General features: G+C 44.6%; 9 protein-coding genes and 1 long non-coding RNA gene across 13 annotated transcripts; 3 read left to right on the forward strand and 7 right to left on the reverse strand.

The window, feature by feature from the left end:
* Positions 1-4796: 4796 nt before the first annotated feature.
* Positions 4797-16573, reverse strand: FAM240A (family with sequence similarity 240 member A). Its single transcript, XM_060162156.1, has 3 exons — positions 16466-16573; positions 9576-9721; positions 4797-5417 (listed from the first exon to the last, which is right to left on the reverse strand). The coding sequence occupies exons 2-3, from the start codon at positions 9716-9718 to the stop codon at positions 5315-5317; spliced, it is 246 nt and encodes an 81-aa protein (XP_060018139.1). The 5' UTR covers positions 9719-9721; positions 16466-16573; the 3' UTR covers positions 4797-5314.
* On the forward strand, positions 9506-26102 carry LOC132527082 (uncharacterized). Its single transcript, XR_009542844.1, has 3 exons — positions 9506-9779; positions 22596-22649; positions 26006-26102. It is a non-coding gene; the product is annotated as an uncharacterized LOC132527082 (long non-coding RNA).
* Positions 26103-36150: 10048 nt separating this feature from the next.
* CRIPTO (cripto, EGF-CFC family member) lies at positions 36151-39325 on the reverse strand. The gene is made up of 6 exons (XM_060164038.1): positions 39291-39325; positions 38446-38498; positions 38229-38363; positions 37656-37770; positions 37462-37571; positions 36151-36263 (listed from the first exon to the last, which is right to left on the reverse strand). Exons 1-6 carry the CDS (start codon positions 39323-39325, stop codon positions 36151-36153), a joined length of 561 nt encoding a protein of 186 aa, XP_060020021.1.
* Positions 39326-48782: 9457 nt separating this feature from the next.
* LRRC2 (leucine rich repeat containing 2) lies at positions 48783-99336 on the forward strand. Of its 2 annotated transcripts, XR_009542845.1 has the most exons (10): positions 48783-48927; positions 59940-60083; positions 65988-66195; positions 71171-71327; positions 75785-75921; positions 77506-77651; positions 79185-79340; positions 80988-81118; positions 83567-83776; positions 99269-99336. XR_009542845.1 is itself a non-coding variant. In XM_060162161.1 (9 exons), the coding sequence occupies exons 2-9, from the start codon at positions 59959-59961 to the stop codon at positions 83614-83616; spliced, it is 1110 nt and encodes a 369-aa protein (XP_060018144.1). In that variant the 5' UTR covers positions 48783-48927; positions 59940-59958; the 3' UTR covers positions 83617-85878. The 2 variants fall into 2 exon arrangements, 1 of the variants encoding a protein (XP_060018144.1); XM_060162161.1 differs by lacking the exon at positions 99269-99336 and having other exon boundaries at positions 83567-85878.
* RTP3 (receptor transporter protein 3) lies at positions 90497-92878 on the reverse strand. Its single transcript, XM_060162162.1, has 2 exons — positions 92660-92878; positions 90497-91199 (listed from the first exon to the last, which is right to left on the reverse strand). The coding sequence occupies exons 1-2, from the start codon at positions 92812-92814 to the stop codon at positions 90497-90499; spliced, it is 858 nt and encodes a 285-aa protein (XP_060018145.1). The 5' UTR covers positions 92815-92878.
* A 1558-nt stretch (positions 99337-100894) lies between the features above and the next one.
* Positions 100895-147331, forward strand: LTF (lactotransferrin). 3 transcript variants are annotated; one of them, XM_060162160.1, is made up of 17 exons: positions 100895-101041; positions 122422-122585; positions 123947-124055; positions 124355-124537; positions 124878-125025; positions 125971-126026; positions 129682-129860; positions 130316-130490; positions 131450-131604; positions 132721-132811; positions 134949-134996; positions 135930-136085; positions 137812-137953; positions 141837-141904; positions 143968-144152; positions 145310-145499; positions 147124-147331. In XM_060162160.1, exons 2-17 carry the CDS (start codon positions 122511-122513, stop codon positions 147162-147164), a joined length of 2001 nt encoding a protein of 666 aa, XP_060018143.1. In that variant the 5' UTR covers positions 100895-101041; positions 122422-122510; the 3' UTR covers positions 147165-147331. The 3 variants fall into 3 exon arrangements, with proteins under 3 accessions (XP_060018143.1, XP_060018142.1, XP_060018141.1); XM_060162159.1 differs by lacking the exon at positions 100895-101041 and adding an exon at positions 112803-112934; XM_060162158.1 differs by lacking the exon at positions 100895-101041 and adding an exon at positions 118636-118780.
* A 10476-nt stretch (positions 147332-157807) lies between these two features.
* Positions 157808-159598, reverse strand: CCRL2 (C-C motif chemokine receptor like 2). The gene is made up of 2 exons (XM_060164039.1): positions 159435-159598; positions 157808-158875 (listed from the first exon to the last, which is right to left on the reverse strand). Exon 2 carries the CDS (start codon positions 158861-158863, stop codon positions 157817-157819), a length of 1047 nt encoding a protein of 348 aa, XP_060020022.1. The 5' UTR covers positions 158864-158875; positions 159435-159598; the 3' UTR covers positions 157808-157816.
* Positions 159599-180777: 21179 nt separating this feature from the next.
* CCR5 (C-C motif chemokine receptor 5) lies at positions 180778-185448 on the reverse strand. Its single transcript, XM_060164040.1, has 2 exons — positions 185395-185448; positions 180778-183854 (listed from the first exon to the last, which is right to left on the reverse strand). Exon 2 carries the CDS (start codon positions 183841-183843, stop codon positions 182785-182787), a length of 1059 nt encoding a protein of 352 aa, XP_060020023.1. The 5' UTR covers positions 183844-183854; positions 185395-185448; the 3' UTR covers positions 180778-182784.
* A 9406-nt stretch (positions 185449-194854) lies between these two features.
* CCR2 (C-C motif chemokine receptor 2) lies at positions 194855-199944 on the reverse strand. Its single transcript, XM_060164041.1, has 2 exons — positions 199894-199944; positions 194855-195987 (listed from the first exon to the last, which is right to left on the reverse strand). Exon 2 carries the CDS (start codon positions 195974-195976, stop codon positions 194855-194857), a length of 1122 nt encoding a protein of 373 aa, XP_060020024.1. The 5' UTR covers positions 195977-195987; positions 199894-199944.
* A 73023-nt stretch (positions 199945-272967) lies between these two features.
* CCR3 (C-C motif chemokine receptor 3) lies at positions 272968-276290 on the reverse strand. The gene is made up of 2 exons (XM_060164042.1): positions 276255-276290; positions 272968-274053 (listed from the first exon to the last, which is right to left on the reverse strand). The coding sequence occupies exons 1-2, from the start codon at positions 276276-276278 to the stop codon at positions 272968-272970; spliced, it is 1110 nt and encodes a 369-aa protein (XP_060020025.1). The 5' UTR covers positions 276279-276290.
* Between the last annotated feature and the right edge of the window lie 10737 nt (positions 276291-287027).

A 287027-nucleotide genomic window follows, 5' to 3' on the forward strand; every position in this document is an offset into this window, starting at 1 on the left:
AGTCAGGACAGGATTTTGTGGTACAAGCGTGGCTGTTGTGGGGACCACAGATCTGGAGAGGAATAGCCAGAAAGAAACTTCTTTGAGTTTAGCTCTGGGCAGACACTGCTCAGAACAGATAAGGGTGGAAGTGTGACTGGGTTCCAACAGGAGGTCTGTTGAAGTCCTGTGGGTGTTTGCCATTTGGTCATGGTCCCCTTGGATCTATGGGGACTAATTATTTTCTACTCAGTACACTCTTCACTTTTTATTTGAGAAACTGATCCTTCCCCATTCCATGTAGGCCTGGTGGGAATCATACAGTATTTGTTCCTTCATGACTGGCTTATTCCACTTAGCCTAATGTCCTCAAGATTTATCCATATTGTAGCATGTGTCAGACATCCCTTCCTTTTTAAGGCTGCATAATGTTCCATTGTATGGATATACCACATTTTGCTTATCCATTCATTCATTGATGGATACTTGGGTTGCTTCCACCTTTTGGCTATTGTGAATAATGCTGCTATGAGCATAAGTGTACAAACATCACTTCAAGATCCTGCTTGCAGTTTTTTGGGTGTATACACAGAAGTGGAATTGCTGGATCATATGATAATTCTATGTTTAATTTTCTGAGGAACTGATATATTTTTTCCACAACAATTGCACCATTTTACATTCCCACTAATAGTGCACAGGCTTTCAATATCTCCACATCCTCACCAACACTTCTTATTTTCTGTATTCTTTGATAGTAGCCATCTTATGGGTGTGAGGTGGTATCTCATTGTAATTTTGATTTGCATTTTCCTAATGATTAATGACGTTGAGCACATTTTCATGTGCTTATTGGCCACTAGCATATTTTCTTTGGAGATTTATATTGAATTTCTACTTAAATATGTCTACTCAAATGCATTATCCATTTTTGAATTAAGTTGTTTATTTTTTGTTGTTGAGTTCTAGGAGTTCTTTATATGTTCTGGATATGAATTCCTTATCAGGTATATGATTTGTAAATGATTTCTCCCATTCCATGGGCTGCCTTTTCACTCTGTCGATTGTGTCCTGTGATGTAGACAAGTTTTTAATTTTGATGTAGTCCAATTTATCTATTTTTATTTGTTATCATATCCAAGTCAAATCCAAGAAATCATTGTCAAATTCAATGTCATAAAGTTTCCCCCTGTTTTCCTCTAAGATTTTTATAGTTTTAGCCCTTATGTTTAGGTCTTTGATCCATTTTGAGTTTATTTTTGTAAATGGTATAAGGTATGTGTCCAACTTCGTTCTTTTCCATGTGGGTATCCAGTTTTCCCAGCACTATTTGCTAAAAAGTCTGTCCTTTCCCTATTGAATGGTCTTCCCACCCTTGTTGAAAATCATCTGACCACATATGCAAGAGTTTATTTCTTGGCTCTCTATTCTATTCCATTGGCCTGTGTGTCCAGCACCACATTGTTTTGATTATTTTAGCTTTGTAGAAAGTTTTGAAGTCAGCAAGTATGAGACCTCCAACTGTCTTCTTCTTTTCCAAGATTGTTTTGGTTATTTGGAGTTCCTTGAGATTCCATGTGAATTTTAGGGCAAGTTTTTCTATTTCTGTAAAAATCACCATTGGGATTTTGATTGGATTGCATTGAATCTGTAGATTGCTTTGGGTGGTATTGACATCTTAACAATATTAAATTTTCCAGTCTGTAACCATGGGATGTCTTTCCATTTATTTGCCTCTTTAATTTCCTTCAGCAGTGTTTTGTAGTTTTCAGTGTACAAGTCTTTTGCCTCTTTGGTTAATTCCTAAGTATTTTATTCTTTTTGATGCTATTACAAGTGGAATTCTTTTCATAATCTTTTTCAGATATTTCATTGTTGGTGTATTAGAAATGCAATAATTTTGTTTTGTGTGTTTATTTTGTATCCTGCAACTTTTCTGATTTCATTTATTATTAGTTCTAACAGTTTCTTTTGTATGTGTATGTAATCTTTAGGGTTATCTGTATATAAGATCATGTCATCTGTGAACAGAGATAAACCTTTTATTTTCTTTTTCTTGCCTAATTGCTCTGGCTAGACGTTCAGTACTATGTTGAATAGAAGTTGTGAAAGTGGGCATCCTCTTCTTTTGGGACTCCAGTGACACAAATTTCAGATCTTCTGTTATTGTCCCACAGATCCTGACACTCTGTTTCTTCCTTTTTTTTTTTTAAAGAAAACTATTTTCTCTTTCTTGTTCAAATTAGATAATTTTACTAACTATCTGAAACTTCACTGATCCTTTTTTCTGTATTTTCCATTTTGCTGTTGAGCTCATCCAGTGTTATTTTTGTTGTTTGTTTATTTTGGTTATTATAGCATTCATTTCTGAAAGTTCCATTCAGTTCTTCTTTGTATCTTTTGTTTCTTTGCTGATATTTTTACTTTTTCCATTTGCTTAAAGAGTGCTTGTAGTTGCTTGTTGAAGCATTTATATAACTGCTTTAAAATCCTTGTCATATAATTTCAACCCCTGTGTCATCTCAGTACTAAGTGTCTGTTGAGTATCCTTTCTCATTTGAGTTGAGATTTTCTTGGCTCTTGGTATGAGTCATTTTGGACTATATCCTGGACATTTTGAGTACAAGGCTAGGAGACTCTCCTTTTTATGTATCTATTTTAATAGGCAGTCAATCTATTTATGTTAAGAACACGTGTCCTGGCTCACTTTTGTGGGCTACACTTTAAATGTCAATTACTTTTCAAAGCCTTTGCTTTTGTGGTCTGTTGCTTGTGTACTACCCAGAGGCCAATTTGAAACCTATGGTATTCCACACCATAGTTCAGCTCTCAAAGTTTTTGCTGTTTGAGCCTGGTCAATTTTATAAATGGGATGTGTCCAGGACTTGATACATAGTTTGAAAGCATCCCATTCTGCTATGGACTGAATTGTGTCCTCCCTGCCCCTCAAACCTTACCCTGCCCCAAATTTATATGCTGAAGCCCTAATCCTTCATGTGATGGTATTTGGAAATGAGGCCTTTGGGGGGTAATTAGGTTTAGATAAGGTCATGCAGGTGGGGCCCTTGTGATGGGATTAGTGTCCTTATAAGAAGAGACACCAGAGAGCTTGTTCTCTCTGTCCCTCTCTCCCCCTCTCCCTCTCTCCCTTTCTCTCTTTCTCTCTCCTCATACCATGTGAGGACACAGTGAGAAGCGGCCATCTACAAGACAGGAAAGAGCTCTCACCAGAAACCGACCATGCTGCCGCTTTGATCTTTGACCTCAAGCCTCTAGTACTGTGAGAAAAGGCACTCATGCTTCTCTCCCTGTCTCTTTCCCCCCAGTCCCTGCTGCCAGGGCACTGAGGACTTAGTGTAGGCCTTCTTACCTCTTGGGAGGCATCTGCAGAACCTCCTGGCTGGCCTTCCCACCTTTGTCCTTCCATCTTTCTGTGCAAAGTAATCCTCCTGAACCATGGCCACTGTGGCTCTCCCCTGGCCAACACCCTTCAATGGCTTCCTGTGCCCTTGGGAAAAGCTCATACTCTCATCCAGCAAGGCCCTGAATGCTGACTTCTGCAGATTCAGCTCTTGCTATGCCTTCTTCTTACTCCCATTCTAGCTTAGCTAAATGTATTCCCTCAAGGCACCCAGGACCTGAGCCCTGAATCTTGCCTTCACTGGATCATGCTTACTTGGGTTTAACTACCCTGTTCTTAAGAAGCCCTCCCTAGACCAGAATGGGTCCCACATCAGGTGGGCACCTTTGCCTGCTGTGGCTCCCAGTGCTATTTAGTCCCTCACACTTATTGCCTTGGCTTTTCTGCCATCTTCCCTAGCCTGTAGCCTCCAGAGTCATCACTTCTGGTTTACTCTGCTGTATTTGGTCGTACAGCACAGTGCCAGGTATGCGGTGGATGAATTAATGCACAACGAATCTTCACATGCATTATCTGCCTCACTTAACTGCATTTAGATTCCAGCAGCAGCGTTTTGCGGTTCATGATGGGAGGCCTTTTCTTCTGAGAGCCTCTCAGCCTGAAAGCTCTGTCTTTTCTTCTCCTTCTACTTAATTCCTATTTCCCTCTTATACCCAACAAAAATTCCTCTTTCATCAATCTCAAAAGAACCCAGCTGGGATTCATGGTTTATTAGTTGAATTGAATCCCAGGTTGAATGAGAGACCATAGCAGGAAGCAGGGCTCCAAGCCCTGTTTCCTGGATCATATGAGTGTGGAATCTGAGGAAATGCTCCCCCAATTCTTCTTGCCTCCTGGTGGCTCCCATCTGGGCTCCCTGGGGATGTGGATGGAAGCACTTTAGGGCACATCAGGGCATTTAGAGGACTGGAACACCACACTTGCTCTGTTCAGAATTGCCTCTGCCTTGCTCTCTGTGTCTCCTGGTAACACTGCCCCTTAAATATGTAAGGCTTTGCAGGCACTGCCTACAACCATCAAGTACTTTACAGCATGTATCTCTCTGCTCCTTTGCCCTGGTTGGGAAAGGTTGCGCCAGGCCTAGTTACAGTTTGCACTTTTAGAAGCAGCAACCCTGTATGGGGACCTGAGAGATGGCTGGGCAGTGACAATGATATTTCAAAGTCCAGAATCTATGTGACAAACACTTTGTTCGGGTGGCCAGATATACTTTAGCTGAGCTGACAGAGAGCCAGCCAGTGCCAGCATGTGGAGATTTAAAAGAAGGCAACAAAATGAAGAGCATGTATACCAGTGATGGCATGGCAACCAAGTTTTATTAAAATTATTCCGATCTTATTGAATGGTTCTATGTAAACATGTTTTTGAATAAGCCTATTAAATTCATGTGAAGAAAAATAATATTAGATCAGTTAATTTGTAAACCTTATTTTAAGGACTATTTACAGTATTTTTATTTCTGCAGATGGGTGCATTTCTCTTCTCATAAAAAGAAAACAAGAGAAAGGATTACATGGTGCTGTTTCCTAGGAGAAATGTGGAGCAAAACTAATGCGCGATGTTTAAAGTATGACCGTGAAAATCATCCCCCCTCATGTGCTTAGAATTTCAAATATTGGGATTTCAAAATTAGAAGATAATTATATGGAAATAAAGTATGCTGCATGGAGCTTTGCTGTTAGATAATCTCGTCTTTAGACACATTGGGGATAATATTCTGGTCCCCATGCAGAGAGGACTGCCTTGGCTAATAATTCCCACTCAGCAGTGGGGAAGGATTCACAGGTAAATCCCCACAGGATTTACAGGTGGGGGAAACAATAGTATGGGATCTGTATGGTGTAGCAAAGGGACTCAGGGATTTGCACTGGCTTGTCCTGGCAGAGTGACCTCAGTGCTTTGTATCCTCTTGTGTCAGTGAAGCTCTTGGCCAACATTGGCCCGCTTTTCTGTCTCATCTGAATTGTTCCGTAGTCTCAGCTTTGTTTCCAGTTTCTGCTTCCATTCTTCTCTGAGCCTGAAAATAGAAACAAAATATACACAAATGGAGTATTCATCTCCATGGCTTTTGGTTCAGGGAAGCTTCCTTCCTTTTTATTCTGAAGGTGTCTGTGTATGCATGTGTGTGCATGCATGTGTTCAGGTTTTAAAAGGTATGCAGAAGACTTGCAAATTTAAATATATACGTATTTGAACTCTCACTTCTGTTTGAGCACTATTCTAGTCTTAATTCTCTGAAATTTCCCTTGAAAGTGCAATATCTTTAAAGTACAGGAGGGGGGAAAAAACTTCAATCTAGAATTATTTACCCAGCAAAGCTATCTTTCAAAAACAGAGGTGAGATAAAGTTGTTTTCAGATATGCAAAAACTGGAAGAATTCACTACCAGCAGACTGTCACATATGACATGTTAAAGGAAGTCCTTCAAGCAGATGGAAAAATGACACCACATGGAAATCTGCATAGTGGAACGAAGAGCACCTGGAAGGACATCTGTGTGTGTGCGTAATAATGATTTTTTTTCTTACTATTTAAATCTCTTTAAAAGATAGTCAGTGGTTCATGGGAATTCCCTGGCGGTCCAGTGGTTGGGACTCTGCGCTCCCACTGCAGGGGGCACGAGTTCTACCCCTGGTCAGTGAACTAGGATCCCTCAAGCCGCACGGCACAGCCAAAAAAAAAAAAAAGATAATCAGTTCAAAGCAAAACTGTTAATGATGTAATATGGCGTTTATAACATATGTGGAAGTCAAACTGTACTCTGTATAATAACACAAAGACCAGGAGCGGAGAGATGGGACTATATGATTGTAAGGTTCTTACCCTCTACAGGAAATAATGTATCACTTGAAGGTAGACAGTGATAAGTTAAAGATGTATATGTAAATGTTAATGCAACCACTAAAATAACACACAGAGGTATAGTTAAAAAGCCAAAAGAGGAGATTAAATGGAATCATTAAAAATATTTAATTCAAAAGTAGGCAGAAAAAGAAAGGGAATAAATAACTGTTGAGAGAAAAAGGTGACAAATAACAAGATGGTAGATTTAAACCCAATCATACCAATTAATGTTAATGACATAAGTAATCCAGTTGAAATGCAAAGGTTGGCAGATTGCATTAAAAAATATCCAAATATATGTTGCCTATAAGAAACTCATTTTAAATATGAAGACATAAATAGGTTAAAAGTAAAAAGATGGAAAAATATCCCATCTTAACCCTAATCAACGAAGGCTGGAGTGGTTATATTAACAACAGACAAGGTAGAGTTCATAGCAAAGAATATTACCAAAGAGAAAGAGGGTTGTTTTGTAATAAACGGTTTAATTCATCAAGAGTATATAATAATCCTAAACATTTATGTACCTAATACAGAGCTTCAAAATACATGAAACAAAATGTGATAGGTCTGTAAAGAGAAATAGATCTGCAAATCTTCAGTACCCATATTTCAAGCATCAGTAAAACAGACAAGAAATCAGTAAGGATATAGTTGAACAACACTATCAACCTACTGCTCCCCACTAATTAAAGGCAGTAACTCCCTAACATCCCTCTTCTGTCAGTGTTTGTTTCTCTATGATAAAAATAACAAGGAGGAAACTGAGGCACAGGGAGACTTGCTACTCATCCGGAGGGCTCTTCCTTTGGCAACTTGCTGCTGCTATATTCAATCCTGGATTAAGTGGGAGTGTGGAGGAGGCAGGGGACCTGACATTTGTGAGCCCTGACCTTGGGCCCTGCCCCATGCTGGGTGCTTTAGGCACATTTTCTTTTTTTTTTTTTAAGTTTTTTTTGATGTGGACTTTTTTTTTTTTTTTTTTTGCGGTACGCGGGCCTCTCACCGCTGTGGCCCCTCCCATTGCAGAGCACAGGCTCCAGACGCACAGGCTCAGCGGCCATGGCTCACGGGCCTAGCCGCTCTGCGGCATGTGGGATCTTCCCGGACCAGGGCACGAACCCGCATCCCCTGCATCAGCAGGCGGACTCTCAACCACTGCACCACCAGGGAAGCCCTGATGTGGACCATTTTTAAAGTCTCTATTGAATTTGTTACAATATTGCTTTTGTTTTATGTTTTGGTTTTTTGGCTACAAGGCATGTGGGATCTTAGCTCCCGGACCAGGGATCAAACCTTCACCCCCTGCATTGGAAGGCAAAGTCTTAACCAGTGGACCATCAGGGAAGTCTCTAGGTACATTTTCTTATTCAAGCCTCAGAGCAACCTAATGAACCAGAACTGTCTTCTACAATTTATGAAGGGACAACATGGAGTAGTGGTGAGGAGCAGAGAGTCTCTGGAGCCAGACTGCCCAGGTTCAGATTAGAAGAGACAGGAGAAGGATAAATAAGAAGTTAGAGCTTTGTGACCCCACTAACCAAAAGTGTCTTTCCTGCAGTCTTTTTTATGTGCATGGAGAGATCCTGGACATATATATTTTAATGTGTTAATAAACCACAGTTTGTTTCAGAGCTTATTTTATTCACCCCTTGGCTTACTCCTTGCTTAGAGACAAGGTTTTTGCATCTTCCGCAGGTCAGTTTCACTCCACCTGAGGCCTTCTGTGTACTGCCCTGGGGGACACACACGTGGCACAGGCCTCAGTGTGGCCTCTGGTGTGCTGCATGCTGAGTGGCCTGGCCTCGGGGGAGGAAGATGGCAGGGACTCCCCAGATGACTGGCCACCTGACTCAGCTTCTCTGAGAATCCCTGGACAAGATGCCCTGACACAACGCCTCAGCAGGTAGGACAGTCTGCTTTTTCTTGCCTGTGGCCAGGAATATGGCTGAGCAGGTCTCTGCATGTAGAAGCGGCTGGGTTTGCCTCTAGGGCTCAGGACGGGGTTTTGGAAGGTAACAGTGAATATAACTCTTGTGAGTTCACGCATGTTCTCAGCCTAGCAACCATGGACTGACAGTATGGAGTCATGGGCCCTGCTGTTGGGCCAGCACACACCTGTCCCACCAGCAACTGGCTACACACTAGCTGTGGTCTTAGTGAACAGACAGTGGCTGAGCTGTTCCCTGTGAGGGGGTAGACAGCCCGACCTGTCTTTCCCTGTGTTCTGTGGGTGATCCCCTGCAGTCATCGAGAGGCAGTATGTGTGAGTGTGGTGAGGTGCCACTGTTTCCAGAGACAGCAACCCTGGTCTGCTCATGTGAGTTACTGCTCTCCACTCGACTTGCTTGGCTAGAACAGGGATGCACACCAGAGGGCTGAGAGCCCATTGGCGCTCCTCCTAGAACCACGCAGGACATCCTGTGTCTTGACCCAAACGAGCACTGAGAATTAATTGGTCATTGTCTCCTTTGCTTGATTGCCCTTCATGGATACCTCTGCTGATCTGCTCCCCAAATTTAGTGTAACCCTCACACACTAGAAATGGTGACAGAGAGGAGAGATTTTTCTGTTTATACAGATAAGAACTAGAGTGTACATTTGTTAGCTTAGAAGAATTTATTATTTTTATTTATTTATTTTTTGCCGGTGCGTGGCATGTGGGATCTCAGTTCCCCTACCAGGGATTGAACCTGCATCCCCTGCAGTGGAAACATGGAGTCACCAGGGAAGTCCTAAAGAATTTTTAAAATTACTGCCCATAACCATAGATGGTGACAGGACCATATGCATGGAAAATCAAAATAATTATGTCCTCTAGGATGCCCATCTAGCATTCCTCTGGGGAAATCAATTTTGCTTTTAAAAAACAGACAAGTGTGGGGCTCCCCTGGTGGCGCAGTGGTTGAGAGTCCGCCTGCCGATGCAGGGGACACGGGTTCGTGCCCCGGTCCGGGAAGATCCCACATGCCGCGGAGCGGCTAGGCCCGTGAGCCATGGCCTCTGAGCCTGCGTGTCTGGAGCCTGTGCTCCGCAATGGGAGAGGCCACAACAGTGAGAGGCCTGCACAACGCAAAAAAAAAAACCCCAAAACAAACAAAAACAGACAAGTGTGGGTATGATGTGTCCATGTGGGTTCATGGATTGTAACAGATGCACCTCTCTGGTGGGGCATGTTGCTGGTAGGGGAGGCTGTGTATGGCGGGGGAGGGGGTGTATGAAGGCTCTCTACTTTCTGCTCAGTTTTGCTGTGAGCCTAAAACTGCCCTAAAAATTAAAGTCTATTTTTAAAAATTAATTATCAATAATAAAAAATAGACAAGCCACATACTTTCCCAGTGCACTTCTTCCCAGGCGATGCTCTTCTGATTCTCGGTAGTAAGTCTGTTTGCCAATTTCTCTTTCCCAGAAGCGTTTGAGCTCGTCACAGGTGTTCCGGCAGAAGACCTCCCGGCGGACGTACTGATTGTTCATCCCCTGAAAAAGAAAATATCAGCCGAACCCCCGTAGAACACGCTCTCTTGGACTCTGGAAGGTACAGACCCTGCTATTTACCTGAGGGAGACCCAGGTCAAGCACAGGACCTCACGGGGAGGTACACTGGTTTGTTGACAGGATCCAGGGATGTGAAGGCAGAAGCTCCCTGCTGGAGCCTGGCGTGTCTCAGGCACCCAGCAAATAGCTCTGTCCTTCCTTCCTCCTTACAGATGAACGGCCCCTTGGCTTTTTATCAGCAAGTAGTGTGTGACAGGCATTTTATGTCTTTAGTTATCACCACATCCCCATAAGTCAACATTCCCTTCCTCATTTTAAAGGTGAGACATTTGAGGAGTGATAGAATTTGCTTGTGGTCCCACAACTGTAACTGGCAGAAGGCAGGCTGCACACTTCTGAATGTTTTCAAGCCCTTTACTAAAGAGGTTTGTCACAGAAAATGGTCCCAACATCTGACACAACCGAGCAAGCAGCTTTGAGGTTTGTGCGTGCCTGTGTGTGTGCACACGCTTGTGTGTGAAATCATACATATCAGATACTCAAAAATGGTCCCTTTTTTACATGAAGAAACCCCTGCCCAACTCCTAGACCTTGGTTGGTCTAGCAGACAGGTCAAAAGCAGGGGCTGGAGGGTGAGAGTGGGTGCGGGGAAAGGAGTTAGTGGGCTACTGGAAATGTCCAGGGAGGAGCTATGACCAGGTGGTAGAGGCAAGGGTAATGAAGGCATTCTGGAGGTGGTCAGCGCCATGTGGTAAACAAAGGTGAGGGATGTCAGTGGAGCTGCACTGGCTGTGCCTGTGCAAAGATGGGCACCCAGAGGAGGAGGGCCATGCAGAGTGACCTTGAGCAGTGCTGGACAGAGTTTGAGTTGCCTGGGCGTTAACATCCAAGGGGAAGTACTGAAGGGGCTTCTGGACACCTGGGTCTGGAATCAGCATGAAGGTCTGGATCACAGCTCTCTCAGAGGGACTGACAAGGGCAGTGGGGCAGGGTGGAAGCAGAGAGGGGTTTGAAGCCAGACATTCACTGCAGACCTATTTGTCCATTAACTTGATGCACCTTCTGTTTGACAATAAGTTCTCCAGGCCTCAGACTCCTCATCTTTAAAATTTCTCTGAAGATTAAATTTGATCATGAATATTCAATTGTTTCGCAGTTTAGAACTTTTGTAGTTCTAAAACCTCATACTGTATAGGATATAGTGTAACCATTAACAATAAGTAATCATCACAACCTCCCCCAACTTTCTTTCTATAGACATGAAATAATTCTACTTCTCTTTTCTTTCTGGATCAGTGTCTATTGACCTTGGCTGACCTTGGAATCGCTTGGAGAGCTGTACAAAAAAACAAATGCCGGTCCCCAGGGAGTCTGATTGCATCAGCCTGGGATGTCAGGATTTTTAAAAGCGTCCCCCGTGATTCTAATGTGCAGCCAAGGTGAGAACTCTGTCTTTGATCCTGTCCTCTTGTGCGATGGGTCAGAGCTGGCCCCACGGACGCTGAGGTAGTGAGGGCTGAGCATAGGGATGTCACAGCAACAGCCATCTTGCAAGGTAAGCACTATTCCGCAGGTTAGAAAGTTGAGTAGCAATTTGACTTTATCGAGGTCATACAGCTGGTAAGTGGGGCAGCTGTCGTAATCAGGGCCCAGGCCCCACCCACTGCCCCCAGCTGTCCCCTAGGGAGGAGGAAAGTGACTTTCTTAACCCCTGGAAGTGCTCAGTGATCTCATACTTTCCTGGCAAAAGAGCAGAGATCCAACTGACCTTGCAGTAAGCCCTCAGAGTTGTTAGGAAATGTGATTATCCTATGTTTTATTTAAATATATTAAAGCATGTACTGGTACTCAATAAATATTTATTGAATTGAATAAATGCCCCCCTGTCTCCAAGTTATCTTTATCCTGAAGAGCTGGCCTGGAAGTGGCAGTGGTCCCTGTGGTAGTGCTTCAGGCATTGAGGGAAAGTCTGTGGGGCCAGTGAGGGGAACCTTGGAGTCACCTGGCCTGGTCTGACGGCTTTGGGGTGCTTCCTAGGGGCAGGGACACGCAGGACGAGTGGGTGGGTAGGAGCACCCAGGATGCAGGAAGTGGACTGTGCAGAGGCCTGTGGTGAGAGCCCCACAGAACCAGAGTGACAGAAGCAGTTGGGGTGGCCTGGGGTCGAGGTGAGGGAGGGGAATGACTGCAAAGGGGCCTGGGGAACCTTTTAAGGTTGTGGAAATGTTCTGTATCTTGCTTCTCATGATGGTTAAACAACTGTATACAATTGCCAAAACTTATCAAACTGTACATCTAAAGCAGGTGGATTTTATTACACACAAGTTATGCCTAAATAAACGTAGAAAGGGACTTCCCTGGTGGTCCAGTGGGTAAGACTCCATGCTCCCAATGCAGGGGACCTGGGTTCGATACCTGGTCGGGGAACTAGATCCTGCATGCGTGCTGCAACTAAGAAGTCCTCATGCTGCAACAAAAAGATCCCGTGTGCTGCAACTAAGATCCGGTGCAGCAAAAATAGAAGAAATAAAATAAATATTATAAAAATAAAATAAAATAAGCGTAGAGAAAAATTATCTTCTGTCTTTGGACTGGAGATTCATCCAAGCTCCCCAGCTCTAACCTCCTGGGAGACCCAGCATCTCATTGTTAGGGTTTAGCCCATTCCTTCACAGGTAATACATGTTTCTGGGAGCATTGTGTTTTCTGGCTTCTAAAATGTGGACAACTACTTTGCAGAAATGTGATGAGGAAGATGTCAATAGTTGGAAAGCCCTTTGGAAACAAAGGGGATTGTCCTTGATAAATAAATGGCTCTATTCGTCTGTATCTGCTCAGCTAAGAATACCATCCACCAGGCTGCACTCCGCTCAAGAGAATCAATAGTATTCCTTCCAGTCAATCACCACCAACCCAGAAAAGCCATAACGTCAATGACAATTATGAACTTTACTTCACAAAATTAATGAGTGCTTAAAGAGAACGACAGTGTATAACACCTTCACAGAATTCAGTTAAACAAAGTGTGTTGAGCTTGTCACCATCTGTGAGGCATTTGTGCTGCACCAAGTGCCAAATGATGTTAGTGAGTCAGCTGAAACAAAGACACATTTGTCCATTGTGAGCGCTAATTGCTGTGCCAACCATTTAATCTCCTAAGTCTCTGGTTACTCAGAGTATTAAACCCAAACTGAGGAATGTGAGAGTTATTTTAAGAAGAATTTTGACGTATCAGTTATTCCTGTGACTCTTGGCTAGTGTGGCTCACTGCATCCCAGCTGACTGTGTGTGCCACCAACGTACTTCTTGCATACCCAACACCTCATAAGAGCAACTATTTCATGGTTCTTTTTTTTTTTAACAACATTTCAAAAAGCTTCATAAAGATCATGGTTTGAAATAGGGTTCCAGTTCCAGATAAAATGGAGGAAGCACACTCTACCCATCTCTCCAAAGAACGCAGCTCCAAAGCCTGGACAGAATACTCAGTGCAACTGCTTGTGGACTCCAAGAAGTAAACAGTAGCAGGTGGATTGGAGAAGAAGGCCAGAATTCCAATTACCATTGAATGGCACTAAGTTTTCTATTTTTATTCTGGTATCCCCAGTTTAGACTCAAGTCAACAGGAAACTCAGAAGTGGGAACGTGGACAGAGAGAGCTCCAAGCAGTCCTCTGATTCTAGGAAGAAAGGAGACTCCTGATGCTCAGAGAATGAGGGAAATCACTAGTTTTCCTTTTCCCTATTCTTGCGGGTCTCCAGGAAATTCCAAGGCGAGGGAGCTTGGCAGCATCAATGGAATTGACCAGCAGCAGGGCCTGCAGAGATGCAAAACCCACCTGCTCAGATAGGAGGAGTGTGGTCCTACTGGATGGAGCCGACCCTCGCTGCTTTTCTCTCTCTCTCTCTCTCTCTCTCTGTCCTCTCAGCACATGACCAAGGTGTGGGTGCAGCCTCCAGAAGTGCACAGCAGAGCAGGTAACTAAAGCCCTAAGTTTCTGGCCAGAGGATTGAAAAAGGGGAGTCCAGGGAATTGGAAATTACCAGGGATACCACAGAGGTGGGTATCCTTAAAAATTGCTCATGAGCGCCTAGGCTGGCCTGTGGGCTGCACATGTGTGGATCTGATCCCAAAGAGCAGAACTTAGTGGGGAGGAAATCACCAATGCAGAAAAATTGGGCAGCAGCAGCAGCCAGCTAGATCTAAATGTAATTTATAGATCTCTACCCAGTGACGACAGAATACAGATTCTATTCAAGTGCCCATGAAGCAAATCACAAAAAATAAATTCCTGGAACTAGTGAGTTTAGCAAAGGTGCAGGATATGAGTTTAATACATAGAAATGAGTATATGCTACCAGTGAACAACTGGAAATTGAAATTAAAAAGACAATCCCATTTACAATAACTCCCCCCAAATTAAATACTTAGATATAAATCTAACAAAACGTGTGCAAAATATGGTTGCTAAAAACTGCAAAATGCTGATGAATGAAATAAAAGAAAACTTAAATAAATGCAGAGACATATCATGTTAATGGATTGGAAGACAACATAGCAGAGATATCAGTTCTCCCAAAATTAATCTGTAGATTTATTGCAATTCTAATAAAAATCCAAATTGGATTTTTAAAAATAAAGACAAACTGATTATAAAACTTATGGAAAGGCAAAAGGACTAGAGTAACTAAAGCCCTTTTGAAAATGAAGAATGAAGTTGAAGGAATTACACTACCTGATTTTAAGTCTTACTATAAAGCTACAATAATGAAGATGTGTGATATCGGCAAAAAAAAAAAAAAAAAAATCAGAGATATGTCTCAACAAATAGTGTTGGAACAATAAGATACCAATATGCAAAAAAACCCAAACCAAAAACCCCCTAAACCCCATACCTTATATAAAAATTAACTCAAATGGATTATAGATCGAATATAAAATGTAAAGCTATAAAACGTTTAAGAGAAAATATAGGAGAAATATTTTTTGTGGCTTGAGGCTAGGCAAAGAATTCTTAGACATGACAAAAAGCACACTTCGAAAGAAAAATTAATAAATTGGGCTTCACCAAAATTAGAAAATTTTGCTCTCCAAAAGGAATGAAAAGACAAGATACAAACTGAGAAAAAAATATTTGCAAATCACGTATATGATAAAGGATTTGTGTCCAGACTATATGAAGAACTTTCAAAACTCAACAATTTGAAAGCAAGCAACCCAGTTAAAAGATGGGCAAAACACTTTAGCAGACACTTCACCAAAGAGGATGCACAGATATCAATTAAGCATGTTAAAAGATGTTGAACATCATTAGCCACTAGGGAAATACAAATTAAATGAAAAGTGCAGAGATACTGCTACATCCTTATAAGAATGGCCAAAATAAAAATTTATATATTGACAATATCAAGTGCTAGAGAGGAGAGGTATGGAGCAATTGGAACTCTCATACGTTATAACTTATAAAGTTAAACATATTCTCACCATATGACCCAGCAATCCCGTTGCTAGTTATTTAGCTTAGAGAAATGCAAACTTAACGTTCTAGCAAAAACCTGTACACCCACACACAGTTCTATCTGTCATTGCCAAAATGTGGAGACAACCAATAGTCATTGAATGTGTGAATAACTGTTGAACATCCATAGAATGGAATACTGTTCAGTAATAAAAAGGAACAAACTGTTGCTACTTTCAATAACTTAGATGAACCTCAAAGGCATTCATGCTGAGTGGAAGAAGCCAATCTCAGTAGACTATATACCCTCTATGATTCCATTTATATGACATTCTCAAAAAGACAAGGCTATAATAATTGCCTGGGGTTAGAGGTAGGGGGAGAGTATAACTGCAAAGCCATAGCATGAGGAAACTGGTGTGTGGTGGGGAGGGGGTGATGTAATTGTTCTGTATCCCGATTGTGATGGTGGTTACACAGAGCTGAATGTGTGGTAAATTCTTAGAACTGAGAACACACAGAAGAGTCATTTTGCTCTATGTTAATGTAAAAATCAAAATTTAAAAACAGAACAGAACTATTTTTTACTTTTTGCTATTTGATAAGATTCAGTGATTGCAAAGTCTAAAGATTATTTACCATCCCTGAAACACCACTGAACCCTGCTTCTCAATTGTCACATGGACCAGCAGCGCTGGCATCACCTAGGAGTTGTTATGAATGCAGAGTTTATCAAGACCAAAATCTGAATCAAAATTTGCATTTTAACCTGATCCCTAGATGATTCATGTACATAGGAAAGTTTAAGAAGCTCTGCTTCAGAATTACAAAGACCAGAATTTAGCACATCCTCTTAAGCATCAGTCTTCTGAGGAGCCCACTATGGTTGAGAGTCTCTATCTGAACATTCCTTGAGGATGTTGGTTCCTCTGAGGGTTTTAGCATCTCTCCCTCCATATGCACTGTTTTCATTTACAAGATTTCATCTTATCAGTGCCGTGTTAAATGAACACTGGCACTGATTTCTGGCGCTCTCACAGAGTTTAGCTTGTTTTGAATGTATCACTTAAATATATAAATTAGATATGGAAAAGCCCCATTAAGATTTCTAAGTCATTCCCAAGCAGATGCAAAGTGAGCGTTCAGAGGGAAAGATGAACCCCAGTGGCTGAAAAAGACAGGGTTACAAGGAGTCTATCCATTTGCTTCCCCCAAGAAATACAAGATGAACTTCCATCCCAGGCACACTCAAGTTCAAAATCCTTTACCTTTGAGATGGGTCTGCTGCTGTCTTGATACAGTGTCAAGGAGGGTGAGTATTGCAGCTCTAGCGTTTGCAAAGTCCACGGCCTGTCCTGAAACCTCAGGGCCTCAACCCTTTATATGCCCAGTGGAGGTGTTTCAGAAATGCCTCAGCCTTTCAAGGTTACAGGCACCAAATTAGCAGAATCACAGAGGTCTCATTCCAGGGACATGGTGACGTGCTTCCTGGTGAAAAATAGTTCCCATTGCCTGTTCCCCCTACCCACCCAAGGGCAGGCGAGCTTCTGCCCTGGCAGGCCCTGCAGGGACCATGACTTGGCTGGAACCAGTTATTGTTCAGAACATGCTCTGGATTATCCGTGAGCTTAAACCTGCTGTGCATCAGGCAAAGCGGCCCTGTGCCCTTCAGAGGGTAAACGAGCCCAGGATGGTGTGACAAGTCACACTTTGGGGTCACTTTACAGGACGACTTAGAGATGTGTGTTGCCCTTTGGAGCTGCTAATCCACTCGGGGAGCTTGGTGATGACATTTCACAGTTTGCTTAGTTGTCCCCCAGCAGGAGCAAGAACTGGACACCCCTGACCATCTTCCAGCAAAGGCATTAAACCGAGAAGGGCTTCTCAGTTGAAAGGGGCCTTCAAGCCATTTCAAGGAGCTTGTTGTGTTCTTGGGTTAAACATCTGGGATGGTCCCTGTCTGAGAACAGTCAGGTCATCATCAAACCCTGCTAGGCTATTAGTAAGCATGCTTATAACTTAGTTACATGAGTTTCTGTGTCAAAGCTCAAACGTCCACTGCAAAATCTGAGGGCAGTGAAGCAAGTGGAATCGCTGATGTTGAATCTGCAGAGGTATTCTAGTAAGTCTTTTCTCTCCGAATATGAATGCCTAATGGAGCAGTAGAACCAGATGGTACAGTGGAGGTTTTCTCATTGGGGAAAGAGGGAGGTAGATTTGGAAGCAACCCCTCAAAGCACCACCTATTCAAAATGATAGCAAGAGCAACGCTGATATCACTGGATTATATATAAAGTAAAAATACCCATTTTGCTTTTAGTGTTTTTCTCTTGATACATGTTATATGCAAACAGAGAGGATAGGATAAAAAAGCTAGTAAAATATTTCTACTGTAAGTTTTTAGTACCCTTTTCCTCTTTAAAAGAAATCCACGGTGGAACAATATTTAATAGGTGAAAGATTAACTTGAAAGTTTTGTTGCTGTTCTTTTTTTTACAGACATGTTATATGCTGGGAAAACCTTTTTGGTTACATGAGCTTCTTCAAATTTTAGTGAAGCCATTAGCAAGTACTTTAAGAAAAAACTTATCAAACTAAGCTTCTGAAGTGTTGCTATTTCCTCTGTGCTCACAAGTGATCTGAAAACCTACTTAATGCCCTGGCATGGAATTTCACAGCCTCTATAATTTGTTTACTCCAAAGGACAAACACTTATGATTTTCCTAATTTGACTGAATTTTGAATTGACAACACAGAGTCGAAAGATAGACCCACACGATCCATGACGTTGCTGAGCCACTGAATCCACCAACCCTAGAGGCTCCCTACGTTAGGAACTCAAAATAGTGGGAACGTAAATTTCCTTTATAGTCTGAGTCAGTTGAGATGTTCTTTCCCATCTTTCTTCCTAGAATATAGTCTATTCTTTCTCCTTTTCTCTGCTTTCTGAATTTTCCCCCTCCTCCTCTTTCTGGTAAGGCTTCCGCACACACTGACTCACACAGACGTATTGGACAGGGCATGCACTTGGAGGCTCTGGATCTGGATCTCAGCTCTGTCACTAGCCGATCCACACCAGCTAATTAGTTTTGCTAAGTCCCAGCTTCTTCACTGTAAAATAGGAATGATTAAACCTGTAGAGAGATATAATAATGGTAAACAATTGTTTTTATTTGTATTATAAATAACAACTAGCATTTATTAACTCTTTCTAGGTGTCTGGTACTGTTTTAAGATTTATAGGTACAAACACAGTATGATATACATCATATACCTATGATCAGGGACTATCATCACTCCCACTTCATAGATAAGAAAACTGTGGCCCAAAAGGGTAAGCATCTTATCTGAGGCCTTATGGATAGTAAGAGACAGATGGGGGTTTGAACCCAAGCAGCCTGACTTCAAAGCCCTTAATCCAATGTGAGCTCCAGTATTGTTAAAGGTCATACCCAGATTTCTCTAGGTCTCTGCCCTGTGCTTCCATCATCTGTTCCCCAGCAATAAGTTACATAGTGAAGGGGGTTGAGACTTCATGCAAAGCTGTGGGGCTGCCAGATAAAGTGAGAAGAAAGGACACCACTCAGGCCAGACTCCCCAGGGGACATCTCTTGGGAGCTGAGGTCATGGCAGTGTCAGCAGGGCAGCCCATACAAGCTCTGTCCGGGGCTTGCTGTTTTCTTGGTTTGAACTTTTTATTTTGGAATAATTATAGATTCACAGAGAGTTGCAAAGAAATGTACGGGGTGGTACTGCACATCCTTCACCCAGTTTCCCCCAGAGTTAGCACCTTTCATGACTATAGTACAATAGCAAAACCAGGAAACTGTCATTGGTACCACCCACACAGCTTCTTCAAAGTTTCACCCATTTCACACGCACTTGTGTGTGTGTGTGCGTGTGTGTGTAGCTCTGTGCAGTTTTATCATATGTGCATATTATGTGTCCACCATCGCAGTCAAGATACAGACTTGTTCCACCGTAAGGATCCCTTGTGTTGTCCTTTTATACTCACAGCCACTTCCTTCCTTCCCTCCACCCACAACCTCTGGCAACCACTAATTTATTCTTCATCTCTACAATTTTGTCATTTCGATAATGCTATATAAATGGAAATCATGCAGTGTGTAAATTTTTGACATTGACTTTCTGCACTCAGCCTGATTTCCTGGAGATCCATTTAAACTGTTGTGTGTATCAGTAGTTTGTTCCTTTGCTGAGTAGTACTCCATGATGTGACTGCATCAGCTTCTTCGATTTTTTACCTATTGAAGGGTGTTTTGGTGCTTTCCAGTTTGGGGCTATTATACACAAAGCTTCTATGAACATCTGTGTACAGGCTTTTTATGAACAGAAGTTTTCTTTCTCTGGAATAAATACCCGAGAGTTCAATTGCTGGGTCACATGGTAAGTACATGTTTAGGTTTTTAGAAAAGTGCCAGATTACTTTCTGGAGTGGCTGTACCACTTCATATTCCCGTCCTGCATATATTTTTTGAGTATCTGCCTTTTCACTTGTCATGTTTTGCTTTGTTTTTTTTTTTAAACTTTTTGTTTTAAAATAATTTCACACTTAACAGAAACTTTGTAAGAATAGTACAGAGAATTCCATATCATCACCAAGATTAACCAAATGTTCATTTTGCCACATTTGCTGTAGCATTTCCTACATCTGTCTCTCTGTATATACCTATCATCTCTATCCATCCATCCATACATACATACATCATCTCCTTTCTGAACTGTTTAAAAGTGAGTCGCAGACATCATGCCCCTTTACTCTTAAGTACTTCATACTTCAGTGTGTATTTCCTAAGAACAAGGATGTTCGCTTACATAACCACCATATAATGGTCAAAATGAAGAAATTTTAAAACTATTATCTTACATACAAATGGTTTTCAGATTTTCTCAATGCAACTGATAGCAGTTTGGAATCCAATCCCAGATCGTGTGTATACTGCATTCACTTGTCACATCTGCATTAATCTGGAACACTTCCTCAATCTTTTAATTAATTTATTTATTTGGGTCTTTCGTCACACTGACAGTTTTTAATTCTATAGGTCAGTATTTTGTAGAATATCCCTCAACTTGGTTTTGTTTGCTCTCCTGTCATCGTTAGAATCAGATTATGGGTTTTTGGCATAAGTATCAGTGGAGTGATGTTTCCTGCTCAGGGCACCCTAGCAGGATGCACAGATAGCCATTTGTTTCTATGTTGGTGGTGTCTCTGTTGATCATTGATTAACGTAGTGTCTGCCAGTTTTATCCACTGTAAAGTTATTATTTCTCCCTTAATTAATAAGTATTTTGTGGGAACAAGTAGGAGACTGTAAATATACTGTTGCTCATCAAACTTTCAGCCTCCACGTTTAGCACCCACTGATGACTCCTGCCTGAAACATTTTTTGTTATAATGGTTGCAACTGTAATTTTCTAATACCATCTTTACTTCTACATGTATTAGTTGGCATTCTACAGTAGAGTTTGCTCTTCTCAACTATCTCTCCGTCTATTGGTCTGTCTATATATTGTCAGTATGGATTCATAGATTATTATTTTATTCAATGGATTATAATCCATAGTACCATTTAAAAGTTTGATGCCCAGGTGGTTGCAGATTTGGCCAGGGGGAGCCTCTTCAAGCTGGCTTCTGTGTCTTTTGACATGTCCCCATCCTTCTTTGAGGACCTCCTTACTTTTTGGCTCATCTTGTACCTCTCCTGCCCCTGCCCTGGAATCAGCCGTTTCTCTTTGCAGACCTGGCTACTTTTCCGGAGGAAGGTGTTGATACACCAAGACCTGGGTGCTGGGTGTGCTTGCAGTGGAAGAGTCACAGCTTCCGAGCCCTCTCAGCACCCAGGTTTCAGGCTTTCTGAAGCGAGTTGTGGGGACGCTGCAGAGCCTGATGCTGCTTGGTTGGCTTCTAGTTACATTTATTCCTAAGACAGCCCAATACAGTGGAAATGGGACATTTTCTGAGTTGAGGGTTTGAACAACTCCCTCCTTGAACTTGGCCTGACCTAGTAGGGCAGCTGCAAGAGCCGTGCGGCCGAAGCAGTCCTTGGAGGACAGGAGAGAAGCAGGGGCCACAGTCCTAGGAGAAGACTGCCACCAGGCAGAGCATTTTGAAAATGCAGCTGCTTTGCTCCTCACATAGCTCTTGTCCCAGAGGAGACCCTGATAGATGGAGATGTTTTTGCTTCCGCTATTGTTGCTGTTGTCATCGTACACAGTCTTTCTCCTTTCTTGGAAACAAGGGATTTGTGCTGATTCAGTTTTTGATATGGGTTGTCCCAAAATGGTGAAGGAGAATTCCAGGGGTTGCCAGGGCCCAAATGAATCTTGAGATGTTTTCATTCAGCGCAGCATATACTCTTGGCTCTGAGAACTGTGTTATTAGATGTGGTGAGGATGGGCAGGGAGAGAGTGAAATAAATAGCATGAAAACATGCCTCTCCTGCAGGAGATAACAACCCAGCTTAAAAAGCCCTCCCCCCAAACAGTCCAAGGGAAACCCAGTTAGAGAGACCAGCCTGCACACCAGGAACCCTAACCATCAAGAGTCATTCAGCTCCAAGCAAGTGGGGACCTGGTCCAGCCATCAGGTTCACAAATGAGACTTTGTGAGACATCCCGTTTATAAGGAAGGGGGCTGCTTTACTAAGCTTGGAGGCTGAGTGGAAGCAAAGAAGTTATGAGTCATTGGTCAGAAGAGGGCTGGCAGGAAACACACTTGCAGCCCAGACTGAGGAAGTGGCAGAGCCCCCAGGAAGGGCCATCTCTGTCCTTTGCGATGGGGCTCTAAGAAGCCCCTCGTTAGAGGAAGGTGCTTTCGTTCAACGCTGAGCTGCAAGTACTGCCCCTCAACAATGTTAGGCCTTTTACAGGCAAGTTCAAGATCAATAAGGCAGAAACTGGGGAGCCAACACGTTGCTTTAGCTGATCCCAAGCTCTTACTAGCCTGGGTTTTGCAACACTGGGAGTATTTGTGTGGGTTGCATGGTGTTCCTAGCCCTTATTTGGCTGCTTTTCTGGGCTGAGCTGACTGGACCAGGAAAGGCCTTCCCAGGGCTGGTAGCCCCGAACTTTCCTGTTAACGTAATGATGGTCTCTCTTCCTAATACTCCATGGAGTGAGTTCCATTCCCTGCAAAAGCTCACAATGCTTCACACATGACATATTAGTTATCCCGTTGTTTCCTATTTGGAAGGAATGTAAAATTAGTAAGAAGATAGAATGTTTGAATTTAAGTAGAGGAGACTAATTTTCTATGAGAGAGGGTAGGGGAAGATGAAACTAATGTTTATGTACGTTATATTGTGAAGCATTTGATGTTATATTGTGGTTCTTCACTGACTGTCCTCACATGAGGTTGTTGTCCCTGTTTTATAGACATGAAAACTGATTCTGGGAAAGACTGAACAACATGACCATGATCCCACAGCTGTAAGTGGCAGAGCTGAGGCTCAAACGTATGTCAGCCTGACCTCAAAGCCTGCAGGTGCTCTTAAAGCTGGTATGTTTGTATCTGGTTGAAATTGGCCCATATAGTAGGCACACAGAATATAAATAGTAACTAGCCTTATAAAACACGATTAACATTGTGTCATTTGAGCCATACTTGACTAAGACATGTCAACATCCCTGGTCATCTTCACAGGGAGGAGGGTAGGGGATTCAAAGTTAAATCTTTGATACTTAAATAGAAAATGACTATATCCAATGTGGTCAGTTAAAAACAACAGATGACCAAATAAATGTCTAAATAGAGTGGGATTGTTGGGGTTTGATCAACAGAAAGTGAGGACTTGGAGTCTAACACTGTGGGGTCTGGAATCCAGTTTACTCCAAGTGATTCCTGACAGCTCAACTTCATTAGCTGTGCAATCTCTGTTAGGAGATGGCCAAGCATTGAGTGGGAAACAAGAAACTCTGATGAGTGTACGGCCCAAAGACCGTACCACCAAGCACAGACAGTTAAAAGGGGTGCACATGGCCAAGATTACAAAGGTATGATGACTTTCCCACACAGCATCTTGAGGAAAGTCCTGACTGCAAATATTCCAGCCTATTATCCCTTGAGGATGATGCTACTTAAAAATTATGGTCTGTCTTTTTTCGCTTTGTGAAATATGGTCACCATAAGCAAAGAGGTCTCTGTATGGCTGGGCCAAATCCAAGAGAAGTCTGGAGGTTGTGTTAGGAGTCTACTGCAGGGCTCTGTCCCTGACTCTGCCATCTCTGGGTGACTTTAACCTTAAACCTGTGCTCCTTCACCAGGACCCATGGGTTGTTAAATAGGAAGCAGCTGAACATCTTTCATCTCCCTCTATCTTCTCTCAGCAATTCCTTTCTCAGGCCTGATTCCTTACTTCCAGGCTCCACTTGACTTCGTGGAGCGGTCAGGAGCCCTGAGTCATGATTGTGATCCTGCATAGCTAAGCATTTAATACTGGTTTTGTAGGACATTTTTTAATTCACAGAATGCTTTCAATCACATTGTCTAATGAGCTATCAACAAGGGTGAGGAGAAGTGATAAGAAGTGCGGCAAAGATGACAAAAGGCGTAAGATGAGCTTGGGAAGGGACCTAAATGATGCTGCTCCTCTGGTGAAGGAGGATAATGTTTGTGAGCCGGCCCCTGAGTGCCAGACAGCCTGGGCAGAAGCAGAACAGGACTTGACAATCACTGACCCATAGGTCAGTGATTTTCCAAGACCCTTGCCCACAGCAGACCCCAACTGATACAGAGCCGGGAACTGGAATTTCTCTAAGAGTCATCCACGGCAAATGCTGACATTCCCTCTGAGGCTTCAAATGCCTTCATGTGGTCAGGACCACGGGCCCGCTTTGTGATGCATTTATCTGTCCTCCTGGAGGTTTACCTTTAAGAACCTCATTTAGAAACATGCCTTGCAGAAGGTAAGAGTTGTGAAATTGACAGGGCCTGGGCTTGTGTCTCTCTTGGCCTGACCTTTTCCACCCCTTTATGAATCTGATCCGTATTCCATTACCTTTGGAGAAGCTGTTCTTACTTGGCAGGTAGGGGGTGCCAGTGAGTGAGCTGCCTGGATTACACCAGCATTTCCGCCAGTCTTCCCTGTCGTCCTCTAAAGAAAAATGAGAGTAGGGGAAGATTTTCTGGCGGTGGCATGGGGAAGATTATTTTGGGAAAGGACTTTCTGAGGTCTTTCCAGACACTAAAAATTAGGCTGCTGAGTCCAGGCACCTCTGGCCAAGCACGTCCTTACTGTTTCAAGGGTACAGCTCGGGAAAGGGAGGCGGCCCGCAGAGCAGCAGCTCTCTGGCCAGCCCCTAGGCTGGCTTCATGGAAAGGGGGTCGGGCTGGTAACAGTGTGATGGAACTCCTCCTCCGATCCCCGCCCAGGATGTGGGTGAGTGAGAACATGTGTGCGGGGAGCGGCGTGCTGATGCCCTCTGTCAGGAGTGCAGCTGGTGATCCGTGAGCCAGCACCCAGCCAGGGCTGCCTCTGCACAGTGGTGATGCCAGCAGTTGGACCTGAGGACCTCTCTCCACCCACAGTCAGGACCCTGTGCTCTCCAGGATTTCCTGTCAATGGTCTTCTCACTGTAGTGATGAGATGTGACCTGCTGCATAAAATGGGGCTTTATACCCCACAGAGCAATAATACTATTGTTTCAGATTTGAATGGTGAACCTGACTATTTCCAGTTGCTCCATACTCAGCACCACCTGCTCTGTGCTTTTTCCCTTTGTGTAGTTGTCTCTTCACACCCCAGGCTACGGGCACCATGGTCTGTGGGGGCTATGTCCTGTGTGTCCTGATGTGTTTGCCCCAGGCACCTAGGACAATGCTTTGCATATTGTGAGCGTGGTTTTTTTTCCCCCTACTAAATGTTTTTAGCTTAAAGAAAATCAGTAACAGTAGATTTACTTTGATCCAAGCCCACATGTTTGGGATGAGAATGGGGCTGGGGATGAAGAGTTATAATGTAGTATGGGATTTAAGGACCTAGAACGTGGAATCAGTGTTGGAGTCTATCTTCACCTACCAGCTGTGTGGTCTTGGGCAGGTTAGTCACCCTCTCTGAGTTTCAGTTTCTTTTTCTGTGAAATAGTTACCCAACACTATCGTTGAAAGCATCAAATGGGATCATATGTGTACAAGTTTTCTAGCAAAGTTCCTGGCAGAGTAAGCCCACAATAGATGGATGAGTATTAGAAGCAATTATGAGAACATTAAGAACCAGAGGGGTTAAATGAATTGCCCCAACGAGTAGTATTTGTTCTATTACACTACATTGTGGGGATAAAAAGCCAATAGAAAAGCAGCACAGGCCTGGAGGCTACATATACACAGACAGAAGGTTAATGTAAATCCTTAAGAGATAATCTAATACAAAATTAGGCAAAGGACATGAAGGAGAAATACGGGTAGCCAATAAACACACAAAAAAGACGGTTCAGCCTCATTTCAAACAATGCTAATGACAGTAATAATGTAATATTAGGCTAAAGTATTTGCTGAAGGTTAAAAGGGCTGATGCCCAATGTTGAGATGATGTGGGAAAACAGGCACTTTCAGAGTCATTTGGTGGAAAAGTAAGCTTAAAAACATACTATTACATCAATTTATTAGGGTTAATGAGTTGCTTTATTTTTTTAATAAGTAATATATGCATGCTTTTTTTGTTTGTTTTTTGTTTTGTTGTGTTGGTATAAAATGTTGAAAGAACACAGAGATACCTAGAATTAGACATGAATGCCCCCCTTCACCACCACATCCTTTTGCCCCAACTCAATCCCGCTTTCCTTTTCAGGTACAACCACTCCTGAATTTGACGTGTCTCCTGATCCTTTTTCTAGGTATATGTACAAATATATGTAGAAATAAGACGTGTGGCTTTTTAAATATAAGTGCAATGTTATACACGCATGTTTTACCCTTAAGTTCTTTCCAAGTCTATACATATAGATTCATGCTCTCTTTTTAACCAGTACATGTTAAGATGTATCATATACGTTGTTATGGCTACACAATACCTGTTTAATCGTTCCCTTATTTATAAGCATTTAGGTTATTCCTAGAATTTTATACGTACATGTGCAATTCTTTTGGGGGGGGATAAATTCAAAGTGTAGCCCATGTAAATTGGGGGCAATCCCTCCAGGTTGTCCTAACAAAGGCTCTAGGAACTTATTTTCACCACAGACTTATAAGAAGGCCTTATTATTTTTATAAGCAAATAGGCCTTATTTTTTATAAGCAAAAAAATATTTTTAAGGATAATTTCGTAGTTCGTGTCCAACTTTTACAATTCCACTAAAGCAATTACACGAGTGTACAAATATACAGGCATAAGGATGATCTTTGCAGAGACTGTGAAGAGCTGGAAACCAACCAAGCACCCCACAAAAGATAAAAATTCTGGGAGCCTCTGTCCTGTGTGCAGGGTAAGGATGGTTAAATGTGTCAGGAGAGCCCCAGGTTAGGGAGGGGGTGTTTAAGCCCATGCACCTTACCCTCGCTGCACTCAGCTTCACAGAATCCCAGTGCCTCTGGGTCTCTCCCTGAACACACCCAGCACCCTCTATGCTGAGATGGGGGCAGGGGGCCAACCCATTGTAGATCCCACACCAGCCATCAGGGGCCACAGTTTGGTGACTTGTTGGGTGGGCTCAGGACTGGGCATATGAAGCCTGGGCAGGGGTTCAAACCAGCTCTGGGAACTGTGGATTCGCAGAGCTGCAGAGGGTCAGGCTCACCTGTGGTAGGAGCACCACCTGTCCTGTTTCCACGGTCCCTTCCTCGGGATTTGCTGCAGCAACACGGCAGGGGAAGTGGTGAAAGCACTCTGCAAACCCAAATCCACTAGGAGTAGAGTCCATGCAGCTTGTGGAAGCCTCCCCACTCTGCCTTACACGTCCTGCCTCGCGTACAACCATGCACTGCAAATAGTGTTGGGCAGGCACAAGTTTTTTTGTAATTTTAAGAAAGAAGGGAAGTAGGAAAAATGCAGCAGGCACATAAAGAAAGCCCTGACCCTAAGAATAAATAAATGAAGAACACTCTCATTAGTTAGTCTATGAAGTTCTACCTTAAAATATCTGGGGAGAGAGGGTGTTAGGAACTTAAATAATTTGTCTTTATCTCCCATCACATTGCAAGGCCTAGAGGAGGAGCAAACCAGGACTTCCTCAGGTACCTGGGCCTCACCTGCCCCAGAGAATGAAGAGAGCAGTCTCACCGTGCAGTCTGGGCAAGACACCAGGGTGGTAAGGTAGGTGGGTGGTCAGTTTGCCCTGAAGAATACAGACAGCAGCCCTGGATTCTGGGAAGATGGTGACACACATGTTTGTCCTGCCTTCCTTGTCCTCTCTGCAGTTTTTTTGGGTAACACCGCTACCTCGAAGGCTATCTGAGCATCATGTTCTCCTGAGATGCACAGGGAAGGGAGTGGATCTGGGCTTCATTCTCTAAACTTCCAGGTGAAGGCAGTTGACCAGAAGCCATGGCGGGTGGGCTTGCCTCCCCTCTAGGTGTGGGGCAAAGTCCAAGCTGGTCAGACCCTGTCTCTCCCTGACAGGAGACAAACTATCTGCTGCCCAGAGGGCCCTTGGTGACCCTGGGGGACCTGGAGGGACCTGCGGGGCTGGACTGACTTGCTCCAGGACCTCACTGCTAGGACAGCAGCCCCTGGTCCTCACCCCCAGGGTGCTCCTTCTGGTCCTCCGGCAGAGGTCCCAGTTTGCCAGGCCATGTTCAGCAAACCTACAGGAAACTGACTGGGAGAACTACAGACCACAGAAGGAAAAGGAAACCTCAAAACCCACTCGCCAGCTGATCCCCTTCTAGTTCATATTTTACGGCACATCTTAAAGGAGTCGGCATGAACCAGAGACTCCTAGAATGTGGTTCAAACACCAGGTGCTTCAAGTGAGGAGCAGTCAAAGAGCTGAAACAGAATCTCGAGGGTAAGAACAGCATCTCGATCTCACTCTGAAAAAGAGGGGGGAAACGTGTAATGTGGATGGAAAACTCCAATGAGAGGAGTTGGGGCCATGAAGGTGCTAACATGAGAGTTTGGGAAAAGCACATCAAGTAGGAAAAGTGAGCAGCCAGAGAAGTCAGGAAGGAAACAGAAAAAAAGAAAAAGCCTTGGGAAGCAGTGAGAAAGCTTGTCAGGTTCAGGAACTTGGGGAGAAGGCAGAAAGGGGTCTGTGAAGGTCACTTGGGGTCACTTGGTGTTAGGTTTGGGCTCTTGAGTGACAAGTCAGAAACCGTCTTGCACTTAGTTCCAAACACTTTGAGAAATGCAAAAAGTCAGAGATTTTGGAGCCCGTGTGTCAGCTGGTCTCAACTCACTGGTAAGAAATTGAGAAGTGATGTGATGTGCCCTGGGGCCTCATGGCCAGGGAGGGACAGAGGGGTCGTGAACTGGTTTTTGGTTTTGAGTCACTTCCTCCCACCCCCATGTTTCTTGCATTGGAGGTGGATCCTGGTCATTGCTGGGCATGAAGTCCCTGCCCTGCACTGTCCTGAGTCCTGACTCTGAATGAGGCATTGTGTCCTTACTGGGTGCAGGACTCAGTCTAGTGGGGCCCCTGCCTGCTCTTGCTCTCACGTCATCCTCACAATAATCCTTTGATCGTGGATATCGGTATCATCTCCAGTATAGACACAAGGAAAGTGAGATCTAGAGAGTTAATGTCTGCCCACGGTCACGGAGCCACTGGGTTTTCTCCACAGCGAACCCATCACTGTTCAGAGTTTCTGGAGGTGGTTTGCCTTGTTAAGAAAGTTTCCATACAAGGCAGTACAGACTCGAAACTCTGATCAGTCACCACTGCCTGTCCCCTTGGTGACCGAATGCCTCCTTGGCTGTACGCCTGGTTATATATTTGTGATACCACACATTTTATCCATGGCATTTGCCTAATAAAGACTGGTTTTATGTGCAATGAAGATAAAGACAAGGACAGCTGGTTTACCGATGACCGATGGCAACCCCAGGCACTTTCCCTGCTGGGTACATCTTGTCTTCCCTCTGCAGGTGACAGCAGCAGCTCTGGCAGTTACCTTGATCCACGCAGCTCAGAAGCAGCGGGCAGTACCGAGCCCTGGAGGCCAGGCGGGCTCAGGATCTGGCCAACTTCTTTACTCCTCACCTGTGTCTGGTCCAGGCCTCTCCTGGGTCCCAGGGGACTTGGTGGATGCTCAGTCACTGCTGTACCGTTGTCATGACAGCAGCTGGAGGAAAGGTAACATGTGGCTCTGAGTATGACCTTAGGCCACCTGCCTTGCCCCTTCAGCTGGCTGAGGGCTCTAGTGGGGCCTAACAGTGTTTTATAAGGTAGCTGAATAAACAGCTGAAACCCTGATTAAAGAAGTAAGAGCCCCAAACACAAACCTTCCAAGATAACAATATAGGACAGGACTCCTTCACTTACTCTTTTAAAGATTTGTTTGTCACCTACTGTCACTGAACCAAACTTGGGTCCACTTGCCCTTGCACGGTAAAGCCAATCTACTGACACTGGACTGTGATGAAGGAAAGTGCAGCGTTTATCGCAGGGTGCCAAACAAGGAGTCCAGGCAGCTAGTGCTTAAAAAACCCAAACTCTCCAAAGGCTTTCAGGGAAAGGTTTTTAAAGATAGGGCGAGGGAGAGGGTTGAGGGGTGTGTGGTCAGCTCATGGACATTCTTCTGACTGGTTGGTGGTGAGGTAATTGGGAGTCAACATCATCAACCTTCTGGTTCCTACGGGTCTAGGGTCTATGTGCTGGTGGTCAGCATAGAGTTAACTTCTTCCCCCTGGTGAGATTTTCAGTGTCTGCAAAACAGCTCAAAGGACATGGCTCAGAATACTATATATAGCCCTTGAGAAGGAACTAAAGTTCCCTGACTGTTTAATGGCTAAACTATTATTATTTTGTCTTGCTTGACTGTTTTCCTTTGTTTCTGCATTTTCTCACTTCTCTGATTAAATTTATTCTTTGGAACTCAGGGAGGGCCTGGGAGCCTAAAGTTTTACTGCAAACAAGAGGCAGGTGGAGGACATGGGGGGGGTCTGTACTGGGAAGGCCCCATAATGTACTGCTTGGTTACATTACTATGTGCTAAGCATTTTTCTAGATACAGCAGTGAACAAAGCACAGGAGACCTCAGCCTCATGGAACTCAAATCCCTGTCCTTGTGGAGTGACACAGACAACACACAAGTAAGTATGATGACAATGAACCAACACTAGGATGAGACAGACCTTGTGATGGAAGGTGTTGGGAGGGGTGACCTTAGAGAGGTCAGGGGTCTCTGAAAAGAAAACCTCTCAGTGGGGCCCCAAATGGTGAGGGTGAGCCCTCATTGAGGGGACCCCCATTCACGTCAAAATGGGGGAGCCCACGGTTGGGGTGCTGAATTCAGGGAGGAAATGACTGGGCTTTCAGACGCCGGGACACAGGGCTGCTATGCTGGTGGGACAGAGAGTGGAGTCCCAGGCAGCTGCTGTTCCTCCTGCCTCCAGCCTGGGAGCCAGGAGGTGGGCCTGGTCTTTGCCCTCACCTTGGGGAAGGATGAACCCCTCTACCTGCTGGGGCCACCACCTTGGGCAGGTGCAAACATTGTTTTCAGACAAGAGCAACAAAGAGTGAGCTACCCCTGACATATTCAGGGAAATCAGCTATTGGATTTTAATCCAAATGTCTCCCGAGGTGGAGGCGGGGCACAGAAAGGCTTGGGTGAGCCTGGCCACCTCCTGCCACGCCGCGTGTCTGGCTCAGGAGTGGAGCAGAAGGGCGCTGGGAGCTGAATGAGTTGCCCTGAGGTGTGAACTCAAGTTACTCAGCACTGTTCTGTGGGGGTTGAACTCAAATGTTTTGCCAAAACAACTGCAGAAGAATAAACAAAAGGAAGGAAAGTAGAAAGGGATACAACCCTCTTAATAATCCAATTAAAATGAGAACCTGGGCTTCCCTGGTGGCGCAGTGGTTGAGAGTCCGCCTGCCGATGCAGGGGACGTGGGTTTGTGCCCCGGTCTGGGAAGATCCCACATGCCGCGGAGCGGCTGGGCCTGTGAGCCATGGCTGCTGAGCCTGTGCGTCCGGAGCCTGTGCTCCGCGACGGGAGAGGGCGCAACAGTGAGAGGCCCGCGTACCGCAAAAAAAAAAAAAACCAAAAAAAAAAAAAAAGAGAACCTAATCTGCCTATTTTCTTTTTTTTTTTGAATTTTTTGAATTTATTTTTTATATAGCAGGTTCTTACTAGTTATCCATTTTATACATATTAGTGTATATATGTCAATCCCAATCTCCCAGTTCATCCCACCACCACCCCCCTGCCATTTTCCCCCCTTTAATCTGCCTACTTTCTAAAGCCATTGCTTTAGAACCAGGCCACGTGCTCAGCACTGCCCTGTGGTTTGGCAAGGAGTGTTCAGCACACGCTGCAGCAAGGCAGCCCAGGGGAAATATTTGGAAGAGACTTATAGGAAAAGAGGTGATTAATGGGAAGCATGGTGGTAGGACCTCCCCCACTCCCTTCCAAAACATTTCTTGAGCACCGCTTACATGCTGGCACAGGTACCACGGGGACAACGATGAACAGACTGCCCGGGCCCTCATTCTGTCCACAGCACGTGGAGGCACAGGCCTTTAAGGCGACTTGCTAGCAATGGGCGGGGCTGAGACTTGCTTTTAGGCTGTCAGAGTCCAAACCCACTGTGTTGGGAAAAAGACCAAAGTTTGGATGGCCAGCTCTTGGCAGCCTGAAAAGGTGTGTCTGCGGTTTCCTGCTCTTCTCCATCCTGTATAAAGGCCCTTCTTTCTCACCACTCCTCCTCTTCCCAGCAGAGGCCCCACCCAAGAAGGAGGCTTTTCTCCCTGTGTGCCAGGAAAGGGCTCCCTTGATTTCTTCCAGGTCCAAAGGGGAAACTGGACCTTCAAAAAAATTATCCGAGCCGCTACATGATCTCCAGGAGCACGCTTGAATGGGTGTATGTATGTATCTATCGAGCTACCTTTGGCTCTGAACCTCCTTTTGGCCATTTTTCAATGGGCTGTTGGAACAACTTGCTTCCCAGTGAGAGCACCTGCCCCAGTGATTGACAAGACGCCAAGGGAAGGGCCACATCCATCTCAAAGAACATCAGTCAGGTCTGCCCACCTAGCAGTTTCAAGTTGGAAGGAGGCTGGGGACTGGTAACATGGCCATATGGGGAGAAGGTGCAGTCTTTCCAGCTCTGCACACTAGGTGTGCTTGCTTGCCCTGCAGGCCAGCGCACACCGGGCAGCTGTTATTCCCTCTCCTAAGAAGTGAGATGAGGCACAGCTGAATTCAGAACTAGCCCCAAAGAGCTCCTCTGAGTGACTCTTGCAGAGAAAAGAATAAGCTTCCATGCATTTCCCGGGCTGGAGAGCACATCACCAGTTGCAATCGCCTGATGCTTCTCACTTGGGGCTTTTAGGGGCTCATGGAGTTACAAAGCAGTTAGTCTTATCTCCCTTTGTGGACTTCCCTCCTCCTTCCCCTGCCCAGAGACGGAGGATTCTTGGACGTGGGGGTGACACTGACCTTTGGCTAGGCTGTGCCTGTGCTGACAGAGATGGAGCCAAGACTCAGCAACTGTGAGTGGAGAGAGAGCCGAAGCTTCAAGGCAAGGGTCTTATGCAAAGGATCTAACCATCTTTTGTCTGGTGGGACTGTTGACATTTCTGTTTATAACTGATGCATTTGTACAACCGGGACACACTTTAGAGGGGGAAACACCCTTTATCCAAATATCCAAGTACTATAGGAAAATGAACATCTTACTTTTCACAATACCAAACAAGATTTGATTTTCTTTTCATACACATGGGTTTTATTTTGATGGGCTAGTCTGGTAAATCCTATAATAATGTCAGTTTTTCTGATTGACATTGATTACATGATTTATCATGGCTTTTTTTTTCTTTTTCCAAATAAAAACAAACTGGAGTGATTTGGAATTACAATAGATAATCTCTCCCTTGTCTTTTTCTTTTTCTTTTTTGCGTTACGCGGGCCTCTCACTGTTGTGGCCTCTCCCGTTGCGGAGCACAGGCTCCGGACGCGCAGGCTCAGCGGCCATGGCTCACGGGCCCAGCCGCTCTGCGGCATGTGGGATCTTCCCGGACCGGGGCACGAACCCATGTCCCGTGCATCGGCAGGTGGACTCCCAACCACTGCGCCACGAGGGAAGCCCCTATAAGGCTTTTGAGGGTGGAATCTAGAGTCTTTTGCATCTCCTTGCACACCATTTCCCAAAATGTACCTCTGGTTCATGATTTTAGATGGCATACAGGTGAACGTTATTATTTTTTTTAATTTCAAGACTGGTATAAATTATCCAGGGCTTCACAAATGCTATTGTTTGGGACGAGTAAAAAGCACTTAAGTGGATCGATGTTAAACATCACCAGTCATTAGGGAAATGCAAATCAAAACCACGTAAGAGGGGCTTCCCTGGTGGCACAGTGGTTGGGAGTCCGCCTGCCGATGCAGGGGACACGGGTTCGTGCCCCGGTCCGGGAGGATCCCACATGCCGCGGAGCGGCTAGGCCCGTGAGCCATGGCCACTGAGCCTGCGCGTCCGGAGCCTGTGCTCCGCAACGGGAGAGGCTACAACAGTGAGGCCTGCGTACCACAAAAAAAAAAAAAAAAAAAAAAGGAATGAAGTTCTGACACATGCTACAACATAGATGAACCTGAAAACAGTATGCTAAGTGAAATAGACCAGTCGCAAAAGGATATACACAACTCTACTTATGTGAAGTGTCTAGAATAAATTCATGGACCCAGAAAGTAGACTAGTGCTTGCCAGGGGTTGTGGGGAGGAGGAATGGGGAGTTAGTGTTTAATGAGTTTCAGTTTGAAAAGATGAAAAAGTTGTGGAAATGGATGGTGGTGATGGTTGCCCAACAATGTGAATATATGTAATGCCACTGAACTTTATACTTAAAAGTGGTTGAAACGATAAGTTTTATGTTATGTATATTTTACTGCAATACACAAATGAGTTGATGTAAAGAAAACAATTAAGCACAGGTGATGTGGCCCTTATAAGGTAGAGTGTGAATGCCCAACTTTGGAAAACACAGTCCAGCCTTGCCCACGGTGCGGTTAGGGATTACAGGAGTTGCATGCAAATGAGAAGCCTTCTTTCAATACTCTGTTTTTTTCTGTTTAAATTTTTTTTTCTATTTCTGGGCTAAAAAATGTTTTACACTACTTTGTGGTCAATAGGAAGGTAGAAAGAGAAGAAATGTGACATTTGTTGAGAAACTTTTTGTGCTAGTGTTTTATTTTGTTCACTTCATTCTAACAACACTGTGGTGTAGGGACTAACCCGGTTCAAACTGGGAAACTGGGCCCCACTGCCAGTAAGTGAACAGAACAGCCCTCCCCACTGGGCGGCCCACCCTCACGCTCTGAGCTCTCTGGGGTATCCCTCACTGCTTCCCTGCCTATCCCATTTTCACCTTCTGTCATAGGACATTGAAAAAAAATTCCACTCATTTGGAATTTTCCGTGGATCCAGCAGTACATAAATAACGGAAGCAAATCTTGTCCCTCACAGCAGAACACACACACTAAAGCCAGAAACAAAGCTGGGCACCACTCTGAGCTCTTGCCGCTTCCAGATTCCTCAGTTTTAAGCCTGTTGTAGTCATCTCGTTCCATATGAAAACAAATATACGCCCTCACCGTGGAAAACAGAGAAGTGCAGAGGAAAAAATCCCACCACCTAGAAATAACCACAGTTCACACATTGGTCAACGTACTTCCCACTTTTACTGGGCAGACCAGATACATATTTTCAAAATGGGCTTTACAATGTATAGTTTTATCACCTGGCTTACAACTAAATATATTGTGAACATTTTCTCTTTTACCACTGTTAAAATAATTGCATAGTATGGAGAAATCATAATGTATTAAGCACTCTTAATAATACATTGAGGGAATTTAGATATAATTTTTTTTCAAGGACTTTATTCTCTTTCCAAATCCTTGAGAAAACAGGTGTCCTCGTCTTATACAGCTTCCTACTGATGATAGAAACTTGCCCTTCAACTTAAGCTTTTTAATCTGCTTCTCTGTACCATCTGATCAATCAAGTAATGCATTTTATTTTCTCAAATTTCTCATTTGCTCCCACTTTTCTACCTAGTCTCCCAGGGATACACACACATTTCCATTACTCCAGCATCCTGTCTCTCACCTCTGATGTCTGCCCCCTCCCTTCTCCTTTGCTCCCCTTACAAATGCTTCCTTTCCTTTCACTTTCAAGATACTTTTTAAAAAATTAATTTATTTTATTTTATTTTTGGCTGCATTGGGTCTTCGTTGCGGTGCGCAGGCCTCTCATTGCGGTGGCTTCTCTTGTTGCGGAGCCCGGGTACTAGGCGTGTGGGCTTCAGTACTTGTGGCACCTGGGCTCAGTAGTTGTGGCGCACAGGCTTAGTTGCTCTGCGGCACGTGGGATCTTCCAGGACCAGGGCTTGAACCCGTGTCGCCTGCATTGGCAGGTGGATTCTTAACCACTGCGCCACCAGGGAAACCCTTAAGATACTATCTTAATTGATTCTGATCACAACTCTATTCAATGCTTTATGCTCAGTTCCACATTGGGAGTAACCTTTAATAATCTGTAGATAGAATTCAATTGTTTAAAAGAAACTATTAATAAGCCCTTGGTAGAGTTACATGTATCAAGAAACACAGGACTTGGGAACAAGATATGGCATTTTTTTTTTTAAGTAGTTTTTTGGAGAGGGCAGGGAAAAGGAAAGTAGTTGGTACTTTAAGGAAATGTTAGGGACCATAGGGAAATCTATTCACCATTTCAAGACTACTAACAAATGATCATCTCTCAGTTGCGACATTGGAGAGACAGCCTTTAAAGGTCATGAAAGCTGCATGGCAAATGCTGCACACAAATGTGGGTTAATAATAACTTTGTATAGCAAGGCAGATGCCAGGTAGCATAAAAGCACATGCAGACAGCGCTAATTCTGGAGTCCCGGAAGCTGTGAGGTGCTCATCCATCACATGGCCATCTGGAAGGTAGAGACACTTGGTCATTAAAGGAAATCCCTCGGGCACTTTATCCTGTTGGCAAACACGTGGCACATCTACACGAACCCAAAAGCAGTTAGGGCCCAAGATTTGATGAGTACAATGTGCTTATGGGATCAACAGTACCGATTATGTGCACTTAGACTCCCCTGAGAAAATATTGCGACAAACTGTTAACTTGATCTTCCCTGGATACATGCTCTCACACCTGGTAACCTACCCCAGCCGGTGACGCCTATAATTGCTGGCATGTGGCAGAACTTGGTTAGGCTCTGATGCTAAGGAGACAGCACATTTTGCGTCCCGAGTTCCAGGGAGAAAATATGGTCCCCACCTATCCAGCCATTCCACCCACACCTTCCAGTCACCTATCCTGGGCCTGATACCCAATGCAAAAGGAAAAGACAATCCCTGCCTGGATTGGGGTCCCATGTTGTACTCAAGGAAGCATTTGTTTTCATTTTCAATTTGTTGAACATTTTCAATTTCTGACACATGCAGGGTCAGAAGTAGGAGAGGTCTCTGAACTAAGGTGGCCCTAGAAATCTGGCTCAGGTTGGGGTAGGGAGCAAACCCTCTCCTCTTGTTCTCTTCTAGGTCCCTGCCCTTGTCATTGTTTTCCTCAAATCAGTAAAAATCAATGAGGTGAAAGGGTTATGAGACCAATCACCAGGGGGCGCCCTAGAGGGGCCTTTTAGGATCCCTGAAGAATTTCCTAAGAAAGGAGAGTGGGGTCAGTTCCTCTGGTGGAATTTAAGGGCAATAATTGGAGTTGGGTGCCCCCAACCCTGCTGTGGGGTGGGCACTGAGCTGCCCCCCTGGAGCCTGTCTGGGTCTCCCTGCCCAAAGAAAGGAACGCCAGAGTGTGTCTCTTCGTGTTTAAGAGGCCAAGTCTTTTCTTGTTTATTTGCCTCTATAGAATTTCACATACTGTAGAATGTCAAATAGACTTGAAATAACTCTCCACCTGAAAGGCAGCACGACTGGCCACATATTGAGGAAGTAAATATCAAGGACACCAGGGCGACCATCCCATCTGGAGTCCTTGATGCTTTTACAGGGAGAGCTCTGGCTGCCAGTCTTCAGCAAGCCATGAGGTAAGAGGAGAGACCCTGTTAATTAAGTGTCCACAGGCAACTAACTAACCTGAGAGGGCAAAAGGGGCAACCCTTTGCTTACCACAACCAGGTAGGAAAGGCTGAGGAAAGCAGCGGAACTGGCCGTGCCAGCATTTACACATGGAACACTTTCTGGGCAGCCAGGTGTCATGGGGCACAGATCCACAGTTCCTGAGGATGAACGGACATGCGGAGTTTAAATCACCACCTCTCCTTCCCTCTCCTCTCCACCCCCAGCCCGTTTCAGTGGCTTACTCTTTGCGCATGTCATGCTCGCAGTTCCGTCCATAGAAAGAGGGGGGGCAGGCACAAAAGGACCCCAGCATGCAGGTTCCCCCATTCAGACAGCAGGTTCTGTTTAGCTCCTTACCTGAAATGTAAGAAAAGTGGCTGAGAGGGTGGAAGGATTGAAAAACTGAATTCCCGTTAACCAAGGTTAATATGGCGGTAAGGACTTAATCTCCCCAAGTGTTGACAGATGTCTATAAACATTGTAAACCTAACAGAATAAGACTCTCCTTTTTAGTGTTCCTTTGGCCACCCGTGCTTTTGATCAGCGAAATCTTTTTTCATGCAGAAGCCAGTGGTGGTACCTGGAGTCCCCAGCATGAAGTGGGATCAGGTGAGGGAAACTGCATTCTGCGGAGGTGAAGTACACAATGCCTCTCTGGCCCCCAGAATCAAAACCAGTCCAACTATTCATCTGCCCAGCTCCAGAACCAGGTACCCACTGTCTTAGGTGAAAGAGGGTCTAAAAGATACTCAGGAAACACGAGAAGGACCAGGATAGCAATACCGCACTGTAGATCTAAGGCAGGTACATCTTACTGTTCTGGATTCCCATGGATGGTACAAACTGGGAAGGCCGATGACGAATTGCAGGCTCCTCTCGGGACTGAAGGCCGTTGTCTCTGAAGGCCAGGTCTCCCTGTGATGGACGGGCAAGTTCACAGTGGCCCAATCCTGAATGACAAAATTAACTCCTTGCGTCTGTATTTCAGGCCACGTGAAAATTGCTAGTGATCAAAAAAGCAAAGTCTCTTACCAGTGACTAATCCCAGTTCAAATGCTCTGGAAAAGGCCAGGATCAAAATCATACTAGGAAGAGGAAATCAGACCTCCATTAGCAAAACAAAGCAAATAAAATCCCTTTGAATTAACACCTGGGTCTTCTCATCACAGGACCACAGACCGCTAGGGAGAAATTGTAGAGCACCACTTTCCTTTTTTTCTTTTTCCTTTCTTTTAAAATGGCTGATTAATTCACGTAACAACACAAAGAAAGATGATGAGAATAAAGTCCACCTAATCTCCAACTCTTTCCAATACGTGTTATTACTTCTTAGGCTGTGTCCTCATACGCACATAATTTTAAGTAGGTATAAATCTTTTATCTTCTATTTCACATGTTTTTTTCTCCTGCATATAGTTTTCATATAGGAATTTTAAATGCCTGGATGACATTCTATGTAATTTATGAATTCCATTTTACAAACTATTTCATTTAAACCAGTCATTTAAAAGATGTTCAAGGTTTAAAAAAATTTCCCATTATTCTTAACGGTTCCCAAATATTGAAAACCTGCCTATACCTTTAACCTTCTCAGAAGCAGATTCTTAATTTCGTTGTAATATTGACCTTTTCTAACAAGAGAGTAGGAAAACATTAGTCATTTCAGAGGCAGAGCCAGTGACCTGTTTGAAGATGTTAAAAGCCAATAGCAAAGGTGGATGCAACTTTAAGTTCCAGGTCTTTTGGAAAAACAGCGGCACTGTTGGCAGCTCTTTAAGGTTTGAACGAGATGAAGTCAAACAACAGAGAGGTGTAGGACATGTTTCCTAAGCTGGGAAACTAGTAATCAAAAGCTCACACTCAAGATTGGTTCATACCTGGAAGAAAAGCGCTCCATCTTTCTTTGGTCCATGGCTCCTAACAATTTAGAAAGAAAAAGATATTAGGCTGGCTTTAATTCACAGCCATTGCCAAAACACCCAAAGGAAAACGTTAATTTCTTGAAGTGAAAAATGGGCATTTAAGGAGAAAAATATCCCAGATAAGAAATGTGGTCTCCCCAGAAGGTCTCAGAAGCAGGAGCCAGGATGCCGGAAGAAACTGGGGGGTTCCTCAGACAGGTCGGTCCTAATAAACGCTTTGAATAAAACCTTCAGGGAGATTCTCCTTCCTCAGCCACAAGCCCCCGGGTGGCGGGGACAGCCCTCCGGTGGGCGGGGAGGCGGAGGCCCGTGCGCATTACAATGCCGAAACACTCGGGGGTGGAGGTGAGAGGCGGTGAAGCCAAACAAAGAGAATGGAAAAGGCCATTATTGTAAAACTGTTGTTAATTAGCCCTAATGTCTCTATCATTAGTTTCGAGTTAAAAAGATCAGGTTTACTCTTTGAAAGAAAGAAGAAAAAAAAAGCAAACCAATTACTCTTGACGGGGTGGTGATTCCAAGTTGGAGGAGTGGTGGAAAGTATTGCTGTAATCGGGAAAACCTGAACACCAGGTATGGGTCTCCCAAGGCGTTTGATATTTTATTGAAAAGTTTTATTTCCCGCAAATTTGCTTTCATCTTTGGTTTTCCAAGAACGGTGTGTTGAGCCCGTGCTCCGCCCCAGGCAGACTCAGGTGGTCGAGAAGGGTGCGTCTCAGCGGGCGGGAGGGAAAGGCGAGGAAGCAGGTAGTCCAAACAGAAGTTCAGGGTCAGGAGGGGGGTTCCTGCCCTCGCAGGAGTGAGTGGGTGTAAATTCCAGGCGCACCTGAATTTGCAAGCGAGACTGGAAGGAAGAGGAGCCGGCGCCAGGGGTGGGGTGTGGGGCGAGGGGAGGCGGGCAGCGAGTGTGCGTCCAGGGCCTGCGCCTTCTTGGTGGCCTGCGCATCGGGGTGCCAGGCCTGCTCTAGGAAAATGTTCTGGAAACATGGCAGTCTGGCCTGGGAGGCCATTTCAGCCTTGCCACTGGGTTTCACTGCATTTTAACAGTCTCCCAGCGCCCACAGTGTGGCCTCTTCCATCCCTTCTCCGCCCTGCCCCCAACAACACGGGAATTAACCCCAGATTGAGCTGTGTCCCCTGTTACGCTGTAAGCCTTTATTTGGTGGTTCCCTGAAGCCCCAGACGCTGCTGCTGGAGAGGCATGTCACTTAGCCCATGGCCTCTAGAAACCAAGCAGGACCCTGAGGGGCCCTCCCAGGTACAAAAAGCCCCTCCATGTCCCTTGTCTCCTGTTGAGTCACAGAGGAGCAGGCTCAAGCAGCTAATGATTAGGACAATAGAGTCACAGAATCTTCAGTTCCTCCCTGAAGGACACAGTGTCTGATGCACATTCCTGAGCTGTGTTGCAGATACTATAACTGCCACCAGAGGGAAAAAGCTAACTGCATGATGACCAGACTGTAGCCATGACATGAGCTGCTCTGTCTTGAGCAGCACTGAATCTATGGCTAGCACAATTCCAAGAACTGGCCTCAAGAGAATGGGAAAAAACTGACCCTGGAGTTGAAGATTAACTGTGCTTAAAACAATCAAGATGACGGTGACACAACCTGGCTCCAACAGATCTTAGCCCACCATACTCCCCTATTTCAAGGTGGATGGGATTGGTTTATGAACCTATTTTCTTGGATTCCCTCTGGGATTAGGTCAATGCTTGAAGGAATCCTTAAATTGGGATTTTTATCTTCTAGTCAAGGGATCATAATTGGCACGCCAGCTCTTTGCAAAACAGTTACTTAAAACGTTAGTAATGAGATGCCTCTTTTGGAATCTCAACAGGCACGTAAGGGAACCAAAGAATATTTCTTACACCATGTCAGATCCTTCCACTCTAAGAATCCTTCGTCGCCCATGCTCAGCTTGAAGTTACAGAGACGCCTTCACCCCTTTTCCCTAGACATGGAAAGAAAATCCGGCAGTGGGGATTGTAACTGAGGAAATGAGACTGTAACTAGGGACTGTCAGCAACTCAGCATTGTTCCAAATCTATTTCTTTCTCCTTTTTTTGCCACACCACAAGGCTGGTGGGATCTTAGTTCCCCGACCAGGGATCAAACCCATGACCCCAACAGTGGAACCATGTAGTCCTAACCACTGGACTAACAGGGAATTCCCCCCAATATATTTCTTAATTATTACTATGCCTGACTTCTACCATTAGCTTAGCTTAGCTTGCCGCTGATGGAGAAACTGCTTGCTGCTTGATGTGTATCGAGATTGAGGATTAGTTTTTCTATAGACTTCACCCTTGTTCCTTATTCTCCAGGACTAAGTGACCAAAGATTTATGGGTCAGATAATGTTCCAACCACAATCGAGACCTGACGGCTACTTGGAACCGCGTGATGGAGACAATCATCTCTGAAAATAGAAGACTGACCCCTCCCCTGCACGTAACCCTTTTCCCTCTTTTCCCAAGCAAAACCTGGGGGTTTGGGTCTTTGTGACATGAGTCTACCATCTCCCCAGGGTTGCTGGCTTCCTCAGTAAGGCTATCTTTCCTTTTACCCAACACTTGTCTTGCAGTACTGGACTCTTGAGCAAAGAGTCTCTTGGGAAAGAGACTCTTGGGGAAGAGGCAGGGATTTCCAGGAGTTGGGCCACCGCCCACATTTTGGCCTTTTATGGTCAGCCTTGGAACTGTCATGGAGCCTGTGGGTGTGTCATTTAGCATATGCTAATATATTACAATGAGTGCATAATGAGCTCAAGGTCTACCGGGAGTCAAATCTTCCACCATCTTGGGCCTGGTCAGCTCTAACCAGTTTTTTTTTTTGTTTTTTTTTTAACATCTTTATTGGATTATAATTGCTTTACAATGTTGTGTTAGTTTCTGCTGTATAACAAAGTGAATCGGCTATACATATATCCCCATATCCCCTCCCTCTTGCATCTCCCTCCCACCCCTCTAGGTGGTCACCAAACACTGAGCTGATCTCTCTGTGCTCTGCAGCTGCTTCCCACTAGCTATCTATTTTACATTTGGTAGTAGAGAGAGTCCATGCTACTCTCTCACTTCGTCCCAGCTTACCCTTCCCCCTCCCTGTGACCTCAAGTCCATTCTCTACATCTTTATCTAACCAGTGTTTGTCGTCTCCAGTTTTTCTCAACCACTGTGTTATTCTTGAAAGGTTGTGCCCTGCCCCCTTCCCTCCTGTTTCAGTTCTCTTGTCACCCATCTCTGTCCATTGGATTTACACCGTGGCAAAACGAATTGGCAGCAGCATCTGAAGCCATTTCAGCATCCGTGTCTACCTCTGTGAAGGCAACAGGTCCACAGGTGCTAAAGAAGAGCTGTTATTTGCTTCTACACCTGCATCTTGGGAGAATTAAACTTTAAATTATTTTTAGTGGGAGGTAGGTCCCCATCAAAGCAATGGTGGGATGCGATGCAGCCCATTTACTTATAGCTGGTAGCATTTTTACTCCACAGCAGCTCACTAATTCCTGCTGTGCTTCAACTCCCTGTGTGGCCTTTCAACTTGTTAAAAAGCTTCAAGTGTCACGCTGAGATTCAGAGAGAATGGGGAACTTGGCCTGCAGCTCTAGAAGCTGGATATGGGGAAGGCCAGTGCAGAGGAGAAAGCTAATCACCCAACCCCAGGAGTTGCACGGAGGCTTAAAGAAAGTACAGTACATTCTTAGTACACTTTGTGCTTCACAGTCCTCAACAATCCGGTGTGCTAAGTAGATAACAGCATTGGCAATACTAGTCTCATTTTATGGATGAACCAAAGAATCCCATCTGTGGACTTAAATGTCTTTTTCCACAGAGGCTGGGCAGGTCTGTGGCAGAACTGGCAGCAGGACACCACCCCTGCATTGACACTTCCTTATTTAAAGGGGCTCTTGTGGAACTTTTAGGACTTGAATTAGGATCCCTGGAAATCACCTCCCCACTTTCAGGAGGGAACCAAGGCCCCGAGTCTGCATGGCTGGTGTGTTCAGCCTGCAGCCCACACAGAATCTCTGTGTACCCAAAGACTGGAACTCACTGAAAAGATCTGCATTCCCCACGGGTACAGAGGCCAAAGAAAGTCAAGTGTATGCACTAGACAGAATCTGGGCAAAGTTTTGAGTTAGGAAGAAATGAGGGGGAGGGGAGGGCAGAGGTGCCTGAGCGGCCAGACATTTGCTATCGGGCTGGCGGCCCGCAGACTGTTCATTCAACAAGTACTTAATGAGTCTACTATGTTACCGGTCAAGGGCTAGGCTCTGGGGACACAGTGGTGAGAGGTGGCCCCACTGCGTAGTAGGGGGGATAAAGGACGATAATCAGTGATTGTAGTTGTGTGGCTGTGTCTGGGTGGGGAGTGGATTGGTGACCCTGGGACGGCCACTGGACACCTCTGCTCGGTCACTGCCGACTGACAGATGCCACCCAGCATCTGGCCAGTGAGTACTGTGTTAGAGACCCACGGAGGGCCTGGGGATGGGAGACCCTGGAATGGGGGCCACCTCCTCCCTTATGGAGGGCACTGACAAACAAATGGTCTTGGTCTCAGGACGGTTCAGTATCGCCCTCTTGTTGTCAAACCCAAGTTCGTGTGCCAATGCACAAAGGGGCCAAACAGACCGAAACATGCATTGGGCAGACGAACTTGGCTTCGACAACTCTGAGCTGTCCTGTGTTAAACACTGGGGCAAGAGAGACAGAGTTGTGTGTGTTTAAAATATACAAGTAAGAATTTGCCTTAAAATCATCCAACCAACCAAGAATAGTCGAAACAAAACATCGTAATCAAAAGAGAAACTTCCAGTGTCTGTCTCAAATTCAAGGAAGAAAACACATTTGGAGGTAGGATAGTTTTAAAAAGCCAATTCGAACATTTCAGTGGTCGAGACCATTTAGAATTAACCCCCAACTGAATAGTTAATAAACAGAGCAGCCATTTCTGCAGCACAATGAGGAGGTTTTAAGGTCAAAGCCTACTCTTATCATAGGATTCCTAGGGGCACGTTGTGTCTTACTTCTGTCATTTTCCCCTCAGGCCAGAAGATGGGGGAGAGCGGCAAGCCAGGCCGGGGAATTTCTCCAGCTGAGGAATGCGAGGCCTCTTATTCCACCAAGCTCAGCGCCCAACAGCTTCTGATAAAACTCAAGTAACTGTCAGAAGTGGAGCCCTCGCCCGTTTATCAAGTAAATGGCTTTCTGTTTTCACCATTTAACAAACAGCCACTGGAAACCTATTCTGTATTTGCTACAGACCTCTGTGTGGGGTTTAGAAGAATAGATTCTTGCTCTCAAAAATCTTCAAACTCAGTAGGGAAGACTGCTCAAACGAGCCATTTTAGAGCTATACTGTTACAGAAATTGGGTAAGAGGGACAGAGAAGGGCTTAAGAGGGGACTTCATTTGTGTATGTGTGTGCAGGGGGTGGGGACTGTATCATATGAATTTCTATGTAGACGTATCATAAACTGTCTTATCAGGAATCACTTGGTGTGTTTCTGTGTTCTGCAGTGAACTCCCTTATATGTATATCCTGGTGATTGCTTGGGAATATATCTAGCCGATAAACTTCTGGCACTGGAACTGCTTGGTTAAAGGGGGGACATTTCCAAATTATTTTCCAGGAAGGCAGCACCGGTGTCCTGTCCCTCCCTTCTCCTCCCTTCCACACAGATCCTGCAGGTCCTTACCAGCTGGCTGCAGCAAGCGTCTGAATTTTTGCCAATTCTATATGTGAAGATAGTATCCTGTTGTTGTTTGGATTTGCAGTTATGTTTATTGGATGCTTGTATTTCTTTTTCTAGGGACTGGCAGGTGGTTCTTAGAGGGAACTTGAACTGGAGTTTCCCTCATTTTGTCAACACTGTGGTAAATTGCTGGTTTTCTTGTCTTTCACCAGCCCCTCCCCCTATGCCTTATCCCTCAGACTAGGAGATCCAGAAACCTGGTCTTCTGGAAATCTCGCTTCCCCAGCCTCTAGTGCAGTGTTTGCCTGTGCTGGTTTCCTTTTGGCTAAATCTTATACCATCTGCCACATTTGTGGCTGACTCAGCGTTACATTTCAGCCTTACTTTCTAAAAGGGAAGGTGAGGCGGGCGTGGACTAGGTCTTTGAGAAGCTCCAAAGGAAAACAAATTGCGCCTCCTAGCCTGAGCCAGGAAATACAACAAAGAACACTCCCCGCAACAGTAAAGGGGGAAAAAAGTCAATCCTAAGTACTCCAAGCAGTGCCAAATTCTGGGCAACTTATTCAAGAGAGTTCACCGTATACAAGATGAGATAGTCCTGATGTATTTACCGGAAACCATGGTAGGGTAGGGGATTCTGATTTAGACTTTTAGACATGACTATAGTTTAGAATTCTCACCAAAATTTTTTTCCTTCCAATCTAATTCAACAAATATTTACTGACCAGCTCTATGTGCTGAGCATATTGGGAGAGACAGTGATCTCCAAGATTGGGCTTCTGCTCCCTTTCCCCTTCCCCCTAGATAAGATGAGCCCAGTAGTCTATGCCAAGTGCCATTTTAGTGTTATGAAAAAACTGTTGATGGGGAAGGAGCAGTCACTTCCTGATCCCTGCTGACCAGGTCAAGGTCAGTGGCCCCTGACAGACAAATGGATGGGCAGACAGACTTCTTGGAGTGAGACTTGGGAAGGCAAGCTGGGGTCCCACTTGGTTTCACAAGACCTGGAGGATCTCATTTTAAAGTACTTCTTAAGTGGATTTTGTATCTGATTGCGTTCAGGCATTCTTCACAGCTCTTAATGGTTTTGAAATGGATGAAATGCAAGTGGAGGGATGAGGGAGGCCAAAGTGCAAAACCCAAGCTGTGTCAGAGATGGGTTAAGGTGCTCCAGGGAGAAGATTTCCTGTATGCAAATGACCCTGGGCCCTTTGAAGTGCACCCCACTCTGGAAACTCTGGAAACCAGGTATTTACTTGGAAGAAAGCTTCGTGGTGCATGTGACTCAATGTTCCAACAGGAATCCTAGACTCAGAGTGGCTGTGAGAAAGCCTTCAGTCCCCTGTGGGTATCTGGGTGAGCTTGTGTGTGGAACCCCTTTGGATGTGAGGCAAACATATACACCTCCCCGTGGAGAAGCTGGAGCTGTGGTCTTTGGACTGCGTTTCATGAGTTTACAAGCCCAGCTGGAACTGAATTGCATAAAAAAGTGTTGAGCTCTAAGAAAGTGGCCAGGATTGGTAATAATAAGGCTGTTAGGAGTTGGGCTGCTTCCAGCTGTAAGGGGACACTGGGATGTGCAGACTGCAGGGCACAATCCTATCTGCTGCCCCTTGGGAGCTCAGAAACTGGAAGGTCTTTCTGGACACACTTAGCCCAGCGATACAACAATCTGCACAGAGTGAGTTTAATACAATAATAATTCCTTGCATGAACATGGTAACTTTTGTATTTTAAAATATTTCCTGGTTCACATCCCTGCCTGGGAATCAGAAACAACAACTCCTGTGGAGCATGCTGAAAATATCGACCCCTGGACCCCTGTCCCAGACTTACTGAGTCAGAACTTCTGAGGGGCAGAGAGGTCTATCCAGGCCATGCCAGTGAGAAGCCAGTCCTCGGTATCACTGCACCAGACTATGCTAATTCTAGATCCTTGCCACTCACAATATGGTCTCTGGACCAGCAACTTCCACATCACCTGGAACTTGTTAGAGATACAGACTCTCAGCCCTTCTCTGGCCTCTTGAAGCCAACTCAGCATTTTAGTAAGGTCCTGGGTGGTTTGGGTGGAGGGTTGCCATGTAAAATACAGGCCACTCACTTATATTTAAATTTCAGAGAAACAACAAATAATTTTTTAGTATGACTCATGTAGTATTTGAGACACATATTAAAAAATTATTTGTTATTTATCTGAAATTCAACTGTAACTGAAAGTTATTTTCATTTGCTAAATTTCTCGATCCTGTTGAGTGCACATCATTATAGTCTGATGACTATGGCCTGTTCCTCCAATCAGCATCATAAAGGCAACCCATTGTATTTTTTTTTTAATTTTATTTTTATTTATTTCTTTTTGGCTGTGTTGGGTCTTCGTTGCTGCGCGTGGGCTTTCTCTAGTTGCGGTGAGCGGGGGCCACTCTTTGTTGCGGTGTGCAGGCTTCTCATTGTGTTGGCTTCTCTTGTTGCGGAGCACGGGCTCTAGGTGTGTGGGCTTCAGTAGTTGTGGCTTACGGGCTCAGTAGTTGTGGCTTGCGGGCTCTAGAGCGCAGGCTCAGTAGTTGTGGCGCACGGGCTTAGTTGCTCCAAGGCATGTGGGATCTTCCCGAACCAGGGCTCGAACCTGTGTTCCCTGCATTGGCAGGTGGATTCTTAACCACTGCACCACCAGGGAAGCCCAATCCCATTGTATTCTGAATGCATTTGTGGGAAAAATTTTTTTCCACTTAAATATGATTAAGCTTTTGAATGTTTCTCTCTCTCTTATAAATTGAAATGGTATTCAAGTAGAATGTGAACTGAAACTGCTTTTTCAATTTATATTCTTTAGTTGAGGATACCAGAAAAAAAAAGAAAACAAAATGCAAACTAAACATTAATTACTAACTAGGTAACTTACATTATTTATCAAAAGAGAAACATAATATGAAAAGTCTATCCTAAGTAATAAAAAGCACATCTAACATTTTAGAGGTATGATTCAATATAGTCACAAAGATTAATTTGAGCCCCACTAACTTAGTATACAATTAAAAATGGTAATTTAATTAAAATGTCAACAAACAGAAAATGTTCCATTATGGAAATAGTCCTTCAGAAATCAAACTATTTTTGTAATTAGAGTTATTATGTATATATTAGACAAAAGGTGTTTTTCTGTTTTGGGGTGAAGGTGTATGAGGAACTGTGGCCGTGAAGGGGCACCAAGGGGTTGTGTAGGCACGATTGCTGCTTGTTAACTGTCATATTGTCCCACTGTTGGATATCAGGAAAACATATTTGCCCAAATGCTAAAATCTCTAAAGAGAACCTAAACTCACATATGTTTTAGGAAATTAATTTCTTAAATTAAATAAAATTAAGAAAAAAATGTAAGGATGAAATCAAGACCTTGGACATCTGCTTCAAATACTGAAAAAAAAATTACATTTCCTTGGTCGTATGGCTTTCTCATCCTGCTTTCAGTTTGGTTTCCAGCTTAGCGGGCTAAGAATATGTCACCCTTTGCCTTCTCTGACCTGTTTTTTTTTTAGCACACTTCAGGATGTCCAATGTTGAAAGGCCCCCGCCACCTGCAGGGAGGTGCAGATAATCCCGGGTTATATGGCTCAGATTGGCCGGCACATCGTTTACGCTGTGTCAAGCCCTCCCCGCCCAAGTCTGTTTTGTCTCACGCTGGGCTGAGTCACATAGAATAGATAGATAGTTTATCAGCACATGTCCTACAGATCATATTATCAGGCTACAAACATAGCCCATTAGCGCACAAGCCGGGAAGCTGGGGCAGTTGGAGCGCTTCTGGCCCCCGTGTGTCGCTGCTGCGGAGTAAACAGGCTCGGATTCCACTCGGCAGGCAGCGGCAGGGGCTCAGGGCTGCAGCCCATTCACGGGTAGGTGGGCGTGGGGGGTGAGTGCGCGGCTGCTCCTGAAACTGGGGGATTGTGGGGAAGGCGAGGGTAGGGGGATGGGGCACCTGTGGAGGGGCCGGGGGACAGTGCTTCCTTGTTTATGTCTGTCCCTGCTGTGCTGAGGCTTGACGGGGGTGAACCTCCCAAACGAACACGGATTGAGGATTATGCAGGGCCTGGAATTGAATGCGGAAGGAGAGCCTGTGAGTGGGCAGGTCTAGGTAGCCGGGCTGCTGCTGTGGCCGGGTCTCCATACTCCGGCTCTTGTTAGTGGGTTACTCTCAGCATCACCCTTGTTCCCAAGGCTGAGCTCAAAACTTTCTGGTCCACAGTGCTTTCCGGGGGGTGATAAATCAACTCTGTTTGTGCTTCTTCAGTGCCCTGAAAGGGATGATTGACATCTGGCCGGGGAAGTCTGTCCTCCAGGAGAGGCGTGGAGGTGAGGGTGGGAGAGTGATTAGAACCCGGAAGAGAATTGTCTGGTTTTGTAAGCAGTTTGACTGTGCTGGTGGCTCTTCTCTTATACATACATACATATACATATATATTTTGGGAGGGGGGGCTACGTTGGGTCTTCGTTGCTGCGCACGGGCTTTCTCTAGTTGCCACGAGCAGGTGCTACTCTTTTTTGCTGTGCACGGGCTTCTCATTGCGGTGGCTTCTCTGTGTTGCAGAGCACAGGCTCTAGACACGCGGGTTTCAGTAGTTGTGGTTCGTGGGCTCTAGAGTGCAGGCTCAGTAATTGTGGCACACGGGCTTAGTTGCTCTGCCGCAGGCGGGATCTTCCCGGACCAGGGCTTGAATCCGTGTCCCCTGCATTGGCAGGTGGATTCTTAACCACTGCGTGGCGGCTCTTCTGAGGGACCAAATCCTCTCCCATAACTTAGGAGCTGGGTGTTCTCCCATAGAACCTCTGTAACCATACCTGATAGAGAAAAATCCCCAGATGCTCATGTACCTTTTGTTCTTATATATAACTGGGAACAATGTCTGTCTTAATTTCTTTTTTTTCTTTAAATAACTGACATTTTTTGAGGTTTACTAGGTGCCAGGTACTGTCTTAAGCACGTGACACAAATTATCACGCGTGATCCTTCCACTAATCCTATGAGCTCGGTGCTGCTGTCGCACCGTGTCCAGATGAGAACACCAAGGTTCAGAGAGGTTAGGTAGCCGTCTCAGGGACATGCAGCAGTAGGCGGGGGAGGCAGGACTCCAGCCCTGAGACTGTCCTGACCCTGAGACTGTCCTCTTAATCCTGTCTGGAGCCTCTGCCTCCCTTGGCCAGATTTTCTAGTTTAACAAATTACCGTAAAATAATGTGTGTCCCCAGGGGAACACTGATCAGGTGACATAAAATGTAATTTAATTTAGAATTTGGCAGAAATATTGTGACTACCGTGACTGACCTCACTTGAATATTTACCCTCTATTTCCCCCACTGTTTCTATCAGAAATCTCACTCTGTTCCAACTCTGGGGTCCAGGCAGTGGCCTTATGTGAGGATAGAAAGGAATTTGTGGGCCATTAAAGCCCCTGGTCTGTCATATTATTGCCTCCACTGTACCTTGGTGTCACCAGAAGTTCCCATTGGTTACAGTCATTCCCCTGGATCCAGCAAGGCTGGTGATAGGTGTCTTCTGCACCTGGCGGATACACCTGGAAAATGCTGTGGAAGGCCTGGAGCTGGTCAGTCCAAAGGGAAGATGGATCTGGGGGGCTCTAAGGGGCAGGTGGGGAGGAGGGGAGCCAGGCCTCTCTCCCCATGGCTGGTCCAGGTGACCCCCCGGCACCAGCTCCATGCCCTTCTCCCCTCACCCCCTCTGCTGCTGTCCCCCTCCCAGCCTCGCAGAGGGAGAACCAAGGATGGCTTGGCACCTGTATCGTGGACTTTGTTGAGTCTCCTCCCAGACTCTCCTAGGGCCTTCACAACTCAAATTCTCTGAGATATAAGCCCTGTACCCCACCCCCACCCTCTTCCAGCCCAGCCTGTCATTTGACAAGAAGTGAGAGGACTAGGTGACCAGAAAGTCCCCCCTCCCACCTGGAACCCTGGCATATGATTCTAAGTGGAGACTAGTGTTCTGCTGCCAAAGGATGTGTTTTTCCAGTCATGTCCTCTGGCTCGGGATCGCAGCTGGTTCTGTAAAGTGATTCTGATATACCTGGCTTGGGGAGGGAGCATGGAAAACTCTTCGATCAAACCCAGAAGAGTGGTCCTTTCGCCTTCCTCACAGTCCCAGCAGGACTCTCCCTGACCCCCTACTCCCACCCCCATCACGCACTGGAGGGCATCTCTCCTCTTCTGGCTTGCTCAACAGCTCCTTCAGGCTCTGTTGTCGAATCCACATGCTGCATTGAAATGTATCCCTTTAAACATCTGTTCGCTCCTCCAGATTGAGAGCTCAGAGGCAAGGACATTCATCTTTCTGCATTTAATGAGTGTCCCCAGATGTCAGTTCTTTAGGGTTCCTGGGAATCAAAGAACAGAAATACATACCAAGTAAACTGGCTCCATACCCAGGATTTCTGGGTTGAGGCTCAGAAGTGGGAGCCTGGCGTCTGTTACTGAGTGACCTAGTGTCGGTGGCTGACTTGAGGGGCCAGGCTCTGAGCCCAAGTCTGGGGCCCCTCAGGTGGTTGCTCCCGTCAGGAAACCGTGGTTCCGTCCATGGACAGATAAAGTATAATTAAACAAATGGTCAGATGATTCAACTTGTATTATGTGCTGTGAAGTAAGTAAGCAACAGTCAGAGAGAGAGAGTAGCAGGAGGCTCTACCTTAGATGAAGAGACGGGGAGGCCACGCTGAGGAGGGAACGCAGAAGTTGAATTCAGGGGTGTCAGGGTGGGGAGAGTCGTGTGAATGGGGGGAACGTCTAGGCAGAGGGAGCAGCGTTTGCAGGGTCTGAGGTGGGAAGAAGCAGGTGGTGGACGGGCTCGGAGGAGGAGAGCAGTGGGGTGAGTGGGAGGGGCTGTCTGAGGGCAGGTCGTGCCAGGGTCTTACTGGGCCCTGTGAGGGGCTGGGATCTCCCTCTCATTCCGAAGGGAAGTCTCTGGAGGACTTGGGCCAGGTGGCAGCATGATCCAGTTCTCTTTGGTGATGGTGATGCTCACCATCGTGTAGCAAATGGATTGGATGTGGGTGAGTGGGAAGTCAGGAGACCAGCTGAGAGACTTTTGCACAACTGAGGCCAGATGTGGCAGAAATTGGTGGTGAGAAACACATGCCCCCACAGAATAAATTAGATGTGTGAATGAGTGTGTGTGTGTGTGTGTGTGTGTGTGTGTGTGTGTGTGTGTGTACGTGTGCATGTCCATATATTGGGTGGTCAGGGTGAGGAAACAGAAAGCATAAAGGAGTGACCTCCAGATAAACATGGAATCATTGTCGAGATGGGGAATTAAGGCAGACAGGGATGGATAGATTCTAAATGAGTGAGTTTGGAGGGAATCATGTTTCTTTTGAGATACGTGTGAGATATCCAAGTGGGTATGTCAAGGAAGCAGCTGGATATAGACACCAGATGTCACTGTAAATTAAGACTGATTTTTGTAAGTGCCTCTTATTTTACTGTTCACTTTATTAGTTATTTATTGCTGCATAAAAATTACCCCAGCACTTAACATCTTCAAATGATAAACTCTTGTTATCCCACAGCTTCTAAGGGTCAGAAACCTGGTTTCTGGCTCAGGGTCTTTCATGAGGTCTAGATTTTGGCCAGGGCTACAGTCATCTGAAGGCTTGACTGGGGCTTTAGGATCTGCTGTTAAGACAGCGTCCACCCACATGGCTGTTGGCAGGAGGCCGCAGTTTCTCTCCACAGGAAGCTTCTCCATAGAGCTGTTTGAGCATCCTCAGGACATGGTGCCTGGCTTTCCCCAGAGTGAGTAATCCGAGAGAGAGAGCAATACCTTATGGGACTGAGTCTCAGAAGTCGCACACCATCACTTTCACCACATTATATTCCTTAGAAGTGAGTCACTAAGTCCAGCCCAAGCTCAAGGAGAGAGGAATTAAGCTCTACCTTTTTAGAGGGAAGAATGTCAAAGAATTTGTGCATATAATTTAAAGCCATCACATCCACCAAAGCTTTTTTTCCAGGAAAAAAAAGGCATTTTTGGGAGCAGAGGAGAGGCAGATTCAGGGACAGATGCAGTTGCCACTCACTTAGCACCTTGGGGGAATGAAAGCTGCGGCCATTTATTGTTCACGAAAGCTGGGATTAGCAAATGATCGCTCTCAGGCCTGGCACTGCCAGAGCAGGCTAGCACCGTGAGCCATGGAGACCAAACTGGAGTAACCCCCTCTGTCCCCATTCCCCCAGACTCTCAGCACCTGTCTACCTGGCCAGCTGTATCTCACTGCTGCCCAAGGCCCGCACTGGTTGCCATTCACACATTGGAGACTCTACTGTTGGCAACTGTCAGGCACCAAGCAGTCGAATCTCTGTGCAAGAGCTGGAGACTTACCAGCTGCCCAACTTGAGGTGAGTGGGAGGAGAGGACACACGGGCACCTGGGTGTCACTGGGGCAGAGAGCGAAGCTGACTGTAGCAGGTCCCCCCTTGCCTGCTCCGTGCTCATGGCCTGCCAGGCCTTTCCGTCTTGGGCCAGTCGCTCTTGTCCTGAGAATGTCTCCGGTAGGCGGCAACTGGGCAGAAGCATGGACGCAGGGTCAGTGCTCAGGCAGGCCCACCCCAGGCAAGCAGAGAGGCCAAGAGTTTTCTCTTTTGTTATGTAAGTATTGTACTTACATAAAATATTTACTATCTTGCCCTTTACTAAAAAAGTTTGCTGACCCTTGCAATAAAGCAAACACTTTTTGCAGGAAAAAAATTTTTTTTTTCCTCTGTGAATCCAACCTTTGAGAGTCTCTGTTGACATTTCATTCAGAATCTGAAACACTCGGCACTGGAGGGGAATGAACCTGACCACACTCTGTGCCAGTGTCCTTTCTGTTGCAGTGAGGGACACCGCGGTTCCCTCCTTTCTCATAGCCCCAAGTGTTTTCTTCTCTGGAAGATGCTCTGTGGCTATGGGCAGTACAGCCAAATCTAGGGAGGCTTGTTCTTGTGATTCTGCACTCACCATGGGAAGCCAGATCTCTAGCAAAGAACTGGAATGAGAGTCCTGGAACCATGCATATTTGCTGTCAAGTTCAGTGCAGGCCCAGGCTAAAGCTCTGCGTTCTTATGCTGCCTCAGAAGGGTCTCCTTGGTTGTAAACGTTTTCTCTGAGAGGTTATTGTTTTACTTGTGTTGAGGGCTTCCAGACTGGATCCTGGAGAGGGTAATTTTTCTCTCTTCTGCTTTGGTATAGCATACCATGGTGATATTTCTATAGCTCTGCAGCAAGTTAATGCTTAGAAAATTACATCTTATGTACTTGCCTGAAAGACTGGGTTGAATGGAGTTCATGCTCTGAAGAAGAGATTAGCTTTGTGAATTTGCCAGGGGAATCTCCTTCCCCCAAGCTGCTAAGTGACTGGCATCTGCATCTGTCCCTGAATCTGCCTCCTCTCTGCTCCCCAAAGGGGCTTTTTTTCCTGGATGGAATGACTTACGGGCTCTTGTCATAAAACCACTCTCCCAATCTCAGCACCCGCCCATGGGGCTACTACCTCCTGGGTTAAGGTCCATCCCGTCCAGTTGTCTAGGGAGGCCTGGACTCAGCCCTGTCCTGCACAGGATGCCAGCACAGGATGCCACAGGATGGGCTGGACCCGGGATTTAGGAGCTGGTATTTCTTACCTTCGCAGGATCTCTGGAGGTTACAATGTAGATCCCCAGTGTACATGGTCATCACTTACCATTCTTAGAGTCTCTAGTTTTCATTACACACATTTGTAAATAGAACATCTGATAGGCAAAACCCTGATTTAAATCCTAGCACTTTCAAAACCCCCTTGGTTGAAGGATAGTACCTCTTTCTCTGCTTGGCAAAAACACAGAGAAAATAGTGAACGTGGTTAGATGACAGACAGGATAGACTCTTTCCCACCAAAATACGGAGACTAATGTTGGTTTACAAATGTTTAAAAATAGAACACAAAGGCATCAAGAATAGACCATTTCTCTAATATAGGGACTTGAATTATATTTCTCTAAATTAATGCATAGAAATTATCGTACATAGTAATGTACAGATCTGGTTACTCTTCAAGGATTTATTGGCCTGAGAAAATAAAGGAAACTCCACAAAAGAATCAGAGCCATGACTGGCTGATCTAGAACACACACACCCTGGACAGCAGGTGGGTCTTCCAGCTTCAGGTACCCTTGGATGACTCACTGTCCACACTGCTCAAAAGCAGTTCATTTTACTTTGGCTTTTTGGTTTGCTTTTATGGGTAGACTTGGATTATGTGCAGAGATTTCCTCAAAGGAGCTAGGCTGCTTAATTCTTTCTCTTTAAAAAAATTTAGACCTGGGGCTTCCCTGGTGGCGCAGTGGTTGAGAATCCGCCTGCTAATGCAGGGGACACAGGTTCGAGCCCTGGTCTGGGAAGATCCCACATGCCACGGAGCAACTAGGCCCGTGAGCCACAACTACCGAGCCTGCGCGTCTGGAGCCTGTGGTCTGCAACAAGAGAGGCCACGACAGTAAGAGGCCTGCGCATGGCGATGAAGAGTGGCCCCTCGCTCTCCGCAACTGGAGAAAGCCCTCACACAGAAACGAAGACCCAACACAGCCAAAAATTAAAAAAAATAAAAAAAAAAATTTAGACCTTAAGACCTTTGCAGCTTAGGTGCTCCTGAGCTGAAGGTAACAGAGTAAGGAAAGTGGTAAAAGAAAAAATAAATGCAGAGATTTATGGTTTGGGGTAAGATGGAGTAGGCACACTTCACCTTGTCTCTCCCACTAAATGTAGCTATAAAACCTGGACTTATTACACAGAACAGCAATGTGAAGACCCTGAAAAGTAAGCAGTTGCAAGAGAAGAAGGGAAGGACACCCTAATTCAAAGTAGAACAGAACCTGTGGTCTGTTTCCCATTTTTCCCCTCCAGTATTCCCCAGCCTGGACTCAAGGCAGCCTGAAACCCAGAATTGAGCACAAAGCACCTAATTTTGTTCCAGGAGTGAGAAGCAGGCTCCTAATGCTCAGAGCGTGGGGGTAAATCCCTGTCTTTTTTCTTTTTCTTTGCTCCACCCTCTAATGCCTTAGGCCCCCGTAGGATTGTGTAGTAGTAGCAGCAGTGAGGGGCGACGGGGAGAAGGTTGGTAATGGAGGACCTCAGTCACCCATCCTTTGGGATAAGGGATCCTTCCTTTCTGAGCAGAGGAGCTGTGGTCCCCAGAGGGTGGAGGAAACTCTCATTGCTTTTTTCCTTGCACTGTCCTCCCACTGTGTGGCCCAACACAGTGCAGTTGTAGGACATGCACAGCAAAGCAGGGTAGCTAAAGCACCAGGTCTCTGGCCAGAGGACTGAAAAGCAAGCCCCAGGAATCTAGAAGGACCAGAGAGATCACCGAGAGGGAGAAGCTCTGGAGAACAACCCCAAAAGGTTGCTTATGAGCTCCTGGGCTCTTTCCCAAGCTGCACCTGCCTGGATCTGACCCTAAGCAGCGTTGGCAGTCTGTTAGAACCCCTGTCCCAGATGGCCACTGGGTGGCGCCCACAGAACAGCTGAAGAGCACTGCAAAGTCAGAAGACTGATCTGACGTGGGAATCACAACCTCAGAGGGCAGGTTGGAATGTGAGGTCTGAACCCAACCAAATTGATCACTTACTGTGTTAGTTATCAACTTATTGCCTCTCAACCTGAATGCACTCTTCAGTGTGTGTATTCTGTGATATATAATGGAATTCTTTAAGTATTCGTCCTTTGAAGTGAACACCATTGTTAACCTTTCTCAGTAAAGGACGCTGGAGTGACAGTGTAGTAGGAAGAGGTGTCCTGCGTTTCCCAGGGGAGGATCAGCATTGTGGGACATCTGCTGGAGCCTGCCCCAGTCATGGGCACAGAATATGGTCCCTTTGCAACCTGGCAGCCTTGGCTAGCAATAACTTTCTGCAGCTCTCTTGACACAGAAAACAGAGCCTTGTGTGGCCCATTTGCTCTGTGGGCCTCCTGCCCTCCTTCAGAAGGAAAATGGAGAATTTGCCAGCAGACCTCCTTTAAAAGAATTGTTAAGGGAAGTTTTTTAGACAGAAAGCAAATGATACCAGAGGGGAACTTGGAACAATAGGAATGAAGGAAGAACAACAGATACGGTAAATATCAGGGTAGATATGACAGGCTAGCTTCCTCCTCATGAGTTCTTTGAAATAAGTTTGATGATCTGAAGCCAAGAAATCTAACACTGACTGATATAATACACAGCACAACTACAACATAAAGGTGAGAGCATAAGGGGATCTATATGGCAATAAGGTTTCTTTTTTATTTTAATAAATTTATTTATTTTATTTATTTATTTTTGGCTGAGTTGGGTCTTCGTTGCTGCTCGTGGGCTTTCTCTAGTTACGGCGAGTGGGAGCTACTCTTCTTTGCGTTGCGCGGGCCCCTCACTGCGGTGGCTTCTCTTGTTGCGGAGCACGGGCTCTAGGCATGTGGGCTTCAGTAACTGTAGCACTCGGGCTCAGTAGTTGCGGCTCACGGGCTCTAGAGCACAGGCTCAGTAGTTGTGGCGCACGGGCTTAGTTGCTCCGCGGCATGTGGGATCTTCCTGGACCAGGGCTCGAACCCACGTCCCCTGCATTGGTAGGCAGGCTCTCAACCACTGTGCCACCAGGGAAGCCCAGGTAATAAGCTTTCTATATCTCACTTGAAGTGGTTAAAATACTGTTTCTAAGTAGACCACGATAAGTTAAGCATGTATCTTATACTCCCTAGGGCAGCCGTGAAAAAGAAAAGATGAAGAAGCATAGTCAAAAACACAATAGAGAAAATAAGATGGAATAGTAAAAAATGTTCAGATAACAGAAAAGAAGGCAGGAAAATATAAAAGAGGAAAACAAAAGAGGGCTCAAACAGAAAATGAATAATAAAATGATAGACCTGAATGTAAATATATCCTTAATTGTACTAAATGTAAATTGCCTAACCATACCAATTAAAAGACAGAAATTGTCCAAATGAGTTAAATAAGCGAATCAACAAGATTCTGTCTATAAAATCTCATATAGATTATAACCATATATTTAGGTTAAAAGTAAAAGGATGGAATCAAGAAAGTGAAAAGACAGCTCACAAGATGGGAAGAAATTTTTGCAAATCATATATCTGGCAAAGGACCAGTATCTAGACTATATAAAGAACTATTACAACTCAACACTAAAAAGACAAATAGCCCAATTAAAAAATGGGCAAAGAATCTGAATAGACATTTCTCCCAAGAAGGTATACACATAAAAAGATGCTCAACACATAAAGCACATAAAAAGATGCTCAACATCATTAGCTATCAGGGAAATGCTAACAAAAGACAACCTTCACACTCACTGGGATGGCTACAATACGAAGAGAGATAATAGCAAGTGTCAGCGGGGATGTGGAGTTACTGGAACCCTCATACACGGCAGGTGAGAATGTAAAATGGTGCAGCTGCTTTGTAAAACAGTCTGGCAGTTCCTGAAAAGGTTAAACATAGAGTTGACATATGACCCTCCAATTCTACTCATATGTATTTACCCAAGAGAATCAAAAACTTATGTCCACACAAAACTTGCACCATTTGCATCTTTGTCAAAAATCCCCTTTAGGTAAAAGAGTTTTAAGGGAGACAAAAGACAGTCCCAGATGTCAGAAATTAAAGAAAAGAGGGAAATCAACTGGGGTCAGTGTTTTCAGCTCTTCAGACTAAACTTATTGACCTCAAATGTTCAGCTGCATAAACATAAGCCAGTTCTGCCACTTATATTGGCAAGCCATTTGTGGAGAGCACAAACTTGAGTCAGAAGATTTAAATATTTGGTTTTGTATCCCCACTGACTGCTATTTAGAAGTGTCTGGAATTGGAACAGAGAATATTCAACAGCCGTGCTGTTTGCCAACTGACACTCCGTGTATCTGTGCACATCAGGAAATGGCTTTAGCCAGATTTTGATGCTGTAGGTAGGGGAAGTTTAAAACAATATATAGAAACTTATTTTACTTCGATAAGGGAGATAAGTATAGCTTAGTGGAATGAATATTGAAATGCACTTTTATGTCCTGATAATTTTTTTTTTTGGCAGTGAGCAAATAATGACTTAAAACAAATAGTAAATATGAGGTGGGAAAATGAAGAGAGAAAGTTCACTGAGTGGGCTGAGAGTGAAGCAACCTGGATGCAAATCTTTTACTCACTTTCATTCATTCATTTACTCACTTGTCTTTCAACAAATATTTATGGAGGGTCCACTATGTGCCACACACTGTGCTAGTTCTCACTAAGAGGTGATGACCAAGATGTACCTGAGTCTGACTTTCCTTGTGTTTGAGAAACCACATAAACAGAGATCAGCAGCTGTGAGGGTTCATGTCGCAGGAGAAACCTACAGGACAAGTGCCCAGGCTGTGTGGTCAGTCCCAGGAGGAAGAGTGCTCGGAGGGGTTTGGTACAATGCTTGGTGCACTTAATGGAGGCTGGTGTTTGGCCTCAGATAACTGGTGTGTGTGTGTGTGTGTGTGTATCTTCTAAATAACTAATCAAACTTACCTCTGAGTGTGTTACAACCTACTGAGAAGATCAGATGCCAGTAAATTCGATAGAATGTGGAACCACAAAGCTTGAGGAATGCCCAGGGGGCTTTGGGAACCCACATGTCAGCTGAGGGGTAGAGAGACAAGTGTGACATTCTAGAGGAGAGGACCCCAGTTGAGTGCTGAACTCTGACTTACAAACAAGAGTACTCTCAGACCCTAAGAACATTAGCAACTGCCATCCTGGAAGAAACAAGGCATGAAATTGATTCACTCATATTTTATTTTAAAGTTCAAGTTAAAACTATTTTCTTCTGTGTGTGTATGAAGCTGACATATATATATATAATTTTTTTTAAATAGGTAATTTCATGCTCTTAAAATGGGGCATAAAGTGGTCGTATTCGACGTCTCTGTCATCAGAGCCTTGTGGGAAACTCGTGTCAAGAAGCACAAAGCCTGGCAGAAGCAGGAGGCAGAAAGGCTCGAGAAAAGCGCATTGGAAAAGTATGTGTTCTCTGTACTTGCTCTGTAGCTCTCTAGCGAATAAGACAGGCTGCATTTGTGTTGTGGAGGGGGATGCCTTTCCTCCGAGATTTCTTCCTGTCTGTAACACTTGCTCACTGGACTTCAGAATCTTCACGCTGTTGCCTACAATGAACATTCGATTCCTGTAACAGTAACACTCATAGCTATAAGGACCCCCATACATTCCAGGTACTGTGCTAGGCATGGAAAAGACAGCAATGACACGACAAATCCCTCTACAGGAAATTCTGAAAGACCACCTAGCTGCCCTCAGCAGGCTGATGCTGTCCACCCACGTGACAACATGAGGCTGCTCTATGTCCTGCACTCAGCTGTCACCCGTTGAGCTGAATGTTAGATAAGATTCATTGTGTTGATGCAATTTTTACTTGGATTGGAATGATGTGGTTTGACTACTGTCATACACTCATGAAGTATGAGTAAAAGAGTGTTATTGTGTGTATGAAAACTAAGTTGAGGGCTTCGGAAGAACTATGTGTGTGATCAATATGAACCACCCAATTGAATTAACACTGTACAAGACGGATAAAAGTACAATCAGCTAGAAAGGTTGTACATTCAGGTGGCTTTGCACGTCTGTAATTCTTATGCCCTGTGAGGAAACCCAAACTGGAAGTCTTGGATCATGTGTTATGGGTGTGGTTTATATAAGAAAGGCAGAGTGGGATTCTGATTGGCAGACCCATTCTCAAAGGCGGTCCATGACCCTACATCAAATTGGCAAATTGTGACATATGTCTAGGCTTTAGGTTAAAAACAAAATGTGTAGGATATGAATGTCTCTTTATTCTTGGTTCTTCACTTCTACGAATTATTTCGATCAAGCAAATACCTATTCTGATCATGCTTGATAATTAAGCTGCTACTGTAAGCATCACAGCTGTTCCAGGTGGTTATAATTATCCCCAGTCTGAAGACGAAGTTAGGACCTAAGTAACTTGCCCAAATTGACAGGGCTGGTAAATGGAGGATTTGGCCAAACCTTTCCCCCTATATGATGCTGTAATCACAGATAGCTGGACTGTCTTTTCACTTGCCACTAATATGAGATTATCCACTATGACATGAATCTTAAATTTAAGAATTGGAACCCTCAGACCAGGCAACACCCATGGCAGAGGATCTTAGGGATCTACATGAGCATGAATTACACAAGGTCCCAGCGCCCTATGAGCCCAAAGTGGTTCTCAGCCCTGCTCCAGCTTCCTCCCACCCCCAGCATCTGGGGTTACTCTAGGGTGGGACAACTTGCTGAATGGGGACCCAAGCCCTGGGAGGTTTATGGAGGCGTCTGTAGCTGAGGTAACCGCCTGTGGGTTCTGGGAACAGCAGCCACCTGCAGGAGCTTCGGTCTGAGAACCGTGCCCTGGAAGCCACTTTGCAGTCACGTTTGACTCTCGATCTCTGTCTTCCATCGTGGTGCCAAATGGCTTTGTGTCCACATTCACACGTCTCATGTACACAGGGTTGGTCCTGCATTAGGCTCAGTGCCATAGGGCTTGTGGTGTGCCTTATCTTAACCTAAGACAGAAAACTTCTTGGGAATTTGTTAGGATTTTCTAGCTCAAGATAAGAAAAACAGCCACCAAACTGGATGGGTGGTGAGGAGGAACTGGGAGGGTGGCTGGAGGAGTGTGATGTTCAGGAAGAAGCATTAATTTCCCAGGACCTGCAAACATGAATGTAGTGAATTTACCTTTTTCTGGCAGGTATTTTTGAAGTTTCATAATATAATTTATACTGTTGTTGTTAGGACTATTTGAAGGTTACCCTTTAGTTTCTCAAAATTTGTTTCCTGTGGGAAAGTTAATATATACATACATACATATATATTTTTTAATTAATTAATTTATTCGGTTGCACCGGGTCTTAGTCGTGGCAGGTGGGCTCCTTAGTTGCGGCATGTGAACTCTTAGTTGAAGCACGCATGTGGGATCTAGTTCCCTGACCAGGGATCGAAACTGGGCCCCCTGCATTGGGAGCACGGAGTCTTAACCACTGGACCACCAGGGAGGTCCTGAAAGTTAAGGTACTGATGACTGCTTTGTATAAAAGGCAGTTATCTGGTTAATTTAAATGTACTAAACCAGGCAAAACCGTTTAGTTTGTTCTGTTACCTCACTTCATGGTATTTCATTTTGTAATACTGTATTTGTTCCATGAGGTATATACCAACACTTAAAAGTTATGAGTACGGAACATCACTCCACTTGAATGAAACTCAGTCATTTAGATGGAGAGATAGAGATGCTTTTGTTAGGCTCTAAGTGAGGAATTTTTCATCCAGTGAGCCTATTTGCCATCTAGACTAAGATTGTGGGCTCGTTTCCTAAGGAAAGAGTATTTTATTTGCACACTTACTGATTTAATGAATAGAGCTCTAATGGCATTGTTTTGTATGTTTATCTTGTATTTGAAATACTACGAAAATTGACTTAAGGGGACGATTATTCAATTATATGGGCGATAAAGTATAAAGACAATGACATTTTATTTATGTTAATTACTCTCAAGGAAGAGAATGGATTTGTAAAAATAGTTTATATTCTCATTGTGACTTTCTCTAGGTTTCAAAGGGACTAAGACATCAAACATTTAAAACAGAAATCCAAAAAAGATTTGGTATTTAACTATTTTTAAGTAGCGCATCTAATTTCCTTTTTCCCTCCACTTACATTGGCTGTACCAAGATATGTGAAATAGTTACATCAATTTGTAATTTGTGATATAGGAAAGATGTGTTGAGTAGGGGTTAACTGGTATCATTTCATTACCTTGCTAGACTCTACCTTTAGGTTCAGTCTAAGAAATGAAGAAAGAAAATTTAGAGACATTAATCTGAAAAGTGCTCATTGAATACAAGAACTCGCTGCGGCTGTGCTGCTGGTTGTGAAAATTCTGGAAGGATTTCTTTTATTATTTCAATCAGTGCCTTGGATCTAGGGTCTGCCCTGTATCCCTGACTGCTACAGTCAGAACTAGAGCTACAGGTAGATATTTAAACTTATTTTTATCATATGGTATTAAAAATATTTAAATTACACAGAAGAGCTAATAATGAAAAGCAAATCACCCCAAGCCCCTGCTAGTATTTCCCAGAGGAGCTCACTTCTAACTCTTCCAGCACTTTCTCCTGGTATTAAATTCCTATTTCTCCATGTGCTGGTATTTTAAAATTTATCTGTTTTATTACATTATTTGTAGATTTCATGTGTAGATCCTGAAGCCCCAGGTAGCTGATTACCCAGTGCTTTTCCCCAGCTCAGCAACCTGTGACTAGGACCTGGGTAGGGTAGTAGCTGTGCTAGCCAATGCCGTCAGCAAGATAGTTTTTTTCAAGCGCTCCTGTTCTCCTAGATTAATGGCAAGCACGAAACTCCACTGATACCTGAAGTGGTGTCTGAAGAGCAAAAAGTCTGATTAAGGGGGAAACGTTTGCACATAGTCCTGGGGAACCAGCCCTGCAGAAATCTGGGATCAAGAACTCCAGGTAGACATAACAGCAAGTGCAAATACCCTGAGGCAGGGGTTTGCCTGGGTGGTTCAGGGAAGAACCAGGAGGCTAGAGTGACTGGGCCAGAAAAAGTGAGTGAGGGTGCAGTAGTGGATGAGGTCAGACAGGCAAGGGGAGCGCACAGATCCGCAGGGCCTTGTAGGCCATAGTGAGACATTTGCTTTTATTGGGTGAAATGAGAAACCAGTGAGAGGTATGGGCAGAGGCATGACATGGTGTGACTGACACTGTCACAAGCTCACTCAAAATGCTGGATGAGTTTAGACTGTAGGGCGGCAAGAGTGGTGCCTACATGAAGATGCTGGTGACTTGGACCAGGATGGGAGCAGTGAAGGTGGTGAGAAATGGTCAGATTCTGGTAGAAATGACCCTATTTGTTGATGGATTTGATGTGAGATATGAAAGAAAGCATAGAGTCAAAGATGACCCTGAGGTTTTTGACCAGAGCAACTGGCAGGCTTTTTCTAAGATGGAAGAAAAAGCAAGTTTTGCAGGTGAAGATCAGGAGTTTGGGTTGGAACATGTAAATTTGGGGGATGCCTTTTAGATATTCAGGTGGAGATGCTGGGAGGCAAGGAGGCTGGATTCATTGAGGACGTCTTGGCTAGAGATATATAATTGCGCGTCATCAGCATATAGATGTATTTAACACCAAGAGACAAGAATGTCTGTAGACAAGAATGATTTGTATTGCTATCAATTGTCTACAAGTTAACTTCAATCTCTGCCGAGTTGTAAAATAGCTTAGTCAACGACAAAGGTGCGTACCCCTATAGGATCAGATAAAATCCACTAAGTCTCCAGTATTCCAGAAAAAGGATATCCACCAGTCTCTTGCTTTTATCAGCCTTATGTTTCTTCTTACAATTGACAGTGCCTGGTAGTCCAGGCCAGGACTTTCCACATGCCCAGTCCTCAAAGATGTTTCTGCACCAGACTCTTTCCTCTGTTCCTGCCCCTCCTGACCACTTGGCTCCTGGGCTTTCCTGCGATTCTAGTGCACTTTTCCTTCGGGTACCACCTGAGAGTTTCCATACTAGGACTGACCCTCTACTACAGGGTTTTTTGTTTTGTTTTGTTTTATTCAGCATTTGTATTGCTTCAGGCCCTGTAGAGACCAGGGCTGCATCAGCAGCCTGTTTCTAAAAGAGCCGTCTTTTAGAAGCCTGGGATACTGCCTGTCACCAAGTCCCTGAGTTGGGCTGAGTAGGGCCCAGATGCCTTCCTGAGTGTGGAATGCACCAAGTTCCTATCCAAGGCAGGCTACCTTATTTTGAGACAATGTCTCTGTGTGATAGATTTGAAGGAAAACCACAACAAACCTTGTTTTTGTACCACATAGAATGTTAACCTGTTAAAGGCTCCAAGCAGATATCAAATCTCTACATGGAGAAAGGCCCCCAGGTGCAAAACACTGTTCTAATGACGGCGTGAGCATCTGGAGGGCAGCAAGACGTAGTCCATCATGATGGAGCTTATGACCAAGCCGGGGGGATAAGACAACTATAGAATAATATGTCAGAGAAGTAGCAACAAGAAGGTGCTGGGAGTGATGGGGAGGCTGAGGAGTCCTGGGCCAGCTCCAGTGTCAGATTGGAACTGGAGTTTATGAATAACAGGTTCATCTGCAGGAGTGAAGTTTCCCAAGGTGGCTGATGGATGACCTTCTAAAGTCGAATTTTATAAACTGGTGCTGCCTGTATATTTCTATCCATATGCTCCTGAAAGATCATCAGATTCCTTTGGCCTTGCTTTTTTTTTTTTTTTTTTTTTTTGCGGTACGCGGTCCTCTCACTGTCGTGGTGTCTCCCGTTGCGGAGCACAGGCCCCGGACGCGCAGGCTCAGCGGCCATGGCTCACGGGCGAAGCCGCTCCGCGGCATGTGGGATCCTCCCGGACCGGGGCACGAACCAGCGTCCCCTGAATCGGCAGGCGGACTCTAAACCACTGCGCACCAGGGAAGCCCTGGCCTTGCATTTTTGAAAAATTTGGGTGTCACCTCATAATATCAAGGGATATTGTAATTAATCAAAGGCATAGGTAATTTTGGTAGAAATTTTATCCATGTTAACTCACCTCCTCTACTTTTAAAGTCAGATTTGCTAATACTTCACAACTCCGAGGGTTTAAGCTTCCCCCACACCCCATATCCACCACAGCAGAGGAAACAAGAAAGGAGGGGCGGGAGAGGGGGCGGAAGTGGAGGGGAGGGCTTGTCTCCTGCTGGGAAACTGCAGGTGATGAGAAGGACTGCGCTTGCGCTTGCGCCCAGGTGGCCCTCCTGACTTCTCCAGGCAGGTGATGGCGATTCCCCAGGAGATAACCGAGACCTCTGCTGCCCGTTTTAGGATAAAGGAGGAGTGGAACTTCGTGGCCGAGTGCAAAAGGAAGGGCATCCCCCAGTCTGCGTACTGCAAGAATGGCTTCATAGACACCAGCGTGAGGCTTCTGGACAAGATTGAAAGGAACTCCCTCGCAAGGCAGAGTGCAATTTCCAAGGAGAGAGAGAAACGGAGCAGTGAGTTTGTGTTTGAACTTACGGGGCAGCACTGGAAGGTGAGTCCATGCGTTTCGGTCCCTACAGCACGCCGAGGCTCTTTGCAGCGCTGCGGCCGACGTCTGCTGCTAGGCTGAGCTCAGGCCGTTGACCTTGGCCCAGTGCACGCTGTTGCTGTTGTCTTTAGAGAGCTTTCCCCTGGATGCGGAGGAGCCATTGCCGGCGTCTTTTCCGCGGTGAAGGACTGTGCAGTCTTGAAAAGAGCAGCGGGATCCCCTTGGATCCTTACGACGCTGCGAGGGACTGGGACCCCAGCGGCTCCTCAGGATGGCACAGCCTTTACAATGCTTGATTCTGGGAATTCCCTGGCAGTCCAGGGGTTGGGACTGCGCGCTTCCATTGCCGAGAACGCGGGTTCAATCCCTGGTAGGGGAGCTAAGATTCCGCCAAGCCGCGGGGTGCGGCCAAAAAAAAAAAAGTTCGATTCTGCCGCCTCCTCGCCACCCCTCCCCGCCCATTAAAAAGAACTTCTTGCCTTCTTATTTTTTTTTAATGCTCTGAGCACTTGACTTGCCTAACACCCCTCTGTGGGCGGTGACTTTGCTGACTTGTCACAGAGTGTAGAGCCGCAAAGGAATTTCGCAGACCCTTCAGCCAGTTTTCCTCCGAGTTTCTGAGGCCAGGACAAGGATGTGCCCTCTTTCTTGCCTCGGGTGTGTACGGTGCTTCCTGCTCGCACTCCCCCAGGTTGCTGCTGGCTTGGAGAGGCATCTCGGGGCTGCTTGTGCTCTGATGTTTCTTGTCTGAAGCAGCCCATGGTGTGTGTGCGCTGGGTGGCGGCACAAATGAGCTCGGGCTATCTTCCGTTCAGTGGGACAGAGGTGCTGGGACCTGCTCTCCATCTCTTTTTATCCCACCATTTTGTGGCTGAAAGGACTCTGGACTGGGAGACCATGTATTTTGGGTGACCCTTTATTGGCCGTGTGACCTGAGGCTGTTTGCTCCATTTGTATACATTTTATCTCCTTCCCTGTTCAGTGGTGCTAATGCTTGCCTTCACCCCCTCAGAGGGCTGTTGTGAGGATTAAACGAGCAGATATTCTGTGACACTCTCTTGTTAGCGACACAGCCCTATAAGACTGGGAGAGACTATGACTGACACCTCTTTGGTGGTCTTTCTCCTGCATCCGCATCATTGAGATCAGTGGATACATGGATACTGCCTTTTCTGGGGCAAGAAGGAGGGCCTGTCTGGATTTCTAATTAAATACCGCTGGTAAATCATTCTCGTGTGCCGTGGTCAAACACGATCCCAGCCCGCTTGGGGAACCTGTTGAGTCCTCTCGGCTCACAGCACCTTTGGAAAACCACTTTAAAGGGCATTTAGTGAGTGCCTAGTGTGGTCGGGGGATAGGAAGAGGGTTATGAGTCAGCAGGCTAGGGAGACCCCAGGGTGAACTATGTGGATGTTGTCTTCATTACTTACAGCCTTCTTGTCCCCTGCATTCGGTTCCCTGAGCTGGTACCTTATCCTCATGGGTACCCACCGAAGGCAAGACTCTGGGGCCTCAAGCATTCATTACTATGAATTTCAGTTGCTGTTTTCCTTCCCCAGAGAGATTTGTGTTTCAGTCTTGCCTCTGCTTAAGGAGTGAAAAGCTCCATTAAAGGATGTTCGCCATCTTGGAGTGCTCGGGGCAGCGAGGGAGTTCTGGCCTCTAACATCTCACCAGGCAGCAGGTCTGGCCTCTGCAGGAGGTCAGCAAGAGGTGGACAGGGCGGTGGAGCTTCTGGGGTCTTGGGAACTGGGTGGGGAGAGCTCCCCTGGGGTTCCTTGGAGCGGCTGTGGGGCTGTGACCTATGACTTGGGTACCCGATTAGGATGGGGGTGTCGGGGGGTCAGGCATTCTTTGTGAGCTGGAAGACCCCAAGCCCTGGGCCCTGCTCTTTCAGGGAGATTTCTCTACTTTTACTGAACAACTTTTCAATAGAAAATTTCACTTCTACTGTCAAGTTTTTAATTTCCAAGAGCTGTCTCTTTGTTTTGTGAATGAATGAGTCCTGTAATGTGACTTTATATTTCTACTTTCATGGATGGGTCTTAAATTTTCCTTTAAAAATTTTGTCCTGTTTTCATTTCATGGGGGCTGTTCTTACTTATCTTGGGACTGATAGCTTTTTTTGGAGGAAGTTTCCATCTTTCAGAGTCTCCTTTTTCTTTTTGGGGTGTTTGTGTTGGTCTGGCATGTGGGGAACTCTCTGGGAGGTCTGGAGACACAGGGTGTCGGGAGCACTGAGAAACTGGAAGCTCCAAGTGTGTGTCAGGTGAAGGCTTCGTTTTTCGGAGGGCGTCGCTATGGAGCCCCATGTCTCCAGCAGTTCCCCCCACCCCCCGCCCCAGGAGTGCATATTTATGATTTGTCTGCAGCTGGTGAGTGCCCACAGAGAGGATCCCCTCACATCCTGCAGGCAGGGACAGGCCTGGCAGCCAGTGCTCTGGACAGAGAGGAGGGCTGGGTGGGGAAGTCTCAGCTTCCATCACTCATCCTGTGGTTGCTGCCTCCCTCCCTAGATGTGCCTGATGGTCCCCAATCCAGACACTCTGTTTAATCCCTCCAGTGGATAAGCCTCAGTCTTCTACAGGGGCAGTAGTTCTGTGACATGGATGGGGGGCAGACTTTGAACTTGACCTCCTCCTTTTAGCCCTGCCTTCCACTCTCACCTCCAGACATGCCCGGCCCTTCCACTTCCTGAGCCTCGGGAGCCTCTGGTGAGAAGTTCAGGTTGTGTCTCATTGTTCCTGCTGCTGCTGGTCCAAGGTTGAGCAGATCAAGGGAGGTGGGTTACCATCTTCCAGTTTTCCAGCTACCAGCATTTTCCTGCTGCTGCCTCCCTTCTCTTTCTCTTTGCCCTTTGTAAGGTTTATATCTTCAAAAAAGAATTCCTTTACTGTCATCTTTCATGGAATTTTAGAGAGGAGCAAAAGTGTCTGGGTTGTGTTCAATCTGCCATCTTTACCCCGTTCCTTTTATTTTTATTTAACATGCTATCTTAAGATTTTCCCATGTTATTAAAAATAGTTATGGATATAATTTTGGAAGGCATAATAACCTTTCCAAGTGTGCCATTATTGGAAGAGCAATATGAGAGAAGTTATTTATGAGACACTTGATAATTGAAGCTTCAAAAGAGAGAGTGTTTTCATGCCGTGGAGCGGCTGGGCCCGTGAGCCATGGCCGCTGAGCGTGCGCGTCTGGAGCCTGTGCTCCGCAACGGGAGACGCCACGACAGTGAGAGGCCCACGTATCGCAAAAAAAAAAAAAAAAAAGAGAGAGAGAGTGTTTTTATGACCTAGGGTCAGCTCCCTGATGCCCCAGCTCATCATCTTGTCTCAGCGGCAGGAGGCAGCCCTCTGATCTGGTGTGGGCTGCATTCAGATCAGGATGAGGAGGTGCCGAGATGGGTTTGCCAGGCCTGGGTGCTGGGGGCAGTCACACAGGGCCCTATGCTGGGGGGGGCCCTGTGCTTGATGTAATGCTCTGCTGTCACCATCTTGAAATTCTTAATTTTTAGAAGGGGCCTGCATTTTCATTTTGTACTAGTTCCTGAAACTGTGTAGCCTGTTCTTACTCTAAGTGACCCATTTAAATGTCTTTGGGTTTCAGTGTCCCTCTTTTAAGTGGGCCTTCATCATGCCCACTCTGCCTATCTTATGGTACTGTTACGTGAAAGCATATTTAAGGTGAAAGTACTTTTGCAAGTTAAAAGCTTAATCCACATATCCAATAGCAATGATCATAAAGCCCATTATAAGCACCAGATAGCAAGCAAGGGTCACTGTGGACCTTCTGATTGCTACCTCCACCCCACCCGACCTCTCCCCTGTACATTCCTGCCCCACTTTGCAGCTGATGTGCTGTGGTCAGCTCCATGAGGTCAGGGGATATGCATGTCCCTCAGTGCTCAGCATACCTCATTGCAGTGGGGGCTCGTAATCCTGTGAACTGAATTTCTTCAACTGGACAAATAGCCCCCTCTAAAGCCTTAAGCACTTCTCAACACCTTTACAATTTTATCCCAGAACACTAGAGCCAGGGGAGGCCCTGGATACAGCCGAGTTCCTCTCTATCACTTCAGAAGTGAGGGCCCAGGGAGGGGGTGCCCCTAGAACATGGCTTGGCATCCGGGTCTCCACACTGTCCTTCTGGGCTCTTTCCCTGTTAAAGACTCATAAAAACATTTAGAAATTTGGCACAGCAAGTATTAGGTGTTTATCAAATATTTTAAAAAGCGATTAGTTTCAGAGCTGCCTGATTCCTTCTTGTATCTCTAGTGCCAAACATGAGTCTGCCTGGACATAACATGGCTCAAAAGATGTCTGCTGGATACAAACTACTATATATAAAATAGATAAACAACAAGGTCCTACTGTATAGCACGGGGAACTATATTAAATATCTTATAATAAACTATAATGGAAAGGAATATGAAAAGGAATATATATATTCTTTTATGTATATATGTATAACTGAATCACTTTGCCATACACCTGAAACTAACACAACATTGTAGATTAACTACACTTCAAAAAAAAAAAAAAAGATGTCTGCTGAAAGAAAAAAAAGCGATTAGTACAGAGGAAGGGAAATGCAGCACACATTTTAAAATCTAAGACGTGGCCAGATTTTATTTTTAGAAAATGTTAAATCCATATGTTGTAAATAAATAGTACATGTGTAGCTTTGGGTGGGCGCCTGGTTGTCAGTGTTCACTCGGCATTTGACTTTAATAGAATCATGAATTCATGGCCCTTTTGAAATTTGGCTAATCTGCTAGTGTGAAATTAATGATATCGGCAGCATCTTGCTTTCTTTTTTGGAATGGCTATAGAGCTGGCAGGTAAGCTCTCACCCATGCTCTCTCCCCTCTTGTTTCTGAAATAAATGCACGTTTTCCTTGGCTCTGTGTGCTCTGCCTCTGAACTCCGGCATACGGAGGAGCTAGTTCTGATCGATGGGATCCATTCTATTCCAGGAGCTCCCAGATTCCTTGAAGGAGCAGACGCACCTGAAAGAATGGCACATAAGCAATACCCTGATTCAGATCATTCCTAAGTATATCGAGCTGTTTCAAGCCATGAGGATTCTGGATCTGCCAAAAAACCAAATCTCCTGTCTTCCAGCTGAAATTGGTATGTTGCTTAGCTGGAGCCTTCCGGCCCCTTGTCTGGGAAGCAGGCAATACTGAGAATTCTTCCTCCTCCTGCTGCCACAGGAAGTCGCTGGACCGGGCTGTTTTGGGTGTTCCCAGAGCTGCTGGTTCGTGGTGTCCCCTCTGGATGTTGATGCCAGGGTCTCACCTGTGTAACTCAGCAGTACTGACATCTGCCAGTTTCTCAGAAACAAGTCTCATGAGTGAGCGGTGCTGTGTTTAGAAACTTTTTGTTTTTTCTTCCTTTTAGTTTTAGAAATGCAAACACGCAATAATATATTTATTGTAAACATGAGACACAGTATATTGTTCCCACATATTAGTTTTAGAAATAAACATGCAATAATATATTTATTGTAAACATAAGATAACAGTATACTGTTCCCACATATTAGTCCATTGATTAGTTTAGTTTATTGTACTAATTTGATCAAGGTTCTATTATTTTCAATCATTTTGTTGTTCACTTGCTTCACTGTAAGTGAAGTCCACGCGATCATCATCACTGTTTCTCTTTGTCTTGTGTGTGAGGCACATAGTTGTGCTGGGCATGTAGTTATTATGACTCTTCTAAGACACTCAGGTCTTCTTGGAGACATATCATCCCCATAAACCTCAGTCATGAGCAGGACAAAATATTTAAACATTCTAGAAAGGAATAAAATGTAAAGTCAACTCTCTCAGTAAGGATTGTTAACAGTTTCCTGGGTATCAAAATTGTACACACAGGGCTTCCCTGGTGGCGCAGTGGTTGAGAGTCTGCCTGCCAATGCAGGGGACACGGGTTCGTGCCCCGGTCCGGGAAGATCCCACGTGCCGTGGAGCGGCTGGGCCCGTGAGCCATGGCCGCTGAGCCTGCGCGTCTGGAGCCTGTGCTCCGCAACGGGAGAGGCCACAACAGTGAGAGGCCCGCGTACCGCAAAAAAAAAAAAAAAAAAAAAAATTGTACACACAACCCATGTTCTTCTAGATATCTACATTGTAGCCATATCTATTTATAAATATGTATTAAAATATATATGCATGTTAAAAATATTTATATACACATATGTTAAAATATATGCACGCTAAACATATTTACATACAAGGGCTTACAGCATGTTCTCCAGCCTAAGCCTTGTTTCCCCTTATCATACCATGAAGGTGGGGGTGGACTCTAGGGTCAGGCTGCCTGGGTCTTTCACTTACTGGCAGGTCACCTTAGGCAGGTCACTCACTGGTTTTCAGTCTCCCTATCTGTAAAATGGGGATAATAATAGTACCTACTTCACAAGGTTATTGTAAGGATTAAATAGTTAATACAAAGAAAGCATTTAGAACAGATAAACCCCCAACACTTGCTAGCCACCTCCATCATCATCATCATCATTGTCTTTTTCTTAAGTTTTTAAAAAATTTTACTTAATTAATTTATTTATACAGCAGGTTCTGATTAGTTATCTGTTTTATACATATAAGTGTATATATGTCAATCCCAATCTCCCAATTCATCCCACCACCACTCTATTGTTGTCTTTACGTAAATGTTATTTTTCAATATTAGAATATCCAAACTTTCATCATTCTCCCTAATGGCTAAGTGATGATTATGGCATGATTTATTTAACTTGTTCTTCAACTATTTTAAATTTAAACTAAATAATTGGATACTAGGTCTGAGACTCTGAAGGTACGATTCTAGTCTGACTTTGAGTAACTTGGGCAAATACTTTAAAAAAACTCAGCTACAGGATGAGATAGTCAAGAAAGAGGACCATGGGAATGAAGAGTTTTGAGCTCTTTTCTGTTGAATGGCTGTATTTTGTAAAGGAGGTGGAGTTGGATCTCTTATAGTGCTGCCTTAGAGAACTACTGAGCATTGGCTGAGTAGAGGGGATGTGGGGAAAGTGGTCACCAAATGGGGTGTTCTTTTTCTCATTATCAGGACAATTATTTCTGACATTTGACATCAAGGAATTAAGCATGGCAGTGGGTGGTCCTCTTAACTCCTTTGTGGAACTCCTGAGAAAGTATCATTAAATGGGTTTAAAATAGCTAATTATTGAAATCATTTAATAATGTTTACTCAAATAATTTAAAGTATGTACATTCCTTAAGGTATTCCTTGGGCTCTAGGAACAAGAAGCCTCTGGACAACAAATGGTGCCTCAGTTGGGTTATAGTCCCCTCTCTGGAAATTAGGTCTGAGGGCCTTGGGAGAATGGGCTATAAGTAGGGAGATTTCATTTCAGTTGGAAAAGATCCTGGAACATTCTAGGAAGGGATGGACTCATTAGCTTTTAGAAGTATAACGTGCTGGAGCTATGACACCTGTCTTAGTCTGTTCAGTCTGCTTTAAAAAAATACCACAGACTGGGTGGTTCATAAACAAAATAAATTTATTGCTCGCAGTTCTGGAGTATGAGATCAGGGTGCCAGCATGGTGGGCTGAGGGCCTTTTTCTGGGTTGCAGACTTCTCGGTGAATCCTCACATGGTGGAAGGGGCCGGGGAGCTCTGTGGGATCTTTTTACAAGAGCATGAATCCCATTGTGGGGACTCCATCCTCATGACTTTATCCAAACCTGATTACCTCCCAGAGACCCCACCTACTAACAACATCACCTTTGGGCATTAGGATTTCAACATACAAATTTTCAGACCATAGCAGTGCCTTAAACGTTTTATTTTAGTTTTTGTGTCGTGGGACCCTTGTCACACCGAAAGACTGTTTTCTCAAGAACCTCAAGCTCATGGTGCTTGAAGATAATGCTGTTCACCACGTCTGATGGAGACAATTGAGCCCATCTTAGATGAATAATGTCAAGTTCTTACCAGAATGTTGAGAAAGAAAAAGTAGTGTTTCTATAATGAGATCAGACATTGTGGAAATAAGTGGCATGGAGAACAACAATTTGAATACAAACATATGTAATTTCTTATTGTCTATACATTATTAAAATGTTATATTTGAGACAGACTTTCTAAAGCTATTGCTTTTCCTTTGAGCTAGGAAAGTTACTTTTTCTTTGAGCTAGCTAGAAGGAGCTCATATACAGCTTTCTCTCCAGTTACCTCATCTTCTCTTTGCATCCCCTCATGATAAATGCACATACAGTTGGTATAAATGTGTCCCTAATGCAAATGCCTCCATCAACCAGATCAGGTAACTCTTTAATAGATAAGTTTACTCTCCTGTGTCTGGAAACTAGACAGCTTAGAACATTCACACCATCTATGCCAATCTTCTACTTTCCTTATTTAAAGAAGGATTGTGCAATATACTGTCTTACAGAAGCTGGGGCTGTGGCGATCATTAGTCTGATCACATGCTCTCCAGTCCTCCCCAGAAAAGCAGTCTTTCCTTATTTTTTTATCAGCCCCCATATCCATCCTGCTATTTTGACACCAATAGCTGACTGTAAGGTTGCAGTGTATATATACCAGGTGGGTAAGTTAGAGAGGCCACTGACTTCCACAGCATCACCATTGTCTTCTAACAGTGAGACCACCAAAGTGGACTCAGAAGTGGCCCTGCCTCCAATAGACTGTCTTTGTATGTTTCCCTTTCTCGTTTATAAAATGTCAGGAAATTTGTATTTTGAGTGCCTGCTCCGCAAAAGGAAACAATAATTTTGGTTTTCTAATTTTTAAAATTAGGTTAAGAATGTTAAGGTATTCAATGCCTTAGAACATGCGTGACATGATTTTTGGAATATTAAATATATTTATTCTTGTGCTAGTTTCTGGTTTGGAATTGGTCATGTATTTATTCAATCAAGACAGAATTGGGATTCAGTGTTTCTCCATCAATCCAGTTATTGCCTGATATTCTTAGTGTGTTCGCTTCCTGCCTGTGAAATGGACTTAGGCTTTTTTAAAGCATATTCTTTAGGAAGCACGATACATCATAATTAGTAAATGCAAATCTGAAGCCAAAGATAAGTGAATTACATGCAGCCTATAAACAATGACTCCTTGTTTGAGTCATTTAGCACATACATAGAGGTTTGTGTGTATTTCAGTACCTAGCTCACTTCCCATTAGAGTCCACCGATAGGCCATAGCTTGTCACTGTGCTTCCTAGGAACTGGACCATTTCAAAGCCATTGCCTGTTACTTCATTCATCATGTGATTTCAAAGGGGTTTGCGCTCTGTGGGTGCTGGCCCCTGACCCAGTCTACATAGGGGACAAATCCCCCACACTCACCTAGCCTGTAGTTTCACAAAGGGTTAAACAGATAAAGAAAAAGGAAAAAATGCTCTGCAAGGACCAAAATGCTCAGGATAAAAGATGAGCAGACATTCAATCAGAGTGCTTAAAAAACAAACACAGAATTATGTTTAATGCCTTTCCCACCATCATTTATACAAATGTTTTACATCTTCGTTTTGCTTTTTGTCCTTAAAAGACCTTAATGGACCGACACCATGCATGTTGTTTTTTTCTGATGACAGGTCGTTTGAAGAACCTGAAGGAACTCAATGTGCGTTTCAACCGTCTGAAGAGCATTCCTCCAGAACTGGGAGACTGTGAAAATCTAGAGAAACTGGATTGTTCTGGAAATCTAGAATTAACTGAGCTCCCCTTTGAAGTAAGAAAGAAAATGTTTGCACTTTTATTTGGTTTATGACATGGAATGGTCTGTAACATGGGGAAGAATTTTAAAAGATGAAATTCATTTTTATTTATATGACTTTTCCTGACATTTTAATCACCCTAAACCAGCTATTATCAAGTCTTTAAAAATGTTCTTACAGTCGGCCACAACCTGAATTTAAGTTCAAAAAAGCTATCAAAGGAAAACTAGGCAAAAAATCCTATTTTCATGCAATATATTTTTATTTAATGCCTATTTAATATATGATGCCTGTTGTCTATAATGCAGATCCTGATTTATTTATCCATAATGGAGGAATAAATTGAAAACAGTTGGAAATAAATAAAGGGGATAAAATTTAAAAATGTATATACTCATAACAAAACTTATAGATAACTAAAGCAGTTCTACAGATAGGATTTGAGAACTCCATTAACTTAAAAATACCCATTAGTTTCTTTTTGTCTGTATTCATTGGGGAAATGATTTTAAATTACTTTTCTGATAAAACAGAACATATGAAAGTGAACAGTTTTTATTGCCAGATAAAACTAAACAGGTTCTTGTGCTTGAAGAGAGAGATGGATCTCACAAATTCTGCTGGTAATGAATAGGCTAAAAATAGTATCACTGGTGAGGCTCTGACAAGGCCGTGGCCACAGATTCTATCTAGTCCTAGAAGGCGTATTCTTTTCCTTTCCTGAAAACTTCCGGATGGGAGGAAGAGGCCACTTCCGCTCTTAGCACCCATGTCACCCAGGAAATGCTGGGCAGTGGTCCCGGTGAGGGTGCACAGCCAGGGCTCAGGATTCCCCACACAAGCGGCTCGTTCCCCAGTCCTCCCCATCTGAGAGAGGGACCCAGTCCTCTCTCAGATGTGCAGGCTGGAAGCAAGCCAACTCACCCTTGACCTCTCTTGCTCCCATGCCCCATGTCCACTCCATGAATAAGTCCTGTTGGGCACGCCGTTCAGAGTAACAGGGGAGATTTCTGATCATTTGCCACATCACTTTACCGGTCCACATGTGAGTCTTCTGAAGATTTGCCAAAACCCATTAAGACAGTCTTCCCCAGGTCATCCTACTCTTTGAGGCTTGCACTTTCTGTCTTCTCTGACTTTGCACATGCTGTTCCCCACCTGGAGTTTCCTCCCCTACCTTTCCATCTGTCAGGGAACCTCAGGACCCAATTCAAATACTCCATTCTCTGTGAAATCTTTCCTGACCTCTGACCCTCACCTCACTGTGATGCTGGACAGATTAACCACTTCTTTCTTTGTGTTACTGAACATTGCAAATTGGAAACTTCACACTAGTTCTGACTACATAAAATTGCATTGCTTGTTTATGAAAGTATAAACTCCTCAAGGGCAGCCACTGTGTGCTTTTCATCCTAGCACCCCCAGCGTGTAGCACAGTGAATGACACCTAGTAGATGCTCAACGTACATACTATATTGATCTGGTTTGCATATGTTCATAGAAATGCCTTTGGGAAGAGACATCAATCTCAAAATTATTAGTTGAACTTAATTCCCACTCTTAAAAAGTAATTAGAATATTTTGTTATTCCTTCCTAGTTAAGTAATTTGAAGCAAGTTTCATTCGTAGATATCTCAGCAAACAAGTTTTCCAGTGTCCCGATCTGTGTCCTGCGGATGTCTAATTTGCAGTGGTTGGATATCAGCAACAATAACCTGAGTGACCTGCCACAAGACATAGACAGGTAGCTACTTGCATTCTGAAGGTGAGGTATATGAATTAGTCACTAACATTTTAAACATGCATAACACGTGAATGTTCTGTGAGATCAACTAATTTTCCAGAGTTTCTTGTTTCCAGGAAATCAGTTTGATTCTTTATAGAATAAGACAATTCCCAGTCTGCACCATACATATACATGTACAGTTGACTCTTGAACAACGAGGTGGTTAACCTGCATGTAATTTGTAGTCAGCCTCCGTACCTGGGGCTCCTCTGCATCTGTGAATTCAACCAACCATGGACCCATGCAGTACTGTAATGTGTGGACCCGCACAGTTCAGACCTGTGTTGGTCAATATATATACATGTGTGTGTGTGTGTATATGTATGTGTATGTATATATATATGTATGTATATAGTTTGAACACATCTTTAATTTACTTTAGTTCTCAATAGAATGGAACATTAACTTTCCTTTCCTCCCCAGAAGTAGAAAAGTAAATTTATTATGTACAGAATCAAAATATATTATTCTATTTGGGATATCAGGATAATTTTTATTAGTTTCATTTACTGCTTTGATTGATATACTTAGTAATGTCTTCAGATTATATCCTTACAGCTATTTCTTGTTTAAAAAGTAACTATTATACTAAATCATATACGATTCCTTCATTCATTCATTCTACCAATATTACTAGGCAGGCCCAGAGAGTGGGCTGGGTTCAAAGTGGTAAATGAAACAAACTGTCTGGCCTCCTGGAATCCACAGTCTTCGTTATAAAGTAGCATAAGTAAACTATTGGGACATAGGAACCGAAAATGGCTTGGTCCCAAATGCTGTCTCATATGACCTTTCTCTACTCCTGGTACATATGATGTGTATGGATACTTCCCTGGTTTATGAGGCTAAGTGGGAATTGTTTTAGTTTGAAACATAAGGGGAACTTTGTGAAATATTTTGTGGGATCAGTCAAAATTTTGAAAATGAATGAAAGAAAAAACTAGAGAGAGGGGCACTGAGTTAGAACAAAATGGAAAACAGAGTAAAACATATTTGGAGCATGTTTTTCTCATTTCCTTTTCACTCTGCAGGTTTACTCCTGTTTTAAAGTCAAAATATGATGAGAGAAGAGTAACTGTTTTTAAGACATACAAAAGGAAATATGTTGCCAGAATTTGTTTATTCTCACTCCAACTCTAATATGATTTCTTTCCCATGACCTGTTAACCCTTGGGAATGCAGTAGACACTTGAATATACTGATTTTTTAAGTTCCATCTTGGCCTACTTTATATTGTGTAATTTGCTTATCCTGCTGCTATATCTCTGCCTTTAACTGTCAATTAAGTCAGTAAAAACTTAAAAAAGAAACCCAAATCATGTCACCCGGCATGACTTTATTCATTTAAATTGTAAAGTTAGTTTATTCTTATGAGTCACTTAAAAAATAAACTAACTAGGGATTTCCTACTAGAATTTATTTATAATTTACTTTGGTTTTCTTGCTATGAGGCTAAGTCCTTGTGTTCTAATCCCTTTTACATCTTCTTAGGCTACGAGAACTGCAGACCTTTCTCCTGTATAAGAACAAGCTGACCTATCTTCCCTTTGCCTTGCTTAACTTAAAGAAGCTCACCTTGTTAGTCGTCAGCGGGGACCACTTGGTGGAGCTCCCGACAGCCCTTAGTGACTCATCCACACCTTTAAAGTGAGTAGACAGAGAGCCCAGTAGAGACCCATTCAGACACAAGGGAAGAGCAAGAAGCACCTGGAGCCTGTGTGCCCGTCTCAGGAACCAGATTAGATGGTTCTCGTACTCTAAGAACAAGAAGTTCTGGTGCCTTCTTACAGGATTTTGTAGTTTTTGGCCAATGGCATGGGGAGGTAGAGCTCAGAGGATTTCTGGACAAATGCTACCTGCTGGTTGAAGGCACCAGGGCTCCCTGGTCGGATACTCAGCACTCCCATCACCGCTGGCCTGGATGGGTCAGTGGCTGTTGAATCTTTCAAAACTGTGAAGAAATTAGATCAAATGCCATTTTGGATTGTCTCCTTTAGCTTCTTTTTTTGTCACAGTAGTCCATCTTTTTTTTTTTAACATCTTTATTGGGGTATAATTGCTTTACAATGGTGTGTCAGTTTCTGCTTTATAACAAAGTGAATCAGTTACATATACATATGTTCCCATATCTCTTCCCTCTTGCGTCTTCCTCCCTCCCACCCTCCCTATCCCACCCCTCCAGGCGGTCACAAAGCACCAAGCCGATATCCCTGTGCCATTCGGTTGCTTCCCACTAGCTATCTACCTTATGTTTGTTAGTGTATATATGTCCATGACTCTCTCTCGCCCTGTCACAGCTCACCCTTCCCCCTCCCCATATCCTCAAGTCCGTTTTCCAGTAGGTCTGTGTCTTTATTCCTGTCTTACCCCTAGGTTCTTCATAACATTTTTTTCCCTTAAATTCCATGTATATGTGTTAGCATATGGTATTTGTCTTTTTCTTTCTGACTTACTTCACTCTGTAAGACAGACTCTAGGTCTATCCACCTCATTACAAATAGCTCGATTTCGTTTCTTTTTACGGCTGAGTAATATTCCATTGTATATATGTGCCACAACTTCTTTATCCATTCATCCGATGATGGGCACTTAGGTTGTTTCCATCTCTGGGCTATTGTAAATAGAGCTGCAATGAACATTTTGGTACATGACTCTTTTTGAATTTTGGTTTTCTCAGGGTATATGCCCAGTAATGGGATTGCTGGGTCATATGGTAGTTCTATTTGTAGTTTTTTAAGGAACCTCCATACTGTTCTCCATAGTGGCTGAACCAATTCACATTCCCACCAGCAGTGCAAGAGTGTTCCCTTTTCTCCACACCCTCTCCAGCATTTATTGTTTCTAGATTTTTTTTATGTAGTCCATCTTTTAAATACCTTCTTGGTGGTGATTTTATGAGTCCTTTTCAATGTAGCCACATCATTTTAGAGTTTGATGTCACTAATTGGGAGTAATATCAAACAAACATACTAAGACTCGTATATGACGGGGACACTAAATGTTATCGTTCACCTCATGGCTTCCTGCCCGCTGTCCTCTGTCTGTGGCTAAGTAACTGTCATTTCCCCATCAAGCCTCTGTACAGTCTCTGCTGTAACCTGACTCTATAATCCTGTTGGATTATTGCACAGTAGAATTCCACTGGTGACACATATTATGTGGTTAGCTGTGACTTCTAAGAAGAAGTGAGAACTTGGGATTTAATGCCACAAAGTTTGACTTCTTCTGAGAGGATTTTTGCACAATACAAATACATAGGTGAAAATGTGATATTTTCCATACTCTCTTGAATAGATTTGTAAGTCTTATAGACAATCCTATTGAGAATACCCAGTGTCAAGATGAAACGATGGAAAGTGAACAAGATCGCCAACATTTTGATAAAGAATTTATGAAAGCCTATATTGAAGATCTTAAAGAAAGAGGTAGGTTACTCATATTCAAAATTATTTAAAATGAGTGTATAGTATTCCATTCACTCATGCAACACATTTATTGCTATAAGTCAAACTGACAAAAAGTTAATTGGGGGCTTCCCTGGTGGCACAGTGGTTGAGAGTCCACCTGCCGATGCCGGGGACATGGGTTCATGCCCCGGTCTGGGAAGATCCCACATGCCGCAGAGCGGCTGGGCCCGTGAGCCATGGCCGCTGAGCCTGCACGTCCGGAGCCTGTGCTCCACAACGGGAGAAGCCACAACAGTGAAAGGCCCGTGTACCGCAAAAAAAAAAAAAAAAAGTTAATTGGTTAGGGGCAATAACCAATAAATAAAAATAATTTGTAAATTATTTTTGTATTTACCAAAAAAAAAAAAAGATACATTGCCTTTCCTTAAATAATGAAATTTTCCTAGTGCATTAGCATGCTTAATACATCTACAACCATGTGACAGAGAGGCTGGGAAACAGCACTTAAAATGTGAAGATTGTGTTACTAACTTTACATGGCTTTTCAATGAAATGATATTGATAAAACAGTATTCTACTTAATGGGAAAAGAAGGTTCCATGTCAAAATCCATTTAAATTCAACTTTAAAAAATGTCATCTCGTATAAATCAAGGTACACCTACGTAAAAATCACAAAAGGAAGAAACAAGATGGCAGATTAGTAAGTAGATGCATTTAGTTTTGGTTTCCCATAGGGTGGTGAAGATACAGGGCGGTCACAGTACCTCAGGAAAGGGCTGAGAAAGAAGCGTTTTCCCCAGTGGCTATTTCCGAAGTGTTTCAGAAGCCTTAGAACCCCTTCCTTCTGTCACATCTAGACACAGGAAAAGGCATAAATCAGCCTTTGTTCTTCTAATCCCCACCTCTTTTCTGGGTGTAGATGCCTGCAAGTTACCCCTTAATTTTTCAGGTCTCTTTTTCTGATAAGCCGGGTGCAGACCTGAAAGAAAGATGTCACGCATGTGGGTTTAGGGAGGAGGTAGCCCTGGCCCCCAAGACTTTGAAGACAAGCACCTGGGGGCAGGTTCCATCAGTCACACTCAGAAAACATGCATGTCTCATCACATTAATGAAAAATACCATTTATTGGCAAATTAAAAGTTTTTCAATTAGATTAAGAAAATTTCTATATAGTTACCTCTAATCTGTTTGTCCATCCCTAATTTTGCATGCTGAAATATTATGAAATAAATTAGAAATTTATGTTAAACATGAAACTGAAATAACAGAACCATTTATTTATCAAAATTTATCTTTGGGTCATATAACTTTCCTCTTGCGAAAAACCTTCTTGTATTTTATTCGTTTCTTCATAATTGTATTATAGTGCTATTATATAAAAATGCAAGAACAAATTAGAGAAAATAAGTATTAATCTTTCGATCTATGTGGCCAGCAATAAAATAATTTGATTTTCAAAGTTAACTTTAGTAATGATAGATTTTGATTCCATTCATTTATTTCTAAATAATTATCATAATTCTATACTTCACATATTCATAGTAGGTTGAACTAAATGATATTGCCAATATTCAGCTGGTTTTGACCTGCGAAAATGGTGATTTCTTAATAGTTCAACCTATGCTGGACATATGCTTTGAATTTTTTTAAGTTTGTTTCTTTTTTCTCCATCATGTTGTCTTCTCTCTTTTTCCTCCTTCCCCATAAGACTAATGTCTGAGTTAGAGAGTTCATCACTCTAAGGAAAAAAACTAGATTTAGTGAGTCTACATGGACATCCAACCTGATATGATTCAAGAATGATGAGGAAGTGAAGCCCCTCGCTGGTTCTCAAACTTTAGTGCACATGAGAATCAGCGGCAGGCCCCACTCTCAGAGTTTTTGAGTCATCAGGTTTGGGTGGGGCCTGAGAAAGTACATTTCTAGCAAGTTCCCAGGTGATACTGATGCCTTGAGTCTGAGAAACACACCTTGAGAACTATTGGTATAGACCATACCTTGACAAAAATTGGCTGTGAAGAGAGAGAGAGAGAGTGGGGAGTAACCAGTTGGAAGAGTAAGTATGATAAAAGGGTTATTAATAAGATGGTGCTTCATTTAGGAATAGCCCAAACTTCTCTTGTAAACCGTATTCCCTTCCACCTGGCATCCCCAGTCCCAAATCCTTGGCCATCTATTTTTGTTTTGTCAACTTTTATTATTTTAGGATCATACAGTTTCCAAGATGTTGATGTAGCTGTGTGAGTTGGTTGGAAAGATTGCAAAAGAATGAGAGTTAATAATAATGTATTCTTCTTAGATCTAAATATCTCTAACGCCAGACTATACATTTGCGGTAGTTGACTTAGTTCTAATAAATGCATTTATACTTGAAGTATGAAGTGGCAATAATTTGTGTTTTGACATAGTTACACTTCATAATAAAATGGGGAATGGTTGAGTATATATTTTCTTTTTGTTACAGAATCTGTTCCCAGCTATGCCACTAAAGTATCTTTCAGCCTTCAGCTTTGATGCCATCCATCAGAAGACTACAGAATTTTCCTGACTTGTGGAGCTGTAAATCTTCCTGTTGTGGGTCATGTCATAGAGGAATAATGGCTTGTGCTTAAAGACAAAGTCTAGAAACCATGGTCATAGTTGTTAGGAAAGATGATTTTCAAATTTCAAATATGTGAGTACCTCTCTCTGTGGACTGGAGAATTGATAAATGGGTTTATATATTGACATTTAAAGGTTCATTTGCATACACTTGTTTCCAAATCATGCACATTTAATATTTTAGAAAATGTGTTATTTTTTAAAAATTATCACTTAAAGACCAAAATTTGAAGTTGATTGCATTGTTTTCAGGAATCTGGAGATAAAGGGATGGTGAGAAGAGTATTTATACTGGACTAGTCAGATGAGACTTTTTTATTTTGTTATTTTGAAAGAGTTTTAATGCATTATTTCTTTTACTGAGGACAGTTTTTCTTGGGTTTATACAAATGGCTATTTTCATGTTTTAAGTTATATTTTACAAGTGTAGGCTTTCAGGAAAGACTTTAGGTATAATCTGGACCTTGAGGGCAGAAAGAAGGGCTGGATTGTCTGCCCAGGCATGGGGCTTAGATGGTGTGCTGGTGTCCCTAGTGGAGCAAGTGTGGGCCTGACTGGTCCTGGGAAGCGTTGCGTGGCCTGCGTGGGTGGTCAGCCTGCCTTGGGTGGGCCCCTTGGGGGTCCTGGGAAGCGTTGCGTGGCCCGCATGGGTGGTCAGCCTGCCTTGAGTGGGCCCCTTGGGGATCTTGGGAAGCCTTGCGTGGCCTGCATGGGTGGTCAGCTTGCCTTGAGTCGGCCCCTTGGGGGTCCTGGGAAGCCTTGCGTGGCCTGCGTGGGTGGTCAGCTTGCCTTGAGTGGGCCCCTTGGGGGTCCTGGGAAGCGTTGCGTGGCCTGCATGGGTGGTCAGCTTGCCTTGAGTCGGCCCCTTGGGGGTCCTGGGAAGCCTTGCGTGGCCTGCGTGGGTGGTCAGCCTGCCTTGAGTGGGCCCCTTGGGGATCTTGGGAAGCCTTGCGTGGCCTGCATGGGTGGTCAGCCTGCCTTGAGTGGGCCCCTTGGGGGTTCTGGGGCACCTGCCAGAGCACAGAGCAGAGACCTTGCCTCCAGGGACCTGTCCTCCAAGGTGGCCATATAAGTAGTGGGAATGACTAGTCCACACTGATGAGGAGTCCCTAGCAAGGCTTCTCTGCAGGTACCACAGGAGAACTCTGCCTGTGGCCAAGACGCTGCGGTCCAGAGGGAGCTCAGGAGACTGGATTTACACTGGCAAAGAAGGTATTCATTACAGGGCTTTGAACTTTGATATCACATTGTAGGATTTGGAGAAATTGTACAAATATCTATTTTTATTCTATTATCTTGGACTAAAATAAACAGGATTGTGAATGTGTTGAAGCTAAGTTTAAACAAGTAGGTTTTGTGACTAAGATGGAAAAAATGCATATCTTCACATATATTTATATATGAATCGACTCCTATATGGTCTAGCCCAGTGGTGTCCAGTAGAACTTTATGCAGTGAAGGAAATGTTCTGCATCTGTGCTGTCTAATTTAGTAACCACCAGATGCATCTGCTTCTTGAGCTCTTGAACAGTGTCTGGTGTGACTGAAGAACTAAATTTTTAATTACATTTAAATTTAAATAGCCAAGTGTAGCTACCATATTGTATAACATGGTCGAGCCATTTGGGCTTTTCAGAAGTTAATCTGGGCTAGAAATGAAGAGTGATTTTTATTTTCTTATCTGAAGAACCAGTCTACCCCCAGAGGGGTTAATAGACACCCAATATTTTGTCTTAATGGGTTTAATCATAACTCTAAATATTTTATCCTCAACAGACATAAAGCAGGCAGAACAGTCTAAAGTCACATAGTAATGCTTCAGTAGAGTACTGCTTCAAGTTAAAGACAAACTCTGAGAAGTAGGTTAAGAGATGGAAAGAATAGGAAAATGAGAAATCACTTCAACCGAACCTCAAACAATTGTATTTTTCTTTATAACACTTTACAAATATAATGCAAATTTATTAGTTGTACTACGTGAATGATTTTGGAATTTTATTTCATGCTACAGTGTATGTTACATACAGCCAAATGGAAAATATATCTGAAAAGGGGGGAAATGAGGACTTTCGCATAAATTGACTGTCCATAGCTCATGTAAAATTTATTTCAATAAAACCAGTCTTTTGTGCAAAAACCTTATCTCGATGTTACATAAAAATAACCGAAAAAGTACTACATTGATATGTAATTATTTCATGTTACATAACATCCCCAAAGAAATATATTTATTAAATATGAGGCTTGTAGAAATACTATTTACTTTATTCATATTAATGTAAAAATGCAGAAAGATTCTAAAGTAGAATAAGCATCTTAGTGGAGATAATAGAGATTTGAACATTTTGCATGATGCATATGGACTGATTCATAATTTGGAAAAGTAATTTGCATAGTAGAATATATGTATGAACATTAAAGCAATATGAATGAAAGAAAATATAATTCTTAGGAGAAAAATGTTCTGGTTCCAAAAGCTTATTATTATACCCATTTTTCATATGCTGGAAGTTAAGGGGCAAAGACACTTAGGTGAAATCATTGAGTAGAGCATTTTAATTAATAGCAAGACCTACACCAGATTTCTTGACTCTAGCTTTCTAGAATGACCATTTGGCATGCTTGCCAAACACCAGTTTAGGGTAACTCATGATGATTGTGAGCAGTAATCTCCGGAAATCAGTTACTGTCTTTCCCTTTCTGTCAATTACTGTCTTTCCCTTTCTGAGTGGGAAGGAAACTTAGATACGTTTAGTTATCTTTTTTTTTTTTATTGGAGTATAGTCAATTTACAATGTTGTTTTAGTTTCAGGTGTACAGGAAAGTGATTCAGTTATACATATACATATATTCATTCTTTTTCAGATTCTTTACCCATATAGGTTATTACAGAGTATTGAGTAGAGTTCCCTGTGCTATATGGTCGGTCCTTGTTGGTTATCTATTTTATAGTGTGTGTATGTTAATCTCAAGATCCTAATTTATCCCTTCCCACAGCGTTTCCCCTTTGGTAACCATAAGTTTGTTTTTGAAATCTGTGAGTTTCTGTTTTGTAAATAAGTTCATTTGTATCATTTTTAAAAATTAGATTCTACACATGAGTGATATCATGTGATATTTATCTTTCTGTCTGACTTACGACTCTTAGTATGATCATCTCTAGGTCCATCCATGTTGCTGCAAATGGCATTATTTCATTCTTTTTTATGACTGAGTAATATTCCATTGTATATATGTACCATATCTTTATCCATCCCTCTGTCAATGGACATTTAGGTTGCTTCCATATCTTGGCTATTGTAAATAGTGCTGCAATGAACGTTGGGGTGCATGTATCTTTTTGAAGTATGGTTTACTCCAGGTATACGCCCAGGAGTGGGATTGCTGGGTCATATGGTAGTTCTATTTTGAGTTTTTCAAGGAACCTCCATACTATTCTCCATAGTGGTTGTACCAATTTACATTCTCCCTAGCAGTGTAGGATGGTTCCCTTTTCTCCATGCCCTCTCCAGCATTTATTGTTTGTAGACTTTTTGATGATGGCCATTGTGACCGGTATGAGGTGATACCTCATTGTAGTTTTGATTTGTATTTCTCTAATAATTAGTGATGTTGAGTATCTTTTCATGTGCTTTTGGTCATCTGTATGTTTTCTTAGTTATCGTTCTGTAGTGTATATAGGTGTAAATGCTTATTTTATGGTATGTGTATTGGATTTATTTCTAAAAATTAGGAAATTACATCTAAGCTTTAAAACTTGAAATGATGCCAAACTGCAGTGTTAATAGGCAGCTCAAATCTCTGCTTAGAGTCTCCAGCTGTTTCACCAGAGTGAAAAATTGAGATGCTTATGTCATTTTATTGCAGCATAATATAAATTACAGAGGAAGCAAATTATAGTTGAGTATTGGGCCTTAGCACCACTCATAATTCTTAGGAAAGAAAGCAGCTAAACACTGGTAATGGGACCAAAGAAGATATGATGTTAAATAGATGAACTTGCCTTGATTGTAAAATTCACCAGGGAGACAAAGAGGACCCAAGGCTGAGCTTGCACCAGTAGAGCTGTGGCTTTGAGGGAAGGATGGACACTGTCTGGGGCTAGGACTTCAGTCTTTAGTAATCAGCTGCTACACTAGAGTCTAATTCAGTTGTGACTGGTCAACCCCAGGTAGCTCCTGTAACCCCAGGTATGGGCAATGAAGTAGTCCAAAACAAGATCTGGTTCTCACTTTTTTTTTTTTTAATTCCATCACTGATTTTTAAAAAAAATTATTCATTTGTTTATTTATTTAACTGCACCAGGTCTTAGTTGCAGCACGCAGGATCTTCAACCTTCATTGTGGCATGTGAGGTCTTTAGTTGCGGCATGTGAGGTCTTTAGTTGCAGCATGCGAACTCTTGGTTGCGGCATGTGGGATCTAGTTCCCTAACCAGGGGTCGAACTTGGGCCGCCTGCATTGGGAGTGCAGAGCCTTAGCCACTGGACCACTGGGGAAGTCCCTGGTTCTCACTTAGAGCATGTTTATTTTTGTGACTTTCTGAACATATTTTGTAACCTCCTGAAGGGGCCGATAGTCAACATTGGAACTCGGAGCCAGGATTGCAAGGCCAGCGCTTTCACAAATGCACTGTATAATCCTGGGAAAAATCACTTCACTTTGGGTGAGGCTCATTTTCCCCACCTGTAAGAAATAGAGTTGGAGAAGACAATTTCTAAGGCTGATCCCCACTTTAATATTTTATGATTTGCTTTCCACTAAGAACCCCTTTTTATATTAATGACCCAGCATGCCTTCCCCACCTCACTGGTCACTCAGCTTCCAGCTATTTATGGGCTGCTGGGGCACCCTCTTTTCTCTTAGATGTTTGTTTCTTAGGCATGTGTTTGTTCTGTCTTGTCCCACTATTACATTTTAAGTTCCTGGAGTTTGCCTAATACAGATATGTAGACTATGCTTCAACGTCTGAACATGAGTAGCAAGTCTGTGAAGAATTTAGCTACACATTTCTGTTTTGTTCCCAATAGTTATCTCTGTGCTGAGTTGTACAAATATTATTCCTGATATTGCCTTGAAAGTGTAAACTTACATCATAAAAAATTGCATTTTCTAGAAATGCAAATCGAAGGCACTATGAGATATCACCTTACACCCATTGATATGACTATTATGTTAAAAAAAAACAGAAAATAAGTTGGTTAGAATGTGAGGAAATTGGAATCCTTATGGTGGGACTGTAAAATGGTACAGCTGCTGTAGAAAACATCATGGCAGTTCCTCAAAAAATTAAGGTAGAATTACCATATGATCTTGCAGTTCCACTTCTGAGTATATAGCCAAAAGAGTTGCAAGCAGAGTCTCAGAGAGATATTTGTACACCCATGTTCACAGCAGCACTACTCACAACAGCCAAAAGGTGGAAGCAACCCAAGCGTCTATCAATGGATGGCTGGATAAACAAAGTTTGGTACATACATACAGTGGAATATTGTTCAGCCCCCAAAAGGAAGGGAATCCTGTCACATGCTACAACATGGATGAACCTTGAGGACATTATGCTAAGTGAAATAAGCCAGTTACCAGAAGACGAATACTATATAATTCCACATGTATGAGGTATCTAAAGTAGGCAGGTTCATACAAACAGGAAGAAGAATGATAGTTAGCAGGGCCTAGGGGGAGGGAGAAAAGGGGAGTTGTTGTTTAATGGCTACAGAGTTTCAGTTTTGCAAAATGAAAAAGTTCTAGAGACTGTCCCAGCTTGAGCAGCCTGTGCTTTCAGGAACCACTGTCGTTGATGAGAGAGGCAGGCAGATGGAGAAGGAGACAAGGGCGAGTGAAAAGGAGCATTTGCTGTAAATGACTACTGCTTTCATTTTAGCTACATATACAGAAGGATTCCTATTTCTAGATAAAAAAGATGTAAGAATGAGTCTTAAAATTATTCTCATTAATCAGAATAGAAAACTTGTATAGAAAGCAACTTGGTTTCAGAATCCTGGTGGGAATCCATGGACAGACTTCCACCCTTGGTCCTTCAGAACAGGGTCCCCCGTAACAATGTTTTTGATTTTGCAACCCTGTCAATGAGAAACTGAACACCCACTCCAAATGGGTGTGTATTTATTTATCATATCACTATACCATTCTACTAATATATTAACATACATGATAAAACATGTGACAAGAAATAGTTAAGTACAAACAAAAATTAAATGGAGTTGTAAGGATATCTCCCCACCTGGGCAGATGGTCCTGCCTCAGCCCTCAGCTGCGTGTAGCTCCTCGGTGGAGACCACTGCTCTAGAACCCGGCTTTTCAGACTAATGCTTTGGACGGCAAACGCCGCCACAGATTGACATCAGAAGGTCTGTGCAAAATCGTCTGGGGAGAGGGCCCCCAGGTTTCCTAAGATTTCCAAACTGTTCTGTGAGCCATAAACGCCTCAGTCTCAGTTCTCTAGAGAATGAATGAAATTGCAGCATTCTTTTTTTTTAAATTGAGGTGAAATTTATATTAAATTAACCATCTTAAAATGAACAAATAAATGGCATTTGGTGCATTCACAGTGTTGTGCAACCATCACCTCTAAAATACTTTCATCACCCCCCCAAAAAACCCATACAGATTAAATAGTTGCTCCCCACTTCCCCTCTCCCCCCAGTCCCTTGTTTGGCAGCCACAAATCTACTTGCCATCTCTAGATTTACCTATTCTGAATATTTTGCATCCATGGGATTATACAGTAGATGACTGTGTGTCTGATAAACTCAACATCATGCTTTCCAGGCTCAGATAGTGGTTTTTACCACAATTACAATGATGATTATTAGCATGAGACAGCAGCAGCAGCTCATGCCTAAGCTCCTGGTACGCTGGGCTGTGTGGGAAGAGAAAGTGCAATTGTTGAAGGAGTTCTGGTCTCTTCTCTCTGCCTGGAAGTTGGTGTTTGCTCTCGGGCTCCAGGAAACGGGGAGGCTCTCAGCTTGTGTGGTCTCAGGAAACGACTGTCTGGGTAATACCTTCTTTTTCTTCACTGCATCCCCTCTGGTGCTACTCCTCGTGGGAGAAGGTTTTTCGGTGGTGATCCCGAGGATGGGGGAGCTTATTGTGGGAGGTAATGGGGATACTGGTGACCACATGGCCAGACCTAACTCACTCTGCACACAGAAGCCCTGCAGACATGCCTCGCAATTGTCACTGTCATGTGGCCCTTCAAGAGAGATTTCCTTGATCATAGGAATCTCCACCAACGTAAATCCTTCTCTATAGCATTTCTTCAGAATGTGCAACACCAGGTTGTTCAGGATCCTTGAGATGTTCCCTTCTGTAAACTTGGGAACCTCAAACGAAGGCTGGGAGCACTTCTGACATCTCTGGGCAAAGACCCTCATCTTCACCCGGCCCCTGGATTCCCCCTCACTCCAGTGCATGTGGAAAAGGACCTGAACTTGGGCAGAGGCCCAATTTCGAGAGCATGAGGAGCACTGGAACCTGTGGAGAAAGAAGACAAGACCCTCAGCTTGGCCCAGTATGGCCCAGTATGGCCCAGTTGTGGGCTGTGCCGGAGGGACACACAGAAACATGATTTGATCCGGGTCATGGATTAGTGGGGAAGAAATCCCGAGCCCCTTGTTCCTATCTCCATTGTGCCACCAGCATGCTCTGTGACCCACAGATGTGTCTGCCATGAAAACAGCAAATCACAAGCCATCAGAGCTGGAAGGAATCTCGGGCAAATTCGAAGTCCGGTGTGATCATTTTAGAGATGAGGCACACGCTGGGAACTTGTCACGCCCAGAGACCCAGTGAGTGGAAGAGGCAGGACTGGAACTCCAGTCTCTTGACCCCAAATCAAGGCTTCTTCAAATGTAGATTTAAGTGGGTCAAAGGCAACAAGTGCAACAGCCCCAAGAACCCTGAACTGAAATCCAAAAATAGATACAAGTCGGTGTGGATAAGTGCTGTAGTCTGAATGTTTGTGTCCCCCCGCAAATTCCCATGTTGGGATCCTAACGTTGAAGGTGATGGTGTTAGAAAGTGGAGCCTTGGGGAGGTGATTAGGTTGTGAGGGTGGAGCCCTTGGGAATGGGATTAGCCCCCTTATAATAGCGATCCCACAGAGCGCCCTAGCTCCTTCTGCCATGTGAGGACACAAGGAGAAGCCTGTGGCTCAGAAGAGCAGCTGGCGCCTTGATCTTGGACTTCCAGCCTCCAGAACTGGGAGAAATGAGCTGAGACTCTGCTCCCATGCTCTTGGCCTGGGAAAAGCACGCGCCACCAGGAGAAGAGAGCTCTGCTTCCTCTGCCCGGAGCCTCTCCTGGCGAGGGGTTGGTGGGCAGGCAATGAGCACGGCCCCAGTCCCGAGCTAGAGTCCCAGCCTCCCACCCCCAATCCTTGGGGCTCTGCTTTCCCAACTGGAAAAGAGAGGGTGAGACTCTGGATGACTTCTGAGGGTCCTATTTTAAAAAGACTCCATCAGCTTGTAGTAGAGAGGGGTAAGGTTGCTGAGTGTTGCTCAGCTCTCCCCGTCCTCTGCCCCCTCCCTGACGCTTCCCCTCAGCACACAGGGCCTCTCCCCACGGACTCTGTGTTGGACCCTAGGTCTCCCAATGCAGGGAGCATGAGCCCTGGGTCCTGCTCGTCCAACTCTCCTGCGGTTGAGGGAAATAGCCTCCACTCCTCCCCTTCTCTTTCCCTCACTGCTTCTCACCCTCACCCCTCGCAGCCTGTTTTCTCTGTATCTGGGCATTAGCCCAGTCCTGCTATGGTTTTGCGGTTCAGTGTAAAAAGGAAAAATTTTTAATGAAGCCAAAACGTCTTGGATCAAGGGCACCTTGCTTCCTGTAATCTTCAGTTTACAAGCGTGAGCACAACAAGACAAGTAACGAGTGTACACGGTAAGAAATAAGCAAGAATTTTCTGGAATATTGCTATCGCATTCCCTACTCACCTGGCACAGGTCCACTGCTGGTATTGTGTCCACCCTGGCTTCAGGATGTTAGGAAGAAGGCTTTTGTCTCGTGTCAGTTTCCACGTGTGCCATGGTTTCACCTCCCGGATTAATTCCTGGAACACCTGCTTCCACGCCTCCATGTCCTGACGCATCGCTGCTGTCCCCGTGAGCTGGGTGCGACAGTGTCTCCTGGGCTCTGACGGATCTGGAGCAGGACATGAGGTTTCCCACTTTAGAGAGCAAGGGTTCAGACCCACTCTCCCTTTATGTCCCTGGACTGGGCTCATGGACCAGGTCTTTGCCCCAAGGACCAAAGGTCAGTTGATGCTGGCTCCAAGTTCTGAGAACAGCACTAGGCTCCACAGGGAGTTTCGAAAGACACGGAATGCATGGCTTCATCCAGCAAAGTATTACCAAAGGAGGGCCCTGGACTCCGTGTCAGGACGGGTGGATCTCAGCCTGGCTCTGCTATTTGCCCACCTTTAACTGGGAACACACCTTGTTACCTCCGAAGCCCTCTAGATGGTGGAGACAGGCTGCAGTTTCCCTTTCTAGAAGTAACATTTGAAAATCCTTGTCCATTGGGCTGCTGTGCTCACGATCCAGGAGGAGAGATGCAAAGAAGGACACGGCCATCCTGGGACCTTGCTCAAATTCCTGCATCCCTGCATCCTCGCCCTTGCTCTTTACTTCCTTGCTTGTGCCAAGTCTCTGTGGGACCGTGTTTCACAGGCACTCAGCTGTCCAAGGCAACTCCCAAGCCCACTCTTCCACCCATTGGAGACCAAAGCTGTTGTAGTTCCTTTGCCCCAGAGATGAGGCTACAAAGTCCCCACGTGGGTGGGAGGCCATGGCCACACTCCGAGGTGCTTCATCATCCCCTACTTCCTCCAGGACAGGCTAGGGAAGGAGGAAGGAGAGAGCAGCGGGGCTGACGCCAGGGTGGGTGCTAAAGCAGGAGAGGAAAGCCCTGCCCTCAGCGAGTCCTCCAGGCTGGCAGCTCCTACCTCAGCTCAGGCCCGCAGAACAGCCTCTGTCCTGGCCTGCCGGCGCCTCCAGGGCTGCCTGAGCCACTTTCCACACTGCAGCTGCGGGTCTTTCCAGAGGCGGAAACCCCCACCCACATGGGGCTGTAGCATGGCGTTCAGACCCCTCACAGGCCAGCCCTGCCTTTCTACCAGCCTTAGCCCTGCCAGGCTCATGCTCCCCCAAGGCCGTATCCGCGCCTCCACACTAAACCCCAGCCCTGCACTCCGGGCCATCCTCTGAACACTCCTGCCCTCCCTGCCCTCCTGCCTTGTGCGCAGATCCACCCCACCCAGAGCACCCACCTTCCCTCCCTCCCTCACCCACCTTCCCTCCCACCTTCAGGTTGTAGGGCCCACTCAGTACATGTTCCACTGTCCACTCCCTGGTCCTGCCTGGTGTTAACTAAAGAAATTCCTGTGCCCGCCTCCTAACTGCTGCTGAAGAAAGAGATCTCCTGAAGGGGAGAATGGCCTCCTCCTTTTCCCCTGCAGTTGAACAAATGCAAATACTCTTCTGCAGCGTAAAGCTCATTCAGATAACAAGGTGGTGACCAGAGAATATTTAAACAAAGGATCGGTCTGACTTTGTAGCCGGTATGAGATATTGTGTGAAAATGTCATATCCTGTTCTGTTTCATTAAAACCACCTTTGAAAATAATTATGTAAGGAGATCTTGAAAGATACCCAGATAGTGTTTCTGGGTCACGTAAAGATTACCTTTAGCCCCTTGCTCTGGTGAGAATATTCTAATTTGAAAACTCTGTGCGCTTAAATGATATAAATATTTGAACACAAGTATTAAAGGGTGTGAGAGTGTTTGTCGCAATTAAATTAACATAGGCTGAATGTCTTCTCTCTAACTACCATGAGTAACATCACTTACCTGTTTTTCCAGAGAATTCTGGGTTTCTGGGGTAGGGGTGGGGTATGCCGAGGCCTGGGAAAGCTCCGTGGGGCTGAAGAGAAGAGAGCGGGATATTCATATTCGTGTCTCACAGGGACACTACTAGTCCCAGCCCCAGAAGTTCTCATTGAGTTGATCTGGGCATCAGCGTTTCTAAACAGCTCCCCAAGTGCTTCTGATGCTCGGTTACGGTTACGGTGGAGACCACACGAGGAAGCGGAAGGGAAGGGAAACCTGGAGAGATCCTGGTAGCAATCGCACGAGAGGGAGACGGAGGTGTCCCTCCTTCCCGCAAGGTTTACAGAGCCTGCTTTTGGGGGAACCAGTCCTAGGGCTGCCTGGTGGCATCCACCAGCTGGGTCAGGCACTGGCAGTCTGAGCAGTGGGCTGTAGATGGAAAAGGAAGGGATAGAAGCGGGAGGGAGGGAGGCAGTGGGGGTGGGTGGGGAGGAAGAGGGGGAGGGGGAGGGGCTGGCCACGGCAGCATTTGGCAACCTCACAGGCACCTCTTTCCCGCCCTCTGCTGCTGCACCAGAGTTCAGCTCCTTCAACAGCAGGCCCACCCTGGGCCATCAGAGTCTGCCCTCCTCACCCTCCAGTTTTGTTTCTATATGTTACTTGGCTCGGGTCACAAATTAACCAGATTTGGGGAGCCCGCTTAATCAATTTCTCTTTCAAATTCTTTTTCTGTACTCCTCCCACGTACTCTCAACCTCAGGGCAGATTAGGAAAAGATTTAGGAAGAGGGTGAGGGTACAGGGGAGAGTCTGGACTGGAAGTCAGGGGTCTTTGGTCTGTGTGGCAGTGAACAAGTGGCTTCAGGCTTTTGGAGGATGAAATGTGCCTTTTTTTTTTTTAAAGGAATTTTGCCTTTTTTATTTTTAAATTTTATTAATTTATTTATTTATGGCTGTGTTGGCTCTTCATTTCTGTGCGAGGGCTTTCTCTAGTTGCGGCAAGCGGGGGCCACTCTTCATCGCGGTGCGCCGACCTCTCACTGTCGCAGGCTCTCTTGTTGTAGAGCACAGGCTCCAGACGCGCAGGCTCAGTAATTGTGGCTCACGGGGCTAGTTGCTCCGCGGCATGTGGGATCCTCCCAGACCACGGCTCGAACCTGTGTCCCCTGCATTGGCAGGCAGATTCTCAACCACTGCGCCACCAGGGAAGCCCAAAATGTGCCTTTTATGTGGAAGGATTCTAGGTGTGCCTGGTACAGAGAAGAGAGCCCTTAGATGCTGGTCTCGTATGTGGAGAGCTTGACAAACACAATTTCCAGGACCTTATTTGGAACACCCTCAACTCTCACAGGGACCCATCCACTCCGGAAATGGAAATTTATGTGTATAAATAGGCGCTTGCATCACTGCCTCTTTGCTGGCCAGGGCACAGCAGGTTCTGTCCCTTCCTCATGGGGAATGGCTGTGGCTGGTCCCTCTGGACATTCATCTCAGCTTCTAAGCCAGGGGCCATTCTCTTTCAAACAGGGTCAGGACTCAGCCTAGACACTCGCTGACACTCTTTCTGAACCCTGGGCTGGGCCCTGGGTCAGCTGCTCTGAGGAGGCCATCTCTGAAAGCTTGGGACATGCACAGAGTGGCAAAAATTTGAGTTACCCATTGCACATGCTCCCAGCTGAAAGGGAACAAGACGGCACTCTGCCGTCTTGAATCAGCTCTCATGCTGTAAACAGGTGTCCTTTTCATGGTCTGTTTGTGCCATGTTTTTCGAATTTTTGTGCTTTTTGTTGGTGACTCTGTTGTTTAAAGTGGCCCCAAGTGTAGTGCTGAAGTAGTGTCCTGAGTTTCTAAGAGCACAAAGGCTGGGATGTGCCCTATGGAGAAAACATGTGCTAGATGAGCTTCATTCAGACATGAGTCATAATGCTGACAACTTGATTTCAGATTTCCAGCCTCCAGGACTGTAAGATAATACATTTTCATTGTTTTAAGCCACCCAGCTTGTGGTAGTAAGTGAAGAAACGAATACAGAAGCGTTTAAAGCCTCCTGGCATTTCCCAGCAGTCCTGAGGGCTGGGGCCACCTGCCTGCTTTTCCAACAGGTGCAAGGAGCAGGAAGCAACTTCAGCATATAGTGCATTCCTTCTTTTCCCTACCTACCATCACTTCCTCGTTATTTGTTGGAATAATGAGAAAAGATTCTCATTATTTGCTGGCTGGACAATTTTGATAGCCCCTTGATTCATATTCTTCCCATAGTGTTCTCTCTGAAAAATCAGCCTTTACAGAGTCGCCAAAGAGCTCTTTTTAAAATCCAGATGCCCTGGGCTTCCCTGGTGGTGCAGTGGTTGAGAGTCCGCCTGCCGATGCAGGGGACACGGGTTCGTGCCCCGGTCCGGGAAGATCCCACATGCCGCAGAGCGGCTGGGCCCGTGAGCCATGGCCGCTGAGCCTGCGCGTCCGGAGCCTGTGCTCCGCAGCGGGAGAGGCCACAATGGTGAGAGGCCCACGTACCGCAAAAAAAAAAAAAAAAAAAAAAATCCAGATGCCCGAGCCGCAACTATGGAGCCCACCTGCCACTACTAAGACCCTGTGCAACCAAATTAAAATACATAAATAAATAATCAATCAATCAATCAATCCGGATGCCACACCCTGGCCGGGCCGGCCTCCTCACTCCTCTGTGAACGTGATAAGCTGGAGCGGGGCTTGCTCAGTTACTTCCTCCATGTCTCCCCTCAAATGTCACCCCCGTAGGGAGGCCTTCCTCAATCCCTAGATATAGTAACACCCTTCACCTCCCCTCCCACACTCTTTCCCTCTCACCATTCTATATTTATCTTTTTGGGGGTTTGTTTTTAAATCACGTCCTGACATAGCCTTAGCTTCTAGGAAACAACCAATTTGAAATAGGAGAGCAGGGAATTTTTATCCACCCATACAGTGCCTGGGTGCTCAAGAATTACTTGAATGATTGTTAAATGAATTCTGTCCAAATTCTGTTGCTGCTCTGTAGAACAATCCCAATCCGAGGCCTGGGGGTGGGGTGAGGGAGGAATGGGCATGGTCCTGCAATTGCTCCTGTCGGTTTTTCCAGGGCAACTGTCCACAGCTTCCCAATCTGCGGGATAATTTCCATTTTCTCTCTAATAATTTGCCTCTTTTTCTGTTGGGTTTTGCTGGGACGTGTCATCATCCCTGATCTATCCATCCCAAAATAATGCCCTCTTTCAGAGTCCCAGCTTTAAGAGCATTTGGGTCAGGACGGGTCTCTTTTTCAAATCTGGCCACCTTAGCCTCTAGGATCTTACTCCCCAAGGAAATTGCTCTTTTAGTCAACTTTAATACAAATGTCTTCCACGGTTTTTCTTTTATTTTGCTCTGTCCCTGTCCTGTGCTGAGTGCAAGAAGAAGAAGAAGAAAAAAAAAAAACGCTTTGTAAACCAATTTAGTTCCTCCTTCAGACTGATAAAACCCTAACCAGTCTTCTAATCGGTAATTAATTCCTAAGAACAGAATTTTCCATCTTTGGGACTTTTAAAAGTTCCATTTGAACTTCCGTTTTTATTATCATTCAACTGAGAATTTTTTACTTCTCATTAAGACAACTTGCTCTCTATATTATAAAAGTTCTCATTACTGATTATCTGTTTATTGACTGAAATTCACCATCCCTGTGAGTGAAAATTCAGAGCCTGGGCCAGGGCTAATGTAATGAACAATCCAGAATGAATGTGAGACCAAGTGACTGGCCATATGAATGCCTTCCTGAGCACAGCAGTTGAGGCAGCTCAGTGGGACCTACTGATATCTGGATGAGATGTACAGGCCGGTGCAGGACTCAGGAGTGCTCTGAGGCCCGAGGTACCTGACTGCAGAGCTCTCAGCCTGCTCTGGCCGTGAAAATGGAGACCCCCATAGTGGGCAGGGACCCTCACTGCTCAGCCCCTTTGTCTTCTCTTGGAGCATGTTTATTTGTGTTTTGAGTTTTAGTTTTTCATAATTCTGTTGTTAATGGTGCAAAAAAAAAGTGAAAACTTAAATGACCATTTTTTTAAAAATAAAAATTATTATTAAAATGTTTAACACAGCCCCCTGTTTCTGTTAAGGTAATTAAAGAAGGAGTCCGTTAGACTGAGGTGGTTTTTCTGACTTGGTAGTCTTTGTAAGCAAACTGAAACCTCAGCCAGAATCAATGCACTGGAATCTGAGAAAACGAAACTTAAGAACAACCTATCACAGATAGCCAACTAGGCTTTCCCAAATTAGGCAACCACGTAAGCTATAGCCAATCAGATAGTCTCCTTGTTTAGCTTCTGTGTCTTCTCTAAAAAAGCCTCCCCCAGCCCCTGTCGGTGGAGCATAGCCAGCCAACCTTCAGTCTGGTGCTGCCTGATTCCAGTTGATATATGCTCAAACTCTTGAAAATTTTAACGTGCCTCAGTTTATCTTTTAACATTTCTTTTCCCCAATAGTATGTATGTGAGATTTATCCATGTTGTGCCATGCCGCCATAATTTATTGATTCCTAATCGTGTATATTCCATTGAATGAAAATCACAATGTATTTATCCACACCAGTGTTTGCTTATTACAAATAATGGGACTATGCATATTCTTAAGACATGTCTTCTTACGTACCTTTATATACCTTTTTGTGTGTGTGTGTGTGTGCTGTACGAGGGCCTCTCACTGTTGTGGCCTCTCCCGTTGCAGAGCACAGGCTCCGGACGCGCAGTCTCAGCGGCTATGGCTCATGGGCCCAGCCACTCGGCGGCATGTGGGATCTTCCCGGACCGGGTCACGAACCCGTGTCCCCTGCATCGGCAGGCGGACTCTCAACCACTGCGCCACCAGGGAAGCCCTATATGCCTTTTTTTTGGTGTATGGTCGGGCCACTCAAGATGGCTCTCTGTACCTCCCCTGCCCTACCAGTGTCTGTTTCACCTATATCTTACACACGACTGACCTTCCTAAACTGCCCCCGCCCCAGCTGGTGATTGTTCTTATCAAAGGGGCGGTGAGGGGCGTGCCCCTCCGCTGGTTTCCCTGGTAACTAATGAGCCCACCTGACATCAATTCCCCCGTAACTGGTAATCTCCCCTTCCCCCCTGCCCCAGAGCGAAGACAGCCACCATGTTCATTTTCCCCGTCCACCGCACACAGTCGGGTGTCGCTTCAGGACCTCGCTTCAGACGTGTAAGCTCCCCCATCCGTTACACCACTGACGTCTCTGTTGCTGACTCCGGGCTCTTTCTTTGGTCTTGAAGTGGGGCAGGCACAGGCCTTGTAGGTCTGTGGGGTGCAGCCCAACAGTTGGGTAGATAAGCCAGTTTTTTGAAAGTTTATGAGTGTTTCAATTGCTCTAATCCTCACCAGCACTTGGAGTTGTCCTCCCACCGGCCCAGGGGTAGGGCCACCAACCTGAGTCTGCATTTCTCATCCCACTGGCCTTGGTCCCAAGGTGTCATAATTGGGCTGCTTTATTAAATTAGGACACATTCCTCTGGGGCCGAGGCTAACCTTCTCTCCCAGAGGCAGTGCTCCTAGGGCAGCAGAAGAGTCAATAAAAAACTAAAATAATCCGAGAGTAACCCTAAGGTATAAGGAAACTTAAGGCTGAGGGAAAATCCTTAAGGGAGGACAAACTTGGAAGGGCTTCGGGTCTCCTTGGAGACGGTGCGGTTAGCCCAGGGATAGCAGAGACGTTCACTGGGGGCCTTGGGGCCAGGAGGCCTTCTGAGTGCCTGAGCCACGTGGAGGCTTGCACAGGGGCTGCAGCTCAATGTGTGACCCCGGGCTTGGAGAGGAAGTCCGGGCGCCAGCGCTAGAGGAGGACACGCAGGCTGCGCGGGGCTCCCGGCTCTGTATGGAGAGGGCTCTGGAAAAGGTAATCACCAGACCCAGGCTGCACATGCGCAGCCCAGACTGCCTGTCTTCACGCCCACCTTGCCCTCCCCTGGCCCTCACTGGAACTGGCAGGAGGACGCCTTTCTCCTGCAATGTCCTTCCGGCGCCCTCTACTGAGAAAGCTGACCATCGCGCTCACTCTGGAATTCCAGCTCAGTGCATATGCTGAAGGGTGCATTCAGAGCTGGGAGGTGGTAAGTTGATGATTGACACGAACATTATACAAATGCATGACATGACCTCATTGAAGCGGCTGGCGGGAAAAGGGGCTGATCTGAATCACTTTAGAAAACAGTGTTTTGCCTGGAAATTGTAAGGCTAAAGATGAAAGGAGCTGTAAAGAGCATACTGTAATTGGTAGATTTGTTTCCCAGAGGGCTGCAATTCCGAAATTGCTTCGCAGGTGTGCTGGGGTAGAACAAAGAAGTAAATGGATGATAGAACGTTGTGTATACCGCAGGAGAGGGAAGTTACAGACACACAAGGAAGGAAGGCTGGAGTGAATCCCGAGGACGGGTTAGACTGGAGACCTCAGTATGCAGCTCAGTACATGCACAGCTGGCTAGAATCAGAAACAATGTGAGTACATCTGTGTACTTTACGTGTATGACTTTTACTTATATTACCTCACTCTGCTGAGACAGCCCAGTAACAAGTATACCCGGTGTTAAGACTTTGATTTCTGACTATCATTGTCCAGTGAAAGGAAGGAAGGCAGGCTTGGTAAAATGGCTGATTCTAGGCCGTGGGTGGGGAACATACAAGATGAGCCTGTAGCATCTTGTGGTGCCAGAAAATACGGAGGTTCTCAAAAAAACAAAAGGATGGGGGCATGCCAAAAGGTTGCGGGAACCAACCTGAAACAGATCCCAACAGCCAAAGCTGTAACCAACATTTCCCTAATGGGCCAGACACAGTGCCAAGGTTTTTAAAAAATATAAATATCGAATCCTTGCTACAACCCTGGGAGATTTTTACTCCCATTTTAGAGATGAGAAAGCTGAGGTTCGAAGAGGTGAATTAGAAATGCCTCTCCTGTAGCCCAGGTGCACTGTTGGAAGCTGAAGGCTGCCGTTCATCTTGTGGCTGGTCTATGTCGTACCCACGTTCCAGGTGCCTGGCCCGTCTGAGGCCATCCCTTCCCAACCTTGGCATCGTTTCTCCCTCGGGCCTTTCCTCCCCCCGCAGCGTGAAAGGGCACTGCTGTGGGTAAGAAAGCAGGCAACCAGGCTGCTTCCTTGTTCCTGCCCAGCCTGAGGGTGGGGATGGGGGTCTGTCAGAGGGGCCACAGGAGGGTGGGCTTTCCCTGCAGAGGAACCCCCCCGAGGTGGAGCACAGCTGCTCCTTGTAGCAGCAGGCTCTCTTCACAGAACCCAAACACCTGTGCTCACTCCTTCTCTCACTTCTAGAGGACAGGCCAGCCCTCTTCCTTGGCTGTGACAGGCCTTAAAAGATTCCGAGGAAGGTTCCCCAGGACATTTTCTCTTCTAAGTTCCTTCCTGAGCCCTTTGCATGGCGGGTGGCAGTTCTGGTTCTATCTCACTGAAGTCCTCCCAGCTTCAATTCAGACCGCTGCCTCAGCCCCAGCCTCCCTGGGGAAGAGAGCCCGGGATGCCTTGGTTCCCACCTAGCCAATGGTAGCGACAATTAATGCACCACGAATGGCCAGCACCACAGCAATGAACCCTGACCCAAAAGCTTGAGGGAGATGATGTCGGAAGAACCACTTCACAGGTGTGACGGCCAACACCCATGGGAGCAAAGGAGCCAGTCGGCATAAGTGGGTTCTCTAAAGAAGGAGGGGCTGGGCACAGGAAGGGTGTGGCTTGAGGGCTTCCTAGGGGGCAGGTACCTCCTGCAGCCTCTTTCCTCTGAGGAGGCCCTCTACTCTCCTTAGGAGCTGCATGGGTCCTCAGAACCCCACCTCACTCCCACCAGCCGCAGCCTGTGACCTTGGCATCCCTGCTTGGTGATTGACATTAAGCAAGTGGGTGGTCCTCCATTGCCGCCAGCAGCTGTCACAGGAGCTGTGGGGACATCCTGCCCTGCAGGGCTCCCTGCTTGCCACCAGTTGTCTTCCTTTGCCCCACACGCCATTCCTGCTCTCTCTTTCTCCCCAGCAGAGAGTTCTACTTCCCGCCCCAGTGGACAGTGTCTTGCAGGCCTCATGGCTGGTCTGGGCCCAGAGCACAACCGGAACCCAGGAGAACAAAGCCTGGAGCCCAGCCAGCAGACCTTGTCGTCACCTTCCAGGCTGCCTGCCTCTGGCTCAGCCAGCTTGCCCCCCTGAGCTTTTTTCTCCCAGCTTCCCTGGTCCCCGATCCAGCTGAGCGCTGGACTGGGGTCTGACTCGATCCAGAATTTAATCCACAGAAGGAAAGGAAGAAGGCTTGCTCCTCCTGGGGCTGGCAGGGGCTTGGGAGAGCAGGAGGCTGGCCAGGGAGGAAGCACGGCCTTGGAGCCGGACCCAGAGGTCGTGGAGACTCTTCCCAGTCTGGAGCTAGCTCAGCAGCCCCCAAGAGCATGGAAGAGTTGGCCTCTCTGCCCCAAGGCGGCAGGTTCTTGCCCTGCTTGACTCGAGGTGGGTGGGGCTGGGGGCGAGAGATGAGACAGATTGTGGAACTCGAGGTATCAGCATTTGCTGGGAACATTCGACTCGATTTTTCATTTGTTTCCTTATTCCCCCTCTGGGCCCCTTTGATGTCCCTGCTTCATCAGCCACAGCTAATTTTGATTTAACAGCAATATGCTGGGGCCCCCAGATTATGAAGTCTCAGTGCCAGTGTGAGAGGGAGGTGAACATTGGCAGGACATTCAGCCCCTTCGTGGCACTACCTTCCCAGCAGAGACACAAAGTTTCCTAGGGGAGTAATGAGCGTGGGGCGGGGTGAGGAGAGCACAGCTCCCAGGGCCTGAGGCTGCCTAGAGGGCGCTTTGGTGTCACCTCGCCCCTGAGCCTTGGTGTCCTCATCTGTGAAATGGGCAGAGTGATGGCAGGACCTACCTCGCAGGGGTGGCTCAGGATCCAATGTGTTGTGCACACACAGCGTCCAAAACAGCACCTGTCCCTGTGCTCAGGTGTTGGGCAGAGTCTGCCAGACATGCTCGTTTCTTTTCCTCTCCCTCCTTCCCTCCTTCTCTGCCTTCCGTCCTTCTGAGCCCAGGCCCAGCTCAAACACCATCCCTCTGTGACTTGGGTAACCACAACTTTCGTCCATTTACAAATACCCATCCCCTTCCTCTCCCCTCCCCTTCCTCTCTTCAGCCACTGTCAAGGGTTGACATTTGAGGGAGGAGGTTGCTTATCAAGGAAAGATTTGCCCTGCAGGTTCCAGAGGGCCTCCCAGCGCAGCATTTTTGACACATCCCCTTTGGGGGATGCAGTCGTTTGCCTTCATGCTGGTGGCGTTTAAAAATAAACGTTTAATTGATGTACAACCTACGTGTAGAAAAGTGCACGGTTAATATACGTACAGCTAGGTGAGTTATCACAAGATGAACACCGTCCTGTAATCACAACCCAAATCAAGAAAAAACCCCACATTACCAGCACCCTGAAGCCCCACTCCTGCCCCACCGATCACTTTCCCACCCCTTCTGCCTAAAGTTTCCACTCTCCTATCTTGTGAGGTCATAGGCTCATCTGACCTGTTCTTGAGCTTTATATAAACACAGTCAGAGCTATGCACAAAGGTAGACACAACTTTGTGTCCGATCTCTTTCACTCAGCATTGTATTTTTGAGATTCAGCCCTGTTATAGTGGGTAGCAGCAATTCTTGTTGCTTTATAATTTATTTTTCCTGTCTACCACTAAGAGACATTTTGAATGTTAGGGGTAATGCTCCTGTGAACATTCCTGTCTGTGCTTTTGGTGCGCGCGTGCACACAGTTCTGTTAGGTGTCCACTTAGGCAGGGCTGCACAGGAGCTGGCTCATCTGGGCTCATGAAAACCAGCTGTTAGATTGCGAGGAGCTTGCAGAATTTTGCCCCACTCTGACCTTTTTCCCTTGCATTCCCGTTATTCTCGATGTTATTTATGTCTATTGTTACCTGTTTGGCAGGAACACTGTGTAACGTGATATTACTCATCTCTTCCCAACTCCAGATTCAGTGATGTCCATCCACGTTGGCAATATGAAATCAGTCACCTTGGAAATTAGCAAATGCTACAAATCAGGGCTTAATAGATTGTTGTTTTTTGTGGATTGTCTAGAGTTAGACTTAAGAAAGTGATAGAGAAAATGTCCACAATGCAGATTAAACTAATAAGTGTGTCATCTCTGTAGCTATAACATCATAAATAGCACAAACAATTGAGAAAATATTTTTCAGTTGTATGGTACTGGAAAACGATTATGTATCTGATTCAGGAAAGACATTGCTCACATCACCGACAAATAAGTGAAGTTCTGACATGCATCTAGTCGTTTCTCTTTCATCTTGCTCTTTAACATGAAAAAATACATCAAGCAACAGTCATGCTGGAATTACACTCCCAGAACCCGTTATTAAGCACTTAGCAGCCCAGCCCTGGTCATGGGGCTTATTGTGCTTTAGCTGATACTGCCAAATGGTTCTCCAAATGGGTTGTACCCATTCATATGTCTGTTTGTGGGGTTTTAAACAAGATTCAGTTGTACTTTGTAGTCCTATCTCAGGACCAGCAGTTTCCTAGAAACTGAGGCCATGGCGGAGCAAACTAGCTGACACAGGCTGGGTGATAATTATCCGCAAAAGATTCCATAAGCAAACGCTAGTTCCGTAGGGCCGCTTGCTGACGTGTGATCTGGGCGGGGAGGGGGGCTGCAGGAAGGAAGAGTTCACGCAGGTGCAGCTACTCGGCTTCCTGGAGGGGCCTGCCCTTTGCTGGCTCTGAGAATTTGAGTGATGAGGGGAGGCACCAGGTATCAGGGCGGGAACAGCCTGTGAGCACTGCAGGGCAAGGAGTATGGCTGGAGTATCTTCCCATAAACAATGGCAGAGGGCACAGAGCTGGGGGCAACTCCACTGGTAGCTGTATCCCTACTGTCTGGGTCTCCTGTCCTTTATGTATCAGCCCCATGGCCCACCTGGAAGGAAGCCTGAACTAGGCTGTCCCTGGGGCAGAAGCCCAGTGTGAGAAAGCTCTTCTCCTTCTCAAGGCTTCTCTCATGGGTTTAATTCTCACATCTTGTGGATCACTGCTCAGCTCTGATCTCAGTAAATTCTTTAGTGCACTGAAATCTGTGGCCAACACAAAGTGGCCCATAAAATGATGAATAAACATTGTCCAAAAATGCACACAAGCCCTTCTGAAGCTTGTGAATGCACCCATTGTTCTCCCTGCAGCCAGGGTAGATGTTTCCTTCTCTTTTGCTCAGGGGTGAGCCAACAATCGATCACGAAGCAGTGGTCAACAATCAGTCACGAAGCACTGTTAGTCATGAAACTCACAGAGGCAGGCTCTGTGCTAGACGTGGACCATACAGAGAAACACTCCAGCCCTTCTGGGTCCCTGTGCAAGGAAGGAACCGACATGCATGGAACAGTGCCGATAAGCTGAAGGCTTGAATGGGAGATTGTCTGCACTCCACTGCTGCAGGCGTGGGTAGGGCAGGGGCAGAAGGGTCAGAGTGGGACTTGAGGGGGCCATTAGGAAGGTTGTCCCAGGCTCCTAACATGTAAGAATGATCCATCAGCATGATACAGAGTGTTTCATGAGGCCTTGGAGTTGGACAGTGTTTTGGGTAATTAGACATCAGCATTATCCCGGGGAGAAAATGGACCCATGGCCCCCAAAATAATTTTAAATAAAGCCCCAGACCTCTGCCTTTGACTTCTGCAGTACCAGTGCATTCTGAGTGGTGGTGAGTCAGGGAGCTTCCTCTCTCACAATCCGTCTGGAGGTCCAGGGGTCTGTCAGTCCGATGGTGTCCAGAATGGAACTTCTGGTCCACCCCCTCCCGATCTGTTCCATCCAGAGTCTTCCAAATCTCAGTTAATGGAAGTCCATCCTTGAGCTTCTCAGGCCAAGCACCTTGGAGTCGTCTTCCACTCCTGACCTTCACACCCCGTATCCCCCGGTAATGTAAGCAAATCCCATGGTGTCCACCTATCAAATGTGCCTAGAATTCAACCTGTCTTTCCACCTCCCCGCTGCTGCACCCCAGGCGAAGCTGTCTCATCTCTGTCCCTGATTATTGCCGAGCCTGCGCAATTGCCTCTCTGCTCCCTCTCAGTCTGTTTTTAGCCCCCACCCCGCAGTGGCTCCTACCTTCCCAGAGTAAAAGAGGGAGTTCCTCCAGTTACCCACAAGGCCCCACAATTCCTCGTCCTTATACTCTCTCTCAGTCACTTGGTTCCAGCAAGGCCACCTTGTGGAGGTTGCTGGAAGATGCCAGAGTGAGGGTGTGTGGGGACTTTCCCTGCCCCTTTCAGAGCTGCCACAGGTGGGAGGCAGACTCCCTCTCCCATTTGTAGGGCACTGAGCACAGGCATGGTCTTCCATGCCTTTTCCTGGACATTCTCATCTCCCATCATGGTAACTGCCTGCTCACTTGTTTGTTGCTGTTGGGGGCAGGGACCAGGTCTGGTTCATTTTGCTGACACAGCTCTTGACAAGTGCCTGGACCAGAATAAATGCTCAATGAGGATGTTTTCAACTGAAAGGAACCCCACTCCTCCCCTAGTGCAAGGAGTCAGGAAGCCAGATTCTACCTAGCCCTCCCTGGGCGAGTCTGGGCAGGCCACATGCCCGCCTCTGGGCTTAGAGACCCTACTTGTAAAATAGCATCAAAGGAAACATTCAACTCTGAGAGTGTCTGATTTTTTTTTGCTCAAGTTATTTCATAGGAACAACCTCAAGCCAGAATATTTCCAAATATCCTGGAAATTGCTCACTTCTCTGACTCTTTCCTCCATTTGCAAATAGTCATCGGGCTCTGCTTCATCTAGCACGTCCCCAGGCTTTGCTACCAGTTCCTCATTCTACGAGTCATCTTCTGCCTTTAAACCCTCATCTTGGCCATCTGGCATCCATGTTGCACCCTGCTGCTGCTTCCTCAACAAGGTGAACCATTCCCGATGACTAGGGAATGATGGGTTCAGAACAAGCTAGTCCTGGACTCACCCCTCAGTCCGTGGCACTCTCTGCGGCCCCTGCAAAGCACATCACCTGTCCTTAGTCACCAACATAATGACCCTCAGCTCTTGAGGAAGTGGCCAAGTGACCACATGGGCTCTGGGAAATCTTTCCTTGTAGCCCAGAGAATTTTGGAGGTAGGAGCAGAGGTAAGACCTAAGAGTCAGGAGGCAGCTGACTGGAAGATGGATTAGAAAATGCCAAGATGAGCCAGTGAGGCTGCTAGGAGGGGCCTTAGAATTAATAAGTGAATTTAATGAGGTTGCCAGATAATAAGGATAATATCCAAAAATAGATTGTATTTGTAATACTAGCAATTATTAGGAAACAAAATAAAAATCAGAAAATGAAAAAAAAAAAGGATGATCTCACTAACATAATGTTCAATGAAAGGAACCAGATACAAGAAAATACATATTGTATGATTCAATTTACATAAAGTTCAAACAGAGGCAAAAGTAAACTATAGTGTTAAAAATTAGAATAGTAGTTAACTTTGGGGACAGAGAGAGGGGTGTTGGTTTGAGTGGAGGTATAAAGAGGCTTCTGAAAATTGGCAGTGTTTTCTTTTTAGACCTGAGTGGTGGTTACGTAAGTGTTCTTTTTGGGATAATTTATTGAGCTGTACACTTACATTTTTACACTTTTCTGTATGACAGTCATTTTTTTAAAAGTTCAAAAAAGACTCCATGGCCAGCTTGAGTAGGTGATCCACAATTTAAGCCAGTTGGCTATAGCCAGATCAGAAGAGCCATGGGATTCAAGAATAGCCCTTTGCAGGACAGTATGGGAGGGGAAGAGGGAGATGTGGGGGAGGAGAGAGCCAGAAGAAAGTGATCTCATTTCACAGAGGGCTTCTGCAAAGAATAATGGGTTCTCATTCTCTCTCTACGTCTCTGTCTCTGTGTGTGTGTCTCCCCCATATCTGAACATTCACACCTGCGTTTCTCAAAATGTTGGCTTGGTTGCTTGTTTTAAAACTACCTAGGTTCTTATTCAAGGTTATGACTTTGTTGTCTTTTGGGAGGAACTCAAGCTCCCCATTTCTGACTCTTTGACCCATTGATTATTTAGAAGTGTGAAGCTTAGTTTCTGAGTGTTCGGAGGTGTTCCTATCTCTGTTCTTGATTTCTAGTTTGATTTAAATGTGATCAAACACATTTTGTACGATTTAAATTCTTCTAAATTTGTTGAAGTTTGTTTTATGTCCCAGGATGTGGTCTATCTTGGTAAATGTTCTGTGGACACTTGAGGACAATGTGTATTCTGCTGTTGTTGGACAGTGTTCCGTAAATGTTGATTAGATCTTCGTTGGTGGTGGTGTTGGAGTGGTCCTTACCCTTGCTGATTTGCTGTCTCCCTGTTCTATCAGTTGTTGAGAGAGGAGTTTGATGCTTCCAACTATAATTATAAATTTATCTATTTCTCCTTTTAGTTCTATCAGCTCTGTTTTTTGATGCGTACCCATTTAGGATGTTATGATCTCTTGGTGTGTTGACTCTTACCATTATGTAATATTCCAAGCTGCCCCTAATAATTTTCTTTCCTCTGAATTTGACTTTATCTGATATTAATACAGCCACTCCTACTTTCTTTTTAATTAACATTTACATGGTATATATATTTCCATTCTTTTACTTTCAACCTAGATATGTTGTTACATATTTTAGTGAGTTTCTTGTAGACAGCCAATGCAGGGTTGTTTTTTTAAAACACTCTGCTAATCCCAGTCTTTTAATTGGAATAGTTAGACTATTTATAGTTGATATAATTATTGATATATTAGGGTTAAATCTGTCATTTTATTTTAATTTTTGTTTGTTTTCCCTATTTTTACATTTTCACTGTTTTCTTTTACCTACTGTCTTGTGGGTTACTTAAACATTTTTTAGAATTCCATTTTGATTTATCTATAGTGTTTTTTGGTTTTTTTTTTTTTGATGTGGACCATTTTTAAACTCTTTATTGAATTTGTTACATCATTGCTTCTGTTTTATGTTTTGGTTTTTTGGCTGCAAGGATGCGTGATCTTAGCTCCCCAACTGGGGATCAAACCCTCATCCCCTGCATTGTAAGGCAAAGTCTTAACCACTGGGCCACCAGAGAAGGCCCTGTCTATAGTGTTTTTGAGTGTCTGTCTTTGTATAATTTACGTAGTGGTTGCTCTAGGTATTACGTCGCACACACAATTTATCACAATATACTGGCCTGTTAGGTTGAATATGGACCCCAGAGGTGTACATGTCCTGATTCCTTGAACCTATAAGTATGTTACCTCACGTGGCAAAAGGGACTTTGCAGATATGATTGAATTACAGATCTTGAGATGGGGAGATTATCCTGGTGGGCCCAATGTAACCACAAGGGTTTTTATAAGAAGGAGGCAGGAGAGTCAGTGTGAGAGACTGAGATATGATGCTGGAAACAGAAGTGGGAGTGAGGTGGGGCCAAGATGCAAGGAATATGGTGGGCCTCTAGAAGATGGAAAAGGCCAGGAAGTGGGCTCCTCTGGAGTCTCCAGAAGGAGCACAGCCTGGTGTTCTTTAGCCCACTGAGGATAACTTGAACCTCTACCTTTACAACTTTAAGATGATTCATTCATATTGTTTACACCACTATATCTATCATCTCCAGGGTTTAAGCTACTTAGCAGGAGGAACAGGGAGAGATGTGTCTACTCAATCTTTGTCCAGCACTGGAAGTTGGGTGTGCTGCTTTGGGGTGCTGGTGGGATTTCAGGATGAGTTGTCTGGTTCACGGCTGAGCGCACCTCCAAGTAGGCATGAGATCTGGGTGGGCAATACAGTTCTGGGGGTTTTCGGCACAGAGTGGGTTTAATCCGAAGGGGGAAGGGGGATGAGATTCCTTAGGGACAGGGTGTAGCGGTGGTGGCGGGGCAAGGGGAGATGACTTGGAACCACTGTTAGCTCTGTGGTTCTGAAAGATTCCCTCGGGGACGGACTGCAGTGGGGGAGCCGAGAGGCAAGGGAGTGGTCAGGAGCCCAGGCAGGAGCCCAGGGCCATCTTGTGACCATGGAAGAGAAAGGAACATGTGGACATAAGGGCAGAATGAAGAAGGACTCGGTACATTTGGGCCCTGGATCACACACAGTGGGTGAAGGAGAAAGGGAATCAGAAAGACACACAAGTATCAACCCGGAGAGACTGAGAACATGGGCCCAGCCCTACCAGACTGGAGTGAAGAGAAGACCACAAGGAAGGGCAGGGGTTCCGGGGTACAAGGAGAAAGGGCAGGAAGGAGAAAGGGCAGGAAGGACAAGCAGAGAAGTCTTGATTGCTGAGTTTCCTTTACAAATGGGGCAACATTGGGCAACACCGCTATTGGTTCAGAGCCCTTGCTCTCCTGTCCCCCAGCCCCCTCCCCTCAGATTCCTCAGAGTCCCCCACAAACACCACAGCTCCAGGGGGTCAGCTCTCTTTTCAACAGGGACAACCAGGGGGCTGAGCTTTAAGAGTCTTTTCCTGAATGGATTTTTGGAAATTAATTCTCGCTGCAGGAAGGTTTTGCTCAGGGTCAAGATTGGCTTGGTGGATCAAGAAAAGGGGCCTCCTGCTACCCCCATACTCCTCCTCTCACTCTCAGTGTGAACACACAGGAGGTTAAGGACGAGTGGACAGGATGCCCGGAGGGAGCCCTGGGCTAGTGCCTGCTGAGCAACCTTGGGAGAGTGTCATTTCTGGGATAAGACACACTTGTAGGATAAATGCCACAGCTCACGGGCAAGCACCTCCTGAAGGGCCCTGGGTCTGTGCTATTTTCACTTCTGGTTGCAGCTGAATAGAAGATGCATAGGAACAGAAGGAGGACCGAGGAGGCTAGAGTCTAGAGCTGGGAGGGAAGGAAGGGAAGGGAATGGAAAGGGCGTGTCCCCACGGAAGACCCCCGTGGCAGGTGCTAGTGAGAAGCCCTAGGCTGCCAGGGACCCCTCTGGAGATTCCAACAAGCCTTTGACTGCAAACTAACCCACTAAGTTGAAAGCACTTCTGGCCTTGAAAGGGAGGCACAGGAGGGTTTGGGGGTGTCTGGAACCCTGCCTCCACGGTTCTCCCAGCTCATCACTGGCGTTTCCGTGGTGCTCTCCTGCTGCCCTCTCATTTTGTCTTTGGAAGCTGCTGTGGGGAGGAAAGAGGCCTTTTGCTAGAAGTAGGTCCTAGCTTCCCTGTAGGAGAGTGCTGGGTGCCGGGGTTGATGGAGGAATCTCCGCTTCAGCCTTTAGCATCCGCTCCCTGCTGCCATGCTCTTACCGACCCTCCTCGGGACACCAGGCAGGCAGGTGCTGCACAGCACAGGGTGGGGCACTTCTCGACTCTCCTGCGCTTTTGTGCAGGGCCCCTCCTCCTCTGTTCCATCAGATAAGGCCTTGGGTTCTCTCAGCTCTGATGTTCCTGCTCCCTCCCGAGGTCTGAGGCAGGACCAGAATGTCCCCCCTGCTGGGAGGCCTCTGCAGGGCACAGGGTAGGGAGGAGGAAGGATGGGTGCAGCCACCCCCCACCACACTGTGCTGGGGCTTCTTCCCACCTCCGGGGGGATGAGAAGGGTGCCGTCAATTAGAATTGTAACCAAAGGATTTGGTGCGGGGGGTTGCTTGGCTTCTCGCCCCAGCTTTCTCCACACTCACTCAGTCAACAAGCCCTCAGTGAGGCTCTTCCTGGGCCTGAGATGGGTCAGCCACAGACCCTTCCCCCTGGAGCTCAGCGCTGGGGGCTCTGGGTGCCGGAGATGGGCCAGTAATTGCAATGACTGTGGTAGAAGGAGGCTGAGTCAGGCTCAGTGCAGGCTCCCAGAGGAGGGGCACCCAGGACAACTGCAGACACATGTTTAAGAAGGAGGGAGGGAGAGACAGAGCTAGAGATGGAGAAAGAAACCAAGGAGAGAGAGACAGAAAGTGAGAAGGAGAGGGGAGGAGGCCGGGATTAGAGACAGAGATACGGAGAAGGGGCCGGAGAGCAGGACAGGGTAAGACTGAACACTTTAGAACATGGGGGCACCTGGGGCAACCATGTGTTCTGTGATAAGGAGGGGCATGTGGGGAAACTACCTCTGCCATTGTCTCCACCCCAGGTGCGCTGTTCCCTTCGCTGTCAAAGCTCCCTGCGACACCTCTGTCTGTAAATCTGCACACTGGAAGGCAGCTCTCAGCACACACAGCCCTTCCCGCTGGACCAGGTGCCTCCAGAGGCCATTTCTGCTCCCCTTGTACCCTTGTGACCAGCTGAGCCCCACACGGTGAGGACTCATGAGTGTCTGCAAATATGGACAATAGCTTGCCTGTACTGAGCCTGCGTACGCATCTCAAACATCAGGTTTGAACTCTGCCCACTTCACAAGGTGGGTATTATTTGTGTCCCTTTTTTACACCTGGGGAAACAGGCTTAGAAAGGTTGAGAGTCTGGCCCACGTCCAGGTGGCTGTTTAGGGCGGAGCAGGTTGAAACCCAGTTGTCCAAACCCACCTCCTGAGCTTCTAACCACATCTCCCCTGGGCCCTCCAGCCTGCCAGACTGTCCAGGGAAGAAGTGAATGGGGGGCTGAGGAAGGGAAGCCCACCTGGAGCAGTGGTCTGGGGACTGAGCACTCCTGGCCCAGAGGAGCTGGAGAGACGGAGCAACGGCCTCACCCAGGGAAATGGAGGAAAACGGTGGTTCCTTGTTCCGCTAAGTACCCATCTCAAGCTCCTTCTCAGCGAAAGCCCATCCGACCTTCCCTCGTGGGGTGCAGGCAGCAGACATGGAGGCCTCCGGCCAGCTGAGCTGAGATCCTGAAGGCCACTGGGCAGGACCCTCCCTCCCAGAATGTGGCCCCAGGAGAGGGGCAGCGAAAGGGCCCCCAGGGCTCAGGTGCTTCCCGCCTGGGCATTTCCCTGGGCAAAGGGCCTCATTCCTTCTGGGAAGAAATTTGCATGGCTGGCCCTGGGCCAGCCTCCACCATCGTCCAGGCTGCCCTTCGCTGACACCTTCCTGGAAAACTCTCCCTAGGCCTGGCGTACTGCCCATTCTCATCTCAGTGGTGTGATGGTTAGGTGCTCATGGAATCCGATTTCTGCCAGGGACATGGGGTCCACCTTGACCAGCAAGACTGAAATCTTGCAATTGGGCCAACCTGGGGTGTTTCCACTGCCCCTTCGACTACTGGGGAGAGTGTCCCTCAGCAGGTCTGCGGGTGCTGGCCCCGGGAGGGCCCGGCCCTGGGAGGAGAGGGTCCCCGCGGGGCAAGGATCCTGACTCTGAGGAGGGGTAGTGAGGAGGAGGAAGGGGAAGAAGTCTGTGTATGGAGATGGAAATGCTTTGTCTCTGTGGGTTCTTTGTAAATTGGGCAACAATTGGCAATAAGACTTATTAGTTCACAAAAGCATGGTTTTCCTGCCACTGTGCTTCAGCTGAGCTCCCTCGTGACGGCACCCCAAACCCCACAGGCGTGTCTGAAGACTCTTGGGGACCTTCGGCTCTATGCAAGGGCCCAGCTCCAGCGAAGGCCTTGCTCCAGAAATCACGGTCATCACACTGGCTGGAAGGCAGGGAGCTCTCCATCCATCTCTTGCTCATTCTTGCTTACTTCCTGATCTCTCTCCAGGGTGGTCAGCACAGGATTGACCAAACCAATAAGAGGTCATGGGACAGGAGTCAGGGGTCAGTGACAGATTTCTAGCTGCATGATGGTGGACGAGCTACTTTGCCTGAATCCCCTCGTCTGGAATGAGGTCTAATGAGGCCATCACGGTGCTTCTGTGAAGCCATGGCTGATGTGTGAAGGGGCTGGACAGTGCCTGATCCACAGGAGGGTCCAATACTGCCGCTGAGAGCAAGAGCGGAGGCCATCCCTGGGCCCCAGTCTCTGTATCCGGCGCTCTCAGAGAGTTCTGGGCCCGGTGGAAAAGAGCGCGCCTGGCTGCGGGCCTAACGGGAGACTCGGGGTTAGTCATTTGGTCTCCGTATCTCACTCACTGCGTGACCACAGGCAATCCTCAGTTTCCCTCTTTTTAGAGCGGAAACAGTGACTTTCTTACCTCAGAGAGCTATTGTTAGAGTCACAGGAGACAAAGTGACTGGCAGCTCTGTTCGGGGTTGAAAGTGCCATCTAAACGCTGAGATTATTATCTTCTGCCTCCTGGGATGCCCCCCACCCCCTCACACACACACGGGCACTGCATGCCTCCAAATAATGACAAACAGGCAGAGGTGTGCTGTAAACTGGCTTTCTTACAGGGAAGAATGACATGATTTATAGAATTCGCTCATTTCCATGGTGTAAATATTCCCACCATGACTGATTCCAAGCTACCAATGGTTTAACAAACCACCACGACATCCCTAAATATTTAACAAGTGGCTCTCTACCAAGCCAGTAACCTCACACCACTGGCAGGGGCAGGAAACAAGGCCTTCGTCTCCTGTCAGCCAGCCTGGAAGCCCCCATGGGAGTGGATGTCTTGGGAAATTTTTTTTTTTTTTTTTTGCGGTACACGGGCCTCTCACTGCTGTGGCCTCTCCCGTTGCGGAGCACAGGCTCCGGACGCGCAGGCTCAGCGGCCTTGGCTCACGGGCCCAGCCGCTCCGCGGCATGTGGGATCTTCCCGGCCCGGGGCACGAATCTGTGTCCCCTGCATCGGTAGGCGGACTCTCAACCACTGCGCCACCAGGGAAGCCCATTGGGAACTCCTTTTTTCCTTTACTCCATCTGGAGCCGATTCTGCCCAGATCCCGCATTTCCTTCCGACACTTCTCTTGGGGGTTGAAGCTGGAGGACTCCAGAGAGGGCAGGGTGTGGGGTTTGCTGCCCATTTGTCGGGAGGGCTTAGCTTGGACCAGCAAAGGGTTGCTGTGTGAATCTCGGGAGTGGAGAGAGGGTGGGGTCCTTGGGGAAGAGCCTCCCTCACCTGCCTGTGAAACACCAGCTCCTGCCATTACACTCGGGTTTGTACCACATCCACCTTCTTTGTATTCCTTATATTCATGCCATGCTACCGTCTCAGCATCTAGAAACCTGCGTCCTACCTCCCTGCAGGCTTTTTAAGATCTGGCCCAGCTCCTGGCACATCAGAGGTGCCCCATAGATGGCTGTTGAATTAACGGGTAAATTGATGACTCCAGGCACACAGGCTCTGGGGCGACCGGCATAGCCAGACCAGGCTGTGTCTTTCAGATTTGACACACTGCAAGCAGGATCTTTTGCCCTGCTCTGTCCTTCCTCCTCACTCATTCACCCATCCATTCAACCAATATTAATCATTAAGTGCCCGGCACACATGTAGGGCTACCTGGCCAGAGGATTTGAGGATGACTCCGAGGCTCTTTGTCTGGTGGGTTTGGTGGAAAATGGTAGGAAATATGAGAGGAGATGCAGGGCTGGAGGGAGCAGAGGAGTTCCATTTTAGATGCACTGACTGTAGTGCTTGCTGGACCTGCAGGAAGAGCTGTCCAGGGGCACAGAGACACCTGTGTGGAGCTGAGGATGGAGGAGGTGACTTTGTTAATCCTTCTTCAATAAGCGTTCCAGGCCAGAAAGCCCAGAGCGGCTTTTTGTTGTTCCTCCAGGTCACCGGATCCATGCTCCAGAGACTTGACTTGGCTCTTTCCTCTACCTGGAATTCTCTTTGTAGAAACCCTACCTTTCCTTCAGGTACCCAGGTCAAATGCTCTTTTTCAAAGTCTTCTGGGACCCTCATGATGGGAACCAGTCAGTCAGGCCTCCTTTGGCTTCCACCCTCACTCTGTTTATGCTGCCTTGCCTCTTTCCAGGTGGCCTGTGCCTACCCCTGTCCCCCATTGTGCCATGAGCTCCTGAGGGCAAGGACGGACCCCTCTTCTCTGTGTCCCTCATGGCACCCACCAGTTCTGGCATGAAAGAGTGAATGAATGAACGTTGATAACAGATCAGTTGAACTTTGTCTTCTGGGCAGGCCCACCCCCTTCATCAGCTTCCCCTGCAGATGGCCTGGGGGCTGCTCTGCGGGTGTTCAGCTGAGCACAACCCTGGCCTGAGGCTGGGCCTTCCCGAAGACACAGCATGCAAACAGTCTTCCCTGTTGCCTGCCCCAGTCCTGCCTCCAGGGCGGCCCTTAAGCTCAGCCTCTCTGTTTTGGCCCCAGGTTCTCTGTGTTCCTGCCAGCAGATATAAGAGGATCTAGAGGCCTCTGACCTCCCAACACATCCCTTTTCTAATTTGCACTTGGAGATACAGACATGGGTTGTGACATTTCTTAGTTCTTTTATAATCATGGAAAGGCAAAGCCAAATTGCTAATTTACATAAAAAGATGTTTCAGTGCTCCTGAGAACTAGCCAGTTTTGTATTACTTCATTATTTTTGAAACAGCTTATTGCAATTATTGATGAAAGCAACTTTTAATGTTGCGACACTGTATTTCCAAACAATGAGAGACCCTGGATCTGTCACCCCAAAGCCTGGCTGGTGATTCTGGTGCTGAACCTTGGACCCCACTCTTGTGCCCATCAAGCAGGATCCCTGGTCAGACACCACTGTCGTGCCTTGGCAGCATCCACACCCAGACAGAAGGGCCCCACAGCCTCCCTGAGGGCCTCAAAGACTTGGGCTGGCTCTGCTTCTCCATGGCCAAGTGCTGCTCGCTACATGCCCACTCTCAACAGTGCTGTCTCCCTAGGTCTTGCCCCTCTGCTCCAAGAAATGCTTTTTGTACCAAGTAGTCTAAGCAAAGAATCAAGACCAGCTTTTCAGGACAAGCAGATTTCAGAATAACATATTGTCCAGACTAAACAGTAGAGGGAATGTTTAGATGACCTGCGATTTCCCTCATCGTTAGTACCTGACTTCTTCACTTAGCATCTCCTGGAACTAAGTTCACATCAATACATGCAGGGTGGCCTGCTCTTTCTGGGGCCTTCAGTGTGTCCCCCTGTAGGCACAGAACCATGCTCTATGTCAGAGGTTCCCAACCTTTTTGGCACCAGGGACCAGTTTCGTGGAAGACAATTTTTTCATGGAACGGGGCGGGGAGGGGCTGGTAAAGGAGTGTTGTTCAGGCGGTAATGTGAGCGATGGGGAGCGGCAGGTGAAGCTTTGCTCGCTCGCTGCCGATCACCTCCTGCCATGCAGACCAGTACTTGTCCGTGGCCCGGGGGTCAGGGACCCCTGCTCTGTGTGACCCCCCCACACACACACCGTGATGGACATTTAGTTTGCTTGCAATCAGTGAACGATAAGCAGGGCTGCACTGGAGACCCCTGTATGTGAGCCATTGTGCATCAAGGGAGTGTATTTAAGAGATGTAGAAGCAGACTTCTAGTTTTAGAATTTAAAAGCAGCTTCCTGAAATAGGGTCGGCTTGTGTACTGAGGACAAAATAGGACATTTATCAAAATGAGATTCCCATCTCCCATCTCCTACTGCCACAAAACAAAACAAAAACAAAACAAGTGGTAGGCTATCCTTTACATTGGTAAATGAGGGAACCGGGAGACAGCTGTTGGTCACTGAGGCCTCTGGCTCTGTTTTCTGGGAGTCGTGTTGTGGTCTCAGGAGGGCCCCATGGGCAGCCTGGGTCAGGCAGTGGGCAGCCTCTGTCACCTCCGCTAGCTGTGCCCGCCTGCTGCGGACCTCGGGCCAGGCAGCGAGTCCCCTTTCGAACGCTGGGCTGGCTGCTGCATGCAGATGGAGGGGCATCCTTCTGTCCTAACGGGCTCCCCAGCACTTTAGATACCATCTGTACAGTCAAGATGATCCACAAAGGTTCACCTTAGGACCGCTTCTCTGTGTCCCACTCTCTAGGAAGCACTGAGACCAGAGGGAGGGCAGAACTTAGGGGCTGCCACTCCCCAGGGGCTGCAGACTAGTGGGAGAGGAAAAACATCCCCAATCCAGGCAGCACCAGGGCAGACTTGAGAGGTGGGTGTGGGCTGGGTATCCTCTCGGGTGTGCCAAGCCCAGCCCAGGCACCATTCCGGCTTCCTCTGTCCTCTCCCCGCTGCTGCTTCCCTTCAAGCAACTAGTAGACCTGGGGAGGGGGAGGGGGAGGGGGAGGGGGAGGCGGGGCGGGGGCGCTTATTGGGTCGCAGGGCGTGGCTAACCTCGTGAGGTCACCAAGCGCTGGATAAACGGGTGCAGAGCGAGTGCAGGTGGCAGAGCCTTCGTTCCCGGAGTCGCCTCAAGAGCCCAGACATGAAGCTCTTCTTCCCCGCCCTGCTGTCCCTTGGGGCCCTTGGTGAGTGCGGGTACCTGGGGGCACGCCCCTCCGGGCGGGCGTCCGGGTCCCCTGGCCCCTCAGTGCGGGCATCCTGGTCCCGCGCACCGCCAGGTGGGCACCAGCGCCTGCAGCGGGGGAGGAGCCCGGGAGTGGGCCGGCTCCCGCCCACTCTCCTGGGGAGGGGCTCGAGCAGGGCTCCGCGAAGCAGGTTGGGTCTTTTCCCTAGAGCTGGCAGAGCTCCCCGAAGGGTCTTCTGGGTCCCTGTCCCATTTTGTCCTACCCATAGTACTGTTACATGCGTATACATGGAGGGGGACAATGAGACTCAGAGAGGGTGAGCGACTTGCCCAAGATACACAGGAGACTGGAGATGGGATCCCAGCTCCTGCAAGGACTATGTAACTTGGGCAAGAGAGAGTCTTTCTGAACCTTAGTTTCATTTAAAAATGGTCCAATTCTCTTCCCACACAGCTGTGAGGAGGGGGCAGGGTCCACCTGCTCTGTGGTAGGCAAAGGTGTACACAAGCCTCCCACTGCAGAAGGTCAGGGGTGGTGGCACAGACCCTGCTGATGGGACCCTTCTGCCAGAGGGTGTGAGAGAAGTGATTGGTTTCTGGTTTTTAATGTGCCAGGACTAGAAGGGGACTAAACAGAAGGGACTAAACAATTGTTAGTTCTGTACCCAAGTATCTGAAATAATTTCTGGGATGTTCCCAGGACACTCACCTATGATGGACATTAGTGATGTAAATGTGAGGGCAGGGCTTCCTGCAGTGGAGGGGGTGGGTCCAGGGCAGCAGCGGTAAGGGCTCAAGGGCATCAGCACCTAGGCAGTGTGTGTGCATGGGGCTCAGAGTGAAAGCCCAGGTGTCACCCCCTTCCCCCAGCGGCAGCCCAGTGCAGCCTCCTCCTGTCCTAGGGCATCTACTCTGGGCTGGGAGCTTCCTGGATGAAAAGGGGTGGCTAAAGGATAGCAATGAGCTTATGCCCCCAAACCTGTCCCTGTCTTTTCTGGTCCCCTTCTCCAAATTCCTTCCCATGGGTATTGGTTATTTCTCTCTTCTCTAAGGCAGGATTGGCCTAGCCAGGACCAACTGCTCAGGACCAACTTCCCTTCTGCTCCCTGACACGTGGCCTGCTTGGGCCCACAGCACAGGGTCAGGGCCACCTGGGAGAGGCCCGAGGGGTAGGAAGCCTTGCTTTCCTAGAGGTGGTTACGGGCGGTGGTCTGGATTCTGGCTCAGAGTTGCACCACTGGGTTCCATTTTCACTTGAATCTTTGGTTGTCTTGGCCCCCACAGAGGTCTGCAGTTTAAATCCTGCAGTCCATGGGATGGTGGCCAATGTCCCAAAGTGTCACGGAATCCCTTGTCCTACCCAGTGGAAGGAGTGGCAGCTGCCCTAGGGGATTCCTGCCCTGCTTCTCATGTGTGTCCTGGCTGGCAAAGGCTGGGTGGGGTGGGAAGAGAAACTCCATCCCAGCCCCTGCCTTTGAGACAGGGGCACTACATGTCTGCACAGAAGGAATCTGAGGATTTGTACTTTCAGGAAGATTCCTTCGAGGCTCAGGTGGGCAGCATCTGAGTGACTGAGACAGATCAGGAGCAAGGCTAGGGATACAGGAGGGGCCAGGCCCAGACCTGCTTCAGGGAGCGTTTTGTCTTGAGAGGGGCACATAGCTTCAGAGCTGGCTGGTGGGAGCTGTGGAGGGGATGAGCAGAATGCTGTGTTCTGCACCCGGCCCTGGTGTTTGGGGGGGCTGGGGACTGTGGATCTCAGAAAACCTCTCAGTGACGCTTTAGTTTCTTCGTTCATCCCCTCCCAGGGGAGCAAACGAGCTCTTCCCCATGTTCCCATTCCTGCCCCTGCTCACGCCCTCCCCCCAGCTTGAGACGTGGTCTTCGTTTTGCTCTCTCCCTTCAGGTCCCATCTATTACTAAGCTAACTTTGGACACCAACTCCTTATTTGGGCCCTGTTCTCCATTCTCGATGCCTTTCTGCCTGGTTCCCAGGTTTCAGTCCACTTGTCCCTGCCCTCCCAATGAGTCACTGCTCCACTGCTTCCCAATAAGAACTTCTTGGGCCAGCATTGGAGGCTCTCCATGATCTGACCCCAAACACTTTACCAGCCCCATCTCCATGGCAGCCCGTCTCTAACCCAGTTAGCCTAAATAGGCAGGGGGTTTGGTGTCTGACTGCCTAGGTTCAAATCCTAGATCCTAACTTATTAGTTGTGAAACCTTGGGCAAGCCACATAACTAGTTGAAGCCACAGTTTCATCACCTGGAAAATGCGGATATCAGCAAAATTCACAATAAGGAGGGGCTGGGAGGTTGGAAGGAGACAGAACACATGAAGGGCTGAGTAAAGACCTGCGTAGAATGTGCTTGCAACTGTCGTTGTGCACGTGGCCCATTGTTCCCACCTCTTGGAATGCCCCCACCCCCCCATTATTGGCTGAGGTCATGGGGACATCACTCCTGGCTTGGTATTTGTTCTCTTCTAGAGCATTCATCATACTTAGCGTCCTCTTTGGGGGCTTTTGCCTCTCCAGATGGGAGGTGAGAGCTGGTGCTGTCTGCTTGCACGTTCCTCTGCATATCACTCAGTGCTGTGTATACAGAGAGCGTCCAGGACATGCTATTGGGTCACAAACGACTGAATCGGATAAGGCCAGTTCTCACTTCGGGACAGTTCCAGGAAGGTTTCCAAGGATAGATTACACCCCCAGAGATGTCCCTGGGATGACGGCTGGTGGAGGAAGGGTGTGGCAGCCACACGCTTGGCGGGTGTCTCAATACCCTGGTGGGTCTGATTGCGCAGGGGAAGGCTCATGAATAGGAGGTGGCAGAGGGCTGAATGGTCCACCCCAAAGCACATCCTAAAGGGGAGGCGGCTTTTGCAACCAAGAGTTTTTTGTTTTTGGTAACGGCTTTACTGAGGTATATTTTACATATCATAAAATTCACCTATTTAAAGTGTACAATTTAACGATTTTTAGGAACTTTATACCAAGTGGTGCAACCATCACGGTAAATCAGTTTTAGAACATTTCCATCCCCCCATAAGAGTCCTCTCTCTGGTACAGTGGTGAACGGTGATAACTCAGGCAAACTCACCCAAACTGACAACACCTACTGCAGCTACTGACAAGGCGTGTGGTGCATTTTCCTTTGTTCCTTTGGCATCCTCTGGGAGACGCTCGTATCCACAACAATCTAGAGAGACCCAGATTCCAGGTGGGACGTTGCCACTGCTGAGCAGCCATCACTCAGTGTCCTCGAGAGTCAGATTCCACACCAGAAACACAGGAGTAATCATCCCTTCCCTGCCTGCCTCCCAGGTTCCAGGGGAGAAAGCAGGTGGAAGAACTCCATAAGCTGATAGAAGGCAGCATCATTGTTTTTTTTCAGGGAATAGGAAGTATGTCAGTCATAGGAGGGCAACGATCCAGATCGTCTCCTCTAATTTGTTGAGAAGTACAGCCCTCTGGCCAGCATGGTGTTGTCATTAGACTAGCAAGACACCTCCATTTGAGGAGAGTGGCCTGACTTAGCCACAGAATGGAGAGGGAAGGGGAGGACAACTCCATGAGAGGGTGAGGCCGTCTCTTCCATGGGCAGTGGTGGAGCCCTCACTCCTCGGCTTCTTTCTCCCAGGACTGTGTCTGGCTGTCCCTACGAAAAATGTTCGATGGTGCGCCATATCACTACCAGAGTGGTTAAAATGCTACCGATGGCGATGGAGGATGAAAAGCCTGGGTACTCCCTCTGTCACCTGTGTGAGGAGGACCTCCCGCTTTGAATGTATCCAGGCCATTGCAGTAAGTCCATGCCATAGGTTGGGTGGGACCAGACTGAAAGGGACAGGATCCGAGCGCAATAGAATATGTGTTCTCCCTGCTCCCTCTGTCCTTCTTCATGGAAACCTGTAAGCTGGGAGCTGTCCTCTCTCATAGGACATGATGCTATTTTGAAAGCAGAAATTAACATTCTGAAGTGGAGAACCACGTGTAGGGAAACTGGGATTGCTACAGAAATTGTGAATAAGCCAAAAATTTGAAAGCACCAGAGTGAATATGCGGCAGCTCTGACAAGTGACTGCCATTTACACTCTATAAAGAACTCTAAGTCAATTGGTAAGAAACGTAGGATCATATAAGAAAAACGACACGAGGAGATGGAGTTCATAATGAATAAAAATACTTACGAAAATGTTCCCCTTCATAATCAAGAGAAATACAAATCTAAGCAATTTGTTAGCACTCGCATTTCCTAAATAATAACCCTTAATAAAATGAAACCCTGGCCCACTGGTGAGTCTATAGTGAAATTGATCCTCATAGCGAGTGGCATTCCAGGTTAGAAACGAGTCAGCTGGAAAGCAGAATGGCAATGACAGTAAAGGCCTTGAAGATAAAATGCCTATTGTCTGGGCAATCCCACCCTCAGATGCCTATCCGAAGGCAACAGGTCATCAGAAGGAAAAACAAGCTATGAGGACAAAGCTGTCCATAAAAGTACAGTTTTAACAGCAAAGAGTTAGAAGGAACCCAAGTGGTGAACATTGGAGGGAATTTTTAAAATTTAGCTTAATAAATTACGGAACAGCCACATTTATAATGAAATATCATGAAGTCAATAAAATCAATAAAGGCACTAGAGAAGTAAGAAAATGTAGTCAGTTTTAGATGAATAAAACAGTCTGCAAAACATTATCTATACCAGGTTGCAAATATGAGAAATAGGTAAGCATATGAGGGGTAATATGCCAAAGGGAATGAACGTGGTCTATTATTATGATAAGTTTAAGATATATTAAGAGTTAAAAATTCTATTCAATAAACAAGAACTTAAAAGAAATATAGAGCAAAAACAGGGGAGAAAGCACCTAGAACAACCTTTAATATAAATGACCGCGAAGGTTGCGATCCACGGAGAGATCTAAGCCACGTGAAAAAGCGGCCACCCGCCAGCCTCAGGAGTCAAAGCAGTTCCCCTGGGGCTCATTACCCAAAAAGAGGGGCCTTGGGCTTGTGCCACCTCTCATGGCACCTGCGAGGACATGACTGAAAGCTGACCCTTTGGAAGGTCCTTCCAGCCATGGAGGCTTCTGACCTTCTGAAGTTCACTTGCGTGGCTCAGCGTGGGTTTTCTCCTAATCCGGTCTGGTCTCTGCTTTCAGGCAAAAAAGGCAGATGCTGTGACCCTGGATGGTGGTTTGGTGTTTGAGGCAGGCCTGGACCCCTACAAACTGCGGCCGGTAGCGGCAGAGGTCTATGGGACGGAAGAGCGTGAGTTGCCCCTGGGGACCCAGAAGGTGGGGTGGCCTGGGCCCTGGGCTCCGTGGAGTCAGAGTGGATGAGCCACAGAGGTGATGTCTCGGGCAGCATCACACTTACAGGGAATGGAGTCCCTGGGCTCTTTGGGCCGGTCACTGACCCACCGGGGAAACAGAGCAGGCTCTGGGCTGCGGTGACCAGGTGAAACGGCAGCACACACTCCCCTTCCCACTGGGGGCTTGGTCAGCGTGGGCTGTTTCTCTCCCTCCGGTCCAGGCTAAGAGCTCTCGATTCTTTCTGCTCTTTTGCAGAGCCCCAAACCCAGTATTATGCCGTGGCTGTAGTGAAGAAGGGCAGCAACTTTCAACTGAACCAGCTACAAGGCCGGAAGTCCTGCCACACGGGCTTTGGCAGGTCCGCCGGGTGGAACATACCTATGGGGACACTTCGCCCGTTCTTGAACTGGACAGGGCCACCTGAGCCCCTCCAGAAAGGTAAGATGGCTGGGGGAGGGGTGTTGGGGGTGATCTCTGGCTGGGGTCTCTACTCCAGTGGCACATACACAAGCCACTTCGGGATGGCCCAGGTGGACATGTGGGATGACTCCGAGGCAGGGGTGAAGTTAACTGATGTGAAGCCTGCAGGGGCAGGGTCTACCCGCATCAGCAGCCCTGCGAGGTGGCAGCTGAGTCTGTTCTCTGCCAAAGTACATCTCTCTGAGCTGCTAGCTTTGCAAACGCTGACAGGCAGGGGTGGAGGGAGTGCACACTGGGGGGTGCCACTGGCTGTGGCCCGGTGGGCTCACACTCTGGTTCATTTCTCTCTGTTCAACAGCTGTGGCCAAATTCTTCTCTGCCAGCTGTGTTCCCTGCGTGGATGGCAAAGAGTACCCCAACCTCTGTCAGCTGTGCACAGGGACAGGGAGAAATAAATGTGCCTGCTCCTCCCAGGAACCATATTTTGGCTATTCTGGTGCCTTCAAGTGAGTGAGACTGTCCTCTTCTCCCCAGCGGCCCACATGTCCTCCGGCTAGGAAGCGCTTGTGTCTCTGGTCCCAAATAGAGCTCAGTCAGCTAGTGGGGACCATCGAGGAGGTCCAGTCCTACTGCTGTGCAGACAGAGAAACTGAGTCCGAAGAGGGTGCCCAGTGCACCTTCCCAGTGCACTTTTCCCTCTAGCCCCCCAGGCCCGACATGTGCCCTTTTACCTCTGCACCAGCCCCATGAGCAGCCATCTGGCCAGTGGCCCCTTCTGTCCCCCCAGAGAACCCTGAATCGGGCTTTGTCCCTCTGTTGTCCTGGGTTCCTCCTGCTGACTCTGTCCCCTCCATAACCACAGAGGGACTGAAGGAGTCTTGTCATGAGAAGACCAGTCCCAGGCTCCTGGCCAGGCAGGGCAGCCTGGCCTGTCCCGGAGCCAGGAGGCGGTGGGCTCCTCCTGACTGACTGGCCCCAGCGCCTCTCTGCAAACCCCCCACCCAACTGATGCTGCCCATGTTCCCCCATCTGCCTCTCGGACTCAAGCATTTTGCGCAGGGAGGCCTCCTTGCTTCTCCACTGGCCAGGGCACATCTGCCACTTAGTCCTGGGAGAAAAAAGCTACATGGCTAAGGACACTACTTTTACCCTCTGGTGTAGAGGCTTCGAAACTCTTTTACGTAGAAGGACAAAGTTTGGCCCTCTCAGCCCTTAAAGCAGAAAGCAGGGGTCTCCGGCCAGCACCTGAGCCCTTCTTCCTCAGAATTCACCTGGAGGTGACCCCTGAAGCCTTTCCAGTGGGGATGCCCCAAAGCCTGAGGGCCCTGCCCTCCACAGATCAGGAGCCCACAGAAGACAAGCCGCAGGACCCTGTTCCACAGGGAGTCACGAGGAAGAAGTCGGGGAGGGCCGCTCTGTGCTGACCCTTCTGGTGCTTTCTTATCCCACAGGTGTCTGCAGGACGGGGCTGGAGATGTGGCTTTCGTGAAAGACAGTACAGTGTTTGGTAAGAGAGGAAGAGCCACGGGTACTGCCTCCTTTCCTTTTTTTTCCTTATTTTATTTCATTTCATTTTATTGTAATTCCAAGTAGTGAGCTAATTTGACTCCTCACTTCCTGGCCCCACGATCATCAAGGTTCCCTACAGAGCATAGCTCTTATTTTATGTTATTTCATGGAATAATTCAATGGAATGTGGAATAATTCAGTGGAATGTGTTCTTATTTTATGTTATTTCTAAATGATCAGTTTTCTTGAAATCTCCCATGCCCGCTGTCTTTCTCTTCCCCCTCAAAGACGCCCATGCCAACGTATTTGACACGTGTCCTCCGAGATATATAGGTGGTCTTGCAAAATATGTAGTGCTGGTTTGTGTTTCTGGATTCTAAGCTCACAGAAGCTTTACTGATCATTATCGATCATGATGTGATCAAGGTTTTCCGCTCAGCATTTTGTTTTGGAGATTTATCCGTGTTGTTGTACTTGTCTGGTTCAGTGGTTCTAATAGATGAGAAATGCTCCATGGGAAGCACACATCACTTTTTTTTTTTTTTTTTTGGCTGCATTGGGTCTTCGTTGCTGCGTGTGGGCGTTCTCTAGTTGCAGCAAGCGGGAGCTACTCTTCGTTGAGGTGCCCGGGCTTCTCATTGTGGTGGCTTCTCTTGTGGAGCACGGGCTCTTTGCACGTGGGCTTCAGTAGTTGCAGTGTGCGGGCTGAGTAGTTGTGGCTCGCGGGCTCTAGAGCGCAGGCTCAGTAGTTGTTGTATCTAAGCGCACGGGCTTAGTTGCTCCGCAGCATATGGGATCTTCCCGGACCAGGGATCAAACCCGTGTCCCCTGCACTGGTAAGCGGGTTCTTACCCGCTGCGCCACCAGGGAAGTCCACACACATCACATTTTATTATCTATGGTTGTAAAGCAATAGATGTGTCATTGTTGGTTTATTTTGCATTTCTCTGACGTCTAGTGAGTTTGATCATCTCAATATATTTGCTAGTAGTTTGGGCTTCCCTTTCTTCTTTTATGATCTCTGACTATTTTCCTCTTGATTTTCATGTCTGTTTCTTCATGATTTTGATTCAAGGCTAGGCATTCCTTCTCTCTAGATATCCAGCCATTGTTGGTTCTAGACTTTAGGAACGTCTTTTCTCAGTCAAAAAATCTGTCAGTAGCCCCTTTGTTGAACAGAAGCCCTTGATATTGATAAGGTCAAATTGGTCACTTTTGCCCTGCTGGTTTGTGTTTTGGGGACTTTTAAAGATGCCCTCTTCCCTCCAGATCATAAATATTTTCTACAATAAGATTTATAGACTCCCCTCCCTAACACACACTTGTTTGTTCATACGTACTCTACCTAGGAAATCAGGTATGGATTTAGCTTCAGCATTTCCCCCCTTTAGAGTGAGATCATTTTCCTTACAGTAACGACTATGAAAAATTCCACCCTTTTCCTACTGATATGTGGAGCCTCCTATACATCAAGCTTGTTTATAATCATGGATCAGTTTCTGAGCTGTTTTGTTTCATTGGTCTATTTGTATTTTTCTGCATTTATTACTCTGGCTTGTAATGGTTCTTAATAGCTTGTGGGGGTCTGGGGAGAGAGAGCGTGCACGCAAGCGCCTTCCCCCAACACTTTGCTATTTATTTTCTAACTAAAATTTTAGAATTATTTTGTTGAATTTCTAAAAACATCATACTTTAAGTAGAATTGTATTGAATTTAAATTGATTCATGAAAAATTGACATATTTATGTCAAACTGTCCAATCCCTGACCATGATAAATCTCTCCCTTTTTTTTTTTTTTAAATAAACTTATTTATTTATTTTTGGCTGCATTGGGTCTTTGTGCTGCGCACAGGTTCCTCCTTGTGGTGGCTTCGCTTGTTGCGGAGCACGGGCTCTAGGCGCGTGGGCTTCAGTAGTTGTGGCTCGCTGGCTTCAGTAGTTGTGGTTCACGGGCTCTAGAGCACAGGCTCAGTAGTTACGGCATATGGACTTAGTTGCTCTGCGGCATATGGGCTCTTCCCGGACCAGGGATCGAATCCGTGTCCCCTGCATTGGCAGGCGGATTCCCAACCACTGCGCCACCAGGGAAGCCCAATCTCTCCCTTTTGATCACACCTCTTTTTATGTCCCTTAATAGAACTTACAGAACTTAACATTTTTCTCTTGGTCTCCTGCATTGTTTGTTTTTGTTTTATTTTGGCTGCGCAGCATGGCTTGCAGGATCTCAGTTCTCCAACCAGGGATTGATCCCAGGCCACGGCAGTGAAAGCACCGAGTCCTAACCCCTAGGCCCCCAGGGAACTCCTTCCTGCGTTGTTTAATGAGGCTAATTACCAGCTATTCAATGGTTTTAGTTGCTATTATAGTATCATATTCTGTATTAGTTTCTGTTTTATTATTGCTAATGAGAGTAACACTTGATTTTTGTAGTGTTGCCTTGCTGGACTCTCTTGTTAGTTTTATTAGTTTTTTCTTGGTTTCATTGGCTTTTCTATGTAGGTGAGTACCTCATCTTTAAAAAATTAGAGTTTGTCTTTTTCCCAGTGCTTACATCTCTTATTTCTTTAGTAAATTGTGAAATCCAGGTCGTCTGATACTGTGTTGGCAACATGACAGCTTTGCCTTGTTCCTGATTTTGAAGTGACTGTTTAAATTTTCTTCTTTTAGAATGATTTTGCTGTAGATATTTTGATATGTGGCATTTATCAAGTTTAATACCTTTGCCAAGTTCTCTATGTTACTTGTTTTCCAAAACTAAAAAAAAAAAAAAAAAAAGCACATATAGATGTTGAACATATAAATGCTTTTGCTGCACCTACTAGGATTAAGATGATCTCATGGTTTTCCTTTAACCCATTCTTGTCATGAATTACTTTAGCTTCTTTGACATTCAGCCATTCTTTTGTGAATGGAATAAACTGATAAACCTTAATCCTGATCTATTAGTTTTAAAATACTCTGTTATATTGAGTTCGCCAATTATTTTAGATTTTTGTGTTCATGTTCATAAGTAAAATAGGTCTGTAATTATTCCCTCCTGTACTTCTTTCTCTGATTTTGAGATCAAGATTATACTAAGCTCATAAAACAACTTGGGTCAGTTTCCGTCACTTTATGTATTCTGAAGCAGTTTACATGTGATATAGATGAACAGTTCCAAATTGGGATGAACTCACTCATAAAAATAATCTTTTCTTTTGATACACCCAAGTGTTGAGAAGTGGCTCAACTGTATTTCTTGCTTTAAAATTTTTCTTGTTTTTATTCTTGCTGGAGATGTGGGTAAGGCAGCAGCCCCTGGCTGGCCCCCTGGGCTTGTCTCCCTCAGGTGACCCTTTTCTAGGTGGAGTTGCCGTGGAAACAGATGGGTCTGGTTCAGCCTCCTTGACTTGCCAGGCAGGAGTTGCAGCAACCCCAGGGCCTGTATGATGCAATCAGAGGAACGTGGGCTTTGCCCCTAAGGCTTTCTGGGCACTGTCTTTACCTTTCTGGACATTCTGGAGCAATCCACTGCCTTTCTGACGCCCAGTTTTGTCAACTGTGTAAGATGTCTCTTCCAGCTCAAATTCTATGGGGGAAGGGGGACTACAGCTCACGGCTACTGTCTGGGGTTGCCTCATCTGGGCTCCCCTCCACCTCCCTCTTTCCCTAGAGAACCTGCCAGCGAAGGCTGACAGGGACCAGTATGAGCTGCTCTGCCCAAACAATACTCGGAAGCCAGTGGATGCATTCAAGGAGTGCCACCTAGCCCAGATCCCTTCTCATGCTGTTGTGGCCCGAAGTGTGGATGGCAAGGAGGACTTGATCTGGAACCTTCTCCTCAAGGCACAGGTATCCCCACCCAGAGTACCCCTACCCTGCTTGGATTTGGTGGTGGTGGGGTTTCCTTCCTTCTTTCCCTAACTACCTGCCACTGTAGAAGTCCTCTGTAGCCTCACTGCACAGATGCAGTGGCTTGCCTGTCTCTAGGCCATACTCCACACAGCAGGAACAACGAAGCCCCTTCTAGCATTACAGACTGGTGGTGTCTCATGGGCTGGAGTAGAAGCAGGGGGAGGACAATGCAATATTCTCAGGACTCTAAGGTGCTTGGAACCCAGCAACTTTTTAAAGATGAAGCCATAACTGAGCTATGTCACAGGGATGGCTGGAGTCCCTCTATGGGAGGAAGTCAACCAAGGTTCCTCCTCTCAGAGTCATCCCTAAGTTCCAGATGTTCTTTTTCAACATCGTGTTTTTGTTTCCTATTTACCACTGACATCATAATTCTCTTTTCCCTTAATTAGGAGAAGTTTGGAAAAAGCGCTCTACAGGGGTTCCAGCTCTTTGGCTCTCCTCCTGGGCAGAAGGACCTGCTGTTCAAAGACTCTGCCCTTGGGTTTTTGAGGATCCCCTCAAAGATAGATTCTGGGCTGTACCTGGGCTTCCGCTACCTCACCGCATTGCAGGGCCTGAGGGAAAGTGAGTGAGGGCCAGGCAGGCCCCAAGGGCAGGCTGGTGTGGGTGGTGAGCCATGGGTGAGGCCTTCAGGGAGCACCTCACCCCCACCCCATGGGCAGCTTGGCCCTGCTCTGTAGTGGTCACTTGGCCATCTCCAAGCCACTGGAGGTCTTCACCATGGTAGGTTTGATGTGAGTGTGAGCATCCTCTGTGCACCAAGTCAGGTGAAAAGTGTCTCCAAAGGAATGTGTCGCCTCCTGATAATACTGCCACAGGTCCCTGTGTGCGTCAGGCTCCCCAGCCCTGACGAAACAGTCAGTTTGCCTCCCAGGAAGTGAGAAGTATGAACATGAACCAAGAGAGCCAGGGCCCCTCCTGGGATAAATCCAGAGGCCTGGTGGGACACGGCCCAGTGCCTGGGCCCTGAACTTGGCTGGGATACCGCATTGGGCCAGCTCAGCCATGGCTCCTTCTCCACTGGAGGCTTCAGATGGAGTCTGGGTGAACTGGGAAGCTGCGCTGTTGTCAGTGGTGGTGACTGCCTGCCTTAGGGGAAGTCAGGACAGGGCTTAAGGTCCCCTAGGCCATCTCTTGGGGCTGCCACTGTTTCTGTGTCCTGGAGCTTTTATCCAGTAGGACAGAGATATTAGGCAATATCTCGGTATCTCTTTCATTACACTAAAGCTTGAAGGGTGGATTAGAAGCCGGGGAAGCCTCCAAAGGAAGAGAAATGAGACACAAGGAGGGCTATGCCTGAAGAAGGGTTTGGGGAGCTGAGAGTGGAGCGGGGAGAGGAGCACGTGGAAGGGAAGAGGCGCAGGTGTCTGATTCCACTCTTCTCTGGAGGAAGTAGCTCCCGCCCAGCGAGCGTCGGGGCAGGAAGGGGGCTCTGAGTGGAGCCGGCGCTCCAGGGAGGTCGGCGGGCCTGGGTGTCCCTCGCTGGGCTCAGGGCACCTGCCGACCGCCATGTCCCCGGGCAGCTGTAGCGGAGGTGGAGGCGCGGCGCGCGCGGGTCGTGTGGTGCGCGGTGGGACAAGAGGAGGAGCGCAAGTGCCGGCAGTGGAGCCTCCAGAGCAACCAGAACGTGTCCTGCGCCACGGCCAACACCACCGAGGACTGCATCGCCCTGGTGCTGGTAGGTGGCCGGCGGCGGGCCTGCGGGCGGTGCGGGCGGGGCAGCGCTCCTAGGAGACCGAGGTCAAGGGCATCTGGTCTGAAGTGAGGCGGACCTTAGAAGCGCTACGGCCCCGGGGGCAGGGTCTGCTCGCTCCTGCGCAGTGTGGGAACAGACACAGCTTTCCGTCTGCAATCTGTTTACTGTGGGCTTTCCAATCTGATTTTAAGAACGAGTTGCGATGAATGCAGGTAATTTGGAAAATATAGAAAGATGTGATGTAAAAACAAACAAAACACTGGGACCTCATGCAGAGATACCACAGTTACAGTTTTGCTAACTTCCCACTCCAGGATTTCTCGGTTCATCTCAGTTTAGGCTCGGAACAGTACTGGGTCGTTCCAGTTACGTAGTTTGAGTCCTATTCACTTAACAGTGTATCATGGCCATTTTCCCACGTGACATATTCTTTGAAAACACTTTAAAAAGTGATTTCAGGATATCTTTTATATGGTGTGGCACAGTTTAGTCATGACCCTATTCTTCTTTGTCTCCTTATTTTGTTGTTAACAATAACCCTGTGCTGTGCAGCCTTGAATAGAAATCTTTATCCACATCTCCTATTAGCTTTAATAATGTTGTAAAAAAATTATTACTTAGTCAAAGAGGGAGTTTTACAATCTTGATGAATCCATGTTCCAGTTCTGGAGCGTGGGCTCGTTCATTCTGATGGTGAGTGAATTTAATTGTTTCTGCCCACTTGTTGAATAGCTTCTGTGTAGCACTTTGAGTGTAGTGCTAATGAGCAGAGACTAGACAAGACCAGCTCTTCCCATCTGTCTCCTCAGTGAGGGAGGCTGGTCCAGGAGGGCATCCCAACAGTACTCCAAGTGCAGAAAGGGATTTTGTTCAGAGGACCGGGCTACCTGTACCCGGTCTTTCCAATGGAAGCGACAGCATGAAAGGCATGTAGGTCTGGTAGAGAATTAATAGTGCACATGGTGTTTCCTTGGGGTCCTCAGTTCAACCCTTGCTGCTTTACTGGGGCACCTGACAGCCATTCTCTTAGAGCTGTAAAGGCAGGCGGGACAGGAAACAGCCTCACTGTGGTGCTGGAGATATGCTTTGTCTTGGCAGAAAGGAGAAGCTGATGCCCTGAGCTTAGATGGAGGATATATCTACACTGCGGGCAAGTGTGGTTTGGTGCCTGTCCTGGCAGAGAACCAAAGTAAGTGGAGAAGAGTCCTCTCTGGTTTATTCCCTCAGGGCTTCGGGGGTGGGGTATAGAGAGGAGTAACCCCACTCTGTGGGTCCAAGTGGAGACATTAAAATGGACAGATACGTTCAAACAGGAGAATCAGGGGAAAGAATAGATGAAAGGGGCCATGTTACCCACACAGCCTATTGTAGTGAGAACTGACAAAGCCCAGATTGGTTTCCTCTTTTTAATTTTTAAAAAGATTTTAGTAAAGTATAATATATATGCAGAAAAGTGCACACAAGTGTACAACTCAAGGACATTTCACAAAGTGGTACATCCCCAAGCGCTAGGGCCCAGAGCAGGACACAGCAGGTTCCACAAGTCTCCTTGTGTCCTCCTGTCACCAGCCCCCTTACTCCAGCAAGGGTAATGACTCCTGACTTCAAATGGCACAGATCAGTTCTGCCCGTTTTTGAACTCTATGTAAAAGGAGTTGCACAGCATGTGCTTTTAAAAATGTCTTTTGCTCAGCGTTATACCTCGTTTTGTAGTGTTCTACTTTGTGACTCCACTGCAGTTATTTATTCTACTGTGGATGAGCATTTGGGTAATTTCCAGTTGGCTGCTGTGGATAGCGTTGGTATGATCGTCTGTGTCTGTGTCGTTTGGTGAGCACATGTATGCATTTCTGCTGCATGGAACTGCTGGGACAGTCTCTTTGGACTTGATTCTGCAAAGACAAATACCTTCTGATTTCACTCCTATGTGGAATATTAAAAAAAAAAAAAGGGAACAAACCAAACCAAATCAAACAAAAACAAACACACGGATTCAGGGAATAGAGTAGTGGATACCAGAGGGAAAGGGGGAGTGGGGGGAGAGGGAAAGGGGTAAAGGGCGTCAGCTATAGGTGATGGATGGAAACTAAACTTTTGGTAGGTATATAGAAGTCAAAATATAATGCTGTATGCGTGAAACTTAAATAATGTTATAAACCAATTAAATATACTTTTCCAATAAAACAACACCTACAGATTCACATTATCCATCCCATGAAACAGGAGTGATGCGACTTTTTCCTAAGGAGAAGCCAGTTACTGAGTCCGAAAGCATGGATCTCCCCATGCTGAAGGGACATAAGAAATGCTACTTTATCCTTAGCCTCTCCAGAGGGAACTAGAGGAGGTCAGGCAGGTGAGACAAGGTGCCCCTCACCTCCAACGGGCGAGGATTAGGTAGGAGTACTTTGGTTGCAAATGACACAATCCCATTGCCAAGTGGCTTAAACAAAAAAGATAGTTGATTGGTTAATGTGGTGATTGAACTGTCCAGACGTCAGTTTCAGCAGTTCCACCCCTGGGTACATCCCCAGACGTGTATGAAGATGTCAGTGACAATATTGGAAGCAGTGAACTTAGGAGCCCTAACTCAGCTCAATAAGTTACAGACAGTAAGGCGGTTTGAACTTAAAAACACAGTATTGGGACAAATACCATATGATATCACTTATATGTGGAATCTAAAATATGGCACAAATAAACCTACCTACAAAACAGACTCACAGACATAGAGATCAAACATGTGGTTGCCAAGGGGGAGAGGGAGAGGGAGAGGGAGGGACTGGGAGTTTGGGGTTGGTAGATGTAAACTATTATATATAGGATGGATAAACAACAAGGCCCTACTGTATAGCACAGGGAACTAGATCCAGTCTCCTGGGATAAATGATAATGGAAAAGAATATTTTAAAAAATGTGTATGTGTATAACTGAGTCACTTTGCTGTACAGCAGAGACTGGCACAACACTGTAAATCATCTATACTTCAATTAGGGCATTCCCTGGCGGTCCAGTGGGGTTAGGACTCGGTGTTTTTACTGTCAGGGCCCAGGTTCGATCCCTGGTCGGGGAACTAAGATCCTGCAAGCCACGTGGCACGGCCAAAAAAAAAAAAAAAAGAGCTTAAAAACACAGTATTGGGTTGAAAATAAAAAAAGGAGGAAACTTAGTGAAGTCTATAATACAATGCCATTTATTTATATTAAAAACACATATACACAAAACCATGCCAGTATATGTTCTTTGATATGTGTGTACCTTTGAAAAATATATGATCACAATAAAACATGTGTTTAATGACCTTTCGCTTGTCTTTATTCTTTCAGAATCCTCCAAAAGCAACAGCTTAGATTGTGTGCACAGACCAACGGAAGGTGAGTTGGAATCGATCACTTTCAGAGTCAAGGGTAAGTTTTTGTATCTGGAGGAGGAGGTGGTGGGAACTTAAAAAAACCTCACAGAGATGCAGCCATAGAAGCTGTAAGTTCTTTTGCAGGTGCAAATCATTCACAGATGAGTAACTATAATTATGTTTTTACGGACCTTCATACATGGCAGAGAAATATAAGAGTTCCTCATTTTGTCCTGACCACGGTGAAGGTGGGGTGTCACACCCCCATCTCATATGGACGCGGAAACAGTGTCCCGGATGTCACTCACAGCCGTTGATAATACTGTGGCAGATCCTGGCCTGGAACCAGGTCCCTTGTGCTAAATCCCTTGCCCTGTGCACCAGCCCACCTGCCTGCCAGAGCTGGTGCTTCCTCAACTTCGGCAGAGCTCTGCACTTGCCGGCAGCGGAGTCTGCCCAGTGCGTGCTCTCAGGAGGAGGACTGCACCCCATTGACCCTCTCTCAGCACAGGGAGGTCCTTAGGGACACACCCCCTGCATCCACACAGCACTTATTCCGGCAGCCATCACGCTCTGGCCTGATGCAGTTGGTATATTGCATGTTGCAGTTGGCGATCTACGCACTCTTGGGGTCATGCTTCTTGGTCAGTGTTCGTGGCTTTAGTAGCCCACGTCTACAATAGAATGAACTGCCGGTTTATAACTCAGGGGCAGTATATGGCTGGTCAAGGACTTCAAGGATCAGCTTACTATTTCATTTCATAACCCAGATCAATCTCATCTTAACATAGAGCAGCAGCTTAAATTTTGTTGGTCTATCGGACAGTGGCCAGTCATCCGGGGGAATCTGCCTGGTGATGCTTCTTGACCTTCGTTGGCTCGGGTTGCACACAGCTGCAGTAGAGTCCATGGACCGGGCCCTGGGAGGCTAAGACTTGCTCTTCTCTTGTCCAAGGGTATCTTGCCGTGGCAGTTGTCAAGAAGGCAAATGCTGAGCTCACATGGAATTCTCTGAGAGGCAAGAAGTCCTGCCACACTGCCGTGGACAGGACCGCAGGCTGGAACATCCCCATGGGCCTGATCGCCAACCAGACAGGCTCCTGCAAATTTGGTAGGAGTCCCGAGGGAGTCGTGGGTCGGCCATCCTGAGGGGCAGGCTGGGGTCCTCTGTAGAACTCAGGGAGGGGAGGTGTGGGGACTTGCAGGCTGACCGTGGCTTACAGGCCTTTTCTGGTGTAAGCAAGATCCCCCTGCGGCTTCCTTCTGCAGCTTCTCCACACAGCACTTCCCACACCCCCTCCACCCCACATGAAGGCGCAAAACTGGAGGATCGGTCTGTTTCTCTGCACCCTAAGAATGGATGCAGGTCCTGAGAAGTACAAAAGTCACTTTTTGCTTCCTGGAGCTCCGGATCTAAATTCCTCCCAGGCACTGGCTTCTCAATTTGGGAAAAGCCATCTGCCTTCCTCATGAAAGATGACTTCTGTTACTAAACAGAACTGACGTCTTACTCCACGCTGTAGAGGAAACTGAGTAAGACCTCCAGGCTTTTGGCTCAGCCTCGCCTCCTGGCTGCGCGCCGTGCTCCCGCCCCACACGTGAGCCATGCCCTACCTGCTGTGGGCCTGGTGACGTGGAGCTGTGTGCCACATTCTTGTCACGGTCACCTCCCGGGCAGGCGTCTGCTCAAGTGGGGCCCTGCTGCATTTTGAATGGGTTTGTGATCCTGGCTTGGCGGGCTCTCGTGTGGCTCTGTTCCTCACTAGCAGTGCACACTGGTGTCGCCCTCTATGACCCCACGGCAGCCTCCAGGTTGTGGGCAAGCTGCCAGGACCACAGTGGGACACTCCCAGCCCTAGGCCGAGCTTGGCACGTGGCATGGCTCTTCCAGTGGCAGGGGCTGCACGAGTTGGATAATGGGTGCTACTTGCTTGTCGGGGCAGGGCTTTCTTGTCACCTTTATTTCCTCTCTTTTTAATCTGTATTAATCCATGTTAACTCCTTACTGTGGGTTAAATCACATGGTGGGTTGGTTTGTATTAGGTTCAGCTGCAAGGACAGAAAACCCCCAGTAGAAGTGAATAGAAGTTTATTTCTCTCCCACGTGAGTGGAGTCCAGCGGTGGATTGTCCAGAGCTGGCAGGACGACTACATGGTGTCAAGGGCCCAGGTTTCAAACATCTGGCTATTCTGAAACATATGTGGCTTCCGTGCTCAAGGTCGCTCATGGCCCATGTCACATCTGGGGGTCCAGTCCCCACTTCTGCATTCCATGTGCAGAATGAAGGAAGGGAAGGAGAAGGGGCAAAACACATGTGCCAACTGTCTTTTAAGGATGTCAGGACACTGGCACCCAACACTCCTGCTCATATTTCACTGGCGATACTTAGCCATGTGGCTTACTAGCCACAGGGTAAGGCTTGTCTCTGGTCTAAGGGACCAGGTGCCCAGGTAAAAAGCAGGGTTCCTATTACTGAGGAGAAGGGGAAATCAGATCCTGGAGTGGACGTTTTGCAGCTTCTGCTGAGATGGCCATCAGGTTCATCAATTTGAGTCCCCAGCTCGAGGCTGTGATGATGGGACCCTTTGTACAATTACACACTCTCTTCCCCAGCCCCAATCAGGTTTCCTGTCTCAAGTACCTACAGTCTCAAGTTTTTCTGAACCTTGGTGGGGCCCGGGTTGGTGGTAACATGTTACTGTGTGTTATAATGACTGTGTTCTATCTGCCTTGGTCAATATGATGAATGGAAACCAAGCCACATCACCTGTTAGGTAAAGACCGCTTATCTTGACTCAGGTAGGAAGAGCTGACTCCCTGTGCTTCTTCTCTGCAGATGAATTCTTTGATCAAAGCTGTGCCCCTGGGGCTGACCCGAAATCCAGGCTCTGTGCACTGTGTGTTGGCGATGACCGGAACATGAACAAGTGTGTGCCCAACAGTAAGGAGAGGTACTATGGCTACACCGGGGCTTTCAGGTGAGTGCTGTGGGCAGGCTTCACCAGGACGGGGCTTTGTTTCTCATCCTCCAGCATCTTGGCACTGCATTTCTAAGGGGCCCAATGTGGCCCATCACAGCAGAGCCAAGGGGCAGCCTGGGGATCAGCTGATGGGCGGGCTGGGGAGTGCTCCTCCCATCGCACCCACCACCCCAAGAGTGGGGACTGGCCCCGGGGCTGTCTGACCTCAGCTCTGCTGGTCTCCCCCTTGTGGCCCGGAGCCAAGGTCAACCTCAGTGGGCCTCGATGTCCTCATCCTCAGCATCAAATGGGGAGAGGTTGTGGTATCAGTCCTTTCTGCAATTCAGTTTATGGGGAAGAATTCTCTTTCTCACAGGCACTACCCTCTACCCCAGCCTAGGTCATTGTTATGTTTCACGTTTTACTTTTCTCTTTGATTTTGGCCTTAGAAATGGCAAAATAGCGCAGTGTTATTCTCCACTAGTGAAAAATAAACCAAAAAATAAGTTTTTAGAATTCACCAATTATAAACACTTAATAAATCACAGTATCTTTCCACAGTCTTCATTTTATAATCCAGATGTTACTTCTCAGTGGTACAATTAGGGGTTTGAAGGGCAGAGTTCTCCCCCATCCGTTTTTCTGTATTCTCCAAGAATATATTTCACCACCAGGTGGCATCATGTATCTGAGAATGACTGCCCAAACTGGTCTTTTTGAATTTTTTAATGTAAATTCAGTAGCCTTCTCTCCAGTGATGGCATGATATAAAAGTAGCTTTTGCTACACTCTGAGTGACTTATAAAAAAAAATTTCGTGAATGTACAAAAATATCTTTAAGGGGCTAAAGTTTTGCAAATGGAAGAGTTGTGATGTGATTCTACTCAGAAATATTGAATAGACAACATGTCTGATAAAAAACCATGTGGTTTTCTTTTTCAAACCTATGGTAAGGTATTATTTCACTGGAAACACCTACACTTTAGTATTCCTATTTATACTAGAAGGAAATGCTTTGTCTTTTGCTCAAATCAAAAGTGGAACCAGAGCCATATTTATCTCTGTGTTTCTAACTCACATCCTCATATATTGCTGGTTCTTGATTTTTAAATGTCAGCTATTTTCTGCTGACTTTCCATTATGAAAGAAGATCTAGCCTCTCATACTGCTCCTGTGTTTCTTCCACCCGTAACCACAAATTTCACCTCCTTTTAGTATCCAACAAGAGTATGACATATTTAGTGCTTACTTTATTATGAATATGTAAATATTAGTCTCATATTAAATATATGACATAATAAAATTATATTTCCCTTATTGAACAGAGTTTTTGTTTACTCTGGAGTCGATAGGTGTCTTTTTAAAATTTGCTTAATTTTCTGTACTTCTTTTAAAAAATCACTCATTCATCCCCATACCTTCTACTAGTAGCATAAATCTAGCAATTCATGCACAAACAGACTGGATGCTGTCCCAGATTCATCATTTACCTGCGAATGTTGCACCTGAAGATCTCCACCCTCCTCCCCAGTCTGGATTGGTCCTCTCGAGGCCCCCTTCATATCTGTGGTCTGGGGATTCCCCTTAGGCATCATTCTGGGATTTTTCATTGTCTTACTTCCTCTTAAATGACCTGTTTCCTGGATCCCACATCTTTAGTTTTCTTGGTTTTGTTGCAACAGAACACATGTTCTTGAGAAAGGGTGAATAGGAGTTCTGTTTTTTGAGTATTTACGTGTCTAAAAACATCTTTAGTCTACTCTTGAAGTGATTTATAGTTTGGCTGGATAACTAAGTACAGGCTGGAAAACAATTTCCCTAGGAATTTTGACAGGATTTCCATATCTGGGAAATGGGAGCATTAACTGTTTTGACCAACTGTCCCACTACAAACAAGCGAAAATGTTGGGTTAAGTACACACACACACACACACACACACACACCTGTGTTCTTAAGAGCATTGAATAACTGACAAAGTAACAAGGGATTATTAGACTAAAATCTAAGGGGAATAGGAATTCAGAGACCTAGGTGGAGACACTTTGTCCTGACAGTAGCTATTCTGACAAACTTGAACTCAGAGGTTACATACACCTTTAAGGTAGGAGTGAACCAGAAGTAACTTCCACCCCACTCCTAGGAGGCTTCAGGTTGCCTGGATTGCTGAGGAAAACAGGGAGGAAAATACATGCCATCCCTGAAAAATTGAAACCATGGGCCAGCTCTTGCATGGATTTGCAGCTCCAACTTGTGTCCCCTAGGATGGTCCAGAAATTCTCAACTCATAATTTTTTAAAAAGTGGTCCCAGACTAGCAGTCCCTTTAAGAATCTGTCTGGAAGACAGCATCTTCAGTTTAAGCCTCAAAGACTGCTCAGAAATACTCTATCAGTAACAATGAGCAGGACACAGTAAAAAGTAATTATAGCAATGTGAAACAAACACACGGGAAAAGTTGCCAGAAGCAAAAAACAGAATAAACAGGTTAGTAGTTTTAAAAAGGAATAAATAGAACTTCTAGAAAGGAAAAAAATGACAGCAATTGAAGTTTGCTATATAATTGACCAGTTTAACAGATTAAACATAGCTAAAAAGAGAAGTAGCAATGTGGAAAATATGTGAAAAAATTATGCAGAATGTAACATAGACAGAAAATCGAGCAAATACAGAAATTTAAAAGCATTAATCCATCGTCTTCTAAAGCTAGAGTTTCTGTTGAGAAATCTGGTACCATTTTTTGATCCCTGATTCTTTGTATATGACATTTTTTCTTCTTGAAAAGAATTTTGTTTTTTGAGTTTTCAACAATTTATTTTTGGCTTCCTAATTCTGAGAGAGAAGCTGTAGAAGGCTCATGAAGTGTCTTAGACAAACAGGTCTACACAAAGAATATTTTGTGAAGAGTAAATAAATCAGACACATATGTTTTATATTTCTCTCCAAATTTACAGAGATTTAACTATGAATGAAAAATACTCTTTAGGAAAAAATGAGTTTTGTGTTTCATCCAATGTAAAATGCTTTGAAAACTATTTTTGTGAAAAGTTTTTGATTTAAAAAAATAAAATAGTTCTAAAAATTATTTTTAAAAATCTCCCTCCAGTGTTCTGAAACTTCACAATGATATTTCTTTAGTGGGTCTTCTTTTAATTCATCGGATTGGGCATATATATATTTACCCTTCATGTATATAGGCTGTATCTAGTGCTGCTGTTCTCAGCTACTTTCAGTGGTGCCTAGTACTTCTAACTGTTGAGTCTTTCTGGAGTTCTGCCATGCACATCAGCTTTCTCCTGGGCGCCCCCCACTTCCAACTTATGTCACAGCTTTCTTTGCTCTTTTGGGTCAATTACTGCTCACCCATTTGTTCTCTACCTCCAAACGTTGTCATTATTATCTTCTCTCTTTCCCTCTTGCCTTCCTCTGGCTCATAGATTTATGGCTTAAAAAAAAATCTCATTCATGTCATTTTATTGGAATTTTAGAAGGAGGGAAGGTACCCATATATCTTCAACCTACCATTTTAAACTCTAAGTTCCTGGAAATATTTGTCTCTATGTTTTCTATGTTTAGTTCCATGTTTCAGTTTTTGGAATGTGTATTATGAATACTTATGAAAACTCTAATAGTTTTTCTTCTCTGGCAATGTTTTTTTTTGGCTGTGCTGGGTCTTTGTTGCAGTGCGCGGGCTTCTCATTGCGGTGGCTTCTCTTGCTGCAGAGCACGGGCTTTAGGCGTGCAGGCTCAGTAGTTGTGGCACACGGGCTTAGTTGCTCCGCGGCACGTGGGATCTTCCCAGACCAGGGCTCGAACCCGTGTCCCCTGCATTGGCAGGCAGATTCTGAATCACTGCGCCACCAGGGAAGCCCTGGCAATGTTTTTATTCTCTGAAACATTTTAGGTGCCTGGCTGAGGACGCTGGGGATGTTGCATTTGTGAAAGATGCCACTGTCTTGGATAATACTAACGGTAGGTAAAGATGTTTCCCTTTCCCCTTCAAAGAAGAATCTTTGCCATCACGACACAGATTACTGTTCAAATTTGCAATTGGGAAATATTATAACCTTTTCCAGACTTGGATCAAATTAATTCTAAAATACTTTACCACAGTATGCAACATAGTAACATCTATAGGTGTCACATTGATTTTGAAACCAAATTTCCTCTCTCTCTCTCTCTCTCTCTCTCTCTCTCACACACACACACACACACACACACACACACACACACACACACACACACACACACACACACACACACACACACACACACACACACACACACACACACACACACACACCAGCCATACTCAGGGGCAACTATCTCCCTGGCTTTGTCTAGTCAGCCACAGAAGCACACCATCTTCCTGTCTCAGCCTATCGGAAACTGAACGTGGATGATACATGAAAAAAAAATTTGGACATATGCAGGTTAAATTTCCCCTTTTAAACAAGGAAGTAGGAGCCTTCATTCAGCCCATGTGAGCCCTCAGTGTGGAAACTCCTTGGGGAGTTAATGAGGACAAAATCATAGGCAGATGCAGATGATAGAAGGTAAAATCCCTCAGCCAATAGAGGAATAAGTCACTCTCTCTTCTGACCTCTGGTGAAAATACTAATTACCAAGTTTAAGACTCCCAGCAGTGTGCTGCTTTCCAAACTGCACCTCTCTCCCTACCCGCTGCACTTAGCCCTCCACCCCGCCGCAGAGCACTTGCCACTTCCCCCCTCAAAGGGGCTGCTTCCACTTTCTGCCTCTTCCCTTCAGTGACAGCCACAGCCAGAGCCACTCCTCCAAGTCCCTGGGGAGAGCAATCGAGGCCAGACATGTAAATCTGGGGTGATCTCAGTATTGAATGGACAAAGCTAAGAGAATGCAGGAAGTCTTTTCTTGTGGGGACAGGGCGAAAGGAGAGAAGCAGCCACCTGACCACGAAAGCTACATTTGCACACACACAGGCATAACTGTGTACAGTTACATTTCGAATTCATTTTGAATTCAGGAACCGTGAATCTAAGTGATCTTCAGGGATCAGATGGGTGTCAAATTTAGTTTTAAGCTTCTCTGGGATTTCACAACTGTATTTTATCGGAATTGACTGAAAGCATATTTGATAAACCCATAGATGTTCCTGTCCTTCCTCTGGTTACACTAAGAGCATTGGAATATGAAAGGAAACAATTTCTTCTTCTTTTTATTTAAAAAATACGTATTTATTTATTTGGCTGAGCCAGTTCTTAGTTGCGGCACACGGGATCTTCGTTGCAGCATGCAGGATCTAGCTCCCCGACCAGGGATCGAACCCGGACCCCCTCCCTGCCTTGGGAGCTGGTAGTCTTACCCACTGGACCACCAGGGAAGTCCCAACAATTTCTTCTTGAACACAAACCAACACTTCTTTTTCTGGAACTCACTGGAGAATCTGGCATACATGGAGGGTTTTCTTTTAAAGAAATGTAACGGCTTTGTGGAGATACAATTTACATACTTCAAAATCCACCCATTCAGAGTGTAGATTCAATGGGATTCAGTGATCTCCAGCACATTCAAAGTTGTGCAGCTGCCAACAGAATCCAATTCTAGAACTTTCACAAACCCCCTTGAAGAAACCCCACACCTATTACCAGTCCCTTCCCCACTCCCCCAGAGCTGGCAACCACCAATTCACTTTCTGTCTGCATAGATTTGCGTATTCAGGACATTTCACATAAATGGAATCCTACGATACGTGATCTTTTGTGACTGGCGTCTTTTACTTAGCGTAATGTTTTCAAGGTTCATCCACGTCGTAGCGTGTGTCAGAACTTGACTCCTTTTTATTGCTGAGTAATACTCCATCGTGAGGATATAGCACTGATGCTTGATATGTTTGAAGTTTGTGTATCTTGTGGAGCTTTATTTGCTCTCCTTCACATCACTGCAACCCCAGTGTGTGCGTTTCAAGAGGCCGGTGGAGGGTCACAGCCACCCGGAAAGGATGCTTTGCCTCAGAGTGGCAGCCGTGGCTGATGCTGCCTTCTTTATATCTCCAGGAGAGAACACTGTGGCCACGGCTAGGAAATTGAATCGGGAGGACTTTGAGTTGCTGTGTCTCGATGGCACCAGGAAGCCTGTGACAGAGGCTGAGAGCTGCTACCTGGCTGTGGCCCCAAATCATGCCGTGGTATCTCGGAGCGATAAGGCAGCACACGTGGAAGAGGTGCTGCTCCGCCAACAGGTATGGGTCACCAGGGCCTCCTGCAGGGGCTCCTGTTAGGTGGGGCAATCACAGAGCTCAGGGAATCCACCCATCCCCAGCCTTTCTGTCCCATCCCTCTGCTTGAAGCTGGTGATGAGAGTATTTGCTCCACGCTGGGGGGCTGCCCTGAGTCTCATGGCCCTGGACGTGCGCTCACGGTCTGGCTGGGAGATGCTTTCTCTCCTTGAGTCTCCTGTTGTTCTTCAGGCAAATGAGGGAGGCGACTGAGCCTTCCTCCCATAGCCAGGTAGAGAGTGATTTACTCTGCTGATGTTTCCAGAGCCCGGGCCGACTGGGGATGTTCTAGACAGGGCCCCTGCATTTGTAATCTCTAAAAACAACAAACCCAGAACTTGTATAGATTTAAGTCTATCTACGTGAAGTGGTTTGAAGGAAATCCTATAATTTCCTTGAAGTCTGGGATTCTCTATTAGGACATCTAGCTCTGTATTAAAATGGCATGTTTCTAGATGTGCGTTAAAGAAATTGGCCCTAGAATGTAAAAATTGGCACAATAACTAGCATTTATGGAGCCCCCACTGTGCACACTCACGGGTGCTGGTAAGAGGTCTGCTGCCATGCAGGTGGTTGGTTCTTGCAGCTCACCTCCATGGGAGGCCTGGGCATGGAGGAGGAACCAGGCCCAAGGGAGGCTAAGTGACCTGCCCAAGGCAATGACTGGGTCCGTGGCAGAGAGGATTTCCAATGCAGTCTGCCTCTCTGGGAGAGCTGGCCTATTAGAATGCTAGAGGGAGAGCTGGCCTATTAGAGCTGGCCTATTAGAATGCTAGAGGTGATTACTTTGAGGGTGGATCTCAAAATCCTCAGCTGTCACCCAGTCACACAGAAGAAGTTCTAAGGGGAGAGGCCACAGATTAAAAAGAAAGGCAAGAGGGCGGGAGGTGAGATCAGAAGTGGTGAGGGGCCTGGGCACTGGGCTGGGGTGTGGAGCAGGGGGCCATGGGGCAGGGGAAGACTTAGCCAGGACAGTGGAGTGATTCCAGAACTTAGCTCCTTTTGCCCCATGGTTTTCCTGTGGCTGATCCTGTGCCGAAGAAATGCCCTTGGCCTCCCCGAATCCATAACCTCTCCTGTTTTCCTCCGCTGCTCTCTTACTGTCTGCCCTTTTGACACAGGCTCAGTTTGGGAAAAATGGAAAACACTGCCCGGACAGGTTTTGCTTATTCCAGTCTGAGACCAAAAACCTTCTGTTCAATGACAACACTGAGTGTCTGGCCAAACTTGGAGGCAAAACAACATATGAAAAATATTTGGGACCAGAGTATGTCACAGCCATTGCTAACCTGAAAAAATGCTCAACCTCCCGTAAGTGGAACATAGGTAGCATCACTGGGAAACCACCGCGGGTGAAGGTCAAGGTTGGAGGGCCAAACATTCTAGGGATGAAGCGGGTATAAAAACGTTAAGGCAGGGCTTCCCTGGTGGCGCAGTGGTTGAGAGTCCACCTGCCAATGCAGGGGATACGGGTTCGTGCCCCGGTCCGGGAGGATCCCACGTGCCGCGGAGCTGCTGGGCCCATGAGCCGTGGCCATGGGCCTGCGCGTCCGGAGCCTGTGCTCCGCAACGGTAGAGGCCTCAACGGCGAGAGGCCCATGTACCACAAAAAAACAAACAAACAAAAAAAACGTTAAGGCAATACAATGTCTCTATACTTTGGGAAATTACACTCTCATTGATGAGGTGAAAGAGCTAGAGAATAAAATAAACCCTTAGTAATATGCTAACTTTTTATAATGCTGATAGCGATTGTAAATATATGTATGTATGTATATACATACACACAAAGGTATACGTATATTTACATATATATTGACAAATGACAAATTCTGCTTTCTAGGCAGTTACCGTAAGTACTAACCATAGAGAATACAAATTCTCAAAAAACATTTTAGCCCGGAAAATGTATTGACAATAATTTAACCCTTTAAAAGCATTTAGAAGACATAGCAGAGTGTTGTGAGCCTCCAGGCAATGATTCTCGAGTTTCAGCAAGTTTTGCCTCCTCTGTGCACTGATGTCGTCTGGGTTCCTATTCCCGGTCCCTCACCAGGGGAGTTGGAGGCATCGGTGGGTGTTGTGTGGTGGTCCAGGGGTTGGGGAAGGGCTGAGAATCTCTATATCAGTGGTTCTCAACCGGGGATCATTTTGCCCCTGAGGCATTTGGCAATGCCAGGAGGTATTTTTAATTCTCATGATATAGGGGGTGCTGCTGGCATCTGTGGGTAGAAGCAGGGATGCTACTAAACAGAGCACACACAGAACAGCCTTCACAACAAAGAATTCCCCAGCCCCAAATGTCAAGAGTGCCAAGGAAACCCAGCTATTTCCACGGACATCTCAGGGAATTGTGATGCAGGTGGATCTAGGGCTACGCTTAGAAATTGCGCTGCAGGTCTACTCTCGTGAGCAGCCCGCTCAGGATTGCACAGATGGTACACCCCTTGAGGGCAGGGCTTATCTGTCTGTGTTGAATCCTCAGCACTTAACACAGAGGCTCACACAAAGCCTGTGCTCAGGAGGGATTCATGGATGAATGAGTGAATGAGCAGGTGGATATCACTGCAAGCAGATTTGCATGAAGATGATCAGTTGCTCACATTCCAGAACAAATTCGAGGACCATCAATACCTTGTGAACTTGAGAGTGTGACCGCTGATTTACCTGGAGACAAGTGGGTGGCAGCTGTGTCACTCAGGCCATAACAGCGAATCTCGCAGCTTGATAAGGACCAGAGCTTTTGTGTGCTCCCTTGGGTCCTGTAGCTCTTCGCAGGACGGACAGTGGGGAAATGTGGGGATGGCAAGCCTTGACCTACAGTGGTGGGAGGGCAGAGGAAAGTCTGTTTTAGTGTCCTCTTTGATTGATGTATTGATTCAAAAAAAAAAAAAGGAATCAGTTTCTGAATCTCCTGCTTTGCTGTGTCCCACAGCGTTTCTGGAAGCCTGCGCCTTCCTGAGAGGTCAAACCTGAAGAGAAGCTGCCCCGCCTCCCCGGGGGCCCCTCCCTGCTTCCCGCCCTGATCCTTCTTCTCCCTTCCTCTCCCTTCCTGAGGGCGGATTTTGCCAAGCCCATCAGTTTTCACAGATCCCTGCTACCATCTTAACAAGAAATAAAATTAGAAATGCTGTTGATTTTCATTTCCTATAAAGTGCCATTCATCTTTTCTAGAATTTCATACTGAAATCATGTGTCTGACCAAACACCTGCCCAGTGGAACCTTTCCTTCCCTGTATTCCCACTTCCCACTCCCACTCTTTCCGGCAGTTTCGGGCTTAGTGCCTGATGGTCTGGAGTCTAAGGTCAGGCCAAGCAACTCTTTTCCTCAAGGGCACCTGTTGGTCCCTCATATAGTTGTGTGTGTGTGTGTGTGTGTGTGTGTGTGTGTGTGTGTGTGTGTTTGAGTGTGTATGTGCATGTGTGTGTGTGTGTTTCTAAGGCGCGGGAAGGAATAGAGAGTAGGAATCAAGGGATTAGTGGAAGAAGCCGGGTATCAAGAAGATTTATGAGTATTTGCTATTTTAAGTAAATAGCATCAGGTATAGTAAATGTACAAATATAGACATAGGAAAATGTGGAACACAGTGGGCCCTCCATGTCCATGGGTTACACATCCTTGAATTCAACCAACTGAGGATTGAAGATATTTGAAAACAAATTACAGAAAGTTCCAGACAGCAAAACTTGAATTTGCAATTTACATTGTATTAGGTATTATAAGTAGTCCAGAGATGATTTAAAATATATGGGAGGACATGCATAGGTTGTATGCAAATACTACACAATTTTATATAAGGGACTTGAGCATCCTTGGATTTTGGCATCCACGGGGTGTCCTGGAACCAATCCCTGCAAATACCGAGGTACAGGGGACAACTGTACATCTATCCCTTGGCCTTATTGGCCCTCAACCTCCGGTTAACCTCTGGTCACCAGTTTATTCCCACTTTTCTCAGCCAAGCTCTTTAAAGAGTGGTCAGAGAGGGCTGCCCTCACTTCAGCAAGTCAGGTGGGTGTTTGGGTCATTCTCTCTTCACCCCACTGTAGTTTGATTCTAACCTGTTCACTCCCTTGAAGCAGTTCTGGAATAGGACAGCCCCAGCTTCCCAAATGGCCAAGCTTAGTAGGGTTCACATCTCTTTTCCCTGAGCCCCTTACTATGTCTGATCCTGTGGACATGTGCTCCTTGAAGTTCTGTTTCCTCAGGTTCCATGCTGCTGCTCCTTCCTTTTTCTGCCTTTTTGAAGGTCCATGCTTTGTCCTTTAAGTGTTCCCCATAGTTTTCTTCTCCAGAGTTTCAATTCTGACCCACTATCTTGATGCCAGGGAAGGGAATTAAGAGAGAACCAAATGGCTGGGTTTTAGCTGCTAATGCACAGACTCTCCCCACCAGTAAACAGGGCCCATTGGGGTCCTACCTTAGATTAGTAACTCTTCCCTGAGAAAGGATCATTTTCCTGTTTTTAGTATTTCCAATGGCTCATTGGACTCAACAGGCAAACCTGCGTCAACCAGGGTGAATCTTCCCTTTCAAAGGCAGAGAGCAGACAAGAATGGCCAGCATTGACCAGTATCAATGAGATAGGCAGGCATAGCACAGGGAGATCACCTCAGTGCTCTGTGACCACCTAGAGGATGCAAGAGGGAGGGGTTATGGGGATATATGTATACGTATAGCTGATTAACTTTGTTATACAGCAGAAACTAACACAACACTGTAAAGCAGTAATACTCCAATAAAGATGTTAAAAAAAAATGAGATAGGCAGTTCTGCTGCTGCCTGCAGAAGCCTCTGAAATCTGTCAGGAAGGACATTAATTACGGTCCCATAATCCTAGAATGAAAACTCCCTTTTTTGCTACTTTGAATTATGGCCCAGATATGTAGTCCAGCCTCACTAGTAAACTAGAAGTTTACTGTGGGAGCAACATTTGATGGTGTAGCCATATTAGTCATAATACCAGCAAGATAAAACATCATATTTGAACCGTATAAACCTTCTTGTATAAATAAGATACTTAGGTGAAATTAAAGGCCCATGAAATCCCCTTTTCTGGCTGAAATAAAAATTGCAAAATCTAGCATCGCTGTATCCATTAACTCATGCTAAGTTATGTCAATGTCTTACACAACAAAGGTTTGTTTCTGTCTCACGTTCATACCTGTCATGGGTCATCAGTGGCTCTGTTGTTCATCTCTTTATTCTGAGACCCAGGCTGAACCAGCAGCCCCTGCCTGGGGCACACTGGCCTGTAGACAGAGCGGGAAATAAAAGAGAGATGGAGGCAACACAAAAAAACTCTTAAAGCTTCCTTCTAGGAGAGGCCATATCATTTCCATCATTTCATCGCCCAAAGCAAGTCAGGAGGCCGTAGCATCAATGAGGGGGGTTTTGGTCCCGCATTCTTTCACCCTGACACTGAATTGAGTGTGGGGCTGTGTTTGGTGTCCCTGCTTTTACTTCCTCAGACCTCAAGTTCCTTACAGTCTTCAAGGAAAGTTTGTATTCTGCGCGGTCCCCACTCTAAACTTTTTTTCTGCCCAACACAGATTTTAACAACCATCAATTGTAATACATTTCAGCAGGTTCCACTTCAGATTGTACTAAATTAGTGTTTCCTCAATTTTCTGGAAAATATTCTTGCCTGTAGTTATCCCATGTGGACTATTCCTGGAGGTTAATTCTTTACTCACTTCAAACTCACCACTGATTCCTCAAATAGACAATAGTTAACAGCATCTGTAACATCTGTTTATTCATCAAAAGCCAGGGAAAGCCACTTAAACCATTTGTCTTATTTCCTGTTCCCAATGTTTTCAGCTCTTTAAGCAGGAGTTGTCAGTGAAAGGCTAAAGTCTTCAGTTAATTTTCTCTGGGCACATTTGTTTACAGCTGCAATCAAACATGATTTCATTAACTCAACATAGGTAAATGGCTTTTCTTGCTTGGCTAACAAATGAGCTATTTAGAAAGTTACTTTGCTTGCAGCCTCATTTCTTTTTTTATTTTGAAGATTTTTTTTTTTTTTGCTGTGCCGCACAACTTGTGGGATCTCAGTTCCCCCACCAAAGATTGAACCCTGGCCCACGGCAGTGAAAGTGCCAAGTCCTAACCACCGGACCTCCAGGGAAGTCCCTTGAAGAAATTCTGTTGTGATGAGATATTTCACTTTAAAATTTGTAATTTTCCTGACCATTTTTCCCCTATGAGTTTGGAATAGTGCAATGAATGCTTTGTCTGGAAATGTCAACACATGTTGTATTCTTTTAGCACAACTATAGTTTCATTGCATAATAAATACAGTGCTTTGGCATCTAATTTGATAACAAAATAATCCACAATCCATAGTGTCTTATTAGTGTGACATTCAAAATTCACTTTTCTCTTCTTTGCTTGTTTTAACATGATGAATATGCACTGGTAATAAAAATTTAAAAAAAGGTGGTTTGGCTCTATGTGTATAAAGATAAACTGTTCTCTCTACTTACAACACTTATATTTTTTATATTGAAGTAGCATTGATTTACAATGTTGTGTTAATTTCTGTATAGCAAAGTGATTCAGTTATTTAGATATTCTTTTTCATATTCTTTTCCATTATGGTTTATCACAGGATACTGAATATAGTTCCCTGTGCTATACAGTAGGACCTTGTTGTTTATCCATTCCATAGATAATAGTTTGTATCTGCTAATCCCAAACTCCCAATTCATCCCTCTCCCATTCCCCTCCGCCTTGGCAACCACAAATCTGTTCTCTATGTCTATCTACTCACAACACTTATGACACCAAATATGTGTGGGTTTTCTACACCAAACAATTCTCTAATTCTCTGTGGACACCAACTGGGTTTCCTGCAAGTCAGTTCAATTCTGACACTAACCACTTGGAGTTAACACAGACCCACAAGGTTACGGGCTCAGACCCACAAGACTGCCCTCTTTCTTCAGACACTAATCACAGTAGTGGGTTCCCAGGTTACCTGTACTTTTGTCCAACTTGGCTGTAAACTGGGGAATCCCACGACCCCCTCCTCAGGTTTGATAATTTGCTATAATGGCTCACAGAGCCCAGGGAAACACTTTACTTATTGTTACCTATTTATATTAAAGGATTGTATAAAAGATAGAAAAAGAATAGCCGGATGAAGAGGTACATAGGCTAAGGGTCTGGAAGGGTCTAGAGCGTAGGAGCTTCTGTCCCCGTGGAGTCAGGGTGTGCAACTCTTCCAGTACATGAATGTGTTCACTAACCAAGAAGCTCTCTGAATCCTGTAGTTTAGGGTTTGTATGGAAGTTTCGTAACATAGACACAATTGACTAAGTCATTGACCATTGGTGATTATCCAGCCACTCTCCCATCTCTGGAAGTCAGGAAGCAGAGCTGAAAGTTCCAATCCTCTCATCACAAGGTTGGTTCTGGGAACCAGCTCCCATCCTGAAGCTATCTAGGGAAGCACCAAGAGTCACCTCATCAGCATACACTCAGGTCTGACTGAAACGCAGGTAGAGGGTTTATTATGAATAACAAAGGACACTCCTATCACCCCATCAGTCAGGGCTGAAGACCGGAGGTATATGTCTTATTGTATCACAACATCACAGTCTGGTACTTGAAATGCTATTGAATTATAACTGGCTGTAATTTACAGTGCACCAAGCAGCAGTGGGAAGCCATGAGAATGCCACAGACCACCTCTGTCAAAACCACTGGACTCGGCCATTGCAGTGCAAAAGCAACCACTGGCAATACATATATAAATGAGTGTAGTCGTGTTCCAAAAAACTTTATTTTATTGAAAATAAAGTTTCTGAAATTCGACACTGAAGTTCGAATTTCATATAATTTTCACAGGTCATGAAATATTCTTTTTATTTTTTCCAACTATTAAAAAAAAGTAAACGCTACTCTTTGCGCATGCGCCCATCCTTTGGCTGCTGCTCTTTGTTCTGGCGTAGGAACATCCCTCGCTCCTTTCATCCATTCTTGCAAGGTGGGATCTGCCTCTGTCGGATGTGCAGGACCAGTTCCTGGAAGTGCTCTAGAAGTACAACGGGGACGACTCTTCCTTCCAACGTACCAGGTGGTGTGAGACCTGGTGCTGCTCCGGAGCAGCGATACATCCGCCGCGGTACTTCGGCACTCCGACCCCGGTGCCGGGACTATCGGTGCCGCGGAGGAGTCCAAGCACCTGTCTGCGCCTGCGCGGTACTTCCGCGGAGCGTGGCGTTGCCCGAAGCCTGGAAGGTACGCCTGCAGGCAGCTTCCCTAGCCGTGCGCGTTTAGTTTTGAGGGAAAAGCCAGTATCTTGTGGTGCTGGGAGCTTCCCTATCACATCACGTCAGGAGGAACGTCGTGTGTACTTAGGTCGTTGGGAAACGGACTGAGTCTGCATACTTTTTTCTCAGCTGTTAGCCTTAGCGTATTCGGAATCATTTGGCCCGCCATTGTCTCCAGAAATAATAAGAGGTCAGTCCTGAGTGGGAAAGAAGTGGCATGTGCTGCAGGACGTCTAGAGCAAAGTCGCAGCTCTGCTGCTGTGTGGCTGTATGACCTCGGGTAAGTCCTTTACCTTCTCTGGGCTCAGCTTTGTAAGTAAAATGAGGGGTTGGGGCTTGTTCTCTCTACGACTCTCCTACAGATTGAGTCTGACCCCAGTCATGAGGGACCAGAAGGGAGGAGACTTTTAAAATTTGTACTTGGGGTCAATCTTTCTTCTTTGTTTTTATCCAGACAAAATCAAAGTCAGTTTTGCCCTTCAACTTGGTCTTATGAATATTTCCGTTTGTGCAGTGGGGGTCAGAGAGGGCTCAGTGGACATTCATATACCCTCCCTGTAGAGTTGACAGGTGTTAACATTTTGATGTGTTTTCCCTCTTGCTGCTTTTATATGCACCTGGTGTGTGTATGTGTGTGATTAAATTATTTGAATGTGAGCTGTGACTACGACGTTTCACTCCTAAATTCTTGAGCACGCATCCTCTAAGAATAGGGACATTCTCCCACATAATTGCAATTTTATTGTCACCCTTGAAAATGATAAGTATGTCATCTGACATTTTGTTGATAGTCATATTTTTCTGATTTTCTCTGGAATGCCTTTAAGCCTCTTTCTTAAGGAAGTGCTCCCACTACCCATTGGCAGTCAGCTCCTCCTGCCTTCCCTCACAGGCATGAGTGTCACCTCTCTGGGGGAATAACAGCACCTGTGTTGGCTGGAGTCTCTCTCTTGGCCACCTCCTCATCCATCACCACGTCGCAGCTCCTCTAGTCCGTTTGGAGATGAATCCCACAGACTCTGCCTTGGTGTCCTTCAGAGACAAAAGAGTGGAGACAGTGAGTATGCATGCAGATAGCCATCCGCTGGAAGCGGCGTGAGCTTGGGGACATGGGTTGTGTGCTTTGCCGAGGAGGGAGCGTCTGCACGGGGCAGCTGGGGATGGTCCTGAGCCATGGTGAGCAAGCTGGGTGCCCCCCCAGGAAGTGTGTGGCAGGTGTTCTGCAAAGATGGACGCCTGAAAGAGCATGTGGGCAGGGGCTCTGGTGGGATGGCTGTCCACAGACTCATAGCAGGACTGTTGAGCTGATATATGTATATGTATAGATGATTCACTTTGTTATAAAGCAGAAACTAACACACCATTGTAAAGCAGTTATACTCCAATAGAGATGTTAAAAAAAAAATTGTTGAGCTGACCACGTGGTTGAGGGCAGAGGAAAACACATTTTGTCATAGGTGATATAAGCGAGATGGTCTGAACCTCCCCACCACTCCTTCAAACAAGCTGGGGCTGAGCCACATGTCCCCAGATCCTTTTGTCAACATAGTCATTTACCTGGAGCAGCAGCAGGAGGCTGACGTGGGGACAAGGAGGCCCATCAGAACTGAAATTTAAGCACCATTAGGGTGCAGACACCATCCTGGAGGGTGTGAGGAAAAGTGGGATGTGGGGAGCGTCCTGTGGGCCAGTCACTGTGCTACTCACTAAGCCCTCATCCTGGCCAGCAGCCCTGTGTGTGTGTGGGGGGGTGTCTTATTCCCAGTTGTCTGAGGCACAGGGAGGCTAGATGGCCTGTGTTGGGTCCCACAGGAAGAGAGAGACACCCTTTCCTACCTTCTCCCAGAGCAGGCATGGTAGGGGACTCCAGGGAGGTGACTCACGGCCCCGCTCATAGCTAAAGGCCACACCACAGGGAAAAATCAAAGGATTCAGAGTCTGAAATTTAGATCAAAGATTTTCTTCTGTTAGATGTGCCAGAGATGGTTCTTTGGCGAACTTTGCTTTTCACAGGGTCTGTAAATGGGTGACTGAGGGGAGCAGCAATCCTTGGATGTGCCTTCCCCCAGTCCTTTGGACTGTTGTGAAAAATCTGGAGCAATAATATACAGGAACTCACTCTATAAACCAAGTGCTGTAGACAAGCCAGGAAGTACTGGGTGGAGGAGAGGAAAGAGTGTGGGATTTGATATCAGAAAATGTCAAGCCCAGATTCTGACCCCTGAGAGCTGTGAGATTTAAGCCTCAGTTTCCACACTTGTAAAACGAGGCTGATGATAGTCAGTTTTCTTTGAAGGACTGTTATGTGGTGCAAATACGTCTGTGAAGGCAGTTGGTAAAGGATAAAGTCCTGTTGAAATTCAGGCTTGGTGTGGGAGCCTAAGACCAGGGAATGGTGAGCAGCTCTTAGGAGGGAGGACAACTTGGGCTGATGTGGCCACAGCACATTTGTAAAAACCAAAAAGAACAAGATTATTTGTTGCTTAACTGAAATTCAAAATTAACTGGGCATCCTGTATTTTTTTTTTCAATTTCAGGTTTTATTGCTTTCTCATTCTCTAAATCAGTCACGTTTACCATTTTAAAATTTGTTCCATTTGTACCCACAAACACATAAATTGAGATGAATCAGAGATTTCTCGTGAGATTTCAGTCTCTGTCTAAAACGTCCCAAATCAGAATTATCTTGACCTGATAGGAAAATTTTTTTTGCATTAGAAAATAATTTACAGGCAAAAACAGAAACACTGTCAAATTTTCTTAAATATGCTAGCTACCTTCTCTTTGGCTTTTTACTGTTTGTTAGTTTTCTAATGCAATAGTTTGTAGAAAAGTGGAAAACGTGTTATTTTTTAAATTGAAGTATCGTTGATTCATATTATTAGTTTCAAGTGTATAGCATAGTGATTCAGTATTTTTTTCTATAAATTTATTTTATCTGTTTTTGGCTGCGCTGGGTCTTTGTTGCTGTGCGTGGGCTTTCTCTAGTTCTGGCGAGCGGGGGCTACTCTTCGTTGCGGTGCGCGGGCTTCTCATTGCGGTGGCTTCTCTTGTCGCGGAACATGGGTTCTAGGCATGCAGACTTCAGTAGTTGTGGCTCGTGGGCTCTAGAACGCAGGCTCAGTAGTTGCAGCACACGGGCTTTGTTGCTCTGCAGCATGTGGGATCTTCCCAGACCAGGGAATGAACCCATGTCCCCTGCATTGGTAGGTGGATTTTTAACCACTGCGCCACCAGGGAAACCCACACAAGTTTATTTTCTATATCCGTGAGTCTTTTTCTATTTTGCATGTACATTCATTTGTGTTATTTTCTAGATTCCACATATAAGTGATACCCTACAGTATGTCTTTCTCTGACTTATTTCATGTAGCATAATATTCTGTAGTCCATCCACGTTTCTGCAAATGTCAGCATTTCATTCTTCTTTATGGCTGAGTATTATTCCATTGTGTGTGTGTATCCATTCATCCGACTTGCACTTGATAGGCACTTGGGCTGCTTTTATTGTAAATAGTGCAAGCATGAATCATTTTTATCTTTAGGACAACTGTCTTCTTCTTCTGACGGGAAGAAGACCTTGCTGGATATACTACTTACGTGTGTGGGCTATTGTAGCTGGATCAGCCATCACAAACTTTTGATTTTCAGTAACTATTTCACTCTCAGTCACTGTAAGAGTTTATTCTCTATATGCTCCATGTTTTCATTCTGAAAATTCTGAAAGGGTTTGTTCTGTGAATTCATCACTGTGTCTATAAACATCCAAAAACGATGTCATTTTGCCTGAGATTTCTGTCCCATATGTGGTAGAAGTGAATGGAGAGTCCAGACCTACTCATATCTGGTGAGTATGAGTGTGAAGAAGATATCTCTGTCCCTTCTCCTTCTCCTCTTTTCATATCTGCTGGGATACTTTCAGCTGAGGTCTTGCTCTTGACTTGTCATGGTGTTTTTATTGGCTATTTAATGTCATTCAGGGTGAGCCCTGTCTTACTCAGCTAAGGCTGTCAAAACAAAATACCACAGACTGGGTGGCTTAAATAGCAGAAATTTATTTCTCACAGTACTCGAGGCTGGGAAGTCCAAGATCAAGGTGCCGGCATGGTGGGGTTTCTGGTGCAGGCTCTCTTCCTGGCTTGCAGATGGCTGCCTTCTTGCGGTGTCCTCACATGGTGCAGAGAGCACGCAAGTTCTCTGGTGTCTCTTCTTATAAGGCACTAATCCCATCCTGAGGACTCCGCCTCATCTAAACCTAATTACCTCCCAAAGGTCCCATTTCCAAATACCATCTCACTGGGGCTTGGGCTTCAACATATGAATGTTTTGTGGGACACAGTTCATCCATAGCACCCGGTGAGGACACGGAAGAGCCAGTGACTGGTATAGACTGTGCTCCCTACAGGGTCTCCCCCAGGTGCCACCTCCTCCTCCTCCCGCCTCAGTGATGGAGGTGAGAGATTGTGGTCCACAGGCATCCTGTATTCATCTGTCACCTCTCCTTGGGATATGTAACAGAAAGTGGGCACTGGATCGCCCCAGGCAAACTGTTCTTGTGATGTTTTGTAGTCACAGGCTGTGAGGCCTGAGGTGTACGTTACACTGAAAAGGACAAAACATGCCTTGTGTTAAACATTTCTAGACATAATCGTACGTTTGCTATTGTTAGATAGCAGAAAGTGCTAGAAACCTTGAGAGGCTCAGAGGTTGGGGGTATCTGGGGGCCTCAGGGGTATCTGGGGGCTTCGGGGGGGTGTGGTGATTAGCCAAGAAAACCCAGAGAACTTTCCACAGAGCAAGTCCCTTTTCCTCCTTTTACCCAGAGCCTCCAGCTAGCCGTCTCTTTCAATTACCTGAAAGAAACTGTGCCTGATAAATGACTTTTGTGTGAATGGGTTGTTCTAATTTGGAATGTGGTCCGGTTGGTTTTAAAAGTGCAGATTTGCTTTATGTGTCTTCTTGCCTGAATTTTAGAAGTTCGGCATATGCTGGACAAGGCATAGGTTCTGGAGTGAATGGCACCGGGTTTGTGTCCCAGCCTTGCCACGCTCTAGCTGTGTGATCTCAGACAAATTTCTGAGCCTCAGTTTCCTCCCCCAGAGAAATGGGACTAATTCCACCTACACCACGAGCAGTCAGTGAGGCACGGAGGAGCTCACGTTTGTCAAGAACCTAGCACAGCGCCTGAGACAAATTCAGCGCTTGGTGAATGTTTGTTCACCTCCCCCTTTTCTTCCTGGAGCCTTTTTTTATGTACAAATGTGTAAAAACTATTGCACAAAACAATGCAATGAGGGAAGAATTATTGTTTATTTATCCCGCCTTTGGTAGGAGCTAGTTTACATTTAAGTGGAAAGGTGATATTCTTCCCTTGATGTGCCTTGGGCAGGTTCCTCAGTGGGTGGAGGTGCGGTGTCACTGCACAGATGGCAGAGTTGGCAGAGGTGTTTCCTAAATGCCTTGTTGAGAAACACGTAGAGGAGAGGGTTGACGCAGCAGTGGGTGGTGGCGATGATTTTCATGATCTGGACGCTTCTGTTCAGGTTGTAACTACTCTCACAGCCATGCAGGGAGAAGTGTTCGTTGAAAGCAGACAGGAAAAGCGCAATATTGTAGGGTCCCCACATCAGAAGGAAAACAACCATTATGGTGAAAACAAGCTTGAAAAGGTCACAGTTCCTCGCCCCACACTTTAGTGTTTTCCTCATTCGCACGTAGCAAAATACGAAAAAAAACAGTGGCAAAAGAAATCCCAAAATGTTCATCTTTAAGGTCAGAAAATGCTTCCAGAATGTCTCATCAGCTGGTAGGAAGTGAGGTCTGGTAAAGAAGCACTTGTATTTCTGGCTTTCCATCTGAGGTTTGTAAAAAGCAAGTTCAGGCAAAGTGACCAGAATGGCTGTGACCCACGCCAGAGCACTTGTGAAGATGTTGCCAGCCACCATCCTGCAGGCCGAGAAAAGCCTTCTCATGCGGAAAAACTCCTGGTACCTTTGCACAGTCAGAAGGACATTGAAAAATGCCTCACTGTACAGGCCTATGGAGTAGAGTGCCACGACAATTTTACACGGGGGGTCACCAAGAACCCCCTCACGTGAGGCCGTGTAAGCCCAGAACGGCAGGGTGGGCAAGAAACACAAGTTAGAAATTGCCAAGTTGAGGAAATAGATATTTTCCACTTGCTTGAGTCCTTTGTATTTTACCAGGATAAGCACAACCAAGATATTGTCCAGGAGGCCAGCCGTGAACACCATGGTGTAGAGGTAAGGCACCAGCTGGGCTGAGAGAATCTTGGGCTCGTATGGGGTGCATGGTTCTATTTCGTTGTTACTCAGATTGTCTTCTATGAGGACATCATAATCATCCTCTGGTGCTGACGTGTAATTAGCCATCTTCAGGCTGCCCTGTGGAGAAATGAAAGATGATTTTCCCTTCATACAGCTGTGTGGTCATAGAGGAAACGGCACACAGGACTAGAGGATAAATAAATACTTGCCCTTTTCTGGTGTCTGATTTTAGCCAGAGCAGGTCTACAACTCAGAAGACTGAAAATAAACATTTCTTTAACACGCCCTATATCCTGAGAGCAGCTGCTATAATTCATCCCTTCATTAAGCACTTAGGTGTTTAGTAGTATGCGAGCTACCACAGGCAGACAAAAGTAAGCATTACCCTTCTTCATATAACTTCGTTCTCTTGGTAGAAACAAGACTTGCCTACCTGAAGCCATGTAGGAAAAAACACAATTAAAGAGAACCAAGTACCGGGGTTTAGCTTCACAAAATTGGTGTCAGTCGCAATTTCTGTGCATTTAAAAAGTTTGCTCACCCCCCGTAACAGCTTCCTGTGACAGGCAGAGAGGTCTGAGTTCTTCTCTTGAAGGATATAAATAAATGTTTGCAAAAGCGAAACCACCCTAAGCATCAACATGGACATAACTGGTTAAATACATCGAAGACTTACCACTGACCGAGTTCCTAGGCGGGGAGGGTATGGCCTCCTGACCTACCATCCGAGTTGCTGTGGGAACCGTCTGGGCCAGTTAAAAGCTGGCTTCCTTCAGAACAGCTGGCCCCTGACCCTTAGGGCCAAGAGAAACCACTGTTTATCCCCCTGGTGGCTGTGTTCCGCCAGTCACACATCTCAGGGACTAACCAAAATAAAGCAACTTGAAAGCTCCCCCAGACCCCCAGAGAGTTTCTTAAGCTGCAAAGAGAAACTGGGAAGTTGTTTTCTCCTGCTGCTTCCACCCCCACCCCATACCCCGCCTTTGATTTCCCTGTGGCCATCCTGCTGGCTGCCCTAGATAAGGGAACTAAGTTACTGCTGCTTCTCAATGATACTGAGGGAGGGATAGCAAAGTCCTCTGACGTGTAACTGAGCAGGTGGTGGCTTGCAGCAGAGGAGAGAAGTGTCACATACGATGACTGTGCGTCCAGGCCCAGGGGCCTGAGGCTCCCATGTAGCATTTCATCAGCATTAGCATATGGGGCTTCAAGAACTTGCAGTGAGAACCACTGCTTTGGTTTTCATTGTCCCTTTTGAGAGACGCTGTGTGCTTTGGCTGAGGAATGGGGCCCCAGTAGGGTCTGCTCTGGGGACAGTGGAAGCTACAGAGTGATGTCAGTTGGGAAGGGGGTGGTGCAGAGACAGAGCCTCAGTACCAGTGCCTGGGGGAAATTGATGTGAGGGAACCAAGGAGTTAGGCAAGATGTTAGGAGCTGACCCTGCTCCTAGAAGGAGGGCCCAGCACAGGAAAATTCCATGGTGAGGATGCAGAGGCTCCATCAAGTCACGTGCAGAGAATGTGAGGGGAACAAGTTCAACCCCTGTTTGAGGCTGGGGTGGGGTGACGTTTAAGGCCAGAGAGAAAGGAAGCTGAGAGTCCAGATTTAGAGTGGTGGGAGGAGGGTGTAGGGAGGAGGAAGGGGATGGGGGCGGTTTGGAAGAAAGATGAACTGAGAAAAAGAACTTGAAATAACTGGAAAATCTGTATGAACTTCTCCTGGATCAACTCTTTGTATCTGTGATGGACCTAATTTGAGGACCAGTCTTACATGTTGGCTTAGCGTTCATTTCGCTGGTTAAACGACATCTGTTAATGCCAAAGATATGTTTGAGGTGGTAGTCGGTGCAGAATGTGGACCTGCCAAAATAGAAATAGAACTGAGGAAACTATTAAGGGAAAGGAAAAATAAACATTAAAAGGGCCTGGACAAATATGTGATCGAGCATTAAATTTAACTCAGAGGGAAACTCATGATGTTCCTCCGTATGGAGGGGTTGGGAGGGGTTGGGAGGGGTTGGTGCTGGTGGGAACCTGGCTGTGAATGTTTCCCAGCAGGTCTTCCCCCACCGCCCAGCAGTATGGCTTCTGTGAGTGAGTGAGGGCCACCGTGCCCTGCTCCTTCCTCCTGGGGCTCAGCCCCCTGTGGCTGGGCTATCTGTAGCCACACCAGTACCCCCAGAACTTTGACGGAGTAAGTGATGGTGGCTCGTGGTGCTTTATTGCCTGATACTCACTGGTCAGTCCCAGGCAGGGGACTGAGGGTCAAGTCAAACTTTGAAACTTGAAAAACCCTGTGAACATACACACTGCATTATACAGTCAAGTGGAGGAAAATGGCAGCAAGCAGGCGCCTCATCCGTGTCACAGAACCATGTGAAATTTGAAGTTCCCTAAGGAAGGCACTGTTTGGTAACTTCAGGATCACCCTAACTTCCTGATATTTGTATGGCCTTCACTTTCTGAATTATTTTATTTTGGCTTGATTCCCAGCATTCTGCTTATCCACACCCAGACCATGGGATTCTTTTTTTTTTTTAATTGAGATATAATTGACAAATAACATTGTGTAAGTTTAAGGTGTACCGTATTGATTTGATACATTTATATTGCAATATGATTGCCATGATAGTGTTAGCTAACAAAATTATCAACTTTTCTGGTGGTGGGAAAAATTAAGGTCTCTTCTCTTAGCAATTTTAATGTTTATGATACAGTTTTGTTGTCTATAATCACTGTACTGTGTATTAGATCTCTAAGACTGTGGGATTCTTGGAAATTCTAAATTGGTAGGTAGGAATGGTTTAAAGGTCTGAAGTTGAGGCAAGAGGAAAGTTTTATTTACCATTCTAATATCTGGAACTGTAATAGGGTCATCATTATTGGTGAAACTTCACCACATGCTGTGGCTTTGGCATGTAGCTCACAAACCTTACCTTTGAGGCTCTGAGTTCCTCTTTATTACTATAATTAAATCCCAGTTTTAAAAAAATTAAAGTATAGTTGATTTGCAATATTATATTAGTTTCAGGAATATAACATAGTGATTCAGTATTCTTATAGATTACACTCCATTTAAAGTTATTACAAAATAATGGCTATATTTTCCTGTGCTGTACAATATATCCTTGTTGCTTGTTTATTTTATATATAATAGTTTGTATCTTTTAATCCTTTACCCCTATCTTGCCCTTTCTCCCCTTTCCTCTCCCCACTGGTAACCACTAGTTTGTTCTCTACATCCGTGAGTACCTTTCTATTTTGTTATATTCATTTGTTTGTTTTATTTTTTAGATTCCACATATAAGTGATATAGTATTTGTGATAGGATATAGTATTTGTCTTTCTCTGACTTATTTCACTAAGCATAGTACTCTCTAGGTCTATCCATGTTGTTGCAAATTGCAAAATTTCATTTATTTTTATGGTTAATACTCCATTGTATGTGTACACACCACATCTTCTTTATCCATTCATCTGTTTATGGACACTTAGGTTGCTTCCATATCTTAGCTAATGTAAATAATGCTGCTATGAACATTGGAGGGCATATATCTTTTCATGTTAGTGGTTTCATTTTGTTCTGATATATACCTAGGAGTGTAATTGCTGGGTCATATGAAGTTTTATTTTTTTGAAGAACCTCCATACTCTTTTCCACAGTGGTTGTACCAATTTACATTCCCACCAACAGTGTAGGAGGGTTCCCTTTTCTCCACAGCCTCACCAACTTTAGTTTTTTGTGGTCTTTTTGATGATAGCCATTCTGACAGGTGTGAGGTGATGATAATTTTATTGTGGTTTTGATTTGCATTTCTCTGATGACTAATGATGTTGAGCAGTGTTTCATGTGCCTGTTGGCCATCTGTATGTCTTCTTTGGAAAAATGTCTGTTCAAGTTCAATCCCAGTTTCAGTCTAGGAAACTGTCATGTTATAACTCTCATTCCCCCATACATGTAGATCACGCATTTATTCATTTATTCAACAAATGTTTGTAAAGTGCCTAGCATGTGCCCAGCACTGTTCCAGGTGCTGGGGACACATCAGTAGGCAAACATCCTGACCTTCATGGGACTTACATTACAGACAAAAAGAAAATAAGTAAATTGTAGGGTAGTAAGAGAGAAGTTCTGTGGAGAAAAGCAAAGCAGGGAAGGAGACTAGGAAGGACCAGGGTGGTTTGGGGGTTCACATTTTACGTAGGATAGTCAGAGAAAGCTGTGCTGACAAGATGAGCTCTGACAAGATGAAGCAGCAGATGATTAGGTCCAATAATTTACACTCATTATCTCATTTTTTTCTTGTTTCTAAGTTCTTACATTAGGGAGGTTGGAAAACACACTGGGTGATGACTTTATTAATAATTTTACAGGAGATGCAGAAATATTCTTCATGTTACATTGGCCCTCAGTAAAAAAAACAAGCAAAGGATGCGGTGCACCTGTTAGTAATTTATTGCCTTTCAGCTCCTAACCCATCCTTCCTTGCCTTGCTTTGTAATCCTTGAGCTGAGCCCTATAAGCATTTCTCCTTTGCCAGCTGATGTAGAAGGCTCTGAGAATCACAGGAAGAGGCAGGGGCTTCTCATTCTGTTACAGAATTTTGTTATTGTTTGTTTGTTTTTGCTCCTTGGGATGACCTGACAGTGCTGTGTAGAGACCGAGTGGTGCCCACCCTCTTGTGGGTCTCACTGCAGGCAATTTCCTGCTCACCAGCCCCCAAGGGCCTCACCTTGACAAACTTCCTGACCATCCAGTGGGTTGCAGTCTCCCTCTGTAACAGGTCTGAATCTCAGCTTTGGGAGGGAGGGCCTCTTCCATGTGTGTTTCTTCTTGGGTGCTCTGCCTCAGTCTAGGGGCCTCTTCCTACCTCTGCTTCCTACTCCCTTAGACAGTTAATCCCCTTTGACTAATTAATAATTCTTTGTAGTAAATGCTCTTTGGTCAAATTACTGGTATGATTCCTGTCTTTTGACTGGATGCTGATTGATAGATACAACATTAAATTAGTTGAGCAAAGGGATGGGAGGGTGCTAGGATGCTGAATGCTAGTGTGATGACATTTTCAGAGGTCTCACTTGTTATTGAGAAATGGGTATTCAGAACTTTAGAATTACAATAATTTATCTATCCCTTAAAATGGCTTCATCAAATATCAGTGTTCTCAGATTATCTATCTAACTAATTTTTATTAGCAAATATTACAGAAAATCAGGTAAGTATAGGAAAAAAAATCTATGATAATCCCAAATAGCAGCTATTATAATTTTTAAATAGCACTACTTTTTTTTAACATCTTTATTGAAGTATAATTGCTTTACAATGGTGTGTTAGTTTCTGCTGTGTAACAAAGTGAATCAGCTATACGTATACATATATCCCCATATCTCCTCCCTCGTGCGTCTCCCTCCTACCCTCCCTATCCCACCACCCCCTCCGCCGATGTGGTCACAAAGCACCGAGCTGATCTCCCTGAATAGCACTGCTTCTTAATGGAAAGTGTGTAAAACCTACTCTTAGAAAACAATTTTCCTCTGGATTCGTTGTTTGGTACTGAGCAGTAGATTGAAGGGGCCTATACCTACATGTTATAATTTTAGGGATTCTGAGAATGTCTCATCCTGCCCCCACATTTTCTCCCACATCTTGGCTAAGCCTAAAATGTCACCTTAGTGCTTAGTCCTCTCAATACCTGGGCTACCTGGGAGGGCAGCGAGGGGGAAATGATACTTCCAAAAAACAATTGTATTGATGACCAACCCTGAAATACAGATTTTATATGTATTTGCTGGAAGAAAAATAGTTAACTATATCCTTAAAAACCCTTTCTCATTTCATGTCCAGTTTATTCTGCTTTGTGCTGAAAGGTGTAAAAAAAAGTGGGGGTGGACTTCACTCAAGTAGGTTTGAGAAATAGGTGGACTGAAAATATAAAGCAAGTTTCTTTACTACAGTGCTTCTCAGAACTCTTCAAGTGCGAGTAAGCATTAGGATCCTAGAGAAAGTATGCAGCATTTCCCAAAATTGTTTGATCATGGAATCCCCTTTTAATTCTTACGCAGTTACTTATGGACCACGGACTCTGCAGGCTGTATTTTGAGAAATGTTGCCTCAGACATACAAATATTGCTGTGTTGTGTGGCGGCCATGGGAATGAGCATAACTGACTGAGGATCCCAGCTTCCTCACTCTGAAATGCATCCTTGCATCCGTGCTGAGGCCATGCCGGCCACGGGCTGCTCCCAGTCAGTGGCCCTGTTAGGGGCACTGGGACAGGCCCATTCCTGGGAGATGGACTGGTGCTTCTCCCTAACCTCACTTCCTCCTTCTCTCCTTCCCTTGTGGTCAGACCTGCATTGTGATCTGGCAGCTTTCCCAGCTTCTCCCACCTCCCTTTGCAAGCTCTCTCAGAGACGTTTCCTCTAATACATTTCTTTTATGCCACGTCCCATCTTAGCGTCTATATTTTGAAGAACTTGTGCTAACACAGCCTTTGAAGGGAGACATCAGTCTCTAGAGAGTCTTGAGTCCTTTGCTTACTGGAGAATGATACGTTCAGCAGCATCTTAATACTTCTCTCATCTTCTTAACCACCGTCTACCTGTGGTCTGCTGGGGTCAGTCTTTTTGGAACACGTAAGACCACTTGATGTCATCGTGCCCCCATCCCCACCATCTTCAGTCAGTGCCTCAGGTCAGGTACCTTCTCAATTTCTCATTGCCATTCTCCTTTGTGCCTCCTCTGCCCTCACCTCACCTCACCTCCTAATGTTCCTACCATCTGTTGTCCCTTGAGGATGCTCCTTCTCTGTCTCACCCGCCTCACCCTTGGGGATCAGAAGGTGACGTCCCTGGCCCCAGGTGACCACTTGGTGACCATTACTCCTATAAGATCTAATAGGTACGTATATAAGAGACTACTGTGGTCTCCAGCCACTACCCGCTACTCCACCTCATCATTACCACTGTCTGCCTGATTGCCCCCTTCTTTTATTAAGACTAGTGTACGTGGATAAGGAGCTTCTCTTCACCCCAGTTTTCTCCATCATCCTGGTGACTTAATTGCCCATGTTGACCCCCATGCAGGGCCCAGGGCTTTCAGCTCATTTACTCAGCCTCACTGGCCTTCAGTTTCACTCCACTATCGTCCACACTCATGGTCAGATTTCAGGTTTGTTAAGTTGATCCACCACTGGACTTTCACAATAAAATCGCTCACTCTTCTGATCACAACGTCTACCCCTTTGGTCTCCCTCACTCCATTCGCTCCTTCTGTAACTGTCGTCATTCTTCATCAAGCCCTCCAGCCTCTGCCTCTCAGCCCCTCCTGTGGTTGCATCCCCCTAGTCTAGCTGAAATCTAATAGTCTATCACGTAGTCATTCTCTGGTCAGTACCCTGAGCTCCCTTGACCACCAGCCTTAGATCAATCCATCAATCTGCTACTCCCTGCCATTCTTTCTTTGAGAATGTATTTCTGAGAATAGCTGGTTAAAACCACGTAGCCATGAAGACAAGATCCATCACTCATTTATGGTCTCCCATCTCAGCTGGCTTCCAGAGATTTTTCTAGTTTCCCTCGTAACTCTTCTGAATATCTCAAATTGTCACTTTCTCTCATTTTCCATTGGCTACTTTGAGCAATTTAAAACTCTTCCCATCTCTTCAAATGCCCATTCCCATCACCTACATTTATGCTCAGGAGATGAGCTCACCTTCTACAGTTTTCAAACTCTCTCACCTCCCTGGTCCCCAGCTTCAAATTCTCCATTCTTCCTCTTCCACGGACAGAGTTACTCCTCTTATATTGAAGGCTGGCGTCTCCTCCTGCACTCTGGATCTCATTCTGTCTAACCTCCGTTAGTTGTTTCCATGTTTTGCTTTAGCTACAGCCTCTCTCTCTCTATTGGATTCTCCAAAATTTTAAAATGCTCAGGTATCTCCCTTAAATAAAGACTGTAAATCCACCCTTAACCTCACACATTGCTCTAATTACTTACTCTACCTCTTCCCAGGCAGCCTTCATTAGTTGTCCAGCTGCTTCACATTGTTTACTCCCTACTGAGTCCCCTCCGGCCTGGCTTCTGTCCCCACCGTTCCCCTGAGATTGGTCTCCCAGGGTCACCAGCAACATCGTGTGGTGAAATGTAATCAGTTGCTCTGCTGAGTTGGGGCAAATGCCCCATAAACGAGGTGTCCAGTATCTCCCTGCCGCCCAACTGTAAACACCAACCCCACCAACAGAATTCTGAAGTCAGCATACAAGCACAGCTACATCTAGGGCTGCCCAAGTTGAAGCAGTGCTTACCCCTATAGAATCTCAAGAACATTAGTGTGGGGCTTTCTAGTAAAGATGGTGGAGTGAAGTAGGGTCAAGGACTCTTCCTTCTCCACTGCCTTGTAAAATGACTGAAAAATAGTTTCAACAAAAATTCTAAAAATTTGCCAGTAGCGACTGAACAAGAAATAGGGTACAATCTTGTACCACAACTTTGAAATGTGGTACATTTGAATTGTACCTAAACCTAATCCTACTACAGATATGGTACTGAAGAAAGAAGGGAAATCGTTAAGTCCTGAGAATTATTTCAGTATTCTTCAATTAGGGGACAGGGGGACTCAGAGGGTGAGTATGTATCCCTAGGAAAAGAGAGGGGAAACACCTACTGAGTAAAAGCCCCCATATTCCAGAAGGGTTTCTAGGACCTTTCATCCTCTAAGACAGTGTGCTGAGTTAGGGCAATAAGACAGATTCTGTTAGAGTGGAGTATACCTTTGTATACACTGAGTGGGTTCTGGTAATAATATTTTGTTCCTTTTTTAGGATTTTGATTCCTTATAAAAATACTTTTAATCAAATCATGATTTAATCAACCCTTTCAGAGTTCTAATCCTGTAGTTGTTAGGCCTGCCAGCTGTCACTCACGGTGGTCCATTTACTTGTGTGTTTTGTAGTCTCAGTGTGAGTTCATCTTTATCGGGGATTATTTTCTCTGCAGCAGCTTTTTCGTGACCTGAAGTGGGAACACTCCCTTCCGGAGGAGTTTTGCATTTGTTTCAGCCAGGAGCACTAAGATATCAATGGCCTGAGATGAGGTTTCCTGGCCTGTTTTGGGGTCTCCCATTTTGAGGGTATTGTAAAATTGAACCTCAGATTTTCATGAAGTGCAGGTTTTGGATTCTCAGAGATTTTCCCCCTCCCACGTAGAGCCTAGGCAAAAACAGGTAAGCTTACTTATTGGCATCTGCCTCTGGGCAAATTTCTTCTGGTCCACCTTTTCCCAAGCGCTTGCTTTTTGTCAGGACTTCTCAGTTCCAGATGCCCATCTCACGTAGCCTAAGGCCTTATTGTCTGCCCACAGGTTGGAGTTACACCTAGTGGCCTTTTTATGTGTGCGGCCTTTGATTTGTCTCCATGAAGACGGTGATCAGAATAAGTATCCACCGAGTAGTGTTTCAGTGCGTATTTGTTGAAAAACATCATTCATTTATTCATTTCCCATGTATTTAGTGTCGACTGTCTCATAAATCTTCCTTTTGCTCTTCGGTATCTACTCTCTACTTTCCTCCACCTTGATTTACGTCCAGGGAGCCTTATCTTGTAATAGCAGACTCCTCTGTCCTCTGAGTTTCAGTTGCGTTTGGCCGATGGGGAGTTTTAGGCAGGAGATTGGAAAGTGAGGTCAAGGGATTTAGCTCCCTGGATCCTTCCTGGTGGGTCTCAGGGGTCACTTTCCCGGCGGGGCTGATGTGTCTCTTGACCTGTGAGCAGCTTTTGTCAGACAGAAGCCCCTGCCCCCTCCTTTGCCCTGTGCTCCTTGCTCCTAGCAGCAGGAATGGCGGCCTGCTCTCACTAGCATCAGGTACTGCACTATGTCCTGTGGTTTCCCCATGCCCTGTCTAAATCTTTGTAAAGAGTCCTTTTACCAAACCTTCCTCAGCTGCCCTATTTGCGTGTGCCATTTGTTTGCTGCCAGGACCCCGCAGGACACATCTCCCAAGTGCCAGGAACTTTACCAGGTCCCTGGAGAAAATGGCGAGCAAAGTAGACCCCTTTTCTGCCCTCGTGGCATTGACTTTCCGGAGGGAGATGGTCAGGTGCATACCTGTTTATAATTCAGGGAGTCATGTGCTGTACTGGGGGAGAACACAGGAGCTGTGGGAGCTGTCAGCAGGGGCACCTGGCCCAGCCGGAGGGACCAGGCAGGGTTTCCCGGGGTGGGAGTCTTCTAAGCCCAAATTCTGAATGGGAGTTAGCCAGACGAGGCGTGCATAGGCCTCTTCCCCTCTCCTCCCTTTTCCTCCTAGTGTCTTTTGTTTCAGGTCCTTGAGGGACCATCTACTTGGATGTCAGAGATGGAGCAAGGGAAGGGAAAGTAACACAATTCAGGGTAGAGACATTTTATTACTTACTGGCATCTGTGATTGAGTTTCTGTGGAAGGGAAAGTTGAAACCAAGAATCAGACTACCTTAGATTGCGTTCCTGGTAATCCAGAGCCCTCAGGGGCGGAGGTCTTGTTGGGGCAGCTTCCAGGAGGCACGCGTGTAAGGGAGTGAGCGAGGCAGGACCGGGCAGAGAGAGGAGCCACCACGATGTGAGTACAGCACACACCTCAGCACAATGTGAGGTCTCACCCGATCCTGTGTGGAGCTCCGGGGTGGTCTTTGAGCGCCATCCCACAGTGAGAGAAGGGCCCCGGCCTCTGCAGTCCCACTTCAGCCAGTCATCGGCCTCAGCCACCCCATGGGCAGGTAGGTCCTGGTGGCTGAGGGTGGTTCCCAGTGAGGGGGGCAGCAGCCCTGTCCCCAGGACTGAAGTGGGCATCTGGGCAGAGCGCTGCACAGGCTGAGTGTTCTGGTTTCCCGCACATTTCATTTACCCTGAATGACAAGAAATGGAAACTGAAATTTTCAACACCACCATGTGTCGTAAGACCGTGAAACCCATGTGTACGGTGTACGGAGGAGGAGTCATGGGCACAGCGAGGCCGCACTGCCCGCTCACTCCACTTGACCGTTCCCTTGGCTTACTCACCGTTGTCATCAGGGTGTGAACAGAAAAGTGGAAGAGGAAGTGGCTTGTCCCTCCTGCCCGCCCCCCGCAACATTCCCTTCTCCGCCTCTCCTTCCCCACCTCACTGGCCACACTCCAGCTTTCGTAGGGTCGGTCGTGTTGGACAGTCACTGATTGGATACTAACCGTATCTTAATTAGATAAGAATTTTTTTCTTATAAACAGTGGTAAAAGGTAATAAACTAAGTAGCATCTCACTTTAAAAATAGTTCCTTTAACAGAATTAAATCATGGTAGATTTTAATTGCAGGACGGGGTTTGCCTTGGTCCTCAGCCTGGCTGGTTGCTCTGGGCCCCTCCAAGGGCCAAGGCCCATGGCCCATGTGAGCCTCACGTTTTGGAGACTGCAGGCTGTGCTCCCTCCTGCCCAATTCTCCCCCAGGCTGGTCCTTGAGTCTCCTCAGAGGCTCTGCAGCCATTTCCTTCCAGGCCCTGGGGCCTTCGAGGACTCTATTTGAGGTGGCTCCTATCTCTGCCTCAGAGTCCATGGTCCCATCCCTTCCTGTCCCATAGGATTCAGCCACACTCTCTGGAAAGATCATTGGAAAGGGCACTTCCCTCTACCAGTAAACCAGGACCTTCAGACTACAAAGGCCAGTCCTGTCCCCTCGGGAGAGCCCAAAACTTGGGGACAAAAATCATGTTTTTCTGGGGGAAGGAGGAAATATGATTCTACGCTCCTTTGCCATGAGTTGGTCCAGGAAGAGACAAGGCAGGAGCTACTAAGTTATTGCGCCTTTCTGATTGCATCACGGGGTCAGGAGATGTTTTTTCCGTTCTTATCTTGCTTGGCAGCATTAGACATCACTGACACTTCCTGTTCCTCCCAGAGCTCTCTTCTCTGCAGTTGGCTTTGCCCTGCCCACTTTCTCCTTCTCCTCCTCTCGGGCTCCTTTGCTGCCTGTGTTCCTCTGGGTTCTGTCTAGAGCCACTTGTCCACCCCTCACGGTGTTCATTTCCTATGACCCCAAATGTGGATCTCCACCCATTTGCTCCACTGGGTTCAAGGCCAGCACATCCAGCGGCTCTCGACACTGCCACCTGAATGTCCTCCAGGATTTCTCACTCAACCTGTCCTAAAAATTGAACCCATCATCCCACATCCTGGAGCCAGTGCTCTCCATCCCTTTGGGCTGGGGCCCAAGCCTTGACCTCTGCCACTCACTCACTCCCTAAATCCAAATCTTAATGAGTGGTTCTCCCTCATAGCTTTCAAATACATTAATTTCTCTCCACACAGAGCTCTTTATCTTGGTAGAGGCGCCCGTTGTGTCCCAGAAAGAGCACTGCCAAAACCTCTGCCTAGGGTCCCTGCCTCCCTTCTAGTCTTCTTCCAGCACATCTGCCACTCGCTGGGGCCATTCAGGGTCCAAAGTATGCGTTTACTCCCTGGCTTCAAAGCCCCCTCCTCCCCCACAGGTCTACACTCCTTTAGCAGGGTGTGCGCGGCCCATACTCATTTGTCCTCTACTCGCCAGCCTCCAGTCCCAATTTTTTCCACTCCCTTCTCACTTTCCCCTCTCATGAAACCACTCACCATCTGTTCCCTGAAGCCACCTCTTCTCTGTGCCTCTGTGTTTTCTCATACACTGTTTCCATCGAAATTCTTCCATTCATCCCACATATATACACTTTTCCTTGTAATTTCTCCTCATATAATAGCCCCCTCCCCCCCAGCCCCATATGCACACAAACTGGATCACTGAGAAAAATATCTGGAACTGCTGTGTTCTAAGGTCACCTGGCCAAGGGGGCTTGGTGGGGGACAGGGAACACACACTCACTAGGTCTGCACATGCTGTAGGGAAGCTGAGAGCATCTTTGGTGGGACCACTGTGGGCTTGTCCTGCATCATCAGGTGTGGAAAGGCTGTGGAAGTGGTGGAGTGACAGGAATGGGTGCCTGTGGATAGCCTGAGTCTCCTGTGGCCATGCAGAGTGTCCAGAATGTTCCGTGAGTCTGGAGTCAGCTGCAGCAGTCTGTGCGGGGCCTGATCCAGGGTCCTCCTTGCTGAGGCTGGAGGAGGGTTCTCAGCCGTGGCACTGCTGACGGCTGGGGTGGATACAGTTTTGTTGTGGGGGATTGTAGGATGCTGAGCAGTACCCCTGGTCTCTTCCCAAGCTGTAACGACCGGAATGTCTCCAGACGTGGCTGGATGGCCCCTGGGGGAAAGCCATCCCCTGGTTGAGATTCACTACACTAGAAGAGTCAACCATGGGAGTCAGGGGAAAGGGGAAAACTTTTTGGCAATGGAGCACCGAGCAGAAAATGACTTGTATGCATCCTGAATTTAGCTGAAAAATCACGGAGTCGGATTGAACATGCTAGGAAGGATGGAATGGAACTTTGTGTTCTGAAACAAATGCAGCTTAGACTGAGGAAAAGTATGTCTGGTTATAAAATAGTTTCATTCATGCTTCTGAGCATGGGACCTGGTTTAACCCTGATTTGTCAGAAGGCCCTCCTTGGTTTTCAGGCTTTCGCTGAGCCATCATCACTGCCAGGAGGCCAACTCTGACAGCCCAGCACTGGGCTGGGAAGCCCTCCTCGGTGCTGGAGCATGCCTCACTCTACACTGTACAATTGTCTGTTTACTTCTCTGGATCCTGTCTCTAGACTCTTGTATCATTCCGTGAACACAGGAACTCGTGCCCCATTGTGACCCTAGCACCAGCATACTAGCTTCTCTATAAGTATTTTTGGGTATATAAATGATTAACTTAAAATGCAAATCCCCCGAATTAGTGACACTTTTCCACTGTAATCTGTTAGTTACCCTGTGCTGGGTGAAAAATGGGAGAGGAGGTTTTGATAGAGGAGGAAAACTATGCGGTGGGGGACAGCACTTTAAGAGGGGCAGAAGGGTTCACTTTCCAAAAATGATATTATTTTGTAATTAATATAGATCCCTTAAAAAAGCAGTTTCCAAAAGGACAGAGAAACACTTTGGGGTCTTCCCTGGTGGTCCAGTGGGTAAGGCTCCACACTCCTAATGCAGGGGGCCCGGGTTCGATCCCTGGTTGGGGAACTAGATCCCGCATGCATGCTGCAGCTAAGAGTTCACATGCTGCAACCAAGGAGTCTGCGTGCTGCAACTAAGAGTCTACGTGCCACAACTAAGAGCCCGCATGCTGCAACTAAGACCTGGCACAGCCAAAATAGATAGATAAATAGAAAGAAAGAAACACATTGTAGCAAAATGCCTGGTGTCTTGGTCACCTTGGGTTGGCTGTAACCAGTCACTGTAGACGGGGTGGCTTAAACAACAGGCATTTATTTCTCACACTTCTGGAGGCTGGGAAGTCCAAGATCAAGGTGCCAGCAGGTCTGGTGTCTGGTGAAAGCCTCCAGATGTCCATCTTCTCCTTGTATTCTCACAGGGGAAGAGCAGAGAAAGAGCAAGCTCTCCTGTCTCTTTTATAAGGGCACTAATGCCAGTCATGAGGGCTCCACCCTCATGACCTAATTACCTCCCAAAGGCCTCACCTCCAAATACATTGGAGTTAGGATTTCACATTGGGGCTACATTGGGGTTAGGATTTCAACAAATGAATGGGAGGCGGGTGGTGGTGGTCACATTCAGTTCACAATAGCTGGTGAACAAATATCTGTGCATCTGTGGATGAAACCTTCCACTCAACTGGAAAAAGAAGGGAGCCGCTGGAAAGTGTGGTGTGGAGAAGTGCTTCTGCTGCACGTGTAGGGGAAGCAGGAACTTCTGTGACTGTATTGTCTGTATTCCTGAAGGCACCCTATGTGCAAACAGAGAGCCACTCAGGCTTACCCAGCAATGAAGGGAAGTGCTGGCAGATTCCTGGGGTTGATCACAGGAGAGGAGGAATCGCCAAGCATCTGGCCCTGGGAAAGATGTGACCTGGGGCAGTTCTGTGTTGGGACAGCCTCCCCCCGCACCCCCCACCAGGCAGTTATTGGTACTCTCTCCAGGTCACTGCCTGCTGCTCTGGGGCCCAGTCATGGTCATCATCTCTGGGAGCAGGATCTGACTGGCTCACCTGGGTATCATACACCCAGACTTCAGTGTAGGCAAGTTGCTTCTCTAATTTGTGTCCACTGCAGTGCCCTTGAAAGACAACCAAAGGCTGGCAGGGGGGCTCTCTAACTGATATGACTGCCCCGAGCCCAGTGCTCAACACTGACATCACAGTAATGGTGACAGTGCACCCCCTGTGTGGAGCGATGGAAGAGCTTGCCGCATTCATGAGGTGTCTCCCCAGGGAATCACACCTGCAGCTCAAGAGGCCTCCAGATGTAACAACCAATTTGAAGAAAATACAGGGTACAGAGAAACGTGTTAAATGGCACCCCAGGATGCAGTCATTTAACTGAAAGTACAGAAGTAGAGCCAGACATTGAGGGGCATTTAAAATATTAGAGAGATGGCATTTTAAGTTAGTAGGAAAATTATTTAACAAATGGTCTTGGGATGATTGTGTGCCCCCTGGGGGGGGGATGTCTTAGATCCCCTCGTCACTCCATACTCCAAGATAAATCCCAGAGAGAGCAGTAAAAATTATATTAAAAAAAATGAAGCCAAGAAAACACGGAGTCTTTTGCAATCTCAGAGTGGGAAAGGCTTTTCTGAACATGCCACAAAACCCAGAATCCAAAGAAAAAGTAAGTTCACTTGCATACAAATAAAATTTTTCTGAATGGCAAACAACAACAATAGCTAAAATTCTCTGAATGGCCGTCATGGGACAGTTAGTACATGTCACATATTGCCATATGCCAGTTAATGTATTTATTTACTCCTTAGAACAATCTGTGGGGTTGGTATTATCCCTATTTCACAGACGGAGAAAGTGAGGCACAGAGAGCTTAAGTAAGTTGCCCAAGATCATAAAGTGAAAAGAACCAAGGTGTAGTATATTGTACTAGCATTTGTATAAAAGTAGGAGATAGGGATGCAGAATTTGCTTATATATGTAGGAAATATCTGCTGAATGATAAGAATCTGGTAACTTCATTGCCTCTAGGATAGGAAACTAGGGAACTGGAGATAGGAGTGGGAAGGAGACTTTTAAATTATTCCCTTTGGTACCTGCAAACTAGAGCAAGAGGAGAGACAGGGAAGTTACAAAACCAGATCCAAGAATTCAGAGAGCCTGGGGCCTTGTCTGCAGGTGCAGACGTGTCCCCACGCCTCCACGACCTGCGCTCAGGACAGTGATGCTGGACAGTAAGGAATAAGTACATACTGTTCGGCGTAATCTACTTAAGGAGGCATAGATACAAGCAGAGGTGGTAGACAGGCTCTCCTTATAAAATGGCCATGATAAAAACACTGGCACTAAAAGCAGAGAGCTTTAGATGTCTGGAAATAACTCTGCTTCCATGGAAACCTCATTCCCTGGGGCCCATGTGATCCTTGGCTTTTCTCACCCTACCGCCTCTGGTTTGTGATGCCTGCTCCTTCCCTGAGTCTCTCCTTTTGTCCTACAGACAGACTTTTTCTGAAAAGCAAAGCTGATGGGGTCTAATGGTGTCAGGGGTTTCCTGTGGCCAGCAGAAAGGAATCCACACCTGAGAGCTGGACACAGACATTTCACACAGTAGGCACTCAGTAAATGTTGAATTAATGAGTAATTGGGGAATGTGGAATCATAAATAGCTAATGCACTTGGGTAGTATTTTGGGGAGACTCCTGGCTCCCCATCACCTTGTGTTTTGCTTCTGCTCAAAGGCAGGGCAGAGGGTTTGCCCAGGGGAAGCCTGGCGGGGACACTTCCTGGTCCTGCCCTCTCTGTACTGGCCACCACTCCTGACCTCCCTTGGGAGGAATGCCCACTCCCCCCACACTCGCATAGTCTGTATATCTGTCTATCCATCTATACCTATCTCATTGGCTGTGCCACTTGAGGCCCCTGGCCTGTGCCTTGCTCTCTGTCACCTCTGCACACTTGTTCCTTCTCCCATGACCACCTAAGGAGCTTCTCAGCAGCCCTTGCTCAAGTACACATTGCCTCCTTCAGGCTCCCTTCCTTGGGCCCTTGTACTCGGGCTGGGAGAGCTCACTCTCCTCCCTGTACCTCATTCACAGGGCGCTCTTCAAACACCAGGTCACTTTGTTTATTTGCTTGCCTTTCTCTCTTAACAGTGAATCTTGTGAGGACAGACTCCCGTTCGTGGAATGGTTGTTGTCTCGCACGTAGTAGGCCCTCCACAAGTGTTTGTTGAATGAATGAATGTTGAGCTGCAGACGGTTAATGCACAGCTGAATGGTACTAGAGAGACCTCCCTCACTTACCATTTCCCCAGGTTTCTGCTTCTGCTCCACGGAGGGCAGAGCCTCTGCCCAAGTCCCCTCTCCCTCTCAGGGGAGGGCTGACGGGGACACTTGCCATCCCTCTCCCACCCCTGACTGTCCCAGATTCCATGGGAGGAGAGTGGGCCAAGGGTCTTTTGATTGCTCCCCTTTCCCCGGGCTCACCTGGGGGTGAGGTCCCAGATCTAGATGGAGGACAGTGGTGAGAAACCCCATTGCCTTCCTGCCTAAGCCACATCTGCCCATGTTACTTTGCCAGAGCTCATTGTACATTCAGTACTTACCGAGTTCTTGATTCTCCTTGTGTGTAAGCTTCTGTCAGAATCCCAGAGGCAGGGGAGGGGAGTTGGCCTGCCACCCACACCTCCATCTCCCATTTTGCTTTGAGCTACAGGGTCTGCATCCGGCCAGAATTACATTATCAGGTTAATTACCCTTGAAAGGCTTTTCAAAGGAGATCCATAAGGTCGAATGGATTGAACACAATGCCATAAAGTTGGGAGGCCCTCTCCATCTATTACTGTAAATCCATGGTGTTTGATTTCACACCCAAAGAGCCCTCTCAGGTCTGCAGTGCTTCTATTCCACTACAGAAAGTGAGCTGGATCGCCCACCATGTTGAAGAGCATTCTTCGCGGTGGGGGGGGGGGCCCTAGTGTAAAGAGCAAACAGCCATTATTAGGAAAGCAGCCGACAGTTACAAGAGGGTCTTTCTGTGCGCCAGGTACTGTGCTAAGCCATTAACGTGTAATTTCTGTTTAATCCTCTGAACCAATCTGTGAGGTAGGTATTATTATTAGCCCCATATTACAGATGAGGAAACAGGCTTAGAAACATGTAGTAATGTGCCTAGGAATTTAAACGTAGGAATCCCTGATGCCAATCCAGGTGTTACTGATATTTACGAGTATCTGTTGTATGCCAGACTTGCACTGTCCATTAATATAGCCATTGGCCATATTAAAATTAAATTAATTAAAATAAAAAACCTAGTTCCACAGTCACATTAGCCACATTTTGCAGTAGTCTGGTGGCCGCTGTATTGGACAGTGCAGATACAGAGCGTTTTCATCATTACAGAAAATCCTGCTGGACAGTGCTGGTCTAGACACCATATCCCAGCATAATTCACTGGTGGATGTTAACAGTGCCCCAAATTACAGGAAAGGAATCTGAGATCCAGGGTCTTTAAGTCACTTCCACAAGCTCCCACAGTCTCAAGGCTGGAGCTCAAGTCAGTCTGATTTTTTTTCCTTAAATATTTATTTATTTTTTTGGTTGCATTGGGTCTTAGTGGCAGCAGGCAGGGTCCTTAGTTGTGGCTCGCCGACTTCCTAGTTGCATCATGTGGGCTCCTTGGTTGTGGCAGGTGGGCTCCTTACTTGTGGCATGCGAACTCTTAGTTGCAGCATGCATGTGGGATCTAGTTCCTGGACCATGGATCAAACCCGGGCCCCCTGCATTGGGAGCAAGGAGTCTTAACCATTGCACCACCAGGGAAGTCCCAGTCTGATTTTTAAATAGCTGCTCTTTCGTCTACCAGGGTCTACTTTGTACCCTGCATGAAGGAGTGAGTTAACCAATCAACAGAGCCCTGACTTGATTATATGTTACAAAAAGTCATAATTTTCTTAAAAGGAATTTTTGAAGAATATTAGGTAAGTGGCAGTAAACACAAGTAGAGGAACTTTAGACTAAATAGGAACAATTGCTGTTTTAAAACTGTTGATTTCTCTGCAGAATTATCATTGCCTCACCCAGGGTTGAAAGGGACTCCCAGAGTTATCTGGTTCTTCGGGTATAATGCTTTTTACTGGTCATGGTTAATGGTGGGGCTCACTGAAGGGAGGAGGAAATGGGGGGAGTATTCTTTTGCCAACAGAAGCAAAATCTATATTCACTTGTAAACCATCTCAGACAGACCTTTTGTACATGATGGACTTGTTCTCTGTTGAAATTGAAGCCGTCAAGCTCAGCATGGGCACCAGACATCCCACTTTTATTTACTTTTCACTTGGAATGGATGGGTCAAAACATAATCCAAAACCAGAAATGAAAACGAAATATTTGGAGCCTCAAATACAGATATTTTATATTGCCAATTAAGTCTAGATTTACACGCTTTTAAAACCAGCTTGGGGGAAGACAGAGTCAATGCACTGTTATGAGACTTGAGGGTCTGAATCCAGAGTCTACCGGGCCCACATGCCACCCACTTCCAGGCCGGGCAGCATCCTCCTCAGACATCAGCCATCTCTCGAACCTGCTTTCGGTTCGACGGGCTGTAAGCAAGTGGTTTTCAAACTTGGTGACACTTACAATCACCCGGGGAATTTCTGAAAGTCATAACCACAGGCCTCATCGCAGACTGATCAAATCAAAATCCCAGAGATTGACCAGATCTGTAGGGATTGGCCCTGGGCAGCTGGGACCTTCCCTGCAGGCATCAGTGTGGCCTCCACTGATGCTCCTCTTGTTCTTCACAAATAACAAGAATGAGTTGTGCATCATCCACCGCGAGCTGCTGTGGAAATACTTCTTGTCCACAGCAGGAGTGGCGCCAGCAGAGACAGAGATTAAACGGCTGAGTGTAAGAATGCCCCCTGTCTACATTCTCTGTGGTCAAGGATGGCTGCTGGCCCCCCTGTTGGTTTACTAAGTGGCCACAGGGGGACAGGATAGCCCAAGGTTCTTAATGGTTTTGAAGGGCTTCCCATTGAATTTAATGTGAAAAAGATGTTTAAGTGTGTGCTTTGAAAAACTAGTTAACCACTTTAAGAAAGGAGACAAAAATAAGTTCCTGAAACATGACAGAATCACAGTGACACAGAACTTATTCTCAAAGTAGTAACAATATGGAGCCAAATATAAGTAAGACTTGTAAATATGCTTACAACAAATTAAGGAAAATGGAAAATGTGGCACAATTATGACATATACATAATGTAATATATTAAAGTTTGACAGTATTTTGGAAAAATACAAGCAAGACTTTTATAGTGAATTTTATTTAATTGCAAAGGAGCTATGGAAATGCCTCTTTTTGCCTCTTCTGTCCACCCTCACCCCTGAGGGTTATAGGAGGTCTTCGCAAACCCTGAACTGTAGGTAAAAGATATGTTACCAGACTATGAGCCAGAGCAGTTAGGAAGTTCAGGACTTGTTCTCTGGCTCACTTCTCACTTCAGTGGTGTCTGATGTCTTCATTAGAAGGGTTAACATTTGAACGTTGATGTTCATGTTGGGGAATCTGTCCTTCCTTCAGATAGAAAGTAAATGACTTATTAATTTAATCAGTAGAAATGCCAGTACGTTTTAGTTTAGTCAGAGCTGCTTTTACTGAGAACCCTTGGAATATATATGTCAACAGAATCTTAGCTTATGAATTTGCACATTATTGCTCCCTGCTAAGGACGTTTACCTTTTCTTTGACTTTCTCCATGGCACATACAACCCCGTCCTTGATGGGGCCTCTGAGTTGAGGCAGTGAATGGAGTCAGAACCTGCAGGCCATAATGAGTTCACACTTGTTTGTTGATCTAAGGGATGGGCAGAGAAGAGGTGGGCAGTGGAGGGGCCTGCAAAGCAAGGGGCATGGAGGATCCAGGCAAACGAGGAGTGAGCGTGGGGTATGCACCCTGGAAAGGCTGCAGACACGTTGGGTAGCTTTTTCTTCATGTTAACGTTGGATTCATTTTTTCAGAGGGAAAGAGGATAAGAAGTGCATGTGTATCAGCCATAAAAACTGACACTTTCCAGTCTCCCTATGGCAGCTGCCTTTGTCATATGGGGCAGGGCCTGCTTTCTCCCTGGCCCTTCCCTCTGCTCTAATCCCAGCCCTCTTCCAGCCTTCATTGGTTCATGCCTCCTTGTAGCCTATGAGATGGAAGTCTTTCAGGTATTGTTAGGGAGAAGCTGTCCTAAGGACCAGCTCCAGCTGTCCTTGTCTGCTGCTCATTTCACAGACCTGCATGTAGGACGCTGGCCAACTCTAGAGTCCACTCTGGAAGGGGAGAGGACAGCAGGGGGAAAACCAGTGTGAATGTGCCCGGCCAGGTCACCTCCACATGGAGCACCTGTCCTCCTTGAGGGTGAGAGACACGTGCACAGAAGTTCACATGGGCACCGTTGCCATCGCTGAAATTACAGCCAAGTTTTGGGGAGAGACTTTAAATGGAAGAAAAGTAATCTTTATAGCCACCAACCTCTTCCTCCTGCATTATGTATCTGTAACTCAAGACTACAGATAAATGACCAGGTTATGACATTGTATGTCTTCATTTTCAAGCATAGACAGCTGGCATATGCTGAATCACACATTGATTTTTTTAAAAAAATATGTCAGTTCTTTTGCTTGAGCAGAATTAAATTTGAAATTTAAAAGTTTGCAGGGTCAGTTGTTCAGAATCACCACTCTGGGAAGTAGCATCTTTAAAAACAAATTATTCTGGCAATTTGATCCAGGGAGAAGGTTAACTTTTAAAAATAATTAGAAAAATAATTCTCAATATGTGTGTTTGTGTGTGTGTATGAAATTTTCCGAAACAGCTACACAAAATGCTCTCACAACTTTATGTGCTATTTTCTAAATGTAAACTTGGCTGAAAATACAAGAATACAACCAGTTATTTTACAGGGTTTTTATTAGATACATATTTTCTTCTAAGCAGTTTGTAACTTCCTATATATGTAAGAATGTCATACACATGTATATGTGTATATATACATATATATATGTTTATATGTATATACACAAAGATACCAGAATGTTTGAACTGATTCATAGGTGAGGGTCATGTGTTATATATGCACTCTCAGTAACCTTAAGGGCAAAAGAAAAGGTCCTTCCAGTCACTTCCCATTGATAGCCACAACCCTCAAGATTCCCATTTAAGAACTGCAGAAAAATCAGTAGTACCTCTTATTTTGACACCTTAATCTCCTGAGGGATTCTCACTCCTTTACATTTTCCCACCTAATCTTTACAACGATAGTCTTAGCTACCCCTGAATTCAAAACAATCTTAGGCATATACAAAATAACAGAAGTAGCAACTGCGAAAAATTTCAAATTCTCCCTTTGAAATGAATAAGTCTCTTAGTGTTTGGATATGCTTTGTTTGGAGATGGTGCCTGGAAGGTGTATCTAAAGCCTCCACACTCAGCCTGAAACACAGAGGTTAGTAAATTGCACGTTTTGTGGCTTATAAAGCTTGAGGCAGCCTGTTTCCAAATGAGTGTGTCCTTCTTCCCTTTGTCTATTGATAGTTAGATCCAGAAAACCGTAAATAGTGGTGCGCCTGAAACAGGCAGAAACAGTCATTCAGGCTTCCTGCAGCTCTTGGGGACCTCTTTACTCGGTGCTTATAAAGCTCTGGATTTTCATTAACTGTGTAATCAGTCCTCACCTAGATGTCATATCTGACCTAAAAGTGTTCCTGGACCTCAGGCTCGTGCGTTCGTAAATCTGGTGTTTCAGAGCCCCCTGGAGATGCCTCATGATTCGAGCCTGGATGGGACGGACAGCTCTGGGGGCAGGAGCAGTCAGTGACAGGCAGCCCAGGGTCTGTGTGCCTAGGGCTTTGGTCAGCTCACAGACCACCAACTTTATCTTCCACCAACTCCTGTTTTGACCTAAACCTCCTCCTCCTTCTTGGTGTCTCTTTCAGGGCATCTCTGATGCTCGTGTGGAATCTAGGGGTTCACTCTGACTGTTCTCTGCTCCTCACCGCCAAGCCAAATCCGCCCCAACTATTATTGCTGACTCTCATCCTAAATGCTGTGAGAATGCACCCCTCCTTCCCATCTCCTGCGCCTCGACCTAAGTGGAGCCTCCTCACTCGATCAGATTGTTTTGGTCTCCTTGCCCTGAATGCTCACCTTTCCAGGCCATCCTTTGGCTGTGGAATGAGCCTTCTGCAACACTGGCAAGGGCTCCCTGCTCTGCTCTTGGACTTTGATGAGCAGCGCTGTCCAGGTTCCTCATGCTCTCACCTCATCCTTCCTCCCCTGGGGCTCCCCCAACCAGAGCACATCTCCCCACAGCCAGTCTTTGCCAGTGCGGTGCCTGCAGCTCATCTTCCCTCTTCATCAACAGACCATCCACCTCCAATCCCTTCTCTGCGAAGAAGCCTTCCCAGCTCTCAGCAGGCCACAGGGCTCTCCCCTGGTGTGAATGTCTGTGGAACTTGTTAACCACACCTTGGAGGGGAGATCCCACATGGAAGTTGTCATTTCTTAACTGATCACGGGCATGTCTTTTCTCCCCATGGCAAGAGAAAGATATATTTTAAGCACATTTGCAACCTGGATGTTGCCCTACTCCGATAAGAAACTATACAGTACTTTCCTCAGTTCATTTTGTTATTCCCGTTCAGGTAACCGAACTCAGGAATTAGCAATTCTCTGAGGATTTTTTTTTTTTATATTGAACTTTTGCAGTGAAGGGAGAGTTTGCCAATAAATTGATGTATGTGGAGGGGAGGTGAGAAGGTTGCTATTTCATCACGTGTTTTGGTTTGGCTTTCTAGAACTGATGAGCTTGAAATATCTAATATACTTAGAGCTGATGCCAAATAAATGGATGAAACTTAAACCCTCTATGACAGTAACTTCCTCTTTAAAAGAACCGCTTTTGCCCCTAATCTGCATATAAAAACTGAGTCAGGTCACAAGCCAACAGAGATTTCCTGCTCCCCCGTGGATCGTGTGTAAATGGAGCTCGTTCTCTCTAGAGCGTCTCCCTGGAAGACTGGACAGCCTTTGCAGAAGCATCTGGCAACGTGCTTTCGGAAGAACTGTAAGAGATAGCTTCGGAACTTCTCCCCGACGAAGGCGTAGATGATGGGGTTGATGCAGCAGTGTGTCATCCCCAGGGTCTCTGTCACCTGCATGGCTTGGTCCAGCCTATTAGAGTCACTGCAGTTATTCAGGCCAAAGAATTCCTGGAAGGTGCTCAGAAGAAGGACGATGTTGTAGGGAGCCCAGAAGAGAAAGTAGACAATCATGACGGCAAAGATGAGCCTCACGGCCTTGTGCTTCTTCTTCTCGTTGCGACACCGAAGCAGGGTTTTTAGGATTCCCGAGTAGCAGACAATCATGACAAGCAGTGGCAGCACCAGGCCCAAGATGACTATCTTTAAAGTTTGGAGGTTCTTCCAGAAATGATACCGACTGGATGGAAAATGAGGGCTGCATGTATAACGAGAACCCTCTTTCTGGGATTTGGTAAAGATGATTCCTGGGAGAGAGGCAAACACAGCCACCACCCAGGTGACCCCACTTGTCACCACCCCAGAGGTGACTGTCCTGGCTTTCAAAGCAAACACAGCATGGACGATAGCCAGGTACCTATCAATTGTCAAGAAGATGATGAAGAAGATTCCAGAGAAAAAGCCAATGAAATAGAAGCCTGTGAAAAACTGGCACGTTATATCTCCAAAGACCCACTGGTCTGCAGCATAGTGAGCCCAGAATGGGATGGTGATGATGAAAAGCAGGTCAGAAACGGCCAAGTTGAGCAGGTAGATGTCAGTCATGCTTTTCAGCTTTTTGCAGTTGATCAGGGTGAGGACGACCAGAATGTTACCCACAAAACCAAAGATGAACACCAGCGAGTAGAGCGGGGGCAGGAGCTGGGCTGCAGTTTGTCTCACGTTGACTTTTTGACAGGGCTCTGACATCCCATAATCAATGTCGTAGAGGGGACTTGATGTTTGATAATCCATTTTGCTCGACTCTGTGAATAAAGAAGAGATCTTTTTTAAAGTCCTAGTATGTCCTTAACAGTCCGTCATGAATGCAAGCTATCTTAAACACCAGTAGATTTTAAAAGTTGATACATAGATTTCTACATTTAACTGAAGTCCCTTTTTTGGTCAAACAGTGAACTTCTGTAGTAAGGGATGTTTGTTGCCTGCTTCTCTGCTTACTAGATGGAGAGTATCATCTCACCAAATAAAATCTGATGTTGCGTAGCCATGTGGAGTGAATGAAGCTGTGATAATGTCCAGAAACCGGGTCAGGCACCGTCCAACACTGTCTTACAATCTATTCTGAAGCTGCCATTCCCAGGAGTTAGCTTACACACAGCATCATTACGAGCGTGCTGGTGGTAATGAACAGTTCCCCAGGGTGCTCTGCCTGCCAAACATTGTTCCAAGCTTCACTTCCATTCATTCAGTTAATCCTCAAGGTGACCCAGTGAGGCGGGTCAGGTTATTGTCCCCATTTTGCAAATAAGGGCCTCAGAGCACAGAGAGGTTGAGTAACTTCGCCAAAGACACACAGTGAGGAAGCAACTAGTTTTGAATGCAGGCAGCCTGTACTCTTATCCGTCGTGGTCCCCTATCTTTCACTCTTTGGTGAGAGAACTAAAAACAGGACTGTCAGCCTGGTGCCTCAGTGTAGTCAAAATGAAACAGGCTGATGCCTGAGTCCCCTGAGAAGGTCATAGGAACCAGCAGCCAGTTGTGAAATCCAGACTGCCATTCTCACATTTTCTCTGAAGTTTGTGTTTGTAGTTTCTGAGCTGCTATGGTTAAGAGCTCCCACACATACATAAGAAATGACCAAGTGGACAGTGTTTCATCTCCCATCATACATCCTGGGTTAGCTCAGTCCCTTCACAACCCACTGACTTGCCTGGTCTATTTAAGTTCCACTGCTTGATTGAGAGTTTTCCCTAATTAGTCCTTGTGAGTCTCAAACTCCTGGTACCTCAGATTAGGCAGCTGAGAGAAGCACACAGAAAATCTCACTTTTAAATTCTGAGCCAGAAAAAGAATCATACACTGAATATGCCGTGAAACTTCATTTGATATTTGAAACTTGTTATTAATTTGGACAATTTTCAGGCTTCCTTCTTTTCTTGGCCAAAAAAAAAAAGAAGACTTGGATGCAACTTCTGGCTAGGCGTCTGTTCAGAGGGCATCCTGATGAGGAGGTTTTAGTTCTCCTTACCAGAAGATCATCTCTGTCAAGGTTTTGGCCAATAATCATCATCTCTCTGAAAAATCTTTCTTATGAAAGGTGAGGGCTTTTAAAAATAATATTGCTCCCTTTAAAGTTTTTCATTCATAATCATGTTTTGTATCTTTGATGTTATCACAGTCTGAAACCATTCTGAAATCTAACTTTTTACTTAAAGATAATATTTTAAGATAGTTCAGCGAGCACCTGGTGTTTTTCTAATGTCTTCCATGGTTTCCTGCAAAGGCTTTTTACTCATCACACAAGCTGAGCTAAGTAATAGGCAAAGTGGCTGAGAGGTGACTTACCGAGAGAGATTCTCGCAGGGGGACAGATGTCTTAGTTCCTCTGACCAGTTGAGCTGTGCAAATCAAACATCCAGACAGCATAAAAGAAGGAAATGCACAGTTTCTTCTGAATTGGGGGCGGAGTTTTAATGAATAAGTGTGTGGCAGTGCAGAAAATCATCAGAGAACAGTCTTTTTTTCTAAAAAAAAGAAAAATTGAGCTTGAAATAGACTAGAAAATAGATAGCTGGTCTGAAAGCTTATTCATGGGCTTCCCTGATTACACAGTTTCTTTTTGGTTCTCAGTTCATCCAACCACACAGTCTGTTAGAAAACAGAAAGAATTGAAGGGAAAACAGAAAGAATTGAAGGGTAATAGAACTAGAAGAACATTCATGTCCATCTAGTCAAAAGCCCTCATTTTACTGAAAGAAACTGCTGGCCAAGAAGCAAATGATTAGGAGGACTTAAGACCGCAGGGCTTATCAACGGGGAGGCTCAACGGGTGAGAGATTCTGACCCCCTTGCCGTTTGTCTTCCGTGAAAGCCAGCTGAAACCAGCTTTGAAGTGAAGGGAACATCTCACCTTAACCCCGTGCTCCCCTTTATCTGCTCTCCCCTCACCCCCCTTGCCTGCCACGACTCACACACATATGCTCACCACCCAATACTGTTTTCCTCTGCAAACTAAAATAACTGGTTGCTTAAGGGTTTTTACTCTACCTTTACCTGTGAGCTAAACATGTTGCCCATCTTTCTCCAGATCAAGCATCTTGGGAGCATGTCATGAATTTTCACTCTCCCTATCCACTGTTTTGCAGCCCTCCAAGCCAGCAGGCATTTGTGAGTGCCTGTATTCTGCCAGGGATGTAGGCAGCAGAGTTCCTCACTCCAAGGATACAGTCTATCTGGAATTTCTGTGAGAATTTTTCAACACAAAACAGGCAACAAATGGCAGAAGAATAGGGTCAAGTTCAAGATTTGATTTCAATATTATATGCAGTCACCCCAGGCTTCCTTGGTGGTTGGTTACTTATCTATGAATCTTAATTGTAGACCACAAAACCAAGAACATAGTGGAGAGCCAGCGCCACAGAATAAGAAGCACTGGCTTGTGATCTGAGGAGACCCCAAACCTGTGGAAGTGGCCTCTACAGTCAGGTTGCCTGAGCTCGAAGCCTCGCCCTACCCTCAGCTTTCTCATCTGTGGAGTGGGCTGAATAATGGTAGTTGCTTCATGGGTTTGTTGGGAGGATTACATGAGGCATCCATGTCCAGAATTTAGCACATAGTATACACTCAATAAACATCAGACTCTTAGTTACTCATTCAGTGATCCTTTCTTAGAGAGATTTATTATATAAAATTCTAAAAAAATTTGTTCCCTGTGGGGTCCTTGTCTAGAGCATATTAGTATCAGCAAAATAGAAGCTGAAAGGGAGAAGCTAACCGCTGGTGCCATTAGGGATATGACTGCTGGGAAAAGCCAGAAAAGCACAGAAGGACCCAGCAGCTGGTAATCACAACCAGGACAGTGAGTTACGAAGAAGATGTTCAAGTTCATACAAGAGGCAGCAGTTGAGAACTGGACTCTAGTCATGAGGCTGGACTTAACACCCAGCTTCACTCTTTACTACTTGATCTGTACAAGTTACTGAAACTCTCCAGACCTTAGTTTTCTTACCTGTAAAATGGGGGGGAAAAAAGCCCCAAACACAAACCTACTCGACAGATCTGTGGTTGAGATCAAATGACAGAACGAGTTGTAGAGTCTTTTGTAGGTACCGGCTCTCTGTGGGCTAGTTAAGCAGCGACGTACAAAGTATGCTTGAGAAAGCGTTCACAAAATGTGTAGCAAATAAATTAATACAGAATTTCACAGGAAATGGGGAATATAGTTTTGGCTGGTTGAAGAGAAGCCTTATGTTCAGTGGTAATACACTGGGTAGAACTCTCAGATGCTGCCAGACAAATGTTGCTTTTCTGTGTGTGGCATTGGTTGCTTTGTATTTTATTGATACTTCGCCATGTGGAGCTGGGGCTTTGCCCTGTGTTCTGTGGGTCTTGTCATCTGGGTGGCTGTGGAGTTGAGGGCACACTCACCCCCAGAGGGCAGCGTGGAGTAGTAGAGCAGGCTCGAAGTTGCCCATACTGGGCTGCTGGCTCGGTGTGTGCCCTTGGCCAGATACTTCCCCTCTCTGAGCTTCTGTTTCCCCATTCTGTGAAATGATGTGCTAGACTTGGGGTCCCCAAGGGACCTCTCCCCCTAAATACAAAATGACTCCATGGCCAAGTTGGTTTGGAAAATACCACATTTGGGCAATACAGGGTGAGGATTCACAGGCTGAAACAAGGAAGCACAGCTTAGCAGGGTGCGTGACCCCCTTTTAGGGGGACATTCAGGTCACCTCTTGGGGTAGGGGTTCATCCCAGGGATGCACAAGGAAGGGAGGACCCATGGGAACGTCTCTCTCTACGTTCGGCTCTCTGCATAACATGATATGTGGGACTTTTCCTGTTGTCCCGTGTTGTCCCATAGCAACAGTAAACCAGCAGTGTATCATGCTGTGCCTTAGTTTTGCCATCTCCGCTTCTTTTTTTACCTTGGCCCTCCCAGTTTCCCAGTTTGCAGGGCTCTGGTTCTGTTATGTATGGCCTTCAGACTCTCCATGAGAAATGATCTTTTGACTGGTTTGCTGCTCTGGACTTGATGCCCAGCCCTCCTTGTGGGGTGCTGGCCAGGCTTCCAGTAGCTGCTCCACTTTGAGTCATTACACCCGAGTTCCGAGGGCTGCTTCTCTCTCTGGACTCAGAGCTTCATCCACAAGATGGGGAGGACATTGAATTTCTTCCTTGGGTTCAAAGGGCCAACTGCATGAGCTCAATGAGCTGAAACCCTGACACACAGCAGCTCACACGAACAGACAGGGGCTCACGCTGACTCTAGGTCAATGTCAACAGTGAGACAGACTGAAAAAATAGCAAGTGAATCTTTTCGTTTTTAAAACAGGTGTCTAACTCTAAAACCAACACGTGCTTATTGTGTCAAGTTAGGAAAAACAGAAAAATAGAAAGTACGGAAAAAATTAGACATTCTTACAATCTCAAAACAGTCCCTCTTAACACATGATGTGTTTTAATCCACACCTTTTCCCATGCATACTTTCTGATTAATTGTTCTCACACACATTCCAGTTCTTTATGCTGCTTTTTTTTTGCTAAAGATTACAGTATAGGCATGTCCTTATGTTATTAAAAATTCTTTATAAATGCAGCTCTTTAATTATTATTTTTATTGAGGTATAACTTACGTGCAGCAGAGCGCACTAGACCCAGGTGTACATCTTGGTGAAGTTTTGATACGCATACACCCTGTAGCCAGATGATAGGGAGTAGCCTTGTCACCCCAGAAAGTGCCCTTGTACCCCACCCAGCGGCAGGGGCCACTCTGACTTCTGTGCATGGATTAGATGTGCCTCTTCTTTAACTTCATATAAATGGCATCACAGACTCTGTCCTCTTTCTGGTTTCTTTCGTTCAACAGAATGCCGTAACTATATGTGACAGAGCTCTGTTAATAGGCGGTTGAGCCCTTTCCCTGGTTCACCCACATGGACAGCATGTTTTGAGTGTTGCTGTCAGTGCTCTGGTATCTCCACCAAGGAGGAAGCTCCCAGTGTCCCCAAAGCCCCCTTCACCAGGAGAGCCAGAGAATCCCCACGGTCCTTGAAGAAGTAGGAAGAATCCCTCCCCCCCTCCAACCAGTGTTACATTTTGCACTCATGTGCCTCAGCAGTGATGCTGGGGTCTCATGACTTCCAGTGTCCCTTCACCTTCTACCCCAGACACCCTTTGTGGCAAGCGGGGCTGAGAGGCCACCATGCTGTTCTCTCCACTCCCACTGTGTCTGTTCGCTAGACCCTTCCCAGTATGACCCCTTTTCCCAGACCATGCACCACGTCCCCCTCACCCTGTGCAAATCATCAAACCAAGTAGACACTTACAGGCTGTCCACCTCATCGCTTTATTAGATAATGTCCAGACCTGGTGGAAACCCCTTAACTCTGCTGGGAAGTCTGCTGTATGCATTTTGGGTATTTCTTTCAGATCACTACCCAGACATGGCGCTGATGTAACCTTATGTGCGGTAACAGAAGTCTAAGGTGCTGATTAAGGTGTATACTAGACCCTCTGTGGTCTTCAGTGGGTCAGGTCATACCTGCAGCTATGTGTTCGGCTCTCTACATAACATGATATGTGGGACTTTTCCTGTTGTCCCAGAGCTGGCAACTATGTATGGCCTGAGGCTGAGGGCAAAGAGGTGTTGAGTACCCGGAAGTTCTACAAAAAAACCACTGACACCTAGGATCACACACCTCCCCCAGGCCTTACTAAGAGTAACAGAATCAGCCCTGTGCCCCTAGTCACCATGACAACCCTTCTCACTCCATCCTGTGTAAGGAGACAAGTTTGGGCAGGAAAGGGTTATAGAAGTGGGTGGGGTTGATGGGAAGGAGGGTGGGGTTCCTCTCCCCAAAGCCAGAGGAGGGGCCTCTGAAAGAACCATGTGAGGAATGGGGGCTTGCGGGAAGGGGAGGCCAGTGCCTCATTCCTGGGTGGGGCATCCACTGGGCAGCAAACCAGCTGAGCAGGGAAGAGGAGATTGGAGACAGGTGATGGTGGAGATGGTGTGGCCGTGAGGCAGCAAGGATATCCCAAGGATGTCAAGTTATAAACATGGTGCTAGACAGGTGGCGTCTGGAGAAATTTCCAATCTCAGTCACTCACCACACCCAGGGCCAGCCTTCCCCTGAATTCATGGGCTGCCTCGTAGAGGTCAGCTCACCAGCCCAGGCACCTCTTCGCTCGTGTTGAGTTTCTTCTTGGCAGCCCTTGGTGGCCTTTGCTGCTGGCTAATCTCACCTGAGGCCATTTCAGTTTGTCAGGGAAATTTTTTTTTTAAATTTTATTTATTTATTTATTTTTGGCTGTGTTGGGTCTTCGTTTCTGTGCGTGGGCTTTCTCTAGTTGCGGTGAGCGGGGGCCACTCTTCATTGCGGTGCGTGGGCCTCTCACTGCCGTGACCTCTCTTCTTGTGGAGCACAAGCTCCAGACGCGCAGGCTCAGTAGTTGTGGCTCACAGGCCTAGTTGCTCCGCGGCATGTGGGATCTTCCCAGACCAGGGCTCGAACCCATGTCCCCTGCATTGGCAGGCAGATTCCCAACCACTGTGCCACCAGGGAAGCCCCATCAGGGAAATTAAAAAAAATTTTTTTTAAATATTTATTTGGTTGCATCAGGTCTTAGTTGCAGCAGGCGGGCTCCTTAGTTGCAGCTCAAGGGCTCCTTAGTTGTGGCTTGTGGGCTCCTTAGTTGGGCATGCAAACTCTTAGTTGTGGCATGCATGTGGGATCTAGTCCCCGGACCAGGGATCGAACCCAGGCCCCCTGCCTTGGGAGAGCGGAGTCTTAACCACTGTGCCACCAGGGAATTCCCAGGGAAATTTTAATAATGAGAAAAAGTGAAAGTGGAAAGATAGGGTCTTGATGGCTTACTCCCAGGAGGCTGCAGGGCCTCTCTGAAAAAGTGCTCCAACAGCCCCAGTTGCCACAGATCGAAGAGGTTGGTATGGGGTGGACTGTGTCAAGCCCCAGCTCCACCAAAAGTCTTAAGATACCCATCGCCTGGAATGATCATCTTTCCTGACATTTGCTTAACTCAGCCCACTTCGAACATTCTCCCTAGAATAAAGGAGACTTGAGGTTTCTTCCACTTCTAGATATGGAGATAGTTGGCAACTTTCAAGTGGCAGTTTCTTTGGTGGCAATAAAATCCTACTGTAGCTATTATAACTGTGATGCAGGACTGTCACCGGGTTAGTCACCTTCTCCTCGGGGCTGTCAACAAACTACACGTGCACCTCTGTTTCTGTGCTTTGCACAGTGCATTGTGATTATTAATACTCTGTTCTCCCCCGCGCCTCCCCATCAGCCATCCCTGGACTAGGAAGTCTAAGAGCATGGGAATAACATATCCGTCGTTATGAACCCGCACCAGTCTGGCACACGGTAGATCCTCAGGTGTGCTTGTCACAGTGAATCTCATGATGGAAAAACAAATAGACACTTTTCCAAATTTTACCTCTGAGGGCACCAGCTGCCTTACGCATCTGTTACCTTTTCTGCTTCTTAGCAGGCAACCCCCATGAGTCAGGGGCGTACCACAAAGACAGTCTGTCGTACTACAGCATAACAAAGCAGGCAGTTTAAAGACTTTTATTGTGGTAGGAATACAGTATGAGATTTACCCTTTTAACAGATCTTTAAGTGTACAATACAGTATTGTAGGCACACTGTTGTAAAACAGATATTTAGAACTTACTCATCCTGTATAACTGAAATTCTATGCATGTTGATAAATGGATAAAGAAAATATGGTTAATACATCTAAGGAATCTTATTTCACCTTAAGAAAGAGAGAAATCCTGCAATATGCAACAACATGGATGTACCTGGAGGACAGGATGCCAAGTGAAATAAGTCAATCACAGAAAGATAAGAACTGCATAATTCCACTTATATGAGGAATCTAAAATCATCATACTCATAGATGGAAAGAATAGGATGGTGGTTGTCAGTTTTGGGAGAAGAAGGACAGGGTAGTTGGCAATCAGACAGTTTTTCTTTTAAAACAATATAGTTAAGAGTATTGATTCATTTTCCAAGTCATAGTTTTTTTTGTTTTTTTTTTTTGCAGTACGCGGGCCTCTCACTGCTGTGGCCTCTCCCGTTGCGGAGCACAGGCTCCGGACGCGCAGGCCCAGCGGCCATGGCTCACGGGCCCAGCCGCTCCGCGGCATGCGGGATACCCCTGGACCGGGGCATGAACCCGCGTCCCCTGCATTGGCAGGCAGGCCCCCAGCCACTGCGCCACCAGGGAAGCCCCAAGTCATAGTTTTTTAAAACAATATTTATGTTTCATCATCATCAAAACAAAATTTAATGCATTCATTAGGATAATATAAATATCTGCAGGTGAAGCACCGCCCCCCTCCCTTGCAACACACACACATCTTTCTGAAACCTTCTTTAGCCATGAGGCAAGAAAGTAAAACCATAGTAACTTCCAGCTCCCCAGTTGCCAGGTTCCAGGAGCCTTGTGTTTCTTGCCTGCATCAGATAGGAAATGCACTAACATATATTTGTATTCTTAGCTCAGCCAAGATGAAAATCTCTGCTTATTTAAGTGAGCTTCTCCAATTCCTCTCCTTTACAAATAGGATTTAAAAGCTTTGATTAGGAGTCAGCTTGAATTAGAAGTTCCCACCGGCCAAAGAGGGGACCATTTGAGCATCAATAAGGACACTGGCAAGGCGTGAAGCATTCAAATAGGATTAAATCCACGACTTCCTAGACTTCCTAACAAGGCAAAAGAGATTTTTGGTAGCAAGTCAGAGAGAATAAAGACAGTTGAGATGACAGTTGTGGAGTGTGTGCTGTGATCCGACTGAGATTATTTAGATGCTACATCACCGTAAGCTAGTAAATCCACAGATCAGAGACCTCCAACTCCCTAATCAACATTTATTTATGAACCGGTGGTCTCCCAAACATACCACGTGCTCCACCAACACCAGAATTGTCTCTATGACTAATACAGTATTTTTAGGCATGGCAGAATAGTAACTCTTAAAGTGGTACTTTACCACAATTGCAAGTTGCAGTTTTCAGCTTTAATTTTTACTTTACATTGAAAAAAGTGTGTGTGTGTGTATATCTGAACTCTTTGCCTGTATGCAAAAATGAGGTGCTAGAAGGTAATTTGGAAGACATTTTTTTCCACCCTATCTAGCGTCTTCCTCATCTAGGCCTGCCCTGCCTGGTAATAGACCCTGAGGTTACAGGCCGATGTTTGATTTTCAAGACAGGCCCCTTCTCTGCTCTGAGCACATACCCCAGTATCCTCACCAATTGTCTTCCCTCTCCACGGCCCAACAGGGGGTTCTTGTTGCACAGTTTCCTTCACATTCTCCCCAAAGCTGCTCTCCTGGACCGCTACAAACCGGCTTTTGGAGTAGGGTAATCCTCCAGGCAGAGTTATGTGATAAAGGCTGCAGGGGGACAGGTGGGCAGCGGCAACAGGAAAGCAGGAAGAGCCACAAGGAAACAGACACCATCAGATCCAGAGACATGAGGCCTATTAAGTGTTCTAACGCATCCTTCCTGGCTTCTGCTCTTAGCTGATTCTGGAAACATTCCTGCACATCCTGCTGCGAGCTTACCCCTCCACTCCTGATGGAGGAACTCACTAGTGCCTACCCCTTTCTCATAATCACGACCTCCAACGCTCCCGTTTCCAAGCGAGGGCTTTTATTTTTTCATCTCATTAAAGATTATGCATATTTTTATAAACACTTTAGTAAATATTAAAGATTTATTTATTCATTTTATATTTTATTATTGCTGCGTTGGGTCTTTGTTGCTGCACACGGGCCTTCTATAGTTGCGGTGAGCAGGGGCTACTCTTCGTTGCAGTGTGTGGACTTCACATCACGGTGGCTTCTCCTGTTGCAGAGCGTGGGCTCTAGGTGCGCGGGCTTCAGTAGTTGTGGCTCGCGGGCTCTAGAGCGCAGGCTCAGTAGTTGTGGCACACGGGCTTAGTTGCTCCGCGGCATGTGGAATCTTCCCGGACCAGGGCTTGAACCCCGTGTCCCCTGCATTGGCAGGCGGATTCTTAACCACTGTGCCACCAGGGAAGTCCTTTAGTAAATTTTTGTATAGGGGAATGAGGCCTAAGAAGCACATGAACAATGGGGCAAGATACTGAATAGATTTCAAATGTAGGGTGCGTGGTTGTCATAGCTAAACCATAATAAAGCAGAAATGTGTCATGCATTTAGCAGAAGGGGGATCATGGACCCAACCAAAGCTTCTAGAAAGTTCTTACAGTTCCTAAGCTCTCCATGAGCTGGGGAAGCCGCCAAAGTTAAATACAGTAGGAGATGGTGCTAAGGGAGAGTAAAGCCCTTACCTGCATCCTCGTCCAGGCTCAGCCTTGTTGACACTTCCTCCTCCTCCTCCTTGGTCCTGACCCCACTCCCCCTTGTTCCATTCACCTGTGCCTGTCTCGTTCTCTTCCCCACCTCCAGCTGATTAAAGAGATTGATAGAATCAGAGAGTGAGCAAAGTGGTGACGAGGGGGGAAAGAGCAAAAGCACAAGGCAAAGTGACATTTTCCAGGAACTGCGATGAGCTCGTTGGAGAGTCCAGGTCTCTGCCCACAGTTGTTCTGGAATATTCCCTGAGCACATGTTGGCTCTACAAGGAATGACACAAGTCTGTCTTGGTTCACACAACCCTGAGGTTCCTGGACACTTGCTTTAGAGACTTAGAGTCCTCTATTCTTCAACAAACTGTGGAGGCTTATCATCGTATATAGATTTCTGTCTCCCTTTGAAAATAACAAGTGAACTGCTACTCCTCTACAAAACAGCCGAGACTTCCTGCTCCCCAGTGGAAGGGGTATATGTTGAACTCACTCGATCTCCTGTCTCCCCGTAGAAAACTGGGCATTGTTTGCAGAGGTGTTTGGCAATGTGCTTTCGGAAAAACACAGAGAGATACCTTCTGAACTTCTCCCCGACGAAGGCATAGATGATGGGGTTGATGCAGCAGTGCATCAGCCCCAGGGTCTCGGTCACCTGCATTGCTTGGTCCAGCTGACTGCTGTTCTTACAGTTACTCAGGCCAAAGAATACCTGGAAGGTGCTTAGGAGAAGGACGATGTTGTAGGGAGCCCAGAAGAGAAAGTAGACAATCATGATCACGAAGATGAGCCTCACAGCCTTGTGCTTCTTCTTCTCGTTGCGACACCGAAGCAGGGTTTTTAGGATTCCCGAGTAGCAGACGATCATGACAAGCAGTGGCAGCACCAGGCCCAAGACACTTCTCATTATTGTATGGAAATTCTTCCATACTAGTGGAAAATAAGGGGCACAGGCATAACCAGAATGTTCTTCTTGGGATTTGATAAAGATGATTCCTGGGAGAGAGGCAAACACAGCCACCACCCAGGTGACCCCGCTTGTCACCACCCCAAAGGTGACCGTCCTGGCTTTTAAAGCAAACACAGCATGAACAATAGCCAGGTACCTATCGATTGTCAAGAGGATGATGAAGAAGATTCCACCAAAATAACCAATGTGATACAGCCCTGTGAAAAATTTACACATCACGTTCCCAAAGACCCACTGGTCTGCAGCATAGTGAGCCCAGAACGGGATGGTGAGGAGGAACAGCAGGTCAGAGACAGCCAAGTTGAGCAGGTAGATGTCAGTCATGCTTTTCAGCTTTTTGCAGTTGATTAGGATGAGGACGACCAGCAAGTTGCCCACAAAACCAAAGATGAACACCAGCGAGTAGAGCGGGGGTAGGAGCCGGGCTTCAATTTGTCCCACAGTGGTCTTTTGGCAGGGCTCACTGTAATCATAGTCATAACTGGTGGTGGGTTCTTCATCGTTCCCCTTGATATTCGTTGTAAACAGAGAATGAGATGTGGAAAGCACATCGTGGCTGAACTGGGGAAACGTATCATTGCCATCCATCTTCCTTTGTCCTGTAAACAAGAGGACTAGATGATGACACACAACACAACGGCTGCGATCCCCAATCTTACCAAGGTCCCTGCTCCACTTAAGCAACGTCCTAGGCTTTGTCTTTGCTTCACAGCCATCTCCTTGAAACGTGTGTGCTAGTTCATCACTTCCCCTTATTCCTGGTTGCAGACACCAGTCATCTCCTCACAGCCATTTCCCAACACCCTTGGCCTTCCCAGAGAGCCTGACTCTCGTGATAAGGCTGACCATATTGGACACTTGCTTTCTCTAGCTCCTCTGCAGTGGTACAAGGCCTGTGACCCATTCCTGGATGATAGTATTTAAGGGGACTCCGCTGGGGGCTTCTGGGGATGCTCATAATGAGCCACTATGATTTGCATTTTCTGTTACCTGCCACCCAGAGTGTTCTGATATCTCTCTCAACTTTCTGTCTCCATCAGAAAACTTCTCTTGCCAGGGTTGCAATGACAACCCAATTTTTAAACACGCTGGCTTTCAGTTTCTTTTTCATCAAGCATTTGATCCTTCTGCTCACTTCTTCCATTTAAAACTTTTGGCTTGGGAATTCCCTGGCTGTCCAGTGGTTAGGACTCCATGCTTTCACTGTTGAGGGCGTGGGTTCGATCCCTGGTCAGGGAACTAGGATCAAAATATCTTGATATTACAGTGAATATCAAGGCCCCCCCCAAAAAAAGTTAAAAAACAAACTCACAAAAAAACTTTTGGCTTCCAGGAGAAAAAGTGGCTCACCACTTCTTTTTCATTTTCTTTGTTGGTGTCTCTTTCCTCTGACCACACTGTAAGAGTCCCAGGCACCACCCTTGGCTCCCACTTCTTTACCATTTACCTCTTTACCCTTGCTCCAAAGTTCTTCCTGAATTGTGTTGTCTAATCTCAAGGTTCTAAGTTTCCTGTAGGCTAATGCTTCCCAAAGCTCTGCCTTCCAGTCCCACCTCAGAGTTGAATTTTCCATTGCCGACTGCATATCTCCCCATGGATTTATTCATTTAACCAATATTTATTGAGCACCTGCCAGGAGCCATACTCTATTTTAGGCACTGGAGATACAGCAGAGAGCAAAGTGGGTATCATACAGCCACCTCAAATTCAGCCCACCCCAAACTGAACGCCCCTGGAAAGTTGCTTCAACTCGTAGATTCCTTATCTTGGCTATTGTCATTTACTCCATTACTTAAGAAGTAAGATTTGACATTGTCCTGGGTCCCCTCTTCTTCAGAAGATTAGGAGCCAGGGCTTTGGAGCCAAAAAGACCTAGATTTGACTCCTGCTTCCAAACTACAGTTGTGTAATTCGGGGCTAATTACTTCTTGAACTATCAGCTTCTTCATGTATAAAATAATAACTAAGCTGAGTTGCTATGGAAACAAAGACGAAGTGCAGCATCTGATACAGAGAAATGCTTTGTATTATTGCAACTAAGTCTTATGAATTCTCCCTCGTAAACACCTCTGAGTCCTCCCCTCTGCATCTCTTTCAACTGCCACTCTCTTGCCTCCTATACTTCTCACTTGTGGCTTTGCTGAGCTTTTTCATTTGTTCATGCCTTATTCTTAGCCATGCTCCCATTCAGTCTGTCTTCTCTGAAGCTGAAATTGGATCATGCACTTCTCAGTTTAAAACTGGAGTAGCCCCACGATTTGTATGTGACGGGGCCTCAAAGGCAATGCCCAGACTACTCATCATGGCTTTTCTAAGCTCACTTCTTCTCAGCTTCATCTCTAATGACTTCTCAAATCCCAGATCCTGTGCTCCAGCCATACCCATCTTTTTTCCATTTCCCCCAGACTCATCATTTCCTTCAGGCTTTAGTGGTTGTGCACATGCTTGCCCCTCTGCTTAAAATGGCTAGTGAGCTCCTATTCATCCTGCAATACATCCTGCTCAAATTCCCGTTCTCCGTGAAGCCCAACCCACCTCCTCTGTCAAATCATTCTTATCTCATAACGTTGTGTGTGCCTCTAAATAAGCACATTATCTTCTACACATTGTGTGCTGCTTGAGAGCAAGGACTAGGTCATGTTTCTGTCTTCAGCTCTTATGATGGCACCTGGCTAAAGGAGGCACCAATAAATGTTCATGGACAAAATACACAAAACTCGTAATAAGTGTGACAACTAACATCATTAGAATTGGTTCTCAAGAATATTCATTTTTTCCTGGCAATGACTGTGACTTTGTTTTTATCTGTGTATACACCTTATTCTTCAGTTTCTCTTGTGATTGATACATTTCACAGATTTTGAATTTCACAGCACTGAACTAGATTCTTTAAATCAGCAGCAACTAAATAATACCTCTCATCAAACTCGGGGAAAAAAATGTATCCACCTAAAGAATTAAAACTATAGTAATTAATTGAGTGTTCCTTAAGCTCCCAGTGCTATGCTAAATACTTTGCGTACATTAATTAATTTAATCCTTGCAACTGTTTTGTGAGATCAGTATACATTTTACAAGTGAAGAAATAGAAGCATGGGTGGATTAAATGATTTTTCCCAAACTCACAAAGCAAGTAATGGCCGAGCTGGAATTTGAACCTTGGACTATACAATTTCAAAGGCCCTCAGGGGTTTTCATCTTCAGGCTCTGAGAGCAGAGATGGATGTAGAAGAACAAGTAACAGATTTTCTAGTTATTCTTCCATGCCTTGAACAGAACTTCTTTGGCATTTTAGCCTTAAAATCCACACACTTTCCCATACAAGCGTGCCCCACCCATACATACACAAGCACACACACACACACACACACACACACGCACACACACCCTCAGAGACATTTCTGCCAGAAGGTGAGCTCCATGAGGGCAGAGAGATTTGTTTTGCAATGAGCTATCTTGGTGCCCTAGAACCCAGGCTAGCACATAGAAGCTGCTAAATAAATATCAATTGAAAAAGTGAATAACAGCGAACTAGCAGGCTACAAGCTTCTGAGAAACAAAGGGCTACCCTGTGGACTAGACTCCCAGGTAATCCAGTGGGAGATCTTATAAAGACTAAAATATTGGAGATCCTTGCACACAGCCTTTTAGCTGCAGCAGGCCCTCTGGGCTGTTCTATAGGTTAGTCTCCTCATCTGTACAGGAAAGTGTGGACTGGATCAGTGACTCTGAAATGCTGGCTTTAAGTATCATACAGGAAGCCTGTCAGTCACAAATATACAGCCCAGACCCTCACTCTGGTGATTCAGATTGTGGGTGAACTGCCCCAGCCACATCCACCATGTGTTTCCTATGCTTTGCTCTTCACCTGCCCTGGCCTCTCAAGTGCCAGCCACCTTCTCCTTTTTATTCCCTATTCCCATGTCACCCCAGTACACCTAGCTCCTACCACAGCCGACATGTAGCAAGGGAGCTGAAGGGTACTGGTTAATGTTTCACTTTCAACTGTCAAGACACATCATCCAGAACTGATTAAAAGCTGCCTCCCAGAAAAGTGAATCCCTCACTTCAGCCTCTGAATTGAGGCAGGAGGTGGATTTTGATGCAGGGCCTGGACTATCATGTATATGGACTGGAGGGAGGAAAATCTGAGGTAGAAAGCTCCAGCTCTTCACAGTCCTTGGCGGCTGGGAGGGGCAGAGTGAGAGGAGCAGTAGTTGAGAAACCTGATTGTCCTACTTTCTTAATTGTCTTCCTTTAGCCCACTCTGTCCTACCGCCTGAGCCCTGAGGGGGGTCTCCACTTTGCATTTCCTCACTGCCATTGGAGTCTCTCTGACATTCCTGGTACCGATGCTGCCCTCCACCCATTTCTCCTTTCTTGATCATCTCCCAAGTTCCTGGGCTGTGGAGACCCCCAGGGTGCTCCCAGTCCCTGCATCTCTAGCACTGAGGTGCTTCGAGCCTTTGGTTCAGAAAGTGATAGAAAAAACACCCCCAGCTCACCGGTAGATGGCTTCTTCCAAGTGGCACTGGTGTGTCAGGCTTCTCAGCAACTGAACCAAACAGATCTGGAGGTAGAAACTTGGTGTGCAGAAGTAGGAAATAAAGTTTCCTGCAGAAAGAGAAGGCGGAGATACAAGGGCAAGTAATGGTAAAGATTTGAAAAAAAGAATGATACAGTTCTTCTTTTCCAGCCAGGAACATTGTATACTAGGTTGAAGTCTCCAGAGTAGAATTAATTTTGAAATCTTGCTTATGCAACCTTGAGGGTAAGTTAGGCACACCCTGTGTCTGCTTCTGGGTCTAACAGCTCTGGGCTTCTTTATCTTGTGGGTCTCTATATCTGGAAATCTTCCCCTCTCTTCTGCCAGTAATAATTTGCATGAAACGAGCACATCAGAATTTCATTTCCCAAGAAGATGAATGCTAATGGGGGCTGTTGGTGATGGTGGAGGAAATATAATTACGTTTTGTGTGACCATATGCACAGATTTCAGTGGCATCAAGGATTTGGGACTTCGTTAGAAATGTTATTTAGATACAGCTTCTTAATGAGAAGGGAAGGCTAAGTGGTCTCTTGTGTCAGAGATGTCCTTAGTAAAAAGGTGCTTAGCTGTTATAGGTTCCACTCCTCAGAAAGAAGTTTTGCTAAAAGAAAACACTAAAAGAGAAGCAAATTGTCACATACAAGGGATTCTCAATAAGATAAATGTTTTTCCTATAGCTGGCAAAACTATCCTTCAAGAGTGAGGGAGAAATTAGGACATTCCCAGATAAAAGAGTTTTTGTATGTTATTGAAGTTAAGCTATATATTTAAATTAAAACTTTGGGAGGTTAAATGTGACCCGCATTGTACCCACAAAGAAAATAGCTATAGAACATATACAAAAGAAAATAAAAAACGATATAAACATTCCACTACAAAAAAAAGTCAACTAAACACAAAGACAGTAATGCAGGAAATGAAGGACAAAAACGCTGTAAGGCACATAGAAAACAAATAGCAAAATGACAGAATGAAGTCCTTCCTTATCAGTAACTACTTGAAATGTAAGTGGATTAAACGCTTCAATCAAAAGATAGAGAATGATAGAATGAATTGACAAAACAAAAACATGGTCTAACTGTCAATAAGAGACTTTAGATCCAAAGACAAAAATAGATTGACAGTGAAGAATATTCCGTGCAAATCTTAACCAAAAGAGAGCAGAGGTAGCTATGCTAATATCAGACAAAATAGACATTAAGTTTGCAAGAGATAATGTTTCCAAGAGATAATGAAGAAGGACACTATATATTAATAAAAGGTTCCGTACAGCAAGAAGATATAACAATTATAAACATTTACACCTAATGACAGATCATCAAAATATATGAAGCCAAAACTGACAGAACTAAAGACAGTTGTACAGTAATCATTGGCAACTTCAATACCCCACTTTCAGTAATGGATAAAACAACCATATAGAAGTAAGGAAATAGAGCACTTGAACAACACAATGAACCAACCAGATTTAACAGATGTATATACACAACTCTACCAAACAACAGCATACGTGTTCTTCCCAAATGCACACGGGACATTTCCAGGATAGGCCATATAGAAAGAAGGATCTCATGCTGTAGGCTAGACAAATTTCTAAGCTTTGATTTCCCTAGCTATGAAACAAATAATAAGGCCTCTGGGGTCTGTGAGGTTTAAATAAATGTAAAGCGGCTAATACAGTGCCTGGTGTGTAGTAGGCTCTTAGTAAATCGTAGTGAATAACAATAAAACACTCAGGGAAGTTCAGGTGTCCTTTCTAGATTTCAATAAGTTGTGACCACGTATCCTGCATAAGACCTGTTTTTCGTGCTAAGCAAAAGGGCCTCAGGTTGTTCCTTAGAAGCAATTCCTTGCGTGAACAGGAACAGGGAAAGTTCCCCAGTTATCTCCTAATGCGGTCTCTGGGCAGGGATCAGAAGGGTCTTTCTGAGGTTTCAATAACAAAATGGGTGATACTCACCCCAGCGTTACTGGGTCCACTTCCACTTAGGGAATCTCCTGATTCCAGCATCTCGCTGCTAGTTCCTTTGAGTCAGACTGTGATGGGGAAGGTCAAGACCCAGGAATTTTGCTGTTGCTGATTACGACTACTCTATTACTATTTCTGTCTACATACAAGACATCGTTGATTCCAGCTCTGTAATTTTATAAACAGAGAGATGTATAGAGGTAGTTAGTGGTAGAGCCAGGATTCAAATTTTTGTCTTATCTCTAGGGCAGGGAACAGAAGACACACGCAGCTGAGAATTTGAAGACTTGATAAGGATGAGAATGTGTACAGAGGGGTTGGTGGGGTTAAAAGGACCAACAGGGGTGTAGGGGTGTTGAGGTGCCCAGAGATGCTAGCAAAAGTGGGAGCTGTTAAGAGTCAAAAGAAAAAACAGTATCACCTGAACCCTGTTGATAGCTGAAGATTGAAGGATACAGGCTCTACTAGAAGTTACGCCAGGCAGGAGAGTAGGATCAGAAAGTACCCTAACCTCCTGCTCCCACTCTGATCTCCTGCCAGTGCTTCCTGGTGATTGAACCCAGCTAGAAGAGGGAGCAGCAGGGAGTCTAGGTGATGTAACCCATAGAAGTCAGCTTCCCAGGGCTCAGTGGATCTGGGGAGAATGGCAAATACCCACACAGCTATCGAGTCAAACATTTTTTTTCTTGTCACTTTGTTTTCACATGGTCCATTTCACACCTTAGAATTCTTTATGCACGTGGAAAGAATTAGGAAAGATACTTTTCCTTGAGCTTGAGAACCCCACATCTACTTGTTGGCACTGGGTTCATGGTTTCTGAAATTCTCAGTCTGGCAAAGGAGTATGATCTTTTGAGCAGACTTCGAGGAAAACACACCACCAGCCTCCTGTCTCTAGTGTGACTGCTGACTAAGCAGGGTCACATGGAAGGCATGGCCATGGTCATCTCAAGGTGACCTGGGCCAGCAATGAAGAGCTGCTCAATTCTTCTGTAAACCAATGAAATAAAAATAGTTTGGGACTTTCCTGGTGGCACAGTGGTTAAGAATCCACCTGCCAGTGCAGGGGACATGGGTTCTATCCCTGGTCCGGGAAGATCCCGCATGCCATGGAGCAACTAAGCCTGTGCACCACAACGACTGAGCCTGCACTCTGGAGCCCACAAGCCATAACTACGGAGCCTGCGTGCCTAGAGCCCGTGCTCTGCAATGAAGAGTAGCCCCCGCTCGCCGCACTAGAGAAAGCCCATGTGCAGCAACAAAGACCCAATGCAACCAAAAATAAATAAATAAATTTATTTAAAAAAAAAAAGTTCATGCTCCCTGAACGAAGAGGGAAGAACCAGACCAACACTGGCCATGAGAAGTTTAAGATTCTTGTTTATTCATATTCTGAAGGTCAGCAGCTGAGTTGGGGGTTAGACCATTGAAGCTGAAAGTTAGGTGTGTTCCAAGAACCTCTCTGCCCCTCCATGGATGGCATTACTCAACCAAATGAAAACATGGGGAAAAGCATGGCTGGAGAGAATGCTGCTGGGGCAAGGAGATAGGAAAGGTTTATCAACAACCTGAGGGAACTTTGAAGATGCCCCCTCGACATCGTCAGTTGGATTTGTTCAGTTGACACATTTAGAAGATAAACTGTTGCTGGTTTTTCAACAACGATGGTTTTGGTTGATTGTGGTTTCTATAGTTTGCCTGCTTCCTGTGACCTACTAAAATAGATTAGTGAGTTCTAGGATTTTACATCGTCAGTTTTGGTTAAAAACAATGATCTGGACTAATAACCATAGAAGAAGCACAGTTATATGTTCCTACATGTTCTGGTCATGTCTTCATAATAAAAATTGTGCAAACTTTTTCTACTGTTTTTGTTCCAAGTGACAAAGCAACACAACAGGGCATATAGTCACAGCAGGAAAGCCCAGAAACTACACCTGATTTTTGGAAAAGTGTCAAGTAACAGACAGAGGCGAGACATGAATTTCTCCTTCGTTGTCCAAGTTCACTACCATCTCCAAGTGAACCAAGAGCAGACTAGAACATGTGATGAAAAATAGAAATAAAAATGTCATCAAAAATGGTAATTTAAGTATTTATTAATTTAAGAGTGTAAGGGTAGCAGATTGGATGTTTCCATACCTTCAGTCCAAATAAACTTTGGGGAAATAGATGTGAAGTCAGAATCTTGAATACATTCACTTGCTATGAAGCCCCCTCAAGTGACTTAAGGTGATGTCACTTGAACTGTGTAGTAGGGAGATAATGCTGTGTTCTTCTGTAGCCCAGATACTTGGAACTACTCTGTGACTAGAATCAGATCTTAGTCTAGATGCCTCAGAAGTGGCCTGCTCTGGGGAGGAAGCCTTGGCTGGGGATGGGTCAGAACAGAGTACTTAGAAGGCATTTTTAGCTGCCTCTCAGTACATGACGGCAGTGGGTTGGGGGCTGGTTCTACGGAATGAGAAGCTAGAATTCACTCTCACCACCATTACCTGCCCCCCACCCCAAGGCATGGTGAGTAGTAGGAGGATGGGGCAAGTACCTACAGAATGAGGTTTCATACATGGCATTAAGGGCCATAGCTACTCCTCTCCTACCGCTGACATCATCTATTTGCCTATGTCTTCTGAGGTGTCCCAGGGAAGGGCATTATGCTGTACCCAACTGCAAGAAACCCAGATAATGCTCTTTGCCGGCACAAGTGGCATGAGAAGAAACCCATAAAGCTTGACGTGGCAGATTCTGATTGGAGGACATGACTGAGGCCTCATCCTGGGTTGCTGGGTGGGCAGTGGGTGATGGAAGATAGTAAGAGAGACCCTGATCAAGTGTGGGCTTGTTGGAGATATATACATATCCATGCTTTCAGCATGCTATATATATATATATATATATATATATATGTATGTATATGCATATATATATATATATACATATATATATATATAGCATGCTGAAAGCAAAAGTTGGTTCTTTGAAAAGATCAACAAAGTTGACAAACCTCTAGCAACACTGATTAAAAAGAAAAGATACAAATAACTAAAATCAGGTGAAAGTGTTTATTACTACCAAATTTACAGAAATAAAAAAAGATTATAAGAGAAAACTGTGAGCAACGTCCACCAATAAATAACCTAGATAAAATGGAAAAATTTCTAGAAACACATAAATTACCCAGGACTGACTCAAGAAGAAATAGAAAATCTGAAAAGATTTTTTAAAAAATAAAGAGATTGAATCAGAAATCAAAAACCTCCCAACAGAAAACATCCAGGACCAGGTGGCTTCACTGGTGATTTCTACCAAACGTTTCAAGAAAATTAACATCAGTCCTTCTAAAACCCTTCCTAAAAATAGAAGAGGAGGGAACATTTTCTAATTTATACTGTGAAACCAGTATTACCGTGATAGCAAAGCCAGACAGAGACACCACAAGGAAACTGCGAGTCAATATCCCTTATGAATACAAATGCAAAACTCACAACGAAGTACTAGCAAACTGAATTCAACAGCACATTAAAAAGATTGTACTCTCTTGTCAACTGGGATTTATCCAAAGAATGCAAGCATGGTTCAATAAAAGAAAATCAACCAGTGTAATACACAACATTAACAGAATGAGAGAAAAAAGTACGATCATCTCAATTAACACAGAAAAAGCATTTGACAAAATCCAATGCCCTTTCATAACAAAAACACTCAAAAAAGTACAAATAATGAGGAAACTTCCTCAACGTGATAAAGGGCATATGTGAAACCTCAGAGGTAGTATCATACTCAGTGGTAAAAGACTAAAAGCTTTCTCTCTAAGGTCAAAAACAAGACAAGAATACCCATTTTCACCACTGCTATTCAGCACTATACTGAAAGTTCTAGCCAGAGCAATCAGGCAAGAAAAGGAAATAAAAGTAATCCAAATTGGAAAGAAAGAAGTAAAACTATCTTTGTTCACAGATGACATGATCCTATATACAGAAAACTCTGAAGAATTCACAAAAACCCTGCTAGGGCTAATAAACAAATTTAACAAAGTTGCAGGAAACAAAATCAGTGCACAAAATCAGTTATGTTTTTATACACCAGCAGTGAACAATCCGAAAAGGAAATTAAGAAAACAGTTCTACTTATAATAGCATAAAAAAGAATAAAATACCTGGGAATAAATGTAACTAAGGAGGTGAAAGATTTGTACACCCTAACTACAAAGCACTGTTGAAAGAAATTAAAGAAGATCTAAATAAATGGAAGGATGGCACATGTCCATGTATTGGAAGACTTAAATTGTTGAGATGGCAGTATTGCCCAAAGCTATCTAAAGATTTAACGCAGTCCCTGTCAAAATTCCAGTGGCATTTTGCAGAAATGGAAAAACTGATCCTCAGATTCATATGAAATTGCAAGGGACGCTGAATAGTCAAAACAATTGAAATAGCAGCAGCAACAACAAAGCAACTTTGGAGGACTTGGCACCTTCCCAATTTCATAACTTACTGCAAAGCTACAGTAATTTATGCCAGTTTATCCTGGCATAAGAATAAACATATAGATCAATGGACTATAATTGAGAGTCTAGAAATAAACTTCTGCACCTATTGCCAACTGATTTTCAACAAAGGTGCCAAGACCATGGAATGGAGAAAGAATATTCTCTTCAACAAATGGTGCTGGGACAACTGTATATCCACATGCAGAAGAATGAAGTTGGACCTCTTCCGCTCTTCATTTATAAAAATTAAATCAAATGAATCAATAATGTAAATATAAGAGCTAAAACAATAAAATTCTTAGAAGAAAATATAGAGGTAAATCTTTATGACCTTTGATTTTGAATGAAATCTTAGATATGACACCAAAAGCAAGAGTAACAAATGAAAAAAATAGATACATTGGACTTCATCAAAATTGAAAACATTTGTGTGTCAAAAAGACATTACCAATAAAGTGAAAAGACAGCCTGTAGAAAAAGAGAAAATATTTGCAAATCATGTGTCTGTTAAGGGTCTAGTGTCCAGAAAATATAAAAAGTGCCTACATCTCAACAACAAAGAGGCAAACAGCCCAATTTAAAAATGGGCAAAGCACTTGAAGACACATTTCTCCAAAGATATACAAATGCTCAACAAGCACATGAAAAGGTACTCAATATCATTAGTCACGAAGGAAATGCAAATCAAAACTACACTGAGATACCACTGTACACCTACTAAGATGGCTATAATTTTTTGTTTAAAGGAAATAATATGTGTTGGTGAGGATGTGGAGAAGTTGGAACTCTTAACGTTGCTGTTGTGAATGTGTAATGATACATACCAGATTTGGAAAGCAGTTTGACAATTCCTAAGAAAAAAACCTAAACATGGAATTACCATATGACCCTGTGATTCCAGTCCTAGATATACACCCCACCCCCCCACATGAAAACATAATCAAATGCTAGTACATGAATGTTCATAGCAGCACTATTTACAATAACCAAAAGATGGAAACAACCCAAATGGTCATCAAAGGGTGAATAGATAAATAAATTGTGGCGTATACATATAATTATCCATAAAAGGAATGAAGTACTGATACATGTTACAATGTAGATGGACCTCACTAGCATCATCCTAAGTGAAGGAAACCAGACATAACAAGTCCCATATTGTGTGACTTCATTTACATGGAATGTCCAGGATAAGGAAATCCATAGAGACAGAAAACAAATTGATGGTGGCTGGGGCTGGGGGAGGGGAGAATTAGGAGTAACAACCTAATGGGCACAGGGTTTTATTTGGTGGTGTTGAAAATGTTTTGAAAGTAGATAAAGGTGGTGATTTCACAACAAAGTGAATGTACATCTCCCCTGTTTTTCCCCAATTTATAGGTTTGTTTTTGTTGTTATTTGTATGGCATTGTACTCATCATATTTATAATTTTGTACCTTTTAGTTTTTCCACTAAGCAAGCCAAAAGTTTTTCCGTGTTGTAAATCCTTCATAAACATAATTTCAATGGCTGCGTACTGGTCAGATGATAAAATGATTCATGTATTTATTCATGTAACAAGTAGTCAGAATCTATACCGTTATTATTCATTGTCCAGCCTAGACTGGACAATGTATATAAAAAAGTGAATAAAACATACCCAGCCTTGGCCCTCAAGAACTTTTGTGTTCAAATGTGGTAGAGATGTTAAACAAATTAAAACATGTATAAATATGTAACTATAAATTCTAATAAGTGCATGGACAAAAAAGGACAGGGTCCTATGAAATCTAATTTATATTGTAGAGTCAGGGTAGACTTCTTTGAAAAGTAATATTTTAACTGATACCTAAAATATGAAGGACGAATGGGAATTGACTAGACAAAGACATTTAATAGTGATGGTGGTGATGATGGTGATGATGATAGTAATGATGGTGATGGTGGTGATGGTAATGGCAGACATTTATTAAATGCTTGTAGGCACTGTTATAGTGCTTTACATATACTGGCCACATTTAATCCTTGTAACAACCCTATGAGGTCAATACTATTATTATACCCAATTTTCAAAAGAGAAATTGAGGAACTAAGAGGTTAAGAATCTCCCTAAATCAACTCAGCACTGGAACTCAAGCCCAGGCAATCTGACTCTTTCCCCCACTCTCAACCACCGCATAAAGAATTCAGGCAGAGGGAGCCATACTGGTAAAGGCCAGAAAGTAGAAAAGAGCTAGTTAAAAAAAATTACGTGTGTTCTTATTTTTTAAATGGACTTTAAATATACAGAAGTATTCAAAAAATGATAGAAAGCTTGTGTACTTACTGCCCAAATTTAACAAATCTTATTTGGCCATATTCAGTCTGCTTTTAAAAAGTAAAAATTTAGAGCTACAACTGAAATTACTTTATCTTCCCATAGTCCCCATTTATCTTTCTCTCTCTTTCCTTTCCCAGTGTCAACACTGTTCTGCATTGGGTGATTATTATTCTCGTGCATAATTTATTTATTTTTACTATATATGTAGTATTGTTTTATACATTTTAAAATTTAAAAATGATATACTGCTTGTATTGTCTGCAGCTTACTTTATGATTTTAAGATTTATCTCACTTGTATAATTGTCTCTTTCAGGCAAATTGCCAAAAGTAGGGTTATGAGATTAAAGAATATGTTCACTTTAAATTTTCGTGCGTAATAGAGAAACTCAGTATTCAGGCCATGGTTGGAATGATTGTAGTGCAGAAGGTTTTCATCTGGTGAGATAAAACACCAATTAATTCATGAAATATTCCATTGCATGAATAAACCACAATTAAAAAAAAATCTTCTCCTGCTGTTGGATATATTAACTGATTTCAGTTTTTCACTATTCAAGCAATACAGCAATGAACCCTCTTTGGATATTTAGCAGAATTCTCTAGGCAACATGCCCAGGAATGGAATTGTTGGGCCAGCTCAGTACCAGGTGTTATCAGACTTAAATGTACTTGCCAGTCTGATGGGCCATAGTGTTTCACTGTGGTTTTTATTTGCATTTCCCAGATTACTAATAAAGTTTGTTGGAGATGTTTACAAATTCTGGATACTAATCTTTTTGTTTCTTATTACCAGTGGCAAATATATTCTTACAGTTTGTGGTTTGTTTTAATTTTATTCATGGTGTCTTTCGATGGACAGAGGTTTTTATTGTAATGCAACTTATTAAAGTATTTCTTGGTGAGTAGTGTTTTTTGGTATCTTGTCAGAAAAATCCTTTTCTACCTTAAAGTCATAAAGCTTATCTTCGAAAAGCATTAAATTTTTGCTTTTCACATTTAGATATATGATTCACCTGAAATTTATTTTATTTATTTTACTTTACTTTACTATACTTTTACTTTACGTAACTTTACGCCACGCGGTGTGTGGGATCTTAGTTCCCCAGACCAGGGATCGAACTGGCAACCCCTGTGTTGGCAGCACAGAGTCTTAACCACTGGACTGCCAGGAAAGTCCCTGAAATTTATTTTTGTATATAGTGTGCAGTAAGGATCTAATATTTTCTTGTATGCTAATCAGTTAACTGTGTCATTAATGAATAGTCCATTTCCCCTGATTTTTAAAAACAGTTTTATTGAGATATAATTCATAAAATCTACCCATTTAAAGTGTAAATTTAATGGTTTTTTTTAGTATATTCACAGTTGTGCAACCATCACCATAAGCTAATTTTAAAATATTTTCATCATTCCAAAAAGAAGCCCTGTACCCATTATCAGTCACTCTCCATTAGCTCTCCCATTCCCTGTCCCTTTGCCATGCCCAGAACTAGGCAAACACTATTCTACTTCTGTTTCTATAAATTTCTCTCTTCTGGACATTTCATATGAATGGAATCATACAATATGTGGTTTTTCATGACTGGCTTCTTTCACACAGCATAATGTTTTCAAGCTTCATCCATGTTGTAGTATGTATCAGTACTTCATACCTTTTGTGACTGAATAGTATTGTGTAGAGAAACCACATTTTATTTATCCACTCATTAGTTGACATATTTGGGTTGTTTTCACTTTTTGGCTATTATGAATAAAGCTTTATGAACATTTGTATGCAAGTTTTTGTGTGGACATATGTTTTCATTTCCCTTGCATATATACCTAGGAGTTGGATGGCTAGCTCATAGAGCAACTCTGTGATTAAGTTTTTTGTTATTTTTTTTTTGCGATACGCAGGCCTCTCACTGCTGTGGCCTCTCCTGTTGCGGAGCACAGGCTCCGGACGCGCAGGCTCAGCGGCTATGGCTCACGGGCCCAGCTGCTCCACGGCATGCGGGATCTTCCTGGACCGGGGCACGAACCCGTGTCCCCTGCATCGTCAGGCAGACCCTCAACCACTGCGCCACCAGGGAAGCCCGTGTGTTTAAGTTTTTGAGAATCTGCCCAACTGTTTTCAAAGCTGCTGCTGTACATGTTACATTCCTACCAGCAATGTATTAGAGTTTCGATTTCTCTACATCCTTGCCGACAATAGTTATCTGTGTTTTTGATTATAACCACACGGGTAAGTGTGAATTGGCATCACATTGTGGTTGTGATTTGCATTTCCCCAATAGATAATGATGTTGAGCATCTTTTCATGTGCTTATTGGCCATCTTTATATCTTCTTTGGAGGAATATCTATTCATATCCTTGGCCTACTTTTTGGTTGGGTTATTTATGTTTTCAGTATTGAGTTGTAAGCATTCTTTGTGTATTCTGGATATAAGTCTCTTATTAGATATATTTTCTGCTAATATTTTCTCCCATTCTGTGGGTTGTTTTTTCACTTTCTTGATGGTATCATTTGCAGCACAAAGGTTCTTTTAATTTTGATGAAGTCCAGTTCATCTGTTTTTTCTTTTGTTCTTGGTGCTTTTGGTGTCATATCTAAGAAGCCATTGCCTAACCCAAGGTCATGAAGATTTACTCCTGTTTTCTTCTAGGAGTTTTATAGTTTTAGGTGTTATATTTAGTTTGGGTTAATTTTTGCATATAGTATGAGATAAGCATTCAAATTTATTTGATTTTTGAGGGGAGATTTGTAAACTGTCACATTGCTGGCACAGCCCTGGGTGACAGAGCATCAGTAGTCTCACTGGACCCACAGCCCAGTTAGCTGCAGGTTGGGGCTCAGATTCACTCTTTTGCATGTGGCTATTGAGTTATCCCAGCAGCATTTGTTGCAGAGACTATTCTTTCCCCCACTGAGTGATCTTGGCACCCTTGTTGAAAATCAATTGACCATAAATAAAAAGTTTTATTTCTAGACTCTCAATTCCATTCTTATATCTATATGATATAAGATCTATATGTCTATTCTTATACCAGTAGCTCACTGTCTTGATTACTGTAGCTTTGAAATAAGTTTTGAAATCAGCAAGTATGAATCTTCCAACTTTGTTTATTCTTTTCAAGATTGTTTTGGCCATTCTGGGTCCCTTGCATTTCCATATCGATTTTATGATCAGTGTGTCAGTTTCTGCAAAAACCAGCTGGAATTTAATAGGGATTGAGTTGAATCTGTAGATCGGTTTGGGGAATATTGCCATCTTAACAACATCGAGGTTTATTATTACCTCTGTTTTTGCTACCACACCATCTCTAGTACAGAACTGCTATCCTCAAGGTCCGTTGGTGGTCTAAAATGACCCCAGCCATCTTGCCCACATTCAGACAGCAGAAAAGAGCAAGTGAGGAAGGAAAAAATAGGAACTCATCCCTTTGCTTTTCAGGTTAATTTGCAGAAGTTCTTCGCAACACTTCTGTTCACTTCTCATTGGCCAAAACTCAGTGATACTTAGTAGCAAGGGAAGCTGAGAAAAGTCACCTTTTGACTGGCTATAATTGCCTTGTGCAGGATTTTGTTACTCAATAAGATAGGGTTACTATGAAAGAAGAGCTATTAGAAGGCAACCAATAGTCTCTATTAGAGTCAGACATTTGGATGTATTTCTACCTCCTCCCCCATCCTTCTATCAGGCATGGTAGAACGCTGTCCTCTGACTTAAGAGACTCTTAAGACAGAGAATCCTCTGACTTTAAGCTTTGAGCATTGGGTGTGTTAATTACCATTTGATTTCTTTACAAACTGTGGAATTTTGACTTGTAGTCTCATTTTGAATAAAAGAACATTTGGTCTTCTTCCTCCTTTTATGCTTCTCTCTCCCTATCCAGCTATTTTGTGGTTGTCTTTGTCTAGTTCCCGAACCAAGCCAGAACCAGGCTTCATGCGTTGGTTCAGAGTGCTTGCCCTGAGAGGATATTGGGGCTATAACAGCAGGTGACGTGGTTCGTGCCCAGTTTCCAAGTGATGTCTGGGTCCTCTTGCCTCCGTAGGCCTGCCGCCCTGTATAAGCTGTGCACCTGGGAAAGGGCGGCAACAGCTGCCAGCCTTCATTCAGGAGTTGTAGAAACTCATCCTGCCTTTGATTTTAAGACTCAGCCTGGCTCCAATCTCCATCTCAAGCATGCATTTTTTTAGTACCTATTACCCGTCAGATGCCATACTCCTGGCTGCCATCACCCACTTTTGGACCTGGGCTCATGGTTTAGCTCTACTCACGGCATTGGTTTTCTGCTCCACTTCTGGTTCCAAGATGCTTGTTTTAGAACTGGGATTTGTCATATATATATTTTTTTCTTTTGTTTCTTTTTTTTTTAAACCACTGCCATATCTTCACAATAGAAACAACAAAACCAAAGATGAAGTTACTAAGCCATAGATGAAAAATCAGTGTTTTCAAGGAACTGAAAGAAGGCCAGTGTGGCCAGAGCACAGTCAGTCTGGTAGAGTATGTGTGAATGTTTACGGGGTTAGAAGCAACCAGACTGTATAATGCTTTGTTAAGGAGTTTAAGTATAATATAAGATAGTAAAGGCTTTGGATCAGGAGCGTATAGAAGGGAAGCAAGAAATTACATTTTCCAGAATCCCTCTCCTTGTATGGACTTTACATGGCTTCCCTTCTCTGTATGGTTAGAGGTCTCCAGTGAGAAGAATTTACCTATGGTTTGGAAGGCAGAAGGGAGGAAAGGCCATTATTCTCAGAAGTTTGTGGTAGCCAGATATAAGGGTTATTCAGACTTCTCTCTCATTTCTTGCTTTACTGTCAAGCACTTTTACTGTTCATGAAATATTATCATAGGGCCTCAGTTTATCACCTGGGGCTCTAGGGGTTGTGGGGGCTTTTCATTATATTTTACTGTCTTTTCCTCTAGACTCATTAACTTGGCCAATATTTAGCTGGCTTCAGGTAGATGAGCATTGCAATGTGTAATGATTAGCCCTTAGAATTTTTCAATAAGTTGTCCTTAATGTTTGTTAATGAATTTGCACTGACCTTTATTATTTATTCTTTAGATCCCTATGAGGGGAAACTGATGGTTCACTTGAAATATATACAAATATGACTAGAAACAGAACATATGCGTTCATTCATCAAATGCTGACTGAGCGCCAGAAGTGTTTTGGGTACTGTGCTGATGAAATACAAAGATGCATAAAGCATAATAAGGTGTCTGCCCTTAAGCGAATGACAATGTGGCAAGATGGAGAAATTTTAATACAAGGCAACATAAGATAATGGCCACCAATGTAGATCTCTGTGTTTTGGAGATCTCAGAGGAGGAAGAACCTCCCGCTGGGGGTTTCCACGAAAGGCTTCATAAAAGGGAGGTCATTTGAGATGAGCTCTGAAGAATTTAAAAATCTGGGGAGATGGTGAGGGAGAACATTTCAAGTAGAGGAGATGGCATAAACAAAGTTACAGAGAGAGAAAGAGTGACAAAGTATGTGGTGAAGACATGTCACTGGAGATAAAGCTAAAATGTTAGGTTGACTCATGGAAGTCATGGAAAACCTTAAATTATAAGTTCAGGAGTTTTAGGCCTTACATGAATTGATTGGTGCTCTGACAAGGTAAATCTGATGGAGGTGGGCAGTATGGATCGAGGCCAAAGAAACCTACTCGTTGGTGAGCTAGGAGGCCATTATAAGAGTTACCTGGTGTGAGGTAACTGGACAGAAGGCAATGGAAGGGAAAGGAGGGATGGATGTAGATGAGAAGCTAAAGGGAAAATGCATGGGATTGTGTGTACGTTACTGATTAGCACTGGCAGTGAAGATATTAGACTCAGAACTTTGGTTCTTATTCATTTGCTGCATCAGCCTGATCACCCTTCAAGTTAAGGTGTCTAGAGCCTCTCTACTCAAAGTGTGGTCCACAGACTGGCAGCATCAGCATTACCTGGGAGCTTGTTAGAAGTGCAGATCCATTGGCCCCACTCCAGCCTATTCAATCAGAAGCTCTTGAGGTGGAGTAATCTGTGTTTAAAGCAGCCTCACAGGTGATTCTTCTGATGGACGTTACGTTTGAAAGCCATTGGTCTAGGGAGAAGAGGTTTTCTGTAGGTAGACAGGGCACTGTATATGCAGTTGGGAGCATTGAGTGTGGGGCCAGTGCTGCCCCCTAATTCTCTGGATGACCAAGTACAATCCATGTGGCATATGTGGGCAGGCAGGCTCTAGAGACAAACACCTACATTCTGATACCAGCTCTTCCAGGCCTACCTGGTGATCCGAGTGGACAGTGCTGTCTCTCTGAGACTCTACTTCCTACCTGACAGGATCCTATATAAGGCCTTAGAAAATGGGAGCACTTAGTATTATCATTTCCTCATCTGTACCATGACACAATTGACCTAGCATTCTGTGCTTCTGAGAATGTACTGAAACGTGGCGGTAGTTGACACCATTTTATCTAGAAGTGATAAGTAGTAAGTTTTATCTAGGAGTGCCTTGGGGCAACTATGCTGAATTTTTCAAGGCAGAAGACTCCCTTGCAGTTTTGGCCCTATCCTCTCTAGACCAGCCATCTCAGCATCACTTACCCTCCTTTAACTTCACCTTTGAGATCATAAAATAGGTGTGTCAGTACCTAACTTTCTATTGTCACAGAGATTTTTAAGAGGCCGATCTCTCCCGAAAACCAAAATAAGAAAGAATGCATGTTAAAAGCTCTTCTGTCAATTGTGAAGTACATGTTCATTATTATGCATGTTATTATAATGAATAAAAGTGATTTATTTCTTGGACCAGCGGTTCTCAAACTTTAATGCATCAGAAATTCGCATTGGGCTTGTTGAGACTGGTCCCCACACCCAGAGTTTCTGATTCCATAGGTCTGGATTGGGGCTGAGAATGTTCATTTCTGACAAGTTCTCAGGTGATGCTAGTGCTGCTGACAGGGGACCCTACTCTGAGCACCACGGACTTAGATGTAAACCTGGTCCTGAGGAAAGGTCAAGGGAGAGATTCCAGTTCAATGAGTACATCAAATTGCTATGGGTGTCCAGAGAAAAGAGCACAGGACAATGTCAGAAAATGACTTTCCAGCCTGTCTCTGACCCTAGTTAGTTAGCTCTGTGACCCTGGGAGAGATCAGAGGCTTCTCAGCCTCAGTTCCTTCTCTGAGGTCGGAGGGATGGATGTTTTTAAGAAAAGCTCTTTCAGTTCAAACACACCTTGAGTCAAGAAATTGCCTAACTCTTCAGTTCAGGTTGTTTGAATTCTCAGCTGTAATGGTGCAGAGGCTTATTTTTCTCAGAGCTGTTTCCCATTGACTATTTTTTCCCCTTTTTTGATGGAGTAGTCAGGGAAGAGGGGGAAGCTTCTGGACTTTCTTTGTAAGAAAAATTCAATTTCCATTCCTCTTTTTTTGTAAGTAGAATTTTACCTTCCTCTTTTTGTTTCTTGCTCCTGAGCCCTGCCTTCTCTGAAATGTTTCAGTTCCCTCTCATATTTTTAGACAAACTTACCATCTGTCAGTAAATGTGGCCGGGGTTGTTTATGCATAGCTTGTTAGGGGCCAGGACCCCAGAGGGAGACCCCTTCTGGCCCTTCTGGAATAGACATGGAGTGGTCTCCCAATTCCTTCTTCATTCTTTCAAGGCTTCTGGTTTTAGGTGCTGGGTTTGTTGTTGTTGTCTGTTTGTTTGTTTAGCTTACAGTCAAGGCTGGAGTCTTCTTGGGAAGTCATTCATGGAAATAAAGGCAAAGCCATTTCATTTAGTGATGCTTAGTCAACTTTAAGACTTTTGCCTCTCCTACTACGTTGCTTCATTTTTCATTGTTTCTTTTGCAATCTGTTTAATACCTATGGAAAATTAGAAGGATATGCAGCCCACTCAACCTTTATACTCACCGGATACTTCTCACCTCTTCTCTTTATTTTCTGATCTCTCAGCATTGTTGCCCATTGGGTTAATAAAGCGGTCTCTTCCTTAGCAAACTCTTGAAGTTCTTGAACCCCAAGAATAGATTAAGGGCAGTGGCACAGTGGATAAGAATCTGCCTGCCAATGAAGGGGACACGGGTTTGAGCCCTGGTCTGGGAAGATCCCACATGCCGCGGAGCAACTAAGCCCGTGTGCCACAACTACTGAGCCTGCACTCTACAGCCCGCGAGCCACAACTACTGAAGCCCGCACGCCTAGAGACGGTGCTCCGCAACAAGAGAAGCCACTGCAATGAGAAGCCCACGCACCACAACAAAGAGTAGCCCGCACTCGCCGCAACTAGAAAAAGCCTGCGCGCAGCAACGAAGACCCAACGCAGCTAAAAAAACTCTTTCAGACCATGAAAGACCAAAATCTTTCCCTCCAGGATCAGGGATGAGACAAGGATGCCTGTTTTCACCACTTCTATTCAACATGTAGTGGAAGACCTAGCCAGGGAAATTAGACAAGGAAAAGAAATAAAAGCATCAAAACTGGAAAGAAAGAAGTAAAATTATCTCTGTTTGCAGATGACATGATCTTATATGTGGAAAATCCCAAAGATTCTACAAAAAATCTGTTGGAACTAATAAATGAATTCAGCAGAGTTGCAGGATACAAAATCAATACATGAAAATCAGTTGCATTTCTATACACTAAAAATGAGGAAACCAGAAAGGAAATTAAGAAAATAATTCCATTTAAAATAGCATCAGAAAGAATAAAATACTTAGGAGTGAACTTAACCAAGGAGGTGAAAAACTTGTACACTGAAAGTACAAAACACTGCTGAAAGAAATTAAAGAAGACAAAAATAAATGAAAGATTCTGTATTCATGGATTGGACGACTTAATTTTGTTAAGATGTCAGTATTTACTAAAGTGATCTGCAGATTCAATGCAATCCTCATAAAAATCCCAGCAACATTTTTTTTTTTTTTGCAGAAAAAGAAAAATCCATCCTAAAATTCATATGGACTTTCAGAGTCAATCTTAAAAGAGAACAAAATTAAAGGTCTCACATTTCCTGATTTCAAACTTACATAAAGCTACAGTAATCAAAACAGTGGTTCTGGCGTAAAGACAAATAAATGGAATAAAATAGAGAGCTCAAAAATAAACCCTCACATATGTGGTCAAATGATTTTTGACAAGGGCTCCAAGATCATTCAATAGGGAAAGGACACTATTTTCAGCATGGTGTTGGGAAAACTGGATATCCAAATGCAAAAGAATTAAGTTGGACCCTATGGTACCCCATATACAAAGATTAACTCAAAATGGATCAAAGACCCAAATGTAAGAGCTAAAACTGTAAAAATCTTAGAGGAAAACATTAGGGGGAAAGCCTCATGACATTGGATTTGGCAGTGACTTCTTGGATCTGACACTAAAGAAACAGGCGACAGAAGTAAAAATAGACAGATTAGACTTCATCAAAATTGAAAACATCTGTTTATCAAAGGAAACTATCAACAGAATGAAAAAGCACCCCACTGAATGGAAAACAGTTTGTAAATCATATATCTGATAAGGGATTAATATCTAAAATATATAAAGAACTCCTACAGCTGAACAATGAAAAAGCAAACAACCCAATTCAAAAATGGGCAAAGGGCTTGAATAGCTTAAAAGTCCAAAGAAGAAAATGGCCAATAAGCACATGAAAAGCTGTTCTGCATTACTAATCATTAGGGAAATATAAATCAAAATCACAGTGAGATACCACTCCACACCCATTAGGATGGTATTATCAACAAGTCAGAAAGTAACAGGTGTTGATGAAGTTTGGGGAAATTGGAACCCTTGTGCATTGCTTGTGGGAATGTAAAATGCTGTAGTAGCCACTGTGGAAAACAGTTTTGGCAGTGCCTCAAAAAATTAAATATAGAATTACCATATGATCCAGCGGTTCCACTTCTAGGTATATTCTCAAAAGAATTGAAAGCAGGACTTTCCCTAAACATATGTTTGTACACTCATCTTTATAGTAGCATTATTCTCAATAGCCAAAGGTAGAAGCAACCCAGGTGTTTGTCAGGAGATGAATAGATGAACAAAATGTGGTATATACATTCAATAGAAGGAAATTCTGACACAAGCTTCAGTGAGGATGAACCTTGAAGGCATTATGTTAAGTGAAATAAGCCAGTCACAAACGAATAAATACTCTATGATTCCACTTGTATGAGGTACTAGAATAGTGAAATTCATAGAGCCAGAAAGCAGAATAGTGGTTGCCAGGGGCTCGGAGGAGGAGGAAATGGGGAGTTAGTGTTTAATGGGTGCAGAGTTTCAGCTGAGGAAGATAAAAATGTTCTGAAGATGGATCGTGGCGCTGATGGTTGCACAACAATGTGGATGTACTTCATAACACTGAACTGTATACTTAAAAATGGTAAATTTTACGTTATGTGTATTTTACCACAATTAAAAAAAAATAAGACTAAATTTCACCACATCATGAGCTTGTAGCGCTGAGAATGATCTTTCTGGTTATACAGTGCAACCCGCCCATGTTACAGATGAAGAGACTGAGGCCCTGGGAAATGGCATGACTCAATGGAGGCTGCATAGCAATGAGCAGCAGAACCAAGTCATGACAGTTGTCTTTCTGTCACTCTGCATAAGGCTTCTCTAACTAGCCTTCTTGCACTCGACTCTCATGCCCTCAGCCCCACCCCCATCTTACCACACATCCTCTGCAAAACGTCCAGACTCCTCATTTGAGACTCAAGTTCAGATCTGCATTCCCAATTAAAATCTCCATACCGCCCTCCTGCACCCCTTTATGTGATTAAGACCAACTTCTCTAGTGTGGCATAGCTGATTGCTGAAATCTGGCCCTCTGCCTCACCATCCTCTCCTCCTGATGCCGCCCTGCACGAGCTCCAGCCACACTAAATTCACTCTCGTTCCCCGAAGGTGTTATGAAACTTCACACCGTGTCTCCTGCCTGCGTATCTTTCTTCCTCTCATCTACCTACAAAACATTTCAGCCGTTTTCTCCTCCAGCCAGCCTCCTGGATGTCCTGTCCAGGGTCAGCCCACCCATGTTGATGTCAACACTCTACTGAGTACCGCAGCTCCCACCTCATGCTGTCATTGCCTTCACACCCTGCTTGGCTGGGCCATGAGTGTCCAGAAGACAGGGGTCACATCTCTGATCTTGTTAACAAGCGTTTCTCAGTCATGGCTGTGCATCAGCTTTACAAAACTACGTTGCTCAGGCCTCTTCCTAGACCTGCTGAAACAGATTCCAGCACCAAAGCACTTGGCACATTTAAAGGACAGTCCAGCTTCAGGGATTGGTAGGTCTATATAGGAAAATTCTGGGAGATAGGCCAGCAAATAAAGAAGGTTGGCACCCTGAGAGCATCTGGTCCAAGGGAGTGACACTGAAATACATATTCTGAGGTTAGTCTGGTACGGTAGGCAGTGTGAACTGGGAGGACGAGAGGCTGTGGGCAGAGGCTTGAGCAACAATCTGAAGTGTTGTTTCACATTTGTATTTGTGGTGCCTGCTACAAAATCGATGCTCAGTGAATGAATGAGTGAATGAATGAACTAGAGTCATGATAGCAGGAATGGAGCAGAAAACTGTCCTGGATGTATCTCAGCTGCGGAGAGTGAGCTCAAGGGTCAGTACAAAATTTCCTTCAGCATCTTTTAGAATTTTGACTATTTTTCTTAAACGTCTCAGATACCATCCATTACGCTCTGGCTCAGTGGTGCTCCGACAGGAATGGAACAACATGTGCACTACCCCCCCACCCCCCACCGCCCGCTGTCCTCAAGTGTAAATAGTGGTTGTAGCTGAGCTCAGCAGGTTTCTGCCCCACTTCCCCTGCTTCTCTGAGTCAACCACAGGGAGGGAAGAGTCATGCCTTTTCCTGGACACATAGGTTTTGTTTAGGTCAGAGAGGAGTTGGAGTTCAAGGTTAGGGTTGTTAAAACCAGTGTTTCTCAGTCTTTCATTGGCACACAGATCTTCTGGAGATCTTGTTAGAATGCTGCTTCAGGGGTCTGGGGAGGGCCTGAGATATGCATTTTTAACAAGCTCTTGGTTGATGCTGAAGCTGTTTGTCCCCAGACCGCTGTTTGAATATCAGGGTTCTGCAGAGTGTTACAACTGGTGTTTCCAGTGAATGAAAAGATCATTGGTGGGCCAAGAGTTTGAGTCCCCTGACTACAAGTAGCTTCATCTTGTTTACTCCAATATGCTCAATACGTATCATTCTCTATGATGGTTCAACATGAAAAAGGTTGATAAGCACTGCACAGAAGCGTTAGTTCTCCAGTTCCGGTTGGTATTAGAATCACCTGGGGAACTTAGTAAAACTACAAGGGCCTAACTTAGTAAAACTACAAAGGCCTAGGCCCTATGGTACATCAAAGAACCTGGGCCTCTAGGTGATTCTGATACACACCAATTTGAGAACCACTGCACTAATAGATAACTTTAGATGCCCCAGGCGTTGAGCTCTAGGCTGCAGGAAAATAGCAAAGCAGCTGATCCACTGTCAGAAACAGGGAGGCTCATTCCCCCCACTCCCCAGCTTTATTGAGGTATAATTGATAAATAAAATTTAGGGAGGCTCTTGTTCATTCATGCACATGTGCATTCAGGTCATTCAGCAAACTCATACTGAGTGCTTACTCTGTTTTGAATACAGGGAGCAGGGGGGACCAAGATAAGTCAGACACGGATTTCACTCTCAGGAAGTTCACAGTTCAGTGAGGGAGACAGGTGCTCAACAGATCATAGGAATACTGTTATCCGTACCTGGAGCTTATACTCTGGAAGAAGTAGGATGAGACATGCATGTTTATAATTCACCAGACCTTGAGGGAACAGCTCTTCCAGGTCAGTTGCTAAGGTTACAGAATGAATAGGACAGAGTCTTGCCACCCCCCCCCACCCCCTTCCGGAAACTCCTAGGCTAGTGGCACAAAAAGGAATCCAGAAAGGTTAATGTGTTGGGGTTCCTTGGAGTCCTGGACAATAATTTGGAGAAGACAAGGACTCTTCTGACTCATGGATTTTTAGAATCAATACCCAGTGGGTCACCATGGAAATAGGATGGGTTCTCATTCAGAGAAGCTAGCTCTCACAAACTTTTTTTTTTTCAGTACGCGGGCCTCTCACTGTTGTGGCCTCTCCCATTGCAGAGCACGGGCTCCGGACGCACAGGCTCAGCGGCCATGGTTCGCGGGCCCAGCCGCTCCGCGGCATGTGGGATCTTCCCGGACCGGGGCACGAACCCGTGTCCCCTGCATCGGCAGGTGGACTCTCAACCACTGCGCCACCAGGGAAGCCCCTCACAAACATTTTTAAATGCCTAGTTGATAATATTTTCTCCAGCTCCATCCCAGTTATGCTCCATCAATGATTGTAATCCACATCCCACAGGAAACTGGAAGAGGGGAGGATTTTGATGTTTAATCTCACCCGGGTTTCACCTTTTGACATTCCATGGCCTACCACACCACCAGTGTTGTCCCCAACCACTCCAGCTCCAATGCTTGATATTTCAAATCCATATAGGTCCTAAGTCCTAAATTACACAGACTTTACATACTAGGAAAGGGAGATGTGCATCTTGCTTTTTCCTCATTAGAAGCCTGCCACTTGCGTCAAGCAGAAATGAGTCACTTCCTCTGGCCTCCCTCTGCTTTGATGTTAAGGTCCAGAACTACAAAGGCAAAGTCAAGACTGTGAGAAAAGTTCTGCTGGTAGGACCTGGTGTCTTCAGCTGTAATCACTCTTGTGTTGAGCCCAGGAGGAAGGTCATGCACCTGAAGTAGAATGTGTTTGCATCTCAGCCTTTGAATTGTTTCACCAAATATAATCAAATGAAAAGAGGAAATTATCATCTCCAGCCTTAGGCATGAGGAACCAGTATATAGTTTGCATTCAATAAAGCATTACCATTAAAAATTAGAATAGTTGTCATTTTCAAAAAAAGAATGAAATTATTGCATTTGTGTGTACCAACGACACTATTTCACATACTCCTTCTTTTCACATGTGTAATTTTCCCTTGGCCCCATCTGTACAAAACCCACAAGAATTTCCTCTCTCTTCTCTGTACAAAAATCCCTTTCTCCTCTTGCTTTTTCTCTAAAATAATTTGTGGATGTACTCAATGTCTTATCTGTGTAGTGATGGGTCAGCAAGTGCTGAGGACCGTGAGAGGTGCTGTGAGGAGACAAATGTTGAGGCTTCTGTCCTCAAGAAGGATGCCTTCTGATGAAAAAGGCAGGACTTAACAGACCTGGAAGGGCAGCCAACAATGCTGAATTGCTTGTATTTGTAGGACAGTGTGAAGTCTTAATTTATGCATGGGGTAGCTTGTATCTCATTTATGTTCATGGAGGATATGGACCTGTTGTTTTCTTACACTGTCTTTGTATGATTTTGGTGTCAGGGTAATGCTAGTCTCATAAAATGAGCTGGGAAGTATTTTTTCCTTTCAACTTTTTTTCCAGTTTTATAAAAGAGTTTGTTAGAAATGGTATTGTTTCTTCTTTAAATGTCTAGTAGAATTGAAGCCATCTGGAGTTTTCTTTATGGTTTTTTTTTTTAACCTACAATTTCAATTTCTCTGATAGCTCTTGGGCTATTCAGTTTATCTGTTTCTTTTGGGGGTGATCTTGGTTGTGTCTTTCAAGTAGTTTGTTTTATTTTAACTACCTAATTTATTTGTATAAAATTGTTCATAATATTCGCTTAGTATCTTTAGGATTTGTAGTGATGTTATCTTCCTCACTTTTGGTAATTTGTGTCTTCTTCCTTTTTTTGACTTTTTGACAGTCTGGCTAGATTTTATGAATTTTATTGATCTCCAAGAACTAGCTTTTCATTGATTTTTCTCTATTTTTTTAGTTTGTTGTTTTTTGTTGTATTGATTTATGCTCTTATTTTTATTATTTTCTTATGTTTACTTTGGGTTTAGGTTGTCCTACTTTTTCTAGTTTTTTAAAGTGTAAGCTGAAGTCATTGATTTGTGACTTTTTTCTTTTTTAATATAGGAGTTTAGGACTGTCACCTTCCCTCTAAGCATTGTTAGCTGCATCCCACAAGCATCCCACAATGCTCTACATTGCTCTAGATTGCAATGTAGAGCAAAGCAAAATCTAAATAAAAGCAAAAAAATATTATTGAAAATCCTTAGAAAGACTAAAAAGAAAAACTCCTGTTTTTCCTGTACTCTGCTCATGACACTTCAAGTAAAGGAAAACCCTGTTTCCTCCCCCCACAGAATACTTCTGACACCAAATAATGTGGGAGTTTTCCCCACATCAACCAATCATCAATATATATATCCTCATCATATCACAATATTGTGGAAGACAAACGTAGGAGACTGACGACTTGTTGGTAAGTACAGCACAGCCATTCAGGACCCGTGAGAATTGTGTGATTGGGGTGCTCTTGGGTGCTGAGATGCAGCCCAGCCTCTGCTCTAACTGAATATGCCACATGTGGCTCCTTAGAAGGAGTACATTTTTCTCATTTTTCTGAAGGTGCCCTGTAGCTGCTCCGGCAGTGTTTCCCTTCACTGTTGGAACAGGTCAGCGGTTTGTTTGTTTGTCTTAGGTTGGCCTAAGATGGAGTATTTGTCTTGCTTTGAGGAGCCATGTGGTGTCAAAGAGATATCCTTATGTGGAGGTGCTCTTATCATATGAGGCTAAATGATAATCTTTGGCCTGTAAAATGTAGTAACTATTTACTTCTGCTTTGTTGCCTGTGTTTTTGAACTTGGTTTATTGTGTCCAGCTGTTTTCATTTATTGCTGTGATTTTGTGTTTTATTTAGTAAGGGCTTCCCTATCCCAAAGGAATAAAAATATTCTCCTATATTTTCTTCTAGTCCGTATGGAGGTTTTTTGTTTTGTTTTTTGGGTTCTTTTTGCATTTATATATTTAATCCATCTGGAGTCTATTTTTTATATATAGTGTGAAGAGTTTATTTTTTTCCAATGTAGAACCAATTTTTCCAACAGCATTTATTGAATAACCCATCTTTTCTCACCTGATCTGAAATGCCACCTTTATTATATACTAAATCCCTATATACACATGAATTTGTTTTGACTATTTCATTTCATTCGTTTCCCTACCTCTGCACCGGTATCCCACATTTAAATTACAGTTGCTTCATAATATGTTTTGATCTCTGAATGAATGAGACTTTATTCTTCTGTTTCAGATATTGTTTGGGGTCTCACATTTTCTTTGTAAACTTGGAATCACTTCGTCCAGTTTAAAAAAAAACTACTAAATTGTACTGAATTTCTAGTTTAACTTGAGGAAAATGGGCATCTTTACAACAGTAGTCTCTCTATCCGGGAAGGTGTTAGGACTCTACACTTACTCAAGCCCTGTTTTGTGTCCTTCATGTAGGAAGCGTTTCAGATACACTGTGGCATTTTGAGTTTTTGCAACAACCCTATGAGGTTAAGTGATGGTATTCCCATTTTAAAGATGAGGAACTCAAGGCTCAAATCGTTTATGTAATTGGTCTGAGGCCAAATACTATTAGAAGCAAGGTACCAATACACTTTGCATTATCAGTCATTTCTTCATACTAAAAATATTAATCAGATACTTTCCTGAATGTAGGTTTTGATCTGGAGAGAAAGAAGAGAATGTGACCTCATTTGAGCCTTTAAGAGAAAGGAGAATGTGTAATTGGTGGGGTAAAATGAGCATGTATTATTTTGGCTGCCCGGTATGAAAACACTCTTCCTATTTTCAGAAATAACCCAGATAAGGAGGGGGCAGCTCTGCTTTCCGCTTTGGAAGCCAAAGCAGGGGAGAAATTCCCCTGTCTCACTTTCTGACACCTTGTGGCTGAGCATGAGATCTAGGCCTGACGATTTGCTGCCCTCTGGAAATTTTCATCTGGAGGGAGTGGTGGTCAGGTTAGAGCTCATTCACAGTGGCTGTGGTGTCGTTGATTGACCAGTGTTGGGTGACAGGGTCTTCAGCAATAGCAGAAGTAGAACATTTATGTCACCAGGATAATGGATGTGCCTTAGTTTATGCCCAAACCTAGGTCCTTAGCCTCCTCATCAATTATGGCATCTGCTGATACCCTTCCAATAAAATTATTTGCTCCTCTATCAATTAGAATTGTTTCTATTGCTCACACTAAGAACCTTGACCAAGTAGAAGTTGGTTTCTAGAGGAGCACAGACCACAGACCCTCAGGGAAATGAGGGGACTGGGATTGATTCCCTGGCCTGGTTGCGGCTAAAGCTGATGAAAATCCAGCTGGTATTAAGGTATGGGCTTTTGAAACAGCTAATGGAAGTACCACCTGTGGTCACCTGTAATAAAAGGCTGTTGTGTTGTCTGGAATTTAATTTAAAACACTTCAGTTTTAAACATGTAATACAGAGGTGTTATTTAGTTTTAATCCATATCCTGGGGGCACATTTGAAATACCTCAATCGAGAATATACCCTCCTGTATGACGAAGTGAGAGGGTGGCATGGACTTACAAATACTACCAAATGTAAGATAGATAGCTAGTGGGAAGCAGCCACATAGCACAGGGAGATCAGCTCCGTGCTTTGTGACCACCTAGAGGGGTGGGATAGGGAGGGTGAGAGGGAGGGAGACGCAAGAGGGAGGAGATATGGGGACATATGAATATGTATAACTGATTAACTTTGTTATAAAGCAGAAACTAACACACCATTGTAAAGCAATTCTACTCCAACAAAGATGTTAAAAAAAAAAAAAGAATATACCCTCCTGGGGTTAGTTAGTTAACTTGAGAAGACTTTAGTTAAGAGCCTCATTCCAAGAAAGTATCCGTCTTTCCCCCACTGCTTTGCAATGCCACGTTTATCATATATTAAATTTTCTTATATTGATGAATTTGTTACTATACTTTGTATTCTGTTCTATTGATATATTTGTCCACTTTTGTACCAGCACCACAGTTTAAAAAAAATAACTGTGGTGTTTTGATATAAAGTAGAAAAATACCCTTGTACTGTTTTAATTTGGGGTGGACTGAACTGGTCCTGGCAGTCAGATTCTGGTTCCAGAGTGGGCAGAAGAGAGAAGCCACACCTATTATGGAATGTCTTCAAGGATTAGTCCTGTAGAGATGTGCTCCATCTTATGATGACCCCTAGACTTCCATAAAATATTCCAGACATTCCAGTAGAAGAAGATTTTTTTTACCTCATTTGCTCAGAGTTCTGATCTCTGTGTAGATTTCTGGTTAACTCTTTCTTTGGGGACATAACTCTTCTTCCACTTAACATGTGCTTTGGCGCTGAGAGGTGGGCAGAGCAGAGTTGATCAGACCCTGCCTGCCCTGCCTAGGGCTGAAGACAGGAGGTGGGATGGGTACGCTGGGATCTGCCGGGGTGGGCCGGGGTGGGGGAGGGTTGTTGAGGATCCAGGTGGGGAGGGGCCTCACTGGAGCACCCTGGCTGACCTGGGTGGCGGCGGCCTCGTGCCCTCCCTGCCCGGTGCAGCATTTATTGCTAAGTTATTGTCCACGAGGGGCAGCACTGGGCCGGGCCCTGGGTATTTATTGCTGTACGTAGTGTATGTTTGTGATGTATAAGGTTTTCTTTATTTTGTATATGATCAATAAACACCTTTTAAAGAGAAAAGAACAAACCAACAAACATGTGCTTTGCCCCTAATAAAAACTATTAGGTATCTTATGAGCATAAACTGATAACAGGTTAGATCTCTCATCGTGTGTTGTGCAGCTAAAAATTCATTAATTTATACGCTACTGAAATAATAGATATTAGAGGAGAAAAAAAATCACAGTATTCTAACAGATTGCTTTCATTTTCTGTTTTTATGCAGTTCTTGTTCATAATTCTTGTTGAAAATATACATAAGCACATATAATTTTGCAATTGTATTCATAGAATGGGAAATAATTTTGTTTTCATCACATACTGTAAGATTTATTTCTGGTGCTGTATTGTCTTTACAATAACACCTCTTCCTTTAAAAATCTCCTCCCTTTTTTAAGGTACATAATGTGGTTGATACATATCAAATTACTAAGCATTATCACTATTATTGTACATTTGTCGCCAGGTTTTTGCTATGATAAGTAGTGCTGTAATGAGCTTCTTTTTGCATTTGGCATTTTCTTCTTTTTAGATTACTTTTTTCAGTATAAATCCCGAGGAATGGAATTACTGTGTCAAAGAGAAAAAAATAGTTTATGACTATTGAAACATCTGCCCCATTACTTTCCAACAATATTATGACAATTTATAAAATACAAATGGATCATGTTCACTATAAACTTACATACTTCAGCTATTATCATTATTTGACATTTTCGAGAGGTTAGTTTTTAATGCATCTAAAAATGAGACTTTATACTTATTCCTATTAAATTTTATCCTCTTAGTTTTAACCAAGCACCAGCTGTCAAGATGTTTTTGAAATCTGGTTCTGTTATTTCATTAGCTGTCATTCCCAACTTTGTGCCAGTTGTCATTCCAGTAAGCCACAGCTTTAGTGCCCTCATTCAAGTAACTGCTAGATCATTGACTGGAAAATAGTTCACTGTGATAGATTTAGCTTACCCCTACAGATCTTCTTTGAGGGTAATATTAATCCATTAATCAGCTCTTGTTAGGTACCATTATTGAACCGGTCTTCATTTCTCCTTTGACTGAGCTATGCCATAGGTCTCAATTCAGTCCAGTCCAATCCAATTAAATCTGTTTCTCACTATTTGAACTCCAAATGCCAAGATATGTACTAGGCAGTAGAGAGCCTGCCAAATATCTTGTTGTCAGTGGGGTTCATTGGCATTCCTGGATTTACCAATTGAGTAACTTCATTGAAAAGGGAAATGTAGTTGGTATGGCATGAATTGTTATTAGTGGATGTATGTTGTCCTATAGTGGAAGAGTTGGTTGCTCTGCCAGGGGGGTAGGGTGGCGCTAGGCCAAGGGATTAAGCAACAGAAAATGACAGGGTGGGCAAGTAGGGTGGAACTGAGAAGTGTTGCTTAAGCATGCACAGGAGGGGCTAAACCAGAAGTTCGTAAGCATGGTGGACTAACTGCAGGGAAATTTAGGTCAGAAGTTGGTGGTGGAAATGAAAGAGTGTTATTCAAGAAGTTCATGAACTTTGGACATTGAGTTTACCAGAGGGAATGAGTAAGTATTTGTTTTGTAAATTCCCCTCCATTTCTCCACCCCTGCCTCTCATTCCTGTCATGTCTGGGGGCTTAACCTTACCACCTTCCCTTGGCAGGCTCCTCATATTTAGTGTCTTTTAGTATCTATGAGCTAGCATTTAATTATTCTGCCCAGCATTTGTGAAGTTTCAGTACCATCTCACTTAAGTAAATACTCAACAGTCTCTCCTTTTATATAAGTGAAGCAAGGATATCTTCCCAACTCCATCCAGTCTTTTGCCTCCTCTCTTACTCTCTGAGTATTATTGACAGTAGTTTTCTAGTTATACCTGCAAATTCTTTCCATACCTCTAATGTGACTTATCTGAATCTGGAGAATAAATCTCTTTTGGAAAAAATGGATGCTCTCAATATATCTTCACCTATCTTGGGCTTCAATTTCTTCTGTTAAAAAGCTCATTTCTTGGGCTTCCCTGGTGGCACAGTGGTTGAGAGTCCGCCTGCTGATGCAGGGGACACGGGTTCGTGCCCCGGTCCGGGAAGATCCCACATGCCGCGGAGCGGCTGGGCCCGTGAGCCATGGCCGCTGAGCCTGCGCGTCCGGAGCCTGTGCTCCGCAACAGGAGGGGCCACAACAGTGAGAGGCCCGCATACCGCAAAAAAAAAAAAAGCTCATTTCTTCCGTTATAAAGGTGATACATGCTAATTTTAGAAAAATTGTTCGATGTATAGAGAGAGAGGGGGAAAATCACTATTGTTCTACCATCAAAAATCTACACTGTAGGAGATCAGCTTGGTGGTTTGTGACCACCTAGAGGGGTGGGATAGGGAGGATGGGAGGGAGGGAGACGCAAGAGGGAAGAGATATGGGAACATATGTATATGTATAACTGATTCACTTTGTTATAAAGGAGAAACTAACACACCATTGTAAAGCAATTATACTCCAATAAAGATGCTAAAAAAAAGTCTACAGTGTAAAGATTTAATTCTGTTTCCTTTTAGTACTTTTCATGCATTCATTATCAAACACCCACAATCACCTGGACATTGTACCGGTTCCTGGAATTGCTATGGTAGACAAAACAGACACGGCTCTTACAGTCTAGCTGTGGGACAAGGACATAAAATTAAACAAATAGGAATTTCCAGGAAGATGGAGTAAAAGTACTTTTCCCTATTCTTCCCACTGAATACAGCTAAAACCCCTGATCATCGTATATAAAAGAAACATAAGAAAACTCTGAGGGACTTCCCTGGTGGTGCAGTGGTTAAGAATCCGCCTGCCAACCAATGCAGGGGACACGGATTCAATCCCTGGTCCGGGAAGATCCCACATGCCTCAGAGCAACTAAGCCTGTGTGCCACAACTACTGAGCCTGTGCTGTAGAGTCCGTGAGCCACAACTGCTGAGCCTGTGTGCCACAACTACTAAAGACCATGCGCCTAGAGCCTGTGCTCTGCAGCAAGAGAAGCCACTGTAATGAGAAGCCCATGCACTGCACTGAAGAGTGGCCCCTGCTCGCCACAACTAGAGAAAGGCTGCACAGCAATGAAGACCCAACACAGCCAAAAATAATAAATAAATAAATAATCATAAGTTTAATAAAAAAAGAAAACTCTGAAAGGTGGAGAGAAGAAGGCAAACCAGCTAGGGACCTCAGTACCCAAGGTGCAACACGGTGATGAGTTCATTGGGTTTTCTTTGCATCTCATATATCCCAGGCTGGGTGCTGGAAAAGCTAGGAACCTAGAACTGACAACAGATACAGACAAAAAATAGCTCCAATGAATTTCTACTCTCTCTGGCCCAAGAACTAGAAAGACAGAAAACTTTCAGACATTATACACTCTATTCCAGCCAAATGCCTCACAGAGAACTGTGACCCCAAGCTCACCCAGGCTGTCAAAGACCATTGGTGAGCATAGGCTTTAAGGAGACTGCCCAGACTTCTCCCCTCCTCTCATGGCAGAATGGTGTCAAGAAAGCCAGGTGGGGAGCAGGGACTTTCATCCCCACCAGGGAATGAGGCTCATCCCCACCACCCTTCAGTTGTCAGTGGAGACTATGTGAGGAGCCTGGATTTCAGTTCCCACCCAGCAGTAAAAAAGGATTCCTCCCACTCCCCAGTGGGGTGGTGTCAGAGGAAAGCTAGTGGGAAGACAGGACTTTTACCACCACTCATTAACAAGGTCCAGTGGTAGTGTGGTGTCAGTGGAGGCCACATGGAGGAACAATAATGAGGCACTCTCACCCCTCCCTTCCAGAATGGTATTAGTGGAAACCTAGTGGGTACTCTCACTTCCACCTAGCAGTAACAAGAGCCCCTCCTCCCCCTTGGGTGTCAATGAAGACCAAGTGGGAAAACCCAGACATTTACCCCTACATGGCACTAACAAGGCAGTACCACCCTTTCCCCTGCTAGAGCAGTGTTAAAGGAAGCCAACTAAAACAGAGGGTTTAAATAAGATCCAGAGTCCTATATTACGCTACTCAAAATGTCCAGGTTTCAATAGAAAGTCACTTGTCGTACCAAGAAGCAATAAAATCTCCACTTGAAAGAATAGAGACAATCAACAGCTTCCAACACCGAGACGATACAGATGTTAGAAATACAATTAAAAGAAGCCATCATATAAAAGGCTTCAATGAGCAATTATAAACACACTTGAAACATATGAATAAATTGAACATCTCAGCAAAGAAATAGAAAGTCTCAGGAAAGACATAGAGGATATAAAGAAGAACCACATGGAGATTATAGAACTGAAAAATACAACAATAAAAACAACAAAAAATTGCTGCATGGGCTCAACAGCAGAAGTGGAAGTGACAGAGAAAAGCAAAATCAGTGAACTTAAAATTTGAACAATAGAAATAACAGAAAGAAAAAAGACTGAGGAAAAAGAAAAGAACAGAGCCTCAGGAATCTGAGGGACTATAACAAAAGAATCCAGCATTCATTCGTCAGACTTCCAGAAGGGGAGGAGAAAGAGAATGAGTCTGAAAAAGTACTCAAACAAATAATGGATGAAACTTTATAAACTTAGCAAAAGATATAATCAAGACACATCATTGTCAAACTTTGGAAAACTGAAGACAAATTTAAAAATCTTGAAAGCAGTTTGAAACACATTACCTATAGAGGGCAAACAAAAATAGTATGACAGTGAATTTCTCATCAGAAATCATAAAGGCTCAAAGTTAGTGGCACAATATTTTAAGTGCTGAAAAAAAGAACTATTTGATCCAGAAACCTATATCCAGTGAAAATATCCAGCAGGAGTGAAGGGAAAATCAAGGCATCAGATGAGAGAAAAGAAGAGAGCATTTGCTACCTCTCTTTTCTCATAAGGGGATGGCTAAAGGAAATTCCCTAAACAGGAAATAATAAGATTAAGAATTCTTAGAACATCAGGAAGAGGGCAAGAACAATGGAAAGAGTAAAAATATGGGTCAGAACAACACATCTTCCTGCTGATATCGAGTTTCATAAATGACTTTCGATGATTGAAGCAGAACTTGTAATGCTGTTTGATGTGGTTTGAGATATATGTAAAGGAAATATTTTAAGAGAATTAAAGTATAAATGAGGAAGGATAAAGGGAAGTAGAAGGAGGTAGGGTTTCTGTATGTCATTTGAACTGGTGAAATGTCAATACCAGTAAACTGTGATGTTTATATATCATGTAATATCTAGAATGACCACCACCAAAAAAACACGAAAACAAAAAAGTGTACAAAGAGATACACTCAAAAACACAATGGATAGATCAAAATTGAATTCTAAAAATAAAATGTTCAAATAACCCACAGAAAGGCAGGAAAAGAAGATTGAGAAATGAAAAACAGAACAAATAGAGATTAAAAAGTAAATGGCAGGGCTTCCCTGGTGGCGCAGTGGTTGGGAGTCTGCCTGCCGATGCAGGGGACACGGGTTCGTGCCCCAGTCCAGGAAGATCCCACATGCCGCGGAGCGGCAAGCCCCGTGAGCCATGGCCACTGAGCCTGCGTGTCCGGAGCCTGTGCTCTGCAACGGGAGAGGCCACAACAGTGAGAGGCCTGCGTACCACCAAAAAAAAAAAAAAAAAAAGTAAATGGCAGACGTAAGCCCTGATACGGTCAATAGTAACATTAAATATAAATGGTCTAAATATACCTTTTAAAACACAAATATAGGCAGGATGGATTATTTTAAAATGACCCAACTGTATCCTGTCTACAAGAATCTCAATTCAAATATAATAACACATGTAGATTGAAAGTTAAAAAATGGAAATATATATATCATGCCAACAGCAGTCAAAAGAAACAATAGTGGCTCTTAATATCAGAATTCAGAGCAAAGAAAATTAACAGGGACAGAGTGGGACATTAACCAGGTTAGAAAGGGACAGAGAGGACATAATGATAAAAGGGACACTCTACCAAGAAGACATACAGATCCTAAATGTGTGTGCACCAAGCATCAGAACTGCAAAGTAAGTGAAGCAAAGACTGAAAGAACTGAAAGGAGAAACAGATAGATTTACAATTATCTATCGGAGATGCTGAGTCAGAGACCTCAGCATCCTACTGTCAACAACTGATAGAACAATCAGACAGCAGATCATCAAGGTTATAGAAGAGCTTAATAACTCCACCAATTAACAGGATCTGACATTTAAAGAACACTCCACTGTACAGAGGTAGAACACACATTCTTTTTAAGCACCACAGGGCACAGATGAAGGTAGACTATGTCCTAGGCCATAAAACAAACCTCAACAAATTTAAGAGTTGAAATAATACAGAGTGTGTTCTCAGACCACAGTGGAATCAAATAGAAATTAATAATAGATAACAGGAAAACTAAACATTTGGAAATTAAGCAACATACTTCCAAATAATCCCATGCATCAAAAAGGAAGTCTTAAAGGAAATAAAAAATACATTCAGGGGCTTCCCTGGTGGTGCAGTGGTTAAGAATCTGCCTGCCAATTCAGGGGACATGGGTTCAAGCTCTGGTCCAGGAAGATCCCACATGCTGCAAAGCAGCTAAGCTCCTGTGCTACAACTACTGAGCTTGCGCTCTAGAGCCCACAAGCTACAACTACTGAGCCCGCGAGCCACAACTACCGAGCCCGCGTGCCACAACTGCTGAAGCCGCATGCCTAGAGGCTGTGCTCCTCAGCAAGAGAAGCCACTGCAATGAGAAGCCTGTGCACTGTAGTGAAGAGTAGCCGAGTAGCCCCCGCTCGCCACAACTAGAGAAAGCCCACACGCAGCAACAAAGACCCAATGCAGCCAAAACTAAAATAAATTAAAATAAATAAATAAATAAAAATACATTCAACTAAATTAAAAAGAGAATACGATATCTGTGGGACACTGCTAACGCAGTACCAAGAGAGAAATTTATAGCACTAAATGCTTACATTAGAAAAGAATAGAAATTTCATATCAATTATTTAAGCTCCCACTGCCAAAAGCTAGAAAAAGAAGAGTTAAATAAAGCCAAAGCAAGAAAAAGTAAGAAAACACTAAAAATAAGGGCAGAAATCAATGAAATTGAAAAGAGAAAAACAATAAAGGAAATCACTGAAACAAAAGATACTTCTAAAAGATCAATAACATTGACAACAAAGAGGAAAAATAATACAGACAGTTCTACAAACCGAAATTTCATAACTTAGATGAAATGCACCGATTTCTTCAAAAGCACATACTGTCAAAACTCACCCAGTACGAAATAGATAATTTGAATATTCTTACAAGTATTAAGGAAATTAAATTAATAATTTAAAACATTCCCAAAAAAGAAATTTCCAGGTCTGTATGGTTTCAGTGGAGAATTAAAACCAATTCTATGCAGTAGCTCCCAGAAAGTAGAAGTGGAGGGAACACTTACAATTTAATATAGCTAGAACTACCTTTTTACCAAAATCAGGAAAAGTTAATACAGTAAAAGATAGGGGCTTCCCTGGTGGTGCAGTGGTTGAGAATCTGCGTGCTAATGCAGGGGACATGGGTTCGAATCCTGGTCTGGGAGGATCCCACATGCCACGGAGCAACTGGGCCCGTGAGCCACAACTACTGAGCCCGCGCGTCTGGATCTCTGCTCCGCAACGAGAGGCCGCGATAGTGAGAGGCCCGCGCACCGCGATGAAGAGTGGCCCCCGCTTGCCACAACTAGAGGAAGCCCTCGCATAGATACGAAGACCCAGCACAGCAAAAATAAATAAATTAATTAATAAACTCCTACCCCCAACATCTTCTAAAAAAAAAAAAAGATAACTATAGACCAATATCCCGCATGATTACACACATAAAAATCCTTAAGAAAATATTAATGAATAGAATTCACCAATATTTAAAAACAATTATATAACATGACCCAGGGAGGTTTGTTCCAGGGATGCAAGGCTGGCTTAATATTTGTTTTTCTTTTTTTTTTAAAATTTATTTATTATTATTATTTTTAACATCTTTATTGGGGTATAATTGCTTTACAATGGTGTGTTAGTTTCTGCTTTATAACAAAGTGAATCAGTTATACATATACATATGTTCCCATATCTCTTCCCTCTTGCGTCTCCCTCCCTCCCACCCTCCCTATCCCACCCCTCCAGGCTGTCACAAAGCACCGAGCCAATTGGCTTAATATTTGAAAATCAGTTAATGTAATCGACTACATTAAAAGGCTAAAGAAGAAAATCACATGATTGTATCAATTGATGCAGAAAAGCGTTTGACAGAATTCAACATGCATCTATGAAAAAAATCTCAGAAAACCAGAAATAAAGCAAAACTTTCTGCTACAAAAAACCTACAGGTAGGGTTATGCTTAATGGTGAATGACTTAATTCTTTCTTCATAAAGTCAGGAACAAGGCAAGAATGTGCACTTTTACCACTCTTATTCACCATCATAATGAGTCTTTTGCCCAGTGCAATAGGGAAGAAAAGAAAACAAAAATATACAGATCCAAAAGTAAGAAATAAACTGTCCCTATTTGCAGATAATATAATTGTCTACCTAGGAAATTTCAAGGAATCTACAAAGAAAACTCCCAGAAATAATGAGTTCAATAAAGTTGGAGGATGCAAGATAAGCAAATAAAAAGCAATTGTGTTTCTATGTACTAGCAGTGAACGTGGACACAGAAGTTAAAAATACAACACAATTTACAGTTGCTCAAAAAATGAAGTACTTTAGGTATAGCTCCAACAAAACATGTACTGGATGACTATGCTGAAAACTACAAAACACTGATTAAAGAAATCAAAGATCTTTCTAAATGCAGAGACTTACTATGTTCATGAATTAGAAGGCTCAACATAGTAATGTTGTCAGTTATCCCCAAACTAATATACAGGTTTAATGCAGTTCATTTCAAAATCTCAGCAAGATTATTTGTAGATATAAGCAAGATTATTCTGTAGTTTATATATGGAAACGCAAAGGAACTAGAATAGCTATAACAATCTTGAAAATGAAGAACAAAGGGAGAGGAATTAGTATTCTAGATTTTAAGACATTATATGGCTACAGTAATCAATATGTGAAATTAGTGGAGATATATTCACATAGATAAATGGAACAGAATAGAGAATCCAGAAATAGACCCACGTAAATATGGCCAACTGTTGACAAAAGTAATTCGTTGGAGGAAGAATAAACTTTTCAACAAATGGTGCTCAAGCAAATAGTCATCCTAGGAAAGAAAAAAAATACAAAAATCAACTCAAAGTGGATCATGGACTTAAATGTTTTTTACATCTTTTGTAAAAAAAACAACAACAACAAACTTAGGGATCTAGCATTAGGCAGAGATCTTAGACTTGACACAAAAAACATGATCCATAAAAGAAAAAAATTGATAAGTTGCACTTCAAGGTAAAAGCTTTTAGTTTGCAAAATATTCTCTTAAGAAGGTAAAAAGGCAAGCTACAGAGTGGAGAAAATATTTGCAACCCACATACCCAACAAAGGGAACGTATAAAGAACTCTCAACTCACCAGTTAAAAATCCAACAAACAACCCACCTAAAAAGGACAAAAAAACATGAACAGACATTTTACCAAAGTGGAAATGGCCAAAAAGCACATGAAAAAATGTTCAACATCACTTTCCACTAGGGAAATGCAAATTAAGTCATGATGAGCTATCACTAAATATCTATCAGGTTGGCTAAAATCAAATGCTGGTGACAATGCAGAAGAGTGCTTACGTATTGCATTGCTGGTGAGAATGTAAAACTTGACAGCCATCCCAGAAAATAAGTTGGCAGTCTCTTAAAATTAAACATGCAAATACCGTATGACACAGCTACTGAATTTCTAAGCATTGATTTCCAGAGAAATGAAAACTTAGGTTCATAACAGAAACCTGTACATGAATGTTTATAGTGGCTTTATTCATAATAGTCAAAAACTGGAAACCACTGAGATGGCTGTCAGTGGCTGACTGGTTAAAACAAGTTGAGGCACATCCACACCACAGAATACTCCTCAGTAATAAGTAGGAACAAGTTATTGATACCACAACATAGATGAATCTCAAGGAAATTATACTGAAAGAAGCCATTTCAAAATGTTACATACTGTATGATTCAATTTACATAACATTCTTGAAATTACAGAATTTTAGAAATGAATATTAGATTAGCAGTTGCCAGGGATAAGGACTGTGGATGAGGAGGGCTAGGGAGGGGAGTGGTATGGCTCTAAAAAAAGCAACCCAGGGTTCCTTCTGGAGATGGAATTGTTCTGTATCTCAACTGTATTGATGTCAATATCATGGTTGTGATGTTGTATTATACCTTTCTAAGATGTTCCCATGAAGGAAACTGGTAAGGGGTAAATAAGATTTTTCTGTATTATTTCTTATAGCTAAAAGTATGTGAATCTACAGTTAACTTTAATTAAAAGCACACACACAAATAAATGGGTAATTGCAGAATGTGATTGGGGATATGAAAGTAAAGAAGCATGCTTTATTAGAATAGCATTTGACACAAAGTTGGGAGTGACAGCAGATGATTTAAAAGACAGGTACAGAATTCAAAAATGTGACAGCTTGGAATAATGGACCAAAAATGTAATGGTTTTTAATGTAAAATGCTGTTTTATATACATAAAATTTTCCTGCGCAAAAATTTACATAATGAAATTCCTGTCCTTAACCTTGAGATTTTCAGTCCTTTCAGTTCTCAGTGCTATTGAAAATTGTCTAAGGAAGATCAAAAGTAAGAGAGTCTTTCTCCCTTTCTCTTTTTCTATCAACAACCCTACCTCTCAGCAGCTGCAGAGGGTAGATGAAGTTCTGAACCATAAAGGCAATTCAAGAGTCAGTTCTAATAACATATTAAGCTGAAAACGTTCACTTAATATGTTAAGAATATTGGTCCTACTCCTTTGTCTGTTAAGGAACAGGGTGAGAAAATTTGTTAACTGTGAGCACCTTTTTCTTTTATCATGCAAAATAATCCTTGCAGTACATTTGTAACAGATTTTCAAGACACTTGGACTTTTGATGTTACTATAACTGCTGTGAAATGCAACTTTAGGTATCAAAGTCTGGTTTGTGAAATTGGTTCTCTTGCTTGATAATTTGTTGCCCTTGGTAATAATAAGCCTTTTTTTTTTTTCTGATTTCTGCAAGTGTAAATACTTGTAATGAAAAGGGCATGTATGATTTCTTAATTAGCTATAAGAATGAATAAGGTAAAATAAACTAATGATGCATGTAGATTTTTTATCTTAAAACATTGTGTATGACTGATCATTGTCATGACATTATCTTACCTCTCGACCTCTTGTTATGTAAAATAATAACTCTCCTAATTGTTTAAGCCATTCTTTTGGTTGTCTTTTCTGTTAGTTGTGTCCTGAATCATACTGATTCAAATTTACTCCAGATGAAATTAATTATTAATTAATTGAAAAAGTACTTTAAAATAAATATATTAAGTGGTTCACAGTCATATGGCTAGGCATATCTTGAATGGAGATGGAGCTAAGATATGCTTAAATATATTATTGTGAAACTGCAGCACATCAGTGTTACAGAGAAGCTTCAAAGATGTCAAAGAGAAAAGACTGGTTTTATGCCAGATGACAAAGTACTGTCATCAAAGTATTTAAGGAAAATGACTGTCAACCTAGAGATTTTATAGCCTGCTAATTTGTCATTCAAGAATGAAGACAAATGAAAAAGATCTTAAGACATACAAGGATTAGGGAATTCCATTGTCTATAGACACTCAATAAAAGAACTATCTCCCCAAAATATGCTCTAACAAGAAGAGAAGTGAACTTGGAAGGAAACCATGGGATATAAAAAAACTGCTGTAAGATAGAAACTGATAAAAATATATTGGTAAATTTAAAGACTGATGGAAGAAAAGTTTTTGTTTTTGTTGTTTAAAAATGTGAAAAAACCAAAAACAAGCCTCCAGGCAGTAATTACTAGATAGTAGGGAGGTGATGTTCAGTGGGTAAAGTGAGCAAAACTCCATGTTGTATTTAGGAGGAAAATAGAAATATTAAATAACTTCAGAATCTGTTAGAAAAATCTATAATTAAATATGGATGCTTAAAAAAATAAAGAGTAACTGTGAAGAGAATTGACTATAATCTATAGGCTCCAAAGTAGCAGGGAACTAAAGACAGGGAAAGAGATTTAAGAAAGAAATAAAGGAAGAAAGTTGGTAAAGAGAAAATAAAGCAAAATGGCTAAAGTAAGTCAGATTATATCAATAGCCGCAAAAGAAGTAAAAAGTAAATGGATTAAGATCATTTGTTGAAAGCTAATTATCACTCACTGCTTATACAAGAACTCCTATAAGAACACCATGTAGACTGAAAATAAAGGGGTTGGAAAGAGTTATTCTGTAAAACAATTAGTCAAAAGAACACTGAGATATAATATCAAAATAGAATTTAAGGCAAAATCCTCAATTTGGGAAAGAAGAAGACTACATACTATTAAAGGAATGATCTATTAAGAAAGTAACTTTCATTTTATTAGTATTATAATTATAATAAGGTAAAATTCATAATATAAAATATTAACATTGGTTTTTAAATAAATTTTACAAATAAAATATTTTCCCTTTTTTTTTTTTGCGATACGCGGGCCTCTCACTGTTGTGGCGTCTCCCGTTGCGGAGCACAGGCTCCGGACGTGCAGGCTCAGCGGCCATGGCTCACGGGCCCAGCCGCTCCGTGGCATGTGGGATCTTCCCGGACCAGGGCACGAACCCGTGTCCCCTGCATCAGCAGGCGGACTCTCAACCACTGCGCCACCAGGGAAGCCCTATTTCCCCATTTTTTAAATAAGAAATAAAGTTGCTCCCACAAACATAAGCCATTATCATATTTTACGTGTGAAACTGCTGGACACATTCCAGATCAAGATTTCTGATGACAATAATTTCAAATTCTTGATAATCACAATAAATGAGAAACTTTATTCACATAAATAATTTTTAATCAAAATTAAAACACAATATTTACAACCATACAGAATTTTGCAACAGTTTTAATTATATGTGAAGAATCTAATAGTTCTCTTTCATTAACAAATTTAATCTTGAAATTTCTTATAATGTTGGAATACAAATGAATATCAAAGGCAATCAAATGTGTTATGTAAAGAGTTTAAAAGATGATGTAGCTCTACTTTACAAAGCACACATAACGTTGTTAAAACAGTCACCCCTGCAGCTGGTTTGGATGCCACTAAAAGGGTACATCAGGCACAAATGGACAGAAGTGACTGAAATACGTAAAGCAGAGAGTTGACGCTGCTGCCTGCAGCTACGTCAGCTGGGAGCCCCACTGAGCCTCCCCGGGCCCCAGTCTCTACCAGAGGCCTTGGCTGTGCTCCATCTCCTGGGCACCTGGAATATGAACATCAGTTCCACAGACCCCTTGTCCTTGCTGGGCAGCCATGAGCTCTGCAGCTGGCTGGTGATGTGAATGTCACCTTGTCTGGGCTCTTAGCACATTACCATAGAGCACAAGGGCTGGAAGGAGGTCATGAGTTTACTACCCGTGGAGGCTACTGCGTGAGCTTCCTGGGCAAGGGGCTGCCCTCCAGGAAACCCAGATAAGGTTGCTTATGAGAAGGCCCTGCTCAACTGTCCTGAGGGCTGAAGAAATCAATATGTTACAACACCCACAGTCCATTCATGAGTCACCAGCAGAGAAGCTCTGGAACTGAGACTATATAGAGAACTTTGATAAACACTGACCAGATCCAAGTTCATAATAGAGTTATTAGCAAATAAGAACGAAATGGTATCACACAGACCACATTCTCTGACCACAATTTGTTAAATTAAAAACCGTCTTTGCATAAATTATAAAAAACAAAAAAACATGTTTTTGAAAACCAAAAAAACTTTTCTAAATGCCTTATGAGTTAATTATGAAAGCAGAACAAAGATTACAAAGTAATTAGAGCTGAATGAAAATGAAAGCATCAATCCATAATCTGTAGTCCACAAGTCTGAAATCCAAAAGATTCTGAAAACTGAAAACTTTTGTTCATAACTCATTTGGTGGCAAAACCTGACCTGAGACCATTCACAGTCTCAGTGATCCCACCTCCAGCAAAATGGATGAAGGAAAAAAAACGAGAAGAGGCACAAATAAGCAATATTAGCAACAACAGCAACAAAAGACTAAACTAAGTAGAACAGAGAATAACCGTCATAAGAGAACTCCTGGAGCAACTTTATGCCAATACATTTGGAAATTTGGACAAAATGCATAATTTCCTCGAAATTATACATTGGTGAAATTGACTCATGAAAAATAGAAAAACCGAATAAACTTTTCTAAGAAATTGAGTTATTAAAATCTCCTCTCTCCCCCATCAGCTTTTCAGAATAAGAAATACAAATGGCCAGTAAACAGGAAAATATGCTAAATTTCCATCCTAATCAAGAAAATGCAAACTGAAACAGTATTGGGTTAACCGTTCCCACCTATCTGATTAGTAAAGATGAAAATGCCAATGTTGCTGAGGATGTGGAGAAACCAGCCCTCTTCCATAATGTGGGTTGGAATGTAAATTGGCAAACCAATTTGTAGAACAATTTGGCAATATCTAGAAAATGTAGAGATGCTCTGATTCAGCAGTTCCATTTTTAGATATATGTCCGACCTGAAGAAATTTCAGTACTTTTGCACAAAGGAACAGCAAGGGGACCAGAGTAGCTGGAGCAGAGGGAGGGGGAGGGCAGTGTGTAGGGACCCATGGCAGAGAGACAGTTGGGAGCCATGTTGTGTAGGGCTGGCAGACCTTGGCGGGGGGGGCTTTGCCCTTTAGTGGGCATCAGCTGGGGAGCTGTTGGAGGGCCCTGGGTAGCAGAGGGACAGATGTTTCAACAGGATCACATCACTCTGGCGCTGCATTGAGCACAGCTTGTTAAGGCAGACACAGGCAGGGAAACAAGTTAGGCGAAGTTCCCACGATGACGAGGCTTGTTAAGGACCGGAGCAGTGGAGGTGGAGATGAATGGTCAGATCCTGAGTAGCCCGGGGCCATGTGACTGATGCTGAGCACACATGTAGCACCGGCCTCACCCCCACACACTGTCCAGTTGTGTGGGTTAGAAATCTTCCAGCAGCAAACAAGTCAACTCCCTTTCGTTAGTACTTCTTAGAATCCAGTTCCTCCCCCAGAGAGCAGCACTTCTTTCCCATTCCTTGTGAAAGTGAGGAGGCCACTACTATTCCTGCTTGTTTAATTTTGACCCTTTAAAGAGCTCACCCTTTAAAGAGTGTTGGGGAAGGGTTTCTATAAGTGGATCGGTCTGACAGTTTCTAGTCACGTAGAGCATGGAGGTGTCATGGAATGAAGCAAGAAAGTAGATCCCCAAATATATCATCAAAATCACTAAGATCTTGAGAAGAGTCGCTGCAGAAACAAACAAGATAAAAATTTTAAAAATAATGAGGGGAGTTATGAAGGACTGCACTGTAGTTGGTGCCTCTTCCTGAAAGTAGATCTGCTCACGTTGTTCTCCGAGGGGAGATTCTCACTTCGCTCTGTCTCAACGCCAAGATAGGGACTCTGAATGGTTGGTTGGATCTCTGAGTTTGGGACTTTACAAAGAAAATAAGGAAATTATCTGAAAATAACCCATCATTTGTTTAAAGGTATGGGTTGCCAAGCAGTTACTTTGAACAGACTTAATTACAAATATTAAAAGGCAACCCAGCAGCATGATTCTGTAATTTGGTCTTATGAGGTTAAGAACATGTGCCACCCTGTGCTGGTCTGATCATGGCTGGGTGAGCAGAGCACCACGTGGATTTCAGTTGTCGCCTGCCCCGTGGGTAGGAGCAGCAGGCTTGTTTAGGGCACAAGATACAAAACTGTCCTTGCTCACCCCTCCTCCAGTCACATCTTGGTAAAACCCAGAGCTAAGAGCAACCAAAGATCTCTTTGATTCAGTCTGGCTCCTCTTTTTAAATTCTTAATTTTTTGTTGTTGTCTGCTCACTTCTTTCTGCATGCCACATAGTGAGGGCACATTGACCCACCCTAACTCAGGCTGGACTCGCCACTTTCATTAAGGCTGACACATTAACTGCCAAGAATATCTTTCTTTTTTGTAGTTTCACAAAGTTCAAACTTATAGTAGATAGTTTTTACAACTCTATGCAATTTAGTTATTTCCCCCATCACAGATCCATTTAAATATAAGAACTTAGGAGCTGTAGTTTTCTTTTGAATAGCTCTGTAAAATGTCTCTTGCTTCTTTCTTCCCTCTCCTCCTCTTCCTTCCTTTTATAATTAAAGCCTTATGGATGTATTCTTATTTTGAGGTAGCAGTGGGTTTGGCTTGCCTGGTTTGTCGTGTATGAAAAGCTCTTAATTATAATCGTGGAATATGGGGCTTAACAGTGGATGTTGGGTTGATAATTTTGGTTGGGGATTCTGCAAAATGATACTGTAGATGCAACCCTTTTGCTTCCTAACTCCACTAGCTGGTTTTGAGTTGCTCTTGATTATTCACCCAGGTCTCCTATGGTGTCATTTTGATCTACTTTCTCATTTACTTTCCTCTTTGACCAGAACAGTTCCATTTTTTCACCATCATAGTTTGAAGCTGGGAAGCCTGAGCTTCAGTCCTGACTCTGCCAATGAATCTGAGACACTGGCCATGGCTTGTGACCCCTCAGGACCTCAGTTTCTCCAAAAGTAAAGAAAAGAATGTCGGGCTCCATCCCAGATCTAACAGTCTGTGGAATTTGGGAAGTTGTCTCTTGCTCTGTACTGCACATTAAGGGAAGAAGAGTAAAGGGGGGCCACTGCCCTGGATGTTTCTTCTTCTGGTGTCTCTTTTGCATATGTCATTACGAATCTGAGGAAGTGGAGTGAAAGGCAAGGTTACGGAAATGATTCGTCTCTTCACCAACTGGGCTTTTTGCATTGTTTCCAAGCCCTTCCTGACAGTGGTTCTCCAACTCGTCCTTGCTGAAGCACAGATTGACAGGCCCACCAAGAGAGTTTCTGGCTCAGTAGGCCTGGGGTGAGTGGGGCCCAAGACTGCTTTTCTAACAATACGTTACTGATGCTGCTGGTCTGGGGACCTAACTTTGAGCACCACTGGCTTAAACAACAGCCTCCTCAATATCTCTGCTTGTGTGATAACAACTAGAGTATCAGTTGAGCCTCCAGCTTCTCCAGGTGTCTGTATAGTGGTCTACATGTCTTAGCTACTCAATCCCCATGAAAGCCCTTTGGGGAAAGGGGATGTATAATTACTATTGTGCAGATGAGAAAGTCGGGGTTGTGAGAGGTTAAGCAATATGCCTGATCCCCCTCTTTCAGAGAAGGCAGACCTGGGAGTCAAGTCCCGGCTGTCTGACTTGGAACTAGTGCTCAATTTCACTTCTCATTCTGGCCAAACTGGATGTGTTACTCCCCTCTGGACATTTGCTTATGCTGGCCCTGCCTGGAGTGCTTCTCTGCCATGGGCTCTGCCCTGTCATCCTCAGAGGTCATTTCAAAGGCTCCCTCTCCTGTGAAGCTCCTACAGATTTCCTAGTCTCTTACTACTCCGGTCCAGACCGTTGATAACATCTTCCTCCTCTGAACATCCATTGTACTTTATATTTGCCTTACTCTGTTTTGTCCTGTGTCTTAGCTGCTTGTTTTCCCAGCTCCATTGCACAAGCCTGTGAGCTCCTTAAAGGCGGGGACTGATGCTTGTTCCTGTTTGGATTCACTGCCCCCCTCTATTCCCAGCACCTGGCTCAGGGCTTCAGACATACTCACATTCACCAGACACACCTGTTAGACACACCTGTTGGTTGAACTTGAAAAAGAAAGAAGTGGCTTATTCCCTGGTGCAGGCTGTGCCCCTGGGAAATTAGCCTGCCACATGTTTATTAGGAGTGCCTAGGAATAACTCAGGTGGGAGGGAAAGGCAGGAAGTAGGATGAGAAGAGGGCAATCTCAACAAAGGCCTCAGCTGACTCCCTGGGGAGCTCTGGAGCTGGGAGGAGCCTTCATAGATATGAAGAGATGAGGCAGTGGGTGAAGGCTGTCCTGGAAAGGGAATGTGACTCTTTTCAGCGGAGGTGATGCCCAAAGGAGGCTGACAGCTGTGGCTGTGTTAGCAGCACTCCCAGCACCAGGGGGAATGAGCCCTTCAGATCTGAAGGGGAGCCTGGGGTGCAGCACAGTGACCCTGGATGCACCCCCTAGATGACTCTGCCAACCCTCTCAGCCCTGGGGTTCCCCTTCTAGTCCCTGCTGCCTGCTTTCTGCATCTTGTACTTAGCTCAAGCATTTGGGGGGGCCTCTGGTGTGGAAGATCACACCAGCTGACTGCCCCAACCTCATGCTCTTCCTTCCTTTCTAACTGTGATTACATTCAGGTCAGCCTCCCTTCTAGCTAGAGGTGATCGTGTGGCACCATCCTGGCCAATGAAACTAAAGGGGAAATCTGCTAGGGATTCCTGGGAGATTGTTCTTCCTTCATATTCTTGCGGTCCCTTCCCCCTCCTCTTAATTTATTCTTCTTTTCTCTTCCTGTTCAGAATGCAAATATGAGGCTGGCAGTAGGCCAGCCATCTGGAGCCCATGTGGCAACCAGGGGGATGAAAACGTCACTCCAGGGATGCAGAGTAGAGAGCTGGATGAAGCAGCTGGGGTGTTTGTGTGAGTCAGACAAGGCCATAATTAGTCAAGCCACCCCTGTGGCTGGGTTTCTGTTGTGTGCAAGGTGGGGGGAGACTTAGCTGGAATGGTCACCCTGTTATTATGGCTGGTGTCTGTGCTGACCACTCAGTACATTGTTCTCCTATATCTGGTTATCTAGAAGTACGTGGGCTGGAGCTGTGAGTCATAGATTAGGGGTCTTGGACTTGGGGAGCTGATGAAAAGTCTTGGAAAGTAGGGAAGGGGTCCTAAAGGGTGGGTGTGGAGGAGGCTAGGCAGTAAGAAACAAGCAAAGGCAGAAGGAAAGATTAAGCCAAATCATTGCTGTTCAATAACGGTCATTTCCTACCAGCCCCCAGTGTCACCAACACACCCAGAACTTTAATGGGCCCACACAGGACTAGGAAGGTGGCCTAGGAGAGCTCAGGCCTCAGAGATAGGCGGAACTGAGACTGAATCTTGGATTCCTCTCTGATAAGCTGTGTGACCTTGTGCAAGTCGCTTAGCCTCTCTGAATTTTTGTTTGGAAAAAGATTTAATGCAACTTACAAATGGAGCTAGGCCAAGAGAAACATTTCAGATAAATTGTTGAGGAAATGGAGGAAAACAAGTGGACACCAGTGAGTCAGGCCACAGAGGGTATGCTCCAAGTTTCGGTACACTTGCTGGAGGCCTTCCAACATCTTGCCCTCAGCCCCAGCAGCCAATGAAGAGTAAAACACATTTCATTTCAAATTCTCAGGCAGGGTAGTTCCACAGGAGACACATAGCCATTCTTGGTATTGGATTCGAGGAGAGAAGTATCTTCCACAGGTCTTATTTGAGAAGACATGGACATGGTGAAGTCTGTACTAAAATGTTTTACACAAAACCATCTTGAAAAAGGTGGTTAAATAAGTTTGGAAAGCCCCATCTATCAGACCTCCTTCTTGGAGAATCCCACATCAGTGAATTAAAGTCCCTGTAAATTTCACAGTGGACAGACTAGCTTCCAGAGCTTCTGGAGCACAGAAGAGTATCTTCAACTTCTTCTTCCTCTTGCTCCTAATTTTCTTTTGTAGCTGTTGACTGGTGTATCATGGAGCTCATGATGGCAGCTACTAGGGCAATGTAATCAATTTCTTTAATAAGATCCATGGACTAGATACAGCAGAGCCCTTCAAAGAGCCATTTTAAAGTGAAACACTCTTCAATGTAGGTCAGTTGCAGAAGCAAAGTTCAGGAAGAGGTGTTCTTGGGGGCGGGGGTGGTGGTGGGAGGAGTGGGGTGTGGAGGGCTGCATCTGCCTCATACAAAGCATCCAGTAAGTGTGCATGGATTAATCTCCCCTTTCTGGACATAGAGAACAGCCCCTTGCTGAGGGATTAGGGCCATTCTTAACATATGAGCTATTCCTTTCTTTTGGATTGAGTTGAAGTTTCCCTTTTATGGGTTTCCTAAAAGCAAAAGTAACAGTCCCAGGCACTTTAATGGGAAGTATGTTACTTGTACCTAAACACATACTTACCCCAACAGGAAGGTCACATGAGTAAGGGAAAGAAAGGCCTGGTGTGGTGAGGTCATTCTGGGGCCCCTTGCAGAAACCCCAGGCCCACTTCTGGAGTGCAGCCAAAAAGCTGAATGGCAGAATGGCCTTGGTAGCCCAGGCCAGTTTCTTTGACTGGGTCAGTTCACACCTGACAACCAGGGCCATTTCCTGAGTTAAAACATCCCAGGGAAGTTTGCTGGGGAGAGGACAGGCAGGGTGGATGTATCCTCCTGAGTTCATATGTGTGAAGCATTTGAAATGGGCCCTGAGGATACCTTCAGTTCTTCCACCCCAGCACTTCTCAGTCCACTCGGCATCCATACTCAATCTTGCTAAAAATGCAAATTCTGAGTCAGTAAGGAATGGAGTGGGACTTGAGATTGGGCCTTTCTGATAAACTCCCAGGTGATGTGGATGTTGCTGGACCACCATGCTGAAGAGCAAAGGTCCTACATAAAACCAGTCAGCACTGCTGTTTAGTGCCTTCCAGCAGTTCATGCAGAGAGTAGGTCTTACATTTCCCCTGTACCTACCATGATGCTTAGCTCAGCACTCCATCCATGAGCACCGCTTCCTAAATGTTTGGTGTGGGCACCATGAGAGCTATGAGAAAATCGCAAAAACCCACCTGATTCTTCATGGATTGGAGCTAGGATCATGCACCATTAGCAGAAAACATCTTTGCCCTTCTCTCAGCCCCCGGCTGCCTCAGTTTTGATTCCTGTGTTGAAATCCCCTCTCCTTACCTGTTCCTTTTTTTTTTTTTTTTTTGCCTTTTTGTCTTAACTTGTATAGAAGGATTGAAACTAACAACCTTTGATTTTAAGTGTTTAGTGTAGTTTCCTTCTTGCAGGTTTTGAATTATCTGCATGGCTCATCTCTCCCCATGCTTTTTGAAAGTCTGCATCTCCCTGTCCCCTGCTAACCTCCAAGCCCACTCACTCCTGGGATGTGTCACAGTTGCTTTGTCAGTTTCCCTGAGAGACTCCCCACCTTGCTTTTGTCACATCCACCTTCTCTCTGGGGCAGAGACACTGTTGATGCCTCAGCCATCCACACCAACCCTTCTTGGTTGTTTCCACACATTCCCTCCACTGTCGCTCTTGGATTGCTGTGCTTTCTGTAGAAGACACACACAACCTCCGGGAGAAAGGGTATGAGTCACAGGTCATGGAGGCTGTATACATGGGCTGGGACCAAGAGGCAGCTCAGAAACTGGTGGGCTCTGAACATTTCACTCAGTGCTGTTCACCTCAGCCCAGGTCACTGGGCAATGTCCAAGTTGTCGTAACACATGTGGATCAACTCATAACAGGAGGGAGTGGCGAGTGGCCTGGACAGGGGAGTGGCTGGGCTGCTGTTTTGCACCTGAAGAAGTGTCCTGTGGTGCATTCTACACAGGGTATAATGGGGTGTCCTGACCCAGGGTCCTGATTCCATCCAAACAGCCCAGTCTAGTGGGTGGGGCCTGGTGGTAAAACTACAGACACCACCTGAATCTGCATCCAAAATGCAGGTGATCTGTCCTTCAGGGCTACACTACAGATCGGGAGTATAAAGAGTGCTGAGGACATCCAGGGCCAGGGGGAACCTCTTCTGCAGCTCAGCAGGATTTCAGGTCCCCACATATGTGAACTGGAATTCACAGGGGTACTATCAAGCCAGAGTCAGAAATCACCTCCAGAGACTTAAAGGGTGCCTGTGTTTCTATTTCCTCCACAACCAAGACAGACTGGTAGGAAGTATAAGACTAGATTTTGAGGGCATACGATTTTAGGTGGTGGTGGTGCGAGGGGATTTGAAAGGTGGTACATATGCTTTCTCCTTTATATTATTATTTTTTAAAGTGTGCTGAAAGCAGAGTTGCAATCTGATTGTTAACCTGGCACGCTTTGCTTTGCTAGAAGCAACAGTTTTGAGGGGAAACCTGCTCTCTGTGGTATAATGTCTAGTTCCTTATCTCATCAAGGTGTGACTTTCAACACTTGTTTCTAGTGGGTTGTTTGTCTTTTTCTTGCAAATGTGTAAGAACTCTGTGTATTATAGATATCAATACTTTATTGATCATCTTTGTTGCAGACGTATTTTCTCCAAACAATTTTTTTTTTTTTTTGCGGTACGCGGGCCTCTCACTGTTGTGGCCTCTCCCGCTGCGGGGCACAGGCTCCGGACACGCAGGCTCAGCGGCCATGGCTCGCGGGCCCAGCCGCTCCGCGGCATGTGGGATCTTCCCGGACCGGGGCACGAACCCGTGTGCCCTGCATCGGCAGGCGGACTCTCAACCACTGCGCCACCAGGGAAGACCTGTTTACCTGTTCTTTTATAGCTTCTGGATTCTTGTGCCATATCACTAATATAAGGAAAAGCTATTGATTTTTGTGTGTTCCAGAAGTTTCTTTCTCTTTGATCTTCTAGGTATATGAACATGCAAAGTTTTATCAACTTTTTTCTTCGTGTTTTTTTAGACCCTCTAAAAAATATTAAATTATAATGGTGGTGGCAGGCATTGATACATGATGCCTGACTTATTTGGCTTAGGTTTTTTTTTTTTTTTTTTTTTTGCGTTACACGGGCCTCTCACTGCTGTGGCCTCTCCCGTTGCGGAGCACAGGCTCCGGACGTGCAGGCTCAGTGGCCATGGCTCACGGGCCCAGCCACTCCCCGGCATGTGGGATCCTCCCAGACCGGGGCACGAACCTGTGTCCCCTGCATCGGCAGGTGGACTCTCAACCACTGCGCCACCAGGGAAGCCCTTGGCTTAGTTTTTTTTTCTTTTAATTTTTTTATTAATTTATTTATTTATGGCTGTGTTTGGTCCTTGTTTCTGTGCGAGGGCTTTCTCTAGTTGTGGCAAGCGGGGGCCACTCTTCATCGCGGTGCGCAGGCCTCTCACTATCGCGGCCTCTCTTGTTGTGGAGCACAGGCTCCAGATGCGCAGGCTCAGTAATTGTGGCTCACGGGCCCAGTTGCTCCGCGGCATGTGGGATCTTCCCAGACCAGGGCTCGAACCCGTGTCCCCTGCATTGGCAGGCAGATTCTCAACCACTGCGCCACCAGGGAAGCCCCCTTGGCTTAGTTTTAATATTTCACTATTTGGGGTGATTTTTTTTTTTTTTGAGAATTTCTGGTAACAGATTTCATCACAGTTTCCCTCATTTTGGAGATAATTGCTGAGCTTTTTTCTTTTTTAAAAAATTTATTATTTATTTATTTTTGGCTGCGTTGGGTCTTCACTGCTGCACGTGGGCTTTCTCTAGTTGCAGAGAGCAGGGGCTACTCTTCGTTGCGGTGCACGGGCTTCTCATTTCGGTGGCTTCTCTTGTTGCAGAGCATGGGCCCTAGGCACGTGGGCTTTAGTAGTTGTGGCACATGGGCTCAGTAGTTGTGGCTTATGGGCTGTAGAGCGCAGGCTCAGTACTTGTGGCGCATGGGCTTAGTTGCTCTGTGGCATGTGGGATCTTCCTGGACCAAGGATTGAACCCGTGTCCCTGGCATTGGCAGGCGGATTCTTAACCACCACACCACCAGGGAAGTCCAGTTGCTGAGCTTTTATCAAATAATTTTTCAGTATCTATTAATGCAGTCATTTGGTTTTTGCCATTTGTTAATCTAATGCATTAAGAGAATAGATTTCCTAATTCAGACCATCTTTTCATGTTTAGATACCATCACTTGACCACAGTTTATTATTCTTTTGATGTACTGCTAGATTTTATTCCCCAATATTTTGACTTTTACTTACAAATGTATAAGTGAGATTGATATATTTATAAGTGAGAATTGCACTCTATCTTTAAAAATAGACTGACTTCACAAAATTAAATGGGAATTTTTCCATAGTTTTCTATGAGCTACAATAATTTAAATATCATAGAAATTATCTCTTCTTTAAAGTTTAGGTAGAACTTAGCTATGAAAATATCCGGTTCTGGTATCTTTTAAAAAGTAGATATTAATTTACCTTTCTAATTTTTCTGCGTTAATCAGCCCATTTGTATTTTCTACTTCTTTTTGGGTGAATTTTGATACATAAAAATTTTCTAGGCATCCTCCCATTTCTTCAAGGTTTTCCAGTGAGTTGCCATAGTGCTGTATGTAGAATTCATCTATAATTGTTCATCCCTCCCGTCTTTGTGAGTGTGTCTCCTCTCTTATCTAATGAATGTGCAGCTCATAGAAGAGCAAATCCAAGTGACTGAAAAATATACAAATATGCACAAACACAGAAATTACACTCAAAGTGAAAAATCACTTTACGTCCACCATACAGAACACATTAGGAAGAGTGGAAGTGCCTGGTATAATGAGTTGAAGAGTAAGGAGGAGTGAGAGGTTTCTTCATATGCTGTCTATGAAAAAGTAAATTACTGTTATTGTTTTATAAAATAATCTGCCAGGTTCTTTCAAATTTAAAACACATATCTTGTGCCCCACCAATCCCATGCCTGGGAACCAATGCCATAGAAATAAAAGTACCAGTGACTGGCATGTAAGGATATGTAAGTAAAAAAGAAAAATTTTGAAAAGCCATTAATTCTGAATACTAGAAAGGTTCAATAAATTATGGCCTATCCGTGCCCTAGAATATTATTATGCAATTAAAAAGAAGGAATTAGAGCCAAACTGGCTGATTAGGAAGAACTTCCACAAAGTATTATGGGATTCAAAAGTAAGATGCAAAGAACAGTGTACTGTGTATTGTAAACAATGGCAAAAAAAGAAAAACCCAGGGGTGGGATGGGGAGGGTGGGAGGGAGGGAGACGCAACAGGGAAGACATATGGGAACATATGTTTATGTATGACTGATTCACTTTGTTATAAAACAGAAACTAACACACCATTGTAAAGCAATTATACCCCAATAAAGATGTAAAAAAATAAAAAAAAAAAAAAAATTTTAAAAAAAATAAATAAATAAAAAAAAAAAAAAAAAGAAAAACCCAAACAACTGTGTATGGATATGGTACATTAGGACAGAAACCATGGGTCATTTGTGAGACTTGGGGGATATCAGAAGAGGAAAGAGTGGAGATGGAAAGACCATCTTAGGAAAAAAAGGAGAGAAACAAAAATCTGTACTACAAAGAAAAAGATACCCTCAGATGTGCATGTATAATATGATCCCACAAATGTAAAATTATGTATGTTAATGTGTGTTTTGGAGAAGAGCCTAAAGTGATCAACAACTGCTGCATCTAGAAATGAGTACTTGAGTTCACTGTCATCCAAGCCTGTGCTCTCCCAGTGATGTGAGTTTCTATTGGGGTTTCGCTTAAGCCCAACTGATAATCTGTAACCTATGAACCAAATGTTAAATTTAACCATAACCAATGTAACTCATACACAATACTGGGAGAAGTAAAGAGGGACGAGAACTACAGGCAGAGACAATACATATTTTTGCAGCTGGTTTTTAAGACCCCCGTCCTCCACTACTATTTCAGGTTCCCTTTCCTGTGGCCACCACCTGCATGGATGGAGTCCTTTGAGGTGGCCCAGTCTGTCATTCCTCAGTCCCTTGAGACATCCACAGATCTGTCTGTATAGGACTGGAGTAGTTTCTGTTAATTCCTACTTTTGGGTGTAACAGTATAAGGTGATGCATAAAACATTCCCCTACGTTTCATATGTGATATATACTCTTCCAGAATATATATATTTGTATGTATTTTTTAAAAAATTCTTTCTTTTGTTCACCATTTCTCTAATTGTGTAAGGAAATGACAGTGGGGTCAGGTGGCATTCTCAGTTTCCTTAAGAACTTTTTTGGGTCACTTGGGCGCTAAAACCTTGAGATCAGTGGAGCTTAACGGTGTGAGGACAGGAAACATTTGTGAGTGGATCATTAGGTAAAAACATGAGATGTGTCACAGCCTCCTGCGTCTCCCCACCCATCTTCACCTTGTGGTTCCTGCCTCTGGTTTAGAGGCTAGATCATCACAATCTTCAAGATGCTGTCTCAGCTGGTAACTTAGTTAAAAGTTTACATAATTTAAAAAGCATTTATTGACTTTTCAGGCACAGTAAGAGAAAGAAAAGCATTACACCAGTGTATCTTTAGGCTTCTTATAAGACTTCCTGAAATATCTATAGTTCTGGAAATAACCACACAGATGTTGCTCTCTTTTTTTCTGTTTTAACTTCTTGTGAGTCACAAGAGACAAAAACATAGATTCTGGACCAGTACCCGGTATGGATATAGTTGATGTAAGAATTCAATGCCATTCAAAAATGTGGTTGAGATAATATGAGGCAGGTAAAAAATATGGTTAAAAGAATCTAATTTTGGCTTCAGCTTTTTTTTTATCCAATTTTTTTTTTAATTTTATTTATTTATTTATTTTTGGCTGTGTTGGGTCTTCGTTTCTGTGCATGGGCTTTCTCTAGTTGCGGTGGGCGGGGGCCACTCTTCATCGCGGTGCGTGGGCCTCTCACTGTTGCAGCCTCTCTTGTTGTGGAGCACAATCTCCAGACGCACAGGCTCAGTAGTTGTGGCTCACGGGCCTAGTTGCTCCGCGGCATGTGGGATGTTCCCAGACCAGGGATCGAACCCGTGTCCCCTGCATTGGCAGGCAGATTCTCAACCACTGCGCCACCAGGGAAGCCCCTTGGCTTCAACTTTGACCTTAGTCATTGTAAGGGCAAAAAGCTATTTGCCTGCATCAATGTTAGTTTTGGGATTTCTGAACTTTTGCATGATCAATGGTCATGTGATCGTGCAGATCCCCATCATATAAATGTATGAAACACAAGAACAAGTTTATTATAAATAATTGAATTCAGTTCCAGACATACATAAGCATTTGGAAGTAACATAGAGTGAAAAATCTCTTTATGTGCTTTATATGTTGAAATTCTATCAACTGGTTGAAATATAAATGTACATTGAATATTGCAAGAGTAAGATGCTGCAAAAACTGATGGTAATAAGCTGTCAATTTTATGTACAAAAATTAAGATGTTTCAAATAGTTAAATAAATAGAAAAATTAAACTGGAGTTAAAACAAGAAATCAGGGAGAATTTGTTTTATTTGGATACTAGGAAGTACATTGTGTCAGTTTTAGGCTGAGAAATGTTTATAAACATATAAATAACATTAAAAGGTAGAACAGAAAAAAGAATAGAGATTATGGAGAGTCAGTTATATAATTTTGATATTTGTAGTTGACTTCCTAGAATTATTCATAAAATTAAACAAAATAAGCTTTAAGAACTGTAATTGATTCTTAGTTTAGTTAATTCAGTTTTAGCCAAGAATCTTTCCATAAGGTTTTTGGGTGTTTGTTTTTAGTTAATTTATTTATTTTGTTTATTTTATTTTTGGCTGCATTGGGTCTTCATTGCTGCACGCGGGCTTCCTCCAGTTGCGGCGAGCGGGGGCTACTCTTCCTTGTGGTGCGTGGGCTTCTCATTGCGGTGGCTTCTCTTGTTGCGGAGCATGGGATCTAGGCGCGTGGGCTTCAGTAGTTGTGGCATGCGGGCTCGGTAGTTGTGGCTCATGGGCTCTAGAGCACAAGCTCAGTAGTTGTGGCGCACGGGCTTAGTTGCTCCGCGGCATGTGGGATCTTCCCGGACCAGGGGTCGAACCTGTGTCCCCTGCTTTGGCAGGCGGATTCTTAACCACTGTGCCACCAGGGAAGCCCCTCCATAAGGTTTTCTTTTCTTTTCTTTTCTTTTTTTTTTGTGCTACGCGGGCCTCTCACTGCTGTTGCCTCTCCCATCGCGGAGCACAGGCTCCGGATGCGCAGGCTCAGCGGCCATGGCTCACGGACCCAGCCTCCCCACAGCATGTGGGATCTTCCCGGACCGGGGCACGAACCTGTGTCCCCTGCATCGGCAGGCGGACTCCCAACCACTGCACCACCAGGGAAGCCCCTCCATAAGGTTTTCTATTTGAGAATTCTTCTCATCCTGTGAAGATGAATTAAAAGCAAAATGTGAAGATTTTCACCTTAAAAATTTCCTAAAAGAACTTCAGAAGAATGTATGAAAATATCCATGATAAATTTTCTTTGATCCAGACAGAAAAAAGAATATGAGGTATTTTTAAAAAAGAAAGTGTTGAGGGGAAAGGGAAACATTCTATTTTATTAATCAAACTTTGAAACAATCTACTTCACAAGATTGTTTTACAAAGGCACAATCTTTGTTTTCAAAAGACAATTGAAAGCAGAGGCTAAAATTTAAACAAAAACCTTGTCAAAAAGATTGCTAGAGGTTCCCAACCATTTTCAGAAGTTGAAGAATTTTGAGAAATGTCCAGGCTGTGAATTCTAGATGCAAATATCCTTCTAGAAAACATGGATTACTGACAATCCTAAATTTTGTGTACGATGCACCTGCTATTTGGGCATGCAGAGACAACCAGATAGCTTTTTTTTTTTTAAGTTTGAGAGCACCATGAAATCAGACAGAATTCTATTATGTTCTACTTTATTTGCTTGTCAAGAAATTTCTAAGTCTCATACGGATAACAACTTAGTGAATCTGAAGGAAAGAAAAAACACGTATTGAATGGAAAATCAGCAATGCAAAATGTTCTGTAATTGTCATTGATAATGGAAAACACATGGTGAGACTATGAGTGTTTAGAGATCACAAACATGTGGTGTTTTGTTCACACCTTTCAGTTGTGTTTTCAGAAAGTACCTATGACACTGCATAATGTAGCAGAATTGCTGGTCATAAGCAAAAAGGTAGACGGCCACTAGTATTATTCAGTGTTTAGCCAAAGGTAAACTATATGACATACACGAGATAGTAAAACTGCTTTGATACACATTTCTCCAAAATGCTCAAATGGCATAGCATCCTTGATGTGTTAGAAAGGCTGCTTGACCAGAAGAAAGTGGACTAATGCACTTCACAAATAACAGTGCTGGCACAGTAAAACTTGGTGACAACCATTAGTTGCTTGTGGAAAAATAACATTTACTGGAACCCGCTGAAGAAGTCATCTTGAAAGCACAAGTATTTCTGGCCCAATACTGCTGTGAAGATCCTGCTATCCTTCCACTCCAGAGGTGTGCCTGTGATGAGAGCTGAGGTGCAGGTGGAATCTGAGACAGTTTTTTAAAATATTTAATGCCAATCGGATTGCTTATGGCACATTATTAGATTCAAGGCTTAAGAACAACCCTTTCTCAAGTGCTTATATGGAACAAGCTTGGGAAAATATTGGAAATTTAAACTGAAAGTGAAGGCGATAATCGTAATCCCTTGTCTTCACTTGGGTTTCCCAGAAGGCAGAGCTCAAGATCAAGATCAGGGTTTATGTGCCACAGCTTCATCAGCGTATGTGATCTCAGGCAGCGGAGGTGAAGGATGGGGTAGTAAAGCAGGGAAAGAGTAAGGGCCAGTACAAGGATGCATTGTGACACCACTACCATGCGTGCTGGAAGCTTGGAGATGCTTCTCAGGATTGTCTGTCTGGGGGTGGAGGCAGACACATTTCCCCATCAGCGCCTATCTTCCATTGGTCAAGGCTCTGCCCCCCTGGACATAAAGTCGCCTGCATTCCCAGCTTGCACATGCATGGTGCTGAGTGTCAGTGGAGGAGTCCTGGGGTAGGTGGTGAGAGGCATGGTCCGAGCCCAGACCAGGTGCCATCAGGCTGCACCTGTGAGAGGCTGACAGGCGCCCCAGCAGAAAAGGCTGAGAGGATTGGAAGTGGCTCCTAAGAGGTGTCCAAATAGTCAGCTTTTTTTTTTTAACATCTTTATTGGGGTATAATTGCTTTACAATGGTGTGTTAGTTTCTGCTTTATAACAAAATGAATCAGTTATACATATACATATGCTCCCATATCTCTTCCCTCTTGCGTCTCCCTCCCTCCCACCCTCCCTATCCCACCCCTCCAGGCAGTCACAAAGCACCGAGCCGATATCCCTGTGCCATGCAGCTGCTTCCCACTAGCTATCTACCTTACGTTTGTTAGTGTGTTTATGTCCATGCAAATAGTCAGCTTTTAAGAACGCTCTTCAGAGGCATCCTCTTCAAGCAGTGCACTAATAGTGAAATTGCATTATCAATCAGTGATGGTATCTTTAATTCCAAGAGTTGAAGAGGAGACTGTCACCTTAGTCGATTACCATGAGCGCTAAGGAAAGGAAAGCTTAGTGAGTCTGTGACAACATCACCGTGAGCACTTCCCCACACTGGTACAGTGAGCACAAGACCTTGCTCCTCCACCAGCCTTGGCTGGAAGCCATAACTATGTAGGATCTTACATGTGCCGCACGGTGACCACTGGAGCTGCTGAATGCTGACAGTGCAGAAAAGTGTCTATCTCTGCACCATGATGTCAATCTTTAAAAATGAGAGCACTCACCTTTACTAATACAACTGCAATTATAATTAAATTTTAAAATAAGATATCAGATTTATGTAAATCCCAGCAATTTTTTTCTATGATAGTGACCATCAGTTTTGGACTTAGCTGTGGCCAGGTATTTTAGCCAATGTTGTACCATTCAGCATTTACCAAAAATGCGTAGTTGATTAGCCTCTAATTTAATATTGTTCTGATAATCTAATTATGTTTTAGTTACCGTTCTGGACAGTGTTTTGTTCTTCGTTTGGGTTACTAAGAAGTGAGGGCATGGTCAGGTTTGAGCTCAACTCTTGCAGTTGTCAGAGCCTTACTTATATGCAGTAAGGGATTCTGTGTATGGCTTAATCTTACTCTCCTATTCTTATTTTCTATTTGCACTTACTTTCTCATATAATAACATCAAAAATTTTACATTTGTTTTTATGAAGGTTATAAGAGTGCATAGTTAAGAAAATCAGATCCTGGCCTACAGAGGACAGGAAAAGAAAGAAATTAGAAATAGCATCTGCTGCTCCACCTCTCCCCATCTCTGCCCACTCTTCCCAGGCAACCACTTTGATTTCTACTGGCCATTTCTCTTGCTGCTTACCTACATGTTGTTAAGTAATATGCTTATGTTGCTTCCTCATGGTGTACCAGTTTTAGACATTATTATTGATTTCCTGTTGTTGTAGGTGAGGACTAACTCACTCAAACTTCTTCCCCTCTCTACATCTCAGTCTGGTTATTTTCTGTTTTCTGGTTAAATCACTAATTAGTGTTCATGCCATGATAAATAGTATTCACTGTGAAGCCAGTGTGTTGTGTTCCTGCAGTTTATTGGGTCCCCACACCCTCCATCTACTTAGTTGTTTTTACACCTATCACCAGTTTCCCAAAATGCTCCAGTTTGATCTGTCAGTTATTGCCCAACGATAATTTTTCAGAATGTTCAAAACCCGCACGTTCTATGTTTCATCCTCGAGACTAATCTGGACTGTCTCTGGGGGCCCTGGAGTTCCCTTTGCTGCTCACCTGTATTAAACCCTGTTTTAAGGATCCTGGGACCCCCTCTTTCTTGCTAACCCCTCATTTTACTGAAGCATATCTCTTGTCTCTTCCTGAGAAAAAGGGTAAATTGGAGGAAAAGTTTAAAGTCCTCTCATGCCTAGAAGTACCCGTATTATACCTTCATACTTGATCAAAACTCTGGTTCTGTATAGATTTCCAGGTTGAATGTAGTGTTTTCTCAAAACCGTGCAGCTGCTGCCCCACTGTCTTTTTTTTTTTTTTTTTTTTTGCGGTACGCGGGCCTCTCACTGTTGTGGCCTCTCCCGCTGCGGAGCACAGGCTCCGGACGCGCAGGCTCAGCGGCCATGGCTCACGGGCCCCGCTGCTCCGCGGCATGTGGGATCCTCCCGGACCGGGGCACGAACCCGTGTCCCCTGCATCGGCAGGCGGACTCCCAACCACTGCGCCACCAGGGAAGCCCTGCCCCACTGTCTTTTATCAGTCAGTGTTGTGTCGATGTTTGGACCATTTCTGTTCCTTTCTGTTGCCCATTTTTTTCTCCTTGAAAGCTCTCAATATACTTATTTATCCCTGCAGTTATGAAAGTTCATAAGGATGTGTTATGGAGGGGATTTCTACGTAAGAGGATTGTTATGAGGATTAAATGAGTTAATATATATAAAACTCTTAGACCAGCTCCTGGGAAAATAATAAAAGTTGTATTATGGTGTATTACCTATTAGTTTTTCTGTTCACCTTTATCTTTCAAACCCTCTGTTAACTTTTCTTTAAAATTATATTTTTAATTTCCAAGAGTTTTTTCCTCTTCTCTGAGTGTTCTCTCTCTCTTTCCCTTTTCTGCTTTCTTCCGGGAGCCATACTTTTCTTTATCTCTCTGAGAATTGATTACATGTTTGGTGGGGGTTTTTTTGTTTTTTTCATGCCCCCATATTTCTCTTGCCTCTTGAGTTCCTTTTCTCCTAGATGTTCATTCCAGATGCTGTCTTCCATGTAGGCAGTTGTCCTCAGAGTCTGGCAGTCTTTGGCATTCCATTTATATTTAAGAGTGAGATACCAAAGCTGGCAGAAAGCCCTGAGTGGGCAGGACTTGTCCGCTGGTGGCTTGTCACAGGTGTTTAGTGAGCTGTTCCCTATGTTGGGGGACCCCTGAACTGCAGAACCTGTAGGTATCTTTCTCTGGGGTCATTTGTTTCTGCAAAGAAGAATCTTATCTCCTCCACTGGCTGGTTGCAGAGTTTTTGAAAGTGGTATTTTTGAAGTGGGGCTAGCAGTCTCAATATTTGGCACAAGCCAGTGTGCTAAATCCCTTTGGTTTGAGTCCAGCACTCACCCCTGCCCTCTACTGTGTGCCTCTGAATGCGGAGAACCTTGGGTTTATTTACTCTTGGAGATACACGAGCGTCTCCTATGGGGATGGGTAAGATAGTCACCTGGCCTGGCAGGGTGGAGAAGGATGTGGGGCATCTAACTACTCCTTTTGCAGACTTTTAACTAACTGCCCTGTTTTCAGCCTTGAGATTCAATCCCAGCTTCCACAGTACTTGGTACCCCTGAGTCTCAAAAATGGCTAAAGTTCTGAAGGGCTCAACTGGCTTGCTTCTCATTGTTCTTAGCAAATTCTCCAGTAGGCCTTCCCACCATTCTACAGGTCCAATTGATTCTAAATGAATGTGGGTTCATACCAGAACCAAGGCCAAGATGCCACATCGGGCATCAGCCTAAACCCTCCACCTTAAGCTGCGAAATAAACTCCTTGCCTGCGGTTAGGATACTGTGATGATGTATAAGGCCTTCAGAAGGTGTGGGGATAGATGGAGTTAGCAGAGGCACAACGAGTAAGGGAAGCAGTTCAATTATAGAATATTTAGTCCACTGAGGGCAAATCCCATCTCCCTCCTCGATGCATCTGGAAGCTGGCTGGTCTGCTCTGAGCAGGCTGCCATATTGTAGTTTTATCAGTCAATCAAATTGGTTGATTTTTCCTGAAGGAAAATTGGCATACAGCCAAGGTAGAAACCAAGATAGCCTCAACCAGTAGAAGTCCGCGCTTTTAAGTCTGTGCTTTGTCTCCTTCCTTGTACCATTGTTTACTTTGTTCATGAGCCCGTGGTAACTCATCTGGCTGCTATAGGGAGGGCAACCAGCACACCATATTATCAGAGCCGCTTCCACTATGAGAGCCTTTTGTTGAGCGTTTACATGAGATATGAATATTTTTAGGTTTGGAGCTCATTCCAAGACATCAATTGACATGGTCCTCCATACTTTCTTGACCACAATTTTAAAATCGTATTCCTTCCTTTTTCAACATTTGGCCAGATCGTAAGCTACTGTCTAGGAATAGGTGTAGATTCTGACCCTAGATAATCTCTCCTTCCAGGCAAAGTGGGTGATATCATAAACTCATCGAATTCTACCACCTGGGAGGCGTGTTCTCCTTTACTGTCCTTTAGGGCTACCCCAAGAGGGCCTGTGACTGACGCAGTTTACTTCATGCTCATTCAAGCAAAGTGCAGGGCCGTCTCTTCCTGGGCCAGGAATAGATGGCCCAGGAATAAGAGTTTCCATCCTAAGTCAGCCAGTCAGAGGGGACACCCTGTGTGAGGTCACAGGTCCAGATTGAGGGACGGTGGTGGCAGGTTGTTGGGGTTAGGGATGCTATGGGTGTGAGCAACCTGCCCACATTTCCTTCAGCGCCTGCTTGGATTAGATCCTGTATACATCACTTCCACTGTACGAGGCAGTGTTTATAGGTCTCCCTGCTTTGTTGCTAAGTGGGTCAGATGGCAGTTCAAAATAAACAACTTGAGTGTCATGGCAACCTGGTGTCCTGTAGTCAAAAACTCTTAGTCTCCCCTGGAGTCCAGTAGCAGTCCAGGAGTTCTTTCTTGCAGTTGGGGACATGGCCTTACTCCACTCTCCTAGGAGCTGCTGCCATGTTCATTCAAGGCTGGCTGTAGGCTCCACACAGTATCCTGATATGCTCTGTACACTGCCCACAGCATTTCACCTGATGGGTTGTCACAGTGGTGACAAAGTCACTAGACTTACACCCCTGGTTATCTTTAGAACTTTCTCTTGCTCTGGACCCCAAAAATGGAAGTTTTAGGGGTAACCCAGTAATTAGGTAGAGCAGAACACACAAATATGGTATATGCTGCTCCACCATCCAAAAGACCCCTCAGTTATTGATATTCCTTTATTGGTGGAATAAAGGTATATGTGGCAATTTGAAAACATATGTACACATTCTTTAGCATACTTCCCTTCAAGGCTAATCATCCTCCCCTAGAATGTGGGCTGGAAGTGATGCCTTGTGACTCATGAGGCCAGTTTAGAAAGAGGGGACAGCTTCTGCCTGGCTCACTCTCTCCTGGGATGTTTGCCGTTGGAATCTAGTCACCATGTTGTGAGGAAACCCAAGTCACATGGAGAGAGCACATGTGGGTGTTCTGGCCAGCAGCTCCAGTTAGACCCTAAGCCAGTGGAAGCCGCCATCAGCTGCCAGACCTACGAGTGAGTGAGCCTTCAGATGGTTCCAGCTGCAGCCTTTGAGTCTTCTGACTGAGGACCCAGACATCATGGAGCAGATCCAAGCTGTTCCCATTGTGCCGTGTCCAAATTCCTGACCCTGAAATAATAAATGAGTGCTGTTGTTTTAAGCCCCTGTGTTTTGGGGTAATTTGTTATGTAGCCATAGATAACCAACACAATGCAGCAACTTGTCCTTCAGAAATATTTGACAGCCCCTATTCTAGATGTATATCTACATGCTAATTACCAGGACTATAACGATTCGCTTCAGCAACAGAACCAAACTTAAAAGAACACATACAGTTAAAGGCACTATCTGATTTAGTTGTAATATTCCACTGTTCTTCTCTAAGACCCACTGGTTTTTTATGTCGGCCAGCTGGAGAATTATAAGCAGGTACTATCATAGGAATTGATATGTCTGCACCTTTCTTATCTGTGATGGGATGCTGATTTCTGCTCTTTTCCTCATAGGGTAGTGTTCTGGTCTTGATTGGGAGGACAGGATGCCTGTAATGGCTTCCACTTGGACCATCCTCTCATAGTAACCTTTCTGTACTCTCTGAAAGCCAGTGTGGGAATCCCACCCTTCGCTGAGTATATTTCTTCCTGCACTGCACTTGAGGTCTGGTGAAAACATCGCAAGGTAGGTTCAGGGCTCTATCCAGTCCACAGTGATACAAAATCACATCAGAACTCTATCACCTGACTCTCATGAGCACCTACTCTGAGGCTGACTTCAGTGATTCCTTGGGTCTTTTGGAATTACTGTAATTTACAACTGGCATCCACTAAAAAGTGTATTTCTTTTCCCAGTGCCTGTTATTCCAGAAAAATTGGCTGTGGGTCCACTTGAGAAAGGCAAGGGCAAAGGTTTTCATGACTGGCAATATTTTAAAGCTCTTCCTCAAAGATGTGTGTTTTCCTTTTCATTCAAGAGGCCCTGGTTTTGTGAAATGACTCACTTCTGAGAATTTGGACAGCGGCCGCATTCTCTACCAGAGCAATCAGGACAGGTCTGATTTTTGCCATACTTGAAATTTTCTTAAGTAACACATGATTTAATGCCTGGGATCCCCATGATGAATGAACACAGAGTTTTCTGGATGTCAGATCACTCCTTGGGCCCAGATCACCATCCTTTTCCTGTTGGCTTCCATAATGGCCACACCCGTGTTGTTTCTGGCGGGTAAAACGTCCACACTTAATATACTCCCTACTCATTGAGGTCAAGGATTGTATTTCAGTATAGCCCCTCCTACCACCATTCCAGATGACCCTCCCTCTCCAATCTTGTCTTCAAGACAAAAGAGAGAAGGGTCTTCTCTGCTCTCGAGAGGAAGAGAGTGAGGTGAAGTAGACTAGTCAGAACCCACGTGATAGAGGTAGTATAATGTTCAGTCTTCCTCTAGGTTATTCCAGAGGATCCCTGGCCCTTCACACTTGCCTAGCATGGACAAGCATTTGGTCTAAGTCTGTATTCGCCCAGTCGCAAACTCACAGAACTTTAGCCATCGAGTTCAGTATTTCTAATGAGTGCACATATCAGTAAATTCAGCCGAGTCCAGAATTCACTTCTCACTTTTATTAAGCACTCTCAAAATCCAAACTCAGATTTTTGATAATATGTATTGAACAATTTCTGTAATTCCTTATGGAATTTTCTTCCCTTCTCTGATTCTGCATTTTATCTTCTGGGTCATGTTGAATTTGTATCCTGTTTATTAGGTGAGCAGCCTTGAAGAGTGGGACATGGGGTGAACTGTTAACTTTGTCATACTAAGGAAAAATGGTTTCCTTCGGAAAGAAAGGTACAGATGAGAGTGTGCCAGAGAGCAATGAGGATCAGGGTTTCCCAGGTTCTCTGCGTCCATCCAGATAGTCCGTCCCACTGGTTCTTGGTCTGTCTCAATTAATGCCTTAACATTCATACATGCTTTTTGGCAGATGTGTGAATTCAACTCATATTATAATTAAGACACTTGCCAATTCGGGCTCTGAATTGGTTTCCAACAGTTGTAAGCTGGCAACTTCAAGTAATAAGAGTTGTTTTTTTTTTCCTCCCGACTTGGTCACAGAAAGCCTCTGTTTCACTCTAACTTGAAGATGAAAGCTTCAGTATTTGAGTGTTTGTTTTTTTTTCCCTTGCTTTAAGCTGCTCGGTGCCTTTGGAAGCAGCCATCCTACCCTCTGGTTCTGGCATCCCTCATCCTTTTAGGTGGCAGCACCTTCCTGCCACCTGCCCTCACCCCTGGCCAGGCTCTGTCCTCAGTGGGCACATAGTGCAACGTGATAGCCTGACTAATTGTTTGATTGCTCTATCCCATGGGCTGGTATTTTCCCATTCTGGGATATGGATGTGAGTCTCATTTCCCTGGAAGTCTGATGCCTGCAGCCTGCTTTCTAGCACTCATTTCCACATCAGTTTATCTTGATTTATAAACGACCCCAACTTCAGCCAAGAATGACTGCACGTGGTTTGGACAGCTCACAGAAAGTGAGAAGGACCTCAGGAGGAGGTCATGGAGCCCCTGTCTAGGCCACAGCCACAGGATCGATCAATGCCACCCATCCATCTCTATGTGTCTTCATTTGAGTTTTCAAATTCCAGTTGGCTTAGCTTAGGTCAGGCTAGGATCTATCACTCTTGGATCAAACAAGTCAAGAGGAGCGTGGTGATGGCCACTGTAGGAATCATTATGAACCAAGCAACCCCCCACCCCCACCCCGCCCTGGTTTGTATCTATAGCAGTGTTACTTCCCGTTGCCAATAGGGTACATCCAAACCCTTGGCACGTTCTTAATTCAGGCATCAAAGTGTCCTTGCTTCTTCACCTGCTGATTTCTCCCCTCCACATCGACTGTTAGTCTCTATTCCCTGAACATCCTCTGTTCATTTTCAACTCTACCTTTGTATAACCCCTTCCTACAGCTTTCCTCAGAGGTGTCGTTTCCTGTCCTTAGGACCCATCCTCACCCCTCCTCTTTCAGGAGGGCTTCCCTGAACACTTACTTGACAGTTTCCATATTTTTTCTTCTGTTGCCAACTTGTTTTCCTGTGCCATATATTGTCTCCTCATGTCACTTAGGGTCCCAGCAGGAAATGACACACTCAAATTGGGCAGTCTGAGGAGAGTTTAATCAAGGGACCATATACAAAGATGATAGCAGGGTGGAGGGAGAATGCAGTCCCCTGAGATGAGTAACAGAGTTTATTACCAGCCCTAGGTTGAAAGGGGCTGGGGGTGGGAGGATGTGGCAAGGTCCAGAACTCAGAGATGGGACCTGCTGTTTCATCGGCCCCCAGTGCTGCTGCAGGGAGGGGGCTGGGGGAATAAATACTCTGATCTCACTCTCCTCCCTTCTTCCAGTCTCCGCATGGACCTAGGCCAGAGAACAAGGGAGAAAACTGGTGTGGTCCATACAGGGCAGCTTTTCAGGCACAGAGCAGGGCAGAGCAGGGCGGAGAGTGGATCTGGGTGGGGCAGCAGAATATCCCACACACTCCCTAATTTGATAAATTCTCATCTTCTTGAGGCTCGCAACCATGTTTTTCTTTTACCATCCCCTTTACCTCCCTGCATAAAGACAAGGACGATTATAGATGTTCAGTAAGTGTGACCAGTTGGGGTTCGACTGATGAACAGCATCCTGATTGAACAACAGTAGGATGAGCAGAACATCTGTCCATCTGTCCATTCTCACTTGTCCTGGGTCAGAGGAGTGGCTGTTCTGATTTACAGATTTCAGAAAATGGATTGGGACACACTTATTAGCAGTTGGGGCTTTTGTGTGTTAAAAAGTCCCACATATGCACTAGCAAGTCTAGTCTATTTCCACCCTCCAAGCAGCAGTATGTGGAATCAGGGTGGGCCCCATGGAGTCAGGTTCTGCCATCCTGCATCTCTCTTCTGATGGCACATGTTTTCAGCCTACCCATTGCTCGTGTGTGGCCCTCTGGAATTAGATGTGAATTTTTGTTTAAGAGGAGATAAGGTAATTTCATAGGCTTTGAACTATAACCAGCTTTACCAAAGCCCTACACCAGGGAACTAGGAATTAAGCCCTGGTACTAACAAAGTGAAACCGTGTTTCCTATCCTCTGTTCCTCCCTCCTGTGGCCACTGTATTGCACAATTCCTAGGGATATAAATGACATCCCCTAGAGTTTTGCAACCCAGTTGGACAGGATCAGATATAGGCATTCCTGATTTCGTGCTGGGATATCATCAAAACCTCACCTCCCACCTAGCATATGGGCATATTTTCTGCTTCACTATTTTCTTGAATGACTGCACAGGGCTAGCTGCAGCTCTAGCATGCAAAGGCCCCCTTGTGTTCACATTTCCCACTACACCTGTAACTGAAGCAGGTGTTAGCAAGGGACAGTCTTAGGCTTGGGGTCAATTTCCCAGGACCCAAACTAAGCAAGGAAGAATCTTGTCCTATCTGAAAACTGAGAGGCTTTTCTCAGTTCAGAAAGTCTAGATTGCAAGAGGCAACCACTCTTCTTATGGCATTGGGAAGTGGCCAGTGGACTAGCTCTTGCTTAGCCTGGGAAGGTTAACTTTGAAAATAGGCAAAATCTAGGTATGTAGAATTTTACAGGCATTAATAAGTATGTCTCTATTCAAGCCCATATTAATATCCGTATGTATATTTATATCTCTCTATATATTAAATATCATTGCTTTTTTTCCCCTCTGCCTAATTTCTCAGCCAGAATCTGGGACTCTGACATCCATTTAAGTCCTACAGGACAGTCCTGCAAATTCATGTAAGCCATCTGTGGACCTCAAGAGCTGAAATTTGGGGGCTTTGAATTTGCCACCAGTACGTTGAACCAACAGGGCTTATGAGGTATGAACAGAAAGAATTTACTTTTGTGTCTCACATCTCTTCAGAATGAATTAAAGGCTGAAGTTCTTCCAGCCACAGTGAAAAGTAGGGCAGTCCCATGACTTTTATCATCACGCTTAGGTACAAAAAAGTCCCATGATCATTTGAACTCACTAAAAGGAGAGAGTTTCAATTCAGAAATTGAAGGGTTGATCCCCATAAGAATATCAAAACTCAACTTGATTTGACATTTAAATCTTCCCGCCACCTCCCAGCTGGCTGAGGGATGAACCACGTTCAGGAGAGAGGAGTGAGGGGTGCTGTCCTACTTGTCTCTCGTCTTCCCTGGCATTTCTACTCCTTCCCCTACTTGCTAAGCATGGTTTCTAGTCCCCTGACTGGTAGGCACTGGGAAAGGAAGGAAAGTTTTTGCTTGAGTGGCCCTGTCATAAAATGATGACTTCACCTCCAGCTCCACCCCTGGGACCAGCAGGTGTAAAAGTTGATTCTTCCTCTCAAGGACTGCTTTTGTAGAGTAATTGGAGACATCCCTGGGAATATTCATATTCAACCTAACAGGGATACCCGGCTGTTTCGGCGGTCCACTGCACACATTTTTCTCATCCTACAGACAAGCTCCATCCAGGCAGTCTTCTTGGGCAAGGTTAGAAATCCCCCATTCAGCTCTTTCTCATCTGGTCCATGGAAAAGAAACCCACGTTCTTTGCCAAAATCAACTCTGAAAGCATAGATCCATCCCAGAGAAGTGGCAGTTTTTGTCTACTCCACCCGCAAAGCAGCTGGCTGGCCTGTCTCTGTTCTCCTGATTTCCTGGGTGAGAGTCAGGTCTTCTTTAACCTCAATGAGTTGTATCAAGCTCTTGGGTGGTCCCACTGGCATCGCTCTTATCAGGCTTGAGGTGAGAGACCACACCCACCGTGACTTCCTTCCTCCCATCCCCGGTGTAGAGGTGGCACCAGCAGCCCTCGACAAACAGCTCCTATTCAAGTTATCTCCCTAATTTTCACAGTCCAATCTCTTTGTCCCCAGTATAGGTGAGGGGTCTCAAGAGTTGTGAAATGTGTTTTAACAATTCCTGTGTCAATTCTGTATATAGCCCTAGTTTGGAATACAGCATCTGTGGGGTCCGGCTGCCCCAGTTGAAACTTCCAATGTGCTATGTTGGTACAGACTGATAGCATTTTGCATTAGTGAGCAGCATTTGACTACTACACAACCTAGCCCTATTTTGGTTGTTTAGAACTGCATCCAGGGTCAAGCTAGAACTAACCTGGGGATTTAAGCAGCTTGTCCACAGACCTCACATCCTTAGTTTCCCCCTGCCCCCGCCAAATCTGGTCTCCCTCATCATGGCTATGCATATCAGAGCCCCACATCCTGTAGGGCATGGATTATTAGGAATCAGGAAACTTCTGTAAAGATGAGAAAGTAAATACTTGAGGATTTGTGGGCTGTACGGTCTCTGTCACAATTACTCAACTCTGTTGTAACACAAAAGCAGCCAGACAGTTCATAAACAAAGAAGCATGGCTGTGCTCCAGTGAAACTCTATTTACAGGGCAGGCAGTGGGCTGCATTTGGCCCATGGGTCACAGTTCACTGACCCTTGGATTAGATCCGTGAATAGAGAAAGAGAAATGGTGACCTTAACTATACTGGGGATTTATCTGGGCAGAAAGGGAAGAAAATCTCAGTGATTGAAAGCCCATAGCCTGTGGAGGACATAAACCTGCTTTGTCCAGAAGATGTGAAGACTTTAGAATTTTAGCCTTGGAATCCTGAAGACCTCAGAAACTCCAGCTGGAAAAGGATCATACTTTTAAAACCAGCAGATTATGATGCTCAACAAAAAAGAGCAGCAGGGAAGTCAACACTGAGGTGTGTTCAAGGTCACCTGCCACTGTCAAGGTCACCCTAGTTTTCACCGCAGCAGACTCTCTCTAGTGCAGACACTGCTCTCACTTCCACCCTTTGGTTCATGAAAAAGTTGTTCAAACATGGAGCAAATGCTTTATCCCTCAAGCCTTAACTGAGTGTGCCTAGCTGGCGTCCAACATCCAGTATCTGCATCTTGTTGCTGGGGAGCTTTCCTCAAGCTGGAAGGCCTCTTGAGAACCAGGCAGGCTGGAAATCCTGAGGAATTAAGCACCAATCAGCCAGTGACCAACAGGAGTGGAGTGTTAATACCCCAGCTGTCATCCCCCTCGAATGGAATAACTGAGGAGTGTGAGTTACACTGTTTCCTAGAGTTTTCTAGTGGTTTTGAGCTCCAGTCACCCCTCAGTGGAAGGTACTTCGTAATGTACCCTTTGTTGGCATCTTCCTCTTCTGTTGGACTTCCCCACTCCCTCCTGGAGTTTCCTTTCGAATGAACTCTTTGCTCTCCACTTCTTGCTCAGGAACTGCTTTTGGGGGAACCCAACCTAAGCAGAATGTCACTTTCTCTGTGTAACTTTCTTCATTCAACTTTCTGCTGAGGGCCTTTGGGCACCTGTCACATTTCATTATAGTCATTTGAGTCAGATGGATCTTTTCCACTGAATGGTAAGTTTTCTAGAAATGAATCTTATTCATCTTTACATCACTGGCATTTTCCTCAGCCTGTTGCACAGTGTTCAAGACATGATTGCTGACTACAGAAAGCTTGATGCATAGGCAGAGTTGATATGAAGAGGCAAGTTTGAAGGGGCTAGTGCTGTACCACTAACCACATGCAGTAGCCGCTAGCCACATGTTAGCCATTTCAATTAAAATTGAATCGGAGTGAAAAATTCAGTTCCTCAGTCTCGCTAGCCACATTTCAGGTGCTCAATAGCTGCATACGATCAGTGGTGATTAGATTGGACAACACAGATGTAGAACTTTTCTATCGCTGTAGATGGTTCCATCGGACAGCATGGGGCTGGGGAGCACACTGAATCTGTGATTTGGTTATGTGCAGTTTTGTGTCGGTCACAGAGCTCCTAAAAGCTTTCAGGGATCAGGGGAGTATGAACTAGCACCTATATCCTGCACTTGTGATTACCTAAGGGCAAACAGTACTTCTCAATGCAAGAGAGAACCAGTGAGGTATAGTTTTTAAATGATTGCTTTATTTACATTTTGGCTGAACCACAAAAAAGAGAAAAAGTAACTTCAAAGTTTCCTAACCAAATTGAGATTCGTGTTGCGTGGTTTAGTGTTCCAAAGTTCACATCCTGTGCTGCCCATGTAGGGTTGGATTGAGGTAAGACCTTTCAGACAGGGGTGAAAGTAAGAAAAATTAAGGCCACTCACTAGCGGTCGAGGCTGGATGGCATGGAAGGCCAAGAGCAGGTACATCCCTTCTCCAAGCATCTGATTAGGATGTGAAATGTTCTGGAAATGGAATGTTTTCTGGTCTTCACATTGGAAGTCTCTCTCATTTGGGTTGAATTTAGGTATTGGCAGTTTTCTTTTTAAGACATGATTTTGATCTTGGGCAGTGTAGGACAGAACAGTGTCCAATTCAGTCCTACAGTGAGCTTCCTGAGGGACTTAGCTGAGAACATGACAGGTGCTTAGCAAATGTTTACTGAATGAATGAGTGATAAGTGACCAGATGGATGAATGAACACATGAAACTTGAGTATACCTTAGTGAACGATGGAAAATGCACTTGGTCTCATGGCCAGTAAGAGGTGATGCTGTGGAATTGTCTATCAGGCCCCAACCTCCTTTTTTGTACAATATATTTTGTAGACTTTGAGCATCCAGCTCCTAAAACTTTAGCAAGATCAGAGTTTACGTGGACTGTAAGGGGGTTTAGAGATAATCTAACCAGGTCACAGAGTTAATTCATGGCAGAGGGCTTCTAATCTCTTTATGGCTAGAATGGATACCACATCTGAGTAGTAGTCTAGCCTTTTATTTTTTTGTATAATCTAAAGTGCTGTTTATTTTTTGAAAAGTGTGTTTCCATGTTTCAAAATCTAAAAGACGCAGAAGGGTATTCAGAGAAAGATCCCTCCTTCTATTCTCTACGCACGCCCCTCCCTAAAGATGACCTCTGTTACTTCTTTCTTTTGTATCCTTAAAGAGGATGGTCAGTGCATCTAAGCACAATGAAAAAAGTGTCTCCTCTTTTTTTTTTTTAAAAACATACATTCTGTTTTGCCCTTTGTTTTTTTCAATCAACCATATACTGCTCCTGATGCTTTAACTCTTCCTTCATACTGTCTCTTGGCCACATTCTTCTTGGCATGCTCTTGGCACCTCTCTTGACCAGCCATTAATCTTTCCTTGCCTCCACACTTGCATTTGTCTCCTAACTTACCTCCCTGCCCGGTTCTGGGGCCTCTACTCCAGTGGTCCCCAACCTTGTTGGCACGAGGGACGGGTTTCATGGAAGACAGTTTTCCTATGGACCAGTGGTGGGGGGAGGGGGAGGGGTGGTTCAGGCAGTAACGTGAGCGATGCGGAGCTGCTCACCTCCTGCTTGCAGCCTGGTTCCTAACAGGCCGTGGACTGGTATCGGTCCATGGCCCAGGGGTTGGGGACCCCTGCTCTACTCCTTCCTCTGCGTGATACCAGATTTATCTTCCTGACACACCATTTTGACTGCTTTGTTCCCTTTGCCTTCCCAATAAAGCCCAAGATGCTCTGTCTGAAAATCACCCCCCATCCCAGCCTTCCCACCTCACCCTGCCATCCACACATGTTGGTGCCTTCCCCACTCACCTTTGTATTGGGCGTACATTGGCTTCGGGTGCCTTCCCCCCAACCCTCTCCCTTTCTAAATCCTGCCCCTCCTTCAGAGACCTACTCAAAAGCCACTTCCTCCCTCAGATTCCAGCTGGAAATGGTCTTTTTCTTCCTGGCCCAGGCGTAGCATCGAGTGTGTCCCTCTTTGCGCTAAAGTTATTGTTTCTGTCTTAAACATCCTCTAATACAGGGAAAGTTTCATGGGGGCAAGGATTGTGTTTGTCTTACACAGTTTTGCATCCTTCACTTAACCTAAGGCAGTGTTTGTGCATCCTGTCTGTATCACCTAATGCACAGTTACTGGATGAACAGTGAGACTGGTGTAAAAGAGGACAGTGTCTGCACATTTCAGGACTCTTGAGAAGTTTCTATGAGCAGGGCCTTTATTCTCTATACTGAAAATACCAAATTGCTCTTCTTCTATCGAGTAGCTCATGGGAACTGTGGTCATTCAGTGTGAATAGGAGATCTGTTCATTATTAAGAATATTCAAAACAGGTGTGACATGCCATTATGGTGCTTGAGAGTACATATGCATAAATTTTTTACAAGTCTTTATCAAGCAAGGAAAGAACTAGGCACATTAAGAGATAATGTAATTGATTTATTATATTTTGTGAAGTATGTTTCATTTATATCAATAACTGGCTGAAGTTAAGGTTTAAGATATGAAAAGCTTTACCTGTGTGTAGCTGCACATAGTAACTGTGTAACATTCAGGTGCATTAAAATATATGTAACTCTTGAAAGAATCAAGCAAAGCTCTACTTCTCAGGTTTGACAATAAGTCACTGCCCAGCTGCTGACCTTTGGTAATGCCTCTGGGGTGCATAGATAGACTGCTACCATTGGGTATATATTTTAATGTCTTTAAGAACTTCAGTGTTGCGCTGGAAGTTCAGAGGACTGGTGCAGAGGTTGATGTGTTTGCTTCATCTGCCCCATCCATCTTCTTTAGGCAATGTTCTGCATCTGACCTAAAATACAGCAGAGAGTTCCTGCTCCCCTGTTGACGGGGAGACAGAGCTGGCTCTTTCCAGTTTTTCACTAGGAAGAAATGGGATGAATTTGCCCATGTAGATGGCCACATGCCTGTAGAAAAAGTGGCGGAGGTGCTTCTGGAACCTCTCACCAACGAAGGCGTAGATCACGGGGTTGACACAGCAGTGGGTGTAGGCGATCACCTCCGTCACCAGCATGGCCAGGTCCAGCTGTCTGCTCTGCTCACACTCAGTCTCCAGGTGCACTTGAAAAGTTGAGAGGAGGACAACCAGATTGTAGGGTGTCCAGAAAATAAAGAAGACCACCATGATGACAAAAATGAGCCGGATGGCCTTGTATTTTTTTTTACTGGGGCATCTCAGCAGTGTTTTAATGATTCCTGAGTAGCAGATGGCCATAATGAGCAGAGGCAGAGCGAGACCCAGGATATTCAACCTCAGAGCATGGAAACACTTCCAGGCATTCTCTCCATTCTTTGGGTAAAGAGGACTGCAGAAAGTCTGTTCAAACTCCTCTTGGGACTCATGGAAGATAAATTCAGGGAGGGCTGCTAACCCTGCCAGGACCCAGGTGAAGATGCTTGTGATGATACCAAAAGTGGTCGTCCGGGCTCGAAGGGCAAACACGGCGTGCACGATGGCCAGATACCGGTCTATGGTCAGGAGTATGATGAAGAAGATCTCACTGTACAAGCCCATGTAATAGAGCCCAGAGAGCAACTTACACATATGGTGGCCAAAAACCCACTCATTCCACCCAACATAGTGAATCCAGAACGGCAGAGTGAATAAGAAGAGCAAGTCGGAAATGGCCAGATTGAGCAGGTAGATGTTGGTCATAATCCGGAGCTTGTTGTATTTTGTGAGGATCACCACCACCACTACATTGCCCAACAGACCAACCGTGAACACCAGGGAATACAGTGGGGGCAGGAACTGAGCCCCCAGCTCCTTGATGTTGCTTTTTTCACATGGCAGTGCCCCCTCATAGTCATAGGGTGTGGTCCCAGCAGCTTCACCCACAGTCTTAGTCCCATCGACTGAGGTCGCCATTTCCCTTGTCTCTGTGATAGAAGAAGGAAAAAGCAACCCCACAATTAGCCATGATCACCCCTTGTGACCCACACCACTTGGTTTATACATTTACTCAATAAAACCACATGGGATAAACAGCCTATACATTCCTCAGCATGTATTTCCAAAGGTATATCAGAGATGCTGTGGGGGGAGATGTCTGGAGTGAAAGATCTACCGTTTTCAAAGTCAGCGTGATCCGGGATGGGAAAGGAAACAGAAGAGTTGTGAGTGGTGGTGAAGAGTGGGCGTGTTGCTCTCAGAAAGCATTTGAAGGAAGAAATACAAAACTCGAAGAGACAGGTTGGGTAATGATAACAATAATATTATACTAATTTTATTATTACTGTATCTTTTAAGGTATTTTGCATTTTATGTGTTATATATGACTTTCAAAATCATCTTACCTATTTAAAAACCAAATGCTAATAATAATAATAGTGGTAATAATGATAATAGTGATTATTATCATTAGAAATAACTACCCCCTCTCCATGGCCCCATAACAATGTGCTGTTCATCATAGCTAATGGGGAGATTGAACGTTAAAGAAATTTAATAATTAGCCTAAAATCCTCTAGTAAGTAATTGCAAAAGTTCAAGCTAGATCTTCAGAGTCTATGTCCAGTTCTCTCATCCCTGGATTCAAGTGCAGTGATTTTTAACTTTTTTTTTCTTACATCTTTATTGGAGTATAATTGCTGTACATTGTTGTGTTAGTTTCTACTGTATAACAAAGTGAATCAGCTATACGTATACATATATCCCTATATCCCCTCCCTCTTGCGTCTCCCTTCCACCCTCCTTATCCCACCCCTCCAGGTGGACACAAAGCACCGAGCTGATCTCCCTGTGCTATGCGGCTGCTTCGCACTAGCTATCTGTTTTACATTTGGTAGTGTATATATGTCATTGCCACTCTCTATGACCCAGCAATCCCACTATTGGGCATATACCCCGAGAAAACCATAATTCAAAAAGAGTCATGTACCACAGTGTTCATTGCAGCACTATTTACAATAGCCAGGACATGGAAGCAACCTAAGTGTCCATTGACAGATGAGTGGATAAAGAAGATGTGGCACATATATACAATGGAATATTACTCAGCCATAAAAAGAAACGAAATTGGGTTATTTGTAGTGAGGTGGATGGACCTACAGTCTGTCATACAGAGTAAATTAAGTCAGAAAGAGAAAAACAAATACCGTATGCTAACACGTATATATGGAATCTTAAAAAAAAAAAAAAGGTCTGAAGAACCTAGGGAGGACATGGGGAGGGGGAAGGGTAAGCTGGGATGATCTTTAACTTTTGAAGACTTAGCTATTATAATAGTTACTAACTATTGTAATAATTATAAGCAGCATTCCCTTTTCCTGTTCGTGACAGTGCTGACTAAGCCAGTCATGTGCCAAGAGCAAACCCCTTAGAGCTTCTCCTTCATAAAGGAGCTGAGCATAGGCCAATGGGACTTCATATTAGATTTGATGTTTTTTAGAGCAGGATCCCTAGGGCCAGTGCCTGCTTTTCTTAAGATTACAGACTTGGCTGGAGAAGAAGGAAAAACAGACAAGGGAGGAGTCCATGAAGGGCAGTTAATCCCTGCACTGCCTCCTCAGGAGGAGTCCTACTGACTTTCTCCTTTCTGTGAAGGCACACATGTGAGGTCATGAATGTATGTCAGCAGGCATTTCTCAAGGCAAGTCTTCAAACTGCTATAATTGGAGCCAATGGCAAGGATTGTCTTTGCTTCTTAAGAGAATACTGGGACCCCAGAGGTCAGCACCTGTCAGGGTTCTGTGTAGTCCATGTGAGAGTGGAGAGGGGAGACACAGGAGCTGTTCCTGGCTGTTCTGCTCGCCAGCGATAGGACTTAGACAGGCCTTTACCTCTGAGCCTTGTTTACTTATCTCTAAAATAAGGATCATGGTAGCACCCAAGGTTGTGGTGAGCATCAAATCAGACAGTCTACATGAGATAACATTTTAAATTAGAAAAAACCTGTAAAATTGGTAGGAAGCAGAAGTGAAAGAAAGGCAATGAGAAGCAATTTCATATGAAATCAGGAAAAAGTAGGGGCTTTTGGATAGAACTTGATCTATTTTCATAGCTCTGTCCTGGTACATCATCTACTGATAAGTGACACCTTCAGGCTTTTGAGGTGAAAAATGGAATTGAGGAATAACTGATTTGTATGATCTTATCAGCATTCTTATTCCTAATGGCAAAATCCACAGCAGCTGAGAAAAAATACCTGTCACTTTGTCTGTTATGCATTTTCAACATGAGTGTCTCTCTAAATCTTAATGTCTAAAGCAAGAAAGGAACAGAGCCTCTACTCACCATTAATTATTTGTATATTCTTTCCTTTTCTCCCAGACTGATCTAAAAACATGTCAGACTTTTAAAAAAATTTCACTGAAGTTTTGTTCAACTTGAGGATCGTCTTTAATTCATGTGTCACTTCCATAAATCCAACATGATCAGTATAAGATTATAGAATCTTGGTGGGGGGTGGGTGCCTAGACTGCAAAGCACAGGGAAGCAAGCAGGTTCTGTAGAGTCAGAAGCCAAGTCGTTGATTACTAGTTACATGGGGTCAGAGACACAAAAACAGGGTTTTTACCTGTCTGCAGTCCTAATCACAGTCCTTGCAGTTTGGAAAAATGATACAGTAATAGTAAACAACATCAACAATAAAGAAAGGCGTGCACGCGCGGACACACACACACACACACACACACACACACACACACACACAGTAAAAACCACCCCAAATCTCACCATGATGAGTTTACCACCAATAACATTTCTCTATCTAGATATGCATATGCGGATACGAAGTTTTACAAAAATTGACATCATACTCCTTTAGCTGGTTCACTAAAATTGCTCACAATACAACTCAACCGTGCACTGTAAATGAAGTTTCTTTAGTCTCCAAAACTATTTGGATCTCTGTTACTAGCTTCCGACCTGCTGGGTAGCAGGAAAAAGTATTCACAAATTTTAGTCCTAAGTGGTTTAAATTTAGTCTGATCCATCCATTGATTTGAATGATGACTAGGTTTTACTCATCCTGTGTTGCCAGCTTATAATTTCAGTCCCTTGTCTTCTCTCATTGGTTCTTTCTAAGATGGCAGTGGAGATATGGGGGAAGGGCCAGCATGACTCGATGCGTGGGTGGAGGGAGAAGGGGGTACCCTAGTCTCCTGTTGGTTCTTGATTTACGTGGCTTGTGTCTGCTGAGGCGGGTCAACCTAGTCCCAATCCTGAGCCTTGTGCTGGCATCTGCTGCAATGGTTTGTAGCTAATGGCTTCAGGATCGATTCATTCTCAGTCCTCCCCAGGCACAGTGACCTCTCCCAGGTGATGGAGTGTTCCCTCAGCTCTGGCTGGAATGGAGAAGCACATCTCCATCAGGTTTCTGGCCCAGGCTATGCTCTTTCTTCTGAACTGGCAGGTGCCCAGGCAGACATGCTCCTCCTTGACTCCATGTCCATGCCATGTACAAACCAAGGGACACGCAAGACTGCAAACCAGATCTTTTTTCTGCCTGACCACCAGCTTAACTGTGCTAACCACCCCATGTGGGTAAGGAGGTGCCTTGCAGAGAGACATCCTTTGGGGTTACCTCCAATTTATCAAACAGTCCTCCACACCCCCCAACTCTGGTCAAAGCCTGGATGGGAGAGATAGGGATACACAGATGTGACTGCTTCCTTCCATAGTCTCTTTTCTCGCAATTCCTGGACTCAGAAGGAGAGGAGCCCTCTCCCTGCCATTCTTTTCTGGCCAGGTCCAACTAAATATATATGCAACCTTCGTTTATACTGTGGTAAATGGTATGAGGTAATGGATACCTCATAATTTCACATTCACCAGTGTAAAATTTTAATGAGTGTTGCAAAACTGAATTGAAAAGAAATATTTAGAATTGGAGACCCTTCTTTAGAAAATATATTTGTTTGAAATGCCATTTTAATTATCAAAAAAAAATGTAATGATGATACTCAATGCTAGTGAGTTTGCAGTGAACCTTATTCATTGCTGGAGCGCTTATTCATTGATGATGCAATGTAACTTGTTTTAATAAATTTTATATATAACAGGAACCATCAAGATACACATGGCTTTGATCCAGTAGTTCTAATCCTGGGAATTTACCCTAAGGGGAAAAGGTCCAAGACATAATGTGCACAAAGGTGTTCACTGTGGCATTGTTTTTGTAGTAGAAAAACAAGAAATGGGAACGATCTAAATGTTTGACACATGAAGGATATTTTGAATAAATTGTAGTCCATTTACACAATAGATTATTATGTAGTCATTAAAACTAGTTTTGGATACCAGATAGAATCACAGACAAATGTTTATAAAAATGAAGAGAATGTAAAGTGTGTAAACGAAGATTGCAACAGCATGAAATTATATGTACATGTAAAAGGCAACAGGCAGAGAATCAAAGTAGCTGTGGGGCGTAGGTGGATTATCATTTTCAAAGCTGTAAAATTTAAAAATTTTCTATATTCCCTTATCAATTAAACTGTCGCTGAAAGCTAGTGTTTTTAGGCAGGGACTGCTGGAAGATTTGGCAGACACATTTTCTAAAGGTAATTGTGTTGAAAACCCAGGCAAATTAAAAGATGAAGGGTTTCCTCATCAGAACTTGAAACCACAAACTGAGATCTAAGAAACTTGAAGAAGAGGGCACACTAGGTAAAGCATTTGAATTTTGTTCTGAAATTTGGAGATCTTAGTAGCCAGGTTCTCCCCTTTGATCTTGGGTGGAGCTGACATACAACCCCCAGACTGGAGTAGGGGAGGCATCTTTTAGGGTCTTGAGACCTGCTTTGGCTGGGGCTCAGCGGGCCTCCACGGGAAGAGTGAGAAGGCCTTTCGGATGACCACAGCGGGCACCTTCGTGTGGACAGGTGGGCCGTGAGGACACCAGCTCCCAGGATGCCTCCAAATTATTCAGTGTGTGATACTCTCATGCCCACATTTTCTCTTCTTCCCACTCCACGATTCTTAGCGCTTTTGGCAAATTCTGAACTTGGAGGATATTCACAGGGCCCCTGCTCTTCTCTTGTTGGGCCAGCCTTTCAGCCTGTATAGCTGGACACTGTGCTTAAACATCCAGAGTGCACATCAGAAGGCCACCCCCCAGGGTTTACAGCAATTCAAACCTTCCTGTCTTTGAAGACGTGGAGACCATTTCTCTGGACCCTCCCCAAATGCAAGCCAGAGCCCCTCCTAATGAGAATCCACTCAAAGAATCTTATTAAACTCTAAAGACACGCCAAATCAAGCCAGTGCACTGGGCCTCCAGCTCCTTGGTCCTGAGCCCCAGCCAGTACAGTGCCTCTGACTGAAAGAAATATGTATTTCTCAGCATGGATCAAATAATGCATGATATCGTCAGAAGCTTTCTTTGTATGATGTAGTTTTTTTCCCCTTATTGTCAGCAACCACCTGGGAAGGAAAAAATACTGAGAAGAAAATGGCCTCTGAGTTCAGGAAGTTTACGTTCTTTACACATAACCAATGTGAGACAATAGTGAGTAATAACTGTGCCTTCCTTAGGCCAGCACTTTATACAGGCTTGTTTGTCTTCACAGCTTTGCAAGGTAGGTTTTTATATACCCATTTTATAGATGAGCAAACAGAGGCTTGGCAAGGCTCAGTCACTATTCCGTTGATGCACGGCAGGGCTGGGACTCTGTGTCTCCAAAGACCACACTGCTATAGCCTTAGGGTTCCATTTAGTAAGGGCCTCCACACCCCAAGATTACATAGATGTTTATATATATTCTAGTATCTTTATGGTTCCATTTTTATACACGCAGATCACTAATATGTTTTAGTTTGGTTTGATATATGGCGTGAAGTGCATTTCTATTTTATTTCTCTCTGAATGGTTGACCAATTTAAAGACACCATATGTTGAGTAACTACCCTCTCTCTCCTCCTTGGGCTGGAAACATCACCTTTGCCATATGTTCCCTCAAGTTCCTGATTCTGCTTGTGTACTTTACATTCCATTGATTTCTGTGCCAGAAACATTCTTTTAATTACTGTAGATTTATTAGATCATTTATATAGATTATCCGATTATACAACTGCCTTTCATTATTCATTTTGCAGTATGTCTTATCTGTTAGAGCCATTTGTCCTATTAGATAAACTTTTGGATCACTTGGTCAGTTACTTACAGAAACATAATTTTGAGTGGTATTTTGTTACATTTGTAAATAAGTTTAGGAAGAATTGATAAGTTTACATATCAAACGTTTATATCTGGGAACATGCTATGTCTGCTTACCATAGAGCTTTAAGTTATTGGTCTTGCACATTTCTTTTTAAATTTTTATCTGCCTTTATATTCCTGAGGTTACTGTGAATGATATATTTTTCCCTAGCAAATTTTCTAACCAATCGTTAGTAGTATAAAAAAAATTATTTTACATGTTTTAAGCTGATTACCTTACTGATTTTTAAAAATAAATTCCTTTAGGACTCCTAGATAGATAATCATATATCTGTGACACAGTGATAAGATTATATCCTCCTTTCTGGTATTTCTTATATGTTTCTCTCACCTTATTGCTTTGGCTGGAACTTCCACGGTGATGTTAAGTAATAGTGGTGTTAGTACGTTTGTCTGGTTCCTGATTATAATTGGACATCCTACCCCCCAACCTTTCAAAGTCCCCAAAGTACAAGAAAGATACTATTAATTTGAAATCCGTTTTATTCTAAAACTTTGCTAAAGTGGAAAACTGTCATGCCTATGATGAAGAGTGCTGATCCTTGACAGTAGCGGGAGTTTGGTTAAAACCAGACATGTCTGATAGAAGGCCACATGCTGAATGATATCCCAGTTTAGTAATGTCACTAATCGTGTGTGTGTGTGTGTGTGTGTGTGTGTGTGTGTGTGTGTGTAAGTGCTTAGTCTCTTTGAGGGGGATCCGCCTCTCAGGTGAACTTGATAAATCATCTAAAGAATATAGAGAAGAGAGCAGGTGTGAAGTCAGTGCTTACCATCCTGAAACTGCCTGTCCATCTGGAAGAGCCCTGCCTACAGGTGACTCCTGGTGGGGATCACTCCTGCAGGACCACCTGCTGTTAAGATCAGGTTCCATGCCTAAGGCCCTAGATACTTCTGGTTTCATGGGTATTTGGTGCCAAGGAATATAGTTGTAAGATTTTCTTGCTTATATATCCTTGGTCCTCCTCAGTCTAGGATAATTATTCAATTCCTGAGTCTGAAGAAATGACTGTGTGACCTAGAGCAAGTAGGTTAACCTCTCTGTGCTTCAGAATCTTATGTGTAACCTGGTGATAAGAAGAGTTACTGCCTCATGGGGTTCTCCAGTCATTCATTCAGCAAATACTTAGTAGCACCTATGATATGCCAGGCACTATTCCAGGGACACAGGCATATCAGTGAACAGAATAGACAAAACTCTCTGACCTCATGAAGCTTATATTCTAGTTGGGGAATAATATATAACTAAAATCTACAGTGTCTCAGACGGTCATGAGTGCTACAGAGAAAGATAAAGTAGGAGATGAGGAAAGGCAATAGGATGGGGTTGAAGAGGTGCAGTTTAAATTGGAGGGGGTCAACAAGGAGCTCGTGAGATGACATTTGAGAAAAGTCTTGAGGAAGGTGAGGGAGTGAGGTTATAGAAAACACAGTGATTGGTATCCAGTAATGTTTTAACAAGACATTTCAGCCTTCGGAGACTATGGGGAGGGGGAAGGGTAAACGGTGACAAAGCGATAAAGAGGCATGGACATATATACACTACCAAACGTAAGGTAGATAGCTAGTGGGAAGCAGCCGCATAGCACAGGGAGATCAGCTCGGTGCTTTGTGACTGCCTGGAGGGGTGGGATAGGGAGGGTGGGAGGGAGGGAGACGCAAGCGGGAAGAGATATGGGAATATATGTATGTATATAACTGATTCATTTTGTTGTGAAGCTGAAACTAACATACCATTGTAAAGCAATTATACTCCAATAAAGATGTTAAAAAAAAAATCTTTAGTTACAGTAAATGAGGATTTTGAATTTCCACAAATGGTTTTGGATCTCAAGCAAATTAAATAACCTAATGGGAACCCAAGATTATATTAATCCATTTACCGACTGACATTCCAATGAAGAATCATCGAGGTTAGATTATCTTTCACAAAGATGACAGGAATAGATAGGTAGGTAGGTAGGTAGGTAGGTAGGTAGATAGATAGATAGATAGATGATACACTGCACCCTCCCAAATTTTTTGAATCTGTTTACTGTCTCTGAGTTACATCTCTCCAACCTCCTTAAGCTGAAGTGAGAAGAAAAGAGGAAATTTAGGGGTTGAACTAAGAGTATCCTCAGTTGCAGGCTCTTTAGAAGCCAACCCCAAGAGCTAATTCAGTCTTCGTCTATGTTAATAGATCATCCAGAACAAAGGAAATCTACCCATCTGATTCTCCATGTTCCTCTCTACCCAGCTAGGCCTTCATTTATTCATCCAATTACCTATCCATCTAGCTCCTCAAATTGCTTCCCACTTACACAGTTTGAAACCAGTCCCCCTTCCCTTGTACTTCTTTCCGCAGCAAACTTGGGATAGTCAGAAAAGATAATGATCTGGTACAGCACTATCCAATAGAACTTTTCTGCAGTGATGGAATGTTCTGTATCTGTGCTGTTCAGTAAAGCACCTACAAGCCACATGGCTATTGAGCACTTGGAATGTGGCTACTGCTGCTGAAGAACTGAGCTTTTCATGTTATTTAATTAAGTTCAGTTGGAATAGCCACATGTGGCAAGTAGCCACCATATTGGACAGTGCAGGACTAGTGCCCCGTATAATGCCTGACAAGTAATAGCTGCTTAATAAATGCTTCTTAAATGAATACAAGGATGGAGCAGAATAATTTTACCTTGCTTTTCACTTTTCAGACTATACATTTGAAATATTAGGTTCTGTCCCAGGTACCACATTTTAAGAGGGAGCATAGGATCAACCTGGAGCATAGGACAGGCTAGGATGATAAAGGTCCAGAAACATCAGCTGTAGTTGGCAGAACTTGAATGTTTTGTATGAAAAAAGTCTTCAGATTTATTTTAGTTTCTTTTCTTTTCCTTTTTATCCCAATATTTATACATCTTTGATCTGGACCAAAGTTTTCTAATCTTTTTTTACTAAAAAATTGGATTAGGCGATGTTTTGGATTCCTTTGAGAAGGGAAAGCCTGTAATGGAATAGCTTTTCCTGTAGAGGAGGGAGTAGACTCTCCAGAGAACAGGAATTTGATGGTATTGGAAGAAACTACATTCAGTCACATATGGGGAAGAACTGGCTGAGAACCAAGTTGTGCAGGAACAGAATGGGCTGTCTTGTGAGCCAGTAAACTCCCTCCCTAGAAATACACAGGAACCCCTCAAGGTTGAAATCCTGAATAAATGCAGTCTTCTTCCCAGCAGCAGACATCTCCCAGCCTTTATGTTTTAGAGCAGCACATGGACTTGCACGGCTGCCACTCATATTATTAGTTACTAGAGCAAAGTTTACACGCTATTCTTGGAGTGTAGTCAGTTAAGTAACTTGGTTTCATCCACCTGCCAAGTGACTTTGGATATTTTTACCAACTTCCTTGTTCAAAGATTAGATTTACACTTTATATTCCAGTAGCGGGTGTTTCCAATGTGGCTGATTTTTAGTGTTTGTATACAGGCTGATATGTTACTTAGTTGAAAGAGATGATCATGAAGAAGTGTTTTATGGGGAAATTACACCTATGCAGTCAAAATAACATAGTTGGGATGTTCAGCATACTGGAGGGTCAGCTTCCTGGCCCCTGGTATTTCCACCTCCACCTGTGCTTGGAGAGAGAACCACTGCCTCTTTTCTAGGCCCCATGTTTGTTACAGTTGATATCACACTTGTATGCCCTTTTGTATTCTGAGACTTAAAATTTTATACCCTGCACCTAGTTCCATGTGGTTAAAAATTATTTGAAAATATAATTTGTAACAACTGCAACATATTGTATATTTATGGTTATTTAATCATTGTCTTACTGTTGTGTGATTAAGTTGTTTCCAATTTGCACCTTTACAAATAATGCTGCAGTAAACATCTTTGTCTGTATTTTTATTATTTCCTTAAAGTAGATTTCCCAAAGCACAGTTTCTACCGCTAGTCATATTGCTAAGACTCTTGATGCATTTTGCCAAATTGCTTCCAGAAGGTGTGTAACAATATATATACTAGTAGGTGATGGTGACAGTCTCAGCAAGCATCCATCAATACGGAGATCTAAGAGAAAAAAATTCCTCAGCCAATTTTACAGGCAACAAGGATGTCATTAATTATGTAACTAACACTTATTTAATTACGGAGGGTTGTTTTATTTCTTTCTTTCTTTCTTTTTTTGTGGTACGCAGACCTCTCACTGTTGTGGCCTCTCCCGCTGCGGAGCACAGTCTCCAGATGCACAGCCTCAGTGGCCATGGCTCACGGGCCCAGCCGCTCTGTGGCATGTGGGATCTTCCCGGACTGGGGCACGAACCCACGTCCCCTGCATCAGCAGGCGGACTCTCAACCACTGCACCACCAGGGAAGCCCCGAGGTGGGAAGCCCCAAAAACACCCGAGGGTGTTTTTTTTTTTAGCTGTAATTATTAATCATTTGTATTTCCTTTTCTGCGAATTATCTGTTTGTGCCCTTTACCCATTTTATTCTGCTGGGTATATCTGCTTTTTTCTTATTAAGTCATGCAGTTATTCCTCTAGGAGAAATAACTCCACCTGCATAGTTCATGGTAATCATCATCATTTTCTGAAAAGAGCTTCAGATACACTCCAACTCCTATCACTTCCATGTACCAAAGACCCCATAAGCCCACCGCCTCCCCTCAAAACGCTTGTCGCACAACAGTTAACTTTCATCCCCAACCAATTGAAGGTTTCCCAGAAGATTAGGAAGGCTTTCTCTTCCTACCCTCTAATATAGATCCAGGAAAAGCAAACAGTCAACTTTGTAGATCCAGATAAAAAGACACCAAGCCAGCCGAACAACTGATCCATCTAATAGCCAGACTTAGAGTGGATTTTCAATGAAAAATTGAAATATATATGTATATATACAGATGTAATATATAAAAGTATGTACACACATATGTCAATTATACTTTCACTGAATGTTTCTTACAAATCAATATCAATAACACAAAGCTACTAAGTATAACCCTTTTGGAGTGGTCATCCTCTCAATAGTTGAGAATTTATGAAAGCCCAGGGAAGGCAGCATGGACACAGCCTTGGGCATGTTGACCGAAGAGGATAAAAGCCCAAGTTTGGATGAGTGGAAGAGGCAAACACATCATGATACGGGTGAGAGAAAAGCAGAATGGGAGAAAGCAAGACGAAAATGGACATATTTCACAATCTGCTCTCCCACTTTGGTCCCAAACTACCTACTGCATTGCAGCAGGCCTCCCTCTCTACCTCCTCCATACAAGAGTACTCCTGGGAGGAATTGCTTCTGCCTGGCTGCACCCCTTGCTCCATCTCCTTTCTGGAACCTGATGACCTACCTGGAAACCTCTCCTGAATAAACAACTTCTGTTGCATTTAATAAGTTCTCGCCCAGATGAGAACAAAAAGAAGACAGTGGTACCTGCCAATTTAGCAAAGTCCTTTATGCGTCCAGTGATAGCTTAGGTCTTGCTACTCATGAAACGGAGATACCATCTGATACCACCAGCGACATTAGTAAGGTAGGAAGGAACACAGCTTCCTGTTTCAAACGGGCTTAGCTTCTACAGTTTTGCAAATTTTTAAAAAGATAATCGAGCTTAAGAGCAGTTCTTCTTTTCTATGGTTGAGATCACACACTAAGCACTCAGTTGAGTAATCCTTGAGATGAACGCCATTGATGTTTAGCAGCTATTTTAGGGGTTCTGCCTTCCCTGGGAATTGCTCATTGTTTTGGAAGGGGGGATAATTCTTGAATAAGCAGGCCTTTGACCTTTGAGGAGACAGGATAAAAAACGAAATCGGGATTTCCTTCTAAAGAAAGACTGATGGCTAGGGGATAACCTAATTATTCTGTGGAGCTCAATGGGAGACTTTGATGAGGTGAGTTGTAGTATGGGTTTACACACCCAAGAAGACTTGAGCTTGAGTTTCAGTTGGGGCGCCCACAGCTGCATGACCTTGGGTTAATCATTTAATCCTGCTGGACCTCAGCTTTCTCATCTGTCAACTGGGAATAATAATAACTACATCATAGGGTTGCCATGGACCCAACTAAGATAAATATGTAAAAAGTCTTTGTGGACTATCCATGGCTAAGCAACCGTAACGAGTGGGTAGAACGCCACTGTTACAGAAGCCTCATAGGGCAGAGCCATGTGCCTGCTCTATGTGCTGATGTGTCCACAAGACCTAGGATGGTCCTGGGCACAGACCAGTGTTCACCCGACATTTGTGGGGAGAGGTCTGACCATGGATGGTGTGATCTGTGATACACTGGCTAAGTGGACAAGACAATGAAATTCACCAAGTATTTATCAAGCATCTGCTGTGTATGCAGGACTGTGCTATATGCTTCAAATGATAAAGAAAAGATAGGGAAAAAAAGACAAAGACTCTGCTGGGAGGGCTCACGGGCATACTGGGGGCCCCAGTTTGAGGGAGCTTGACAGCCTGCGTTCAACCTCAGGTCGTCAGTAGAACCCCCGTCAGAGAAGAGTTAGGAGGACTGCAAGCTTCTGTTCTGAATAAGAGAAAGAAAACAAGAAGTCTTCCGTTGCTTTCTGTTATTATAGAGTTGGCCTTTCCCATGGGCCAATTCTCCAAGAATCACGATCACATAGGATTCTTGTTAGAAATGTGACTTAGGAGCCTGTGTGGACTCTGGAACGGCCCTGGTGACCCTGGGAGATCTT

This window comes from Lagenorhynchus albirostris, chromosome 10 (assembly GCF_949774975.1).
Source record: "Lagenorhynchus albirostris chromosome 10, mLagAlb1.1, whole genome shotgun sequence".
Taxonomy (NCBI): Eukaryota; Metazoa; Chordata; class Mammalia; order Artiodactyla; family Delphinidae; genus Lagenorhynchus; species Lagenorhynchus albirostris.

What these genes read in the sequence shown, in the direction of transcription:
- CCR5 (XM_060164040.1), bottom strand. Translation starts at nt 183,843, where the DNA reads ATGGATTATCAAACATCAAGTCCCCTCTACGACATTGATTATGGGATG.
- FAM240A (XM_060162156.1), bottom strand. Translation starts at nt 9,718, where the DNA reads ATGAACAATCAGTACGTCCGCCGGGAGGTCTTCTGCCGGAACACCTGT. An exon ending in GGAAGAAGTGCACTGGGAAA is followed by an intron (nt 5,418 to 9,575) that starts GTATGTGGCTTG and finishes TTCTATTTTCAG; the next exon opens with GCTCAGAGAAGAATGGAAGC.
- LTF (XM_060162158.1), top strand. Translation starts at nt 118,738, where the DNA reads ATGAAGCTCTTCTTCCCCGCCCTGCTGTCCCTTGGGGCCCTTG. An exon ending in AATGTATCCAGGCCATTGCA is followed by an intron (nt 122,586 to 123,946) that starts GTAAGTCCATGC and finishes CTCTGCTTTCAG; the next exon opens with GCAAAAAAGGCAGATGCTGT. An exon ending in TGTGCACAGACCAACGGAAG is followed by an intron (nt 134,997 to 135,929) that starts GTGAGTTGGAAT and finishes CTCTTGTCCAAG; the next exon opens with GGTATCTTGCCGTGGCAGTT.
- LRRC2 (XM_060162161.1), top strand. Translation starts at nt 59,959, where the DNA reads ATGGGGCATAAAGTGGTCGTATTCGACGTCTCTGTCATCAGAGCCTTG. An exon ending in GAGAAAAGCGCATTGGAAAA is followed by an intron (nt 60,084 to 65,987) that starts GTATGTGTTCTC and finishes TGCCCGTTTTAG; the next exon opens with GATAAAGGAGGAGTGGAACT. An exon ending in CTGCCACAAGACATAGACAG is followed by an intron (nt 77,652 to 79,184) that starts GTAGCTACTTGC and finishes ACATCTTCTTAG; the next exon opens with GCTACGAGAACTGCAGACCT.
- CCRL2 (XM_060164039.1), bottom strand. Translation starts at nt 158,863, where the DNA reads ATGGCTAATTACACGTCAGCACCAGAGGATGATTATGATGTCCTCATA.
- CCR2 (XM_060164041.1), bottom strand. Translation starts at nt 195,976, where the DNA reads ATGGATGGCAATGATACGTTTCCCCAGTTCAGCCACGATGTGCTTTCC.
- CCR3 (XM_060164042.1), bottom strand. Translation starts at nt 276,278, where the DNA reads ATGCTGATAAGATCATACAAATCA. An exon ending in TGATAAGATCATACAAATCA is followed by an intron (nt 274,054 to 276,254) that starts GTTATTCCTCAA and finishes TCTATCACAGAG; the next exon opens with ACAAGGGAAATGGCGACCTC.
- RTP3 (XM_060162162.1), bottom strand. Translation starts at nt 92,814, where the DNA reads ATGCGTCAGGACATGGAGGCGTGGAAGCAGGTGTTCCAGGAATTAATC. An exon ending in CAGCAGTGGACCTGTGCCAG is followed by an intron (nt 91,200 to 92,659) that starts GTGAGTAGGGAA and finishes CTTTCTCCACAG; the next exon opens with GTTCCAGTGCTCCTCATGCT.
- CRIPTO (XM_060164038.1), bottom strand. Translation starts at nt 39,325, where the DNA reads ATGGACCAAAGAAAGATGGAGCGCTTTTCTTCCAG. An exon ending in ATGGAGCGCTTTTCTTCCAG is followed by an intron (nt 38,499 to 39,290) that starts GTATGAACCAAT and finishes TCCTCTTCCTAG; the next exon opens with TATGATTTTGATCCTGGCCT. An exon ending in ATCCATGGGAATCCAGAACA is followed by an intron (nt 37,771 to 38,228) that starts GTAAGATGTACC and finishes CTTACATTTCAG; the next exon opens with GTAAGGAGCTAAACAGAACC.